General features: G+C 36.9%; 1 pseudogene; it reads right to left on the reverse strand.

Annotated features, from left to right (window-relative positions):
• Nucleotides 1–21951: 21951 nt before the first annotated feature.
• Nucleotides 21952–163541, reverse strand: LOC125339373 (annotated as a pseudogene).
• Between the last annotated feature and the right edge of the window lie 124817 nt (nt 163542–288358).

Consider the following 288358-nt stretch of genomic DNA (forward strand, 5'->3'; position numbering starts at 1 on the left):
TATAGTTCACTTTCATCAGTGTGCAGTGAGCTCCACTGCTGCACCTTTTTCCTCAAGTTCTGTACCCTCCCCCAACCCTTCCAATGATATATACTTGAATACACTGTACATGAGATGAAGAAGACAGAATCATCAAAAGCAAAAACTTTAAAAAAAGGAAGAGAGAAATGGTCTCTTTTTTCCATGTCTTGGAGTTCATTTCACTATGTATATTTTATATAAATATGCAAGACACTTAAGAATTGCATCTCTATGTTTCTTTCCTAAGAGTATCCTCTTTTGGTCTCACTGTGTATGAGTATCTAGAATCCTGTATACATTTGGATAAAGCAAATGTCATTGTATTTTAGATTTAATTTCCACATAACAGAGAGAATATGCACCATTTGTCTCTTTGGGCCTGGATTAACTCACTTAACGTGATTTGTTGTAGCTCAATCCATTTCCCTGCAAATGACATTATTTTATTCTTTCTAATTGCCATGTAAACCTCCACTGTATATATAGGTATCACTTTTTCTTAAAGTTCTGACATATCCTATATTTATTTCTTTTTAAAATTTATTTTTATTGTCCAAGTGATGTACAGAGGGGTTACAGTTTCATATGTAAAGAAGAGCGCGTATTTGTTATCCAACTGGTTACCTCCTCCCTCATTTTTCCTCCACCTTCCCCCTCCCATTTCCTCCCTCCATGAATTCTACAGTTGGTTTATACCATATGGTTTTATAAGTATTACTGTTGCATTGGTTTTTCTTTTATCCTTTGTCACTTCATTTGTATAGTCCCCTTCTCTTCCCTAGTTCGAGTACACATTACAGTGACATCAGGGATAAAACCATGGGGAAGAAGACAAAAGAAAAAGGCAAAATTTCACATGTATACTGAAAATAACAACAACATTTACACTCCTTTATTGTGAGTTTTTTCAATATCTTGGCTATTGTGAGTAGTGTAGCAATGGACATGGATGTGCAGGTGTCTTTATCATGTCCTAGCTCATGATGTTCAGGGTAGATGCCTAGGAGAGGCATGGATAGATTATAGGGATGATGTTTAGTTTTTTTCAGGAACCTCCACACTGCCATCCAGAATGGTTGTTCTAGTTTATATTCCTACCAACAGTGAGGTGGGGTTCCTTTTCCACACATCTCCTCCAATATTTGTTGTTCAAATTCACATGTTGGCCAGTCTGACTCGGGTGAGATGGACTCTAGAGTTGTTTTGATATGCATTTCCTTTATGGTCAGGGATGATGAACATTTCTTCACACGTTTCTTTGACATCCTAACCCCTTGTTTGACTCTTAAAGCACTTTCAGTGGAGAATCTTTCTGCTCTACAAATGTGATAGTTGCCTCAGAAAGCTGTGGGTAGCAACTGCATCTCATAAAAATGTGATAAAAATATTATACAATCCTAAGCATCATACACTTAAAGGAAATAGCTGATAAAATTTTGATCCAACCATATTCCAATAATAATTATACAAAATATTTTCATTCTTCTCCTATTTTGAGTGTCAAACCTCCTACAAAACAGAAGTTTTGCATGGAAATTACCAGCTAGAACAGCTGATTGTAATCTCATAAGACATTTTACTTAAAAAAAAGATAGAAGAAGCCCTCTGAATTTATCCCATACTATATTAAACAAATACAATAACCTGCTAATAACATATCTTTCTTTTACTTAGCTATTTGGAAAAAAAATTATTTCATGTTAAGTCCCAGAAATGAAATTATATATGATTAGTCCTAACTGATATGTGATAAGAATGGATTTCTTTTCCTGTAGAAGGTATATGTGTGTGTGTGTGTGTGTGTGTGTGTGTGTATTCATGTATACATGGATATATCAATATATGGATATATCAGTATAGATTATTTTCTACACTCAAATCATATTTATATAAAGAACAATCCAGACTACCTTTCTATAATGTAATATCCTTCAAGGTAAGGCTAAAGTAACCATTGGTTCTGAAAATTTGACACACTTATACTAAAAACTGGTATAATTCTCACCAGGTCTAATTCCCACTAAGGTCTACTGCAGACCTGAAGTTTTGAGAAAACAGTAAATCTGTCAGTGTGTTAAAAATCAATGACACAAATTATGTACTCATAAAAAAAAACTCCTCCTAAAGCAATATGAAGACTTGGTGTGAATCCATTAAAAGCTACCTAAAGGCTCCTAATGAATAGTCATTAATCACAACTACAAAGCAATTTCAGAAGTTTTCAAAATCCAAAGTCGGCAGAATAACTTCTAAGACTCTTTCTTATTTGAACAAAAAAACTTTTAGTCATTTACCCAGAAGTGTTTGCAAAACACTGACAGATGATCAATAAATGTTGATAATTGATTGACTGACATCTGAGCTATGTCAAGTAAATACTTCCATCATGGCCAGATGAGCTTTCTAAACACCAGGTCTTCTTGTAAGATGAAATTGAAATATGAAATGCACACATTTTCTGCATATAGTGAGATTTGTTTCTAATCTTACCCCCCAGAAAGCTGAGGCAGGAACATTGAAAATGCAAGGTCCACCTGGGCTAAAAAGCTAGCACTTGTCAGAGGAGGAGGAGAGGGAAGAGGGGGAGGAAAAGTAAAGGAAAGAGCATGATGCCTCAAATCTGCAATCCTAGTTTCTTGGGAAGTAGAATTCCCAGAAATATAATGTTCATGGGAATCTGTCTCATTTAATGGCCAGATATGGTAGCAGGCAATCGTTAGCCCAGCACAGTGGCCTGGTAACATCAGTCATCCCCAGAAACAGGGGAAACAGGTTGTGAGACCCTATCTTGAAAATAACCAAGGGGTAAAGGTACTGGAAGTGTGGCTCATGTGATAGAGCTTCCATCTTTGTAAGTATGAGGTCCTGAGTTCAATCCCAAGTACTTCCAACAAGTACATATTATAATCACTCTGAACTTGTGAATAATCTGTGCCTAAATAGATTCTGCTTATATTGTTTAAGAGAATATTACTTAACGTATTTTAACTGAGAAAGTTGTCCATTGATTTTAGAGTTTCACTTTTTGCTAAATTTATTTTAAACTTAAAATTGTATTTTTCTAACTTCCCCTGTGTTTCTTTCTCACAATCATTTCTGAACTTAGATCTCTGCTAAGTGTAATCACTGTTCAGGACATAGTTATTTGAACATGACTTTCTTTTCTGCAACCAAGTATAGGCATGGTATAGCAATGGCATTGTCTCATGGTACCTTTGTCATAATCCTGAAAAATATTCCCATTTATTATTTGTAGATACATAATGTCAGTAATAATATATCTGCGGATGAAGCTATGTAGCATATTTAAACTAATTCTATCAAAAATGAGTAAAAATAGATCAGGGAAAAAATAAACTATATAAGATTAAATTTCCTGAATATCAACTTATAGTAAAATTCGGGGCTGGGAATACAGCCTAGTGGTAGAGTGCTTGCCTTGCATACAGGAAGCCCTGGGTTCGATTCCTCAGCACCACATATATAGAAAAAAGCCAGAAGTGGCGCTGTAGCTCAAGTGGTAGAGTGCTAGCCTTGAGCAAAAAGAAGCCAGTGATGGTGCTCAGGCCCTGAGTTCAAGCCCCAGGACAGGCAAAAAAAAAAAATATCAGCATTATTTTTATTTATACATACTTTCAGAAAATCATGATGTTATAATAATAAATAAGAAAGTTCATTAGATAATTCATTTTCAAGTCTATTGAAGGAGAGAAACATGGAAATAAGAAAAGCATAAGCTAAGGTGAAAGAAATTATAACCCTCATGCATAGTAATGGGAATGTCAAATAATACAGCCAGTCTGGAGAAGAAACTGGCAATTCCTCAAAATATGAAGCTTATAGTCATCACTCTGAAATTCTGCTCCTAGGTATTTTTATTTCCTAAAAGAAATAAAAAATATGTGTCCATATAAAACCTTCCATAGGAATATTCATTCGGTGTTATTCATAATAGCCTACATGTGGAAGCAACCCAAATATTTATCTACTGATAGATTAAAAATGTTACCTCTGAAAAATGAAACCATAAGTTATTGCTAAAGAATGGAGGATTGAAAAAACAAGAATGGAGGATTGAGAATTAATGTACTTATGTGAGAAAGGGAAGTGGAATGATAGCAAATTCTCTTTATGCTAAGAAGACTAAATATTGTTCAGCAAAAAAAGGAGTGAAGTATTAGAACTTTCTACAACATGGTTCAAGTTCAAACCTTGCTCAATATATCCAACTCCATCTCTAAAACCATCATCTTCAATTTACTTACTTCTATTACTAGAGAAAAGGAAAGGACAGGTAAGGGTTACTCAACCTGAGAAAGAGGAGAAGAAATCCTCTACTCAGCTTGCCAATTGCCCTGAAAATGGAAAGAACTTAGCCCCATGAGGAAAAACATACTGAGGGGATTTACAAAAAGAAAGAAAAATTGCAAGCATAGCTTAAGAGAGAGTTGTTTAGAAAAGCCCCTCAGTAGACAAATGGATCAGGAAAATGTGGTACATATACACAATGGAATTTTATGCCTCTATCAGAAAGAATGACATTGCCCCATTCGTAAGGAAATGGAAGGACTTGGGGAAAAAATATACTAAGTGAAGTGAGCCAGACCCAAAGAAACATGGACTCTATGGTTTCCCTTATAGAGAATAATTAGCACAGGTTTAGGCTAGTCACAGCAGAGGATCACAAGAGCCCAATAGCTATGCCCTTATGAACACATAAGATGATGCTAAGTCAATCGAACTCCATGTTATGGAAATGAGTGTATATCACTGTTGTAATTACTTTCAACATACCATGTGAAACCATAGCTTCTTTTGTTGATGATCCTCTTGTATCTCCTTCCTGTGGTTGTCCCCGCGCTATCACTGTATCTCATGAGTATCCTGGATACTGTATATACAGGTATTAGAACTAGGGAAGTGAAAGGGAATATAAAAATCGAGAGACAATGGATGGAAAGACAAATGACTCCAAAAGCAATACTTGCAAAACCATTTGGTGTAAACCAACTGAACAATTCATGGGGGGAGAGGAAAAGGGAGAGGGGGGTAGGGAAGAATAAGGGATGAGGTAACAAATAGTACAAGAAATGTACCCATGGCCTTACATATGAAACTGTAACCCCTATGTACATCACTTTGACAATAAATAAGTATTTTTTTTAATCAAGATAAACTAGGAGGGATAGGAAAAGGGAAAGAGGAGTAACCTCTGCCTGAGATGCAGGGATGAGAAGAGAGAAGCTAACAGATGATGGTGTGTGCAAGACCCTGGGCTCAGTTCCTAATACTAAGTACTTTAAAGAGAAATAAAGAGAAAAAGAAATATGGGAAGATAGGAAGGCAGGAAAGCCCAAAAGCAGAAAGGAAGGAAGGAGGAGGCATGGATGGAGGGAAGACAGAGGAGTAAGGAAAGGGAAGAGAAAGAGGGAGAATAGAAAGAGGAGGAGGACGAAGAAGGACAAAAGAAAGATAAAAAGGAAAGAAAAAGGGAACATGGTTGGATGGGCACAGGAAAACTTGAGAGAGAAGAAATGACAATGTTTCATTAACTTTTAACATCAGCTCATGGACACAAAATATTTTGATATCCTAAATGGACACATGTACATTTAGCAAGCTATTTACAAGTAAGGATTTAGTGCAGAGACACCAAATAGTCTATTGTGTATTCAATGACAATTCCTTGAGATTTTGGCAGGCATGGCTGACAATAGACTTGCATAACTAAATCTGGTATGCCCTAGAATTAATTCTTCCTGAGCAGTCCTTTTGAAAATTTTTGATAGCCAAGTGTAGAGTTCATGCAAGATAGAATCTGTTCACCAGCCCTAGATTAGGCTAATTGTATATATCTTAACTAGCAAAGTCATTCTAACCATTTTTCTCTCCGTTATGTAGAGTTCTACAACCACCAGTGTAACATGGAAAGCCATCTCTCAGGAAATGTGTGTGTCATATACATATATATATATATATATATATATAATGTCAAGTTTAAGTAAGGAGTCATATTTTCCACCTTATGTTCATTTTAATCCTTTATTACAAACACTGGGTGAAAGAATTTCCTTTTAGAGATAAAGAATTCAAAGCATCTGAGAGCAAATGGAAGAATGATTTTAGGAAGACATTTTCCCAAAGAATTGGAAAACACATCATATGTTTGGGGATAATCCACCTTTATTCACAAGTCAGCCTTTCTATGTGTCACTTGCTAGGCCTACTCTGGACAGAGAACTTGAGAGAAAGTCTGATGTAGCTCACTAATCTATAATACAGAATGACAAGGATACACAGTTCAATCTATAAATAAGTTCAGAAGACTACCACATCTTATATTGACTTCCTTGAATGCTCTGCCTACACCCCCCCCACACACACAAACACACACACACACACACGCACGCGCACGCACATTTAATTTAATTTCTCTTCTCCAAAACAAAAATTAACCAGTACTTTCTAAAATATAAATTTCTGCATCCTCGCAACAATGGTTAGAAGCTTGATGTCATATGTTCACAAACACACAGATGTAAACATACATACATGCAAACTTGGGATATTATAAGAGATTGAGAAAACCATTTATATAATTTAAAACAATCTAAAAATGGTAAAAAAAAAAAAGTATATGGAGATAACACTGTGTGACTTTTTTTCTTCTCCTAATAAAGTGACCCAATATTATTATTTTGATTCTCTCCATGCTTTTGTCAAGGACCATGAACAGTCTGAGATTTATCTTACTTTGACATGAATTTAGGCTTTCCAAAGTTTCATCAATTGTGTCAACAGTCATGAAACCTCAAAGACAGAGACAGAAGATTATTGCTCAAAGAAAAGTAATAGCCAAAACAGGTGACATTTTCTTGCTCCAACTCCACAATGTTCATTCCCAAAAGATAACTCAGAGAAGAGGGGAAGGAGTGGAAAAAGAAGAGGAGGAACAGGTGGAGGAGGAAGAGAGAGGAAGGGGAATGTGTGTGTGTGGGGGGGGGTGGTGGAGAGGACATTTGAATCCACACTAAGTTTTATAATAGGAAAAGAATCTTAGAGAACCCAAATGGTTTGCCATGGGTTGTAAACCTGCCTATCTTTCTATTTTCTCTTGTGGGGAATATTATCTTGTTATCATTTTTTTCTTTATTGTCAAAGTAAAATAAAGAGGGGTTACAGTTTCATATGCAAAGCAGTGAGTACATTTCTTATTCAACTTGTTACCTCCTCGCTCATTTCCCCCCGCACCACCCTCCCCCTTTCCCTCCCCTGCCCAAGAGTTGTTCAGTTGGTTTACACCAAATGGTTTTGTAAGTATTGCTTTTGGAATCCTTTGTCATTTTACGCTTTGTCTCTTGATTTTGGTATTCTCCTTCCCTTCTCTAGTTCTAATACACATATATACAGTATCCAGGTTACTAAGATGAGATACAGTGATAGTGGGGGTACAACCAAAGGAAGGGAATATGAGAGAAAAAAAGGGTATGGTTTCACATGGCATGTTGAAAATAATTACAACAATGATTTAACACTTGTTTACATATCCTGGAGTTCATTTCACTTAGCGTATTCTTATGTTTTCATAAGGGCATAGCTATTGGGCTATTGTGATCTTCTGCTATGACTAGCATAATCATGTACTAATACTCCCTCCTTTCCCTGGAGCCTGACATCTCTATCTTCCAAGGCAATTTTCTATTTTAGAAATCTATAAAAATAACAAAGAAAATGGCAGTCAGTGCCTACTCAAAACATGTAACAATGCAAGAGAGGTTTGGACAAACTACATCACAATAGACATATACAAAGATTTCTTATTTGGTGGTCAATACATATTATTCCCTAGGAGAGCAACCCAAATTCAATTTCACTAGTAGTGCTCAGTACATTTTTATAATAGATGTTCTCATGGAGAATTTTCTGAATGTAATATCAGTCAATTACTTCATGTAACTTTTAAGGAAACATTGTCAGTACACAAATTGAGAAATAACAATTTTTCAAAAGGAAATAGTTGCAAATTTATTCTTGCATCGTTCCAAGAGGAATAAATAAAGCATTTAAAAATGTTATAATACATATTGGTTTTGGGATTCTTTTTGATGAATACATGAAAATTAATCAAATGTGGCCCAGAAAACAGTCTAGAGTAGATTAAACTTTTGGGGACATCTGGCCCTATCTAATTATCTATGAACGTATTCACCATATCAAAGGTTAAAAATGTTCCACATGCTACATTTCATTGACTCTCATATTTGTCTAAAAACATTTTCCTAGATACAAGCTGAAGAGATTATACACCCAGTTATCATGTTGGATTGATGACCTGTGTGGAGGACAAGCTGGGCTCCTTCAGAGTCATCTATATAAGCAACCAGATGTTCAAATATTTTTTTCCTGACTCTTCTATGGTGTATATTGCCATTTTGTTTTCTTTTTCAGCTCACATTACTGTTACACTTGTCATCAGGCTGATGTGCCTTATGCGAACAATGTTATTCTGCTATCACTGCACTGAAGGTGTTCTGAGATATGTCTTCTCATCACTATGTTGTTGCCTATTTCCAGCACAAAAGGAAAGGAGCTACCTTCCATCCTTTAGCAAGAGTTGACTTGGTAGCATTTTATTTTAACCTTTGAAGAACACTGTGATAGCATGCAGAATGGATGATTATGTTTGTTTTCTCTGTACTTTATGTCTGTCTGAGAAACAGTGCACATAAGCCAGAATGAGCCCAATAAATGCTTTGCTGGTTTGTATTTTTAATTCAGTGTAAATCCATAATTAGTTTGTTGTTGTTTTTTATAAAATGCAAAATGAACAAGATGTATTAGACTGGTTGTTGGGAGTAATTATGTAATTAAGATGCCTGTGAACTGAGTTCAAAATCTTTGTGGAAATTCTTTCCAACTCTGACTAATATATAGAATGCAGTATTTTAACTGCATGGAGTGTTGTGGTTGTGGCGTTTTTTTCGCCTTAGCCTCCATAGACTTTTCTGTCATTTTATTTGATTTTTTTTAAAACAAAAAGTGTTTTTTTTATCTGAATGTTGTACTTTTCATGCAGACATACAAACATGTGGATTTTTGTTTTTGTCAAGACACTGTGATAAGAACAAATCCTTTTCCTGGAGTCACACATCTATCTAGATGCACAGAACATCTTAGAATCTTGATCTAGTTTTCCTGCTTTTATTTAAAATTTGGTTGTCATAGAAGTGTTATAGAGAGGTTTATGGTCAAGTATGAAACTGCAAATTGCCTAAAGAGCTCTTGTTAAAAATTGTATCCCTATACTCACTGAAACTAACAGTGAACAACTTGGATTTTATGGACTTCTTCCCTCCAAGAGCCTTCTATTCATTAAGCCTGTATGGTTTGACAGTTACATTATCCAAACATTTAAAATTAATTGCACTACTGTGCATATTCTTCAGGAAACTAAATCAATATGGAAGTCAAACCCGCACAATAGACTTTGTAATATAACTGCTTACTTTAAAAAAATTATACCATTGTGATTTCTTAAATTAGCCATCTTTCCATACAAATTTGTCTTACATTGCTACCTAGCCATAACCAGTCAGGAATAAATAATTTGTCTACTCAGCATTTATAACTACTATTCAATAATTCATACCTAATGAACCATATAATATTCTGATTTTGTGCATGCTTCGTATTACTTCTAGATTCATTGCTGTTGTCATACTCAAAGTATCTGGTAGAGAACAGTGAACATGGATATAGATATATTTGCAAAAGGATCAAAGGAGAGAAAAAGGGAGAAAGAGGGAGAATAAATTTGTTTGGAATTTTTATTTGCAATTTTAAATATTTTCATTGGTTAAATATGAACTTATGTGTAACTAAGAACATCTACCACGAAACATTCAAATGAACAGACAATCTGAATTTTGTAGTGAGATAATTAAATATTTTTAGTAATTATAGAAAAAATTTATATCAGTGTTGGGTACAATCAAGGGAAAATACTGTTCTCTAGAGGATAAATTTATCTGATGTGGTTATTCTCTAGAATTAACTTTGCTTTCTAATGTCATATATCACTTATCCAAAGGAATACACTTTGAAAAATATAGTTACGTGATTTCGTAGCTGTTTGAAATCAGATATCACTAAGCAATCTTCCCTCATGGAAACAGTATCATATATGTGGTTTCTCACTGATCAAAACATTATTATGCAATGGATCACTGTATTTGACAAAAGTATGTGATGTTTTCTATTTTATAATTGTAAATAGAGTTACACATTTTAAATAGTATTTTCATCATTTCTCTCCCAATAGCACAATACCTCCTGAGACCATCTTTCATATGCTAGAAACAAAGACCTGACTTTGTCAGTGACTACAGCCCCAGACCTGTCTCAGCCACACAGCCACCAGGCCAGGTCCTGCCAACCTAGACTGGAAAGTGCACAAGAACACTGTAGACTACTAGGATCAACAAGAGCTGAATACTCTTTGATATCAAACATATCAAAGCATAACCCAGAAACAGGTGTTTATTTAAAAAACTTTAAATACGAATGCCATCTACTACCTTTTCTCACTATAATGATATGAAATTAGAAAATGATAATAGGAGAAATTTTTAATGTAATCCAACAATATTTTGACAAATTATGAAACCTTAAACATCATTATTCTGAACTACAGACAAATAAGAGAAAAACTAAAAGAGAATTGTAAAAATACTCTGAGACATGAAAATAAAAACATGACATCCCCAAACCTGAAGGACTGGAAATGAAAGAATTGCCTAACATACAGTAGGCCCTGGTTTAACCTACAGAACTGAAAATAAACAAATAAAATGAGAAAATATATAGAATATAGTAAAAGTAATTGTAAGAGAAGGATATAGTAACACATAACTACCTGTATCAAGAAGAAAGATTTAAACTGCCAAATTTATATTTCAAGAGATAGACAGGAAAACTTTGCCTGTATTTAGTAGCAGGAAAGAAATAAAAGTAGGGATAAAAATTAATTTAGAAATTCAAAGGACACACACATAAAGTAAATAGTAAGTAAGAAATGACAGATACATTTCTAAAGACATACTAGCAAAACAGAATCATAAAGAAAGAGCAAAACTAAACAGAGCATAAAGAGTTTGAATTTATAGCGTAAACACCTCACATCATAGAATAGCTTAGGCACTAATAGTTTTATTGTCAAATTCTACTTATGCTTAAAGAACTAATAACAGTTATTTTCATACTCTTGAAAACTGAAGGGAGTAACGTCTGTCCAATTAATCCTACAAAACCAACATTATCTTGATACCAAACAAGACAATGTGCAAGAAAACTGTAGACCAATATTATTCATAAAGATAAATGTAAAAAGTCTCACAAAATTTTAGACAATTGGACAAGACTTAATTGAGTCACTCATTATAATAAAATGAGATTTACCTCAGGGCTACAAGAAGATATATATAGATAGGTAGATTTTTTAACAATTATGCTTAAATGCATATTATGTTTTATGTATATAAAATATAACATAAGATATAATATATAAATATATTACATTTAGTGATATAGATATATATGACATATATTTAAATATGTATAATATGCATAGGTAAAGTATAATTTTATATATATGAAACAAATGAGATACACCACATTACAGAACAAGGATACCCACATAATTATATCAATTGATAGAGAAAAAGCATTTAACAAAATTCAATATAGCTTTTTGTTAAAAGAGAAATCTGTCCATAAATTAGATATAAGAGGAATGAGTCATATCACAATACAGGCTATATGTAATAAACCCATAGCTATTATCAAACCTAATGTTCGCAAGCTGGAAGATATTCCACTAAGATCAGGAATACTACAAGAATATACACCTTCAATCCTTTCTACTTCAGATAGTGCTAACTATAGTAATTACTCAAGAAAAGACATAAAAGACACTTAGATACATAAAATTTCTGTTTTCAGACAATATAGTCTTATATACAAAAATCTCCAGTAGGTTTTATCAAAAATACTGCTGGAACTAATAAATTAATTCAATATAGTTGCAGAATACAAAATCAATATACAAGTCATTAGTATTTCTATATACTAACAATGAACTACTCTCTCAAAAGTCAGTTAACATCAAAATCATATTTCATTTATAAATTAATAAAATAAAATAATGTAGGAATAAATTTAACTGAAAAAGAGAAAGATCTCAGTTATTGAAAATTATAAAACATTTATTAATGAAACCAAAATAGCCTGGCACTGGTATGAAAACATAAATATAGACCAATAGAATAGAAAAGAAAGCCAGAAAAATATCTATACATTTACTGTCAAGTGACTTCAACAGCAACAAAAATCATGCAACAGGGAAAGAAGAACCTGTTCAATAGTGTTTGGAAAAGTAAACAGTCAATAGAAAATTAAAGAGGATCCTTAAATGTTATACAGAAATTAACTTAAAATGCATTAAAAATATCTACCCACACAAGGCATGACAGAATACACCTGTAATTCCAGCTATTTGGAAGAAAGAGGTAGGAAGATCACAGCCTAATACTAGAACCAGTCTAAAGTATGCAAATCAATTCACAGTGCATATGTATGGCAGATACCATACTGCATACTTTAAGTATAAACAATTTTATCTTAATTATACACCAATAAATCCTGCTGGGATACTCCATCTATAATAGCATCAAAAAGGACAAAATGAGCCTGTCACAGGTGATTCATATTGTGGTGCCAGCTACTCAGGAGGCTAAAATCTGAGGATCACGTTCCTGCCAGCCCAGGCAAGAAAATCCTGAAGACTCTTTTCTCCATTTACCCACCAGAAAGTTGGAATGGCGTTGCGGCTCAAGGTGGTTGAGCAATAATTTGAGTGGAAAAGCTCAGAGACACTACCCAGGTCTTTAGTTCAAGCCCCATAACCTAATAATAGTAATAATAATAATAATAATAATAATAATAATAATATGACATATATACTTTGAAGACAATTAGGGGCATCTGTGAATAATAAGTGTACACTGTAAATAATCTAAAGGTTAAGAAAAGGATAAACAAATTATAATAGGCTCTAACAATAGAATGATACTTTTCAATAAAAATAAACTATTGATACTTTCAGCTTCCAGAAATGACACCATGTGAAAGAACTTGAGAAGTGGATAGACTGTGTGATTCCTTTGAAAGAAATCCCACAGGAGCAAAACTAACTTATTATAAAAGAAAGATATCTTAAGTGGAATAGTAGTGATGTAAGTGTTCACATGTCTCACAGTTTATCAAATGGCACAGATAAGATCCATCATTTTGCTTTCTGTAAAGTTTACATTTGAAAAATTAAAAATAAGTTCAAGAACTAAAATAGAATCTAAGAGCTAGTAAGTTAGGTAATAATGATTATCTAAGTCAATCCAACATAACAACATGGAAATATTCTGGCATATTCCAGGATAAGTAACCAGATCCCAGAAAGATCTCTTATATCTCTGGGATTTACAAATGTTTATGATAAAAGATTCATATTAATTTTTTCTTGTTATTATAAAGGTGATATAAAGAGAGGTTACAGTTACATAATTCAGGTAAAGAGTATATTTCTTTTTGGCCAATGTCACCCCTTCCTCCATTCTCTCTCGCTAATGCAGTAATCCACAGTGCTCCACATTTTTTCAAGCTTTTGACAAGCCGTATGCATCAGCTCTAATTATTACCCAGGTATTACAAATAATCCAAAATTTATCCCAACACACATCGACATACTCGAGCTGCATAGTTCATATTTTCTATGCTAATTCAGAAGATGTACATTTTGGGATTCTGAATGGGGACAAATTCCATGATGATCTCTGTAACAGAGTGAGTAAATTTGGTTTCAGAGGTTCTTTTTTTGTTTTTAATATTTTTATATGTGATGTCAATAAATATATAAGCAAAATTAAAGTGTTACAAAACCCACAATATTTTTATCCTAACTTGAAACATAATTTACATTTTCATATCCCCTTAAACAAGAAAAGTTTCAGTGTTCAAGCACTTTAGAATTCAAATTCTAATTTGGTACAATAATTTTTTTCTGGGCTAAAGGAATATTTATCATTTCTATTAAGATTTTTTTTTAAATTTTTTTATTATCAATTGAACATAAATTTTTTTTTACAAGGTGCTGTGCAAAGAGGGTGCAGTTACATAGTAGGGCAGTGTGTACATTTCTTGTGATATCTTACAACCTGTTTTCCCATCCCTTGTCTAGGTCAGGTAGACCTATATGCAGTATACAATGTATCAAGCACATATACAGTGTTCACAGACTTGGTCTCTACTGTCTCTCCATCTCCCTTTGTTAACAGTCATATATCAGGGAGATCATGCCCCTTTGTTTTCTGTGTTCTAGGCTTGTCTCACTCAACATTATTTGTTCGAGTTCTGACCATTTCCCTGCGAATGACAATATTTCACCATTCCTAATCGCTATGTAGTATTCCATTGTGTATAAGTACCATATTTTTTGGATCCATTCATCTGTGGAGGGGCATCTGGGTTGTTTCCAAATTTTGGCTATTGTGAATTGTGCCGCGATAAACATGGAAGTACAAATGTCCTTTTGATATCTTGGGTTTTGCTGTTTAGGATAGATGCCTAGGAGTGGTATGGCTGGGTCATAGGGTAGGTCTATATTGAGCTTTTTGAGAAACCTCCATACTGTTCTCCAAAGTGGCTGTACTAATTTGCACTCCCACCAACAATGGAGAAGGGTTCCTCTTTCCCCACAGCCCCTCCAGCATTTGTTGTTTCCTGAGTTCAGAGTATAGGCCATTCTAACTGGGGTGAGGTGGTATCTCAGGGTTGTTTTTATTTGCATTTCCTTTACTAGCAGGGATGTTGAGCATTTCCTCATGTGTTTCTTTGCCATTTTTATATCTTCTCTTGTGAAGTCTCTCTTTAGCTCTTTTGCCCATTTCCTAATAGGTTTATTGGGCTTGGAGGGGCTTAGTTTTTTGAGTTCTCTGTAGATGACAGATATCAGGCCTTTGTCTGTTGCTGTGCTGGTAAATATCCTTTCCCATATCGTTGGCTGTCTTTCTATTTTGGTGGCTATGACCTTAGCTGTGCAGAAACTTTTTAATTTGTAGTAGTCCCATTTGTTGAGTCTTTCCCCTATTTGTTGTGCGCCTGGGACTCTATTCAGGAAGTTCCTTCCTGTGCCTATAAGTTCTAGTGTCTTTCCTACTCTGTCCTTCAGTAGTTTCAAGGATTCAGGTCTGATGTTGAGGTCCTTGATCCATTTTGAGTTGATCTTGGTGCATGGTGATAGGCTTGGGTCTACTTTGAGTTTTCTGCATATGGCTGCCCAGTTCTCCCAGCACCAGTAGTTGAAGAGGCTATGTTTATTCCATTGTATGTCTTTAGCTCCTTTGTCGAATATCAGTTGGCTGTAAGAGTGCGGTTTTATTTCTGGGTCTTCAATTCTAATCCACTGGTCTTCCGATCTGTTTTTATACCAATACCATGCTGTTTTTGTTATGATGGCCTTGTAGTAGAGCTTGAAGTCTGGTATGGTGATACCTCCTGCACTATGTTTTTTGCCTAGAATTGCTTTGGCTATTCTAGGTTTTTTGCTGTTCCATATGAATTTATGGAATGGTTTCTCTATTTCAGTGAAGAATGTGGCTGGGATTTTGATAGGTATTGCATTGAATTTGTATAACAATTTGGGCAGTATGGCCATTTTCACTATATTGATTCTGCCTACCCATGAGCATGGGAGGTCTTTCCATCTCCTTGTGTCTTCTTTGATTTCCCTTATTAGATTTTTGTAGTTTTCATTGAATAGGTCCGTCACGTCCTTGGTTAAGTTGATCCCTAGGTACTTTATTCTTTTTTTGGCTACTGTAAATGGAATTGTTTCCATAATTTCCTTTTCTGTTTGTCTATTGCTGGTGTACAGAAAAGCTGCTGACTTTTGTGGATTGATTTTGTATCCTGCTACTTTGCCAAATTGGTTTATTAGATGTAGGAGTTTGGGTACTGAGTTTTTTGGGTCCTTGAGATATAAGATCATGTCGTCTGCGAATAGGGATAACTTGATTTCTTCCTTGCCGATGTGGATCCCTTTGATGTCCTCCTCTTGCCTTATTGCTATGGCTAGGGATTCCAGTACTATGTTGAACAGAAGTGGGGAGAGTGGGCATCCTTGTCTTGTTCCTGTGTTTAGCGGGAATGATTTAAGTTTCTCTCCATTTAATATGATATTAGCAGTTGGTCTGTTGTATATGGCTTTTATTGTTTTGAGGAATGTTCCATCTATTCCTGTTCTCTCCAAAGCTTTTAATAGGTATGGATGTTGTATTTTGTCAAAGGCTTTTTGGGCATCGACTGAGATAACAATGTGATTCTTGATTTTAGTTCTGTTTATGTGGTGAATTACATTGATTGATTTACGGATGTTGAACCATCCTTGTGACTGAGGGATGAAGCCTACTTGGTCATGATGTATGATATTCTTGATCACTTTCTGGATCCTGTTAGCTAATATTTTATTGAGGAGCTTTACATCTGTGTTCATTAGTGATATTGGTCTGTAGTTCTCTTTTTTTGTTGGATCTTTGCCTGGTTTGGGGATGAGTATGATATTAGCTTCGTAGAATGAGTTCGGGATTTCTCCCTCCGTTTCTATTTCGCGGAAGAGTTTGAGGAGTATTGGAATTAGCTCCTCACTAAAGGTTTTGTAGAATTCATTGGTGAATCCATCTGGGCCTGGGCTTTTCTTAGTAGGGAGGTTCTTGATTACCTCCTGTATCTCACCGTAAGTTATTGGTTTATTTAGTTGATTTATTTCTTCTTGGTTCAGTTTGGGCAGTTTGTACTTCTCTAAGAATTGATCCATTTCTGTAAAATTATTGTTTTTTGTTGAGTAGAGGTTTTGGAAATAGCTCCTTATGATTGTTTGAATATCGTGTGTATTTGTTGTAATTTTTCCTGTGGAGTCCCTGATTTTACGAATATGGGTCTCTTCTCTTCTTTTTTTTGTGAGTCTTGCAAGGGGTCTGTCAATTTTGTTTATTTTCTCAAAGAACCAGCTTTTAGTCTTATTTATTTGTTGAATGGTCTTTCTATTTTCAATCAGATTTATCTCTTCTTTAATCTTTGTAATCTCTCCCCTCCTAATCGTTTTAGATTCTGTCATTTCTTGTTTCTCCAGTTGTTTTAGTTTCATCGTGAGGGTATTCACCTGCTCTGCTTCCATTCTTTTAATGTGGGTACTGAGTGCAATGATCTTGCCCCTCAGTACTGCCTTAGCTGTGTCCCATAGGTTTCTTTGTGATGTGTTTTCTTTGTCATTGTGGCTTATGAATTCGTTGATTTCATCTTTAATTTGATCTGTGGCCCAAGTGTTGGATAGCAGCGTGGGGTTTAGCCTCCAAGAGTGTGTATAGGCTCTGTGGTATCCTTTGTTGTTGAGGGTTACCTTTAATCCACTGTGATCAGATATAATACATGGGATGATGTCAATTCTTTTGTATTTGCTGAGGTTCTTTGTGGGCTATGACGTGGTCTATTTTGGAATATGATCCATGGGCTGCTGAAAAGAAGGTGTATTGGGTCTCTGTAGGGTGGAAGGTTCTATATAGGTCTGTTAGATCCATTTGGGCAATGGTGTTATTTAGGTCCTTAGCTCCCTTACTAATCCTCTGGGTGTTGGATCTGTCTCTTGGAGAGAAAGGAGTATTAAAGTCACCCACTATGATTGTGTTTGCATCTATCTTGCTCTGTAATTCCGTGAGAATTTGCTTGACATATGCCGGGCCTCTTTTGTTCGGTGAGTATACATTTATCACCGTGATGTCTTGATTCTGGATTTTTCCTTGTATCAATATGTAGTGTCCTTCTTTGTCTTTTTGAGTGGACTTTAAAGATAAATCCAGCTTGTCTGAGATCAGAATGGCTACACCTGCCGTTTTGGTGGGTGCATTTGCTTGGTAGATCTTGCTCCATCTTTTCATTCGAAGCCTGTTTTTGTCCCTTGCTGTAAGGTGGGTCTCTTGTAGACAACAGATGTCAACTTTTTGCTTGCGGATCCATTCTGCCAGTCTGCTCCTCTTGATCGGGGAGTTTAAGCCATTTATATTTAAAGAGATCAAGGATAAGGGTGTTTTTTCTCCTTCCATTTTCTTGTTGGGCTGTTTTTTCCTGTTGTTTTTTTTTTTTTTTTCTTCTTGTCTTTAGTGAGCTGGTCTTTCTGCTGGACTTTGGCTATTGAAGTTTCTTTCTGATTCTGTCTGTGTGTCTTTTACGATCTCTGTTGGGTGGGCTTCCCCTCTTAATATTCGCTGTAGGGCTGGTTTTTTATTCACATACTCCTTTAGCTCCTCTTTGGTGTGGAAAGATCTGGTTCTCCCTTCGAATGTGAACTCCAGTTTCGCTGGATATTTGATCCGAGGTTGTAAATTGTTATTCTGAAGTACTTGGATGGTGTTCTTCCACTCACTTCGAGCTTGGTAAGTTTGTGTGGATAAGTCGGATGTTATTGGAATCCTCTTCCCATTGAAAAAAGTTTCCTTCTTCGCTTTGGCTGAATTCAGAATTTGCTCTTTAATCTTGAGGTCTGTAGTCTTGAATATTATGTGCCTTGGGGTGGTTTTCCTGGGGTCTGGCCTGCCAGGTGTCCTATAGGCTTCGGTTACCTGGATGGGGTCCCCTGTGAGATTGGGGAAGTTTTCTGCAATAACTTTATTGAGAACATGATTAAGCCCTCTGCTCTGATATTCGGCTCCTTCTTCTATTCCAATTATGCGCAGATTATATCTCTTGTCTTTGTCCATTAGTTCCTGGATTAATCTTCCCTGAAGCTTCACCTTTTCTTGGAGTGTGGTCATTTTCTGGTTGTTGTCAGCTGCTTCATCGTCCAGGCGAGAGATTCTGGATTCCATATGGTCCACTCTTTGTGTTATGGTTTCAATTGCGGAGTTTATGGATGTCAGAGAGCTATTCATGGTTGTCATGTCAGCTCTGATCGTGGAAATTTCTTCCTTTAAAGAGTTGTATTTTAAATCTATTTTTTCATGCATTTCAATTCTCAGGGTGTGGAGATTTTCTTTAAAGGCGGCTTGCATTGTATCCATTTTTGCTTCCATTTCTTTAAACGAGGCTTGCATTGTATCCAGTTTTGCTTCCATTTCTTTCTTGGCTTCCTGGGTGTCCTTCCAGATTTCCGCTCTAAACTCCTGGAATTGTTTTCTGATTTCATTTCTGACGGTTTCGATCATTCCTGTTAACATGTCCTCATTTGCTTTTTTATTCTCCATCTCCTCTCCAGTCGTGCTGCTTTTTGGAGCTGGCGAGTTGGCTTGTCCTTTGATGAACTGAGTTATGTTTCTTTGTGATTTGCGCATCTGGAAGTCTGTGTAGATCTTCCCTCCCTTCTGTGTAGGCATGTCTGCGGCAGCAGGTGCTGTCGCTGTGGCCCCGCCCACCAGTGCAGGGCTCGCCTACCAGAGCGGGCGCTTTCGCCGGGGCCCCGCCCTCCTGTGCACTGTGAGTCCCCTACAACAGGCACTTAAGTGGGGTCTGCCTCCCAGAGCGAGCCCTGGGTTGTTGGGTTGTGCTTGCGCCCTCCCGCGAGTCCGTTGGGGGGGGGGAGGCAGTATGTGTGGGGCCCAGTGGGATTGACTGTCCGGGTGTGGCTTGGCACTCTCAGACCTCGCCTCTGCTGCGAGGAGGGGGAACGAGATCAGGCTCAGGTGACCCTGCTGGGCTGGTATTGCCCACCAGCGCCTGTGATTTTAGTTGTAAGAGTCCGCAAGGTCTAGGCGCCTCGGGTGGGGCTTGCCCTGCCGGCCGTCCCCGGCCCCTGTTGGGAAGGGGACGGGGCCGGTTCTGCCAGTTCAGGAACCTTTGGGGGCTTGGGGCTGTTCCGCCCTTCCCCTGCTAGACTGGCTTCCCAGCGCCTGATGGGAGCTTCCCGCCTGATTTGGGGGTCCTTTGTTCCCACGGGAGTGGGGAGGGGGAGGGAGGGAGCTATAGCTTCTTTGTCGGGCTTGGGTCTCCCGTTGGGGGAAGGGATTATGGGGGACTCACTTTTGCTGCTTTGTGTGTGTGTCCCGCGCCGCCGTTGGCCCTTCAGGGGTTGGCGAAGTGTCGTGGTGGCTTCCCCCGTTCCCTCTTTCTGCCACGCTGGGTTCCCTTGTCTGAATCCGGTGTGGACCCGAACTTCTCGTCGCTGCCGGGTGTGTCTTGGTCCGCACCCTGCTTTGTGTCCGTGGGGTCTCCCGCTATATGGATTCTGCGCTCCTGGCAACCTGTCGGCCGATCGCCGGGTTTCCCTTTCCCAGCCTGACCCTGTTTGGGCCAGGGCCGGCTGGTGGGGGGAGGGTGCCCCGATTAATCTCCGGCTTCGTGTAGGTTTTCGGTTCTTTTTTGCTCCTTTTTGTTTTCCTGCGTTTCTCCACTGCTTCTGGATGCTGGTTTTGCTGGGTTCTTGGTGGAGTGTTGGGTGTTGGAGTTCCCAGCTCGCTATTCAGTTGGTGCGAGTCGGGGTGCCTCCCTATTGTTTCGGCGCCATCTTTCTTATCCTTCCTCCATTTCTGCCTCTATTAAGATTTTTGATAAAAAAAATAGTAACTGAAAATGGAACATTGTCATTCTGTATATAGAAGAGTATACATTTAAAATGAGAATTCAAGTTATTAAACATTGAGTTTATTACATGTATTATATATTCCTTTACATTTAACCAACAGATTTTACATGATTTTTGAAAAAAAATGGTTTCAACTGTATACTAAGTCAACCAGCAGAAATCTGAAGAAGCTCATGTCAAAAAGCATTTATTCCTGGCATTGTCTTCCAATGAAAAATAAAGTCAATGCTCCATTGACCTGTGCCACTGAGAAATGTGAGAAGAATTTTGCAATGACCTAGAAAGTTCTGAAAATACCAATGCCTGCTGAATGTAATCACAGCATTTAGGAGGCTGAGACATAGAATTGAAAGTTTGGGGCCAGCGTTGGCTACATAATGAGTCGCAAGAAAGAACCCCAAACCCCCAAACGTATGTCTATATACCATCTTTATAATACAGAATTGCTAGAAGGCAGGACCTGGGGTATAGATTGTTTTAAAATGTCTCAGATACTACTGACGGGCATCAGCTTGGAAGGCACTAGAGAAATTGTCCATAATCAGAAAGGTCAGTTTTCAGCTGAAAGATTTCCCACTTTGATTTTGGTGAGTATCTTGTTCCCTTAGATAGAAAGGATGTTTTTTTCTGTTTCATTCATCACAGTCTTCACATGAAAGGAACAGAGCAAGGCACAGAGCAGTTACTAAATATTCTTTTGAGTGAATACTCGATTCATTGCCTTACATTTCTTTGTTTCTCCATCTTGTCCTAGATCATGAATCAAAGAATTCAAATTGTATCTATGGATAAAATAAGTGACTGAAGTAGTTATATTAACATGCTTTAAAAACTCATGCTTTAAATATAAAAGTCAGGTGTGGTACATGCCTATTATTCCAGCATTCAGGAGGCTGAGGCATGAGGAACTTGGGTTTGAGGCGGGCGAGTGAAATCCTGTCTCAAAAACAAAGCACCGCTAAACAAGAACCCCCCCTCAATCAACAAACAATAAAACCCAGCCCCCCAAATATATAAATAGATCAAAAGTAGGAAAAACACATAAAAGGGAGCGCAATATTTAGCAACTGAGAACTCGATGAACTTTCAAATATTCTTCATATCCTTACATTTAGGAACAAGAAACTAGTTCTTCAGCTAATATCCATAATCATATGTGTAGATAAATTTTCTTAAAAAAGAAAAAAAGGATTACATCTTAATCTTGACCACTGCTAATTTTTCAAAATTCAAATAAATAAAAATTTAGTACAATCACAGTAACTTCTACATAATTTTTTTAAAAAGGAGTGTTTCTGTCTAAAATATTATCATTACCTATTGTTATATCCTCTTAGCTGAGATCCAGGAACTGCTTAGCAGTCTCACATTGATTAACAAAACTATTTTGGCACTTCTCTACATGTTTATTAGGACTTCCTAAAGTAGCTAGATTCTCAGATATGGCTTCATTTCTCAGCATTTCATCAGCATGAGATTTTTCATTCTCTTAGTATCTCAGGCTATGAAACTTTGGTTTCCTTAAACTCAACATTGGTTGCTTTATTGTAGGTTTGTCACCAAAAAATGTTACTTCAATCTCTGTGGTTGGAAATCTTTTTTGATATATCAAGAGATATTCCTTCTGAAACTTTCAATTTTCTTTTTTTCTCCTTTACAGATAAACTTTTGGTTTTAATGATAGTCTCTAAAAGTTCTTCAATTACAGCTTGAGAGGTAGAAACCTTCTGTTCATCAAACTCCTGTGCACTAATCTGCTTAGAGTAAGAATAAGTTGGCAACGGAGCCAGTACCTCTCCAGGAGTTTTAACCTACATAGTTCTTCCTTAAGTGGTCAAGATGTTTCTCCACTGCAGTTTGTAAGTAAGAGGGTACTTGCAGAATTTCTTGATGATGATCCATTAAGAAAGAAACTAATCTTGCAGCAAGAAGCTCATCAAGATCCACTTTTTCAGCACAGCATAGTACACATGGAGAAAACGTATGTAATGCCAGTGATCTTGTACCCATTGCATCGTGCAGTCTGGGCATATCAACAGTTTGACTCATTCAAGATATGTGTATTAAGAGCTGAAGCTTCCTCCGATTTGGTGGGGGAAGTAACAGACAACATAACTGCAGTGCTTCAATGGCAACTCTCTCTAAGTGAGGTTGCAGCATGCTTTGTGTGCCAGTCAACACAGAAGAAGCTGGAGGTAAAGACATTCCTGAAAGTTCTATTGTACTTTTGCAGAGTCTTTTATTGATTGTGGTACTAAACTCTGCAAGTCCACTTTTCACAGCTGTCTGGTCACTTGGATTGCACTGTCCAATCTTTGGTTTCATGATAATTTCAGCCACTGGCATATTGATTGAACTATTCCATCTTGTACTACTTCTTAAAAGCAGACTCTGAGGTCTACAAAGCTGTTTGGACTTGCATTTTTCATTACATAACACTTCTTGGTCTTGAACAATCAAAGTAGGGGTTTTCTTAAAACCAACACAGAGTGGCTTGGGAATACTTTGCTCTGAATGATGATTTAATAGGGATTCTTGTTTGGGATTTGACTCTAAAAAGTGTTTATGTTGTTCTTCTACATTCACAACAGAGTGATGGAAGATATTGGATACCTTTCTACTGGAACTCCCTGGCAAATATACAATTCCTTCCAAAGAAGAGCACCTTGGTTTGATGTTAGAGGACAAAACATGCATACTACTTAAAGGGCCTATTAAGTTATGGCAGCTTCCTCCCATTATGTCATTAGCATTGGCTCTTCTAGTTTTTAAATTAACTAGCTGCATTTTCTTAGCATATTTTTCTTGAAATACTTGATCACTTATCTGTAGTTTCTCAGTTGAATCTGATTCTTCTTTGTTTTTGTCTTTGTGAAGAAGACTGAAAAGGAGACATTCAGTTAATTTGAAGAAACTCAAATTGTTTAAGTGAAGGCTTTTTGAAAACTGTGGATCATCTTGGGTTTTATGTATCACACTGGGTCTATCTGAAACTGTGATGTAGCCACAAACAACCAAAATATTCCCAAATAATTCATAATATTCAAACGTAAGTAGAGGTCCAGGGAGATCTAGAAAATAATCTGCAATTGTTCTAAATGCATCCCGTTCAGATCCACCATAAATTGAATTACTTGTATCATTACTTCTTGGTCAATTTGTCAAGCACTTCATGGCAGATAATACCCAGTGAGGAAGACCATCTGATTTGTCTTGCAGAACAATGACTCCATGCTTACTTGAGTTAGCCATGTTGTACATTATATATTGAGGAATTATTTAATTTGGATTTATGAGTTCTTCTAGAGTTTGTAGTAGTTTGTTGTAGTAGTAGTTTGTAGGTAGAGCAGAATAATATATTTACAAACATCTTCAACATCTTCTTGGCTTAGTTCTCTATTATTTGTACCGTTTTCTGGATCTTCATTGGTTACTTCATGCTTTATTTTCTCTATATTTTCCTGAGAGTAAAATAATCCATACTTCTTAGGAGTTCTGTGAGATAAAGTTAGTAATTTTAAAATGTTCTTTTTATCTTTGGCAAAGTTTTCCATGTTATTTTTTTCTCAATTCTGGATGCCTCCTTGGAAGACTTTTAAGTGGACAAGTTGGAGGAAATCTGAATAGCTGGTTGTTGTCATCAAGTTTTTCAGATCCTTATCTGCCTTTAATATCTTCAATTACATGATTCTTAAGAAACTTTCTCAATAGCTGAATAGTCTGTTGCCTTGTAACTTCAAGACTAAAACTGGCATTATTTCTTAACATGTCATAAAGCCAATCCACAGCTTCTACTGCAGCTTGGTGGCCCGGTAAGGCCCGGGAGGCCCACCCCGAGCGTCCATAGTTAGCGCCAGGTAGCACTCATAGTAGCTGGCCTCAGAGGTTCTTAACACAAAGTAATTTTATCTGAATCTAAGATAAAGTTTCTAAGTACCTATTTTATATTACCTTAGGATTTTTTGAAAGAATGTCATATCCGTTGTTATCAGAGCTATCTTAGGTAATACAATCCCCTATGGTGACTTTTAAGATCCAAAATAAATGTTTTAAACTTAAGAACATTTAGTCCCATGAATAATACATCCATCAGAAATAATTCTCTGTCATATTTATAAGATATCATACAAATCAACTTCTCTCCTTTTCTTTCATTCCATCTTCCCAGGTTTGGAGGATGAGAAATTGAGGTAGAAAAGAGAGATCAGGAAAATTCTTACTCATTAAATTCAGTGGTAAACTGGTTGCCCTCTCTAAATTTGGAAAGAGAATATGTTTTTTACTAGGTTTTCTAAAACCTTCCTCTAATCTTCCTTCCTCACACCCTCTTCTGAGGAAGAAATCTGTTTGTAGCACATCTCTCCTCTGGATACTCATTCCTACTATAGTATTTCTAAATTCAACAGTCAAGCTTCCATAGCTGTCTTCATGACTAATGACTTAGGGTTCTAGATGGGGATGGGGGAACAGGTCAGGAGGAAAAAAAAAACATTTTTTATCACCAGCCAGTTCAATAATTCCTTGGGTAGAGACTGAAAAACTGTAGTTGATCTTCTGAAATGAAGTTATATATATATATATATATATATATATATATAAATCAAACTGAATTACAGAGAGGTTACAGTTTCGTACACTAGGCATTGGATACATTTCTTGTACTGTTACCTCATCCCCCATTCCCCCTCCCCCTCCCCCTTTCGCTTCCCCCACCATGAGTTGTTCAGTTCATTTACACCAAACAGTTTTGCAAGTATTGCGTTTGTAGTTGTTTGTCTTTTTTTTACCCTGTGTCTCTCGATTTTGGTATTCCCTTCCAATTTCCTAGTTCTAATACCAGTATACCCAGTTTCCAATATACTCAGATAAGATACAGAGATAGTGTAGGTACAACCACAGGAAGGTGATACAAGAAGATCATCAATAATAGAGGCTACAGTTACATATGGCACGTTGAAAGTAGTTACAACTGTGACATAACAATCGTTTCCATAACATGGAGTTCATTTCACTTAATATTATCTGATGTGTTCATAAGGGTATAGCTATTGGGCTCCTGTGATCCTCTGTTGTGACTTACCTAAATCTGTGCTAATTATTCCATATAAGGGAGACCATAGAGTCCATGTTTCTTTGGGGTCTGGCTCACTTCACTTAGTATAACTGTTTCCAAGTCCTTCCATTTCCTTACAAATGCGGCAATGTCATTCTTTTTTTTTTTTAATTCATTTTTATTTTTTTTCAAATTTTTATGATCAAACTGATGTACAGAGAGGTTACAGTTTCATACATTAGGCATTGGATACATTTCTTGTACTGTTTGTTACCTTGTCCCTCATACCCCCTGCCTCCTCCCCCTTTCCCTTCCCCCCCCCCCCGGGGGTGTTCAGTTCACTTACACCAAACAGTTTTGCAAGTATTGCTTTTGTAGTTGTTTGTCTTTTTTTACCCTTGTCTCTCAAATTTGGTATTCCCTTTCAATTTCCTGCATCCAATACCAGTATACACGGTTTCCAATATACTCAGATAAGATTACAGAGATAGTGTAGGTACAACCACAGGAAGGTGATATAAGAACATCATCAATAATAGAAGCTACAGATACACATGGGACGTTGAAAGTAGTTACAACTGTGATATAACAATTGTTTCCATAACATGGAGTTCATTTCACTTAGTATCATCTTATGTGTTCATAAGGGTATAGCTATTGGGCCTTGTGATGCTCTGCTATGACTTGCCTAAACCTGTACTCATTATTCCCAATAAGGGAGACCATAGAGTCCATGTTTCTTTGGGTCTGGCTCACTTAGTATAACTTTTTCCAAGTCCTTCCATTTCCTTACAAATGGGACAATGTCATTCTTTCTGATAGAGGCATAAAATTCCATTGTGTATATGTACCACATTTTCCTGATCCATTCGTCTACTGAGGGACATCTGGGTTGGTTCCAGATTCTCGCTATGACAAATTGTGCTGCGATGAACATTGTTGTGCTGGTGGCTTTAGTCTGATTTTGTTTGTGGTCTTTTGGATAGATGCCCAAAAGTGGGGCTGCTGGGTCATAGGGGAGTTCTATGTTTAGCCTTCTGATGAATCTCCATACCACTTGTCAGAATAGCTGAACCAGTTTATATTCCCACCAATAATGAAGTAGGGTTCCCTTTTGGCCACATCCCCTCCAACAGTTGTTATTAGTTTTCTTGATATAGGACATTCTTACTGGGATGAGATGGAATCTCAATGTTGTTTTGATTTGCATTTCTTTTATGGCCAGTGATGTAGAGCACTTTTTCATATGTCTCTTGGCCATTCTCATTTCCTCATCAAAGAAGTCTCTTTTTAAGTCTCTAGCCCACTTGATGAGGGGGCTATTGGTTCTTTGCGGTTTCGTTTTGGAGGAATGTAATTTTTTTAGTTCTGCATATATTTTAGATATGAGGCCTTTGTCTGTTGAACGGCCAGTAAAGATCTTCTCCCAATCTGTGGGCTTTCCGTTTATCTTGTGAGCTATGTCCTTTGCCCTGCAGAAGCTCTGCAGTTTGGCCAGAAAGATGATGGAAGGTTAGCTACACTCAACAAAGACTTGCTTCTATTTAACACATTTTAACAAAGCAAGAAGGGGGAAGGAAGAAAATGAAAAAAATTGAATAGATCTAAAAAGATTAAGAAAAATGAAGGAAGGGATGAATGGGTTAGCATGTTGAAAGGGATGACATTGATCAAGTTGCTATACTCATAAACTGCTTTATTGAATGGCAACTACTTGTACAACTACTTAAATAAAAATATTGTGAATCCTAACCAAATGAGATAACATGGCTTAGGTTTTAGATTTATAAATTAATTAAACCTTCCATATATTTCCTAAAATCCGTGAAGATCTTGATTCTATTTGAGAAAATAAATGTAGAATAATTTTTCCCTCCTGTCCTTGATCATTCTTCCTTAGGACACAACCAGGTAAAAGCCCAAATATCATGGAATTATCCATGTACACCAGTGTAGTATAGACCTGACCTAACTTGCTCACCGGTAGAAATCAACTTCACCTTCCATTCCTTTTGTTACATGACATTTTAAAGCTGAAATTGCCTAAGACCTTTAATTTGACTCCCAAGCAACAGTGTGTAAAATCCCACAATGGAAAAAAAGAATTGGCAGCTAGCAGAGAAAAGTGAGCTCTGCCAGGACAAAAGGACAAACCTCACCCATGAAAGTAATCAGACACTCTTCAAAAAAGACTTCTTACAATCAAAGCATGTTCCAACTGGGGAGAAACTCCACACCAACCATTTCTCTTAGAAGGTTAAAATGACACCAGTCCAATCTCCGTTCTTTCAGTGTGGTGTTGGTATTGAATTCAATGGGATAACATATTCCAGTACAATTAAAGCCGAAGCTTATGACTGAAATGACATATAAGAATAACATCTGGTTATCTAGGAGTCCTTCTCATAGAAGGACTGTTCATTTGAAAAAAATTATACTAAGTAAAGTGAGCCAGACCCAAAGAAACATGGACTCTATGGTTTCTCTCATAGGGAATAATTAACATAGATTTAGGCTAGTCACAGCAGAGGATGACAAGAGCCCAATAGCTATGCCCTTATGAACAATAAGATGATTCTAAGTGAAATGAACTCCATGTTATGGAAACGAGTGTTATATCACTGTTGTAATTACTTTCAATATGCCATGTGAAACCTCTAGCTTTTTTTGTTGATGATCCTCTTGATCCCTTCCTGTGGTTGTCCCTGTGCTAGCACTGTATCTCATCTGAGTACCCTGGATACTGTATATACTGGTATTAGAACTAGGGAAGTGAAAGGAAATATCAAAATCAAGAACAATGGATAAAAAGACAAATGACTCCAAAAGCAATACTTGCAAAAAACATTTGGTGTAAACCAACTGAACAACTCATAGGGGGAGATGGAGAGAGGGGAGGGAGTAATGAGGGATGAGGTAACAAATAGTACAAGAAATGTACCCATGGCCTTACATATGAAACTGTAACCCCTCTGTACATCACTCTGACAATAAATAAGTAATTATTTAAAAAATTAAATGTTAAAGATATGAATGGATGGTGAGTGATTTATATACGTACAAAAGAAGTAGGAAACAACAGGTAGAGTACTATTAAAAAGCTAACAAAAAGATAAACAGAACCCTAAACTTCTAATTTCTATTTATCTTAGTCTTCTCTGTGCATTGATGTACATAGTAAAATATTTGGTCTTATTAGAAATAAGTATATAAAAAACCCAACAACCTTTATTTAGTGTACAATAGAATTCCAATTGATTTTTAGCTTTCTAACACCAAGTTATTGTCAAAAACAATTTCTAGGAAGATAAAACAAATTAGGTGGTGAAGCCTGCGTGCATGACCTGAGTCTTAAAAGGCAGTTAAGAAGGCCTAGACAACAGAGCAAAAGTTGTCAGGGCAAACACCCAATCAGTGGAGCAACACAAGTTGGCCCAGAAAAATTCTTTGTCTGAGGGCACAGACATATAGTGATGGTAATTATTATTTGTCACCTGCTGTGAGATCTCTGTATCCACATTAACTGTGTAATTATTTATCTACCTATGCCCAAAATACTATTGCCTGCTGTGACCTTATACTCACCCAGAGTCAGTCTTTTAGGAAGTTTTATCAGTTAACTCATTAAAAATCCGAATAGTTAATGTGTAGCTTATAATGCCACACAAAATGATCCACTCATATTTGTTCAACTTGCCCAAGGCTATTTGTGTGAACACAGTGTCATTGCCAGAAATGGAACAACATCTTACTTAGTTCCTTCCTGTTCCACACCCCAAATTAGCAGATGAAGAGCAGTCTCTTCATCTTTCTCCCTCTCATGCTTAGTGCTTCTCCAACTGTTTGTCAGAAACAAAATCAACACCAAAACCAATTTCAATATTAGTGGAATAAGTTGCCGAGTTCCCATTCTAGATATCTAGAAAAATGAAGCCTCATCTGTAACATTTTCCTATCAGAATGCCCTAGTGAACAAGTGAAATTCTAGAAACTAGATTTTCTTGCATATGACATGATATAAAGAATTTTTAACTCCATCAAGATGGAAGCAAGGGCATGCTTGTCCCGTGGTGTTTCTCTTTCTTGAGAAAATGATTTGCATAAAATTTTGTGTCCTTGGAGGAGGAGGATGACAATGACAGACCATTGTGTCTTCATATGTAATTGTTGACATTTATGTTTCATCTAAAATCCCTACTACTTTATGAAACAGAACTCGAATATTTTACATTAAATAAAAACTCATTTTTTAAGCCTGGTCCTAATTCCATGAAGCATGTCAGCCATTTTCCTCAAGATATCTTCAAATAACTCAATAATCTTTTTTCAGCAATAGCACTCGCTAATGCCCGTGAATGAAGAGCCTTGTCGTTCCAACTAAGCCACTGTTTCCTATGACCTAAAATAAGTTAATGTTCAGGCTGTCTGTTTTCATATAACACTGACTGTCTTTCTGTCAAATTCACAAGTCCTTTCACCTTGGGATATGCTGCCACCTGTCCCTTGTTATCCAAATCCCCAGGCTCCTATAACATCAAGAGACTTGTCCATGGCATTGCCCTTTGTGGTAAGGAATGCTTTATAGTCAGTCATCTGTCTTTAATTTTTCTCCTTTGCTTTTCTCCCACTCCAGTTTCAGTAAAATAGCTGCCTTTCATAGGACATGACCACAGTTGGGATGCTATGAAAATCATCTAAAGAGTTTTCATATTTGAAATGCCCCTGTGAATTTACTCCCCTCTAGAGAAGTATTTTCCCTACCCCAAGGCAACTTCCCAAGCCATTTGTCACTGCCTCTCAACACAGGTAGGAGTGACACTATCTAGGGTAGAAAGGAATAACAAAAATTACATGCATTGTGAGTATCACTCACAAGACAATATGCTGGAAATTAACTGTATAACTTGAGCGGGGTTGGAGAGGAGGGAAAGTGAGAGAAAAAGGTGGGAGGAGGTAACAAGTTTGACAAAAAATGTACTCACTACCTTATGTGTATAACTGTAACCCCTCTGTACATCACCTTCACAATAAAATTAAATTTAATAAAAAAAGAAATTACACATGACACTGATAATCACATCTAGCATGTACTGAGTACTAACTGCATGTCAAGCAGTGGCCTAAGTTCATTTGGACCCATAGATATGAAATGATAATGTGGTATTATCTTTAGAAATTTCAGAAATGAGAAACTAGAGAGCAAGAGACCTGTCATTTGCTCAGCGTTACACACAAGCAAAAGGGAAGAGGATATTTTGACATAGCTGGACTCCAACAGCCTAGTCCTGACACTATTTCAATGTGCCTACAGCAGTTTGGGATGGCAAGGATTGGTAGCAAGGAAATGACCATGCAAGAGCATTCTGATTAAATGAGTGTGCTGTACAATCCAGTATCTAATTGATTAAGAAGAATAAAAACCAGCATGAAGGAGATATCAAGGATGAATGCTTTCCAAAATGTAACTTCATTTTATTCAGTGTAGGTACATAAGAATACAGATGACTACTTAATTTATGCTGCTGTATGTAAATGACTGAAAAGTAAGACAAGCCCTAGGCTTTAGGGAAAACTGCCAATGTGCTTGCAGATGCTTAGCCTTGCTCTCTGGATGAAGTTAAACAAGGGTTCATAGGTGACTTAGGACCATTCTGTGAATTACATCCCAACCATGTAAACTATGTACTATATTTTTATTTGTTAAGCAACCACAAAAGACAAAGCTGCAGAGAATTCCCCGAACAGTAATAAAAAATGCAGGAAAGCTCTACTGTTGTTTTGTTCACATTTCAGTTTTCCCACATGCCCCCTCTTCTCCTTCAAATACAAAATTACTATTCCTCCCCATGTTGACTTTAACAAAATGTGATCATCTACGCAGACCATTTTCTTTTAGGAGCAAATAGCAGTGAAACTTGCTATTTAAATCTTCTTTCCATTGATCTACTGGAATGTTTAAATGTTATAGTAAAAGGATTGAGCACCTAGTACCACTTCTGTCTGCATCAAACTGATCTCTCCCATTAGCTCAGAAAAGTATTTCATTCCGAGTTCTCAGAAAAAAAATAGAAGAGAATTCTTTACCTACTTTTATTTTTATTATTATTCTTTCAATTCATTGATTCTCCCAAACTTTGGCCTGACTCTTCTTTGTTGTGCTAAGGCATTCCAGAAGGATAAAGAGCTTTTGCAAAGTCTCTGCAATAATGCCTTCAGCCTCCACTAAGAAAAGAGCTGTCAAAATTAGTAAACCCACTTTTGTGTTTTCTTATCCCACTTCCTCCACATCAGTGACATTAGCCTTTTGCTGCCATGAAATTCTTTACAAACAGGGAAGATATGATTAACCTACTTCACTGGCAACTCAATGTGGGGGTTTCTCTACTCTCAACTCCGTGATTGCCAGCCAGAACTGTCACAGTGGAAAAAAAAGCAATGACTTTAAGATAAACTTGCAAACGTTCACAATGACCCACACTTTGAAGTGGAGGCTTCAACCAACACTTAATTTTCATTGTCAAGAAGTATTTCTAAATCTCTATTTAAATACCACTGTCTGTTTTGTCAGTGAGACACTCCTTCTTCCTCAGTCTGGAGTAATGTAAACACAGGCAGTCAAATGGCTCCTTCTCAGGTGAGTCTCAGTCAGTAGCTCAATGACAATGACCTATTAATCAGTGCCTATTTGACTAGCAGTCTCTTGGCCATTCTGCTGTGTCTCCTGGGCCTTGCTTAACATGGAGAAAGGAATAGCATATATCACAGACATAATGTTGTAAGAATGGTTATTTCCAGTAGAAATTTCCTCACCACCTGGTCCTCATCCCTAGGCTTTCTTTTGTAGAAAAATCTGTGTGTGTGTGTGAGTGTGTGTGTGTGTGTGTGTGTGTGTGTGTGCGCATGTGCACATAAGTGTGAGTCCTAGGGATTAAACTCAAGGCCTGGCACTGTTGCTGAGCTTTCTTGCTCCAGTCTAGCACTCTATGATTTGAGCCACAGTTTCATTTCCAATTCTTTTGGGAGTTCATCAGCAATAAGAATCTCATGGACTTTCTTGCCTAGGCTGGCTTTGAACTGCAATCTTCAGATCCCAGCCTCTTGAGTAGCTAGGATTACAGGTGTGAGCCACCTGTGCTCAGCCTTTATACAGAAAAATCTTTTTAAAGAAGAAAAAGCCAAATATAAATGCTAGAATAACTCAGTATTTTATAAATTAAACTTCTTTACAGAAATTGAAATAAGACAACAGAAAAGCAGAAGAATCTTTCTTTCTTTCTTTCTTTTTTTTTTTTTTTTTGCCAGTCCTGGACCTTGGACTCTGAGCACTGTCCGTGGCTTCTTCTTCTTCTTTTTTTTATTTCTCAAGGCTAGCACTCTACCTCTTGAGCCACAGGGCCACTTCTGGCCATTTTCTATATATGTGGTGCTGGGGAATCAAACCTGGGGCTTCACGTATAGAAGGCAAGCACTCTTGCCACTAGGCCATATTCCCAGCCCCAGAAGAATCTTTTTAACAAGAAATTCTTAAGGTAAGATAAAATCTTGTTGAAAATAATATTTAAATAATTTAATCAAAACCACATGAGTTTATATTTAGCACCTTAAATATAGATGAAGTGGCACTTTTAGATAAGAAAAGTAGAAGTTCTTTTCTTTTTCAAACTTGCTCAAAAAGGAATTCATGATTTATTAACTTTTTTCATTTTCTAATTCTTTCAAAATATTTCAAAAAATATGTGGCATGTTAAGAAAAAGGAATAATACAAGTGTCTTTTATTACTGTATATAGTCAATATTTTCACACTCTACTGAGATGACTTTATTCATACAATTATTAATATTTCTAATTAGTGTTGTTTTTCTTGATTTTGACTTCTATAATCATAAATCATAACATATTTATATATAGACATATGCTTGTGGTTGTCCTTGATCATTCCATATTATACATTTGAGACATATGCATTTTTAAATGCATGATTCATTTATTCATCTTAGTTTTAAGAGATACTGAGTTGTGACAGTTGTTTGCAGTTGTTCTGGGGAAAATGCAACTATGAAAATTATTGCACATGTCCCTGGTGCATATAGGTAAGAGTTTCTTTATAATTAAAGAACTAGAACTGTTATGTGCCCTCACTGACAAAGCCAAAAAGATCACAAAGATCTACTGATTGGTTGAGAGTCTCAATCTTGGAAATATTTGAACTATTAATTTTTAAAAGGTTCCCAATTGGTTGATGTTAGAGAACTATTTATGATGTTATCTCATTCTCTTCATTTCTAGTGAGATTTAACATTTTTTGTTAAAGGATTTAGCTACTTGTGGTTTAGTTGAGTAACCTGCCTGTTCACATTTTTGTACATTTTTCTACTGGATTGTCTGTTACTTCCTTTATACACTCAACTTCCTATGTATGAAAGCATTACTACATTCAAAAATTATTTGCAGTAATCATTAAGTCAGGGTTATGTCTTATATATGCAAGACTCTGATCCATTGGGGCAAGTGTTTGTTGGGTCATCCCTGTGGTGGCAAAATTAATAAGTTTAACTAATTTGAGCCATCAATCTTAGGCATAGAAACTAGCTCTCTCCTCTATCTTTTCTCTGTAATAGGTTTTCGCTCTGATTTATTGGATAATTGCCTAATCCATCTTGTATATGTAGACAAGACTTTTTCAACCTGATATGCTTAAACATCTTTGAAAGAAAATTCCAAGTAGCTAACTATTATGTCATAATTCATTAGGTATGGTCATCACTAAACACTTTGTACCAACCTCACACAAAGGAAACATTTAAGAGATTTCTTTTTCTTAAGAAAATGTTCTTTTTTTTTTTCAATTTATGTGGGAAACACAGAATCACTATGAAAAGATTTAACTAAACATTACCTAAAAGTTGTAGGTATCATTTGTGGTTCTCACTCTGTGAGAAGCAACATGTTTGTCAGCATAAGTAATAACTGAACATGAACATGTCAAAGGTCTTCAATAAGTGTGTCATCTCATTTTCCTTTTTATTTCCTTTTGGAGGGATAAAAGCACCTTCCAGGGAATATAACCCTTTGAAGACTCAACTAAATGTTAGTCAGTTAGACATCTTCAAATGATATATGTTGCTTGAATTTGTAGGAGTATGCAATCTTCTTATGTTTTCCCACCTAGTAGTAACAGTAATATATGACAAACATGGAAAATGCTAAAGCAGATTATGTACAGTTCAAGCTTCCCTCATGTTACCGCCTAATTTTGTTTTATTCACCAGAGGGAATCAGAGCAATGTGCATTTTAATTATTAGAAATTTTAATGCGTTTCTACAGTTATTTCTTGTCTCAGTAAATGAAGTTAGTGATTTTATAATCTATCACAATATATGTAAGCTTTTATGTTGTACATTTCAGTGTTCTTTTCACCGATTGAAAATTTCAAGATATATTCTTTTTCTAACACTTAATATCTACTGTCACCTAATATTCCCAAATGAGCCTATTTTTCCATTTGTTAATCTGCATTTCTTACTCAGTCTCACATAATCATCTCCACACTTTCACATTTTTGATAGGAAAACAGAATAAACTCAATGTTCAACATAGTTGATGAACTTAAAAAAATTGTGTTGCCATTTTCTTTTGTTCAAAACCAAAACATAGCCACATAAATAAAATAGGTATACATTAACCAAAGGTGGCCCGGAAATTAAATTTTTATGGAATTTCAAAATAAAATTTAGCTCATCCATATTATTGATTAATTTTATTGTGTCTTGTCAGGAGGAAAATGGATGCTCATATAGATATTTACCTAGTATTTTATAATCTTTAATTTATAACCCAAATTATTTAGAAAGTTTACCAACTGTTAGTATTTATTCCAATATGATTGGTTAAGCAGTGCTTCAGTGATAATATTAATAAATGTTCACAACGTAAAACCAAAATGTGGTGAATAAGAAAGCTAATTAAACTCAAATATACAACTAAAATAAATATTAAAAAGGAAACAATGGCAGAAAAATGCCCAGGAATTGCCAAAAAACAATGTACATTGATGTTTGTAGATTGGTAAAATCACCATACATTATACCACGAATGACCAGTATCAGAAAAAAAAAGTGTCTGAACATTTTCATTTAAAACACATTGTCATTTTAGATAAAACAACATTATGATCAATTTACCTTTCAACAATAAAATTATGATGCATAAAGTTGTATTTGTCTCAACTGCTATTAAAAAAAATGGTCATACTGAATTCTACTGAAGCCAAGTATTTAGATTCCAGGCCCAAACTCCAAGGTCTATGTTAGGTCCAGGTACTCACCTTCATATGCCAAATAAAGAGTCAGTGAAGGGCAGAGAAAGGAGATTTATTCATGGTAGCATTTCAGTACATCTCAGGCCATCTTCACAGCAACAGATATTGGTCCCATGTCCATGAGACAGGGCTGCCTTTCTGGGAAATGACACTCCCCCAAGAGATGAACCACGTAAGGCACAGAAGGTTCTAGAGGAAGAGGGTTCTGGAGAGTGAGAGGTAATGGACAAGCTGCACAGGACTTTGTTGAAAGAGGGGAGAGTTTTCTTAAAGGAAAGAAAGATTTCTGTATATGAGTGACTTTCCTGCATCTATTACTTATGCATAAATGGATATTCCAATTTTCAGCACAGAGGAAAATGCTTGGTGTTTGCTTGTAAAAAGGAAAAAAGGTACGTGTGGTGTGTGTGTGTGTGTGTGTGTGTGTGTGTGTGTGTGTGTGTGTGCGCGCGCGCGCGCATCAATAGTATTGCACGAATCTCAAAGCATCTATATTTCCTTTTTAATGTGACTTTGTAAATACTTGGTCAAGTGAGAACATAGTTTATATAGGAGCTTCTGGTCAGAAGCTGGGTAAGGTGTTCTCACCTGTAAAATTCTAGAAAGTCCACCACCTATCTAATGCCAAATGCCCATAGAACACCACAATACCAATGGACAAGCCTGCCACTGCCATAATTTTTGCTGTATCTGCTAAACTGTAAATGGGACAGTAATAAGCAACTCAACTACATTCCATCCTTAATTCCTCTCAACTCTGCAGTTAATTCACCCTCATTATGCATTAATCCCTTTCAGCCTACTATCATACCACTTCTAGCATCTCACTTGAGAACAGAGCATATATCTGTCATCTGAGTTGTACTGACATCTTGCCATAACATGACTGGTTACAGTACTTACAAAATCCCAAGGTTCTGAAGAGAAAACCTGAGAAACCATGAGCCAGCAATAAATGAATCGTTCTATACTTCAGGGCTTCCATGTTCACTACCCCCACAGGAAAGCCAGAAAGACCACTGGAGCCAGAAGGAATAAAATAACTCTAAAAATCTTATTACATATTAGGTTCAGTTACTCTTGCAGCAGCATCACAATTTTATACATAACTGCAAAATAAGCCCCACCACTATAAATGATTATTTTTTACAGTTCCTCTGTGTTTACTGCAATTTCTATGGCACTCACTTTCTTTACCATTTTAGTATGTCAAGTACATCCTCCTCTTTGCCCTCTTTTGATTTGCTATTTCTTGTCTTAGGAAAACTGCTCTTGTTGTGTTTTTCTCTTCATTCTTATTTTTCTTTGTTCACTGAAGATTCCTTGACTGAGTCAACACTTAGTACATAGTAGATGTAGCAATTTGGCCTTGCCTAAAATCTACTCTTTTCTGTATTCCCATCTCAGGTCTGGACAGTTCAAGCAATGAATCTCAAGATAGTATAAAACATCTCCATCCCATTTGTTAACAGTCACAGGAGGGGGGAAAAAAACAAACCTTTAAATTCCAACTACAGGTGGGTTTTCTAGATTATATGATAGTCTTATTTTCAAATACAGTGTGAATATATAATGTCCCAGAAAGTCAAGTTCATAGAAGCAAAGGCAAAATCATGGTTTCTAGCGACTAGGCCAGAGAGGAAAACGTAAGGTGTTACTAATCAACTGGTATTGTTTATGTTCAGCAAGGTAGAGCAAGCCTTAGAGATATGCTGCACAGTGTTTTACTTAGAATCAACAATAATAGATTTTACACTTAAAGTTTTTAACAGAGTAGAACTCTTATGTAGTGTTTTGACCGTAATAAAATCTATACTTTTGAAAAGTACCGAAATATTTTGTGTTTAAAAAAAATTACTCAAGGGCCAAATGATGCTTATATTTTTTTTCTTAATTCTTGAGGAGCTGAAGTTTGTGAAAAAAATTAAAAAATCACTTATTTAGTCAATAATTTTAATTAGGTACATGTCTCTAAGCATTAGATAAAGAAGTAAATTTAAAAGACTAAATATCTTTCTTGCAGATTATACTTAAAATGTGTAATGTAAGTATGTGAATAGATAGGTATGAACACTTCTTTTCAGAAATTACTATGTGTGCATGAAGGTATTTAGGTAATTTCTAAGAGGGCATGTTACTTTGGCTAGGGTAGTCTGGAAATGCATGTCTGAAAGTATTTTAGTTACCAAAAAAATGATGATAAAGAAAGACTCATATGCAAACCTGAGTGAAGATCTTTCCAGGCACAGAAAACAAAGCTCAAAAGTCCTGAGGCACAAGTGAACTGAGCCTAATTTGTAGGAAGGAGCCAATGAGTGAAACAATCAAAGGCTTGGCAGACAATGCAAACAACTTTAGTCTCTAGTAAAGAAGGTTTATATTCTACTATCTTTTATGTCTTCAAAGACAATGTAAAGCTTTAAATCAAGTAGTATTCAAGTAGTCTCATTTGTGTTTCTAGAAATCAGGGGTGTTGCTTGTAGAAGAGCTTTGGATTTGGTGGGTCCAATGCTCTTGTGGCAGTTTAAGTGGGTACTCTGGGGTTCCCCAATGGATATTCAATTCTTATACAGAGCATTTGTAACATTTCAAAAATTCATACAAAGAAGTAAAGAAGAAAAACTCATGCAACTTAATAGGGAACAAATGGATAGATGTGAACTGTAAACAGGCATTTCACATCAGTGCATTAAGGTAGCCAATAAACATGAAAAGATGCTGTTCATCATTAGTCATCATAGAGATGGGAAATGAAAACCTGACTATATATCACTACAAACCACTGGGAGAAACAAACCAACCAGCCAAAGCAGTCAAAATCCCTAGCATGTATAGAGTGACTAAAATTCTCTTGCTGAAAAATGGGGCTGTAAATCTCTTTAGAATTCTGTTTGGCAGTATCTGCTGAAGGTGTATTAGAGCTGTGTCAACCAGTTCACTGGTTGCTTGAAGCTTGTAAAGATTGAAACAATTAGATCACAATAACTAACAAATAATGAATCACAGTTCCTCCTTTTTTCAAAGAGACCTAATAGGTAAACATTATCATCAGATTATTGACTAAGATTGAGACCACTGGTACTATTAGCTGGATCATCTACCCTTGATAAACTGAGAATGAAAGAATAAGAGGTAACAGTACAGATGAGTGGCAAGCATATTGAAGAAAATGAAAAAGAAGGAAGGTGTATATATACATAAAATAAAATAATAGCTGAAACTAGTCTATTGCAATACAAAATTGGGTACTATGAACTAGAATAGAAGAAATGTAATAATTCAGGGTGATGGTATTAACTAATTGTTCTGAACAATATTTTTTTCTTGTTATATGTTCTAAGTAATTAGATCTGCTCGCTGTGAAGATTCATAAAGCTATATTAGTCTGAGTGACTATATATAGTAGCCAATAAAAATTCAATCATATGCAGTAACTTAAGGATACTCAAATATCTTGTGCCTAGAAAAATGTCCCTTTGTGTGTTGTTAGAGGCAAATGAATTGATTTTCTTTATTTTAAATTATCTTATGAGTATTGTTAGTAATGTCTAGATTTATGGATGAGAAGAATAAATTATATTTTATCCTTAAATATTGATTAGTTTTAAAATGTTCTCTGGGCTGTATTTGGCCTTAGTGATGTTAGATTAGAAAAAGAAAACACTGTTTTGTTGTATATAAGATCCAACTAGGAAATTCACTTTGAATTTAGATATCTAGAGCTCCACCACAGGGGGGGAAAATCAATAAATCTTTTGGGACATAGGAATTCACATTATAATAATCACCAGTGAATGCATGAGGAATCACTGAGAAAAACACAGGCCTAGACAATAAAACACTACTCTAAGACAAAATCAGTAGATAGGTTAATGATACATAGAAGATAGATAGACAGATATTTTATTCATCTGTATAATTCCCAGGTAATGGTAATCCAAGTTAGGAGATTATAGAATCCCCATATTGGAATCTTTTCTTAAATTTAATTTAATTTTCAAGGTGATGTACAGAGGATTTACAGTTACATACATGGCAAAGTGAGTACATTTCTTGTCAAACTTATTACCTCCTCCCTCATTTTTCTCCCATCTTTCCACCTCCCAATCCCCTCCCCAAATTGTACAGTTAATTCCCAACATAATGTCTTGTGAGTATTGCTGTTGAATTGGTTTGCCTCTATCTTGTGTTTCACCATTTTGATGTTTCTCTTCCCTCCCTAAACATATATACATAAAAACAGATAAACATATATACAATAAACAGGGTAACAAAACCAAATACAGTGACAACAGGAGCTAAGCCATAGGAAAGAAAAAGTAAATAATTTCACGTAATACATTAAAAGTAACAACAATGAAAAACGTCTTGTTTCCATTTCTTGGATTTTATTTCGCTTAGCATCATCTTATATGATCATATTTACATAGCAATTGAGCCATTCTGATCCTCTGCTAGGACTATCCTAGACATATACTAATTATTACCAATGAGGGAAACCATAGAGTCTATTTTTCTTTGTGTCGGCTCACTTCACTTAGTACGATTTTTTCCAAGTCCTTCCATTTCCTTATGAATGGGGCAATGTCATTCTATCTGATAGAAGCATGGAATTCCATTGTGTATTTATACCACAATTTCATGATCCATTCATCCACTGAGGGGCATCTGGGTTGGTTCCATGTTTTAGCTATGGTAAATAATACTGCAATGAACATGGTTGTGCTGGTAGCTTTAGTATGATCTTGTTTGTGATCCTTGGGGTAAATACCCAAAAGTGGGGCTGCTGGGTCATAGGGGAGCTCTATGTTTAGCCTTTTGAGAAACCACCATACTGCTTTCCAGAGTAGTTGAACAAGCTTACACTCCCACCAACAGTGTAGTAATGATTTGGCCACATCCCCTCCAGCATCTGTTGTTATTAATTTTCTTGATAGTGGCCATTCTTACTTGAGTGAGGTGGAATTTCAATATTGTTTTGATTTGCATTTCTTTTATGGCTAGAGATGTTGAGCATTTCTTCATGAGTGTACTATCCTTTCTCATTTCCTCTTCAGAAAAAGTCTAAGTCTTTAGTCCACTTATTTATGGGGCAGTTGTTTCTTTGAGGATTTGTTTTGGATGGACTTAATTTTTTAGTTCTAAGTACATTTTTACTATTAAGACAAATGATGAAGGAATTCCAAATACTCAAACATTTAAAAATATGCATTAAAATATTCATTAAAATGAAATGATCTTAGTACTAAATAATTAAGGTCTTATATTCTCACACATTTTGAAAGATATGACAGGAACAAAAACAAATGAAAATCACATGTCTGAGGCTATATATTACTCAGTTTTAGCAGGAAGAATACTCTCTGAAAATAGAAATTAAGCCTATAGACTTGAGGAACTTTTGCAACTATGGTAGGAAATCTGTTACTCCCATTTAATTTTCCTATGTAGATTGATTTCTTAAATAACTTTGAAGCTATGGGCAATTCTGTTTTAATAAAGGTCTGGGTGCAGAGAGAAATAAGTGCAGTATTATTAAGGAAATGCATCATTAGAAGGACAACAACCATAAGACATTTAAGTATGAAAAGGAAAATATCATTTAGAAATTATAATTGCATCTGTAAGTGACAGGATATATGACAATACAACCAATAGAAGCTAAGTGAAAACTCTCTCTCTTTCTCACCAGCCACTATCTGATGAATAAATGATATCTGTAGTAAAACAGTGTAAAAAATGTTTGTAAGGAAATGGAAATCACAGCTTATATGTTGAGTAAAAACAAAACAATGGTGTTATCATCATATATATTGCAATTAAGACTTCAAAAAGTTTCAGGAATATATAATATTTACTAAACATATACATTTATACGTTTATTCATTCCTACTACAAAACAATCTGGTCAAATGAAACAACACTGCTAAGAATTAGACATGGATAGTCTTATGATATAATATATTTACAATGAAGTTCTCTGTAGACTTGTCAATCATGTTAGTACATCAGAGTAGAAATATATGTATAGCAAAGTTTAAAATAAGAAGATAAATTTTTCAAAGTCTTAGAGAAGAATTCTTTTGTGTTATTACAGAGTAATGTGATTGTAGACAATGTTCTCTATATTTCTTTTTATTTTCTCCTTTTTTCTTGTTTGTTTCTTCACAGTTCTGGAGTTTAAATTATGAACCTAAAATTCCCTAAGTATGTACTCTACTGCGCAATATAATCTTTATTTCAAACCTTGCAGAAAGGGTTCTGTGTGTACCTATTATAATAACAATTTAGTATTTGAGGAACTATGTTTTAACCTATGATGAATATTGCATAGTATGTACACATATGGAAACCTCACAGAAGGCCATAAACATGTACAGAGTTTGTGTGTTTATGTGTTCATCTGAAAAATAAATTTTGGAGTTAAAAAATGAGTATGTAACAAATCAAAAGTATATTAAGTACAAAAGTTGAAATGGACTTTTAAAATGAGACAACAATTTTTTTTTAAATTTTTGTAGCCACAAGTATTTCTTGACTCTACATTTCTTAAATTTCTAATGCATTTTATAACTAAAATTCTGAAACATTTAGAAAAGAAGACTTTGATCATGACAGGAAGGGATCTTTTTTAAATTTTTGTCTCCCTCCACTCAGGGGCTCAGGATTAATTCCTCAAGGCCATTTTCTACCTGCTCATATCTCTTCAGATGACACAAGTTCTCAGAGTAACATTTACTTGTCTTCCTGGCTTTCAGAACTGGAGGAATAGGGTCAGAAGACATACTTTAGTTTTTCTACCACAGGGACATTTTAGTAACAAAGAAAAAAGTTATCCAAACAAATAAAGAGAGCTGAGGAGGGGGAAGTATTGCTCAGATGGGTAAAGTGCCTGCTTGTCTAATCATGGTCAAGGCTCCAGTTTCAAACCTCAACTCTTGGGATACCCAGCATGAGAAATAAATATTATTTTAACAGTCACTGTGGAAAAATAATTCATGTTCTCCAGATTTGGAGGCACATCCTGTTGCTTGACTAGAAACTCATCCCTTGCCTCAGTTGGATTTACATTCAGTTGTTAATTATTCTATTCTAAAAATATAAGATGCCAAGCATGCTCCAAAGCATAGTGGTCTCTCCCTACTTCAACTTGTGCCCCCCAAGTCTATCTAGCAACTAAATGCTAGGTAACTGGCTCATGGAGAGAGCTTTAGAAACCACATTTAACCTTTCTTTTAAGGCTTAAGTCCTAACCAAAGCCCCCAGGCATGAGCACTTCATACATCTGAAGGTGGAACCAAGCTAGACCTTTGTTCAGTGTCAAATCACCTGATCTCTCCTTGAGGGTGGATCTGGGAGAAAATGAAATGTGGAAACCTTTGCTAGTCCTAATTTTTCCACCCAATATTTGCATGAAAATGCCTATGGATTCATCTATTATTTCTCTATTACTTCTTTTGCTGGTCTTACTTTCACTGTTCTCTTTATTATTATCTTTGAATACTTGCAAAGAGGTTTCTTATCAATATATCAATTCATTATTACAATCAGCTTGATCAATGTTACCCTTTTTAGCTCCTTCCCCTATCTCACTCAACTCCACTTATGCTCTGGGCCCCTTTTCTTAAGCACAAACGTTTCCAAGAGATTCCCATGGTTTCTTAACCAACCTCAGTTTATCAAATAGTTTTGGATTTTAATGGAGGAATGTAAAAAAAAAATACTTGATAGAGAAGAGCAAACCATGGGAAAATAGCAATTTCATTAAAAAAATTGAAAATAATAATTTGCCCACACCACTGTATCTGTGTAAATTTTGGTTGAAGCATATGATAGGAGGCAGAGGAAAAACTGAGAGCTTGGAGGATAAGTTATGGTGGGTACTGATAGTTGCTAAGAGAAAAGTGATTATGTCTCTCTTAATGGAATAATAAAAAAAAGTGGAAGTCTAAGGAAGATAGAGAAAGGGTATAAAAATTTTGATACTTGAATGGGTATTTTAGCCCTCAGAAAAGAAGCCAGTGGCAAGGGTCATAAAATCACGGATGGTCCAATAAAAATTTGAGATGAACTAGTTTTACTCAAGAAGGAGAGAAAACCAAAGTGAAGAATAATTGCAAATTAGTGGGATATATAATCACATTGAACATTTTTTAAAACTTCTGATTTAAAGTTATGTATTATTCATTTAAATGCACATTATTTAAGTGCAGAAGGTAGACACTAGATATATGTCTTTCAAGCACCTTTTATGTCTTAAAAGAGTGGGAAAAGGACATTTATTTGAATTTCAGTTAGCTATTCTTACAGGAGGTTTAGATGTTAATATGGAGGCCTCAACCTGTTATCTTCAAGGAGCTGATAAAAAACTATGAAAACTGGAAGTGAAACTCTCTGAAGATAAAATACAAATATTTTGAATTGTAGTCTATAAAACTTTAAAAAACAAAAATATTTTAAAGGACATTGGAACCCATTTTAAGTGTCAGTATAAATACATCCAAAATGGTTTTTATTTTCAGCAACATCAGTTTACATTTTTCAGTTTAAATGAGTGCCATTTCCAAAAAACTGTCAAAATGGATGAAGTTGGTGAACACTTTCTACAGTTTGCACTGTTGCAAACTATTCACAAAGAATGCCCAAATATATGGTCTTTTTGGCCAAATATCTTCCAAATATGTCAGCTCCCTGACAAGCTACTAGAGGTTGCCCACCAAGTATTTGCTATTATCGTTATGACTCTTTATCATGATAGCACAGTTATAGTGAATTATGTTCTAAAATCCATGTTGGTTAGCTATCTGGTTGAATTGTTCCTAGATACATTCTTATAACACAGTCTTTTTTCCTCCATTCAAACCAAAGAAAAAGCCTCAGATATGCATTCAATATAAGTAGGAAGGAGTCTTACTCTCTCGGATTTATATTTTCACCACTCTGTTTACTATTACCAAATAGTATTTCTCTACCAAATCTATGTTTCCAAATGGACAAATAAAATATTTCCACCTTTTTCAGGAGCTCTACATCTGCTATTAAAATGTTTCTTTGAATATAGGCTGTTTCTTTGGGCTGTATCTACAGTTCTGACATTAGAGTAGAAGGATTTCTTCTCTATTGTTGTTTTACATTTTTGTTTGTTTCAGAGAACAGGTAACCAACAATGACATCACTGCCTAGAGTGTTCCATCTCTTAGAGGAAAATAGATTTTTGCACAGAAGGCTAATTTGATTTGTTCAACACTAATTGTGTGCTAATTATCCTTAGACAGTAAGATCTTGTAAATAGATGATCTCTGTGTGTTCCATATCTTGTTTGCTCCTCTATATTTTGTTATGTCTCTTAAGAATTTTCACATTTATTTTTTACAACTTAGTGTGGATATTTTTAACTTCTACTGACAAAATATCCCAAACCAAACCATCCTTATACACTTTGGGAGGTTGAGAATTTTTAGCAATTTTTGAAATACAATTTTCAGATTTATACTGAAATTTGAGTTCTGTGGAATCTTGACAGCACAGATTTTTTTAGCACCACACCTAAACAGAGAATTCAATGCCTATTAATTTAAATTTCTAAATTTTACTTACTTTATTCATCAAAAATTGCATGTGTTTCTAACAACTACAGCAAATGGCTCTTGCGAGAATCCTTTGTCTAGATTCTACAATGTTTTCATCTATTTGTAAAACCAGACAGATTTTGAATACAAATTTAGTCTCTTCTATCTAGTAAGAACCAAATCTTAGGTATATTATTCAGACTTATTCTTTTCCTAGTATGCATACTAACTATAAAATATTATATTCATGGATTTTGATACAGTGAGAAAGTTTTTTAATCATTCAAATCATTTTTGAAATTGCTGTAAACTCAGATGGAGTCACATAAAACAAGATAAGAAAAAGGTTCTTCTTCACCTTACTCCCTTAATGAGACCATTTTGGAAAAAGTATACCACATTATCACAGTATCTGAGCTTATTCTCTTGAGATGGAACCCATTCATCCCGCTTTACCTGACTGGTACATAAACTTGACAATTTAGAATTAGAAGCAAAATATATGTTGCAGTATATTCACCAACATAGATTAATTGCATCTTGTTCCATGACTAGTCCCAATTTTTAAAATTTATTTATTTACTATCAAAGTGATGTACAGAGGGGTCATAGTTTCATAAGCAAGGCAGTGAGTACATTTTTTATCCAACTTGTTACCACCTACCCTCATTTTTCTCCCACCATCCCCACTCTCCAATTTCCTCCCCTCGTCCTGAGTTGTAAGTTGGTTTACAGCATATTGTCTTATAAATATTTCTGTTGCTTTATTTCTCCTTTTACTCTTTGTCTCTCTAGTTTTATATTCTGCTTCCCTCTTCCACCTCTGGTTAAGGGTATATACAATACCCAGGTATATGCAATACCTGGTGACATCAGGGGTAAAACCATAGGGAAGAAAAACAAAATAAGATGACAAACCACTTATTTCCATAACTTGGAGTTCATTTTGCTTAGTTCATATGTGTTCCTAGGTACTCGCTAATGTGATCTTCTGCTCGGATTATTCTAGACATGTACTAATTATTAACAATGAGGGAAACTGTAGTGTCTATGTTTCTTTGAGTGAGACTCACTTCACTTAATATGAATTTTTTCAATTCTTTCCATTTCCTCATGAATGAGGCAATGCCATTCTTTCTGATGGAAGCATAGAATTCCATTGTGTATATGTACCATGTTTTCTTGATCCATTCACCTACTGAGGGGCTTCTGAATTGGTTCCATAGCTTAGCAATGACAAATTGTGCTGCAATGAACATAGTTGTGTTGGTAGCTTTAGTGTGCTCTTCAAAATATTCAAGACCACACTAATGTAATGCTGTGATATTTATATTACTTGCCATCAAGTTGCAAACAAATTTAGTTTGTATCCAAAGTCTCTCCTTTATATTGTTAAGTAACACTTTTGTGCAGGTGGACTTTCAAGTCTATGTAAACATTATACATCATCTAATTCCATATGTTTCATAATCATTGATTCTATTTTTGCTAAATTCTTTAGCACAACACTTGTAAAAATGTTCACTCCATGTTCATGAATTGAAATTGCTTTAAAGCGAAAACCTTTCACATTGTCTTATTCATTCACTCATCCATTCATTCTCTTTTAGTTAGTAATATAATCTGTTACTATCATTTCTCGTTTTGGTCATCAAATGGAACGAGATTTAACCAGTGAGAATACCTTTAAACTTTCATATATGTTGTCTTAATATGAGTGAATAAAATTTTTGGATGTTTTAATATCATGCACTGGTAAAAAAAACACAAATGTATTTTGTAGAAAGGTGCAATAATTAAATTAACTGTTTTCTCCAAGCATTCATGACCTCTTTCAGTGGAAAATGCTATTTAGAAACCAAGGTGGGACACATGCATATTCACTGCCATTGAGGTATCACTGTATTCAGAGATTGAACTTAAAAATAATTATCAATTATATTGTCCATAAGTTTATTAGCTGTGTGCTTCTAGTTGAAAATCTAACTAGGTACTTCTCTAGTGAAAAATTGTATGTCAAGGTTGATATTTGCATTCCCAGTTCAACATTAAAAGATTTATTCTGTATTTCTTTGTTCCTTTTCCATATTTGTCACTCTCTGCACCAGCAGGAATAAACATGACTCAACAGTTTGTAGTGTGTGTGTGTGTGTGTGTGTGTGTGTGTGTGTGTGTGTAATCAATTTAGGCAATTCCCTTTAAATTGATAATGTACATAATTATTTTGTCATTTCCCTTCCTTTCCAATCCCTTTCTGCCCCCTTAGGCAGACAGAATATATTTATTTTGAAAGTAAAAGGAAAGCCACCAAAGGGAAGTAGCAAGACCTTCCATGCTTGGAAAGAGGCTCTAAAGGGGAGCTTTTATATTAAGTTATTATCAATATAATTATTGTGTCTTTCTCACCATGCCACTCCTTAATATGGGCACACTGTTCAACCCACTTTATCTCTTAGTATCTTACACTGGAAAACTGCCACTGACCCGCTCCCACAACTCACTCTTTACCTCACTCAGGTCATGCAATCATCACCAGGATGCTTCAGTCACTACCACATGAGCCATGGTGTTCACATTCCCAACTGGTGGCTTCTTGACTGAATTAGAAAGGAAAGAAAGGGCAGAGAGAGAGAGACAGAGACAGAGACAGAGAGAGAGACAGAGACAGAGAGAGAGACAGAGAGAGAGAGGAAGGAAGAAAGGAAAGGGAAGAAGGGAAGAAGCAGTTGATGGAGGGAGGAAAGCAGGGAAGGGAGATAAGGATAAAAGTTTTACTGAGTCAACCAGGAAAGTTACCACTTTCTTGATTCTCTATCATGATTAAAACTTTGTTCATGGCTTAATTTTTACACACACACACACACACACACACACACACACACAGATCCTTCCTGGGTCCAATATACCTTTCTCTAAATAATAACCATCACTTGTTCTTTAGTTCCTATAAATAAAGCAGATAGAAAGGGATGAGTTTTCATTTGCCCACTGGAAAAGCTGTTTGTAGACTGATGAATGAAGAAAGAGAAACTGAATAAAAAAATACAATCTTTTGGGGTAGGGGATATGGCCTAGTGGCAAGAGTGCTTGCCTCGCATACATGAAGCCCTGGGTTCAAATCCCCAGCACCACGTATACAGAAAACGGCCAGAAGTGGCATGGTGGCTCAAGTGGCAGAGTGCTAGCCTTGAGCAAAAAGAAGCCAGGGACAGTGCTCAGGCCCTGAGTCCAATGCCCAGGGCTGGCAAAAACAAAAATACAGTCTTTTATGTTCTTTCTTCTCACACTGAGAATGAAGGTATACCATAGAAGACAAACCCAAGTGGAACAGTCTATCTGGCAATAGATTTGAGGGAAAGAGACACAGGAAAGTCAATATACAAAGACCAAAAGGAAGATCCCAGAGAGGATACTTGAACCATTGCTCCTAATTCTTTTTCTATATCATTCTAGAGACCAGAAACACAGCACATAAGTCAATCTCTCTTTAGATTTTCCTTCCCTTACAAATACTATGTGGGAAAGTGTTTTATTGAATGTCTGAAAGTAGCAGCACAGGAAAGTGTCGTAAAAACAGAGGAAATTAAATGAAACATGCATGCCCAGTAGGAATTGAGCACAAATACATCAATTCTTGTTCTTCATTGCTGTTCTTTCCAGATGTGCAGAATTTTCTGGAAATGGAAGGAGGAAAAAAATAGTAGTTACTGATGTCTAAAAATATCTAATTGGATTCAGTGTCTATTGTGCTGGAAAGGTGTTTCTCAGAAGTACTTCCTGGAGAGAATAGTCATAGGAGAAATTATATTTTAGCTTTGTTGGCAGCTTTATTTTCCACTGTGAGGGCTGTGACTGTTATATCTGGCTGTTACTTTCCTTGCTTTACAGGGTATTAACTCTCTGGACATATATTAGGGACATTGTGCCAAGGTAGCTGTACAGTCTGTACTTCAGCTTCTAGTTGGCTGGCAGTTGCAGTGTATTTTAAATGTAAGTCATATTACTATGGAATACAGGAGAGTGTTTCTTAAAAATTAGGCAGAAAGGGAAATGTGGGAAAAAGTCACTACTGCTTTTAAAAGTCCTTTCTTGGTATTTTAGTTGCTTGAAATGAAGCTACCATTCTCATACTGTCATTTGTGAACTGATGTTAATTTCCTGTTGTTGATGAAATTTGGCATCAAGAAGAAAATGTCTTTTAGCCTCTTCTCCTGTCTTGATGCTTGCCATGATGAGGGATTGACTTGACCTTCATCTTTTCTGTAACCCCTACTCACACATCATGTTTCATATCTGAAAGGGTAAAAATTATAACCTGATTCTTAAAAGTGCAGTATTCAGTGAGGTTACATATGTCCTGAATGGATTTTCCAACTTGTTATTTATCCTGTTTTCTTGATCCTGTTACTTCCAACCCTGAATCTTAAATCATCTATTTTAGTAAGGATCATGGGAGGAATTTTTCCTTTTTCTTGTATTCAGAATATACTATTCATTCATCTATTAATTCAACAGCTTTCGATTGTATGAATCAGAAAATTCCTATGTTGATGGTGTGAATCAGAGACTTGTTTTATTAGAAATATTTCATCCAATTTGGAGCTGGAAAACTGCTCATTTCCAGGAATAGAAACAGGGTGGTAAGAAAGAAATTTAATTTAATTTATAGTTGAGAAAGTATAGACAAGAAACATTAACTTGGAATATTTGCAGTACTAAGAATGATACTCTAAAGAAAGAATAATATAGAATAAGAATAATAAAAATAATAAAGAATAGTATCATCCAGACACCTTCCATGGTTTGTTTTTGCCAAACTTATTTTTTCATGTAGTGAATGTGTGAGTTGGCAAGTTTCTCAGCCATACACTGCTAGCAGTGTATGTGCATTATTGAACATGTCTTATATTGGTCATATCAGTTCTGCCCTTACTCCTATGAAGCCAAGAAAAAGTATGGAAATCTCCATTTGTATCCTCCAAAGTTCTCTGTTTGAACTGAAATGGAAGTCCAATCCATTGGCTCCTGAAGCCTGAGAATGACATGTAAGTGATGAGCACCTTGCAGATGTGACTGAAACAAGCTTTCAGAAACACAGAAAGGAACCTGGAGCCTTTGAATGGTTGTAAAGATTTCTCCCAACTACAACTACCCAACCCCTGCCTATATAACTCCCTTCACATAAATGAACCTTACTGTTGTGAGAGAATATCCATTCTTCCTTGCTAAAACCTCTACTACTATTAATGTTTTAAATTTATTTTTATTGCAAAAGTGATGTAAGAGGGGTTACAGTTACATAACTAAGGTAATCAGTACTTTTCTTTTTGAATAATGTCACCTCTTCCCATGTTCGCTCCCAGATTTTCCCTCCCTATTTGCCTCTCCAACCAGTAGTATAGTTTGTTTTCAACATAGTGTCTAGGGAGTATTACTGCTACATTTATTCACCCTTTGTTCTTCCATTTCTGTTCTTCCTCTTTCCCTCAGCAACGCAGATAAACTTACACACATAAAAGGTACAGAAATAAAAAACAGTGACAAAGGAGGGGGAAACGCAAAATAACAACAGCAGAAAACCTCCTATTTCCACATTATTTTATATGATTATATGAACTTAGCACTTGAGCTTTTGTGATCCTCTCCTAATACTATTCTCCCTTGGTCTCACTGTGTGAATGTTTAGAGTACTGCTAATTTATCATGTCCAACAGTAAGTTTTTTTCTTTTACCATCCATCATGCTTACGTGTAGATTTATAGGCACATTCTAATTATTACAATTGAGGGAAATCCTGTAACCTATGCCTTTTTGTGTCTAGCTTACTTTACTTAAAATATTTTTCCCAAGTCTTTGCATTTCCTTACATGGTACAGTATCATTCTTTCTGGTGGAAGCATAGATTTCTATTGTGTATATATAGCACATTTTATTGATCCATTCACCCACTTAGGAGCATGGGGCTGGTTCTATATCTTGCCTATGGTAAACAAGGTTGCAATGGACATGGTTGTGGTACTGGCTTTAGTGTGGCCTGGTTTGTGGTCGATTGGATAAATGCCCAGGAATTGAATTGCTGGGTCATAGGAAAGCTCTATGTTTACTCTTTTGAGGAACCTCCACACTGCTTTCCAGAGTGGTTGAACAAGTTTACACTCCCACCAGCAGGGTAGGAGAGTTTTTTTGGCCACATCTCTGCCAGCATCTGTTATTGTTAGTTTTCTTGATACATGGCCATTCTAACTGGAGTGAGGTAAAATCTCAATGTTGTTTTGATTTGCATTTCTTTTATGGCCAGAGATGTTGAACATTTCTTCATGTGTCTATTAGCCATTTTTACTTCTTCTGAGAAGTCTCTCTTTTAGTATTTAGTATTTATGAATTGGGTTGTTGTTTCTTTGAGGATTTGTTTGGGGGGGTTAATTTTTGGGGCACTAAGTATATTTTAGATATGAGTCCTTTGTGTGATGTATAGCTAGTAAAGTTCTTCAATTCTGTAGGCTTGCTGTTCATGTTACTAGCTATTTCTTTGCCATGCAGAAACTCTTTAGTATGATGCAATCCCATGATCCAATATTTACTTGATTTGTTGTTCTACTATTATTATTGAAAGAAGATTTATTCCCTTCACTCTGGCTCTTCTAGGAAATTTTCTCAAGAGAAGCTAAACAACAAAAAGCCTCCTCTTCTGTTAAAGAAACACATTCTATTCTTTTAGAAATTGACGGCAAGTTGTATAGACCGAATATGTGTGTCCCTCTCAAATTAATATTTTTACCTCACCCAAATGTAATGATATTTAGTGATGGGTCCTCTGAGAAGTGACCACAGCTAAATTAGAACACGTAGGTGGAACTCTGGTGATGAGTTTAGTATGAAAGTAGAAGAGGATTTGCAGACTGTCTCCCTTCCCCCTCTCCCTCCCTCTTTCCTTTCCCTTTCTCTCTCTCACTCTTTCCCAGTGAACACAAAGGCAGACCATGCAAAAACACAGAACAGAAGCAGGAAAGGAATCTTCATCAAGAGCTCAAACACATTATCACTTTTTTGGTCTCCTGAAGAAAAATACCTCTTTGTCATTTAAACTGGCAACATATGGTACTCTTTCATAACCCAATATAACTAAGAAAGCAGACATCTCTCCATAGGGTGAAATACACAGAATGCCTGCTACTCTAACTCATGACTCATGATTTGGACTATTGGGTAGATGGTTTAGTGTTCTTTTATTACAAAATAACAAAACCTCAAAAATATTTCCTATAAACAAGTCTTACAATTGCGTGTGAATCATGAGGAACAAAAATAATATATTCAATTCTCTTGAAAAAATATTAAGTGCTTTTGTAAATCTCTTTTCTTTATGAACTATTTCTTTAAGGAAACATACAGCTTAAGTTTATAGTCTTTGTTCCAGAATGCTCACCATATCCGCTTACAAGATAGCAATGTCATAACTTCAGAGGCAAGAGTGGCAATGCTAAATTGTTAGACTAAATTGTCAGGCTAAATTGCCTAACACAGCTGAGCATAAGAGCCAGTGCTGTGAGGGAGATAATGTAGTTAAGGCATTAAGTAAAACTGCTGATTGTCTACAGCAAATTTGGCTCTTTTATTAAACCAAAGAGTAAACCAAAGCCGAGACACCAGAAACCAGAATGGTTCCAGGTTTTACTTTGGCTACAAAAGCCTGTCTCCCTCTCTTATGGAAAAATATATTTAAAAATTATTCTGCAGTTCTGTGTACTGGAGAGAAATGTTTGTTGGATTTTTGACCAATAATTAGTGGAGACTAGTTTTCCCACAAAACACCCCAAGTTCTTTGGATGATTATAAAGTTATGTAGCTCATTTTCTCTAGTGAAACACATCTAATGGGTTTCCTCTCAAACTTATTCTTATTTGTACATGGTTGGCCTCTCTTCTTCACATTTTAATATCAATATAACAAGTAGAGCTAGACTATCTGCAATTCAGATTTAGGTATTTGTAAAACTTGATTACAAATTTTGTTTTAACCTTCATTCGGTTATACAGTACTCATGGATGCCTAAAAATCTCACAAGTACTTTTTTTGGCCAGTCCTGGGTGTTGAACTTTGGGCCTGGGAACTGTCCCTGAGCTTCTTTTTGCTCAAGACTAGTGCTCTATGACTTGAGCCATAGAGTCACTCCTGGTTTTGAGTAGTTTATTGGATATAAGAGTCTCATGGAGTTGCCTGCCCAACCTGGCTTAAAACCATGATCCTCAGATCTTTGCCTCCCTAGTAGCTAGGATTACAATTATGAGCCACTGGTGCCAGGCTACTCACAAGATCTTCTAAGCACCCATTAAAGATGATATATGCACCTACCAAGGGTCTCCATGCAGCAGAAATATTTTAATCAAAATTGATACATACAAAAATGTTTTATCATTTGATTAATGACATAAGATGAGGTTACATCTTTGCTTGCCTGGCCACTTAATTAGATGAAGGGATGTGATGATTCATATGTCTTTCCTTTGCTTAAAGAGAAGCTTGGTCAATCCAGCCCCAGATCACAAAGTATAACTGAGTTCTAGAGCAAGGCATTGTCTAATAATATCTGAGGAAACCACACTTTATGGAACCCTAAGGATCAGGTGCTTCTATGCGCCAATTAACAGCATCCTTGGCATTTACTCTGATATCTCATTCACTTAGTACTTAGAAGTGACACAGATCTTGGTCACCTTCTAGGCCACTTCCTTAGAAAAAGACAGAGTTTTGAGAAACACTACATGGAAAATACTGGCAGATGGGTCCCCTAGCTTATAGAATGTCCAGAATTTTTCATGGGGCTGAGGATTCTGTATAACCAAGTGGTAGTAGATGCAAAAATGATGGGGATTTGCCAAGTTATGAAGGCTTGAAAATATTAGAATATATATTTCATTTCCATTCATTTGTTGATATAACAATCTGCCCACAAGTTATACCCACTCAACAAAACTAATTCAAGAGCTTATATTACAGGCCTAAAAGGAGCAGGGTTCCATCAGGGCAGAAAAGTAAGCACTGCCCTAGTGCCTCTCTCTAGTGCTAGATACAATACACACGTTCATTTAAAAAAATGTAACTTCAGATAATGATCAGAGGTATAGACAATTGTAAAGAGATGGACATGGTTCTCTGTAATTTGGGGTGTGTTTTGTGTGCTTTTAGAAATAGTCATAAATGCCCTTAAATTATAAATACCAATTGTTTTTATTGTATTTCTGACATGTATATGTTTTACACTTTGTGGATCTTATTATTTCTATTTACTGAATAGTAGTTTCTCATGTGGAGAGAACACAATTTGCATTGCTATTTCCACTTTCAGTGGATGCATGTAATTACAAGTAATTATCTACTTTTTTTAAAATTTGAAGGTACTGGAGATTGAACTCAGGACCTAATGTGTGCTCAGCTTACTCATTCATGGCTGGTACTCAGATACTAAAACCATACCTGATTTTTTGTTGGATACCTAATGATGGAGTCTTGTGATCTTCTGGCTCTCAGCCTCCTGAGAATCTAGAATGTCCATGAAACCCTCTCACTGAGTATGTGTAAAACCTGTAACTTGCTTTTAGCCAACAGAAGACAGCAAAGGTATTTGATATGGCTTCTGTTAGTATGCTATATTACAGAAGACTGTCATAGCATGCTCATCTGGACACAAGAGAACAGTCCTGTTGGGAAGGTTCATGTAGCAAAGAACTACAGATCCAATTGTAGTCATACAATCCAAAAAATTAAATTCTGCCAACAATCCAATCCATTGAGCTTGGGGAAAAAAATCTTCAGAACGTTTATTTATTTTTAATCTTTGAGCATATTAAAAACAAAAGGTATCCTTATGATTTTGTTAAACAGATATGATGATAGGAAACATAGGATATGCTGCAATTTGTGATCCCCAACAAAAGAGAATTACTTGACAAAGGCTGAACTCACAATCAGAAGGCAGAGATAGCTATTTATGTAGAAAGAGAGTCCTTAATGATAGGTGCTGGATAGAAGACATATAATGTGACAGAGAGTAAAATAACATTAAATATTGGGACAGTATGTGTGGGAAGCTGAGTCTTTTTGTCTGTTTGTTTCATTTTGGGTTTGTGCTGTTCCTAGAATTCAGGGCCTGGGTGCTGTCTCTGAGTTTTCATGCTCAAAGTTAATGCTTTACCATTACATCCATAGCTCCATTTCTAGCTTTTTGGTGATCAATTGGAGATAAGATTGATGCAATCCCATTTATCAAGTATAGCTTTGGTTTGCTGTGATTTTATGTCTTTACTTAGAAAGTGTTCACCTGTGCCCAAGAGTCCTAGTGTTTCTCCTACCACTTCCTATAATAGTTTTGTGGTTTCTAGTCTTACATTGAGGGGTTACTTAAATTTATTAATTGTTATTGTAAAGGTAACATAAAGAGCTTTCATAGTTGCATAAGTCAGATAAGGATTGCATTTCTTTTTGGACAATAACCCCCCCCCTTCCCTAACTCTGTCTCAGTTTTTCCTCCCTGTCCCCACCTACAAGTTGTAAAGTTCATTTTCAACACGGTGTCTAGTGAATATCACTGCTGCATTTATTCACCCTTTGACATTGAGGTCTTGGATCAGTTTTAAATTGGTGCTGGTGTACAGTGATATAGAAGGATCTAGTTTTAGTTTTCTGCATGTGGACATCCAATTCTGCCAGCACCATTTGTTGAAGAAGTTGTCTTTTTCCAGCCTATGTTTTTGGCTTCTTTATCAAATACTAGATGGCTGTGGGACCGTGGCTTTATTTCAGGGTCTTCTATTCTGTTCCACTGGTCCTCAGGCCTATTTTTGTGCCAATCTGTTTTCATTACTATGGCTATGTAATAGAGTTTGAAGCTTGGTGTAGCTATTCTTCCAACACTCTTCTTCCTTGTAAGGATTGATTACTCTCTGTATCTCATTGAAGAATACTGTTGGGATTTTGATGGTTATTACATTTAACTGGTAACTTGCTTTGAGAAGTATTGCTATTTTCAATACTTCTACTTTCACTGACTTTTTGAAGGAATTCATGTTTTATACTATTCATTTTTGTACTACACAAACTTTGTCTTATTTTATCATTGAATTGTGTATTTATCAGTTTTCAAATGAATCCTTCCTCATTGTGGACAGTTACTACACCCAACCTTGAATGAGAAGACTGAAAGAACAGAAGTGTTCATTTTGTTTATCTCTACTTTAAACATCTAGTATAAACCACTTAGTTCTTTGAGATCTGCTGTACCCTTTATTCTAGTGGTATTTAGTCTATAATTTTTCTTCAGTGTACCAATTCTAATGCATCTGGAAAATGCACCCATGTGTTCCTGAGTGAGACTATCTGGTGGAGAAATGGAGAAAGGATACTTTTATCTTCTTGGAGTTTTGACAGACTTCCTAAAGCAGCCTCGTGAACTAAGAATTCTAGAAAGTTGTGGTATTTCACTTTCAAGTGCTGACAATTAAAGTCAGTATGTACCTATATAAAGTCAGTATGTACCTATATCTATCTGTTATGGCTTGACATCTACAAATATATTGCACTTACAGCTCCATGAATAAGGTAAACCAATAAATAGAGTTATGTTATTCCTGTTTCCTCTGCAATCTTGCTCTTCCACAACCCCCATCTCTGCATTTGCTATCTTTTAGGATCTAGCACAAGAGTTGTCACAAAAATACCATATTAATAAGTAGTCATTGGCCAGTTTAGTCAACAGCTAGTTGTCTAGCAAAAATTTCTTCCTAAGCAAGAAATGTCTCTAATAATTTTTGTTTTAAAACACAGAATTAAGTATACACGCTTATAGAAATAAATGCTTTTATTTTATAATATTTGGGGGCTGTCAATTCAGATTAAGGAGGATTCCTAAGAGTTGTGCATTTCATCTCATGTTATAAACAAGGTCACTTATAATATGATTTCAGTGAACATAATCTACCCGATTGTATTTGAAAGGCATGTGACATGCATACACATGGAATCACAAGGTCTTTCCTTGAATACAGACGTGAATAGACATGATTTTCTGATGGCCCACATATGAGCAAAGGCAAGGCAACCTGATTATCACTTAAAATAATTGACTTGTTCTTGGAACAATCGCTCAGTTGCGGAACTATTGGTGAGTGTATTTCATTAGCCTCATAGAATGCTGTGAGGCTGCTGTTGCAGAGCAGAACATAATGTAAAACAGTCTTTTATGTAAGGAGATCAAATGGAATTTTTCTTCGTTACATTTGGGGTGAAATATACCCATCTACTTAAAGTTCTATATTGATTAAAAATCAATTTGTGCCCATTAGATTTACTGAAAACTTAGAAATCATTTCAAGGCCAAGTGCCAGAAACAAAATGAAAATGGCAGCTACATTCTTTCCTGTATGACAAAATAAAGAATCATAATAATGCATCCCATACCTCTTTATGCACAATGTGTCAATCCAAAAGGACTTAAGCAAAAGAAAACCTTGTTCTCTTTGGCCTCTATGTGCCATCCTAATAATAGTGCACTTCCTTTGCTTTTGCCAGAAACCAATTTTAGCCTTTCTTTTTTATTTGCTTTTATCACAACCATAAGTGGATATTTCCCACAAAGTAATATTAAGATAAAAAATTCTGATGTTTTTCTAAGAAAGGTTTACATTGTTGCCTTACTCGATTACAAATTTAAAACCAGTTAGCCAAGAAAAAAGAGATACTCTTACCAATTATTTGTCATTGTCAAATTATTATAATTACAGCAATAGATTATACTAATGTTAGTTAGCTTCTCTATTTTCAAGTGTCCAACAAGTACTTCCTATTCTCAGCCAACTGACCTGTGAATGAGGCTTTTAGGAAGTGGGATCTGGAAGGATGATTTCGACATCTTTTCGTTCCCAGTCATTGAAAGTAATTTTAAATGTAGGTCTAATTGACAGACACTGTCCTGTTAGTATTGATGGGCTATAAAATGCTTTTGTATAAAAATCTGCTTAAAATTGTATAACTTAAAGGACTTTAATATCTTAAAATAAGATACAGACAGCTTAGAGAATTTTATTTATGCCTTTTCTAATTTTTATACAAGAAAAAAATATGGACAAGAACTTTCTGCATATTTACCCAAATGGAGACAGAACTGTGTTTTACATAAAGCAGCTGCTTTGGATGAAACAAATCTTCTGTCCAATGATCAGAAAGTATGTTCATGGCCTATAGTGAGATTTCACAGATTTATACAACACATGAGCTGTCCCATTTGAACCACTTGCCCACAACTTGGAAATTTTCAGAAATCAAATCTCATAAATGAAAGCCAAAACCTTAAGACAGCCTCGCAAGACTGGAATGAAAGAAGAAGAAATGAAAGAAAGAGGATTTTGTTGATCCCTTCTGGAGCTAAGTTGTTACCTAGGTTCCCAGCAATTAATTGTGACTGCATTTGTAAAACCTGTCCAACCACCAACCTAATAAAGAGCCTATCAGAGAATTAGCTGCTAAGTGGGAAGGCATTAGTGGGACTCTAACTAGTTACATTAGTACTTAATTTGACTCTTCCCTAGTCAACTCATAATTATCTTCCCTAATGGGTCTCAGAGGGAGAGGTAGGAACAGGTAGCTGTGACACAGATAATAATGAAAATAGCAAAGAAAGCAAAAATATTTTCTATTAGTCTATTGCATATGTCAGATGATTAAGAGGAAAATATGCTTATCTTTTTAATTATATTTTGCTTAGGTCACTTTTTAAACTTCTCATGACATTGACAAAGCTATTTCCTATTGCACAGATAGCAGTGAAAACATCCTCAGTTTTAAAGTCTTCAAGATAAAATTCATGAAGTTGGTAAGCTTTCAAAGCAAGCCTCCATTACATTTAGAATTCCACTGCTCTCCTTTCTAGTTTTTCTCATCATGGAATGGTGTTAAGTCTCCATTCATGTTCTGATCACCCATCCTGTGGGTGCTTGAGGTAGGGGGAGGGTGTTCCTCTCCATATCCCCCTACCTCTTTTAATATTCCACAGCCTGTACCAAAAGGCCTATGAGCATTTTAACCCAACAAGAGAACAAGTTCCCACAGTGAAGTGCAGGTGGAAATTTTTTTTTCCCGTTGATCTACAGTGAGAGGGATCCAGATAATGTGCTACATCACTGGATGGCTGTTCCAAGTAGTCATGAGAACAGAGAACAAGGCTTCTCTACCCAGATCTGTGGTGATAAGTTCATCTGAGTTGTCCTGAAGGCTTTGCTTATCTCTATAGAGCTGTAGGTCTCATGTAGTTAATTTTCCACAATTCCATTAATCTGCCTATGTCCAATGGTCCACCTAGCACTTCTGACTCCATCCCACAAGCCACATCATCTCTATCATGAAACACACTCCATTCTTCCTCTCCTCCAGAGCTGCATTGCTTCTCAAGATGCCTGTCAGCTGATGCCTCCTGCTATGAGCTTCTGGTCCTTTTTTCATTAAACTATGGGAAAGAACATTATTCTTTGCCTCCTTCAGCTTCTGTTGCAGATTCTCAAGAACCTTGACCACTTTCAAAGAAAAGTGTCTTTCACAAAGAAAATGTTATATCTTTCAAAAGTATTGATTTGGGGGAGAAGTTTTATTTCAGAAACCTCTATGGGAAGACAAAACATACCAACTTTTTTTTAACCCCTTTTTGATATCTCAAATAGTAATCCAAGCTCTCTGTGGAAGGCAGCTCATGTACATGGAAGTTTAGAGAGGAAAAGTGTGAACATAAGCAGTCACTATTTTCAGTAAAGGGATTGTTCAGAGTTGTCAAGTTATTTCTGCTTAGAATCATTTAGTAATCTACTGGTATCCATGTTTATATACATCAGAGCTCCAGAATTTCCAACTTTCCTTTCATCTTAGTCTCTTCCTCCACAAGGTGAAGTAGAATACCCTATTCTCCACATTCCAAAATCTTCAGATACTTAAGCCAATATGCTGTTAGGATGAAGGGATTGTTAAAGAAATAGACTTTGAGGTCAAATGTAGACTTGTATCCACCAATACATGATCTTGGCTCTTTCAAGTACAAAACTTCATCTGCCTCAAGAAAGGCAAAGGAGACTTTTACCTCCTATTCTGTCCTTCTAGCTATTTCTTCATGGATATAAAATGCAAGTTTTTTTCTCTTCATTTTCTATACTAATGAAGTACTGATAAGAATTTATATCTTTATGGTTTCCTGAGTCTGTGGTCATGATTAATGTGGGTAGAAGAAATAAACAGATTTTGCTTCTCCATTCCCCTAACTAAGCCAAAGGAAGGACAATTGTATTAGCAATGAGTTAATATTTTAAATGATAGTTTTATTCATTTTAATTTAACAAAAGTATAAGATCAACTGCAATGTTGTCTGTGGGAATCCTTTTGAGTAGTGTTTTAATTTTTTTCATCATAATCAATAGTAAGAATATTTTGTCCTTATCTACATACATGTAAATATTGTTTACATTATCTCTGTGTGTCTGTATGTTTACTATGTAGGATACTCTCAGATATCAGTGTTTCTCTGCTCTACTATTCTGTGCATGTGCTGGCTCTTGGGCTTGAACTCAGAGCCTGGGCATCATTCTCCCTGAGCTTTATGCTCAAGGCTAGCTTTCTAACACTTGAGCCACAACTCTACTTCGGCGTTTTTTGGTAGTTTATTAGAGGGAAGAGTCACATAAATTTTCCTGCCTAGGGTGGCTTCAAATTGTGATCCCCAGATCACAAAGCTTCCTGAGTAGCTAGGATTATTGGAGTGAGCCACCAGTGCCTGGCTCTTCTGTAATTTTCATAATTTTAGCTGAAAATTACTAACTAGATATTATGAACCAGCTTGTTTGCTTTCAAATGGCTTATATGTGTCTTTCTAAATGGTGTCTCATGTTAGCTACTCTAGATCCAAGTGTCTACTTTACCTGGTACAACAAGGAAATCCTGTTTCGCACATTATCATGACCCAAACTGAGGATAACTCTAGCCTAGACTTCTTTCCTGCATCTGCTCCTTGATAATAGAAAAGCATGTTCTCTTCTCTCCATAATGTTTTTCAAATTGAGTACCTTTTATGGTCTCTGCCGTACAGTGGGGTCTAAGCCATGATTCACCTGACCATATTGAAACCCCATAAGTACTCTCATTATTTGTTTCTTTCTTTCTCTATTCGTCCTTATAAAACATCGGAATGATATTGTTAAAATTTAAGCTATGCCACTTCTCAATGAATCTTCACTAATATACAGGCCATACATTTCATTTTTCCTCAAAGTCCAAGCTCTGCCATTGGGACTTTTCAGTGTCTGGACTCTCATACATCATTGACATTTTTGTCATTCTCATTGTCTTATATGTATTTTCTATCTTGTGAACACAGGCTCCAAAGGGAAGACATTTCTTCTTTATTTACTGGAGTATTCTAAGTAACTAGAACAGTATCTGACATTTTATAATTCCCTGAAAATATTGGTAGTTCAATAAGAAAATACAAACTATCATCATAAATATTATCAATAGCATATGGTGACATGACCTGCATTGGTTTCTACCTACCTATGCACAATCTCATGTTTCCAGTTAATCAACATCAACCGAAGTATCTTGATCAGAACTGTTACACTTTTGAATGCCAGTCTTACCATTGGAGAGTGGGAGAATAAATGTAGATTAGTTACCAAGACTTGTATAATAAGTGTTTACCAAAAGAACCCTACCTTTCTAAAAAAAATAAGTCTGAAGTTTATGTTTCAGATTCCACTATGATCTAGATAAATATTTATCAGAAGCACATCTTAAGGAAAAGAAATTTCAGGGACATTTTATAGAACTGGAATTTTAGAATGTCTCATTAAAACACACTTCAAACACAGACACATTTCCACTCCACTAAAATTAATGTGTTAAAGTTTTAATGAACTAAGTCATTTTACCTAACACTCTTCCAGTGAGGACCCTTTTAGTATGTGAGACCTTGTCTGCACTTTCTGAGGCATCCGGAATGAATCCAGATGAATACTTTCAAGACCATGTCAATTACATTGTTAAATTATTAAATTTCAGCCTGTAGTTGTCAAGCAACAGACCTTGGCAAAGTGGGAATTCTTTTATATCAAGTCTATACTTACATTAGCCACAGTTTTCTTGTCTCTACAACAGTCTTCAACAGTGTGATAAGGTAGGCAGCATTCAGTTCAGGATTAATCTCACGAAGTCTGAGCACTTCTCACATCACACTTCTGAAGATCAACCACACCCCAATTCAAAGAGCTTTAGAGCAGAAAAAGGCTAAGGAAAGACTGCCAAAATCAAGGCTCGCTTACATAGGCATGTCTACTTTGTCCCCATCTCTAAAATTCTGGAAGAAGGTTTATTTTTGGAAAATTAATTTTCTCTTTAGCACGTATTACATTTTAGAGGGAAAAAGGTTTACAGGAAAAAGTCTACACAAAACTTGCCACAGTGAGTTTTATATGTGCACAATATTATATAAGGCATGAGGAAAGAAATAAAATATGGTTCATATCTCTTGCCTTGGGCAGAATCCAACATCCACAAGCCAAGCAAGAAGCCATTTCATCTCTGCCTTGTTTTGCTCATTTTAGAAGCAGTGAAATTGGTATGGGTGAGATTTATTGTTGTCCTCAGATGATCATGTGTTGAAGCACTTTAAGAGCCCCGATTTTATATTAGCCATAATTATGATTGTACTTAATCAAGGAGAAGCCATCTTTCAATTTTACAAAGAGAGAGAACATCAACATTACCTCCTGTATGTATATTACCAGCATAAGTTCTGGGTGTACAAATATCATCTCTGCCACTGACCAGCTAGACAAGGTTAGACATGTTGGATAACCTTTCTCTGTCCTTAGATGTTCCTTTAAAGGATAACAATTACACCTTCCTTATAAGAAAAGTTTAGTAATTAACCTAATAATGATGTATTAGCCAAGTGCTTCCTATTCAGGAAACTGAGACCTGAGAATTGCTGTTAGAAGCTAGCCCAAGCAAGAAAGTTTGTGAGACTTTTACCTACAATTAACTATTAAAATGAAAGTCACAGTGGAGCTATGTCTCAAGTGGTAGAACACTAGCCTTGATCAAAATAAGCTCCTGCATCACCCTTTTAGATAATTTTGGCAAATGATAACCTAGGAACAAAATCTATCCCATACTTTATTTTAGTACCACATTTGAATTAAAACTAAGCATGCTACAATTTTGAAATTGTAACATGTGGAAAAAAGCAAACTAGAACGCAGGCGCACACACACACGCACACACATATACACACACACAACTACAAGACAGAGACTGTGTGTGGTCTGCATAATTCCTACCTGGCCCATTACTAAAAAAAAACCTTTGCAGACTTTCGCTTTAGGTATCAAGTCTAACCAAATTCATTCAGCTATGTCCATTTCCTACAGCTGGAATGCCTTGAGTCTCTTCTGTCCTGAGCAAAGTTTAACTTGTTACCTCCCACACTTTTATTTAGGTCAATCTAGGGCTGTTATTATTGTGATCATCTTTGACATCTTATATTTCTGCTTCCAGTCTTCCTTGTGTTGTTGGGACCAAATTCCATTAGATTCATTTCATATGCTGGCTTTTTCAGTTGTCATAACTACACAGTTAAATGTGGTCTTTTACTCCACAGATTAAAATAAAAAACTGGGTTTTGGAAAAGTTAATTTACTTTCATGTAAGACCAAGTCCTTCTGTTTGCAAATTTTAAGGCCTTTCATCACAGACACAACAAACAGAATAAAATACTGACTGACTTGAACATAATCATAAGAGTAAACAGACTAAAATGATGTTTGTCTAAACAAGGTACTGAGTCTTGAAATGCTCTGAGACTTTTGGTTTATTTTCTTCTCAGTTCTTAGCTATATTCCAGAGAGTTTAGCTGTCTGAGAAACACCTTCTAAATTAGTGAGTCTTGCAAGAACACTTTCACTGTATATCCTTGGACACCCCATTCATTGGATAGATTCATTAGAATGTAAATATTGAGAAACTGCATTTATTTATGATGTTAACACTGTTATAAAATGAGTGTGGTTATGGGATTATGACTCTGTGCCTGCCTGTTGTATTTATGAGTATATATAATAAAAATGTACTTTACTCAGGTATGTATCACAGTCAGCCTAGACTCCAGCACATCTATCCCCTTCTATTTTGCCCTTTCAATTTTCCCCAAAGGCAGATTTTTAATGCAAATTTCTGAAATTTGCTTTCTTTCAGTGATCTCATGATTTTCCATACAATGTAAACCTTTGTGCAAAGTCACACCCATCTAAAATAAACAGAAGAAACAGAACACTCACTAAGATAAATGTTTAGGGCTGGGAATGTGACTTAGCGGTGGAGTGCTCACCTAGCTTGCATGAAGCCCTGGGTTTGATTCCTCAGTACTACATAAACAGAAAAAGCTGGAAGTGGCACTGTGGCTCAAGTGGTAGAGTGCTAGCCTTGAGCAAAATGAAGCCAGGGACAGTGCTCAGGCCCTAAGTCCAAGCCCCAGGACTGGAAAAAAAATTAAAAAAGGTAAATGTTTATTAGAAAGCAGATACTCAAACGATATGCTTAATATGATTTCTGGAGATTTTCAAAATGGCCTACTACCAAACTTCCAGATTGGAAAATTTATTTTTATGTAATTAGTACATAGTATTTGTGTGTGTGATACTATTTGAATAAAATGACAAAGAACAATGTTGATACCTTACCAAATTAATCACTATAATCAGCTTCAGGCAAAGTCTGATTATCTCACCAGAAGGAAGGAAGGAAGGTCTGAGTTTTTACAGAGATTGGATGTGTGCTAAGGTTTAAATGGGGTTTGTTCACAAGGGTTTATGTGGTGAACAGGTGTGTCAGATCATTGTGGGCAGTGCCCTTAATGGCAGTGTCACATTGGTTAGAATCCTTCCAGGGTTTGTTTGGATGATGTGTGTGTGTGTGTGTGTGTGTATGTGTGTGTGTACTTGAACTAAAATCACAAGCCTCTTTTTTTTTTCTTTTTGCCAGTCCTGAGGCTTGAACTCAGGCGCTGGGCATGGTCCCTTGGCTTCTTTTGGCTCAAGGCTACCACGCTACCTTTGAGCCATTGCACCACTTCCAGCATTTTTGTTCTTGAGGTTTATGTGGTGCTGAGGAATCAAAACCAGGGCTTCATGCATGCTAGCCAAACACTCTAGCGCTAAGCTACATTGCCAGCCACAATCCTCTCTTACTTATTTTTTTGACATTCCGGTGGTTTGGACTTGGGGCCTGTCACTGTCCCTGAGCCTCCTTGTGCTCAAGTCTAGACTTCTACCAATTGAGCCACAGTGTCACTTCTGGCATTTTCTGATCAGTTTATTGGAGATAAGAGTTTCATGAACTTTTCTGCCTGCCTTTGAACTGTGATCCTCAGATCTCAGCCTCCTGAGAAACTAGGATTACAAGCATGCACCACCAGCACCCAGCACTATCTTCTCTTAGTTTCACAACAATGACATGTACATCTTGGGAGACATCCTTATATTAAGGACATAACTCTGCCTGAAGGAAAGAGCTTCTTTTCAATTTTACAACAGAAGACATATGACCAAGGTAAGATGGATAGGGTTCTCTATTTGTTCTTTTTTAAATTTGTTTTGAAGTTTAAATTTACCTCTTAACAGATTTGAAAAATAAAAACAAGAAAAGTCTACTGGTTTATAGAGTACCATGTGATGTCTTGATACATGTGTACAGTATGTAATGTTTGGGTCAGATTACATACTCTCTCTTCAAATATTGACCATTTTATGGTGAAACTATTGAAAACTTTCCTTCACAGTTTTGTTTTTTGGTTTTTTTTTTTTTTGGCCAGTCCTGGGCCTTGGACTCAGGGCCTGAGCACTGTCCCTGGCTTCTTCCCGCTCAAGGCTAGCACTCTGCCACTTGAGCCACAGCGCCGCTTCTGGCCATTTTCTGTATATGTGGTGCTGGGAAATCGAACCTAGGGCCTCGTGTATCCAAGGCAGGCACTCTTGCCACTAGGCTATATCCCCAGCCCTCCTTCACAGTTTTTGTTTTTAAATATTTACAATTAAATATTCACACAAATATTATAATTATCTGTAGTTTTCCTGTTTGCAAGAGCACACAAGAAGCTTTTACTCCCTTCACACTTTAAATTAGCTTCTCCTCATCACTGCTCCCCATCTCTGCCTCTGTTGGCCACCACTCTACTCTTAACTTCTATGACATCAACTTTAAAAAAAATTACTTATTGTCAAAGTGATGTACAGAGGAGTTAAAGTTTCATACATAAGGCAGTGAGTACATTTCTTAATCAAACTTGTTACCTCCTCCCTCATTTTTCTCCCACTTACTCCTCTTCCCATTTCCCTCCCCCACCATGAATTATACAGTTGGTTTATAGCATATTTTTTTCTAAGTATTGCTGTTGCATTGGTTCATTTTTTACCCCTTGTCTCTCCATTTTGATGTCCCCTTCCATTCCCTAGTTCCAATAAACATATATACAATACGCAGGGTACCCAAGTCAGTAATAGTGACATCAGGTGTAAAGCCAGAGGGAAGAAAGACAAAATAAAAAGGCATAATTTCTCATGGTACATTGAAAATAACAATGACAATGATAAACCACTTATTTCCATAACTTGGAGTTCATTTCACTTAACATCATCTTATGTAATCATATGGACATGCTATTGAGCTAGTGTACTCTTCCTAGACACATACTAATTAACACCAATGAGTGAAACCCTAGAGTCTATATTTCTTTGGGTCTAGATCACTTCACATAGTATGACTTTTTTCCAAGTCCCTCTATTTTCTTATGAATGGGGCAATGTCATTCTTTCTGATAGAGGCATAGAATTCCATTGTGTATATGTACCATGATTGCTTGATCCATTCATCTACTGAGGGGCATCTGGATTGGTTCCATATTTTAGTGATGATAAACTGTGCTGCAATGAACATCATTGTGCTGGTGGCTTTAGTGTGGTCTTGCTTGTAATCTTTTCAGTAGAAGCCCAAAAGTGGGGCCTCTGGGTCATAGGGGAGTGCTGTGTTTAGCCTTTTGAGGAACCTCCACACTGCTTTCCAGAATGGCTGAACAAGTTTACACCCCCACCAACAGTGTAGTTGGATTCTTTTTTGGCGATGTCTCCACCAGCATCTGTTGTTATTGTTATTGATAATGGTCATTTTTACTGGGGTGAGGTGGAATCTCAATGTTGTTTTGATTTGTATTTCTTTTAGGCCATTGATGTTGAGCACTTCATGTGTATGACATCAACTGCTGAAATAAATTAGGTGCACAGATGTCTCTGAAATGCTGTTTTATTTTCCCCTATGGATATATACTCAGGAGTAGGTTTTCTGGATCATAAGATAGTTTTCTTTTTTTTTTTTTCTTTTGAGGAGCCCATATTGCATTACTCACAATAACTGTAACAATTTACATCCTCACTTACAGTGTCGAAGATGCCACCCTTACCAACACTTCCTACCTTTGCTCTTTCTGATAGCTACCACTTTTACTGGCATGAGATAATGCCTCAGACTGACTTTAATTGTCATTTCCCTGATGATTAGTAATGCTGAATGATTTTACACATACCTATTAGACATTTGTATATACGTTCTTTTAAGTGTTTCCTACTCATTGAATTATTTGATTTTTGCTACCCAATCAGTTCTTCACACTTCTAGTTGTTCTCTCTAGTTTTTATTAGTTCTGACTTTGTCCCTCCTCTTAATTTTTAATTAATGGATTCTTTGAACCTTATGCGATATTTACAGTTACAATTCTTGCCTTTGAAGCCTTAAGATTCTACATTCTATAACACAATTTTTCCATTTTTTTTCTTTGTGTTAACCTTTTCTCTGGAATAGAGCCCTAAAAAATTTAAATTCAACAAAGGAAGCTGTTATGAGAACCTAGAGCAAAGGAAATTTATAGGCAGGGAAAATACACTATCAGAAAAGTTAGCCACTGGCAGCATGAGAGTCCCTAGGGGATAGCACCAGGGGAAAAGGATGCTACAAAAAATCAAGGACTGAGACACCAGCCCAAGAAGTTCAGTATTCTGCTTCAGGCACTTCTGCTTCCAACAGGAAGGTGATTTAATATTATTATCTGGATGTGTTATTTAAGAGTTCCTTTTAAGGCCATGTTGAAGTTGGAATAGGGGATTTGGAAGACACAAAGAAGATGGTAGTATTACATTTTACCAGACAGAAAAGGATACACTTGCAGACTGGGCCCACTGTGTGCACCTTTGAACTCCACCACTTAGGGGATGGTAATATTACTGACTCTGGTTCCCAATAGTACTAGACAAGTCAGAGAACATAAGGCCTCTGATATGAATGTGTGGAAAAAATTGTTAGTAACTGCTTACTTGTATGAGCCTTTGAACTACTAAAATAGACTATACACTATATTTCTTTATTGTTCCTAACTTAAAATAACTTAACATTGAAATTCTGTTTATTATATGGGTCCTTCCTCTAGTTCTAACACAAATATGAAACTTTACAATAGATGAGTAGATCCAAAAAAATGTAGTACTTATGCACAATGGAATTTCACATAGCCACTAGAAAGACTAATATTATGTAGTTTGCATGGAAATAGATGGACCTAGAATAAATCATGTTGAGTGAGGTAAGCCAAGCTCAGATAGATGTTTCCTTTCATATGCAGAAGCTAGATCTAAAACATACCAGGACATAAGAAAATATACAGGTCTCTAGGCATTCACAGTGAGACCAAGGGAGGATTTTCTTAGCATAGGAACAGAAAGGCACAAAGCCTTTGTGCATTTAATCATACAAAATAATATTTTTCAATATAAACTCAAGGAAATTGAAACAAGAGGAATTTTCTTTTCTACTGTTATTGTGTTCCTTTCTTTTTGTTGTGTTTGTTCATTTATCTGCCTTTGAGAGTGTAAGAGAAAGCACAGAAATGGAAGGACAAAGGGTGAACAAATGCAGCAATGGTATTCACTGGACCCTATGTTGAAAATGAACTATTTAACTTGTGGGTGTGAATGGGAGTGAAAAACTGGGAGAGAGGGAGGTAAAGGGTGACATTGTCCAAAAAGAAATGTACTTTTTACCTTATTTACATAACTGTAACCCCTTTATACCAATCATATTTATAAATAACCACTATACATATTGTCTTTATAATAATCACCCTTATAACAATAAGCACATTTACATACATCACATTTATTTATAATTATAATAAAAATTAAAAATGTTACTTTATTGTCATATCTATAAAACTGAGAAAGAAGGGGTTGGAAGGTGTGGCTTAGTTGGTAGAGCATTAGCCAGTTAGCAAAAGTGTCAGGTTCCAAGTTTGAGCCCACTCTTAGAGAGCATTCCCCCTCAAAAAATGGAAATATTTACATGTTGATTGATATACATTATCCTTCTGGTCCCCCCTAAAAGCCTTTGGTGATAGCCATGCAAGGATATTAATTCCTTCAACACTAGCTTCAGCAGGGAGACTTGTGCCCCCACCTTCCAAACACTTCTAGCCAATTTGACAATTTATAATATGTTTAAATATAAATAAAATGAATATCCTCAATGTCATTGAATTCACAGTGTATGGTATGAAAAGCATTCTGAAGAACCATGGTTTTGATGAGAAGACATTGCCTCTCTACCCTCCTGCAGTTCTTCCTTCCCTCCTTGTTTCCTCCCTCCTTTCATGTCCCTTCCTCCTAGCCCCCTTCTCCTTCCTTCCTTCCTTCCTTCTTTCCGTTCTCTTTATATTTATTCTTTCTTTTCATTACAAGGGTTTAAAATCAAAGCTCACACTTGTTCAGCTGATACTCATACTTGAGTCAAGTCTCTAACCTAGCCATTAGCTGGTTATTTTGGAGATGGAGTCCTGAGGACTTTTTCTATTTGGGCTGCCTTTGATCCTTCAAATATTCAGACTTCTGAGTAACTAGGATTAATGGCATGAGCCAGTGACACCAGCCTTTACTTTCTTTTTTTCTTTTTCATACTTAATAATCTTTAATTCAAATGTAAAAGTTCAGTACATGCCATTTATAGAATGTGGGACTTGTTCCTCTAAAAACAAGAATAAGGGAAATGAAATAAAATAATCTTTCCACTTTTCAAAATCTTTAAAGGCAAGGATAGACCATAGAGTCATAAAAGATCCATTTACCAAAACCACACAAGATTCTGTAAGGTGAATTTTCAAAGCTTACTTGGCACTTAAATGATAGATACAGAATATAACATATTGGGGTGATCCCTTGGTAATCACAAGGAGACTCCAGATTTGAACTGAGAAAAGATGCCTCCCTTTTACATCACCTTGTCAGATGAATAACCAAAGGCATGGGACTCAACATGTGTGCACCTAGTTTGTTTGATGAACATAGAAGGACAGTGATTTGAACATTTACCTCACTTGGTTGTTGTGGATCAAGTCAGTTTTTATACTTGGACCAATCAGAACAACCCTGGCTCACTTCTACCATTGGGTGACTATTAAACTATTTCCAATACTCATAACAATATTTTTATGTCTACAGAACTAAATCAAAATATATTTTGCAGAAATTTCCAGAGCCTTAGAAATTAAATTCTTTCTAAAATTATTACAAAATGGTAAGTACATGAAGATGTTCTTTTTAGAAGCTATATATCAATTGTTTATTCAATAAAACTTTATGAGTTTACAAATCTTTCATAGAGATAAATGTTTTGTCTCTGTAATTGTTTGTTCATTGAAGGATTGTTTTTCTAATGGAAAAGCTTCCATTAAAGTAGAAAGAAGTACCTTCCTTCATAGTAGATGAAATGAAGAACAGAAATGCCAAAGAAATTGGGACCTCATGAATGTGTTCTAGATAGGGAGTTGTGATTTTACAACCTCTACTGCCCAGTAAAACTACCTGAGAAACTACAAAAGCTGCTCCTGACTGGGCCACACCCGTAGAGAATGCAATTTAATTCATTTGATTTAATTACTTGGCATTAGGATTGTTTGAAAAACTCCCTGGGTGACTCTAATGCACAGCCAAGACTGAGCCAACACTGAAGTAGTTGGACACTGATTAATTCCTGGTCAGCTGGGTGTGTCTTATGATCCCCAGTGCTAGAGAGAATTACATGCATAACCAGTCAGCACTCTAGACCAATTGAATCAATTGCCATGCTGTAAATCACTACAAACCTTCCAGAGAGGAAAATCTAAAGATCCAATTCAGCTAGACTTTGCAATATCTTGAGAATTTCTGCTTTGAACAGTTTATTTTATTTTATTTTCCTAAAATCTAACTCCAAAGTTTGCACCTTCATTTTGGTAGTGGAAAATAATACTCTATGGATATTTCATGTTCTTGACTGTGTTTTCCTTTTGTGTGTTGATGCTACTGGTGAAGCAACAATAACAAAAAAAAAAGTTAAACAAGTACAAAAGAGACGGGGAAATACATACTGTGTATATTTAACAACTTTGATCTTTTGTCTACTTTGAGTTATCTTGTGATTCAGAATTTTAAGAAAGGAATAGTACACTGGAGGAGAAATCATCATTGCCCTGGGAATGTTCAACTACAATGCATTTTCAAGGGAAAGATATAAAAGCAGCTTCAAAGAACCCAGAAATCAGGAAGATGCTGATGTGTTAGGAATGCCTGCCCCATGTGCTTCTGTGGTTTTAAAAATGTAAATAGAAACAGCAGTGGCAAAGAAGTTCTATAATTAGCTTTCATTCTGGTTATAAAAGTTGCTTATTATAGAGCTTTTATTAGTATATAGAAACCACTGCTTAAAAAAAAACTTTGGTTGAGCTTTCATGCACTTAAATGAAAAAATTACTATTTTCAAGTTCTGTGGTTTCACTAAAGTCATGTACTAAACAAGTAGCAGTCCTCTGTCTCCAAAGTTTTTTTTTTTTTGGGGGGGGGGTGGTGGTAACAGTGAATATGCTGATAATTTTTCTTGTCCCCAAACATAGTTTGTTTAAAGCCAGAGCATGAGTTTAAATTAGAAATTAAATGAATTACTGATCTAACCCATGGGTGTGGTTATGGGAGGACATTGGTATTTAGACTAGCAAATGTGCTTTTTAAACAAAGTAACCTTAACCAGTTGTTCTTCACAAACCACAAGAGAGGATAGTCTTGCTCAGTTGATCTTACCTCCCTGGAGAAACCACAAACCAGAAGAGTATCTTTTCAGAATACAGTCTGCAGCAGAATTTAGGGACAACCACATCCTTCTCTGAAAAATAAAGCCTCTTTTCCCCTTAATCTCAAACTACCAGTTTTCAGAGAGTCCTTCTGAGCTCTCCAACTGTGCCATTTGCTGATTTATTTTTCTCCTTTGATGAATTCTCTGTAGCTCTCCATCCTATAGGGCATGAATCAAACCTAGAGGACTATAACAAAATTTTATCCACATGCTAAGTAGACCAGGTGGGAATAAGAGAAACTCAAGCCTGTCTGTAATTGAAACTATATATATATAGTATTATTGGTGAGTAGTCAAAGGAAATTTATGGAATTCTTGAGCTTTCCTTTGATATTTTCCTGACAACTTTCAGTAGGAAAAATGTTACTAAGTATGGTGCATGACAGAACCAGAGGAATGAATTAGATCGGACTATAAGGATGTTATTGCTCACATACCAGAAAAAGAAATGTTACTTCTATATCAGACTCTTGTGTGACAGATGGGAATAAATAAGATCACCTAGTCTATCCTCCCATTTGTAAAGATGATAATAGAATTTGCAGTACACATAGTTGGAATTAGTGAGTTTAATTCTGAATTCCTCCAGCAACTCAGAATGTTGTTTCATGAGTACTGTGGTATTCCCTTGTGTTCATGTGACCACCCAACAAGAACTCAAAAACCTCACCACAGTGGCTGTCAGTCTTTATTATTTAATAGAGTTATCCATGTACAGCTTTTCAAAATTTCTTATACCTAGGGTACATCTCATGGTATATGAATAAAAGTCTCTGATGATATCCATATTTTGTATATTTTGGATGCACAAGATCAAGATGGTCACAAAAATTTAGCTTTTCTAAGGATTGAAGAGCTAGAGTTTTTTTGTTTGTTTGTTTAGTTAGTTGGTTATTTATGTTAAAATTGCTCGAGATGATTCTGGCAGTTGAGACAAAATCATTCCATACATTATTGGGAAACAAAATCAGTTATGAAAAAAGTCATTCAAATTATGAGGTATTTGAATACTAAATAAATCTGTACTGACAGCAGTGTTCCATTAACTTTATTCTACAAGAATTACCTGCAATGGTGACTATTGTAGTTGCTACTTTGCAAATTTCACCTCCCCCAAGTATAACACCTTCAATTAACTTAGAAAAAACTTTTTTTCCCATACCCACTCTTTTCTGTAGAGATGGGATCTCGCAAAGTTTTGTATACTGGCTAGCCTAGAAGTCTGAAAATTTCTAACACTGTATAGTTGGTGAACAACAGTCGGGATTGAAGATCAAGTCAGACTGTTTCCCTGATATATTTATATTATATTAGGAAGCAAATGTCCTTCCTTTGTCAATAGAATTTAAAGCTTGACATCTTTGAGGATAATTGTGTGTATACAAAGGAGTAATACAGATGATACAATTGGAATCAATCTAGTGAGATACTTTGATTTCTCCTCTTCTTCCATTATTCATGGAGGACTATGATGACACTTTAAGATATTTTTAAGGAATTACATTTTAACAAATTTACCATTTTCTGCTACTGCCTTCCCAACAAATTAGGAAACAGACAAACAAAAGAATGAAGCAGATAGAGGCAAGATTATGACATTCATTTTTGGGTAAAATTGAGGATGAAAGGCACGGTTTCAGTGTGGAGGAATGTGGACTTCCTAAACTTGAATCTTGGCAGTAACTAGTCATCCATTCACACACAGGTTGTCCTTATCAAACTTTCAGCTTGAAATGATAGAGATAGATATTTATGCATAGTCCAACTTAACCTTTAAGAGATCATGAAGATGAAAAGTTTACATTTCCCCAAATAGACCAGAAAGAAATTTTTCACCTAGAATAGAAAAGGCCCAGAATATAAGAGAGAATAGAATAAAATAGGCTTGAATTGGATTGAATAGGATAGCCACAGTTCTAGATGTTCCTCCATATTGAAAGAAACATTAGAGAACAGGAAAAAGTGTATCTCTCATTCAGAAAGGCCAGAAACTTATTGGCTATATTTATCCCTGTATTTCATCTTTAGCTATCTCTCCCATATCAATTTATATGACCTATTTCTAAATCAACCTATATATTTAATGAAATGTATAAGAAAACATCTAAAGTTAACTTGATTTAGTGAGTTCCACAAAGAAAAAACAATGGCTAGAAAAAACAATGTGGTCACATAGCGTACCTTTCCCTAAAGAGAGAAAATGAAAATCACCATAGGGAAAATTACTTAATACCATTGTTTTCAGTGAGGACTAATAAGACAACTATGGAACCTGAGGTTTTGAGATAACAATACTTCTTGTCATTTATCATCAGAGAAGTGACTCATTGCTCATTGTGAATAAACTTTAAAAAATCCCATGCCCACTTTTTATTTTCTTCATTTCAATTATATACATTTTAACCTTGAGGGACTTGTTTACAACAGGAACTAAAATTCCTTTTTCACCATAAGAGTTAGACACTTAAGAATTGACATCACTATCCACTTTCCATTGGCTGCATATAGTCTAGGTTTATTTTGATTCTTCTTAGTGTATTTGAAGTGTATTCTCCATCATTTAATATTGATAAGCATATAGAGTATTTGTTCATTTAGATCAATATGCTGAAAGATTGTATGAAATGTAAATTTAATTTATTGAATATTTCAAAGACTTTTCTTCTTTATTTTAGTTTGCACCTTGAAATGCTGTGCAGCTGGTTGCTGGTCCTCAAGCTTGTATTCCTAGCTGCTCAGAAAGCTGAGAGCTGAGGATCAAGGTTTGAAGCCATTTAAAGCAGGAAAGTACATAAAACTTTTATCTCCAATTAACCACCAAAAAGCTAGAAGTGCAGATATATAGTGCAACTGGTAGAGTGCCAGCACTCTATATAATTCAGTCGTAGAGTGTAAAAGCTAAGGGCAGGCCCAACTAAGAGTTTAAACCCAGTACTAGCACCAACCCACCCCCCTCCCCCACACATGATGTGTGATATTAAATCAGATTCATGAACAGTTCTGGAAGACACCAGAACTGTAGGGCAAGGAATCAAATGTCCTCATATCATGGAAAACAAAACTTATACTTGAAAAGCTTGAATATCAGGAGGAATAAAACAAGAGATGTCAGTTGTTTGGACTGGAACTGGAATGAAAAAATTTTAACTTCCCAAAAGAACTTTTTAGGACCATTTTCTTTATTTATTCTAAGGGTACCAATTTCTAGTTTAAAAGTGATAACCCCTAGGATCTTTTTTTTCTCAGTTCTACTGATTTTGATTCAGAGTTTAAGTTGACAAACAAGTTTTTTGTTGTGTTTTTTTTTAACTTTAAAAGCTCTATGCAATTCTACAAAAGCAAATATTACTTTATTTTTGGTTTTGGTGTAGCATTCATACTATAAGTAACACCACTATGATATCAAAATTTTACAAAGCATTTGCTTTCTCCCAATGCTGTTCTAATTTTAGCACACAATTCTACCTTTATGGAGGATATGAAGAATGCTTTTTTGTTCCAAGAAAATGTGTTAGTATTTGGGTTTGCTTACCAGACTTATTTCATTCCGATTTGTCTCTACCTGCATTTTGCATGGTGTCTACTGTGTTCAATGTCATAGTCACATGGTACACTTCAGACAGGGAATCAGTGTTGGCTTAGATTACCCAGTTAGGTGTCATTATATGTATTTGCTTTCTTTTGGTTGAAAATGCTAAAATGCCCCATACTGTTTATTTCCTTAGAAGATGTCTGTGTGTACCTCCCAAATAAAAAGTTCTTGTGTTCTACTTGGCTACAAGTATCTTTAAGGTCTCTGGAGATGATTGTGTCTGTTCTCAGAGGTTTGCCTTCGAGTCTGATTGTATAAAACAAATCTGCTTCTTCTCCAGAACACACTTGGATGTCTATCCTTGCTTTTGTTCCCTCTTGATTTAAAAACCTGCTCAGTTTTTCCAGATCAGAAGAAAACATTATTTTCCTGGCCAAGGATTTTTGCACTGACCCAAGCTAATTAGATGGTTCCATTTATCTTTCCAAACTTTGAAATCAAATTTTTGTCCCTCTCATCAATTATTTCCACCATTATGATGTGGATCATTTTACTTTTCTAAAGATAAACATATAAATAAGCACAAAGCTGTTCGGATATAATCTTGTTGGAAAATAAACAGTGAAATGCAACATAACAAAACATATGTCAACACTGCGGGAAACACTAGTTCCAAAAGAAAGAAGCCTAATTTTCTAACTCATTGGTGGGAAGAGAGTAAACTTGGATCAGGTGCAAGGGAAGCCTTCTGAGGACCTTGGGTGCCAGAAGAAGGGGAAATTTTGATAACCTGCTCTTTCTCAGGAGCTTATTCATTTGATATGAAATCCAGTGACTGAGGAGGATAGTTGCAGAGTGGAAATGATCCAACATTCTTGGAAGCTATCTCTTCTCTCCTCGTGTGGTTTGAGCAGCCATGTCCCATGCAAACAAGTCAAAATTTAGTACATGCCTTCTTGTTGTCAGGACAAGACAACATTGGAGTCACTTTGCATCTTTGCATCAGGTCAAATTAACTCTGGCTAGAATAAAAGCTCACATAATTGAAATAAAATTCTACTTTTCATGTTTGGTTATCAGCTCATCTCTCTCTTATTTCTGTATGCATGAACTCACTGAATTATAGTTTTAAATGTCCTTACAACCACAGCACTGTCCACTCTGCTTTTTGTTTTTGTCTTTCCATACTTTCAGCCAAGAAAAGTAGAATAATGCAATTTCTCAGAAACTGTTAGGAAGTCTAAAAATTTGGTTCATGCATTATTTGTGTCAGATCTAAGAGAAAGGAGGCATCAGGAACAGTTTAAGAACTTGATCCATTCTGAAAGGATTCAGTATTTGCATAGATGCTTTAGTGGGCAGCAAGAATGCTTTAAGAATGATTTGCAGGCCAGAATCACTCATTCCCCCAATTACGTCTCATTTTTCTTGATGACAAAATAAAACCATTTCCCCACATAGCAGTAAAATTCATATTCCATTGATCATTCAGGTTCTTTACTGCTGATTAGGTTTCCTAATAAAGAAAGATCAGTTGTACACTTAATGAAAAAGCTTCAAATGTGATGGATGGAGAGAATTTGAGCCTCTTTAAAAGGACTATTTTAGTTCAGACCTTTAAGACTCTTGCCAAATAGAACTTACAGTGGAATTCCAGTATTTCCAGACTGGTTGTTTTCACAGCAGGCAAGTTATTAGCCTAGAAGCTCCTCTAATATGGCAAAGAGAGATGTGAAAGATGGCAGTCAATGTGGCATATAGGAAGATTCTGCAGACCTGGACAATGGCACTTGCTTGTTCTTACCCTACTGGTCACCCAGAGCAAATCATTTTGTTCTGTGGGTCCTAGTTTCTTTTGTGGTCAAATGGGATTCTGAAATAAATATGAATCTAGAAACAGGACATGTCAAATATAACATGCTTGACACTTCAGCCAAAATTACACACACACACACACACACACACACACACACACACACACACAACACACACACACACGGTAAAAAATGAGCAGATTTGCCTCCTTTCCCACTTTTAGCAGGTCCATAGCATTTCCTATTTCCACTCTAGGTATGTTACATGTTTGCAAATGAAAGCCCTCATGGATGAAAGACTTCTAGATCAATCTAAAAAACCTTCTCAGATCCCCTTTAGAAGTCTTTTGAAAACAAGTGCAGTATAAAGTCTTTTACAGTAACAAAGGTAAACGTGACACAAGAATATAATGTGAGATTCCTTCTACACTTCTCTGCATATTTTCTTGGAAAAAGCTGTCTGACCATCTAGAGGCAGCTTCAGTATATGCAGCTGAGGTTTCAGAGCCTCTCATACTCATACATAGTTTGTCTATAACAAAATGAGGCAAATCCTGTTCATCCTGACCTCTGAGTCAAGATGTAAGGTACCAGGAAGTAAGAGTTCTGATCAGTTTTGCCAACTTCTAAATCTCCACACTGGACCAATAGTTGCACAGGATAAGGTTCAGTGATGTTTAGTGATGATTGATTTATTATCCATTAAGCCTTCTTTATTCATAGATTTATGTCCTATGTCTTTGACCAAGCATGGTCAGAGATGAATTTTAATTGATTATTAATCAGTGGAGCATTCAAAAACAAAAGTTTTAAAGTCCGCAGTGTTCTTTCTCCAGTTCAGTTAATTCAGAGAAGCTTTGTCAGTCCCTCATGATCTTCTGTTGGGCTTAAAGGGGTGTGTGAACTGCTCTATATTTTTTCATACTTAGCTTTGTGAATATTTGATTTCTCAAAACTATGGTTAAAGTTAATGTGTTTAGTTGAAATGACTAACTGAAAGTAGATTTGTTTGAGACTGGCATAATGTCAGTGCTTTTATGGGGAAAAGCATTGAATGTTCTCTGTGCAGCTTTGAATTCTTCTATACATCCAGAGTATGTTTGTGTTTTATCCTTCATTTCAGTCTCTGCAACCACAGACTTGTAGGATATAAAAGGTTTATTGGGTTTTTATTGCCAGTCCTGGGGCTTGAACTCAGGGCCTGAGCACTGTCCCTGAGCTTCTTTTGTTCAAGGCCAACACTCTACCACTTGAGCCACAGTGCTACTTCCAGCTTTTTCCTGTGTATGTGGCACTAAGGAATTGAACCCAGGGCTTCCTGCATGCCAGGCAAGCACTAAGCCACATTCCCAGCCCATAAAAGGTTTAATATATTGAAAGTAATCATGTTATTCACAACTTGTTAGTAATTAATTCCATCATGAAAAAGAATAACAAAAATATGAAAAATGTTTGAAAATGTTACATATTGTATTCCTTTGAAATGGCTGGACAACAAAAGGAATTATGAAACAGAGAACTTTAGTGATAATATGGGGATCTCATCATTGAAAATATTCTGTAGTGACTAAACTCTAGTCACAATATTTTCTTTTATAGCAGCTATGATGTGGGTTTAGAAAAGATAACTTTAAATTACTAGGAAGCAGTCCAGTTGGAAGATGGATGTTAGTCACACACAAAGACCATGAAGAACTCCTCAAGAAACTTCCAGCAACATACCACCTGTTACTTCCTACCTGATAAGCGCACAAGGTGGGTGTGAAAGTTTGCACTTTCCTTTATTGATAAGAGAAGGGAGCTTTCTCTATTCTCATATGGATTTGAGCTCAATATGGGGCCTGTGCAGTGAGTGGCTAGGTATGCCAAAAGTCATTTTCACCTGGGGAAATTTTGTAATCACATCATTCTAAATGGACTATTTAATGGAGAGGAGAAGAAGGCCTGGGAAACTTGGTGCCATGGCACAAGGGGAGGTTGATATTCTAAGGATCAAACATCTTTTTTCTGCTGGGAATGAAGAGAAGAGATAAGGGATTCAGTGAAGAGGCTATGGAGGCCCAGAACAGAGCTCTGCTGACACTGCATTTGTCTAGGGGCTGGCCCTGTTTGCCGCTGGAGCCCTCTGCCCTTGTTTTGCCTCTCAGGTGCATCAGAGAACTTCCTGGAAAGTCGCTGCTCTCTTTGAACCAAGCTCTTGGTGCAGTCTTACCCAGGGCCTGCTGTTCCAACTTCAAGCTTGTTTATGCTTGTCTCATTCTTTCTTGAGCTACATGAAGAAGAAACAGAAAGAAGGAAGGAAAATGAACAGGAAGAAGAGCGCAAAGAAAACTTTTTGTTGCTCCAGGCCCCCAGGCCCTCAATACATTCTTCCTGTTCTCTATTACAAAAAAAAAAAATCCATTTAAAAATTTTATGTGGTGACAAGAATTTTCCAAGGAGAATATGACATCTCTGTTCATCTCAAAAGGCACTGCCATTACTAATGTGTAGGGAGAGGTTACTTCTGAACAGCAGATTTCATAGAATCTGATCACCCACATTCTTCCATAGAAAATGAAATATAATAAAAGAAACCAATCTCACACTATGGGAAACTCAGATAACTGATGGAAAGGAAGAAAATGTTCAGACAGTCCAAGCAAGAGCCTCAAAGGCATCCAAGAAGAGGAGAAGAGTTCTGACAGGGAAGGAAATAATAAAACCAAGTTTATGGAAATTAAGGTTAAAAATCATAGTCATAAAATTATATGAAATAAATATAAAGAAATGCCCTCAAGAAATGGAGAAGAAATCACAAGGGAAAATGGCATGTAAAGTATCCATATAAATGGACTAAGAGTCATCTAACAAGAATTAAAGGAAAAGTAAGCAAAGGAAAAAAATAATCGCAGTAATAATTGCAAAAAAAAAGTTAGGTGCCTATATGTAAAATACACTCATCTGTCATTGAACAGATAAAGCTTTAACCAAGAGACAATCTGAGGTTCATTTTTCAGGGCACAGTATAAATGCAATTAATTTTCAAAACTTAGTAAGAACAGAAGCTAAAACATGAAGAAGAAGAATCAAAACAGAGGCCAAAGTTCTAGAGAATTGAAAGATAAAGCACATTTCTACATCCTTCTGGTCAACAATAGCTAAGGGCATAGATCTACTTCAAGCAGCAGAGTGGCTATACCTCATGCTCTTAAGGCCTTGGATTCAATCCCCAGTACTACACTCAAAAAGTAAAGGTCCAAAAACCAACACTATACATTATATGAAACTATAAAAACAGCTAACAATGGGACTGGGAATATGGCCTAGTGGGTAAAGTGCTCGCCTCATATACCTCGTATATTGCCAGGTTTGATTCCTCAGCATCACATATATAGAAAAAGCCAGAAGTGGCACTGTGGCTCAAGTGTTAGAGTGCTAGCCTTGAGCAAAAAGAAGCCAGGGACAGTGCTCAGGCCCTGAGTTCAAGGCCCAGGACTGGCAAAAACAAAACAAACAAACAAACAAACAGCTAACAACCTTACATTAAAAATGTTCGGAAAGAGATTACAAGGAGGAAAGAAGTGGAGATTGTCTAAACAAACTAAATTCTTATTTAATTCTGATCAGTCTTGAGGCAATAAAATATTATTACATGGAGATCATACTACTAAAAGAATTAATTTTTAAATAGTAAAGGTGATTCCATCTAGAAAGTCTTAAGGTTAAGAAAGCAAAAAAGAATTTAAAATTTCAGTTTATAACATTCTCCACATTAAAATACCTGACAGTCTCTATGAAGAGCTAGATGTAGAAAAATATGACAAATGGCAGGTGTATGAACAAATCCTTCTATGATAAATTACAGCAGGTTAATATGCCAAATTTTAGCTACAAGTATAATGTTGTACTACAGGAACAAGCAAGATTTTTCTGTGGAAGTCCAATTGTAAATATTCCAAGGTGTTCAAGGTACATTGTCTTAGCTGAAAACACACAGCTCAGCTTGTAGGGCAAAAGTCACTATGGTATAGGAATGGGGACATGGCTTTTGTTCTTAGAAAATATCCTTAGTACACATTGAACTTTAAATTTTATTATTTTTCACATATCATGGTCTCTCTCTCTCTGTCTTTTTTTTTTTTTTTTTGCCAGTCCTGGGGCTTGGACTCAGGGCCTGAGCACTGTCCCTGGATTCTTTTTGCTCAAGGCTACCACTTGAGCTACAGCGCCACTTCTGGCCATTTTCTGTATATGTGGTGCTGGGGAATTGAACCCAGGGCTTCATGTATACAAGGCAAGCACTCTTGCCACTCGAGCCATATCCCCAGCCCATGATCTCTTCTTTTGATATTTATTCAGTGACTGGGAAAAACTTAATCTTCCTTCACAGACTATACCAAAGCAGGCAATGTGATAGATTTTACTCACAAGCCATTTTGCTCTAATACATAATAGAAGGTAGTTTGCCACTGGCCCAGCATCTATTCATTTCCCTCCTTCTGAGATGAGGCCTTTCACAATGAGGAAAATATTTGCCACAGGTATAATGGTGTTAACTGTCCGCTCTTCTCTTCAGAGCAGGAACTCTGAGAAATCGGTAGTCCAACTCTCTAGGATTGCTACTGCATAAGAAACATGTAAACTTAGAGCTATCAGTCTAAGTGACTGTTAAGTGTGAAGAATAAAGTGATAGTTAGGGCTGGGGATATGGCCTAATGGCAAGAGTGCCTGCCTCGTATACATGAGGCCCTGGGTTCGATTCCCCAGCACCACATATACAGAAAATGGCCAGAAGTGGCGCTGTGGCTCAAGTGGCAGAGTGCTAGCCTTGAGCAAAAGGAAGCCAGGGACAGTGCTCAGGCCCTGAGTCCAAGCCCCAGGACTGGCAAAAAAAAAAAAAAAAAAAAAAAAGTGATAGTTAATTTTACCTACCCATTTTTCCCAGATTTGGGAAAAACACCAATCTAAATGTTGTGTAAGTATTTTTAGATGCAAGTCAGATTTAATTCAGTAGTCTTTGAATGTATTACCCATCATTATGTGCATGGGCCTTAAGAAAAATGTTGAGACCTTAAGAAAAAAAAGACACTGAGAATCTCTAAGGAAGAAAGAATTCTACTCCATGATGCTTTCTGCCTTAGATGGTACCCTACTAGGTCTACAACCTGTCAGTCAGTCCAGAAGAAATCAGTCCAATTTCTCTTGATAAATATAGATCGATCAACCAATCAATCGATAGATGATAGATAGATACATCATGCATACATACATATATTTATTCTGTTTCTCAAGCCCAAATTAGGAATGAGTGAGAAAAAAGAAATTCTTGACAACAATTTTCAGTCAGAACCCACCACATCCGAGGCCTCAATAGTTTTCCTTTTTAAGAAAAGGGGGATTCATTTTATTTATGTTGCATTCAATTGAGAGGATCTTGATTGACCTATGAGAAATTCAAGATGAAAATCTCTAATAGCAGTTTGTTTCTTCCTAAACATTCTAAAAATCACTGAATTTATGCAAGTCAAGAATTATTCTTTTTTCTTTATTGTCAAAGTGAAGTACAGAGTAGTTACAGTTTCATACATAAGGCAGTGAGTACATTTTTATCCAACTTGTTACCTCCTCCCTCACTCCCCTCTCCCCATTTTCCTCTCCCTCCACATGAGTTGTACAGTTGGTTTACACCATACAGTTTTGTAAGTTTTGCTGTTGCTTTGGTTTTTCTTTTTATCCTTTGTCTCTCAATTTTGGTATTCCTTTTCCCTTCCCTAGTTCCAGTACACATATATACAATATTCAGGGTACTAAAATCAGTTACCATGATATCAGGGGTAAAACCACGGGAAGAAAATACAAAAAAAAAAATCATGGTTTCACATGGCATGTTGAAAATAACAACAACATTTATAAACCACTTGTTTACATAACTTGAACTTCATTTCCCTGAGTTTCATGTGTTCATACGGGCATAGCTCTTGAGCTATTGTGGTCTTCTGCTAGGACTATCCTAGATGTGTACTAATTATTCCCAATGAGGGATACCATAGAGTTCATGTTTTTTGGGTTTGGCTCACGTCACTTAGTGTGATTTTTTTTTCCAAGTCCCTCCATTTCTTTATGGGGCCATGTCACTCTTTCTGATAGAGGCATAGAATTCCACTATGTTTATGTACCATGTTTTCTTGATCCATTCATCTACAGAAGGGCATCTGGGTTGATTCCATATTTTAGCGATGACAAATTGTGCTGCAATGAATATAGTTGTGTTGATGGCTTTAGTATGGTCTTGCTTGTAATCTTTTGGGTAGATGCCCAAAATTGGAGCTGCTGGGTCATAGGGAGCTCTATGTTTAGCCTTCTGGGGAACCTCCATACTACTTTCCAGAATGGTTGAACAGTTTACATTCCCACCAACAATGTAGTAGGGTTCCCTTTTGCACCCCTTCTAGCATTTGTTATTATTAGTTTTCCTAGTAATGGACATTCTTATTAGGGTGAAGTGGAATCTCAGTGTTGTTTTGATTTGCATTTATTTTATGGCCAGTGATGTAGAGCACTTCTTCATGTTATCTCTTGACAATTCTCATTTCCTATTCAGAGAAGTCTTTTTAGGTCTTTAGCCTATTTGTTGAGGGAGCAGTTGGTTCTTTGAGAATTTGTTCAAAAATTATTCTTAAGTGCAAATGTAGCATATATATTATATATATATGCCTATGTAAACATGTGTTTTATACTTGATACAGACAAAAATTCCAGCCAAGTAGGACAGGTACCCCTAGGCTTTAATACCCTAGAAATGTTTCAGTTCATTGCTTTTCATAAGAAAGGTTTTATTTCCCCAGTTGATCAGAGAGCACACTTGGAGAAAAATATGTTGATATTTCTCTTGCTAAGATTTAAATAGCCTACATATGTGTGATATATCTTTTGTAGTGAGTGCTTTAGAGAAAAAGTATCACTTTTAAATCTCATGCATGCCCCAGATGTAATGTGAAATTCCACTGTGAATGAGCTCCTGCCATATCTAAAAACTGAATTGTAATATGCATGGTTTCTTTGAGATGGGCCATTTTTTGTGGTCTTAAAAGCAACAAAGCTAGGGGGATTGATAAATTTTACATCTCTCTAGCAGATTTATGGAGAACAATAAGTTTATATCTGCATGCAATTCTAGCAGCAAAGTCGTGAATTGTTCAATCTAAGATTACTCAGAAACTCAATTCAGTTCAATTAATAGGGTGCATTTTACTTAATGCATGAACATTGTGAACAGTAATGACAATGATGATACCACCAGTGCTGGATTTGCCCTCATAGAATTTGTATTCAGTTTCTAAGGGTGTTGTCTGGACTTTTTACATCTTATTGTCCACATGTCTCCAAAATGCTTAAAGTTGTAATTAAACTTTCCAAATCAACCAGATCATTTTGACTGCCAACTGCTGTAGAAAATAAAGAACCAGTATGCTTTGTTACTCTTTCATCCCACAAGGTCAATGATTGCCTTTTGAACTCTAACAGAACATTTCACCTTCCCTACTGATCCTTCCCAAAGTCAATAAAATTCAAACAGCAGCATCAACTGGGTGGAGCACATCCATGCCAAGCCCTTCTGCAGTGTTTCATAAGCAGTTTAATTCTATTTCCTACAGTTCATGAATACTCATAATTTCCCAATGATGAATTGAGAAGCTTCAAGTCCACAAGGTCAGCTAACAGAATTAAGGGCACACAAACCTCTTATTCAAAGGAGCCCCATTCAAACCAAGAGCTGTCTGCTCAACAGTCACTCCTCCTCCCTCACCTACCATCAGCCTCTGAGGCCTGATATTGAAGTGATAAAGTGGCACAGAATAAAAGATACAGTCTTAGAGACTCTTCTTGCTTTCTACTTCCACACCTCATAATACTCTTTCAAACACTAAAGAAAAAGTCTTCCCAGAGGCATGGGCTGAAGAAAGCATTCCATCCATCTCCACACTCAACCCATGAGCCACCTGCTCACCCTTAACAATGTTTCATAGCCAGGCAGAAAGGCAAGACAGAACAAAGGAACACTGGAGGTAACAGATAGGAGTTGCAAATATTGACCCTAAGTAACAGTTGCATAGCAGGCAGCAGATGTTGTGAAGGCCTAATCTGAATTGAAGTATGCAAAATAAATGGCTGAACATACAAACTGCTTTTTAAAAAAAAGTCATATGCAAACCAAGGCCACACAGACATGAATTGTGTAAACACAAGTTCAGGAACCCAAGTTTCAGTGAGCTGCTAGAACCTTAGAGCAGCTCTTATTGTGGGCAGGGTTTTTGAAAAAGGTAGTATATCCCTTTCCTAAGATTTTTGTCCATTTCTCTCTTTTTTGTTTTTGTCATTGAATGTTCTTGTGAAGGAATTTGTGACTAATGCTTAAAGCAACAACCAAATGTGCAATTCCTTATCATCTTTTCAAAGTTCAGTCCTTCTACTGTCATTAACCAACTGCAATCAGAAAGCATATGGAGGGCTACTAAAACTACCAACTCCGTCTTCTGAATCTAGTTTATTCAGTTTCTGCTTAGTTTCATAAATATTTTCAAACACAAAACAGTGACTTTGGTATTTTTCCTTAATGCTTGGCACAAAGGTGAAATGTGGAGAAAAGGTACTTTCCTACTTGCCTGAGAGATGGTGATGATCACTACATAGCACCCAAGTGAAGAATTTTATAGCTGTGTGTCACTTCACATTTTTAGTTAACGCAGAAGCCACATTTCACAAGGCAGATCAGTGATAAAATTATAGGTTTTTAATTAATTTTTTAGATTAAAATTTATAGCTACTATAACCCACAGCTTATAAACGACATAGTCATTATTCACTTATTACTAGTTATAGAAATATCAGTGTTATATTCACTTTTGTGAATGCCAGATTATGTCATGGAATTTTCTTCCAAATTAACACTTTAATGTATTTTTTGTATTGCTTTTTGAAGGATTTGTTCTCATGAATTATGCTTACCTTAAAATGAGTTGAGTCCAATTTATTTTACACTGCCCTACTTTTAGTTACCCATATTTATTGAAATATATTTTTCTTGAATACTTGTGTTTTTAATACTGCATGTATAGTGAGATTTACTTTTACCATCAATACATGTTGTCCTCTGAATTAAAATAAAATGAAAATTCAACTCCTAAGTCAGATTAACCACCTTTCTAAATTTCAGTAACCACAATAGGAAGGGACTGTAACTAAAGAAGATTTCTATTATTACAGAATGTTCCATTGGACAGTGCTAGTGAACAGTTTTAAGTTTTAGACTTAAAAGTCAAATGATTTTATCAGTCAACATGAATGTGACCCACATTCTTAAAAGTATTCCAAAGAATAAATGTTAACAAAGGCTGAGGGCATAGCATATGTTTAGCATGCAAGAAGCCCTGGATTCAATTTTTAAAACCCACTCTCAGGCATGGGAGGGGGCATTCTACCCAAAAGGAAAAATAGAGATAAATCCTCTAGATGCTTTCCCACAGAATTCTAACTATGTAGATGTCCAAAACTTGTTCTTTCTTCAACTCTAGTTTGCTAAACTCAACATGACTTATCCCTGTAGCTGGATTGTTCATTATAATTTCCATTTATTTTGAGAAATGTTATGCTTTCTATCACATATCTGGCCTTTATGCTCTTCCATAACAATCCGTTAGATCACTCAGAGTAGTCATACCAACTAGGGATTTTCCTAGCTTTCTGCAAATATCTAGATCTAATTCTAAATTGCACAGCACATAAAAACAGCACTGCAAACCTTGTATGTAGTCTCATTATATATGTTTTAGATAAACCTATGGTGCCTACATGGATAAGATGTAAATAATTTCTATAGTAGCATTATATTTTTTAAATTATGTCTAGAAATTTAAAATAAATGTGTTCCCACAATTATATATTAATTCCCATATTATTCAGATTCATTAATTTTCAGAAAAATTTTGATTCTGCCCTTTGGAGAGAGAAAAAAGAACACTAAAAGAATTCATGAAAACTAATACCTTTGCTAATGAAAAATAAATTATCAAAATTGAGAGTGAGAAGAGGTAAGGGCTATAATTTAAATTTCCCCTTATTGCCGTACATAATAAGAAGCATGGCCAAAGTATGCCTTTGGTCCTGAATAATTCCTAAATACTATGACACAGGAACTGCTCAAAGGGCAGTGCTTCAGCACTACAGAATGGCTGGCAGCTGTCCAATATGTGTCTACTGAACAAACATAATTAGAGTTTCAAAGATACAGAGATGCTTCTCTGTTTTGTGTTTTATATATTTATGTATGTATGTATTTATTTATTTACAGAGAATAGTGTTCAGATACTGTTGAGATGCGTCATCTTCCTAGGGAGGAATTTGACTTCAATAATGCAATGAGTCTGTCAAAACCCACAGCAACATCCTAGGGCATCTAATAAGAGAGATTGTTCTGTCGAGCAGAGACATTTTTTCCCTTCTTTTTTTCCCCAGACATCAAAAGTGAAGTCTTTTATTTCACATTCCTCAGCAGTAACTACTTTCTCATAAACAGTAGACACAGTACATAAGCCATGTTCAAATTATAAAGGTCATTAGCAGTATGTTAACTTAAGAGAACTCCCCATGTAATTGCTAACATCATACAAGAATGCTCATTGGCCTGTCATGTGCCAACTTGCCATGGAAGAATTCTAATACTCACAGTTGTCCAAAGACCAACATGGTGATGTTAACAGAAAGAGAAGAGAGGTGAGGATCATCAATCACCCAGATTCTAAAGTTTGTTTCTACTTTCTTTCTTTGCAATATCTTCTGATTTCCTTGACTTCTTTAGTTATTTTCTTTAAAAGATCCAGAAAAGAAAAAAGACAAAATAATAAAGAAGAAAGTGAATGTGTGTTTCTGTGTGTATATATATAAAAGAAACAGATTGCATAATAAATTTCATGTAATTAAATTACACATGTGTGTTAATATTTCTCCTATCTTTAGAACCATATTTTATACCCTAAAGAGTTTGATCTTTTTGTAGATTATTTATTATTTAGTATGACTTAATCCCTTCATGAGATGCCTCAGTTTTCTTCCTACCTCAGCTGCTACACTGACATTCTACTGAAGGCTGTAGAGGGTGAGCTCCAGCTCTCCTGCAACATGCTATTGGGCTCTACTCCATAGGTCTTTCTGAAGATGGACGTTGAGAAAAACAGGAAATGAAAGAGAAATTAATTGAACCAGGCATTGCATATGTCTAACTTTATCCAAGATGGAAAGTAAATAAAAGTCAGTGCCAAACCCTGAAAGTTTTCTGAAGAAATTGAAGAGAATGATGAATGAAAGCTGATGCTACTGAGGTAATGTTGACATTCCAACCTATGATTTCCTTTGCTTTACTATTGGAGGGATTTGCATCTGACATATATCTCTTTGTCCCTTCCCTGTAAAGGGATTCCCTAAACAGCACTGTCCTCCTGTAGCAAATATGATGTTATGTTTTTTAGCCAGGTAGGAACCTATCTAAAAGAACCACCCATAAAGAACAGTGAATGACATCCACACCTGATTTCTGGCCTTGTGATCTGAACACAAATGAATAGGCAGTTGCATGGAATTGCCTGTTAATATCTAAGCTACCATTGTATTGATTATTAATATCTCAGCTACCATTGTATTGATTATTATGCATAGGCCTGGAACTTTCATTATGTGGACTAACTCTATAGAAGACCCTGGACAAGCTCCAGAAGGCATACCTTGAGGCTTGATTTTGGTCCCTGAATTCCTGGTGAGGTGGGGAGGCTTGGCAGGCAACAGCACAGCATGATGGGCACATCTTTCGTGAGTGACTCACTGCTCTATTTCCTTCCTGCACTTGCTAATTTTTTGAACACCAAGAATAGAGATTAATCTGACTCAGTAGGAATGTGTTATAATCCATTTCACAATTTCTCCTTTGAAGGATGAAAAATAGCCAATGAACTGACAATGGTTTTTAACTACCTTGATAGACTTTCCTCAAAATTCCCTTCATGCCCTCCAGTTGCGATTAATGTTAACATAATGAGAAGGCAGCATTAGAAATATGTGTTAATATTCCATATGTTATTTTTAAAGGATGATTTAAATCCTTCAAGATTCATTTATAGGTTACTTGGACCTTATCCATTAAACAAAACAAAAGTATTAAACACATGAATCTGGCACTTCATGGAATAAAAAGGACACCCTTGTAAAGAAAACGTAATCCTCAAGGAGGTAACTTGTCTGTAATTGAGAGACATAAATGAATAAAAAGTAAGAATGTAATGCAAGAAATATTTCCATTTGTGTTGCACAAAAATGCTGTATTGTAACCATGAAGAGAAAATAACCTTGGTGAGAGAGGGACAAATGATTCTGTGACTGGAAAAACTTCAGAAAGAAACCTTTGAAAGTCAAACTTTTCCATGTGACCGAGACAGTGAGTAAAAGAAGCAGGCATATATGTACATATGTGCATAAAAATGCAATAATGACTTAGATTATTGTGTAGATTATCTATTGATTATTTTATATCTACTCCATATATACGTATTATCATATCACATCAAAAGCTATGTTCTTTTTCCTATCATCCTATTCACCTGACCAAGCAATGAACAACACCTATAAACCCAAGAATCCTGCTCACTCCTACATTGAACTGTGGAGAAGAATCACACAAACAGATGCAAAGTAGAGATGGAATGGACTCAGATAATTGTTTTTTTTAAGAGCCAGAGATTAAATATTGGGTGGATTCTGCTATACATGGCTGCAGTCATCTTAAGCTAAAGAAATTATTCTTCCAGGGTGACCCGAGTCAACTTCTCCTGCATAACTTCCCAGCACTATACATATGCCAAACCATACCATGGTATATGGAGCTTTACAACTGGAATCTGGCTATAGGAATGTGCCTGACTTCTTCACAAGCCAGGTACATTCCTGTTTGAATGAAGTGGCTTTTGTTCTAACCAAAATTTCCATTCCCCTTTTGAATCCCATTGGCAGGGATTCACATGGTCTAGCTGCTACTCACAACCAAGCTATGTCAGTCCCCCAATAACTTCTTTCTGCAGTCTTCAGAGGTCATCTGCCTCATTTTAGTCTCACTGCTCCTTGGGATCAGTTCTCACATAATTGGGCCAGATTGTTCTGCAACAAATATCTTGTGCTGGGCTAACTCTATACCTCCGTCCATGTAGATTCTGGGCCTATTTGCCCCCTCGTGTGTTCCCCTTTCACTCTCACACAAGCCTTTGGCCAGTAGGAAGTAATGAGGGATCGAGGGCCACGGGTAAGCTCCGGACCGGGTATGGCCATGAGAATGCCCTCCCCCCCCCCCGCCCCCGCCCCCCCCCCATACTCACCAAGGAGGCCAGGTACGCGTGGGCATCTCTGAGTAAGCTTCAGAAGCTTCCAAAGTTTTATTCACGGGAGGGGTTTATATAACAGTAATGGCAGCAGGAAGAGGAGGGACTAACTGGGTATTAACAATTGGTTGATGAACTGTCCATCACGGTGATGTCACAGAACTTCCCACAGAGGCAGAGATCAGAGTCCCCCCAGGACCCGCCCCCCTGGGCTCAGGCCGGCGCCATTATGAGACATGTGCTCCAAGACGAGAGGCGGGGCTGGTTTGGGCCGACTTTCTGGTTCCAGATTGGGTGGGGGGGAAGGTAGGAGTGGATAATAGCCATGCAGTCCCAGGTCATAAAGGTATAGCCATCCCCAACAATCTTGGAAGTTGTTGACTGACGTGTTTTTTAAACCAAGGCTTGCTTGGCATAGCTCCATTGAGAATGTTGGTACTACAAAAATGTATAGCTCAAATAGCCAATTTATCAACATACTTCTGTCATATTTCTGTTCTCCAAACACACCTGAATTCTCATCCCTACCAAGAGCTCTTTAGATTCAATATTTACTTTTCTCTTTGCTTTCAATAGTACTTACTTTTTTGAAACTTCATCCTTCACTCTCTTCATATTTCACAAAGAAAATAAACATATCAGCCAAAAGTTTTCTCAGGGTTCTGCCACTCATTCATCCTACCTTGAAATTTCCCCACATGGAAATTTTCTTATCTCTCTTTCTGTTAATGCCTCCTGGGAGAATTTTATTCAGCTATATCTCTTCTACCTGTCTTTATGGTGGTTCTATTGGGAATAGCTTGGAAATATTCTCAAGTGTCTTTAATTTAAAAAATATGCTTTGGCAGCTTTGCCTCTCCAACTATTACTTTTCTCTTTTCCTTAGGACAAATTCAGCCTTCATGAAGTACATCTTTATCCCCAATGCCTCCCTGTTCTGAGGTAAATAAAGTGTCTTATTGCTAGGATTCAGACTCCATATCTATTACTAGCTGTTTCTGTGGCCGTAGATAAGTGACTCAGCTCCTCTTGGTCCCAGTTTTACTGACAACTAAGAAATGTGTTTACACTGAATAGAGTAATTAATACAGTGAAAGCATTTGATAAATATGAAAAACCTGGCAATCAGCCATTATTAGTTACTAACTGTGAATATTATTTCTAGTACTCTGCAGTATCATTCCACTCACCAAGATCATCATCCATCTTCATATTGCTGAACTAATATGCATATTCCAGTCTCATCAAACTTTTACAGTGCCTGGCACTCTCTCCAAGCTGTGCCTACATCCCTGTGTGATGCCTTTCCTTGGCTTCTATTACAGTTCAAATATGAGTGTACTCCACTGCCTCCTGTATTAGGTATATGCTATACAGTTAATGGTACAATCTTAGAAGAGTTTGGAAAATGTAAGTTGTGGTACCTAGCTTGGGGAAATAAACCACTATATATACAGTCATTGGACACTTCCTGGTTTCCTCTTCCCAACTTCCTGTCCATCATGAAGTTAATGGTTTTCCTCCACCAAGTGATCGTATAACCATCACAAATACATTGGGCCTAATGATTATGGACAGTGCCTTCTGAAACCAAGAGCCAAAATAAATCTTTCCATTTTTCAGATGCTGATGTCAGGCACTTGGTCAAAATTATGATTAAAGCTACTAGCCCACTTGATATCTCATGCTGTGTTTGTTTTCCCAAAACCTCAGATGTTAACCATTTTTTCTTCTGATTTGCATGTATGTCTGGTTATGCTATGCTCATCCTCATCTCTGGAATCATATTAATGACAGTCATTGTCATTGGATAGGGATGAGTGAGAGTTAATAACGTGTTCAAAATCTCTTTATTCTATTTTGAGATGCCAATATAAAGTCTCCGTTTCCTATACTTCTCACAAAAGCTCACTGAAGACAAAGTGACACACACTGCAGGCATGATCCAGGAATATTATAATTGGTAGTCTCTGAAATAATAAGTGGAGTCAGAGCCACTAATAGGCCATGCCTCAGGCATAATCCAAAGGGGATCAAGTTATATATATTTCATTATAATTTCCCTGTGTTCTTACAAGAATGAGAATGTCTCCAGAATATGTTCATAAATTCACGTTTCCTGAACAGTACTAATTTAATCAAAGAAAATGTATTTCTAACATCTATTGTGTTAAACTGCACACCTCTTTACTTCACTGGGTACTATGAGCTGAATGTTGGTGTCATCTCTGAATTTATATGTTAAACTTCATCTCAAAAATAATGGTATTACAAAGTAAAGCTTCGGGGGTGGGGTGGTGATTAGGTCATAAGATGAAGCCTGTTGCAATAAGTATCCTCATAACAAGAGGCTTCCTTGACACACAAGAATGAGATGATGTTGAGAACCAGGTAAGACGGGGCCACCTCTGAGTCAACAAGTAAGCCTTCAGTAGGTGCAAAATCTATCAGCCTTTGATCTTAGACCATTCAGCCTCCTCCACAGTGTGAGAAATAAATCTGTGTTTTTTTATCAACCATTCTGTCTATGATACTTTATTGCAGATACATGAATAGATGAAGAAGTAATTAAAACACATTTCTAAGATTATTTCTAAGTGAAGAGACTTTCTCTTGTTGGTGCAAAATATAAAATCTGAAATAAAACTAAGTACTGGTGAATCATGCCTGTACTCCTAGATACTCAGAAGGCTGAGATTTGAGGATTGTGGTTTGAAGCCAGCCTAAGCAGGAACATCTGTGAGGTTATCTCCCATTAAACAGCAGAAAAAAAAGGAAGAAGGAAAGGAAGGAGGGAAGGAAGGAAGGAAGGAAGGAAGGAAGGAAAGAAGGAAGGAAGGAAGGAAGGAAGGAAGGATGGGAGGGAGGGAGGGAGGGAGGGAGGGAGGGAGGGTGGAAAGATGGAAGCAAGGAAGGATGGAAAGAAGGAAAGAAACAAAGAACAAAGGAAAGAAGGAGAGAAGAAAAGAGAGAGAAGAGGAGAGCAGAAGAGAGAAGAGGATAATAGAAGAGAACAGAAAAGTGGATAAAAGCAATTAGTAGAGCTGTGGCTCAAGTGGTAGACTTCTTAGCCTTGATCAAAAAACTCAGGGATAATACCCAGGCCTTGAGTTTAAACTCCATGTCCGGCACGAGAGAGAGAGAGAGAGAGAGAGAGAGAGAGAGAGAAACAGAGAGACAGAGAGAGAGACAGACAGAGAGATAGACAGACAGAGAGAGAGACAGACAGACAGACAGAGAGAGAGAGACAGAGAGAGAGAGAGAAGTTGGAACACTAGCCAGCACTTGCTTCAGCAGACTAGGATCCCTTATGTTTCACTTGCTGAATACCTTTGAGAATAGTATAGAATCAAATATAGAATCAATCAAATATAAAATATAACATGCTATTTTGGCCACATCCCCTCCAACAATTGTTATTGTTAGTTTTCTTGATATAGGGCATTCTTACTGGGGTGAGATGGAATCTCAATGTTGTTTTGATTTGCATTTATTTTATGGCCAGTGATGAGAGCACTTTTTCATATGTCTCTTGGTCATTCTCATTTCCTCATAAGAGAAGTCTCTTTTTAAGTCTTTAGCCCACTTGATGAGGGGGCTATTGGTTCTTTGCAATTTTGTTTTGGAGGAATGTAATATTTTAGATATGAGGCCTTTGTCCATTGTATGGCCGGTAAAGATCTTCTCCCAATCTGTGGGCTTTCTGTTTATCTTGCGATCTATGTCCTTTGCCCTGCAGAAGCTCTGAAATTTGATGCAGCCAAAAGGGAACCCTACTACATTGTTGGTGGGAATGTAAACTGGTTCAGCCACTCTGGCAAGCAGTATGGAGATTCCTCAGAAGGCTAAACATAGAGCTCCCCTATGACCCAGCAGCCTCACTTTTGGGTATGTATCCAAAACATCACAAACAAAATCACACTAAAGCCACCAGCACAACAATGTTCATCACAGCACAATTTCTCATAGCTAGAATCTGGAACCAACCCAGATGCCCCTCAGTAGATGAATGGATCAGGAAAATGTGGTACATATACACAATGGAATTTATGCCTCTATCAGAAATAATGACATTGCCCCATTTGTAAGGAAATGGAAGGACTTGGAAAAATTTATACTAAGTGAGCCAGTCCCAAAGAAACATGGACTCTATGGTCTCCCTCATAGGGAATAATTAGCAAAGGTTTAGGCAAGTCACAGCAGAGGATCACAAGAGCCCAATAACTATACCCTTATGAACACATAAGATGATGCTAAGTGAAATGAACTCCATGCTATAGAAACAATTGTTATATCACTGTTGTAAGTACTTTTAACGTGCTATGTGTAACTATAGCTTCTATTATTGATGATCTTCTTGTATCCCATTCCTGTGGTTGTACCTACACATCTCTGTATCTTATCTGAGTATATTGGAAACCGTGTGTACTGGTATTAGAACTAGGATATTGAAAGGGAATACCAAATTCGAGAGACACAGGGTAAAAAAAGACAAACAACTACAAAAGCAATACTTGCAAAACTGTTTGGTGTAAATTAACTGAACAACTCATGGGGGGAAAGAGAAAGGAGGAGGGGGTAGGGGGGAATGAGGGACGAGGTAACAAACAGTACAAGAAATGTATCCAATGCCTAACGTATGAAACTGTAACCTCTCTGTACATCAGTTTGATAATAAAAATTTTTTAAAAAAGAAAATAACATGCTATTTCAAGTGATAATACACAGTTACAGACTTTATAACTTTCTAAAATTATCAGTTGTCTTGTCTTTCCCTTTTCTTTTGCTCCTTGACTGGATAACTTTTGATACACTTGGCAGATCTTCATGGAAATGTCATTATTTCCTCCTCCTCCTCCTCCTCCTCCTCCTCCTCCTCCTCCTCCTCCTCCTCCTCCTCCTCCTCCTCCTCCTCCACTTCTGCCTCCTTCTGCTCCTCCTCCTTTTCTTTATTTTTATATGCTTGGACTAGAGTTTGAACTGAGGACCTTTGCTGGCACTCTGCCACTTAAGCCATGCCTTCAAGTCTATGTTTTTTGCTGGTTAATTGTAAATAAATAGAGTCTCTTAAATATTTCAAGATAGTGTCTGTTGAACAGCCAGACTAGGCTGGCTTCAAACCATAATCCTCACAACTCTGCCTTCTGAATAACTACGATTACAAGTACAAGTCACCCATACCATGTGAAATGTCACTTCCAGATTCTCCATGCCTCTAAAAGACCCAATAAGAACTTCAACTGTGAGCATCTGTAGTACTCTGCAGTTGCCATGTTTTACTGAAGTGCTTTATATAGCTATCTTCCTCCTTTCTATAGCAAAAAATAAAACACCTAGCATAATGCAGGTTGCAAAAGGGTGGTCTAGAAATTAGTGAAATGAAACACACATAATACAAACTTATATTGGAAAATGTCTACTTTGTACACATTGTGCAAACATTGTGGATCCCTACAATGTGCAAGGACATGTATTCTAAACTGGAAATATGGAGGGAAATAATACCAGGTCATTGATTCTGTCACATGATGTTCTCATTAGGTGACACCCACAAAGGTAGTTAGCATAAACATGGGTACACCCCAATTCCAGGGGGGTAACTGACTGGCTAAATCAATCTGGATAAGACCATCCTCTTGATCACAAAGTTGATTCAATTATCCAGGTTTAGTTAATTCATTTTGACCATTTCTTAGCCAGATAGTATTTTAGACATAGTCACATGGAACATTTCAAAGCTGATGGGACATAGGAAAGCTTTTCTGAGATGTCTTGAAAGAAACAATATATATATATATATACACACATATTTCTCTTGTTGTCTGTGATATATATATATGTGTGTGTGTGTGTATGTATATCTGCATATATATATGACTATAAGTGCAACATTCTGCTATTGTGGAGGTAGCCAGTGATTGGTCCAATTTAATACGTAGAAGGTAGAAAAGAGAGAGAAAAAGCTGATCCTTTTTATACATAAGAATGAACTGCTAAATCAAGACATCCCAGAAGCTATATTATACACAGCCTTTCCATTATAACAGAACTGTTCTTGTCTCAATTTTCATTTTGTATTGTTTATACCTCAAAAGTTTAATTGTAGGAGTGAAAATTCGATACATAATACAAGCTAAGTACTTCATTTACTTCTCTGTATACACTAATAAAGCTACTACTTTAACTAATTGAACAAACTATGATAAGAATACTTAAACCAAACCAGAGGGATTTTGAGTGGAATTAACCAAACCACTATTAGATTTTAAAACAGATAAAAATTCAGTGTGATTTGAACTAGTAGGCAGTTCCTTACAAGATATTTAGTTAAGGGAGATTGAATTAAGGCAGGGAAAAATTACTGCATGAATCTCAGTGAGGAGACTGCAATTGAATCACCAACCCTCATAGGCAAAACATTGCCCACTGTAAAAAAAAAAAAAAAAGTTCTGCATAGTTTATGGAATTGATCATAAAAATTTACAAATAACTACAAAATCACTTCAAATCTCTTGAAGGGTAAATGCAAACGTATTTGCCATATCTGACCTATTCTTAAGCACACGTGTGTTAGCAGAACTTACATTATTTGTAGTCAAATAAAATATGTTTTGAAGTACCAGAACAGGTTGAGTGTATATCCCCTTGCTTGTTTGGGAAATTTAATACTGCAGAAGCATTCAGAAGTAAATCCCAGCTCTGTAAGCCTATACAAGAGGAGGAAATAAACTGAATTTCATTACTTCTGCTGTTCTGTTTCTTAGTCAAGATAAGTGGAAAGAGTCAAGTTCATAACTCTTAAAAAATAATATTTTTAACTCAATAACTTTCCAGGACATTTTGTATGTGATTATTTTAGACCATTAGTGCTTAGTAATTTCTTCACCTAATAGCTGCCTGCTTTTATAGCTTCTGTTCAAATTGTGGGTTTTGTTTTTTTTGTTTTTTTTTTTTTTGCCGGTCCTGGGGCTTGGACTCAGGGCCTGAGCACTGTCCCTGGCTTCTTCTTGCTCAAGGCTAGCATTCTGCCACTTGAGCCACAGCGCCACTTCTGGCCATTTTCTGTATATGTGGTGCTGGGGAATCGAACCCAGGGCCTCATGTATACGAGGCAAGCACTCTTGCCACTAGGCCATATCCCCAGCCCTCTGTTCAAATTTTTGAAGAAAGAGCTTATAGCCTAGACTCTTAAATTCCATCACCAACCAATCACACATAGTTATAATAATTTGCATAGATGCTTTGCAAATAAGGACCACATCACTGTAAAGAGATGAAGAGTCACAGTAAAGAAGAGATGTTAGACTTACATAAAAGAACTGAGAGTAAATTCAAAGAAGAGTTTTCAAATCTTTATTCACACTACTAACATTTTAGGTAAAGTCAATTTTGGTCCTGTGCACTATAGAATTTTTGCAGCATCACAAGCCCCCATTTGGCCTAATGCCAGACACACTCTCCAGTTGTGACAAGCAAGAGTCTCCAGGCATTGGCAGATGCTCACCATTCTGTTTCAGAACAACTGGCTTAAAGTGAAATCGTTTTGAAATAAAATGATGGTAAATTGATGCTTTGTGAATATTAACCACTTTCTGCATTGCCTTACAATGTTTTCATCTAGAGTAAAGTGAAATTAAAGAAATGAGACAGAAAGGCCCCAAACTGAACAAATAGTCTGACATTCAAATGCTGTATATCTGGCACTGGGCTGGGGCTGGGCAACTACTACCCAAGGTGCAAAGGACTCAGAGATGTTTTTAGACTGGAAAGAAACTGGCCTTTATTAAATTATAGAATTAATATAGGGCTTTTTATTATGGAATAAAGTCATAATAAATGTATAATAAATTAAAATTGTTATAATAAACATTATAACCAAATTGCTACGGGCAGTCATTCTAACCTACTGAAAATAAGATAAAATAATGTTAATGTTATTTATTTGATTAAACCATCCCTCAATCTGTGCTACAGGTTTTTTTTGTTATACTTGATATTAATTATATTATCTACTTGTCTCTCATAGGGCTCTGTTTTTGCATATAGTCCCACATATACATTAACCAATGTCCTGTACATAAGATACAATTTCATGAAATCACACCTGCTGTCTGAGGTCTGCATTGTTCCTAATCCTGAAGAAGATGAACAGGGGAGTTTGGAGTTTTGTTCAGATACCAAGAAAATCAGCTCTGCAGAAGCTTCTGTCATCAGGATTGTTGATAAAGACAGACATCTGTACAGTTATTACGATGGTCCTGCTGTTCTGTGGAAGATGAGAATAAAGAAAACACTAACTGGACCTTGAAGAGTTGATTTTGTGACCTGCTAGTGTGCAAAAGTGTTTATCAGATCCATGAACCAGACATAAGTACAGTTCATGCCTGTCACAGTAGCTATTCAGGAGCCTGAGTAGTTACTCGGCAACAGGATACTCAGGAGTATCATGATTTAAAGCCAATGTGGGAAGAAAAGGCTCAAAGACTCTATCTCCAATTAGATAGAGTCTAATATAAAATGCTGTGGAGCCATGATTTAACCACTTAGAGCAAGAGTTGTGAGCAAAACAGCTAAGTAAGAACGTGAAGCCCTGAAGCCAAGCTTTATTTCCAGCACATACACACACACACACACACACACACACACACACACACACACGTATGTTTGTTTATCAGGTTTAAAAGTTTTTAGATGGAGGGCTGGGGATATAGCCTAGTGGCAAGAGTGCCTGCCTCGGATACACGAGGCCCTACCTTGAGCGGGAAGAAGCCAGGGACAGTGCTCAGGCCCTGAGTCCAAGGCCCAGGACTGGCCAAAAAAAAAAAAAAAGAAAAAGTTTTTAGATGGAATATTTGCAGTCTAATAATTACACATGACCATATAATTGGCAAAGAAGTATAATTTGACTTCTTCCTTTCCTATTTACCTCCCTTTTCTTTCTTTTCTCATGCATTCATGCTTTGGCTAGGTATTCCAACATGATATTGAGTACGAATTGAGAAAGTAGATGTCATTGTCTTATTCTTTATTTTAGATAGAATGGTTTCAACTTCCCCATTTTGTAGAATATTATCTATATACAGTCTTCATCATATTTAGGTATGATCTTCCTATTCCTAATTTCTTCAGGGTGTTTAATGATCAAGCATTGTTAAATTTTGTCAAAAATTTTCCTGACCGTGTGATTGTTGTCATTTATTCTGGTCATGATATAATATGTTAATTCATTTGCATATATCAAACCATCATTGAACTTTGGAATAAACAAAACTTGACCATACTGTATTATCTTTCAGTTTGTTGTTGATTTCTGTTTACTATTTTTTCCATCTTTATGTCTTTGCTCCACCAAAGAAATTGGCCAATAATTTTCTTTTATGATTGTGTCTTAATTTTGTTTGAATATCAGAACACATAGAATAAGTACAATTGATTTGCTTCCTATCGCATTTTATGGAATAGACTGAGGAGTATTAGCATTAATAATTTTTGTTGTTTTGTTTTAAGACAGTATTAAACAATGGATTCACCCACTCGAGCTTTTCTTTGTTGGAATATTATTACTGTCCCAATTGCTTATTATAGAAATAATATTAATAATAACACATGCTATGGAAACAATGTAGGGGCCTAATAATCATTGAATGGATAAAGAATATCTGTCACATATACATGTTAAATATTAATCAACCATAAAAATGAATAAAATGTTATTTGTAAGAAAATGGATGTACATTAAGTAACATGAAACAAGCTCAGAAACAGAAATTTCATATATTTTGCTTACATGTGGGACCTATGTGTTAAAAATAAAAGAACATGACTGGATTGGAGAAGGTAAACTGAGTACATGCCCCAGTACCAAACACACACACACACACACACACACACACACACACACACACACACACACAGAGCTGATAGGATGAAGGAGGTCATTAAAAAAAAGATTTTACTTTCTTCAATAGAATTTGGGACCACTATAGACTATATATGCGTTATATTATAACATTGAGACATTACTAAAGAAACATATCCAAGAAAAAATTTAATTATTTAGGTACAGACATTTTAATTTAATTATGGAAGGAAGGTATAATATTATTAAAGAGAAGAAACAGTGTTTAAGAAAGAGCTCAGAAAGTCCAAGATACTTGTGTTGCTTCCTTAATTCTGTTTCTCCTTCTGTTTATAACATTAACCTGTGTCATTTACATTAACAAGAAAGAGCTTACCACCCACTTCAATAAAATTTTTGTAGTAGAAGGAAAATGAATACATCCAGAGATAGATAGGCTGTATTGATAAAGCTATGCTGTTGAAAACAGATAATTTCCCCTCTTACTGAATGTTCTTAGAATGATGGAAAATATTAATATAATCATTCAAAAACATTTCAATCCAAAGGTAAAAAAGGAAAAATCTGTCTTATAAGCCCTATTTGTTTAATTTTAAAATGAAACCATCATTTTAAAGCTTAAGATATTATTTGAAAACCCTCTTTAAACATTGATTATTATTCTATAGTCATTAATTATGTTATGCCTTAATTGTCAGTGTCACAAAGTAGGAATTGATCTTAAGTATATGTTTTCTGTTCTGAAGCTAATACTTTTTAAAAATACTGTGAGAAATTAAACTTCAGCTTATCTGACCAGTAAATGTGGGTGTCATTATCCTCACAGTAGCCATACAATCCAGAAAAACTGCAAGAGTTGCTTCTTGTTTGTTTCAAGATAAATTGATTGAAAATTGAATGCTTGCTGTTTTGATGCAAATTTGCCATTAAGTTTCTCTTTCACTGCATATTTATGATGCATAGCCTTAAGAAAATCAGAACAAAAGGTTGAAAAATCAATCTTTGATTAAAAGTTGAAATCATATATTTGAGTTTAATCTATAATCCTATTTACTTTTTTTATTGTGCCTTCTTACTCTCCCTGTTCTTCACTCCATACAGTGACATTGAATGATAGCAGAATTGCTACAGAGAGAAAAGAATGTTCTTGGAAAAGAGCAAAAGCAAGTTCCAATCTAAGTTGGCCTCTTACCAGCATGTTAACTTTGGGTTCATTACTCATTTGCAAAGTCAGAGGACCTAATGATGCTACCTCCATAACACTACCTAACACGACCACATTACTTCCTAGCATCATAGTATTTCATAACTGCTACAATCCTTATTGATTCCTAGGTATTCTGCAATAGTTCAACATTTTCTGATGATTCAAGGTACTCAAATGTGCTGTTTCTTTTCACAACAAATAGTACAGTATTGACAGACTTGCACTGGGAATAGTACAAACATTGATTGGGGAAAAAAAAACTGCAAAAGGCCAACCTTTTGGAAAGGTTGAAAGAGAGTTGAAATATTTCCAAATAGGTGATAAAGCGAGATGCGTCATGTATCAATTTGTCCTTCGGTACGTTTGAAGGTATTTTGATATGTTTCTTGTTATTTAGAGAAATAGCATGCATCCCTAGGCTATATAATGCTGTGGTATCTACACAAGTCTGTAGTCAATCTGCTCCTATGGAGGGCACTGCTACTGCCTCGGTGTATGAGCCAAAGCAGCCCTGACCAGCCTACACAGTACAGTCATGTCAGAGGAGGCTCCTGCATTTACCTCCACCATCTGTACCCTAAAGTCTTTTCCCATTGGCTCTTTCATATAGTTATACCTGTGTCACATAGAAGTACAGTTGAAATCAGGTAGCTTAAGCCCTAAGGAAAAAATGTAGACACATACACATTGAGCCAAGCATGGTTAGCCCTTGGCACATACTTGTAGTTCTCAGATCCAGAGTGTTCCAGCTCAAAACTAGCCTGTGCAAAAATGCCCCATAGACTCAGTCTCCAAAAGAACTAGCAAAAAAGCAAGGTAGAGGGCATTGTTCAAGTACTAGAGAACCAGAAAAGCAAGAAAGTGAAGCTGGAAAGAGATGCTGACTTCAAACCTTAGTACTGCCAAAACGAGAAAGAAAAAGAAAAATTGTTAACACTGAAGCAAATCATAAAAAATGAACATGGAACAAAATGTACTTTTTACTAATATTCAAAGTGAATTAATATTGTCAGGTTGTAATTCAAACAGAAGCAAGACTATTATCTTTTTCAAAACTCTTAGAGTTTACTTAGAAAGATACTCTTCAAGAGGAAACCAGACTGAGCCCAGGCTGAATTTATAGTGAATCCTAGATTATCCAATAAGATCCTAGAAAAATCTTTGTAAAAGAAGGAAGGCCTGCAGTTTTAAGAAAAGAGTGCTAAATTTTCTCCTAGCTCATTTAGTCTCCTCATTGTTGTACTGCAGTCTGAACTGTCACTCACTCTTCAGTGTGTCCCTGGGGCCCTATCTGCCACACATGCCATTCTTCCCTGTGCCCTTTCCACTCATTTCAAGCTCCAGAGAAACCAGAGCCCAACAGGATTGCCCTCACCTCCATAAACTGTCAGATTTCTCTCACTTGGAATTCTCTTTTTTGCCCTGGAATTTACTAAAACATGGCTAGCAGCTGGGCATGCTGGTGCAAGTCTGTAATCCTGCATATGTGTGAAGTGGTTCAGAGCATTGAAGTTTATGATCAACCTAAGCATGAACGTGTGTGAGACTTCATCTCAACCAATGGGTGGGTGAGGTGGTACTTCCCTGTTAGCTGAGGAAGAGCGTGTTGGCTGGGGGCACTGGAAAATACTCATTATCGCTCACAACACAGAGAAAAGCACAAGAAAAACAAGAAAATCACAGAGAAAAGCACAAAATGGGTCTGGAGGTGTGGTTCAAGAGGTCTAATACCTACCTCACAGGGGGGAGGACTGAATTCAAACCTCAGTACAGTGAACAACAAAAACACACAAAAATTGCAGTCATTTATGACACACTGTATAGCATACTGAAACAATAATTGAAATGTTAATAGATCCCTAAATTCTTACCAGAGTCAAGATTCATCTGAAAAACAAGAATACTCTCCAAGTTCTGAAATAATAGGAGTCCTACACAACAGTCACTCCAGAAGAACTCACTGGGGGAACTTCTGAGGTTTTTTCCAATCAGTGGAGCTAGCGATGAAAGCCACATGGTCTCATATAGCAGTTGTCAAAGGCAACCAGCAAGCCACAGCAAGGAAAAGAACTTTCTTGCCCTCGTCCCTCTTTGTAGAAGGGAAAACTTTGCAGAAACCATGAGAAGACTTTCCCATTTACTTCATTACCCAATACTGAACTTACACTCACCTCCAGAACATTCTTCTAGAAGAATTAGGCCCATTTACCCTAAATGAGTACCTGAGGCAAACAAGAGCTCTCGAGAAAGAAGTAAGATACTGTTGGGGTGGTCAATATCGTGTATCTAACTTAAATTTACATCATGCTACCCCAAAAAATCTATGAGGTAGGTGGTTTCAACCATTGGCAAAGAAAATATGCCAGCACAATAAGTAACTCACTCTAGATTACACAATTTAGTTAAGATTGGATTGCACATTGCTATTCTTGTGTCTCTAGCTCCATTTCATCCTTCATATTTAAGTTCATTTAGTACTTTTCCTCTTGACTAGTAAGTAATTTAACTGAAATATTTTTTTTTCACTTTCCTATGTATACACACTCATTTTAAAGAGAAAAACTAACTCCTTCAGCTCTTTTCAATAAGATAATTTCCACAACAAATGACATTAAACAGCTTAAGGAGGAATTATAGAAGAGGGAAGAAACAGCCAGAAATTGGAAAATGGTAAGTGGGGTGAGACTTGGCATATCTTAAAATACAAGGCTAGCTAGTAGTCATATAACATGAAAATTATTATTAATAATAAGAGTATATGAAAATAACACACAGTAGTAGTACTGCAGTTGCCACAAATAGTCCTTTTCCTTTATCCTAATGATGTAGAAAACAAAATCTTGATTATTCTAGCTTTGCCATTGGCTTCTACAGTTCACTGGAGATGTATCTAACCATTTTACAATCACCTGTGATAATGAAGGCACCAGCATGTACCTAAAGCAGTGGGTGGCTAGCACACAGACCTTTTATGATAGAATGCTTTTGAGAAAGATTTGTTTTGCTTATGGTTATGTTAAAATGTGTTTGCTTTATTTGAGCACATGCCAGCTAGTCTAAATACAGAAGAGAGTCCCTGTAGTAAGCCAACATTAGCTTTCATCCACTCGTGGAATATTGACTCTGTATAGTTTTACATTCTCACATTCCCTCTTTGATTTAACCATTATTCTCTTTGCCTGGTGAAGGTAATTATGTGCCTTATTATGTTCAAAATTGTTACTGATATTGGTAACCAGGAGCACTTGTCTACCAAGTACCAGTGCAATAGTTTATATTCTTTACAAAGATCTCTCAGTTAAAACAAAACTTATGTCTTAGAGATTTACACCATTAAATTATTTAAAATTAAGGAAACCCAACTCAAGACCTAGTTACTCAGGATACTGAGACCTAAGGATAGCTGTTCAAAGCTAGCTAGATACAGAACAGTCTATGAGACTCTTTTCTCCAATTAATCACTGAACAATCAAAAGTGGAGCTGTAGCTTTATTGGTAGAGCACCAGCCTTGAGTAAAAATACCTAAGGAATGGTATCCAGGCCGTGAATTCAAGCAAGGAAGAGGAGGAGAAGGTGGGGGGGGGGAAGGAGAGGGAAGGGAGGGTTATAGGGGAAGGGGAGGGGGAGAAGGAGAGGGAGGAGGAGTGGGAGAGAGAAAAAGAAAGAAAGGAGGGAGCAAGGAAAGACAGAAAGAGGGAAAGAAAGAAAGAAAAAAGGAAAAAAGAATAACAAACCCAGTGTATATTTACAAAAAGAAAAGGTCTTTTATGACCTACATCAAATCTCATGTTCAAAGACAGGATTTATGTAGAATCTCATTTAGAGATTTACCTATAATCATTGTTTTTCTACCTTCCAATTGAGCATAAGGCTTCAGGTTGTGGTATCTTACATTTACACACTACAGCTGGGGAAGTTTCCCCATTTCTTTCTTATTCTCCTGTTACCTGTAATTAAAATGCATTAAAGAAAAAGAAAAGAAACAAATGATTGTGGAAAGTAGCATTTAAATGTAAATGCTGGCTCCGAAGTGTTGCTGTTTGTAAACTCTATGGCATGGTGAGCAGCTCTGTGAGGCTACCTGTAAGTAGTGTTTATGGAGATGTTGGATGGAGGTTACCGTGATCTGACTGCCAGCTGGAACTTCTCAGTTATGAGCTCCTTCCAGAATCTTCTGAACTTTCACTTAAATTATTTGTGTGTATAAAACTGGAAATGTGTCTATATTGCATTCGTGTTCTGTTGCTGCTATAGGAATGACCACAATTTGAATGGTTTTAAAGAGTACAAATATATTTTCTTGTGATATATTCAAACAACCAAACATTTTAGCCACGTACCTGCACATATTTGAAGATCTATCACTGATGCCTATTATCTAGGGCATGCAAATGGAGTCCATGTTCAGAATTGATGTATAGAGTCTATGCACAAGTCAAGTCTGCTGCATCATGGCTTTTTTTTGTCTCATTACACACAACAGATTGACCAGCAATTTCCCTTCCAGAAAAAGCAAAGGGAGTCACATCTAGGCACACACAAATCTATGTATAGACACACATCCATGCATCTAATCGAGGTTTTAAATCAATCTTGTCTGAAGGAGAGAAAGCTATTCCATTCTCAGGGCCAGGGATTTAGATTTAGTTGCTGTGCTTAAATCTATTTCCATGTTGTTTCCTGGGCTTAAGATTCACTAAACCCAGTAATGCCTGGTTCAGATTAAAAATTAAGTATCCTACTTCATTCCAGAATGTGCACTTATCATATGTACCAGTTCCTGGGTTGATTCACAATCTGAGGATCACAGTCCTTTGACTAGCCTCTGGGTAGAGGGGTTTCATAGACCAGTATAGGCTTGACGCAGCACCTCTTCAAGGAGTTAAATTTATGTCATCCTGCCCCTAATCCCCAGTGAACACAGTTCTCCATTTCTAGTTTGAACTTTACACCACCACTAACGAACTAGACACCTACTTACTTTTCATGACCACCCTGATGAAGACCATCAACTAAAATTTCTACCTTTGAGGGTCTTAGGAGTGACAGTGCAACCGGAAAAGGAAGAAGGTTTAATAACCACCTTGGATGACTGACAGTTGCTTTTACTGAGTCCCTTTGGAGTGGTTTTTTCTTTGGGGGAAGGGGGAGCTAAAGCTTTTAATGGCTCCTTTCCCATCACTGTGTTTGTCTCCTTGGATCATTGTAAATTTTAGGTGCCAACAATTAATCAGCAATTTAAACTGCATTTTTTGTTTACTTTTGGTCACTCAAAAGCTCATGCTGAGTACCTTAATTCTCAGCTTGCAAACTATCCTAATAGTATTAGGAATCATGACCACAAAAATGCTTTCCAGTGAATTTACAGTACTTTATAATAATAGTTACATATATACTAAACTACTATTTTGTTCAATCTTCACAAATCCCTTGATATATGTACTGTTCACATCACTGTATCTTTATGGATGAATTAACATGGATTCAGAGGGATTTTTTTAAGTGTCCCAAATTTCTCCATAGATTTTTCAAAATAGAAAATGATAGGAGTTGGTATTTAAGCCTGATAAATGAGATTTGAAAATTCCAGTTCTAAGTTGCTATGGAATTCTTCCTTCTGCCCCATCATAATTACATTTCCATTGGAGATAATCAGCCAAACTCCCATACATGATCATAGATGTCAGTGCCTGAGTATTTTTTTAAATAGATGCCATGTATACAAGAAACTTTGGGGACTTCCAGGAAGACAGCGGAGGAGCAGCAGAGCCCTAGCTGAGCTCCCTCCAACATCACAGTTTTCCCATCCCAGAGAAACTTTTACTCCTAGAAAGACAGCCAAAGTAAGTTATAACAGTCCAGAGATTCTGGTCAGGAAGGAAAAATCGACTTTCCTGGACTGAAAACACAGATTTGAGCTCCGGACCGCATCCCGATGCCACACAAGTCCTGTGCCGGCACAGCGCCCCACACTCCCCCCAGCTAAAGCACTCAACGGAGACCAGGGAGAAATTCTCCAGATAGCAGCATACAGACATGAATCGCAGGCTAAGCATGGATGGGCTGAAATCGCAGAGAAAGCGTGACTACCCCCACAAAAGACATTCTCACTCATGCCCATAGAGCACCTTTTGGGAGGTAGCCCTTCCCCCACCACCAGAGCAAAGTTCCATCTTTGACACTGGCATAGGGTCAGACCAGACTGGAACTAAAGCCGGCCTGGGGAAAGTGAGGACAAAGCGGCCATCTTTGAGAAGGGCAAGAGGGACCAACCAGTGAGATCCAGCTCTGCCCAGAAGAATGACCCCTGCCCAGGTGGGGGGCTTGTCCTGAGCCTCAGCTCAGCTAGAGGTGCCCCGCCCTGCCCGCTGGAATTCCTAAATTAAAACTGAAAGCAGCGAGCAACTACCAGCAGCATGGAACAGCCAGATGGGAGAACAAACAGCTCCCAAGACAGATAAACGGTCCCATCACAGAGGAAACCCAATTCCCAGCCCTAAACGGAGCTGAATTCCATAGCCAGCTCCATCCAGGAGGCCACCCCGCCCTGGAGGAAAGAACCTCCCCCAGGCAAGCGACTCTCAGCCAGGTAAACCAGGCCAGAGGTGCCCCACCCTGCTGAGTCCACAGGCTATTCAAAGCCAGGCATTAAAGGCAGTGGCCCCACATCAGATGAGAGGAGCCATGGTTCCTGAGACTTTTCATGTCCCCCATCTACAGTGGCTGCCCAAGACTTACCTGCAAGCTGTGGGAACCACAGAGACACAGGATTTCACTAACAGGGGAAGAGGGTCAGAGCAGATCCACCCCCCTGTGAACTGAAAGCAAGTCAAACCAGCCAAGTGGCAGAGGAGACTGCAGACCATCGCAAGGAAACCAGAGACTGTAGAAAGCCCACCCAAACAAAAAAGACTCAATTTTTTTCCTCAAACATTTTTTAAGCTTTCTTTTTTTATATTTTCATTTCTGAAAGATCGTTGGTTTTTATTTTTGTTTTTCATTTTTACCTGTTTGTTCTATCAGGTTTTTGGGGTTTTTTTTGCTGTTGTTCATTTTTCTTGTTTTTTTTTTATTTTTATTTTTTTAAATAATTTTTTTCTGTTTTGTGCATCTGTCTTCCAGTATTTTTTCTTTATTTCTTTCTTTGCATTCTCTTTCTTTTAAAATTACTTTCCTATGAATAACACTTCCACTCTTTTCTTCTAACTCTCCATTGTCTATCATTTTAACCTTCTTCTTTCTACTGATTCTACTCTCCTCCTTATTTCCATGTCACTGAAACTAAACCAAAATCATCACCCCCCCCCATACATTTTACTCTATTCTCTTTACTACCTCTAACTTACGCTCCTGACTTACTTCCAGGACCTCCAGTTTCCATTGACTCCTAGTTATTGGATAGAGTGAATTGAAGGGGTTCACTGAGAAAGCCAGTCCTAAAAGAACTTAATATAAGAACAAGAATTGCTCATAGAGTTGTAACAGTAAATAAGTAACTTCTGAATGCAGGGCTTAGGATTGGTTGTTATATTGAAATTGTATTCTTTAGGAACACCAAATCTAATTTTATATACAGATATACAAGGTATCTGTATATAATTGTGAACGTCAAAGATTTATACAACAGTGCTTGGTAAACTCTGCTTTGGGTCTTAAACGGTGCTCACAGGTGCTTATAGATTGGTATTCCCAATCCAAATGGGCAGAAGAAACTCAAGAAAGATGGCAAAAAATGGAGTCTTTTCTCCTACTCAAAACAAGCAGGAAGCAGAGCAGTCAATCAAAGACATAAGAGAACCCTCAAAATGCTCTATAAAGTCTACTGATAAACATGTTAAATGAAAATTTGAATCAATAAAGCAATCTTTCCATAATGTAATAGATGATTTCATGGCCTCGACAAATAGAAAGATAAATGAAATTCAAGAGTCAAATGAAACCCAGCTAAAAGATTTGATAGACAGCACTCAAAACCAAATTAATGAAGTAAAGAAGTCCATGCAAGACCTAAGAGATGACATGGAAATCATCAGGAAAGACCAGTCAGAAGAAAAAGAGAATCGAAATCAAGTAGCTAGCCTACAGTCCCGACTAGCTGAAGCAAAGGATCGAATCTCAGAAGCTAAAGATTCCCTAGAATCTATGGAGAAAGGTAAAAAAAAAAATGCAAAACCAGTCCAATTAACAAAACAGATCACTCCAGGAGCTCCAAGACACAATCAGGAAGCCCAATTTAAGGATAATAGGAATTGAGGAAAACCTGCAGAAAGAAGTTAATGGAATAAGCAACCTATTTAACAGAATATTAGCCAAGAACTTCCCAAATATCTAGAAGAATAGGCCTATACAGATACAAGAAGCATTTAGAACCCCAAACCAACCAGTCCAGAACAGGACATCCCACTGACACATTGTGATAAAAAAAGAATCAATACAGTCCCAGGAAAAAAATCCTTAATGCTGTTAGGGAGAAGAAAACAATCACATATAAAGGAAAAGCAATCAGAATTACCCCAGACTTCTCAGCAGAGACCATGAAAACAAGGAGAGCCTGGAATGAGGTATGCCAAACCCTAAATAAAAATAACTACCAACCAAGAATAGTGTACCCAGATAAACTCTCATTCATAGCTGAAGGTCAAATAAAAGTCTTCCACAGTAAGGAAAAACTGAAACAATATATCTCCACCAAACCAGCTTTACAGAAAATCCTCATAGATGTACTATACAGGGAAAATAATCAAGATGCAATACAGACAGAGAAATGAACCCTAAAGAGTAAACCAGAATATCAGATCAAGAAATGGGAAGACACAGCTTTTAACAAGATAGTGATAATGAAAGGAACAAATGATCAGCTCTCAATCCTAACTCTCAACATTAATGGACTTAATTCTCTAATCAAACGACATAGGCTGATAAGTTGGATCAAAAATCAAGACCCATCTTTCTGCTGCCTCCAACAGACACATTTATCCAGCAAAAGTAAACATTTTCTACAAGTGAAAGGCTGGAATCAAATCTATCAAGCAAATGGCCCCCATAAGCAGGCTGGAGTTGCAATCTTAATAACAGACAAAATTGACTTCAAATTAAAAAAGGTAAGAGACAAAGAAGGTTACTACATACTAATAAAGGGATCTCTCCCACAGGAAGATATATCCATCCTAAGTATATACACACCAAATACAGGAGCACCCAACTTCATCAAATAAACACTACTGACTCTAAAAACACTCACAGACCCAAACACAATGATAGTTGGGGATTTTAACACTCCACTATCACCTCTGGACATATCAACATGCCAAAAACTGAACAAAGAAACCACAGAATTAAACAATTGCATAGACCAACTTGACTTAATTGACATCTACAGAATATTCCACCTAGGAACAACAGAATATACATTCTTCTCAGCAGCACATGGAACATTCTCCAAAATAGATCACATCTTAGGGCACAAAGAAAATCTGTACAAATTCAGAAGTATCAAAACCATTCCCTGCATTCTCTCAGACCACAATGGAATAAAATTAGAGCTCAACTCAAACAGCCACCACAGAAAATCCTACAATTCATGGAGACTAAACAGCAACCTGCTGAACCATCAGTGGGTCATTGAAGAAATTAAAATGGAAATTCAAATGTTTATGGAAATCAACCAAGATGAGGACACAAAGTAACAGCTCCTTTGGGACATAGCAAAGGTAGGACTCAGAGGAAAAATTATATCTCTGAGTGCATACATCAACAAACTGGAGAAACAGCAATTCAATAATTTAAGGAAGCACCTTAATTTCCTTGAAAGAGAACAACAAGACAAACCCCAAGTCAATAGACGAAAGCAAATAATTAAAATCAAATCAGAATTAAATCAATTAGAGACAAAAGAAAACATCGAAAGAATCAACAAAACAAAGAGTTGGTTCTTTGAAAAAATCAACAAGATAGACAGACCTCAAGCAAACCTGACCAAAAAACGAAGGCAGCACACTCAAATAAACAAGATAAGAGATGAAACAGGTAACATCACCGCAGAAACAACCAAATTCAGAACACAATAAGGGACTATATTGCAAACCTTTATGCCAACAAATTCGAGAACTTGGAAGAAATGGATGATTTCCTAGAAAAAAATCATATCCCCAAACTTAACCATAAAGATTTAAACCTTCTAGACAGACCCATATCCAGTATTGCAATAGAAACAGCAATAAGTGGTCTCCCATCCAAGAAAAGCCCAGGTCCAGATGGATTCACAGCAGAATTCTATAAAGCCTTCAAAACAGAACTCACACCAATATTTCTCAAACTCTTCAATCAAATTGAAAGAGAACATTCACTACCAGACACATTCTATGAAGCCAGTATAACCTTCATCCCAAAACCAGGCAGGGACTCATCACAGAAAGAGGATTATAGACCAGTTTCGCTGATGAACATAGACACAAAAATTCTCAACAAAATTCTGGCCAATCGGCTTCAACAGGTCATCAGAAAAATCATACACCACTATCAAACTCAAATTGTTCCAGGAATACAAAGTTGGTTCAATATACGCAAGTCAATTAATGTAATCCACCACATCAACTGGAGCAAGGTAAAGAACCCCATGGTTATATCACTGGATGCAGAAAAAGCGTTTGATAAAATCCAGCACCCATTTATGCTTAAAGCCCTGGAAAAACACGGATTGCAGATAACATTCCTGAATATAATCAAGGCAGTTTATGACAACCCAACAGCAAGCATAACTCTAAATGGTGAAAAACTAAAGCCATTCCCTTTAAAATCAGGAACAAGACAGGGATGTCCACTTTCTCCCCTTCTCTTCAACATAGTACTAGAATTCCTAGCCAGAGCAATTAGGCAAGAAGAAAATATAAAGGGGATCCAAACAGGAAAAGATGAAGTCAAACTTTCTCTCTTCGCATATGACAGGATCCTATACCTAAAGAACCCCATAGACTCTACCCCTAAGCCACTAGAGCTGATCCAAAACTTTGGCCAAGTAGCAGGATATAAAATAAACCCTCAAAAATCAACGGCCTTTCTCTTTGCCAAGGACCCAAAGACTGAGGCTGAAATCAGGAAAGTAACTCCTTTTGCACTAGCCTCAAAAGACATAAAATACCTAGGAATGACCTTAACCAAAGAAGTGAAAGATCTCTACGATGAGAACTTTAAAAACATGAAAAATGAAATTAAGGCAGAACTAAGGAAATGGAAAAACTTCCCATGCTCCTGGATTGGATTAATACAGGCAAAATGGCAATATTGCCAAAGGCTATCTACAAATTCAATGCAATACCCATTAATATCCCAACACCATTTTTTACTGAAATAGAGGATGCAATCCAGAAATTCATATGGAACAATAAAAGACCCAGAATAGCAAAAACAATCCTAAGCAGAAAGAACAGTGCTGGAGGAATTACAATACCCAACTTCAAGCTGTATTACAAAGCTATAGTAATAAAAACAGGTTGGTACTGGCACCAGAACAGGCCTGAAGACTAATGGAACAGAATTGAAGACCCAGAAATGAACCCACAGAACTACGCCTACTTAATCTTTGATAAAGGAGCTAAAACAGTAGTTTGTCAGAAAATAACCTCTTTGACAAATGGTGCTAGCAAAACTGGTTCAACACATGCAATAAACTAAAACTAGATCCTTATATATCACCCTGCACCAAAATCAATTCCAAACGGATCAAAGACCTCTAAATCAAAACAGATACCCTGAAAACACTAAAGGAAGTAGGAGGAGAAACACTTGGGCTCCTTGGCGCAGGATGGAACTTCCTTAACAAAGACCCAGAAAGGCTACAAATCAAAGAAAGGTTGGACAAATGGAACTGCACCAAACTGCAAACCTTCTGCACGGCAAAGGACATAGCTCGCAAGATAAACAGAAAGCCCACAGACTGGGAGAAGATCTTTACCGGCCATTCAACGGATAAAAGCCTCATATATAAAATATAAACAGAACTAAAAGAATTACCTTTCTTCAAAACAAAACCGCAAAGATCCAATAGCCCCCTCATCAAGTGGGCTAAAGATTTAAAAAGCGATTTGTCTGATGAGGAAATGATAATGGCCAAGAGACATATGAAAAAGTGCTGTACATCACTGACCATAAAAGAAATGCAAATCAAAACAACATTGAGAATCCGTCTCACCCCAGTAAGAATGTCCTATATCAAGAAAACTAACAATAACAACTGTTGGAGGTGATGTGGCCAAAAGGGAACCCTACTCCATTGTTGGTGGGAATGTAAACTGGTTCAGCCACTCTGGCAAGCAGTATGGAGATTCCTCAGAAGGCTAAACATAGAGCTCCCGTATGACCCAGCAGCCCCACTTTTGAGTATCTATCCAAAAGACCACAAACATAATCACACTAAAGCCACCAGCACAACAATGTTCATTGCAGCACAATTTGTCATAGCTAGAATCTGAAACCAACCCAGATGCCCCTCAGTAGATGAATGGATCAGGAAAATGTGGTACATATACACAATGGAATTTATGCCTCTATCAGAAAGAATGACATTGCCCCATTTGTAAGGAAATGGAAGGACTTGGAAAAATTTATACTAATTGAAGTGAGCCAGACCCAAAGAAACATGGACTCTATGGTCTCCCTTATAGGGAATAATTAGCACAGGTTTAGGCAAGCCACAGCAGAGGATCACAAGAGCCCAATAAACTATACCCTTATGAACATATAAGATGATGCTAAGTGAAATGAACTCCATGCTATGGAAACGATTGTTATATCACTGTTGTAACTACTTTCAACGTGCCATGTGTAACTGTAGCTACACTATGTCTGTATCTTATCTGAGTATATTGGAAACCGTGTATACTGATAGTAGAACTAGGAAATTGAAAGGGAATACCAAAATCGAGAGACACAGGGAAAAATAAGACAAACAACTACAAAAGCAATACTTGCAAAACTGTTTGGTGTAAATTAACTGAACAATTCATGAGAGGGAAAGGGAAAGGGTGAGGATGGGGGTAATGAGGGTTGAGGTAACAAACTGTACAAGGTATGTATCCAGGGCCTAATGTATGAAACTGTAACCTCTCTGTAATTCAGTTCGATAATAAAAACTTAAAATTAAAAAAAAGAAAATTAAACATTTCCACTTGTAAAAGAAAAAAAAAAAAAGCAACTTGGAAGAGCTCACTCATCTCAAGCATAGGCATAAGCCCTAACACACTTGTTCCCTGTGCCTGAGGGCACATCTAGCTTTCTCTTGGAACCAGAGGATTGAAAATGATGACATTTGAAGTTTTGTCATATTAAACATGTTAAAGAATATTTGCAATAAACAACAATGACTTCAGAATTTCTCTTTCACACACTTCCGTTGATTTCTGAGAACCTAAGAGTAAAGGAGACTCCGATGCCACCCCGAACTGGGTAGTTACAGTTTTTAAGGGTTAAGCCTCTAGTCTTTCTGGAGTTATCCTAGTACGTTTTTTTCCTAGGTAAAACTAAGAAGATGAAACGTGGCTATGTTTACATACATGTGGATAATGAGGCTGGATTTTCCTTTAGTTCATGGACATCTCTTTGGGGCCCTCATAACATATCTCAATTTTCAATTCTAAGAGGAGTCCATGGTTTGGAAGTTCACATAAATGAATTCTTAGCAAGTTGAGAAGAAAATATTTATTATTATGAGTGTGGTTCTATTGGTAACAGAAAATGAGATGCACTACTAGGATTCATTATATGTTAATAACATTCCCAAAATAATCAAAAAAGCCAAACTTCATAGGCAGGTAGGTCCACTAAAAATGTATTCTGAGAATTTAAATCATTAGGTATCTATGAAATACAATTTGTGCACCAAGCTTATCTGTAGGCACATGGAAGAGAAGAGTTTACAAAAGAGCAAAATGGGGCTGGGGATATAGCCTAGTGGCAAGAGTGCCTGCCTCGGATACACGAGGCCCTAGGTTCGATTCCCCAGCACCACATATACAGAAAACGGCCAGAAGCGGCGCCGTGGCTCAAGTGGCGGAGTGCTAGCCTTGAGCGGGAAGAAGCCAGGGACAGTGCTCAGGCCCGGAGTCCAAGGCCCAGGACTGGCCAAAAAAAAAAAAACAAACAAACAAAAGAGCAAAATGATCTATATCTATATGTTTTATGCTCCAGGACAGATTATATGCGGCGAGCTTAGCTGAACAGCTTCATCCTAAAGATGCCAAGCACAATATCAAGCTGGCTTCCTCCTGGTCCTGATTGTCCTTATACGACTTCTCCTTCAACATCTTTTCTATTTCTTAATTTACTTTTGTAGATGCCTGTTCTTGTCCATCACCTATCCCTAGACTGTTAGCTCCAGGAAGATAGGTTACTTTGTCTGCATTGGTCATGGATACATCTTCACAGATTTGCATAGTGACTAGCACATAGCAGATGGACAATAGGTACTTGTTGATGAATGCACCAACTTTACCTCTTTCTGCACTGTTGGCTTCCACCCTCCTTGGCTCTTGTGTCCTGCATCAGCTTCTCTCTATTTTCTCTGTCTTCATTGGCAAGTGGTCAATCAAAGGAAACTATTAATATTTTGTCCCTTTAGTTTTCTTTTTTTTTCAAATTTTTATTATCAAACTGATGCATAGAGTCCCTTTAGTTTTCATAGCACTTACTTTTCATCTTAAAATAAGGAGATGCTAACATTATTATTAGCCATCTACATAGCCATACATCAAAAAATCTCAAAATAGAATGACATAAAACAATACAAATTTATTATTCTACCTACTTGCTAGGGGTCAGGAACCTGATAGTGACTGAGTTGGGTGAGTTTTCAACTACTTAACTCTAAAAGTCAGGCCTCTCCTTGACCTTGTAGTAAGAAAATTGACTAGAGCTGAAGTCATTTGAAGCGTAACTGGGGCTGGAGGACTTGCTTCCAGGCCAGCTCCCTCATTGACTTGCTTGGCAGTCTGCACACTGTTGTCAGTGCAGGCAATTAGGTATACAGTCAGCGGGCTCTCCCTTGCTCTGGCTTTGTTGAGATTTTTCACGGAGATGAAAGATCATCTCTAAGTGCTATCTGCAAAAGTCTGCACTGGCATATGGAATCTATATACCTTTCTCACTCATTTATGTAATCTACTGTCCTCAGATACTATATGTAACTATGACAACCCTGTCCACCTCAAATGTAAATTCTTAGCCCTAGACACATGTTGCTGTAGACTATATAATAATATACATTTCCAGCCTAACTTTATCAGAATGGCCACTTTCTTTGCAAGGTGCAATGATATTATCTGCTGGCTTTTCCAGTGTACATTTAGGGCCATCTTCCCTCTGACAATTTTGGCCCTTTCAACATTATTTTCCATGCCTCCAGCCTTCCAACGCATGTGTGTATGCTCATCACAGAGGGAGAGAAAAGAGAGACATATAGACAGACAGACAGACAGACAGAGAGAGAGAGAGAGAGAGAGAGAGATCTATCACATCATACCTTTAGCCGGAGTGTAGTGAAAACCTTGTGCCAAGCAATAAAACGACTCTAAGTATGACTAATATAGATCTAAGCAGTGATAAAAAGTGATATAATTATGAACAGAAATCTATAGCAGAAGACATAGAAAAAAGAAAAGTGGTAAACCTCATTCCTTTTGTTTTAGTTACTTTTATTATCTTTAAGTAGTTGTACAAAGGAGTTGCCATTTAACAAGATTCTTTATGAATAGAATGGATGCATCTTGGTCGGTGTCATCACTTGTGAAGTTTTTTTTGTTTTTTTTTTTTGTTTTTTTTTTGGCCAGTCGTGGGCCTTGGACTCAGGGCCTGAGCACTGTCCCTGGCTTCTTCCCGCTCAAGGCTAGCACTCTGCCACTTGAGCCACGGCGCCGCTTCTGGCCGTCTTCTGTATATGTGGTGCTGGGGAATCGAACCTAGGGCCTCGTGTATCCGAGGCAGGCACTCTTGCCACTAGGCTATATCCCCAGCCCTGAAGTTTTCATTCATCCCTCCTCTTCCCTTCCCTTCACTCACTTTTCTTAATTTTGTAGACTATACATCGAATTCTTGACTACATTCCTCTTGATTCTGTAAAGTTTTAGACTATTGAAGATTGTTGCCTTTAAGCATTATTTTGTTCAATGGAAGGAACTAATCATGGGTTTTCTCTGAAGCCAGCACCTGTTCAATTCCACCTCACCAGCCAGGCCTGCCACAGAAGTAAAGGGCTCACTCCAGAGAAATAGCAGGATAGACTTCAGCTGAACTCTCCACAGAAGCTGCTGTGCCCTGTCAATAACCAGCATCAGGTTGAGCTTGAAGTTTTCCACTCATGACCAATACTGTGTTGTTGTTTTTCCCCAAATAACAAGGATATTGCCTGTACTGCTTTTTGTATAGCTTCCTTGCAGAGTGTGTCTTATGCCCTGATATTTCAAATGGATGGTGCCAGTCTATGTCAAGGATGGTATTAATCCTGATGCAAAAATTGAGCTTAGTGAAGGCAACTGGTAACATTTCATCTAATACAGTCAATTTATTTTGGCTTGTGGATCACACTGGTGTGATTTGGTGGTAACTTCCATTTAACTGTAGCTGTCTGTAAGGAATGGACAGTGGAAGAGAGAAATTGTTTTCTGAATCTTTGCAAGGAGATATCCCTTATTGTGTATTCATCAGTAATATGCTTTTTTCTATTAAATAATATACAAGTAAATAAATAAATGCTTCTTATTATATCTCAGCTAACACATATCATACTTATCATTTACTTTGGAAAATAAACCTCAACATGTAAACATTTTTGAAGCAACTTTAAGACCAAAATGTTTTTTCCCCCCACGGGATTGTGAAAGAACTTAAGCTTTGGAATTAAATCAACCAGATTTTCCATCCTACTTTAGTCACGTAATTAAACCACAGTCTCTCTCTATTCACAAATAGAAATATGAACACTTGTGATTTCATTTTGTAAAATTAGTTAACATTTTCAGTCTCTATAATAGTACAAGATATATGTTTTAAAAAATGAAAATTATTTTCTTTCTTTCTCTGTATACTCTTTCTAACACAGTTTCATTGGGATTTAGGTATTAATTCTGAGCCAGTATCACCTAGATTTTCTTTCAGTTCATTACAGCAGATTGCATTCAAATGATTAATTGATGAGGAGACTGGAAAGCAGTCTGGATGGGAAATATATCTCTGAGCTTCTTACTGAGATCTTAAATGTGGGTTGCAACTGGTATGGTGTTGATAAAAATAATACACACAATGATTATGGTTCTTCTTTATATAGCACTTTGTAATGTGTCTACTGGTCACTTTTTTACTATCTCAAGTGGAAAGCCAAGCAAATTTTGTTATTTTAGTAAAATGTGTCTTTGCTTAAAAAATACTTGGTAATTCATAAAAAGAATAAACAATCTAAGACATTTTGGGGAAAAAGTGATTTGATGCTCAGAGTAAATTTGCCATCATACACACACACACACACACACACACGCACACACACACACACACACACACACCATATGACTTACAAATTGTGCCCTGGTATTATCCACCTTTAGTAACTACTTATGTCTCAAAAATTAGCATTAAAATATATTCAATGAGAATAAAAGTGAACTTTCAGCTCCAGGGTAACTTGCCCTTAGAGGTACCTAGTGTCACTCTCTGGAGAAAACTTTGTCTATTGTTGATGGAGAATTAGAACTATATAGCTTGGAGTAATGCTGCACAGATGGACAGATAAAATACCAACACTCTACTGTTCAACTAGCAGATCAACCCACTCATTGCTTTGTATTTTGCTCCTTGGAGGAAGGTAAGCAATTCAAATAAAGATTTTTAAAAGTGAAAAAAACAACTGAAAACTCTGGAAACCTCAGGGTGTTAGCAATAAAGATCCCTCTAGAACAAGAAAGCAAAAGTGTTACCTTTTGCTCAAAACCATTGATGTGCATAACAGTTGTAAGAAGAGCTTAGCTTCTGAACATTTAATTGACTACAACACAATGAAAGTTATATGCCCAGTGAGGTTATAACTAAACACTCTCCTGTGTTGAAGACAATGCAGTAGTTGTTTTCTCCTTCTATGGTTTTGTACTCGTTGGTTGCAGGTATCCACTGTCAAATGTGATATAAAGTATTAAATAGGAAATATCAAAAATAATTAACTCACAATCTAAATTATGTACCTATGGAATAGTATAATGCAATCTCATACCATACCTCTCTGACCCACCTAAGGCTTAGATGGGTCCTTTGCCTAGCAGAGCCATGTTGTATGCATACTTGCCCATTAGTCTTAGTAATCATTTTGGCTATAGATTGATAGGGTATTGAAGTTGAAATAACCCTTATATACGGGCCTAAACACTATGTCAAAATGCCTTTGTCTGTTACCTTACTTTGTTTCAACATGTTGGCATTTTATTACCTCACACATCACAAGAGGAAAGATGAGTAACCATATAATAAGAAATTTAGATTTAAGGAAGCACCTTAATTTTCTGGAGAGAGAACAGCAAGCAAAACCCCAAGTCAATAGACGAAAGCAAATAATTAAAATCAAATCAGAATTAAATCAATTAGAGACGAAAAAAACCATCGAAAGAATCAACAAAACAAAGAGTTGGTTCTTTGAAAAAATCAACAAGATAGACAGACCCCTGGCAAACCTGACCAAAGAACGAAGGCAGCACACTCAAATAAACAAGATAAGAGATGAAACAGGTAGCATCACCACAGAAATAACCGAAATTCAGAAAATAATAAGGGACTATTTTGCAAACCTTTATGCCAACAAATTCGAGAACTTGGAAGAAATGGATGATTTCCTAGAAAAAATTGATACCCCCAAACTCAACTATGAAGACTTAAACCTTCTAAACAGACCCATATCCAGTATTGAAATAGAAACAGCAATAAATGATCTCCCATCCAAGAAAAGCCCAGGTCCAGATGGATTCACCGCAGAATTCTACAAGGCCTTCAAAACAGAACTCACTCCAATATTTCTCAAACTCTTCAATGAAATTGAAAGAGAACGTTCACTGCCAGACTCATTTTATGAAGCCAGTATAACCCTCATCCCAAAACCAGGCAGAGACTCATCAAGGAAAGAGGACTACAGACCAATCTCCCTGATGAACATAGATGCAAAAATTCTCAACAAAATTCTGGCCAATCGACTTCAACAGGTCATCAAAAAAATCATACACCACGATCGAACTGGATTCATCCCAGGGATGCAAAGCTGGTTTAATATACGCAAGTCAATTAATGTAATCCACCACATCAACCGGAGCAAGGTAAAGAACCACATGGTTTTATCGCTGGATGCGGAAAAAGTGTTCGATAAAATCCAGCACCCATTTATGCTAAAAGCCCTGGAAAAACTGGGATTCCAGGGAACATTCCTGAATATAATCAAGGCAGTTTATGACAACCCAACAGCAAGCATAACTCTAAATGGTGAAAAACTAAAGCCATTCCCTTTAAAATCAGGAACAAGGCAGGGATGTCCACTATCTCCCCTGCTCTTCAACATAGTACTAGAATTCCTAGCCAGAGCAATTAGGCAAGAAGAGAATATAAAGGGGATCCAAATAGGAAAAGATGAAGTTAAACTTTCTCTCTTCGCAGATGACATGATCCTATACCTAAAGAATCCCATAGACTCTACCCCCAAGCTACTAGAGCTGATCCAAAACTTTGGCAAAGTTGCAGGATATAAAATAAACCTTCAAAAATCAACGGCCTTTCTCTATGCTAACAACCCGAAGACCGAGGCTGAAATCAGGAAAGCAACTCCTTTTGCAATAGCCCCCAAAAACATAAAATACCTAGGAATAACCTTAACCAAAGAAGTGAAAGACCTCTTTGAAGAGAACTTTAAAAGCTTGAAAAATGAAATTAAGTCAGAACTAGGAAAATGGAAAAACCTCCCATGCTCCTGGATTGGGAGGATTAATATAATCAAAATGGCAATATTGCCAAAGGCTATCTACAAATTCAATGCAATACCCATTAATATCCCAACACCATTCTTTAATGAAATAGAGGAAGCAATCCAGAAATTCATATGGAACAATAAAAGACCTAGAATAGCAAAAACACTCCTAAGCAGAAAGAACAGTGCTGGAGGAATTACAATACCCAACTTCAAGCTGTATTATAAAGCTATAGTAATAAAAACAGCTTGGTATTGGCACCAGAACAGGCCTGAAGACCAATGGAACAGAATTGAAGACCCAGAATTAAACCCACAGAACTATGCCTACTTAATCTTTGATAAAGGAGCTAAAACAATACTATGGAAGAAAGATAGCCTCTTTAACAAGTGGTGCTGGCAAAACTGGCTCAACACATGCAACAAACTAAAACTAGATCCTTATATATCACCCTGCACCAAAATCAATTCCAAATGGATTAAAGACCTTGAAATCAAAACAGGCACCCTGAAGACACTAAAGGAAGGAGTAGGAGAAACACTTGGGCTCCTTGGCACAGGACAGAACTTCCTTAACAAAGACCCTGAAAGGCTACAAATCAAAGAAAGGTTGGACAAATGGGACTGCATCAAACTCCAGAGCTTCTGCACGGCAAAGGACATAGCTCTCAAGATAAACAGAAAGCCCACAGACTGGGAGAAGATCTTTACCGGACATTCAACAGACAAAGGCCTCATCTCTAAAATATATGCAGAACTAAAAAAATTACCTTCTTCCAAAACAAAACTGCAAAGAACCAATAGCCCCCTCATCAAGTGGGCTAAAGTCTTGCAAAGAAACTTCTCTGATGAGGAAATGAGAATGGCCAATAGACATATGAAAAAATGCTCTACATCACTGGCCATAAAGGAAATGCAAATCAAAACAACATTGAGATTCCATCTCACCCCAGCAAGAATGTCATATATCAAGAAAACTAATAATAACAATTGTTGGAGGGGATGTGGCCAAAAGGGAACCCTACTTCATTGTTGGTGGGAATGTAAACTGGTTCAGCCACTCTGGCAAGCAGTATGGAGATTCCTCAGAAGGCTCAATATAGAACTCCCCTATGACCCAGCAGCCCCACTGTTGGGTATCTACCCAAAAGCCCACAAACAAAATCACAATAATGCCACCAGCACAACAATGTTCATCGCAGCACAATTTGTCATAGCGAGAAGCTGGAACCAACCCAGATGCCCCTCAGTAGATGAATGGATCAGGAAAATGTGGTACATTTACACAATGGAATTTTATGCCTCTATCAGAAAGAATGATATTGTTCCATTTGTAAGGAAATGGAAGGACTTGGAAAAAGTTATACTAAGTGAAGTGAGCCAGTCCCAAAGAAACATGGACTCTATGGCCTCCCTTATTGGGAATAATTAGTACAGGTTTAGGCAAGCCATAGCAGAGCATCACAAGGCCCAATAGCTATACACTTAGAAACAAATAAGATGATGCTAAGTGAAATGAACTCCATGTTATGGAAACAAGTGATATATCACACTTGTAACTACTTTCAACGTCCTATGTGTATGTGTAGTTTCTATTATTGATGATGTTTTGTATCACCTTCCTATGTTTGTACCTACACTATCTCTGTAATCTTATCTGAGTATATTGGAAACCGTGTTTACTGGTATTGGAAGTAGGAAATTCAAAGGGAATACCAAATTCGAGAGACACAGGGTAAAAAAAGAGAAATAACTACAAAAGCAATACTTGCAAAACTGTTTGGTGTAAGTGAACTGAACACCTGGGGGGGTAAGGAAAGGGGGGGAGGGAGGGGGGCATGAGGGACAAGGCAAAAAACAGTACAAGAAATGTATCCAATGCCCAACGTATGATACTGTAACCTCTCTGTACGTCAGTTTGATAATAAAAATTTGAGAAAAAAAAAAGAAATTTAGAAAGAGAATCACCATATTCACATCAATATGTGAATGTTTTCATGGTTTTTGCTTTATTATGAAGTATCTCCATTAATTTCTTACTGTATGTAATTTACAAATTAAGCATTATCATAGATCTCTATATAGAAAAAATGTTTACATAGGAATTAGCACAGTCGGAATATCAAGTCTCCATTGGAGGCTTTGTGGTAATCTCTACAGCATGTATTCAGTGTTAGGTCATATGTATTTTGTTTTCAGAAATATCTTAATATATTAATAAAAATTCTTAGAGTACTATGTTCAAAGTTTTCTATGTAACATCTATGGTATATATTTGAAATCAGTAGTTTAAAAAAGTCATACAACAGAAATTGGAGCATGTGGTTTTAATAATAAACAAGGTGATCTTTCATGATATTCTTTGGTACTCAGTCTCATTGAATTGCATGGTATGGCATGGTATGGTATGATAGAAAACCAGCAGATCCGTAGCAAGGAAAGCAAGCATGGATTTGACCCTATCCTCTTAGTCAGATAATTCTTTACCATTCCACTTCCCCTAGATGTTCCATTGTATCTATATGTTTCCCTGTATATGTAAAAAATTTTATGAATAAGAAATTACTTAAAAGTCCAAAGATAGTTTTTATTGTGGTTGTTCTTGAAATAATGGCTTAGAGAGCAAAAGGAAGACTTAGTGACATGTTTGCATAAACTGAAACAAAAATTCTTATTAGAAACTGGTTTGACAACTCAAACCAGTACTACAAGATGAGATTATAGAAACTCGGCTTTAGTAATTTGTCCCCATGTTGTGAGGCCTAGCTGAAGTTTGATGCATTCTAAATGTGCTCGATTTTTAAGTCTTATGTTATTTAATCTGCTTTGAAAAATTCTACCTCACAAACCCTTTTTAATCAACTTTGATTTTAATAACTTAATGACTCAGTTTGTTAATTATAACCAACAGAAATGTATTGCTCACAGTTGTGGAGACCAGGAAGTTCAAGATCAAGGTGCCAACATATTTAGGGTCTAATAAGGAAGCATTTCTCATAGATGACATGTTCTGTTGTACCTACATGGCAGGAGGAAGTAAGAAACTCTCTTTGGTCTTTCTTATAAAAATATCAAATCCATTCATGAGGGCTTCCTCATAACCTAGTCATCTTCCTTCCTTCCTCCTTTCCTTCATCTCTTTCTCCCACTCATTTTCCTCTTCCCCCTCCCTCCTTTCCCTCCTTTCTTCCCTCCTTCCTTCCTTTTTCCCTTGGTGATAATAGGGTTTAAATTTGGGACCTCATATTTGCAAAGCAGGTACTTTACCGCTTGAGTCACTCCACCAATATTCTTGTTAGTTATTGTTTTAGTTAAAGTCTTAATTTATGCCCTGACTATCTTGGATTGTGATGCTTCTATTTGTACTTCGTTGTAGCTAGGAGGAAAAATGCTTGCCATAGTGTCCAGCCATTGATCAAGATGGAGTCTCACAAGTATTTTTTGCCAGAGCTGGCTTGGAAACACAATCTCCAGACCTCTGTCTCACAAGTAGCTGTAAGGTTGAGAAACCCTGGCAGGTTCAAGGCCCCATTTCTTAACACCAGTGTTGTGTATGAGAATTTGAGATAAATTGTATAGGTCTACAACTACTGAAACTGTAGCATCTCTGTATCTTATCTGAGCACATTTGAAACCATGTATACTGGTATTAGAACTAGGAAACTGAAAGGGAATACCAAAAGCGAGAGACACGGGGTTAAAAAAAAAAAAGACAAACAAATACAAACAACTGTAGCATTCTCATTTGCAGGAGATATTGGTTAAAGATCTCTGAGCAGCATTTGTGCCTTTTCATCATTTTTGTTGTTATTCTTTGTGTGTTTGTTTCTGTAAACTGAAATTGCAGACATTTGTAGAAACTCAGTAAATGACAGTGTTGAGTTTGTAGGATTTATTTTCTAGTGTGGACAGGCAAGCATGCACAAAAATAACTTTGAAGAAATGATGTGGGCAATGGCAAGTGGATTAGTGAGATACGTTTGTTAGTTAGACATTCTGCAGGAAGGTCTGATTGCATAGAAGGGGCCCTTTGTTTGAATTTTGAGAGGGTAATAGCAGAATATTAAAGCAAGTGGATTCCTTCTGAACCACACCATCCTATGTCACCACAAAGGTCACACATCTGTGTGGCTCATCTCGACTGGAAGAATATATTCATTTCCTTCAAGAAAATCAGAGAAATAATGCTGCCAGAATAGGTAAGATTTGTGATAGACATTGAAAATTGGAACAAACATGGAAAGAATAGGCACCACGTTCCAGGCAAATGATAAAATTTGTGTCAAGCTATACAGAATTAGACAACAATGATGACAAAATAAAGCATATGAATGAGATTTGTTGGAGGAAAGTGAAGGAGAGATAGAAAAATAGTAGTGTTGAATTTGAATTACTTATTAACAAGAGGCAATCTAAAAGATACGACAGTAACACTGAGATCAGAAGGATATATTTGGTGGCAGAAAGACACGTGAAAAGATTTTATGAAGGAGTCAGGCAGCAGAAACTGTGCTATTGAAAGAAATGCATTCATAAGCTTGAGACTGGACACAGGCTCTGCTCTTTCTCTGCAGTCTATGAGCATGCTAGTTTTTCCCTCCACACAAGCCTATGGTCTGCTTCAGTTTTGAAGACATCTTTAATTCTGCAATGTAGCTCATAGAAAAGTCTAATGAAATGTAAACTATGGTGCTTTTATTTTTCCTCTGAAGAAGGCTTTTCAGGAACATCTTCATACTGAAAGAGACCTTCACCACATCCAAATATGCAGGAAAAATCATATCACCTTTTTTGGCCTTACAAAATGAATTGTATTCCAGAGAAACCACATAATTTTGCATTCCAGGCCATGCTTTGAAGACAGCAAGGAGGAAGTGTTTGTCTGCTCAATCACCGAGTACAAGTACAAGTCTGTGCACGTTCTGTATGTCTGTCTCTCATCCTGACAAACCATTTTCAACACTGGGAAATTAAAATTGTCTTCCTTTCTTTTCTGTTTTTCTTATAATAACTCAGCCTGAAGTCAGAGGTACATGTTCAGCTTCCCAAGAGTGCTGCTGTCATGTAAAGGGGAGCTCCTTTTGTTCCCCCAATTCATCATGTCTCCAGGAAAGCTAAAAAAAATATATTCAGGCTGACAAAGATAGAATCAGCTTTCCTTTAGTGACATATGCTCATAGGAAACAGGATTTGAATATCTTTCAACTACAGAAGTAGAATTCCAGTCATGCTATAAATTCTGACAAAGCAGAATGGGATGAATACATATTGATGTCAACATAAGGCAAAAACAAATATTATCACAATTTTTAGTGAACACCTTTACTCTATGAACTTCTACCCTAGACACTTGTTTCTTAAGGTAAAAATTTATGATAGCTTTTTTTTCTTTTGCTCTCCCACTTAACTTTAACGATTAGGGATAAACTAGGTATATGAGTTAAGTCTCTTGAGTCTCAAATTCCTTATCTGTGATGAGAAGAGATGTTGTTAAGATCCTTTCTGCATGAGGGTCTCTACCTTAGTACTCTCTACTTCTGTAAACCTGTTTCAGATTCTTATATTTTATTTCTTTTTGAAGGGATCAGATGCAAACATCCACATTCCTGCTCAAATGTAGACTCCTCAAATGCTCATACTGGCTAAATGTGACATTTACATATCTCTATGTCTCTTTCTCAAATTAGAGTAGTTACCTTTGTAATTTTCCCCAGGACACAGTGCATATCCAAGACAATAATTAACATTCCTCTAAACATGTATAACCAGCCTAGGACTTAGTCAGCAGCTGCCACATCAAGTACAATCAGAGAGGAGTAGAGGTTCAGAAACTGACTCAGAGAAGCTCTTTTAGAATTTCCACTGTGAGTCTGTCAACCAGATTCTAATATTTTTTCCATTTTAGTTGCTTTTCTGAAACTATAAGCATTCACTTCTTTTTTTTTTCAAATTTTTATTATCAAACTGATGTACAGAAAGGTTACAGTTTCATACGTTAGGCACTGGATACATTTCTTGTACAGTATACAGTATGTGCTATACACACATACATAAAAATGTCTCATGTTTGCACTAACATAATTTAATTATTTGGAAAATAAAGGACAAAGAAAATTAACTAGAGTGGAATCTAAGAAACACTGCTCTCAAGCCTGGATTGTGGAAAACAGCCTTCATCAAAACCTCAAATTGTGCAGAGTTGATAGATAATGTGGCTGGGAGCCGCCAATGGTCTGGGAAGCAAAGCCCTCTTTAAAGTCCACAGGCAATTCAGAAGACTGTAAGAGTGAGAACAAGTCCCAGAAAGCAGTAGCCATTTGCTGCCTTCGTGGCAAAGAATTATGGAGTGAGAATGGATAGTTTCTTCAGAGCACTTCCCAGCCAGAGATTTTCGGGAATGGCCTGCTACAAGGTGGCAAAAAAAATCCCCAACATTTGTCAGTGAGCTATAAGAAAGGAGCAAGAAGTTATATCATTACAGGACTAGAATGCCGTAACTAATTGGAGGTGTTAAAACCCTGTAACAAATTAATCTAGCCTATCGTGCTTCTGGTCACCGGAATGTGGAAGTAAAGATAACTATGAGTTAAAATAGTTACTATAACTATGACTGCATATATGTAATGTGCATCCCCACATGGACTTTTACCCTCTAATAGTTCAAAGAGGTTTAGCCAATTGCCCCCAAGCAGGCAGCTCCAATAGATCTCATGAGTTAGATAAAAGTCTTACCTCTCGGGCTGGGGATATGGCCTAGTGGCAAGAGTGCTTGTCTCGTATACATGAGGCCCTGGGTTCAATTCCCCAGCACCACATATATAGAAAATGGCCAGAAGTGGTGCTGTGGCTCAAGTGGAAGAGTGCTAGCCTTGAGCAGGAAGAAGCCAGGGACGGTGCTCAGGCCCTGAGTCCAAGCCCCAGGACTGGCCAAAAAAAAAAAAAAAAAAAAGAAAGTCTTACCTCTCAAGTATGTCTTTGTTAATGGACATATTTTGCCATTTTCTTGAAATCATTTACTTTGTTTTGGAGCTATTCTTAAAAGCATCCATATGTTTTTACTTGAGAATTGTGCCCAAATATGAACACAATAGACAGAAATCCCTCTCTTGCTTCTACTCGGTGGAATCTCTTGATAATGATAAATTTTGATTCATAATTAGTTTTTTTTCATTCATTTTGCATCTCAGTATCTCTGCTCTGTTAACAATGGAAAAAGGAAAGGTAAAGGAGAAAGGAAAGAAGAAAAAAGGAAATATAAGAATTTTTATTTTTTATTTTCAAAGTGAGGTACAGAGGGGTTACAGTTTCATGTGAGTCAGTGATTACATTTCTTGTCAAACCTGTTATCCCCTCCCTCATTTTTCTTCCACTTTCCCTCCTCCCCAATTCCCTAAACCCCAGAGTTGTAAAGTTGGTTTACAGCATGCTGTCTTGTAAGTATTGCTGTTGCATTGGTTTGCCTTTTACCCTTTGTGTCACCATTTTGATTTTCCCCTTTACTTCCTTTGTTCTGAAGAATTTTTGTAGTTTAAAAATGTGTAGATGAGCTGGGGGCCAATATCTCATGCCTGCAATCCTAGCTACTCAGGAGATCTGAGGAGGAAACTCCCATCTTGAATTCCCATGTTTAAACAGGCCCCTTCTCCTCCTTTGAAATTTTTATTACTTGAGAATCTTCTTATTTTACCCTCTTGATATAGAGGATCACATTTCCTAGGGTGTTTGAATCTCTTTCTTAGGATTTGCCTCCAACTGAGTAGCAGGTCTGGGCTAAGATCCACATCAGAAGTGAGAAGCCACAGGTTCTGCCAGGGTCAGAAAAGTCTTGCAGTCCTCTTTAGTGATGTGCTTCAGCTAATAGATCCTCCTTGGAGTCCTTGTTCTTTCTCCTATACCTTTATAATCCCATCAAATTTAGGAGATGCTTGAGTTCATTTCATTTGCTGTGGTGGAAGCTCAGAGACCTTTAGCTGTATGGATGGTTGGGCTCCAGGAGAAACTTTCCAACAAAAGCTGCTCTGAGTTAATCTGTGTCTTTTCTGGTCTCTGTGAAATTAAAGAGAAAGTAATGATTAAGAAACTTCAAATGTACTGAAGAGAAATAGAGACTTCAGATGGGGCTAGGCTAGGCTATTTCTAACATTGGAATGAAGATCAATGTTTATTTATATAAGGCCAAAAATTGCTCAGAGATGTCATGTAATAAATTCATAAACAGCATTTCTGATAAATATTTAAGTTTGGGGGATATTACTGAAGTAACAGGATATTAGGCCTTTTAAATATAACCATATTTAGTTTTTCTTTTCAAAGTTAATGATGATATAATCGTTTCTTCTGTCATTTTCTTCTTTCTTTCTGTCTTTTTTTCTTTTTTTTTTTGGCCAGTCCTAGGTGGTGAACTCAGGGCCTGAGCACTGTCCCTGGCTTCTTTTTTGCCCAAGGCTACTAGCACTCTGCCACTTGAGCCACAGCACCCCTTCTGGCCATTTTCTGTATATGTGGTGCTGAGGAATCGAACCCAGGGCCTCATGCATACGAGGCAAGCACTCTTGCCACTAGGCCATATTCCCAGCCCTTCTTCTTTCTTTCTAATCAGAGGAGAGGGAGAGAAGCCTCACATTTGAAAGGTCCTAAGCCATACCTCCTAGCCTGGCTAATTTCAAGCTAGCATCTCATTTTATGCCCAGGTAGACCTGGGTTGCAATCTTCTCACCAGTGCTAAATCTTGTTGCTGAGAGCAACAGGTACACACCACTGCAAGTAGCCATTGTGCTTCCACTGCAGCTAGACTAATAGGCATTCCTTTCTATATTTAGTCAGCAGTTGAGATGAAATCTCAAGAGTTTCTTATTTGTGAACAGGCTCTCCTGGCGCCCCAATCACACATGTCTATCTCCCAAGTAGCAAGATTGCAGACTTGAGTCACCACAACTAGCTCAAATATGGTATTTGGGGCATCGTCTCAACACTTTCAAAATAGTACCATAAGAAAAGGCATAATGTATAAAAATAAATGAGAATAGTTTCATCAGTACTATTTCTTATGCTTTTAGATAATTTCTTTACTGTATAGCTTCATTGGGATTGTTGGCTCTTTTTTTTTTTTGGCCAGTCCTGGGGCTTGGACTCAGGGCCTGAGCCCTGTCCCTGGCTTCTTTTTTCTCAAGGCTAGCACTCTTCCACTTGAGCCACAGCGCCACTTCTAGCTGTTTTCTGTATATGTGGTGCTGGGGAATTGAACCCAGGGCCTCATGTATACAAGGCAAGCACTCTTGCCACTAGGCCATATCCTCAGCCCCTGTTGGCTCTTTTGATGACATACAGATCAATGCTAATTTTGTTTTGGCCCAACTTAAAATACATAAAACCAAAAATAAACAGAGCTAAGATATTATTAACTGAATTGATTATGAGCATTTTCACAGTGTATGTGTATTTTAAAATCTCTGATAGTACACATTCTACATGAATTTTACATGGTGACTATACCTCAATAAAACTTAGAAAGAAGGAATTCTAAAGGGAAAAATAGTAAGAAAGGCAAAATACACACACAAGGAAACACACACACACACACACACACACACACAATACAGAATACTTCCTTGTGCATATTCCAGTCAGCTGTATTAGTTATTTTTTTCTGTTTGTTTTCATCTTCACTGTAAGCAGAAAGATCACAACAGAAATATAGCTCCAGGGGTTGATATTCAAATTGATCTGTTTGTGTAGCTCCTATTAGAGATTTGGAGTATATAAAATATGTGTTCAAAGGTTTTCTGCGCTCCACTCACTCCATGATTTTTCTCAAGCAGTGTACAACAGCTGGCTTCCCTGAGGGCCAAGGAGTGAAGCTGTGGAAAGAAAGCACTTATTGAGAAGGGAAAAATAAGTGCGGGAACTCAGGCTCTCAGTGACCTGCCACTTGTGCTGAGACAAAAACATAGTCCTTCCTCTCTTCTTGACTCTTAGGGTACCAGTGCTAAGGAGCTAACAAGAACTACCTTTTATTACCAACAAATGGCACTGCAGATCCAAAAAAGTCAACCTTCAGATTGAGTACTAGAATGAGTCTCTCTATAACAGGTGGCTTCCCACATGATTTTATCTGGAGTTGACATCTTCCCTCTATATATGGTGAAGATCTAAGGCGGACAAATGGGACAACATCATTTGAGGGAGAGAAAGGGTTGTTTTACTACTGTGGCTTGGTACTAATCGGTGCAAAATAAAAAGGCAGGAAAAGCAACCAGCAAATAGACTCTATTGGATATTAACATAGAATTTCTTAATGATCTTCATTTTCACACATTTTCAATCCTCACGCTGACCTTTACTTAATCTTTAGAAGCTCAATTTATTTCCCAAGCACAATCCTGAGAATCTTATTTTCCTTTCAGTCCTAAAATTATTTCCTTTGTTTCTATGAAAATCAATAAAAAAAGAGGGGAGAAAGAAAAGAGGGAGCTAGAAGAGAACAATAAATGAAAGGAAATAAATGAAATTCTTAATGTCAAGTAAGGTTAAATACTTTGGGGAAGTCCCAGGTATGGGAAGATAGGAGAAAAGAAACAAGAGAAAAATTATGGGCCATAATGATGTATACAATGATTTTCAATTTAAGCAGTACATAGCATTTAAAAGCTAATAATTGTCATCACACAATAGCACAGTCAAATCTTTATGAGATTTTCCATATTTCCTATCTCCAAACCCACTAAGCTTTAGCATATACAGAAAAGTTACACAGAGAAAGGAGGGTGGTATCTACAAACTATCTTTACTCTTAAATCATAATATTTGGAGGGTTCTACCTGACACCAAATATGTAGACCTTGGGTATCAAAATTAAATGAATATCTCATATAGATAAATACATGCCTTCCTATGGTCATTTGAACCACATTATTAACAAAGGCTTTGTACCACAGAAAGCAAAATTTTCTCTTTATCAGCATGTTGTCTTGTTCTCTATCTCTAAAGTCACAAGCTGCAGACCCTAGAGTATGATAGGGACTTGAAGGGATTTATCAAAATAATGACAAACTTGTTACTGTATCCAGGTCTACCACTGGCAGGGTATCAAAATTATATCTAAGATTAATAAAAATGTTCCAAGACTGAAAAAGTGAATACTGAACAAACCATGTTATGGGGGTGCTCCTGAGTGAGGTTTGGCGTGGTGTGAGTCATACAGTTTTAGCAATGTCTTCAGGACTTCAGGGCTTTGCTTGGATGTTATGCATCTACATGTCTCCTCCAGGAATACTCAATTTGCCTTCCCAAGTGACCCCTTTACCACTGAAAAATAAGTTGGCTTGTGGAAGTAATGCCGTTCAGTAAACAGAGAATGATAATCAAGACAAAGATAGGATGAGACTTGGGGCTAGACTTCATGACCCAACATAATCATTTACCAACAATTTTATCAGTTTTGTTTCTAACTTCAAACTTCATATGACAAGTATGAAAATAACCTTTCTCTTTTCCCTTCCAATGTTCTGAATACTTCATCTGGATTTAGGTGAATTTTTAAATTTCATTGAGTTTGGGAAGAGTATTACTTTAAATTGCTTACCTATTGCTATGATTTGTCAGCAGATTGGTAGAGTCTCAAAATGTCAGTCATGGGGCTTGAACTCTGGTCCTGGGTGCTGTCCCTGAGCTCTTGAGCTAGCTTAAGGCTAGCTCTGCCACTTTGAGCCACAGCATCACTTCCAGTTTTCTAGTGCTTAACTGGAGACAAAAGTCTCATGGACTTTGCTGCCTGAGCTAGTTTTGAACCATAATCCTCAGATCTCAGCCTCCTAAGTAGCTAGGATTACAGGCATGAGCCACTGGCAACCAGCTCAACAATATTTTCTTTATGAACACAAAGGGACTTTATAAAATAAGCTAAGGTTCAGAGGGCAAAGGGTTGTGTTACTTTCTACTCATCATCTTACTTGACATATTAAAAGTGATTAATCATGATATTAAGTGTCCTTACAACTGTAAAACAAAAAATCTTTATGAAATGCTAAATTGCTGAATAATAAGTACATATTATTTCAGTTTTAGAGTTGAAATAAAATATGCAAATTGCTGATAGAGGTGAAATTACAGGTACTAAATTTTCCAAGCTACCATGCAATCATATAATGTGATGAGCTATCTGAAAAAAAAGTACTTCCAAAGATTTAAGGCAAAATTGAGTCAAGAGTATGCTTTTCTAAGAAAACAATGACCTAAGCTGATGTAGGACTTATGTTTATAGTTGGTAGTATTATACTACCCTCATATTTTCAGTATAGTATGGAATGTTTAGAGAGGTTAATCCCTCTCCAAGCTCACAAAACAAAATCTCTCTTCCTCCCTCTCTCTCTTCTCTCTCTCTTTTTCTTTCTCTCTCTCTCTCCTTCTTCTTCTTCCCCCTCTCCCTTCCTCCTTCCTTTTCCCTCCTTCTCTGTCTTCCTCCTTCCTCTCCTTCCCCCCACTTCTCTCTATCTCTGTATCTCTCTCCCTTTCTCTATTTCTTACATACATTTTGTTCTGGAAAAATGTGTGAGATGGCAAGTTTTCTTAGTTGATATGGACAGGCTAACATGTTTAGAATTTGTTTTCATTTAAAAAACTTTGACATGCTATGAACTTAATAGTTTTGTTCATCAAGTCTATAGCATGATGAAACAGTTGGTTTATTGAATACTTTGGGTAATGGAGTCCTCATTAACTGTATCAAAACACAGATTACAGACGCCTATTACTGTATATACTTGAGAAAACTATGGGAGATTTAAGCTGTAGTTTTACATAATAAATGTAGTACCAAAAGCAATCATAGAAATTTTAATGTGGCATAAAAGTACTATAAAAATCCAAAAATGCAAAGTTATAAAGGTTGTGCTGTTTCTTTTGAAAAGATCTTTGTCTAACCACGATAATGTCTACTAATGAAGGAAGTTCAGCGTTGTTCTTGATAATGATTTCCAAGTCTAACAATTGTTCTACCCAAGAGCTTGTGATACATGTGATAAAGGAAAAATGTCCAATTTTTACCATTTTTTCACAGAAAAGAAATAATTGATTCCCATTCTTTGAATGACTTACAAAGCTTTCAAGAAAATTTCTCTCTCTGATACCTGTGAGGATAGTGTAACAAATAATCTAGCTCCAAGCAGGGACTCTCATGGAGAATGTCTGTCTATTGCTTTGAGGAAAATAGAATAGCATAGAAATTAATGCTCATTGTTAATCAGTCACATGTAACAGAAAACAATGCAGCAGGTGAAAATTTTAATGAACTAATATCAGTCTAGTTATTTTGGATCTACTAGTACATTAATGTTGATGGCACAATAACCAAGTGTATTTTTTTTTAGTCATGGGTGAATTCAGAGCCTGGGTACTGACGCTGAGCTCCCTTTTGCTCAGGGCATTTTAAGCCCACAGCTTTCAGTGGTTGATTGGAGATAATTTCATGGGGACTTTTCTGCCCATGCTGGCTACAAATTGCAATCCTCAGATCGCAGCCTCTGGAGTAGCTAGTATTATAGGCATGAGCCACCATCATCTGACCAAGTGTAAATTTGATAGGAGAATATTTAAAACTTTAGAGAGGGATGTCAAAGGCTACAAATGGTCTTTTATCCAGAGTTCTAGGAGATAGTTGAATTTTGCCCAGCTAATAGCTACTAGTTCTCTGGAGGAATCCCCAATTAGTACAGATAGAAGGAAAATCCAAATATCACTTAATTATTGTTGTTGTTTTGATATAAAATAATCCCAAAGGCTCTTTGTGAAGAAAGCTTGATCCTATGGCTCTGTTCAGAGGTGAATAGATCTTCAGGGCTCTAACATAATCACTAGATTCATTTATTAATGTATTCAAAATCTGGTGGCATTTTGGGGACTGAAAGACACCAGGAAGTTAGGCCTACTTGAAGGAAATAAGTCACTAGAGATGTACTTCAAGAATATCTATTATGCTGGCTCCTTCTTCTTTGTCTCTGGTTCCTTACTGCCATGAGCTGAGTGCCATGGTCCTTCTGCCAAGATGTCTCTGCCTCCTCATGGGCCTAGAACCAATGGAATCTAAAAACTCTGAAATCATGAGACAAAAAATATCTCTTTAAGAGAACAAAGATAGGAACCTGGCTTTCTTGCCCAAATCTCAATGAAGGAGGAGACCAATAAAACTTACTTATTTAATAAAAATAAAAGTAGCCAAAGTTATACTGAATCTGTTCCAACAGATTCCAGTTCAGACCTGAGCAGCAGGTGAGAATTGTACCTCATCCCTTGCTGGACTTTTGAGTGTTGGGAAATTCATGTCTTTTTTTTTAACCTTGTATAGATTGTCCTGCAAAAAGCATAAAGAGGCCTTATTTCCTATCTAGATTATTGCGCCAAAAGTCGCACAAGATATTTTTCCATAACTAAGAAAGGAATCAAGAAATTCCAGACAATAAGTCCTAACCACTTGTAGATAGTTTTCAACAAAAATTTACAGGCTAATGATCTACAGTTGGGATCCATTTCACTATAAACAAAAGTTCTACTAAAGAAAAACAGCTTCATCATCATTTCTTGTCACTTCTCATTGCCCTATTCATTCTTTGAAAACAAAGAAAGCTATTCTTTCTGATATCTGAATGCCGGGTAATAAATGTTTGACCAATGTATGGAGCAGTCAGTGTGGATACGTGGTTAATTTTCTCAGTAAGGGTCATGATGGGGAGAGATGTCTGAAGAAATATACATAAACTAAATACATTAAATATAACAATTATCCATTCTAACTTTTAGGTTGAAATATAATGGCATGAAATATTTGCATATTTTACTAATTACACATACATGGTTGTTATTCAACTCAATATCCAAAAGAATATGAGAAAATGCTAAAGAGAAGCATCCATCAGGTAGAACTCCAAGGGTTTCTGAATATTATTAAGACATTTAAGATAAAGAATGTGTATAAGTAATTAGAAGAGTAATTCTAAGAAGGCATTAAAATTTCATAGTTAACATAAGTGATACAGATATTTATTTCTGTCATCCAGTAATGTATAAGCAGTACTGATTCAGACATTGCACTTGGCATCCTGTTTACACATCAATAAAACATGACTCCTGACATCCTAAGATCCTTTTCTAGCAAGGTACACAAACATGAAAAAGAATAGTAGCCAAACCCTTAAGGAAGTGGGAAAGTTTTTTTTTTTGTTTTGTTTTGTTTTTTGTTTTGTTTTTGGCCAGTCCTGGGCCTTGGACTCAGGGCCTGAGCACCGTCCCTGGCTTCTTCCCGCTCAAGGCTAGCACTCTGCCACTTGAGCCACAGCGCCGCTTCTGGCCGTTTTCTGTATATGTGGTGCTGGGGAATCGAACCTAGGGCCTCGTGTATCCGAGGCAGGCACTCTTGCCACTAGGCTATATCCCCAGCCCCGGAAAGTTTTGATTATTCATGTGCATTTAGTTGCACAGTTGGAGAGTATGATTTTTATAAGATCTGAAGGATACTTGAATACATTCTCCTGTAAACTTTAGGTAGGAAAACAGGTATCAGGCAAATTGAGATGTTATGCCATGAATTCTGGCACCTTTCCAAAAACAGGTATCTTATCCATTGTAATAGTATTAACATATAAGGCACATAGAACAGGAGTAAGTTATGAATGTTTCACTTCAAGCATGTGAAGACTCAGAGCAGATACTATCTATGAAAAAATGGGTCCTCACCAGAAACTTGTCTTTGATTGTGCTTTGATCTTGTACTTCCTAAGATTTAGAACTGAGTAATGCATTTTATTGTTATAAATTATCCAGTCTAGGTTATAAAAATATAACCATCAAAAGGTGTAACACATTGAGTGAGGATGTGGATTTGGGATGGGAAGTTAAAGAGAAAGAAGGGAAAGAAGATGGCAAAATGGAAGCATAAGTACATTTGGTACTTCTCAAAGTCTTCTGGTGACTAAAACAGAATGTACGCAAGGAAACAAGTGAGAATTTCTGGGAAACAAAATGGAGGGAGGTGAGAATTTAAATTGATTGGAGTCCAGTTCCAAGCATTCTTGAAAATATCGAAGAACTGTGGAATGTTGGCTCCTTAATTCTGACTTCTTCTAAAATAATGTTCTTTGCCATGATCCTTTAGGGCCCTGAACTCAATTCCTTATTTTTCATAAGAGATCATGCTTCATTAATTATGTTCATATTAAGTTCTTCTTTGTTCTATCTCCCTTTATTTTATAAAATCTTAAATTGTCTTACATTATTGAGCAACCTTCAGCCATTACCAAGCTCTCTCTTGCCCACCTTTCATTTCATAAGTGTTGATCCACATTCTGCATGATTGCTTAACCTCCCCTCTTCACTCCTGATTGCACTGCATTCCAGACTCTGCGCCACCATCACTCAGTTTTGTCAAATGTCCTCCCTGGCCCTGATAATTCTAGGGGATACTTTTAAATTCTCAGCTCAGTATGGCTAGCAAAAAAAATTGCATTTGTCTACAAATCACACATAGATTACCGTTTTACACTTCCACAACTCTAATATCACTTAAGTTCACTTACTGTTTTTAATTATTCCTTCTCAGTCTCAAAAGAAGGATACTCATCTATATATCATGTTTTTTTTGTTTTGTTTTGTTTTTTGGCTTTTTTGGCTTCTCTTTTTTTGGTACTGGGGATCAAACCCAGAATGTTGCACTTGCTAAGCAAGTGCTTTGCCACTGAGTTACACCCCTGCCCTGATGTTAATGTTTTTAAGCCAAAAGTTATGTTCTGCTTTTGTTCTCATTCTAAATATATTTTGTGAGTTAATTTCATATTTATTCACAGCTTGAATGTAATGACTATGAAATATGTCACTCTGGCTTTGTCGTCTATACATTTTAAATTTCCATGTCTAATTTCCATCTTCACATATGAACTTGGATATCCCACAAGATTTCAAAAATTTCAGGAACTAATAAAAGATCTCTCCAAATCTTCATTCTCTTTTATACTCTCTAAGATCAACCCATGGTTTATACTACCTGTTTCATTCTTTTATTGTGTCTTCTCTCAGACGATCACAAAAGTTTGATGCTTTTACTCTTAAATATATTCAGTTTCATCATCATGTAACTTCAAATCTTCCCAATCAATATATTTCCCCTTAAACTTATTTCCCATTTACTCAACCCTTTTCTTCAGTCTTGGGGTTTGAACTCAGGGCCTGGGCACTGTTCCTGACCTCTTATGCTCAAGGTTAGCTAGCACCTTACGACTTAAGCCACAGCACCACTTCTGGTTTTTCTTTCTGTGGATAATTGGAGATAAGAGTCTTACAAACTTTCTTTCCTGGGCTGGCATTGAGCCAGGATTCTCAGATCTCAATCTCCTGAATAGCTAGGATTGCAAGCATGAGCTATCAGCACCCAGATCCATATAATCGACTCTTTATCCAACATCTAAAGTGGACAATCAAAATATAACTATGGACTTGACTGATTTTTAAAACTTATTGGGGCTGGGGATATAGCCTAGTGGCAAGAGTGCCTGCCTCGGATACACGAGGCCCTAGGTTCGATTCCCCAGCACCACATATACAGAAAACGGCCAGAAGCGGCGCTGTGGCTCAAGTGGCAGAGTGCTAGCCTTGAGCGGGAAGAAGCCAGGGACAGTGCTCAGGCCATGAGTCCAAGCCCCAGGACTGGCCAAAAAAAAAAAAAAAAAAACTTATTGTACAAATCCATTACACAAGAAATATAATGTACAGTCATGTACTCATTCTTGTAATCCTAGCTACTCAGGAAATCAGGAGGATCATAATTCAAAGCCATCGTAGGCAGAAAAGTTGATGAGATTCTGTCTTCAAAATGACCAGTGAAAAGTGAAGCTGGGGGCAAAGCTCAATTGGTAGGATGTCATTCAAGCAAACAAGTAAACTGAGCAAGCTGAGTGCTAAGACCTAAGGGTCACTATTCAAACCAGCGGGGACAGAAAAGTCCCATCTGTGGACTCTTATCTCCAATAAACTACTCAGAAAAGGCTGGAAGTGGTGCCTTGAAGCAGCAGCAGCTCAGGGAAAGTGCCCAGGTTTTAAGTTCAAGTCCCAGGACCGGCAAAATAAATAAATAAAGTTAGCAAATAAGAGTCTTTGGGATCAAAATAGCCCCCTCATCAAGTGGGCTAGAGACTTAAAAAGAGACTTCTCTGATGAGGAAATGAGAATGGCCAAGAGACATATGAAAAAGTGCTCTACATCACTGGCCATAAAAGAAATGCAAATCAAAACAACATTGAGATTCCGTCTCACCCCAGTAAGAATGTCCTATATCAAGAAAACTAACAATAACAACTGTTGGAGGTGATGTGGCCAAAAGGGAACCCTACTCCATTGTTGGTGGGAATGTAAACTGGTTCAGCCACTCTGGCAAGCAGTATGGAGATTCCTCAGAAGGCTAAACATAGAGCTCCCCTATGACCCAGCAGCCCCACTTTTGAGTATCTATCCAAAAGACCACTAACATAATCACACTAAAGCCACCAGCACAACAATGTTCATCGCAGCACAATTTCTCATAGCTAGAATCTGGAACCAACCCAGATGCCCCTCAGTAGATGAATGGATCAGGAATATGTGGTACATATACACAATGGAATTTATGCCTCTATCAGAAATAATGACATTGCCCCATTTGTAAGGAAATGGAAGGACCTGGAAAAAGTTATACTAATTGAAGTGAGCCAGTCCCAAAGAAACATGGACTCTATGGTCTCCCTCATAGGGAATAATTAGCACAGGTTTAGGCAAGTCACAGCAGAGGATCACAAGAGCCCAAAAGCTATACCCTTACGAACACATAAGATGATGCTAAGTGAAATGAACTCCATGCTATGGAAACGATTGTTGTAACTACTTTCAACGTGCAATATGTAATTGTAGCCTCTATTATTGATGATCTTCTTGTATCACCTTCCTGTGGTTGTACCTACACTTTCTCTGTATTTCATCTGAGTATATTGGAAACCGGGTATACTGGTATTAGAACTAGGAAATTGGAAGGGAATACCAAAATCGAGAGACACAGGGTTAAAAAGACAAACAACTACAAAAGCAATACTTGCAAAACTGTTTGGTGTAAATGAACTGAACAACTCATGGGGGGATGAAGGGAAAGGGGGAGGGGGAGGGGGGAATGAGGGATAAGGTAACAAACAATACAAGAAATGTATCCAATGCCTAATGTATGAAACTGTAACCTCTCTGTAATTCAGTTTGATAATATATATATATATATATATATATAAATTCATTAAAAAATTGTCTTTGGGGGGCTGGGAATATGGCCTAGTGGCAAGAGTGCTTGCCTTGTATACATGAAGCCCTGGGTTCAATTCCCCAGCACCACATATACAGAAAATGGCCAGAAGTGGCGCTGTGGCTCAAGTGACAGAGTGCTAGCCTTGAGCAAAAGAAGCCAGGGACAGTGCTCAGGCCCTGAGTCCAAGCACCGGGACAGGCAAAAAAAAAGAGTCTTTGGGTTCAAAGCAGTATCAAAAAAGAAGAGGCCGGGGGGAGGAGGAGTAATCTTGTTTAAGACCATGGAAGACTTTTTCTCTGGACTTGAAATAAAATAACTCACCACAGGTGTGAATGAGATTTCCTGTTACCTTATTTTGACCTACCTTTTTGCCTGTCCCCACCTCCTTTGCTTGCTTGTTACAATAGCTGTATCTCTGGTATTCCAAGAACCAAGCTTTTTTCTAAAAGTATCGCTATGGTCATGGACCTGCCTTTGGTAGGCAACCACTTGTCACTGTGAGGAAATACCCAAGAAAGACAACTTAAAATTCAGAAAGATTTTTTTTTTCAGTTGTTCCAATCCAAAGTCAGTTGACACTTTTGTGATGGGCCTTGAGAGTGAGAAGATCAGGGCAGAAGGGGAGAGTTCCTTACCTCAGCCCAGAAAGCAGAGGAAGACTCAAAGAAGCTCAGGACAAGACACAATCCTCAGTCACACACCCAGCAACCTACCCACCTCCAAAAGTTTTCATCTCCTAATAATGTCATCAAATTATAAATCCACAGAGTGATTGTTTCATTGATTAGGTAAGAGCCCCCAGGATTCAATAACCTCTCAAAGATAGATCTTTCTGCTACAGATCAAGGCTTCAACACATGAGCCTTTTAGGAGATGCTTCATATCCAAACCATAACAAAGAATGAAGAGTTAAATAAACCTTTTTTGAGTCTTTACTTTAGACCATTCTTTTCATGTTAAAATGTAGCTTTGGAGGAGAGGCAAATATCTGATTTTTAATCTGTTGTTTGTATCTTCACAATCTTGAATGAAGCAGAGCAATGGTTAGCAAATACTGGTCGAGTCAACAAAATATTTCATGGTTTTCTTTATGGTATGCCTTGAGGTCCATCTTGTAAGGAATTTACTCTCAAGTCAGAGTCAGAGGAAAATATTTGAGTCTAATGTAAGGAACTACACTTTAAAGAAGCACAAAGGATTCCCAGGACCAGCATCCTCTAGCTTATTCAAATGCTTGACATTTGTTGTAGAAGTATATCTTGGAGACTGACTTCTGTGGCTGTGATTGCTCTTCATTAATCACTCGAGTTTAGCTGCACCATATAGAACACTAATAATATATGTGTGTGTGAAGAGAGCTAGATCAATTACCAGCCCTATAATTCAATCAAATTGATTTTTAAAGAAATTTATTTTTAAAGAATGATAAGAGTTTCACATAATGTCAGCTTGATTTTAAGTGACTGTTCATCACATTCACAGACTATGTGTATTGTGATTTGCTTTGTCTTTTAGAATGAGAAATAATCTGTATGTGTGTGCTGCTTTTACCAGTGGCATAAAACACGTAAGATTCAGGACCAGAAACCTGCATTTGGTTCACTGAAATCCTCATGCACTATATTTAATTATTTTTTCATATTTAAATGTTTTTCTAAATCTCTATTTTCTCATCTGTATTAATATCTTTATACATTTTGGGAGCACATACATTTTAGACAAAAAATGTACAATGCACTGCATTTTGAAAAGCAAGCCATAATTATTATTCATGAATAATATTTTGGGTAATGGTTTTATTATTTTTAAGTAGCTATACAAAAGAGTTGCCATTCAACAAAGTAGTCTAAGAATACAGTGAGTCTTGATCAATGCGACTGCTTTCAACACTTTCACCCTCTCCTCCCAACCCATCCCTTCCCTGCCTTTTCCTTTAAAAATTTTAAGTTAGGTATTAATTTGCCATTTGACAAAGTGGTTTAAGTATACAATGCATCTGGATCTGTGTCATTTCTTCAACATCTGCACCATCCTTCACATATTTTTCTCATCCTGTGGTATATCAATGAATTCTTGCTTGCATTCTTTCCCCTTTCCTCCTTCATTCTTCTGCTCCCCATTCCTTGATCCTCCCCTCCCATCCCCTCTTGCAAGTACTCATTTCCTGGTACTTATTTTGTTGGGCTTTGACTTAGTCTTTTTAATGAATTATAGAATTTGAACTCTCCATAGTGTCTATGCTAGTGAATATATTTAAAAAAAATACATCTGATCTAGTGGATTTAGAAATGTTTGCTACTATCAATTCTTTCTCTCAACTTCATTAACTCCACAGAAAAGAAATTAAGACCTATTGCTGGTAGCATTTTGAATCACTGAAGAAAACAATTTAAGCTATTAATAACTGATTTCTGTGCAGCTCTCCTTAATCCATATGGAGACAATATTACATGGCACTAAGAATTGAAATTTTGGGGGCTGGGGATATGGCCTAGTGGCAAGAGTGCTTGCTTCGTATACATGAGGCCCTGGGTTCGATTCCCCAGCACCACATATACAGAAAATGGCCAGAAGTGGCGCTGTGGCTCAAGTGGCAGAGTGCTAGCCTTGAGCAAAGAGAAGCCAGGGACAGTGCTCAGGCCCTGAGTCCACGCCCCAGGATTGGCCAAAAAAAAAAAAAAAAGAATTGAAATTTTGGGTTGAACAGATCCAAGTTCTACTTTGCACAATTGCATATAGTTATGGTTTTAACCATATATCTTTGAGAAATTTATTTTTTCTATGCTTTGTTTTTCTCCTCAGCACAAAAGAATTTGAAGATAGATTTTCATTAAGATAGAAAAGAAGTAAAAACTAACACCATGTCTTGGTTTTTCTTAAGAGCTTAATAGGGGTTAGCTAATACCTAAAAATTAAAATTTAAACAATTCCTTTGGTTTGAGCATAAAAGGAAAAAGTGCAGAGAAGAAATAGATAGGCTTCAAGAGTTACAGGAGATAGTAGTTACCTTCTTTTTTTTATTTTTATTTATTTTTTTGGCCAGTCCTGGGCCTTGGACTCCGGGCCTGAGCACTGTCCCTGGCTTCTTCCCGCTCAAGGCTAGCACTCTGCCACTTGAGCCACAGCGCCGCTTCTGGCCGTTTTCTGTATATGTGGTGCTGGGGAATCGAACCTAGGGCCTCGTGTATCCGAGGCAGGCACTCTTGCCACTAGGCTATATCCCCAGCCCAGTAGTTACCTTCTTGAAGCTGGGTACTAACCTCATGATCTCTATCTTCCATGCCTCTTGCAGCTTCATTCTCCTGATAAGGTTCCTAGCTTAAGAAATACATAATACATACCCACTGCAACCTATAGCAAGAGCTCCCACTTTATCCCCCCTCAACATACTTAATCTAATTGTTCCAAGTTCTATTTTCAAAAATTCTGGAAGGGCTGTTAGCCCTTAGGCTTGTCTAGCAGGTAGAATCTCAAATGCAATAAAAGTTTCTGTCATGACTAGCTCCAAACCTACAGATTAGTATGGAATTTTCTCAAAGAAGTCATGGTACTTGATTTTGCCTGTAAATCTTATTTAAAAGCACATAGGGATAAATTCAACAGAACGATAATTTCCACAGAGTACATTTAAACTACCAGTGTGGATTTAGAAATATATCATTTCTAAGGTCTTCCTAGTTCTAATGTTTATGGGTGCTTTCATAGCCATGTAATAAAAATAAGAGAAAAAAATTTAAAGTAATTTTCTATTAATTTTCAACAAACTTGAGCTCTTTAAAGTCTATGACACAAGTTAGTCCTGTTTAAATTCTAATTTATGGTAACAACTATAGGTCTCACTAAAATTCTTGTTCTGATAATTCGATAATATTGTGTATCCTTTAAAGAATATAAAAAGGATGCAAAGAATTATTTCTCCAAAATTGTTCTAAAATTATTTTAGGAGGAACTATAATTAAGTTATATCATGCATTCTAGTTTTGTGGTCATTTTACTAATGAGCATTAATTTTCTCTTTAGCACTCATAAACTGGTGATTCGGTAACATTTTCCTTTGAAGAAACATATCCCTGATGAAATAATTGAATATCACTCCAAAGATGTGAAAGGGCCACAACACTCCCTGGATTACAATCTCCTAGCAGAATTCATGTTACGTAACTCTGAAATAGATTCAAATTAGCTAATAATAATCCAAAACTTAATTGCGTACTAGAAATCCCATAGATGTCAATGAAGATTATGAAATAATGATTGCAGAGACTCGCCAGTTAGCATTCAATGATTGTTACAACTTCTCTCCTGGTGCAAATGATCATGGTGATAACCATTTAAAAGTCTACATACTTGTCTAAAGATACAAATTCTAATTTTTTGGTCTTGTTTTCTACTTTTACATCCCAATTCTCATCAACAACCCCAATGTTAAAAACAGCTAGTAAACCAATTGATAGCGGCTCACATCTGCAATCCTAACTACTTAGGATGCTGAGATCTGGGGATCACGGTTCAAAGCCAACCCAGGCAGAAAAGTGAGATTCTTATCTCAAATAGACTACCAAAAAAAAAAAACAAACCCAAAAACTGAAGGTAGACCTGTGGCTCAGGTGACAGAGAGCTAGCCTTGCTCAAAAGAAGTTCAGTAACAGCACCCAGGCCCAGAATTTAAGTCCCAAGACCAGAAACAACAACAAAAAGACTTAATAGTACAACTTCCCACCTATAAAACAAGTAAATTATGGACTTTCCTTAAAGGGTAGTCACTATGGTTAATATGTCTATGAAACTGGCTGATAGAATACATCTTAAGAGTTATATATGTGAGATAACTCATGTTAGTGTGTGACAATCGTTTTACAGTGTGTTGGTGTCTTGTATGTCTTTGATACATGTGTTATATATACATATATATCACATATATATCATTTTTTTACTACCACTTCAATAAGGCTAGATAAATATATTTTAAAGGACAAGGTAACTGCAATACATGTGTACCAATATTATTTCATTAGTACAATTTTTCATTCATGAGGAGGATGATAAAAGGATGATGAATAACATGAATGTGTGGTATGTATTGGTTGTCTTCATTAATTTTACTTCCCTTGAATGGGAGTGAGAGTATGGATCTTGAAAAACATAGTGAATTTTATTATTACATCTTTATTTTCTGGTTCTTGGTTTGGTGCTTTTACCTCTCTGAAGCTGAAAGACAAAAGAGGAGTAAATCTTTCTTGGAATGTGTATATCACATTATCAGATTTGAATGTGTATATCACATTATCAGATTTGATAATTATAAGGCCTGGATAATTTATTGAACACCATACTTGGTTTGACAACTACCCATCCTCAATGGAATCCACAGATTGTTTTCCCTTTGGGAAAACCAAATTGAATCAAAGGAAAACCAAACAAGATACTTTCTAATTGTAAATCCAGAATGTATCAACGGTCCATTTTCTTAGAAGAAAAAAGAATTAATAAGAATAAGCATGTATTATGCAGTGTATGAGTCATGATGTACCAACAGTTTTCCACCATCTCTCAATGTTCTACAAGGAACATTTGTGACTGTCAAAGTCATGATGCTCTTCAGGTAAAGACAAGTTCCATAGTCCACCAGAAAACATATTCCCATAGCACTACAGGCAATTCATGTCATTCACCCCGGGCTTTCCAAAAGCCATTACTTCTCTCCGGTGAATGTGGATAAAAGAAAGGGGCTCTTACCTATCATATTTCTATTTTTGTTTGATACCATTCTCCACTTCTTTTATATTGAAGCAGAAATGAGAAGATATGATTTAGAGAACATAAATACAAATTAGCAATAAAATATCATTCAAACATGTTTCAATCTTCCAACTTCTGAGTAGATCATCTTCTAAGGAGTGACTCAAATGATAGAAAGCAAGCTGTGAGGAGAACAAACAAGCATGGGATAAGGCCCTGAGTTCAAGTCACATTACCAGAGAAGGAGAAGTAAGAAAAATTCATTGTATTGATAAGAATTTTCCTCACCAGTCAGGTTTATATCACAATTTGTGAAAGAGGTTTATCAGAACTTTTCTAGAACAAATTCACAGCTTGCCTAACACAGTAAGATAAAGGCTAAAAAATAACGTGTTGAATTGAAACTCTTTGTACAACTACTTAAAGATAACAAAATATTTTAAAAAGATAACAAGTAAAATAAAAATAATCCAGGGAAATATCTACATGCAATTAAATAATAAAATAACAGAGTACTTCTGTATCTTCACCAAATAACTGGGGGGTAAGTTTTGGCTATTTGGGGCTTTGCCATTATTAATACAATATGGGATTAAGGTAGCATTAGTAGTGTGACTATAAACAAATGACATTTTAATCTAAATTCACATCTTTCCCCTTAGAGCTGGTTACCACAGAAGTGACAGTCATTCTGGTCAACTGTGGGATGTGGAGGCCACATAGTATCTGAAAAGAACATTCAGAATCCAAGGAACTCTCCCTCAAAGTGGACAGAGGGACCCCTATGAGTGGGGTGGGGTGGGGGGAGGGGGGAGGCAGTCCTTTTCTGTGAGTACAAAGATTTAGGTCTATCATAGCTTAACTTGTCTGTGAGATTGTGAGATGTTTGACAACAGGTTTCACAATTTTCTGTACAAAGCCCAACCACTGATGTCAAAATCATTTCAGCAGTCACCAACATGGTTTATGACAGGTCAAACAAACAAAAAATCTAACACAGGTGCCACACCAAAGACAAATGTTAGGTTAGAATATGTTATTTAACTAACACCTGGAAATCATATTAACTAATGATGGCAAAGTTGCAAAACAGTTGTTTTACACTGCTGCTTACTAGCTATACCCCTTGAGTACATTTCTTAAACACCTTGCCTTATTTTTCTCATTTATTAAACTTGATTAATCATAATCAACTCAGTATACATTTCAATGTGGATTAGAATATAGAATATATTTCATGAGGATAATTTTGCTTCCATAGCTGGGTGTCAGTAGCTCATGAGAATTTTCCTAGCCACTCAGGAGGCTGAGATTTGTTGCTTGCCAGTAGTGGGCACAAAACGAATAAAGCACAAAGCTCTGAGTTCAACTCCTCTTACTGACACACACCAAGACCATGTTGTTCTAATTGTTATTTTCCTCATTTTTATGTTGGCAATGAAGATATTTAACCAAAACAAGTTATTACCTCAATCACTAGAATGAATTGAATGTAAACATATGGCAGGGACATTTGTTTAACTTAAATTTTAGATGTTATTCTCATCCTGAAAATGCTTGTGGATTGGTAATATTAAGAACATTGCCTCCCACAGAATCCTTAAATGCAGAACGAAGAATGCTTGTGTACCAGAGTACACAAGAGTTCTTCTCTTCCACAACAACATAAAGATAGGAGAATTACCAGGCAGCCTGTACGTAATAAGAAATGTTTACAGATGGGCTCAGTCCATGTAGGAATAGATAAGAAAATGTGTTGCCTTTGCACAATGGCTCTGGACTTTAGACCCATACCTACATTTAAACCTCAGTTTACCCAGCTCCGTGTGGGATGCTGAGGATGTAAATTCCTCATGTCTGCTTTCCTCTTACAAACCATATTCCTTTACTTGGTTCTTGAAGGCCTGGGAGGCACATTGAAGATGTGATCTGTGACAGTGCCTGGAAGGCTGGATGCACTCAGTAACTACTGGTTAAGGTTTGCCTCTTCTCCATACAAATGTGTGTGAATAATTCTTCAAGTTCATAAATAACACATTTCAATAAACAAGGTAAAAATACACAGTGAAAATAAGCATTTGTCCCTAGGGAATACACCTATGTAGCAAAAGACTCCTCAATAATTAGGGAGGAAATGGAAATTCCATATTTAGCTAACAGACATTAAAGGACAATAAAGGTAGTACTGAACAGCACTCACAAAAAGAATTGTCTTCTCATTTCCTACTCAAGCTAATTATGAAGAACAACAGAGCTGTGTGGTTAGTTCACATTAACAATAATAAGAAGCCCCACTGCAATTTCAGAATATCCCAGATTAGTGGCTAAATGAATAAGACTAATTCAAAACAAAAAATAGAAGCATAGTGCCATGATATGGAAGGTGATGTATTCACTGTACAATTATAGCTGAATTTCAATTTTTCTGAATAATCATGTATTCCACATGTGATGATCTAACAACCCATCTAAGGAAGCATCAGAAGGCTCAATGTGTTAACTAAGAAATTTAGATGACAGATTTATATCTACCAAATTTGCATTCTAATATTATTTTGAAATTTTTTTTTGTCACCTGTGGGAGTTGAACTCAGGGCCTGGGCACTGTCCCTGAGCTTCTTTGTGCTCAAGGCTAGTTCCCTACCACTTGAGCCACAGTTTTTGAGTGGCTAATTGGGGATAAGAGTCTCACAGGGACCTTTCTGCCTGGACTGGCTTTGAACCACTATCCTCAGATCTCAGCCTCCCCAGTAACTAGGAATACAGGTGTGAGCCACCAACACTCGGCTTGCAATTTTCTATTTAGAGTTTGATGATTTCTCTGAGTATGGTTACACTGAGATTATCAGACCATGTCTGTTGTCCCCAGACGCTATTAATCCAGTCTCATAAACTTTATTTTCAAAAACTAATGATCACAACAATGCAAGTCATCAATTGATAATCCATTGAGTCTGCAAATGTGTCTACAATAATAGTTGAGCTGTTCTCGGGCAATTGGAGGCAATTATTGGAGGCAGTTATGCCAGATGACATCACTATCTAGCACACCAATAAGTTCAAATAAGGAAACCAGAAATAGAAGTCAGATTCACAGGAGAAAGCAAGCCATTTCCCTAGATCTCAGCACACTCTACCATACCTAACATGGTTATAATGGAAACACCTTATCCATGTCTGATCCACTAACGGAAACTTACTTGATAGCAAATAACACATTGTTGAAGAAAAGAGCAACAAATTCAATTTATATCTCACAGCCCAAGTCAATAAGAAAAGTCTGACAAATCTCTCTCCATAAATCCCCCAATTTCATGTTCTCTTTGGTTATATTGGGGGAAAGTCAGAGCAGAAAATGAGGTTTTTGTGCTATGAGTAGGCTATATAAACAGAAAGTTTGTTTTTGAAGTACTACAGGCCATCACAAATACTTGAGGCGTTGGAGATTACCAGAAAAACAGTATTTGCAGAAAATTAAGGGGAATTAAAAGACTTCATAAAACCATTTTAAATGAACAGTTACCTAGTCACAAGAAGCATTTTGACTAAGAGTCCTTATTTTAAGGCTGGCTGAAAATAAAAACTGTCCTGAAGTTCAACAATTATCCCTGGTATCAACAGACAATTAGACCCAAGAGCTACTTGGACCAAAATCTGTAAATGCTCAAATATCTTATATAAAATCTCATAGTATTTGGTACAACCCACAAACATCTTCTCCTATAACTTAAATCATTTTCAGTTACTTATAATACCTAGTACTATATGTGTGTGTGTGTGTTGCGTTGTATTGTTTAGGGAAAAATAATGAGTAAACAATGTGTACATATTTATTACAGAAACAGTAGTCTTTCCTAGTATGTTTGATGCTTGATTGGTTGGGTTCAAAGATTCAGAAATTGTGCATATGGAAGGCTGACTTTATATCTTTCTAACAAGTGATGGAAAGCTGACACTTATACATTCCAAAAAACTACATATAGTTACTTCCAGTTCAAGGTCAAATGAGTCACAACAAGAGGCACTCACACAACTGAAATCACAGAGAAGCTAGAGCTTTGGCTGGCGAGTATAGGTCTGCTATGCTTCACAGACAACTTTATCTATATTCCTAGTTTTCGCCTTTGGCTGAATGATGGTGCTGTTCATCTTTCTACCACTTTCTAAAAAATCTTCCTAATGTGCTACTTTCCCTGAACTGATGAGGCAAGACAAGGATCCAGTATGTGCTTAATTTGAAGAGAAGAGCCTTGATTCTACTACTTCCTGACTTCTGGGTTATTTTTCTTTTAACTTATAAAGTGCTTTGCAAATTGCAACAAAATATCTTCAACTTAACTTGAGGGTAAGGATGAGAGGGAGTAAAGGGGGAAGAGCAACAGATGTGATGAATGACACTGATCAAAATGCACTGTACATGTTACCTGATGTGTGGAACTATAACCCCTTTGTAAAACTACTTAATATTCAAATTTAATTTTTTTCATTCTTGCTTTTAATTACAACCTTGAAGTTTATAGTCTTATATCTTATTTAAGATAGGACAGGAATAAATATTATTCACCCATGTATCTATATATTACAAATTTCACCTGCTCAGTCCTAGTTAGCAGAACAATAATGTTTAAAACTGCAAAAATACATAAGCACTTGCCCACATATTAGACTGCATCACCCTGCCATTGTCCTACTTCAAGAGATGTCCTTTATTGAGAGCGAGATCATGATCACTGTTTATTCATTGTTGTAGTTCCAGTATATCAATTCACTGGTCTGTCACCTTCAGGAGAGAAATGATTCAAGGTGCTGGTGGTTCGTACCTGTAATCCTAGCTATTCAAAAAACTTAGACCTGTAGGATTTCAGTTCAAAGCCAATCTGGGCAGCCTAGTCAATCTCCAATTGACCAGCAAAAAATGTTGGACAAAGGTGTGACCCAAGGGGTAGAGCACAAACAGTGTGCAAATAAGCTAACCAAAAGTGAACTCCTGAGTGAAAGCCATTGTACCATTGAGAGAGAAAAGAACACAGAAAGATGGAATCTCAATGTTGTTTTGATTTGCATTTCTTTTATGGCCAGTGTCATAGAGCACTTTTTTTTTTTTTTTTTTTTGGCCAGTCCTGGGCCTTGGACTCAGGGCCTGAGCACTGTCCCTGGCTTCTTCCCGCTCAAGGCTACCACTCTGCCACTTGAGCCACAGCGCCGCTTCTGGCCGTTTTCTGTATATGTGGTGCTGGGGAATCGAACCTAGGGCCTCGTGTATCCGAGGCAGGCACTCTTGCCACTAGGCTATATCCCCAGCCCCCATAGAGCACTTTTTCATATGTCTCTTGGCCATTCTCATTTCCTCCTCAGAGAAGTCTATTTTTAGGTCTTTAGCCCACTTGTTGAGGGAGCTTTTGGGTCTTTGCGGTTTTGTTTTGGAGGAATTTAATATTTTTAGTTCTGCATATATTTTAGATATGAGGCCTTTGTCCATTGTATGGCCGGTAAAGATCTTTTCCCAATCTGTGGGCTTTCTATTTATCTTGCAAGCTATGTCCTTTACCCCCCACCTCACCCCAGTAAAAATGTCCTTTGTCAAGAAAATTAACAATAACAAATGTTGGAGGGGATGTGGCCAAAAGGGAACCCTACTTCATTGTTGGTGGGAATGTAAACTGGTTCAGCCACTCTGGAAAGCAGTATGGAGATTCCTCAGAAGGCTAAACATAGAGCTCCCCTATGACCTAGCAGCCCCACTTTTGGGTATTTATCCAAAAGACCACAAGCATAATCACACTAAAGCCACCAGCACAACAATGTTCATCGCAGCACAATTTCTCATAGCTAGAATCTGGAACCAACCCAGATGCCCCTCAGTAGATGAATGAATCAGAAAAATGTGGTACATATACACAATGGAATTTATGCCTCTATCAGAAATAATGACATTGCCCCATTTGTAAGGAAATGGAAGGACCTGGAAAAAGTTATACTAAGTGAAGTGAGCCAGACCCAAAGAAACATGGACTCTATAGTCTCCCTCATAGGGAATAATTAGCACAGGTTTAGGCAAGTCACAGCAGAGGATCACAGAGCCCAAAGAGCCCAATAGCTATACTCTTATGAACATATAAGATGATGCTAAGTAAAATGAACTCCATGTTATGGAAACGATTGTTATATCACTGTTGTAACTACTTTCAACATGCTATGTGTAACTGTAGCTTCTATTATTGATGATCTTCTTGTATCATCTTCCTGTGGTGTACCTGCACTATCTCTGTATCTTATCTGAGTATATTGGAAACCGTGTATACTGGTATTAGAACTAGGAAACTGAAAGAGAATACCAAAATCGAGAGACACAGGGTAAAAAAGACAAACGACCCCAAAAGCAATACTTGGAAAACCATTTGGTGTAAACCAACTGAACAACTCATGGGGGGAGAGGGGAAGAGAGAGGGGGGAGGAGGTAACAAACAGTACAAGAAATTTACCCAAGGCCTAACATATGAAACTGTAACCCCTCTGTACATCAATTTGACAATAAAATAAAATAAATTTTAAAAAGAACACAGAAAGAGGCAGACACAGAGATGGTGACAGAGATGGAGAGAGAAAAGGGAAAGGGGGTGAGAAACACTTCTTCCAGTCCCAAAAGATGGAAAACTGATTTTCATTTACAAGATAAATATACATGTATTAGGAAGGAAGGGAGGAAGGAAGGAATTGGGGGGAGGGAAAGAAGGGAGGGAGGATAGGGAAGGAGGGAAAGAGAGACGGTGGGAGGGAGGGGGGTAAAGAGAAGGTTTTATTCTCAATGGTGGGGGAAATAAATTAATATGGAAGCAAGATTCAAATTGCTTCTCATCCAGTCCTCTAAAAACCACTGACTGTATCCACAATTTGTTGTCAGTTCCTTTTAGCCAAAGTCATTTTGATCCTGAGAGATGGAATACGGCTCAGGAAGAGCCTTAGGTTCCAGGTAAAATTCAGAGCTCCAAGAGAGCTTCTTCAACACAGAAGTTGGTGATAGAATTATGAAATAAGAGAATTAGCAGTATGCTACTTTTGTTATTACAAAATTAGTGCCAATTTTAAAATATTTATGTGAGTCCGTAATTTCAAAGCCTATATAGGAAGGGAAGGTAGGCACAGCGTAGACATGTAGCTGGGTCGTGGGCCCTCCAGTTCCTTTTGGACTCTGAGTTACCAACATTAGAGGTTTAAATCATGGGTACTACATTTTGTTATACAGTGGATGTCAAACAATTTAGCAAAATGTTAAAAGATCTTCTCATTAATAAATTTATTAAAATACAAAAAATGGAAAGAACATGCTTACAATGTGCATGATAAGTTTTTCTTTCTCTAACTCTGAAAAACTCAAAAGTATAAGGGGATAAGAGAAGTTACAAATACTATATAATCCATCTTCTTTATTTGGTTAGAAATCTATGATCCCAACAAATCAAAAGGTCACCTTGCTTGTTAATAGCAGTGTTGGCCTCTGACCCAGGCCATTTCCAATATAGCACATTGAATTATTCTAATAGGGAGATTAAATACATAGACTATATATTGTGATGCTCTTACAATTTTTTGTTGTTTTATTTCTTGAATGTCTAATGGCAAATAGTTCATTCTCACGAATAAGGGTAACAATAAATAATTATTCAAATATACCTTTAAAAGTTTAAGTTGAACAAGTTTAAATATAGTTTACAGTAAGATTTCCCTGAGATTTTAATAAAATAATATTCAATATTAGTTGTACTCACCATCTAAATATTTTATAAATATGAGTTATTTTATTTTTAAATATAACCTTATATTGGCTATTTAAGATGAACTATTTTGTGTTGGTAAATTTGGAATATACGTTGGACTCGATTTTCTAGGGCTTTTTTTTTTTTATGAAACGAACTGAAAGCTTTTATTTTGTATGGGAGATTGAACTCAAGACCTCTCACTCTCATAGGACTTTCTTGTTCATGGCTAGAACTCTAGCACTTAAACTCATGCCTCCAATCCAGCTCTTTAGTGGTTAATTAAAGATGGGCTCTCACATACTTTCTTGCCTAGGCTGGCATTAAGCTGTGGCCCTTTAAATATTAGCATCCTGTGTTCTAGGATTGTGGCAGCCACCAAAGACTGAATTGAGGATATTTACATGAATTAACTAGACCTGTAATTCCCATTCATATGTCTTTCTGGAATTTTGTATCACAGTTATAGCTTTGTAGAATGTGCTGGATATTCCTCCTTTTCTAACAACTGAAATAGTTTGGAAAAAGCAAAAAGGTACACTCTATATTTTGAACATTTAATAGAACTCCTCATAAAACCATCTACTGTTTTATTTGAACCACTAATTTAATTTTGTACATGGTTATAGGACAAATTGAGCTTTTTATTTCTCTTTAAATCATTCTTATACATTATATTTTCCCACAAATTTGTGCATTTCAGCAACATAATTGCTGGCACTACGATTACAGTCTTTTAAAGATCTATGTGTAGTTTGGATCCTTCAGCATTTATAGCATTATGCATTAGTAACTCCATTCTCTTGATCAATATTTTCAAGGATTCATGCATTTTCTGGGATTTTTATTTTTAGGGATTTAAAACATAGAATGAGTCTAAATTTTGCATCTCTACAATGTACTCCTTTTATTTTATGAGCTCATTCTCATTTTCTCCCTGAGTTCTAATCTTCCTTATTAGTCTTGGATGACAAACTTCCCAGAGTGAAATACTGTACCCCACATATAATACCAAGCACTCCTTACATTGTGGAGAATGTGGATGATATGTGATCAAATACAGCAACTCCATTCTTGCCCTTTAAACCAATCCTATGATATATTTTCATTCACAGTTTAGAAATGTCTGATAAACTGCCTATTGTCTTAGCCCAACATTCCTTCCTGCTCTTCTTGAAGACCTATGTGCCAATAAAGGCCAGCCCGTTTATTTCTTTGCCTTTCATATTATTTGTCAAATGTTAGTAGCAGAACTAAATATGAAAAATCTGATAACTAGAGTGACTATGATAATTTATGCTATTTTTCCCACTTTGCTCTGTCATTAATTGGCAAAGGATCTCATCAAAGTTGATGAAAAAGAAGTTATCTAATAATTCTTTTTAGCTAGTTAACAAAGACCATGTCATTTTCATCTCATAGTGGGAATCCATTGTAAAAGGAATAAACGGACACTTTCCCTGAAGGAAATTGATATCAAGTGAACCTCAAAAACCAGCTTTAGCTTGATATCAATCATTTGCTTAATTATGTCCATCTTCAGCATGCTTTGAATTTTTCTCAGACAAGGCCACAATGTCTGAGAATACAGAAGCTGTGCTGTGTTCCCTGAATTAAGGGCTTTTCCATTGCCTGTGTCTCTCTCCCATTAGTTACATCTAATAATCTGAAAGTGAATGTGCTTAATAGGCTTTGTCTGTGAAGAGCCTCATTTCTTTCTTGTGAAGGAAACTATAGCCTTGGAATTGTGTCTTCATGCACTCTACCTTTTGACAGCACTGGGCCTTTATTTATGAAAGATGTTTAATTAATGCCCTTGGATAAACTGTTAACCTTTGAAATGGTTTCCTGATGCATGGAAGCCCTTTCTTTTCTGCCAGGAATTGATTTTGGAAATGGCTCTGCCTCCTCATAACTTATGATTCAGAGAAAGAGAGCATGCAGTGTGGAACTTACTGGAGAGGGTGTGAAATACAATGATGAAGGTTTTGCACAGAGACTCAGAAGTCCACTGGGAACCAACAATTGAAAAGATGTGCAATCAAATCTCAAGAGAAAAGAAAATTTTACAAAGACATATGATCTTATCCCACTGAACTGGAACCATAGCACTGAAAACTGTATACAAGGATTACACACAAGAAGAAGGGAGAATGCAACTCTTAAGTGAATCAGTTTTGTTCTATTTACCTGTCATGGCTACCAGGGACTGTTTCAAGGAAAAGATTGTTAACTGTTCTTCAGAATTTGATGCCTGTTAATTCACATATTGTTTAATGTAATGATGTGTACTAAAACAGTTTAGAAAACAATTTTGCAAAGAAAACTATACCGGGTTATGTTTCAGAGGTTGGTCAAATTGCTTATTTCATCAGTGTTAGCAAAATTAAATTATTTTAATTCCAAAATTAACCACAGTAGTGTAGCCTGAAGTTACCTCAGGATTTGTTGTCCCACTTATCTCCCATAGAAGGCCATATTGGTTTGATCACATAGAAGTTATAGAAAGTATTTTCTACCATAGAGAAAAATAAAGGGAAGTATGTTCTCAGCTATGTTATTAGCACTATGCTTTTTTAGATCTTCATTTTTAGTATCTGTCTTCTTATAAACAATACAGATTGCTTATTAAAATAAGAAGGGGTAATACAGATCTGAGTAGAATCACAAACTGAAATCCACTGGTTTAAAAAATAGTTCTAGCATAGAGAAAGGCCGTTGATTTTTGAAGGTTTATTTTATATCCTGCAACTTTGCCAAAGTTTTGGATCAGCTCTAGTAGCTTGGGGGTAGAGTCTATGGGATTCTTTAGGTATAGGATCATGTCATCTGCGAAGAGAGAAAGTTTAACTTCCTCTTTTCCTATTTGGATCCCCTTTATATTCTCTTCTTGCCTAATTGCTCTGGCTAGGAATTCTAGTACTATGTTGAAGAGCAGGGGAGAGAGTGGACATCCCTGCCTTGTTCCTGATTTTAAAGGGAATGGCTTTAGTTTTTCACCATTTAGAGTTATGCTTGCTGTTGGTTTGTCATAAACTGCCTTGATTATATTCAGGAATGTTCCCTGGAATCCCAGTTTTTCCAGGGCTCTTAGCATAAATGGGTGCTGGATTTTATCGAACGCTTTTTCTGCATCCAGTGATATAACCATGTGGTTCTTTACCTTGCTCCGGTTGATGTGGTGGATTACATTAATTGACTTGCGTATATTAAACCAGCTTTGCATCCCTGGGATGAATCCAGTTTGATCGTGGTGTATGATTTTTTTGATGACCTGTTGAAGTCGATTGGCCAGAATTTTGTTGAGAATTTTTGCATCTATGTTCATCAGGGAGATTGGTCTGTAGTCCTCTTTCCGTGATGAGTCTCTGCCTGGTTTTAGGATGAGGGTTATACTAACAACCCGAAGACCGAGGCTGAAATCAGGAAAGCAACTCCTTTTGCAATAGCCCCCCAAAACATAAAATACCTAGGAATAACCTTAACCAAAGAAGTGAAAGACCTCTTTGAAGAGAACTTTAAAAGCTTGAAAAATGAAATTAAGTCTGAACTAAGAAAATGGAAAAACCTCCCATGCTCCTGGATTGGGAGGATTAATATAATCAAAATGGCAATATTGCCAAAGGCTATCTACAAATTCAATGCAATACCCATTAATATCCCAACACCATTCTTTAATGAAATAGAGGAAGCAATCCAGAAATTCATATGGAACAATAAAAGACCTAGAATAGAAAAAAACACTCCTAAGCAGAAAGAACAGTGCTGGAGGAATTACAATACCCAACTTCAAGCTGTATTATAAAGCTATAGTAATAAAAACAGCTTGGTATTGGCACCGGAACAGGCCTGAAGACCAATGGAACAGAATTGAAGACCCAGAATTAAACCCACAGAACTACGCCTACTTAATCTTTGATAAAGGAGCTAAAACAATAGTATGGAAGAAAGATAGCCTCTTTAACAAATGGTGCTGGCAAAACTGGCTCAGCACATGCAACAAACTAAAACTAGATCCTTATATATCACCCTGCACCAAAATCAATTCCAAATGGATTAAAGACCTTGAAATCAAAACGGGCACCCTGAAAACACTAAAGGAAGGAGTAGGAGAAACACTTGGGCTCCTTGGCACAGGACAGAACTTCCTTAACAAAGACCCTGAAAGGCTACAAATCAAAGAAAGGTTGGACAAATGGGACTGCATCAAACTCCAGAGCTTCTGCACGGCAAAGGACATAGCTCTCAAGATAAACAGAAAGCCCACAGACTGGGAGAAGATCTTTACCGGACATTCAACAGACAAAGGCCTCATCTCTAAAATATATGCAGAACTAAAAAAATTACCTTCTTCCAAAACAAAACCGCAAAGAACCAATAGCCCCCTCATCAAGTGGGCTAAAGACTTACAAAGAAACTTCTCTGATGAGGAAATGAGAATGGCCAATAGACATATGAAAAAATGCTCTACATCACTGGCCATAAAGGAAATGCAAATCAAAACAACATTGAGATTCCATCTCACCCCAGCAAGAATGTCATATATCAAGAAAACTAATAATAACAATTGTTGGAGGGGATGTGGCTAAAAGGGAACCCTACTTCATTGTTGGTGGGAATGTAAACTGGTTCAGCCACTCTGGCAAGCAGTATGGAGATTCCTCAGAAGGCTCAATATAGAACTCCCCTATGACCCAGCAGCCCCACTCTTGGGTATCTATCCAAAAGCCCACAAACAAAATCACAATAATGCCACCAGCACAACAATGTTCATGGCAGCACAATTTGTCATAGCGAGAATCTGGAACCAACCCAGATGCCCCTCCATAGATGAATGGATCAGGAAAATGTGGTACATATACACAATGGAATTTTATGCCTCTATCAGAAAGAATGACATTGTTCCATTTGTAAGGAAATGGAAGGACTTGGAAAAAGTTATACTAAGTGAAGTGAGCCAGACCCAAAGAAACATGGACTCTATGGCCTCCCTTATTGGGCATAATTAGTACAGGTTTAGGCAAGCCATAGCAGAGCATCACAAAGCCCAATAGCTATACCCTTAGGAACACATAAGATGATGCTAAGTGAAATGAACTCCATGTTATGGAAACAAGTGATATATCACAGTTGTAACTACTTTCAACGTCCTATGTGTATGTGTAGTTTCTATTATTGATGATGTTCTTGTATCACCTTCCTATGGTTGTACCTACACTATCTCTGTAATCTTATCTGAGTATATTGGAAACCGTGTTTACTGGTATTGGAAGTAGGAAATTCAAAGGGAATACCAAATTTGAGAGACACAGGGTAAAAAAAAGAGAAATAACTACAAAAGCAATACTTGCAAAACTGTTTGGTGTAAGTGAACTGAACACCTGGGGGGGAGGGAAAGGGGGGAGGGAGGGGGGCATGAGGGACAAGGCAACAAACAGTACAAGAAATGTATCCAATGCCCAACGTATGATACTGTAACCTCTCTGTACATCAGTTTGATAATAAAAATTTGAGAAAAAAAATAGCTCTAACTTTCCCAGTCAAATTATGTGTTGATGTGTCATTCACCTAATGATAAACATCAGAGAATTTCTCCCCTACCATCATGGCATTTGAAGAATAGGGTAACATGTGTACACTTGAAGTGAGATTGTCTATTCTCCAACAAATATAACAGTTGGTTTAAATGATTGTCCTATGGATTTTCTAGAGAATTTGCTAGAATTCAAGCATAATTTTGGCTAAGTCTGCTCTTCCATACATCACAGTAATTGGGGCCTACAACAGCTACATCCCAAGGTTCCCTAAGTCCTCCACAGAAAATGGTCCAGTCAGCAAGGCTGAGTTCCTTGCACCTGTTCTCTTGATAGGATATATTCAGATGACAACAGCCCAAGACACTGTAGCCTAATCAGAATAAAGAAGTGACAGAATAAGTCATGAGCCATGAAGTTGTCCAAAAGGAGATAAGATGGAGAATACTGTAGACACTACAATTTCTTGATTTAAGGGAGAGATAATTTCCAGAAACACTATTCTATTTTAAGTTCTTTCAATTTTTATCTCTCTTACTCAAAATTCTAAGATGCTAGATGATCATAATGTAATAATCATTTTACTTGTAAAAACTTAAGGATTCCAGATTGTTTGCAACTATGAAAATAGAAAAAGACAATATGCTGAAATTCTTGGGGTAGTAGAGAAGGGAGAGTAATAGAGGGGGAGAGATGGATAGAATATATTGCAAACATATCTGAAAATGTGACCAAAAAAATTCTCCTCTGTAAAGCTAATATAAGATAACAAAATGCACTAAAAATACTAAGGATCAAAGGACAGAAGTAATTTTCTTAAATAATATTGTATCTGTAATAATCTGATTCTTCAAATCCATAGCTGAAGTTGTTACCAATATAGTCAAGGAAAATTATTAAGGTCTAACTAAAAAGGAAACAGTATAAATTGTACATGTAATTTCATGCAAGAAATTTGTACGAGATCGTGATAGAGCATCTTTGCCCCTGCCAAGCACATAGAAAGCAACCACACAGAGGAGATCTCTTCTGTTACTGTTACCTCCAAGAGTTTTTGTGAGCAGAAAAATGTGGGAATGCTTTTTCCTCTTCCTCGAATCCTAAAATAAGACCAAGATTAACTGCCTGTGGTTCAATTATGCATTTACCTTTATGGAGAGAACTTTAATGAGTTCTAATGTTCCAGGAGATAACACACATCTCCTTCTGTCAACCCTGAGCATTGTATAACTCCGTGATCTTTGTGAACCATGGTCAAGAATTGAAATTTGGCTGGGAAAATGGCCTAGTGGCAAGAGTGCTTGCCTGCCATACATGAAGCCCTAGGTTCGATTCCTCAGCACCACATATATAGAAAATGGCCAGAAGTGGTGCTGTGGCTCAAGTGGCAGAGTGCTAGCCTTGAGCAAAAAAAGCTAGGGACAGTGCTCAGGCCCTGAGTCCAAGCCCCAGGACTGACAAAAAAAAAGAATTGAAATTTGCCTTAGCCACTTGGGAAAGGTGATGGCAGGCTTCACTCTTAAGTAACTTATTAATCATCTGGATAAATTACTGATATTAGTATGCATACATTTGACCTAATTTCCATGCTTTCTAATTTCATTCTCTGCACTGTGCTTTGCAACCTACTGAAGCTTGCCTGTGTGTTACTTGTTGTCAGTGTATTTATTGCAAACCCTCAAGTTCAGTGGTCCTTAAACATTACAGAGCAATGGAGTGCTGATGTCCACACCCAGAATTTCTGATTCAGTACCCATCTGTGGGTACAAATCAAGCATTTGCACGTCCAATAAATTCCTATATGATGCCAAGACTGCTGACTAGGGAGAACACTTGAAGATGGAACTATCATACTACTAAGTAAACATAAAAGGTACAACAGACATATTAAATTAAATTTGTTACATGTGCTCTATAAATCATCAAAGAACATGTATTAAATTAGCAATGCTTTCATTTATTTCATAGCTACTTGGAAATATATGTATTTTTTAGAGCTTTGTACATATGTATTAAAATTCTCATATTATTAGAGCCATTTACATCCCTTCTACTGTGACAACCTATTTTAATCTAAGTGATATCCTATAATGACTTGAGAGGTATATCATGGCTTCTAACCAAATAAATAACTCAATAATAAATAAGCCAGCTTAATTGTGTTTTATAATAAGGGAAAAATGCTGTTCTATGCATTTTTCATATCTTCAAATTTCTTTCAATAAGGACAGTACACACTCAGAATAAAGACAAAGAGAAAAGAAAAAAAAGATTCAAGCAACTGTTTGGAAAACAGGAAACCAAAGATGGTTTGAGAAATGCCTAAGCGAAGCAGTGGTAACTGCAACATAATCACCTAGTGTGGTGGACACGTGAGCCACAGTGCCCCCATTGAACCTTCGTGATGCAGGACTGAGATGAGGGACTGGTTCTGCAGGACTTGCAGTCAGGTCTCTGTTTAGTGTTGTCAACACTGGGGACATCAGTAAAACTGATGCTTTACTCTCCACCATATTATCTTTGCAGTTCAGGAGGCTAAAGGCTATCATATAAATACTACAGGCTTAGGGTACACAGACAAATGGGGTTAGTAATTATTATAAAAAACAGAATTAGGTGAAATAAATACCAATGATATTCTCTACTTTTTCTTATAGTACAACATAATGCTTATAGGTAACCTTACATTTCTTCCCATGTGACTCTGGGTTGCCAACGCATGAGATTGGAAGGGCTTTGAAGACAGATTTGCCACCTGGGGCATGAGCTAAGGAATTGAATGTATTTGATTCTGAACAGGAAAATCAGAGAGTAAGGAGAGGGAACTAAAAAATAGACATTACTGATTATACATGGTTTTGTTTTAATTACTGAAGTTCTTACAATATGCCTAAACAAATACATAAATTCACTTGGAAAGAAAATTTAACTTATACTTCAGAAATGAACAATAGAAGATCCAACCAATATTTGGATTGCATAATTAATAATTAATCCTAGAGCATCTTGACAGTATTCCTCATTTATATCCATTCCCACAGAATTGATGTCTACTTTCCTTCCCAGCCTTCTTCCCCATTGAGCCAATAAATTTTACAAAATATGTTGACCATTTTAAATGTCAAAATTTATAAAATTTATCAAAGTATTTCTATTTTAAATCTGCAGATTTTCATATGAAAGATATTAAACAAAGCATGCATTCTGTCAATTAGCAGATTGGGTAGCAAAATATTGAAGAGTTTGCTATTAGTTGTGATTCCAATCTTGAATCCTGTTGCTATATTACCATTTCTGGGATCTTGGAAATCATTTTTAATGTTCATACTTCGCTTATAAAATGACAGTATCTGGGTGCTTGTAGCTCACACCTATAATACTAGCTACTCAGGATCGCAGTTCAAAGCCAGCCTGGGCAGGAAAGTTTGTGAGACTCTTGTTTCTCATTTGCCACCAGAAAACTGTAAGTGGACTGTGTAACAAAGTGGTAGAGCACTAGCCTTGAGCAAAAACCCTCAAAGACAGATCCCAGGACCTGAGTTCAAGCCCCATGACTGACACAACACTCAAAAAGACAATAATAACATATTGCATGTGAACTATTTACCAAAGTGCTTGGTTCTACATGGGACAACTAAGTGTGAAATCACAGAACTAAAAATTATACCCTATTTAGTATACTAGGTGACAATATGTTTCTTTTGTATAACAAGTAATATAATAATAGTAAGTAATATTAGACCATAAACTAGTAAGGAGATGAAGAAAATTTGAGATTTTAAGTGAAATAGTCACCAAATCTAACTCTAACCTCATTCTTGTCTTTGCCTCCTTTAAAAACCATTACTTATGAATTATAATTAAGATTGATTTTTTTCACTGCTTATTTTTAATATTATTCATTTGCTATTAGATTGGCAGTATTTGGTGAATGATAAGAAAAAGAACAGAATGACCAAATATTAAAAATTTAGAGATGATAAATCTAACTAATTGTGTGCATCACCATATTCTACAAGAAGAAATAGACACTGAAGCAATGACCCTGAGATGTTCAAAGCTTCAGACTGTGGCTATAAAAATATTTGAGGTCAGGTGAGGGGTGTGTGTGTGTGTGTGTGTGTGTGTGTGTATGTGTCCATATTTTAATGATAGATAGATAGATAGATAGATAGATAGATAGATAGATAGATAGATAGATAGATAGAAATGTAGATATGTCTCCCCTGGCTCTCAAATATATAGATAGAGATGTAGATAGTTAGAGAGATATCTATATATAAACTATTATTTCTCTAGGATTATTTATTAGGTAATCATGTCCTAGAATACAAATGTTATGTCAGCAAGAAATCTAAGAGTTTCCTCTTGCCTACATGTTGCTAGATTGTATTTGTATTAGGGCCTAGACTGAAGCATGGTGCATTATATAAATAGATTGAAATGTGTGGAGTTTATCAATCTCGCTGAGTCAGCATAACCATCTCCCACTGACCTTTGGGCATGGTATAAGCTCATGCATTTAAAAAGGTGTGAAGACAAATGATAGCAGACCGCGCTGTCCGAAGGCGCTCTGCAAAAGAAGAGGATCTTTCAGTGGCACTGTACCGTTTGTTAATAATATGGCTTACTTCAGTATGAATAGAGTTCATTATATAAAAATCAAAGAAATAAAGGACTTATCAGACACTAGGATAAAAGAATTATGACCTTTCTCACTGACGTGTGAAATGAAGCAAAGAAAGATGTGGATTCCTCCCACAAGCCACACCGGGAGCAGCAGTGAGACTTACTTCACAAGCTCTGCTCCTGTGCCTGTCAATGGCTATAGCCACATCCGGGGCCATTCCCTTGTCTTCTGGGTTGAGCTCACTTATCTCTTCTGAGAAGGAATTAACATAAAGATGAGGAATCAGTGGTCCTCAGAGAAAGTTCTCTTTCAAAATTCATTTCATCTAAACTTAGGAGAAACTGCCCTGAAAGGCTGAAAGAACAGGAAGCGTTATTAATTAAGCACATAAACTAACCAAAGAGGTGAATAGTGCCATTAAGGCTGTAATAACCATCAAAACCAATTTGTAGGGCTTTAGAATTTACATCACAGAATCACCAATGAGGTAATAAGAATTTTGAAGTCATTCACATGTTTAAAAGGCAGGAATTTTTCAAATCTACTTCTAATAATTTAGATTGCTATTTGACATCTTGGGTTTTCAGAAGGCTTATTTTTTAAGTAATATAAATAGACTTGAAAATGAAATTTTTTCTCTTAAAGATAATAATTTAAAATCTGGAAGAGATTTCTAGGTGGTCTCACTTTTAGAACATTGTTCAGATAAACATTTGTGTATAGGTACAATAGATTCTTGATCTCAAGACACTAAAATTCGAGATAGAACTGGATCTTCACTAAATTATCCACTTTTCTACATAAAGCTGCTATATTTGTAGGGGCAGGGTCTTTTGTTGTTGCTGTTTGCATGTTATTTGATTCCATTTAACAGAATTCAACTTACAGAATTTGCCTAGAACACACAACTTCATAGTCAGCTAGGAGCTATAGCTATTGCCTTTGTCTCCTAGAGCTAATTATATATTTCTATTTCATGGTCCTTTGCCTAAATACTATTCACAATAAAGAACTGGATATAAGGTGGAAAGTAGCTATCGGAGGTCAGGTGAGCAAAAGGGGAGGGAACTGATAGGAAAAACTTAGTTTGAAAACTGTTAGGAGCTACTCACTAATATGTTTTCATCTTGAGTCAGCCCAAAGGGGGATTGAGTGTATCATACCTTGTCACTGGGAAAGTGAGAGCAATGCCAACCATCCATAGATAATCAACCAACTAGTCAGCTTGGAAATTGCAATCCTGGAATGAGAGTACTCAGATCTATGCAAAGAACATCCCCCCAAATATTTGTCAGATAGGTTCAGACTGGGCCAAATTATATTCTGATTTTTAAATACTCACAAATGCCTTAAAGGAAGAAACTCAGAAACCTTGACACTTTCTTCTCACTGTACACACACACACACACACACACACACACACACACACACACACACACTTCTCTCAGATTCCCTGATCCCATTCACTTATTTGTAGAGAAAATTGAAGGGGTGAGACAAAAATGAAACATAAAGAAAGATAGGGCAATATGTAGTAGGATGGCCACATCTAATAAAAATAAACTTAAAAATAGTTATCTACACAGTTACAAATTTCTCTCTTACATAACTATGTGGACAGACTTATGTCCTGACAGTCTGTGGGTGATGTTCATTTCAATTGCTATGGACTTATGTAATTTAAAAAAATCTAGATGATATTAATGAAATGTTAATGTGTATTATTGTTACAAAACATTAACATATAAATGAAGCCACGTTCTGCAGGTATTTTTTGTTCTTAAATCTCCTGCCCCACTGTAATAAATAGATTGATGTTTACCCAAAATTTCAAGCTTTGAGGGAATGGATTTTTTTTACTATCTAAGTATCTTCTATCATGGCAGGCTGTCATATGTCTTCTCCTTTGATTTTTTTGATACATATGGCTCTCAGAATTCTAGTTCCATGTGATCAGCCTAGGGAATTTTCACCTGAATATACACGCACTTTGAAGTCAGACTCTGTCATCATGGTATCTTCTGATACATAGTGCTGCATAATTATAAAACCATGGAGCTGGGTTGAGAAGGTAGGACAGATTGTGAGAAGAGGAGACAATTTATTATTTTATTCACTTATCTCTAGATATATATTTTTTCATGTACAAAAAGCATTACCCTTGGTATTTCCAAAACTAACAAGTGGTAAATAATATATTAGAATCATCTGAGAAATTAAAAAGTTTAAAGTGTGTAATAATTCTTTGCAGGGTCAATTTAATGCCTCTAGAGCATTTACTCTCAGAATAATCAGACAATTTTAATCTTTATTTTAATTTATGTTGTTTATTAACACATATTTCTTAAGGATTAACATTCACATTTCACAGTTTGCACAAACAACATCAGCCTTTACAATCCTCCTGATACACAGCTATTATTTTATGTGCAGCCTTTACTGATAGCCTTGTCATTCAAAATGCTCACTCTATTATTAATATGAATTAGTCAGACTTGAGACTGGAAGGTACTAGGTAACTATTTCTATATATCTTTACAATCATTTTTACACTTTTTGTTGAATTTGTGAATATATACATTACGAATTATAAAAGCATAAAATGCAATGTTGTATGTCTTTCCCTGAACAATATTCTATGATAAGCTCCTTAGGAGGAATACTATATTTTTAAGCTGAATTCTACCTGAATTCAGTGTGGTATATCATAAGAAAACAAAAGTATTTTCATTGAAATTATTGAAACTGATTGATTAGACATCATTGATCATTAATTTTAACAGGAAATGATTCAATATAGTTTACTTTTCAACTAAACTGTTTTTTTTTATAATGGCTAAATTGCACTACTAAAACACTAAATGATTCTTATTTTACATATAAAATATGTTTATACAAAATATACTTTAAATGAATATTTACATCAATATGATAATTCAACGGGCACATAGAATTGAAATAAGGCTTCAGCTGCCATATCAGTAGAAAACAGGTGTGACTTTTATTAAGTCCTGGAGATTTTTTTTTTTTTTTTGGCTAGTCCTGGGCCTTGGACTCAGGGACTAATCACTGTCCCTGGTTCTTTTTGCTTAAGGCTAGCACTCTACCACTTGAGCCACAGAGCCACTTCTGGCCATTTTCTATATATGTGGTGCTGGGGAATCAAACCCAGAGCTTCATGTATATGAGGCAAGCACTCTTGCCACTAGGCCATATTCCCAGCCCCCCTTGAGACATTTTTAACATATGAACTTAAGCTCAACTCTAGGGACAAATGCAAAATTTCTTTCAAAGGGATACCTAAACAGTCATGATTAGTGGCTATGTTGTCATACAGAATATTCGAGTGTGTTTATACAATATGACCTACAGAAAAAGATACGTGTGTGTATATATATATATATATAGAGAGAGAGAGAGAGAGAGAGAGAGAGAGAGAGATAACTTTGTGGGCTTAGATCCATATAGTGATAAGACTTGATAATTCACTATTCACTAGTATTAATATTCACTATCTATTCATTAGTATTAATAATGGGCTTAATGGTTATATTAATTAACTGATCATCAGATCTAGAGATACCATTAAGGATACTGTTCTCATATAAATGCAAATGTGGTAACATTATAAGAGGTGATGTCATAAGACATCAGGTCTAATAAATTCAAGTTAATAAAAATAAAAACTAATTCAGTACTCCTAGAAAAGCAGCATTACTTTTCCAAGTTCTTATATAGAACTACAGAAGAAAAGCTTAGCAAGTGTATACCTGGGAGGAGGTAACTCCAGATGATGGTGGAGCATTCCAGGACTTCTCTGGGGAATTTCCCCACAGAATGATACAGATGTAGAAGTAAGAAGACATTTGGAAATCCAGTTAATGTTTTTATTTTAAATTGTCATTTCAGCAGTTTAATTTCTTGAAAAAGTTACTTTCATGAGGAGTGTTCAGATATCGATCTAGGTCATTAATATATAAATTGATAGTGGATTTAATTACTTAAATTATAAATTCATTTAAAATTAATTTAACAAATTATTTTAAAAAGCCAAACAGAAGGAAATTATGAGGTTGCAATCAAGCAAATCAAATACATCCTGTTGGTGAGAGTGTATGGTTTTTTAAAATATCAGTCAGTGGATTGACTAGAGGCCAGTGCTATAAAAAATAAAAAACAAAACAAAAAAATCATGAGTTTGGAAATAAGCTCTTGCAATCTATGCAATAGAAAGTGTTTGATTCAGGCAATAAGCTCAGCTCTCTGAATTCTGGTTTCCAGATGTATTGTGAATTGTAGGGTTTAGGCAATACTATCGACTAAGGGGACACTTTCAACAGCAGTGAGCCTGTGCAGCACACATGGGCGATGGGGTCAGGAGCTGTGAAGGACAGGCCATATTTGCCTATCCATGCTCACGGAGCACTTTTTTCACTAGTGTTCAGGTCATATTATTTGTGTCTATAAAATATCTAATTTTGGTAATGAAGAAAGTATCATAACTCTGACCTTGGCAAAACAAACACAGAATTAGTAACATTAGTTTTGCAAAGTGACAAACTTCTTCATAATTTATTTCTTGATAAGCAAGGCACAGGAATACAGAAATGAGTGCAGGCTTCTGTCAGTGTCACAGAAGCTGAATGCTATCACTCGAGTAGAGCCAATAAAAATACTCCAAGAAACTTAAAGGCTACTTTCTACACCAGGTGAAAAAGAATTGTGTGTCATCTGAATATATGTTAAAAATCATCCTCATCAGGCAAGACAGGCATTCTTGCCGTGGATTTGCGCTGTTCACTTAGGCATACAGGGAACCATGTTGCTGGGTTCAGAAATACTGGCTCAATGTTAACTGTGGGCATCTATGCTGTGCTAATTCTATGCTGGGCTCTGGGAATTGAGATGGAAATAAAGATAATTGATCCTTACAAACTTATAATCCTTTGCCTCCTGGCTGCTGAGGCTCTACCTGGAACTAGTAATCCTTTAATCTAACAATTTATCATAACTGAACAGCTGAATGAATCCTCACTGGAAATGTATCCTAGGACAACAGCAGAAGAGAGTAGAATTTGTTTTTCTTCCCCTAATCCAGCACCCACAACCCAGTGTCCAATTTAGGCTTAGAAGCAGGCTGATTATATTGTCTCCAGTTCTATTCTTTTCCACATGTTCTTTCACTGGGGCTAGACTCCTCCTTTCCCTGAAATTTACCCTTTGGGTTGGGCTCCGAACACACTGAGCATTACCAACTTTATAGACTCAAGGGGCAGCTATATTGCCTCTACCTTAACAATGCCTGCTAGAGCCTTATTTAAAGATCAAAGTTCCTGCTGGGCAATGGTGGCTCAGGCCTGTAATCCTAGCTATTCAGGAGGTTGAGAAATGACAATCTACTGTTCAAAGACAGCCCAAGCAAGAAAGTCCACGAGACTCATCTCCAACAAACTACTCAGAAAAAGCCAGACGTGGTGCTGTGGATCAAGGAGAAAGGCACTGGCCTCGAATAAAAAATCTCAAGGACAGTGCCCAGGTGCTTGAGTTTGAGCGCCAAGACCAGCACATGTGTGGGTGTGTGGGTGTCACACACACACACACACACAAACACACAGATGAAACTTCCTACATGTCTCTGAAATTAAGATGACCTCAGCCCCTAACTGCATCTCTGAGCTCCTTCAGTGAGTCTCTGCTTTGATGTCCTAAAATATATGAAACTAACTCCTCTGTACATCACTTTGACAATAAATACATTAATTAATTTTAAAAATCCAGATAGTATTCCCACCGAGCCTGCACTGCCATCCTTGGGCATGTTGGCACTGCTTCCTGGCTCTGGTAAATTAAAACACCAGCCTTCCCCCACATGGCAAGCAGTTCTACAAAGGTAAATTCCTTTACCTGGATTTGCCTATACCATCTTTTTCCATCTCTGTTGAGGCCCTAGCACATCTCACAACTGAGGACATGCAAAACTTCCAAGCTTAAAATAAACATATAATAAGTGATTGATTACCAGGTGCTGGTGGCAAAGGCCTGTATTCCTAGCTACTCAGGAGGCTGAGATTTGAGGATCCTTGTTTGAAGCTAGCCCAGGCCAAAAGGAAAAAGGTCTGTGCCATTCTTATCTCCAATTAAATAGTAAAAAGCAGAAAGTAGAAGTATGGCTCAAGTAAATAGAGAACCAGCCTGAGTGAAAAGCCAATCCAGAGCACAAAATTCTGAGTTCAAGCCCTGGTATGGGTGCTTGTATACATGTACACGTGTGTGCATGCACACAACACACACAAATACAAATGAATAACCAAGTAAATATAACAAGGGCTAATTCATATGATGTGGTTATTTGCATACACCTTTACTTATTAAGCTATTGATATACTTGATTGAAAAAATGCCCATTTATTCCTTTCATATAAAAAAATAAAATAAGTATAAAATAATACAATTTTTGCAAAGAAAGTCTTTTGGTTATTATCTAAATCAATCAAATTCTAGAAATTTTCACATTGAATTCCTCCTCTCAAAAAGTGTTTACAAAACTTCACAATGCTCACAGTATAAATTTAATTTTCAAAACCTAAAAGTAACACTTCACAAATAACTTAAACTTTGGGTTTAAGTTATTGCGCATCTGTATGGCTCATTTAAGATCGCTGCTGCTACTAGGCTGAGATGAAGGAGTGCAGAAAACAGGCTGGAGCTCAGAGCTTTGTTTTGATTATTCAACTGAAGAGAGTTTCCCACAAGGCTAGATGAACCGAACACAGCCTGGAAAGTTCCACTTTGAAGGCTGAATCTTTACAGGGAAAAGAAACAAATACCAAATGGCAAAGGGATAAAATTCAAAGCTGGTTTGCCCCAAATTGCAGAATCAGGAAGATGACTATGATTTTCAGCTACAAGTCTCAACTCTTTCCTCCTCTTGTGATCTTCTAAATGAGAAAACACTTTCAAAGCGCATTCTTCTACAAGTATTTTGATGTTCAGAATCTTCCACCAAAAATATCTTGTCTAACTGATTGTCCCTTGACTCTTTTCTATGAATCTAAAAGAAAATATTTGTGCCTTTATTTTAATGCTGTCTGTCTCGCACACACACACACACACACACACACACACACTCATATACACACACACACTCATAATCTAAAAAATGGACAATCTTATCACACCTCAAGTAGATCTGGTGTCATTCTGTGGCATTCTGTTCCTGGAGAGAAACATTTTGGATAATGACTTGGATAAAGGATAAACTTTGCAAAATACCATTCTCTTGTTCCTCTGTTTCTGTCTTTGTCTCTCCACTACTCTTGTGTTCTCTCTCTCTCTCTCTCTCTCTCTCTCTCACACACACACACACACACACACACACACACACACGGTCTCAAACTGGCCTCAAAGTCTCCCTCTTCTGATTTTTGCCTCTCAAGTGCTGGGATTACAAGTATGTGCTATCATTCTCATTTCATCCTTTCTGCTTTATAATCTCAGTCCTACTAATGAATTAGATGGTTTTAATTCCTTTAATGCATCGCATATATGTCTGTATATGCTTTGTTTGTATTAAAGTATAAAATAGGGGCTGGGATGTAGCTCAGTGGCAAAGCACGTGCCTAGCAAGTGAAATGTCCTGGGTTTGATCCCCAATACCAAAACAGAAAAGACAACAAAATACAGTTTAAAAAATAAAGTATAAAATATTTTTGAACAATCAAGCTTTAGCATAGTAAATCTGATTTCCCTAAAGGTATCCCAAGTCAATGACTGTGATGCAGCATTTTTAATCATCTGGAATCATGATGAAGAACCAATGAGAATCTTTTGGCCTGAAGAGGTGATCAGATTAAATTTGGATTTTATATTAATAACCACCCAATGGTACTAGAGTTTCTTTGGATGTGTTATTCTAAATGAAGCTTCCATTTGAAAGGGAAAAGGAAAAAACGATAGTCTAACACGATAAACAAGATTGCTGGGGGAAATGCTGAAGAGACTAGGTGGTAAAGTTGCTATTTTTACTTCTTGATTCTGCTACTTGCTATGTGATCCTCAGCAAATAATTTAACTATTCTATGCTTCAGAATCAGCTTCTATTTCTTTCTTCTCCCCTATTGACTTAGACTAAAAAAGACAGAGGCCTTGTCATGTAGAAGTATGACTAGTGCCTAGAAATCCTGGTCACTTGTCATAAGTACTGCTTATCTCTTGGGGCTCAAGTTATGAAATTAAATAACTTAACACTCTGTTAATTAGATTTGCCAATGTAATGATCTCAAATAGTCATCCTATATTTGCATAGTACTGTGTATGTGCTATTATCCTACTTAGTGCTTTTCCATTTTAGCTAGAAAAACATCAAACCTCCACAAAGTATAAAAATCATAAAAGAGTACACAAAAACTATTTTCAGAAGTTGTAAGCACTTTGTTACATTTTCTCACTCATATCTCTCTCACACACCCAGTCACATATACACACATTTTCTGAATTATTTGAAAGTAAGTTGCAAACAACAAGACCCCAAAACTTCTGCAAGGCCACTATGAACAAAAATATTCTAAATAACCACAACACAATGGCCACATTCAGTAAAAGGAATATGAATACTATTTTCCTAACAATGTTCTTTATAGCCATATTTTTCCTGACTCAGCATCAAATCTAGGAGCTCATATTACATTTAGTTCTATCTCTGCAGTCATGGTCAGATTATCTTAGAAATACTGTCTTTAGTCAAACTTCTAGTATTAGGCTAAGGTATAAACTACTGGTGATACACACTGTCTTGATTAACTCTTTCATTGATTAACCCCTGTGTTCTCAGTATATGCACAGTTTTGGCACATCAGAGGGGCTGGCTAACTATATGATAAAATCCACATTGGAAAATGTGGTGATTTTTTTCTCATTTTCAAGTACCAACAATGAAATGTGGCCAGGTGGCATTTCATATTCGAAAATTATGGGAATTGTTTTGGTTTGTCCAAATCTTTGCTTCTTAAATGAGATTGTGAATCTGAATGCAACCAGAACTAGTGCCCTTCTTCTAGGACTTTGTGTCTGAAGACATACCCTCTGGTCTTCTCAGCCACCCACAGAATCACAGAATCCATTGGAAGAATATAAAAGGCAGATGCCTTGCTCAGCATTGATCAAGTTGGGCAACTTCAGTGATTGAAAGAATCCACTAAATTAAAATCTTGCACTTCCTTTCTCTGGTCTGAGGTCTTTACATCTAGAAAAAATAATCATGGCACTGAAACAATCTTTCATAACTAAGACAGACGTGAATCTGCTATCATAATGCATCAAACAACAATCTAGCTTCTACTATCATGTGGCACATTGTACAGTGTTTAACTGGCCTCTCAGAGCATGAATATTATAACCAATTTAACAGTTAGCATTTCCTAAGACAATAAGCATATTATGGGTCAGAACAGTAGCAAATACTTCAAACAGAGAACCATTGAACCACTACTAAGAGATGTTTTAATCTTTTTTTGTAGGCTTAATGAACAAGCAAGAACATTAAGAAAAACCTTATTTAGAAAACCATGGAAACATTTTTTCAAACACAATAATTTTTTGTGTCTCTTCCAAAAATACCTATGAAGAAAATAATATGGATTTAAAGGATTAACTCCATGAGTAGTTTTGCCTGACATGAATATAAATTCCTTGAAGGTCTTATCAACAAATTTATATTAACTAATTATATAAATTAATATTTACCAGCTTTAAAAGGAAGTCAATTCATATTGTGTTTCATAATTTTTCTCTGGTAAAAATATCCATTTACTCCATAATTGTTAAACTGTAATTTTCCCTGTGTTAGGAAAAGGAAATCAGGATTTCTTTGTAAGTTACAAATCAATGAGACAAGTTCCATTTTATTCCTAGTCATTAGACAGATAAAGTCTCTTGAGCACTGCTCACTTGAATAAGACATTCCTGTTCCCTGGTAGAAATTTACAGCTATCACTGAAAAAGGGCATATGTCACCTAGTCAGGCTGTGTTCAGGCTGTGGGGAGGAAGATTGTTGATTAAGACACTAGATTTATTGGTACCATTAGAGTAGCAGAGGTGAATACCTAATGGTTGAATAGCAATGTAGTATAAGCAGATTTGTTGTTGTTTATGCCTTTTAAGCAAAATCAGACTGTAATCATAATTTTTAAAAACTATGTCTCTTCTGTTCTATTCTCCATTGTTTTGAATATAGAAAATGCTCAAGATGAATAGAGAGAGATAGAGAAGAAAGGATGGAAATAAAGAATGGAAGGAAGGAAGGAAGGAAGGAAGGAAGGAAGGAAGGAAGGAAGGAAGGAAGGAAGGAAGGAAGGAAGGAAAGGGAAAGGAAGGGTGGCTTTTGCTGAGCCCAAAGAAATGTACAATCCTCTCATTTCTTGCTTTTCCCATATTTCTTATTCTGCACTATTTTTGTTTCTTACAATACCTTATCCCCTGTCTGACATCACCAGGAATCATTCCTAATGGAACATAACCACAAGATTCCCTAACCTAGAAAGCACTTAGCATTATTGCTGTTCTTGATTAATCCAGGAGTACAATGTTTACTAGTATGTGAAAGTCTTATGATACCAGCTCTGTTAGAGGATCTAGTACTGAGATTCCCTTGGGTACAACTCCCTCATTTAGAGATGAAGAAATAGAGAGAGACATAGAGTAGTTTGTCATCTCTTGGCCAGCTACTAGAAGAATCAACTCTAGAAAGCAACAAATTATCCAGATCCTTGAAATTCTTTTCTTTACTCTTTGGAAGAATTTCAGAAACTGATTTTGTGGTTTGATGCTCTATTACCCCTCCCCCCAAGTATTTTAGAAGGTATTTCCTACAGTCAATATAATTTCCTACAAAGCCTGTTACAGTAATAATCAAAATATTTTTAAACCTTATTATTAATATATTACTACTCTCTTGTCCAGATATATTATTGAAATTTCACCATCTGGCCACAAACATGCCTTTCAGCTAGGAGCCCAATCATCTATCTGGTACCATATCTCTTTGATTTTTCAATCACCAGCTCAGAGTATCTTTATCTTGTATGACAATAATACTTTCAGAAATTACAACCCTGTTTTTCTGAAACAGTTCCTTCACTCTGTCTCTATTGAATATCTCCTCATGACTTCATTTCAGATTGCGTATTTTTGGCAGAAACACCTCAATTGTCAAACTGTGGTTTCATGGTACACTAGCAGGTGTTGTATGAAACTCTTTCCATCATATCGTATAATATTCATCTTAGTAACTTGAATTAATGGTTGTCTGTCAAGTTTCTTCACTGGAAAGTTACTTTGACCATTTGTGGAAATCCTTAACAATGATATCCCAATCCTCATCAAGCTTTCCAGCAGTACTTTGAGTAGCCATTTATGGTTTTTCCTGACTAAATTATGATAATGGCCAGCAAATGAATTTCCTCTTCCTACATACATGAGTCAGTTGGTATTCTGTTCTAAGGAAAAGTATCTATCATTTGAGTTGATGTTAAATGTTTTCCTGACAGACACCTGGCTGCGATCACCCAGTCTCATGATTGTCTGAGTACTTCCCCGAGTTTAAACCAAAACCTATAATTCCAATCTAACACAGGTTCACTTGCAGTAGTCTCTCTTCCCCAATTTCCAACAGGAGACCCTTGATTCCTTCACCTACCTTGTACTTATTTACTTACTCATTCTGCCCAGCAGGTAACCACTCCAGCAAGCCACCACTACTCATCTGTCTGTGGATTTTCTCTTCGCTACCAGTCACTCAGCCAATTCCCTGCACTGATGCTCTCCTCTCATTACTCAGGTTTGATAGCTGTGGCTCTTGACTTTGCCTCCTGCCACATCATGCCCTCTTGACCCCGTTGTCACATTCACAACCTCATGTTGAGGTTGTGCACCAAGCAGGCCATGATCAACCCTCCTCAGTGCACAGGCTTTCTCCTCCCCAGTCAGTCTGCCACACCCTTTGCTAGTCTGCCAAAGCCTTGGCCTTCTTGTAAGCAGCTCATCATCCTCCTGCCTGTGCAGAAACCCTGGTTTTCCCACATGGATTCAGCACCCACATGCCCTGCACAGAGATGCTTAACTTCCTCAAGGAACTACATCTGTTCTGGGCCCCTATCTCTCTCCATGGCAAGTGCCTCACTCTGCCCTACACCAGGGCTTTCTTATTAAGGACAGAAGGAAGACAAGGAAAGGAAGAGAAGTCCAGGCTGGGTTTAGGGTACATTTCTGTGGTCCCAACTACTTGGAAAAGAAGCAGAGACAAGAGGAGCATGGTCCAAGGCTGGCCTGAATGAAAGTATAAGATGCTATTGGAAAAGCAAATTAAAAGTACTGGAGTGGTGACTCCAGTGGCAGAGAACTTACCCCACAGGTGTAAGGCCGAGAGTTCAATACTTGCTGACCACTAGAAACAGAAAGGGGCAAATGAGTGAGAAAGAGAACAAACTGTGACCTTAAACCACATTTCAATGTTCTTCTGTGTTTTTATTTCTTTTAAATCTCTATATGTATTGCATATTAACAGCATGTCTCTCTAAATAAAATCTAAGAAAGACAAGGATGCTGCCTATTGACTGGATCAGATAGAGTCATTTAAACTGATAGCAGACACACAAGACAGAAAAGGTATTCATTGACTGAAAAAAAATTGTATTTTAGTTACCATACTCATGGCAGTTCATCTGAATTTGAATTTCCTAAAATACTTTGTGAGGGCCATAAATTATATATTATGATTCATAATTAATAAATTAGGTTCATAAAAGTAATTGAAGGAATAAAATTAATCCAAGTATATTTCAGTAATTGTTCACCAAGTTTTTCAGTATATCTAGCCTTAAGTGCCAGAAAAAAAATTTTCTTTGTATTTTAATGAAAAATCTATAGTGACTAATGTTTTATTTTGCAGTAAATCATTTCAATAGGCAGGGTGACACAATTGTGGCTGAAACATCTGCCATCAAATTGACAATAAAATGTCTATTTAAAAAATAATTTGATTTGAAGTAGCCATAAACCCTCAGATATAATATTTGGCATTTAAAGTGAGTTTCTTCTTATGTCTTGATGTTTGCAAAACCGAAAGAAAATCTATTTTTATATTAAGCTCATATTGAAGGAATAAAAATTTAAAAGGTAATGCCAAATATTAGAGGCACAAGTCAATATAAATGATACTGTTCTTACTTAATTTAAAATAGTCTCCTAATATCCTTGGTTTGGATTTAATGGTGAAGTTTCATGATACTTTCTGTTGGTTAATATTTGTCTAAATATTATCATAGCATCATAAACAATGCATAGGATAAACACAGAGAATGACAGGAGAGATGACCTGTTTTACCATTCAGCCTTTGAGGTGACTGAAAACTTTACACACCAGGAAATGGAGAAGAGTTCTAATGGGAAAACAATGGACAGATTCCATTCATATATACCATAAGCTACAAGTAATTTTATGCTAGGTGAGCCAAGCCACTGAACACTGGATGGAATTTGCATATAAATGTACTGATATTTCTTGAACTGCATCCAATTTCATAAAACAACATTTTTCTCAATACGCAAGGCTATCTTTTTTATACAGAGGCTATCTTTTGTCTAAATGTCTCAAATGGGCACTGCTTTCATTGTATGGGTCAGGAGAAAAAAAATGCAGGCATCTTACAGTCTTTACACACAGCACATTGTCCAAAGATTGAGCCTCCAAGAATCTGGGACTTACTGGCTGAATTCTTGTTCTGCACTGAAAGTTAGATAGATTTAAGTCCTTCATTGTGGGTGGTCATGTATTTTAATGTCTTCCTCTTACAAAGAGAGCTCTTATCAAGTCAGTAATGATCCACACCTTTTATACTATATATCAACATTAATCTCTCTCAAACCCTTTGACAAGTCACTAGCAACTCCAGGTAGGTGAACCAATTTACAGGCATCTTCTCCTCCTTGCCTCTAAAACAGGACCCTGTATCTTTCTAGCCTTAGGCTGGTGGTACTCTGTTATCAAATTTTCCTAACAATGCATATTTGATTCTAATCAGATTAGCATGCCTTAATCACTAGCTTCATGTCTGTGGCTTATTTTACACTAATTAAAGCTAGTAAGATTTCTGTTGCTAATTTAATTAAAGAAGCTGCTACTTCCTATCAGGCACTATCCTTTTTGCTTCATACACAAATTTAAACAAACCCTCATGCTTGCAGGTGGTGCCCTTAAATAACATATCTGGTAGGCAGCAAGCATCCCACTGTCAGACCCAGGGAGCCCCTGTACTTTCTCAGAGGGCTCTTCATTTATATCAGCAGCCCTGACAGCATGAGGAGACTGTCAGTAAGACCTGAAGTAGTTTTCACTTAAAGTTACCAAGTCCACTTCCATAGCTATCACCCCAACATTATTCACCAGAATAACTGTTTCCTCTAACAATGGTGTCATAGCAAATAGAAAAATAGAGAGCCTTTTTGCATTGTCTGAAGGATTTAATTGGGTAGTTTAGCTAAAAAGTCTGTCAACATTTTCAGATTCATCCAGATAACAGCTATGAATTCTAAACTAAACATTAACTCAGGTTAATTCCAGCACACAAATGATTTATATTTCTAAAACCATTTGCTCAGTTATTTTTTTTTCTTGCAATAGATATATGAACCTACCTGGCTGGTAAAAGATAGTCTATGAGCCATATATACTGGCTAAAAGCAATAATAATAATGGTTTTTCACAAATTTGGAAATAAAGCCTTCCCTCTAACCAAAACCTTTATAAACATTTATATTTTCTCTTTTCAGAAAAATAAAAGTCATTTGTGTATTTTATTTATATACAAACACTGTACCTACTAGATGGTTACACTTTTCATAGAAGGAACCCTATTCCTTTAGTGTAGTTACAAGGTACAATTTTTATATTTAGCCCACATGGACTATTAAAATCCATATGACTATCCATTTGATAGGTTAGTCTTGTTAAATGAAGAAAGGCTTGAATTTGTTGTTATTTAGGATTACTTGCTTAGAATATTTTTAATTGTTTTTATTTACAGTGTAATTTTGGTTATATTGTTTTGCTCAAAATGTTGCAATTCTAATGATAATGGTAAAGTATTATTTTATGTCCCCCCTTCTCAGTTACTCAGATTAGCTGTCAGGTGAGATGTTGGTATCTATGGATTGGCAATCTGTGTCAAACTAAGTGCCAATTACCAAGACTTATTACTTTGAAACCGCTGATGTGCTAGAGTTTGATATGACACATACTTACAAACTTGGCTCTCTTGACACTAAAAGCAACTCCTGAGGTCATTAGAAGCAGGAGTGGATTGACCACAGTAACACTTTCAATTAGATCATGAATCCCTTTGGGGTCTCTTAAACTGACTCTGGTTTGGGGCTTGTCATTTGCTTTGACCAACAGGATAGCAAAGGAGACACAGCAGAGACTTGAAAAGTCTCTTTTCCTATTCTTGGCATCCTGTTGCCATAGAAACAAGCCCCCCTAGCCTGATGGATGATAAACATGTGGTCCAAGCCTCCCACTCCCAACTCCCTTGCCTTAGCTGACATCTACTCAACCTCCAGCCAGTGACTGGCTGCTGTCCACACACACGACTGAGGCCACGAGAAGAACTGGTCAGCTAAGCACATACCAAAGGGCTGACCCCACAAAACTGTCACCTGAAAACCCTCGGTCCTCTTTTAAGATACTTTTATCAGTTGCTTTGTTTTGTAGTAGGTGCTAATTTATACAGTAGACAATATAAAGTGTCAAATGTATTTACAGGATATAATGGTAACGGTAATAATCCCCAACTTCACAAAGGAAAATCAAGCCAATTTCTATAATGGAAGCAGTAATATTAGGATAATAATAGTTTCCCTTGATTTACAAAAAAAAAAAAGAAAAAAAAGATCAAATTCACTATCCAGTTTCAAAACTGAATGCAAACTAAAGGACTGGAAGTAGTTTGTCTGGCATAAGGTTAGGAAAACAACAGACATAAAAAAATTCAGAACTAAGCTCTTACATCTGTGGCCACCTGATTTTTAGCAGAGTCAGAGAAATTTGACAAGCAAAGGGCTGTAGTTGTTGCTTTTTTTTTCAATGAGTGATGTTGAAACAATTGCATTTCCCTGTATAAAGATGATACTAACAATGATAACAATATAAGATTCTTTTTCCCTACACCAAAACAAACTCAAAATGGACCATAGGCTGGGTACCAGTGGCTCATGAATATAATCCTAGCTACTCAGGCAACTGAGATCTGAGGATTATGGTTCAAAGCTAGCCCAGGCAGGAAAGTCCGTGAGGCTTTCATCTCCAATCAACTACTCAGAAAAGGCTGGAAGTGGAGCTGTGGTTCAAGTGGTAAAGAACTAGCCTTTAGCAGAAGAAACTCAGGGACCGTACCCAGACCCTGAGTTTAAGCACCAGGAACAGAAAAAAAAAATGGATCACAGGCCCCAAATATGACAGATAAAATTACAAAATTTCCAGTGGAAACATGAGAGAAATATCTATAATATTAACTTATGCTATGAGAAACCCACAGCGAGCATTATACTTAACAGTGAAAAACTAAAGCCATTTCCTTTAAAATCAGGAGCAAGACAAGATTGTCTGCTCTCTCTTCTCCTGTTCAACACAGTACTAGAATTCCTAGCCAGAGCAATTAGGCAAGAGGAAAGCATAAAGGGGATCCAAATAGAAAAAGGCAAAGTTAAACTGTCTTTGCAGATGACATGATCTGTATATAAAGAACCCCATAGACTCTACTCCCAAGTTACTTGAGCAGATTCAAAACATTGGCATAGTACCAGGATACAAAATGGCTTTTATATATGCCAACAACCTGAAGAGCGAGGCTAAAATCAGGAAAGCAACACCTTTTGTAATAGCCTCAAAAAACTTAAAATACTTAGGAATAACCTTAACCAAAGAAGTGGAAGATCTCTACGATGAGAACTTTAAAACCCTGAAAAAGGATATTAAGGCAGAACTTAAAAATGGAAAAACCTCCCATGCTCCTGGATTGGGAAGATTAACATTGGGAAAATGACAATATTGCTAAAAGCTATCTAAAAATTCAAGAACACAAGAACAGGCTTGAGGACCAATGGAACAGAACTGAAGACCCAGAAATGAACCCACAGACCTATGTATACCTAATCTTTGACAACGGAGCTAAAAAGATAGAATGGACAAAAGACACCCTCTCCAACAAATAGTGCTGGAAGAACTGGGTCAACACCTATAACAAACTAAAACTTGATCCCTACTCATCACCCTGAGCCAAAATCAATTCCAAATGGATCAAAGACCGGAAAGTAAAATCAGATACCCTGAAAACTCTACAAGAAGGAATAGGAGAAATTCTTGGACTCCTTGGCACTGAAAAAAATTTCCTCAACAAAGGCCCAGAAATGCAACAAATTAAAGAAAGGTTGGACAAGTGGGACTGTATCAAACTGCAGAGCTTCTGCAGGGCAAAGGACATAGCTTTCAAGATAACCAGAAAGACCACAGCTTGGGAGAAGATCTTTACCAGCCATACAATGGACAAAGACCTCATATTTAAAATATATGCAGAACTCAAAAATTTAAATTCCTCCAAAACAAATATTCAAAGAACCAACGGCCCCCTGAAAAAAATGGGCTAAAGACCTAAAAAGAGACTTCTCTAAATAAGAAATGAGAATGGCCAAGAGAGATATGAAAAAGTACTTTACATCATAAAAGAAATGCAAATCCAAACAACACTGAGATTTCACCTCACCCAGTAAGAATGTCCATCATCATGAAAACTAAAAATAACAAATGTTGGAGAGGATGTGGCCAAAGGGAACCCTACTACATTGTTGGTGGGAGTGTAAACTGGTTCAACCACTATGGAAAGCAGTGTGAAGGTTCCTCAGGTTAAACATAGAGCTCCCCTATGACCCAGCAGCCCCACTTTTGGGCATCTACCCAAAAGATTACAAGCAAGACCACACTAAAGCTACCAGCACAACTATCTTCATCAAAGCATAATTTGTCATTGCTAAAATATTGAAGCAACCCAGATGCACCTCAACTGACACGTGGATCAAGAAAATGTGGTACATATACAAAATGGAATTCTAGGACTCTATCAGAAAGAATGACATTGCCCCATCCGTAAGGAAATGGAAGGACTTGGAAAAAATCATACTAAGTGAAGTGACCCTGGCCCATAAAAACATAAACCCATAGAATTTGCCTCATAGGGAAAAATTAGTACATATCTAGGATAGACATAGCAGAAGAGCACAACAGCTCAATAGCTATGCCCATATGAATGCATAAGATAATGCTAAGTGAAATGAACTCCATGTAATGGAAATAAGTGGTATATCGTTGCTATAGTTAATTTCAACATACCATGTGAAACTGGAACTTTTGTCCTCTCATATTCCCTTACCTGTGGTTTTACTCCTGCTATTACTGCCACTGATCTTAGTAACCTGGATAATGTATAAATGTATATTGAAACTAGGGAAGGGAAAAGGAATACCAAAAATGAGAGACAAAGGGTAAAAAGACAAACCATTGAAAAAAACTATACTTACAAAACAAATTGGTGTAAACTAACCATACAACTCATGGTGGGAGGGGGGGTACTGGGGAGGCAGGAAATGGGAGAAAATGAGAGAGGAGGTAACAAGTTGGATAAGTAATGTATTCGCCTGAGTACTTCATTTTGACAATTAAAAAAAAAGATTTCTTGCTTGTGACCATAGAAAGGAAAATATAAGAAATTGACCTTAATCAAAATTTAAATTGTTCTACTTCTCAAAAGACACCAGTAACATTAAAAGACAAATCACAGAAAGTATTCTCAAATATGTATTTCATTAAAGACTTGTATGTAAAATATAATAAAAACTTCTGCAAACCATTTTTGAAAAAAAAATAATGAGGTATGTCTGTACAGACAAACCCCTCTCCAGAGATAACATACAAATGGCCAACAAGCACATTGAAAAAAGTTTTAAAATCTTTAGGGAATTATAAATCAAATCCAAAGTGATATATTATGTTATATCCTCTTGGTACCAATAATCAAAATCAGACAATAATAAATATTGACAAGGATGTGAAAATATTGGAGCCTTTCTACATTACTGGAAGAAATATAAACTGGGAGTGATTTTAGAAACAATTACTGTTTCTTTTTTCAAAAAAAGTTAAATGCAAACATCCTAGATTACACAAATTCCATTCTTAAGTATTTTACCAAAGAAAATGAAAATCCATATTTACCCCAAGTCTTGTATGTGAATATCTTAATTCCAGAAATTGGAAATAAGCACAATGCATTTCATGTGGAAAATTATTTTTAATGCACAGTACTTAAATATTAAAATATTACTCAGCAATAAAAGGTATAAATGATTAATCATCATATATTTGATCTTTTGCTTTGCATGAAATTTTGAGAAAAATCAAGTTAGTGCTTGCCTAAAACTAAGAAGATGGAATGGAAGAGAATGATTGGGAAGAGAGAACCACCATAAAACTAGATTTAACTGAGGGTTACCAAATTAAGCAAATTAATTTCTAAAAATGTGGACTTGAATGCATTTTATGGTCTATTTTCAGCTAAACAACACCTCAATAAACATCCACTGTTTAAAAACAAACTTTTTAGTCTCTCCTAAAAGATTTTTTTAAGGAATTGATAAATGCCTGAGAAATTATGAGTTTTTAATCTGACTGTAGCTGAAATAATTTTTAAAGGTTGACCTAATGGGGCTGGGAATATGGCCTAGTGGCAACAGTGCTTGCTTTGTATACATGAAGCCCTGGGTTCAATTCCTCAGCACCACATATATAGAAAACGACCAGAAGTGGTGCTGTGGCTCAAGTGGCAGAGTGCTAGCCTTGAGCAAAAAGAAGCCAGGGACAGTGCTCAGGCCCTGAGTCCAAGGCCTAGGACTGGCAAAAAAAAAAAAGCTGACCCATTGTTATGCGTCTTTATGATTGTGTGAGTATATGTGTGCATGAGCATGTCTTAATGATGGTTTTGTGCTAGAATAATAATGTTTTATTTTCTTTGCCATTTCTGTGGAAAATGAAAAACTTTCGTAATAAAAATAACCATTCTAGGCAAGGGGACCAGACAGCAGGAAACTCTTTGTTTCCTACAGTGTATGGAGAGGGAGGAAGACAGAAATGATGGACCCCCCCCCCCCACAACAAAATGGCTCCCAAGCCACTTAAGGAGGCCATCTCCCCCTTCAAGCTGTCATCCTGTGGGAAGATGGGGGCAGGGACAATCTTCTCCTATCCAAATGTTCAGATTTTAATCCACAAGGGATCACAGAGAAGACATCCTATGCATTCCTGATCTCAACTTACTGTCTCAAATTTGAAAAGCAGACCGAGTGCAATGGGAAAGAAGGTGGAAGATGATTTTCCTTTTGCTACATCTATTATTAAAATGCATCATGTATTGTGATCAATTGAATCTGGCAAGGATTAAGGGAAAATTCTCCATTTAAACCATCCTGCAGCTTCACGGAGCATCCACAGGTCAGTTAAACAGCCCCTGCCCCCTGTCAAAACTGGACTATATTTAAACCATACTCCAACCAAGGAGAGTTTATTCTATTTTAAAGGTTTCTATGGAAGAACGTAGGAATTTTTGCCCCTCAAGGCATGTAGTCTGTCTGAGAAATCTAATTTACATAGGAACATAATAGAAACAATGGGGACAGACTTGTCTGACCTGCCAAACTTAAGACATTTTTATTAATATCATCATTCTAAGGTGAAAAGAACAAAGTCGAAGATAAAATTCATGCACTGAGTCAGTGTGTTTCTGATTAATGAAACAGAGCTTATATTTTATTAAGGTTAAGTAAGCAGCCCAGGCAAGAAACTGTGCTTTTGCATTTTAATTTGCAGAATTTCAACGATAATAAAACTGTTGACCATGAAGTTAAAAGTTTGCTAGAATTCAACTATCCTTTCTCCCAGCTGTTACACTGAGAGAATTGTGGTCAAGCAAGTGAGAGAGAGTCTCATAAACTGAAAGTATTTATGGAGTATTCTCAATTATTTTTCTGGGGTATAGAAAATCTGAAGCCTACATAGAATCCAAAAAAGTTATTAGACTATATGTAAAATATAAATAAGCTTCTGGGCATACTTTAATTTAAAGAAATCAATGATTCTCCAAAATACTTTTAATTACTCAGATTGCCCATTGTGAAGTATCCTTTTTTTTTTTCTAATTAACTGTGATCATTAGCTGAAATTGTCTTCCTCTCAGTGTCTGGTAATGGGCACAAACTGACCTTGTGAATAGAGCTAAATTTCCTAAAATGAATCGTTTCAGTATGTGATTTAAAAAAGAAATTAAGTGGGATTGGAAGAGTAGGGTAGAGACTAAGCCAGCTTTTGAAATACCCATTGGCAAGAAAGAAAATGCTTACAGTGCACATCTCATATACGTGTCAGAGCAGAGAACAGAGACAAACCTGACTGTGGTAGGGAAAAGCTCCCTTGCTTCCTCCCTCAGCTCAGACTGGGCCTCTGAGCCTCGGTGGCAGGTGATTACACAACAATGGTTCACTTTGTTCCCTCTGCCACCTCCTCTCTGCCTCCTCCCTCTGTTGCCTAAGCATAGAGACATTAATAAGCATACACATAAATGTATGCCCAAATTGGAAACAATTCAAATGTATATTGAAAAATCGAGTTATATCTTGGGTAACTATGTAAGCCTAATCTCTTCCAAACAGACATACTACTTTATTCCTTAGGCACCATGCCGGGTTTCCTTACAGAAGAAAAGAATGTGTGAAGAACCACAGAAATCACCCAGTCTATGTTGATGGAAGTCAGTGGTCCTATGCAGTGTTTTGAGAGGATGACACTTTCTCTGCTTCCTAATATGCTAAGGCTACAAGTGATTGCAGAAAAACCGTTAAGTAGGAAAGCGGGCAACTTGATTATGTGGTTCTGAAGGGAAAAGGAAATATTTGTGATCACAACTCATTCATGCCCAAGAGCAAATAAAAAGCAGGGCTTCCATATGCTCCTTTGAAATCTCAAGGGCTTTATAAGCTGCCCAAGAACTGGAAAGATGTTGCCATGAAATGCCAGGTACCTGCTTGAATCTCTTCTTCCATAGGAACAGAAATTATATACTGGGAATAGGCTTCAAACACCACAGAGGAAACCATGGGATTCCCCCACAAAGTGTGGGCAATAGCAGCTATCTTGGATGCTCTTGTCTTTAATCAACATGTGATTGGAGCAGAAGGGAGCCAATGAAAAATCCTCCTTCTTGACCAGATTTAAATATATCTATCTGTGTTTCTCAATCATATGTCTTGCAATTACTTAAAGATGATAGTATGAAGAGGTTTGAAAGATGAATTGTTCAGGAAGACACTTCCCTAATGGATGGTATTAGTGTCCTTATAGTGATTGAGGGAATGAGGTGGAGGAGAAGAAGGCAGGCAGGCAGGAAAGAAGGGAGGGAGGGAGGGAGGGAGGGAGAGAGAGGAAGAACAGAGACAAGATACCTCCAAGAACCTTCCATCAGAGACTACTTCCTCAAACTAGACCCTACCTCCTAAAGCTTTTAACATCTCTCAAAATAGCACCAACAGCTGAGGATCACACCTCTAATATATGAGCCTTTGTTGGAAACAGGAATGTATTCAAATCACAGCAGAGTGCACTTCCTGGGAAATAGATCTAATGTGGAGATTTGCTGGAATTTTATTAGGGAGCTCCTTCGTGATCAAGAACACTGAAAGAAGTGAGGTTTGAGTGGATAGAGTTGAATTGTGATGTACTTACAACATACACTTACATCTATCTCTTCTGACGTCTACTCTCTTCTAGAAGCTGGCAGAACAAGTGCCGCTGTCCTGAGGAGATGCTGTAGTGTCTTCCACAATGTGCCTATGTCTTCCACACCTCTGGCTAGTCCAATATGACTCAGTCAAGCAGAGACTCTTGGTAAGCCAGACAGGGATGCCAAAAGATACATAGAGGCAAAACAATTTGACATAAAACCAGAGCACACCGGGCCTCTACATCCAGACATAGTCTATTGGGATAGCTCATTCATGTTAAGAAAAAAAACTCAACTCTGGATTTTAATGGATACTTATTAAGTCACATTAGTGGACTAAATCTCTTTTATTTAAAGATATTGGTTTCTTTGAGGACTTGTTTGTCTGAATCAGGGACGGAAAGGAAAACAACAAAATGATGAGACAAAGAATAAAGGGCAAACCAATGCAACAGTGATTCTCACAAGACAATATATTGCAAATTAACTGTACAACTTGGGGAGGGATTGAGGAGGAGGGAAGGTAGACGAAGAATGAGGGAGGAGATAACGAATTTGAAAAGAAATGTACTCACTACCTTACTATGTAACTGTGTCCCCTCTGTATATCACCTTGGCAATAAAATTAAAATTTCAAAATTTGGTAGACTTGAGGGAGGATGGCAGAGTATCACTAAAGTAGTAAAGTGCTTGCCTAAAAAGTCAAGGCTCTAAATTCAACCCCATTCTCTCTCTTTCTCTCTCTCTCTCTCTCTCTCTCTCTCTCTCTCTCTCTCTCTCTCTCCCTCTCTCTCACACACACACACACACACACACACACACACACACAGAATGTTTGTTATAGTACTCTAGTACTGTTGAAATGCTTTTATTAAAAGCTCATATACACAATGGAATTTTATGCCTCTATCAGAAAGAATGACATTGTCCCATTTGTAAGGAAATGGAAGGACTTGGAAAAAATTATACTAAGTGAAGTGAGCCAGGCACAAAGAAACATGGACTCTATGGTCTCCCTTATTGGGAATAATTAGTACAAGTTTAGGCAAGTCATAGCAGAGCATCACAAGGCCCAATAGCTATAACCTTATGAACACCTAAGATGATGCTAAGTGAAATGAACTCCATGTTATGGAGACAATTGTTATATCACAGTTGTAACTACTTTCAATGTCCCATGTGTATCTGTAGCTTCTATTATTGATGATGTTCTTGTATCACCTTCCTGTGGTTGTACCTACACTATCTCTGTAATCTTGTCTGAGTATATTGGAAACCGTGTATACTGGTATTGGAACTAGGAAATTGAAAGGGAATACCAAAATTGAGAGACACAGGGTAAAAAAAGACAAACAACTACAAAAGCAATACTTGCAAAACTGTTTGGTGTAAGTGCACTGAACACCTCAGGGGGGGAAAGGGTAAGGGGGAGGGGGGAGGGGGGTATGCGGGACAAGGTAACAAAGAGCACAAGAAATGTATCCAATGCCTAATATATGAAACTGTAACTTCTCTGTACATCAGTTTGATAATAAAAATTTGAAAAAAAGCTCAGATATTAAATCTGATTATACCTCAGTCATTGTCTACTAATAATTTTTATGACCTCAAGAGCTTCCATCATTCAGCAGGTATTCGCTGCCTACTATGCACCTAGCAGTCAAGAGGAATAAAAACTCCATCAAAACAACATAGCATGTGTAACAATCTAACACAGTCTGTAATGTCCAAATTACAGGCATTATGAACAGCTAAATAAAAGATGATTTGATGAGTTGTACAAGAGTTATGCGTTATGAGTTACTGCTGTGGGAACTAAGAGAAAGAAGTAATTAGATACTCATTCCAATAACACAATTGGAAATACTAACAGGTGCTGACATGAACATAGGAAGCCTAGGTTGAACTCTATAGCCCTCTAATCTCATACATAGCCTTGCCTATCTTGTTAATTTAAGATGACTCTGCTTCTATTTATCCCCTATTCTCTCAAGGACACAAGGGTAATTCCAGGTCATTCGTAATAGAAGCAGGGAAGAAATACCAAAGAAAAGCAAGTCTTCTGAAGTAATTTCTACCAAACCAAACAGAACTTGACATCTTCCCTCAAAGAACATAGATGTGAGAAAAAAACACAAGCACAATTAAACTTCCAAGCCTTTTACATCTTTCCTTACCCATTCTGATTCACATGTATCTTGTCATCAAAGAACACTGACCTTGATTTCAAAGCCACAGGTGAAAGGCTCTCCTCACTCCCCACCCCACCCTGCCCACCACTAAAAATAACTTCTTTTTGGAAAAGAGAGTTGTTTCTCACGGGGTTTTCTTGCATTCTCCATTAGCTTAATTTTCATTTGAAGTTTTTAAAACATCAGTTAGCAAATAAGAAAGAACTTTCCTCCTTGAAAAGCAATGTCACGTTGGCTGCAGGTTTATTCTGCTGCCTGGGAAAGTTCTTTTAGACAGTCTATCCAGCTCCCTCTCAGTATTAGGAAAAACATGACTTGTTGAGACAGCAAACTGAAGGAGGAGCGCTGTGAGGAGAAAGTTACTAATAATCATAATATTTCTTCCTTCCCTGCTGATTTCTTTGCCTAGAAGTAGCAGTTTACAGTCATCTTTGTATAAGCAAAAGCAAAATGGTTTGAAACTGGAAAATGTTGTAGGTGAGTATTTTAACTCAAAAAAAAGTCGATATGGAGAAGAAAGGACTAGGTGAGATATTGATTGTTATGTGCTAGTTTAGGGCTTCTTTTTTAAAAAAGTTTTTTACAGTACTGGGGTTTGAACCCAGGACTTCCTGTTTGCTAAGTAGGTGAGGTGCCCCATTTCTGGGCCGCATACTCCAGCCTAGGACAGGGGGTCTTTAATGTTAGTTTAGGGTTTTGCATAAGGCTTTAAATGTGAACTTCTAATATTTGAGGGCAACTTTCTAATAAAGATCTAAATAAATAGCTTGTGTCAGAATAAGTACAATTGTTAAAATTGTTTGTATGTTTGCTGTTCCATTATTTGATTTTTCTGCAATGAATTTGTCAAAAGAGTGAAAAAATCAGCCCTAAAAAAATCTGTTCAATGTGCATTGAACAGCTCTCCTTCTGCCCGGCTGGAGCTAGAAACATCCTTTGTTGCAGCATGAAGTCACAAAGGAAGATGAGGAATAAACAAAACCCAATATGGAGGAAACAAACTGGGATGGAGAGCAATTTGTCAAGGCCAGCAGAGTGTCCACCACCACAGCTGCCTGCCTTGAACCCAAACACACGTTGCAAACACACATTGCAGTAGCTCTGCCACACTCTCCACACAGCATTCCCTCTGGGTGAGTTGATAGGCAAAAGAGAACATACCTGTGACTAAACTTACTTATTAGAATCCTAAGGAAACAGTAATAATGATGGCATTAATGCTTCTATTAACTGTGATTCTAAAATGTTTCGGGATGAAGACTTTAAAGACACTATCTCATCACACTGTGGTGGTCACAGCTATAATCCTACCTACTAACGATGCTATAATCTGTAAAGTTGCCATCTGTGAGTCTATGAGTCTCTTGTTTCCAATTGACCAGCAAAATGGAGAAGGGAAGCTTTGGCTCAAGTGTTAGAGTGCTAGCTTTGAGCAAAAACAGCCAAGTGAGAACCTGAGACCAGAGTTCAAGCCCCCCCCCACTATCTCTAATGATCATTCTATAACGTAATAAATCCATTTCTTAGGAAGTTAGATGCTGAGAAGTTAAAGGAGTGAGTAATGTTTATGAGACAACCAAGCTGTACAAGTTATATTTGAATGTAATGTTTCTGACATGCCCAAAATCTCTATGGATCCATTAAATGATAATACTCCTGGGTATCATTTATTCAGCACCTATTGTAGATCTGTTGTTATGCACATTATACATATCACAGTATTTAATCTTCATTACCATCTTTGATATTACAAAATATTATTTCAGAGTTCATGTGCAGGTAAAAATGTGTGCTAACAAAACTGAGGCTTTGGGATAGTTATGGCTCCCTGTGCTACAATAGCCAGCTGGGTCTAGGTCCCCTCTATCATTTAGGGAGCAGAGATAACTTGATACTGTCTTCATCTTGACAGTTCCACACACTACTCTGGAAACAATAACGACTAACACTGTACTCCTTATGCTTTTGCAAAATCATATGTGAGCCAAGTTCACCATTTTCTACCCCTGGGTGGTGATGACTGCATTCCACTCCTAATAACATTTGAAAGAACACATCCTGGTGTCAGCCCAACCTGTGCATAATCCAAGCTTCATTGCTTAGAGCTATCTGAGCCTTAAGACTAGATGCTATATAATCTTCTTAAGCCTGCATTTCCTCATTTGTAAATCAAAGATAATACTTACCTCATAGTGTTCCTATTGTGCAAATAAAATAAGATGATGTCCATAAAACACTTAGTACAGTTTCTGACACCTACTAAGTACAAAAGTATTGGTAGTTCTAGTGATCACGGTTCATAATTACTTACCATTGTTCCAAAGGCAACACACAGAGTTCCGTTCACTTCTCCTCATGTACTATTTTCCAAGCCTTTGATTAATCTGCTACTGTCCTGCTTATTTTCAGTCTAAAATGTGTATCTTAAAAGGGTATTTTTCCCTTCTTGGGGATATAACTAATAGCAACACAGGGTAGTCTTTAATCTATAAGTTTTAGTTTATTAAAAAAAATGGAGTACACATAGCTCTACCTCATTAAAATCAAAATCACCAAAACATTGGAGTACTCTTCAATTCTTGAGCACTCTTTAGTTCTAAAAAACTGGGATTGCAAAGAACCTTTTTCCTATTAAAAATAAGAAATCGTAGCATCCTGGTTTGTAAAGACACATTTGATTTGCAAAGCAGGTCAAGGAATTTTGTTAGATGGGGGAAGCTGTGCTGGCAGCATTGGTAAGATACACCTGTGTCTCACCTGTGTATCACCACAATAACTTATTATACATCCACAATAGATTCAAAAGGGAAACCTAAAACTTCCTCTTATTCTTTAAAAGCCTAGATTTTCCTCAATTACGTGTGTGTGTGTGTGTTTTACCGCTGCATAAATTTGTTCAGTTTTTTTCTTTTGTATTTTTCTACCTTTTTACAGTAAATATGTATTAATTTCATGATCAGATAAAAGGACTTTTCTGAAATTGAAAGAACAGATACAAATAAATATCTAAAAGTACCAAATGCAGTTTCAGCTCACTATTGTAAGTTCTATGATAGTCAATGTATTTATTATATATAGAGCTCTCTGGATTGTGTGAGATCATTCTTTATATTCCATTTATCAACATAAATGTTTAAAGTATCTTTCTATTTAATACAGTCTCAAAAGTATTTGACAAATGCCTGCCTGAATATATTATTAAACATGTTCAGGAGATGTTTTGATTTTGTCTACTTCAGAAGACAAAAAGATACAAAAAGATTTTTAATAATTTATAAGCAATAGGCTTTTAGTTGATGCTCACTTGATGGCCCTTACATTAAACTATGCCAGTACAATCATTCCCAAGGAACTCAGCCCTATCATTTGAATTTTACTCATGGGAAAAATATCTCCTAAATATTTTAAATCATGTTGCCACTTTTATTTATTTCAATAGAGATATTTTTTTTCCAATCCCTAAGAAAAGAACCTTAATGACTACAAATATTTTCATAATCTAAACTTTTGGCCAATGCTTACTTTAGTTAGCACTGAATTCATTATAATGAATACGTTGTAGTGATGCACTGGGCCAGTCAGTACCACTGAAATTTATTAAGCAGGTCTCCTTCCCCATGATGAACTGACATGTAAATATTTCTACTGGGTCCAGTGGGAATTTCTATTCAACAGATGGCTCTTAGCCAGGGTATAGAATTAGAATTTCTATGGCAAGCCATGAAGGTCCCGGGATAGTTTAACACAACACAAGAAAAACACGCGGTCCATTGAATAGGAAATGAAATTGAACATCTTACAGAATTTTCAGAGACTTAAATGTTATTACCGTCATCCCATGGAGATATAAAGTAAATGTGCTTAGCTCTAATCCTTTCTTCCTTGCTCATTCCAGGTATTTTCATAGTTTTCAACTAATTTTATCAGTTGCTCTAAGAATCCTCCATTTTTCAGACCCAATGTAAATACCTAACCTTATCTTAGTGCAAAAGATGCTTGTGTGATATAAGTATCTTTGTACAATTTTTTATTAAGATGAGAACTACTTTTTAGCTTATTTCCATCATCCCATGAATAGAGGTTGAAAAGCACCAGGGATTGATTGTCATATGAAGAATGGGAGTTGCAGCTCCCCTCACCGGCACAGCAGTGACAAGGAAAAGACATTCTGCTCAAATAAAGTGCCACCAAAACCAGCTGGGCCTTCTTTGATAGTAAATTTTCATTTTATAGAAGAATATTGCCAGCTTCTAAATTGGTTATAAAATGACAAATTGTTCCATGACTACTTTTATGTTCAAGACAAGGGAGTTGAACAAAATTATTCCTAAATTCCCCTCCATTTGTAAAACACTATGATTCTACTTTCCTCCCCACAACATGACACTAATAGCTGTCCAATGCTATAGCAGCCTTTCCAGGATGTTATCTAAAGACTATCACCTCCCAACTATCATTTTCCATTTCACTCTCCTTGAACAAGACTTGAGATCCATTTGGACTTGCTAGAAAGTGACACATTAGGAGCTCAGAGTGAAGAGTCCTTCCCATTGCTTCGGGGATCTGTTTTTATTTTAGTAACTAGAAAAAAGAATTTCCTAATGGATACTCAAAATTTCAGCCAAATAATACAAATTTTCACTATCCTTACACACAGAAGTGCTTAATTAGAGTAATGATAGCCAATCTTTTTGTGCCAGTTTTGAGAAAGCAAGATGCTTCTCAAAGTATTCCTAAATTACTGTCTTGGCTGAGTGATGATGAAACAGTTTTACTTTGCCCTGTATTATTTTCTAGGAAAGAGAGAGAGAGAATGTGTGTGTGTGAGAGAGAGAGAGATGAGAGAGAGAATGAGACAGAGAGAGATAATAGAGAGAATGAGAGAGAGAGAGAGAGAGAGAGAGAGAGAGAGAGAGAGAGAGAGAGAGATTGGGAGCCAGGAGGGATTAATAAAGTAGAAAGTGAACATACACCATTTGAATACTGCAAGGGTTTTGTAAGGTCTGGGTGTTGTGGTCCATACCTGTGGCTCCTGCTGCTCAGAAGTGGAAGTGGGAGAATTGAAGCTCAATGAAGCTCAGCCAGTCCAGATAAAGTTAATGTGAGACCCCATCTCGACAACAAACTAAAATCTAAAGAACCAGGCATGTGGCTCAAGGCCTGTGTTCAGTCTCCAATCCTCTCCCCCACCTCATCCCCACCCCCTAAAAGAACGACATTCAGTAAAAAAAAAAAAAAAAAAAAAAAGACTATGAAAATGCAGGCAGCCTCTGGGTACAAGAACACTGTGCTGGAAGCTGAGTAGAGGCAGAGCAGCTGTGGAGTCTCTCTACTTCCTAAACCTAACAGCAGCATCTTAAAGCCACAGCTGACACCTTAGAGAGAATCTGGAGAAGGACATTGTAAGTTTCTGCTACTTTGGAGAGTCCTATGATCACTTAGAAAAGCAGTTTTGTCTGAGAGTTTAGATGGGGATTTGAAGAGGTCAGTATGATCAGGCTCTAATTTGAGGGCAATGGAAAATCAAGATAGTTGTATGAGCAGGTGAATGAATTCCAAACACAATTTACTTTAACTCAACATGGTGATGCAATATCTTCTATACTGGCAGAGAATTTAGATCTGAGGCCAAACTATCCTTATCTCAGAGTTAATTAACATTAAATCAGAATCCACCGAGCAGAAATACAGAGAAATCACTACTATGTATTACTACCATTATTATAGTTTAAGGAAAAGTGACTCCTAGCTAATGATGACGGAGACTAATCAAATCACTTCAACACACTAGTTTTTGTTTGTTTTTTTTTGGCCAGTCCTGGGCCTTGGACTCAGGGCCTGAGCACTGTCCCTGGCTTCTTCCCGCTCAAGGCTAGTACTCTGCCACCTGAGCCACAACGCCACTTCTGGCCGTTTTCTGTATATGTGGTGCTGGGGAATCGAACCTAGGGCCTCGTGTATCCGAGGCAGGCACTCTTGCCACTAGGCTATATCCCCAGCCCCTCAACACACTAGTTTTAGTGTTTAATTGCAAACTAGAGGAATAAATAATGTAATCCTTAAAGCCCTCTGTGAGTTCCAACCCATGGTTTTGGTAAGGTGCTTGTAATAAAATAGATATAAAAATATATTTAATATTAATTAACTTATTGTCATAAATATAAACATGTATATATTTACATGAAAGATGATTGGTAATTTGGGTGTTAAGTCCTTTGATTTCTTGTTTGATTTTACCTTTGATGTTTTATATCAGCATTTTTACTTACCAATATTCTTATTATAGCTTCTCTAACTTCCTTATCCTGAAAAGAGGATATAAATAAAAAGATAGTAATCACAATCCATAGCTACAGACATTCTGGCAATTGGTACATTAACATTCTTATTTTAATCATTCATTTGAATTATTGCCTCTGCCAATGCCTGAAGTCTGAAAATTTTCTTGATTATAAAGCTACTGTAGTTGCTGATACCATACTTCAAATGAAGAGGAAGCAAAGCATTTGCCTTCCATTCAGTGTTGAGAGATGCTCGATCCAAACCCTGGACTCTTCAGAACCATCTCTGCCCACCTAGAATCTGATGATCTGTCTGTTTAGTCAGTCAATTCCTGAAAATCACATAAAGAGTTACTCTATTTTAGCCTACACTAGTTCACTCAAGTCTCAGTCAAGCACTTTGAGTCACAGTGAAAAAGAATTTGTTTCACTAATGGAAATTACTTTATTCCTTATGTGCTCTGTCTTTGATTATTATCTTGTGACATGGAGAAAGGAGTAATCGAGCACTTTAATTGATGATGCCCTGAGATACTTATTATACCTACTATAATATAATTTGTTATTAACTATAATAGCTGCTTATTAAAGTGAAATGCAATAAATAACAGAAAATATGTAAGTCAATTTATCTACTTAGTGAAGTGATGGCCTGTTAATCTACCAAGAGCAAAGATCTATTTGAGTTTCTGTGTTCGGCAGAGCATCCTGTACTGTTTTTTAATGCACTGTATGGTAATGCCCACAGTTCTGAGATTTGCAAACAGGTGTCCTCATTATACAAAATGGGTAAATGGCTACAAATAACTCCCCTGATAACAGAAAAACCAAATATTCAATTCTCACAGAGACTCACTCCATCATGGAGATCATTGTTCAGCTCCGGAGCAAAAAGAAAAGGTCTTTTTATTGTGTGTAATGTCTGCCTGGGGAGAAAACTTGACATTGGAGACATCCATAAGTGTTCAAGACAAATTCTATCTAGAATAAATAATGCCATGTCTCATACAATAGGAATCCTAAGACATCTCTACTGAGGTTACTTAGCTAGCTGTAGGCAGCACGTTCAATAAACATGGAAGAGATGATGTTTCAGCTAGCTACAAGATGAAGAAACACAATGTATCTTGATAAATAAACAGTATAGCAGGCAAACATTTTATCTCCATGTTTCATAGGAAATTGACTTCTGGAATAAGAAAGGAAAACCTGCTTTTGAACTTTTGCTTTGGATCATACAAGAAAACAAAAACCTACACAATCACAGCAAAAGAAAACATGAAAGAAATTTAAGAAAATTGAGATTCATTCATGTCTATCTTCATTTTCTGAAGATATGTTGCCCATTCAATGTTTGAGTGTAGCCTCTGAAAACTAGCAGCCCTACTAGACTGAGGGAGGCGAATTCATACATGGGATGAATGGAGCCCATCTAAGCCCTGGAGTTATAGACTAAACGTTTTTCTCTTTCTGGGTGTTACAATTCCTGTTTGTAAGTAACAAAAAGCAATCTTGGAGGCCTTGTGTAAGAAATGCATTAACCAGGACATTAGATGGCTTCCAGAATTTACTAGGAAGATATTATATGGCACAGATATGAAGTACAAAAATCAATGAAAATTGATCCAAAACAATAACAAAACCAAAACCATCAAGTAAGAGAGTTTGATGTGAGCACACATAGTGTCTCTGATTTCCCAGGATTCCTAGGTGCTACTCTCACTCCTGTCACCAAGTAGCAACATCAACATGAAGGCTGCAGGAGTCAAACTTGGGAAAGATGAAGGTAGTTTTCCTTCAACAAACTTGTTATTACTTAAAATCTTTCCATTTGAAATGAGTATCTCTTTTTGTATTTCCCAGTAACTTTAAATTTACAAAAAATATCAAATTCCTTTGCTGATGATCAGATAAATAAAACTTACTGATGAGCATAGGAAAGATCTTTGTCTTATGAGATACAAAACAAAACTGGATGTTGTTTCTTGATAGCAAGTTACTCAACTAAACTTTAAGAAAAGAAAAAAAAAAAACAGCTAATGCTACCAATCTACTCATGTGCAGTGCTGAAGAAAATTGTTAGGTTTGAGGAGCATGCATGGTTTTATTATAAAATATTCTAGCATTAAATTGAAGTTTAACTTAATGAGCTCTGAGAAAGTTTGTTTAAAGATTCCTCCTTTCTTTCTCTACCTTTCTTCTCTCTTTTTCTCTCTCTCCTTCTCTTTCCTCCAACCCCAGGTCCTTGTGCATTCTAATAGATTGTTAATCATTTGCTGTGCAGAATTTATTTCTTTTGCATCCTTTTCTCTTTCCTTTCTTCCTTTTCTCTTCACCTGATATACTTGGCTCTACTCTGGAGTGTGGTTGAAGTGACAGTAATGCTCATGCATTCAGCAGCAAGGGAGAGCAGGGAGACAGCTGTCTGATCTGGAGATGCAGACTTCTGGGAAAGTCAGGGAGTGAGAGCTGACATCATTTCTTCTTACAAGGCATGCACTGGAAGGAGGAGATGGAGCACCAATCCCCAAAGGTGTGGAAAGTCTTCACATCTTTGAAGCAGGGATCAATTAGGACAGGAAGTAGCTATTTCTCCAAAGTTGGCTTAGGATTATGAGTGAAAGGTTAAAGCACAACATATCTGATAATGTTGGTAGGACCTAGATAAGACTCCTAAAGAAATGTAGCAGATTGGAAGAAATGCAGAGACACAACATTCAAAAGGGTGAGTGTGTGAAGAGCCCACAGAGGCAGCCCTTCCCTCCACAATGCATGAAGCTGCTGTCCATGCCAGAGAACTGTGGAAAGAGACTCAGTCAGATGTATGGTGTTAGATGAGCAGGCAGCCCAAGGGCTACAGTCGAAGTGGGAATGGAACTCCTTGCTATTGGAACTGCCTTGCTCACAGCTTGACCTGGGAAAAGGAATCCTTTGACATCATCTCAGAGCTCCAGAGACCACTGTAACCCCAGTCATGTGTGCTGCCTCTGGCCATTCTGCAGAGCCAGCCGCTAGTGGCCACATCACCTCTTCCCAAGCTCCAGGTCACACACACCTAATGTCATCTATAGACAGTCTAAAGGCCAGAGTCCAAACCATCAAATAATTTAAAATCAAAAGAGTAACCTTGGGGGGACATAAGGTTAACTGAAAGTCAGCTTTGCAAAATCCATAAAAGCGGAATGAATAAAATAAAATAAGAAGCATGCACTGGTAAAGGAATTGATGCTCTATTAAACGGTGCAGAAGTGGGAAGGAAATAGGAAGGTTCAAAAAATTCTGCTTTTTGAAAAAGGAATTTCAAGAGATTTGTCTATAGAACATCATCAGATATGCCATGGATGAAAAACGGCTCTAAAATTGCTCAGGATTTTCCTTTCCTATTATATTTGTGGTTGAGATGCTACTAAAGGATATTAAAGAAAATAAAAACTCACTTTGAAGCAGCTATAAAAAAGATGATTAGAAATTCAGTAGCCATACACTTGGTCCTTGTGGTGAGTGTTGCTGTGTGGCAAAAGAGACTCACATTTCTCAGCACCTTGTCAGGGAAATTGATGGTCAAAGCTCTAGAGGGGATGCTGAGCTTTTGGGAGAGAGGGAGGAGGAAAGCAGGGAGCTTTGGGAAGGGAGAGAGGGAAGGCAGGAAAGAGGAAAGAAAAGTTTAAAGAAAGAAAATGAAAGGAAAGGAAAAGAAGAAAAGTGGGAGAGAACAGGGTAAAGAAGAGGGGAGGGGAAGAGAGGAGACAGAGGGGATAGAAGGGGAGGAGCTCTGTGCTAAGCATCTCTTGGGGAGATTTCTCTGCAACAATCATTTTGCAATCTGATCAGTGAAAGCTAAGGCAATGCACCAGTCCACAGGCAGTTGCTACTGAGGCCTTTACATCAATGTCTGTCCAATTAACTGCCTATTTCCTTTCATTATGCCCACACCATTAAAATGTATTCATTTTATGGACTGTGCGATGATAAAATAAAGGATTATTATTTGGCCCAGATCTGTAATGTAGACTGAAAAACTGCTGCATTTAAATTCCTCACACACACATAGTTCATAAATTCAAGAATAAACTCTCTCTTCCTTTCCTACGCTTCCAGCCCTCAAGGCCTTCACCCAGCAAGTGTTTAATAGAAGAGAGAGAACAGGTCAGACTGAAGGGCTACACAGACATAGCACTGAGCCAGGAAACTCATACCTGGAGATGGGCTTCCCTCACAGGACACACCATTACTGCCCACTGTTTTAACTCTAAACAGACTGTTAGCCCTCATTTGGGCATAGTAGAAGAAACAAAAAGAAAAGCATTCCATGTTCTCATCTAAACAAAGAACGGAATTCACCACTACCTGGATTTGTCGTAAGTGAGAATATATACAATAAAGAACAACAAAGAAGATTCCATAATAAAACCTTGAAAAGAATGCACCAGACAGAATGTGCCAGATTCTGTCACCATCTCTTAGGTTGACCAAAGGCTGGAAGTATTACCTCCAGTGACATTTCCACTCTTATTCTGATGTCATATCTCCTAAAACAAAATTTCATATTTCCGTGAAAGGTGTGATTATATAAGCAATGGAGAGTTGTTTTGTTTTTTGTCAGTGGTGGGTCCTTAATACTCAGTGCCTAAGTGCTGTCCCTGAGCTTTTTCACTCAACGCTAGTGCTTGAGCCACTTCTGGTTTTCTGGTGGTTGACGGTCACAGACTTTCCTGATCAGATTGGCTTTATACTACGATCCTCAACACTCAGCCTCCTGAGTAGTTAGGATTATAGGTGTGAGCCACTGTTGCCCAGCTAGTGGAGAGTTTTTTATGCCTTTACTTTCTATATAACCAAAACACCTTTATAAAAGAAATAAAACTCAATAAATGAACAACTGATTAAGATGAAGCCTGTATGTGAGAGAAATTGAAATATTTGCAATGTACTCCTTACTAAATTAAAGTAAAAAATAAACTATTTCTTGTTTGATTGGCAAAATAGTTTGTTGTATTATTAAAAAGTAACCTCATTTGTTGTTTTCAGCCCATTATATATCGATTCCCCGCCACACACACACACACACACACACACACACACACACACACACACCCCAACCCCCAAAAAAGTATCTTAGTTGGATTTATCCGGCAGGGTCTCCCTAAGCTCAGTGGCAAACTAAAATGAAAGCATGGGGAATGAATATCATGTGGTAGCCCCCTTAATACACCAGATCACCACAAATCACCCAGTCTCCACAGTTCTCACGGAAGTAAACTCCACTAGCCAACCTCCAGCCAGCAGCTGGAATTTGTGGAAGCTAATCCCCATTACAAGGGCGTAGCTAGCTTTCACAGGTTTACTTATTCAACAGATAACCAGATTCCAATGAAACGAACTACCTTCATCAAAAACTAAACCACTGAAATCAGCTTTTGATCTGTTTTCTGAAGTAAATAAACAATTCCGTGGCTTACTGAAAGTAAAACACAGTGTGCCAAGGACTGAATCTTCACTCTGTCCTGACCAGAGGTTTGTGAAGGCTGTAAGCTTTGATTCCAAGGGTCACTGTTGTCTATTTATTTTTATTTTATTTTCCTTAGCACAGCTAATGTAATGAAATTCATTTTTCTTTAAATAGGTTTGTGGGTATTACAGCTCCTTGAGATTTGGTTAACTCTTGATAAATATCACTTTTATTCTTTTGTTTTCCAGTAGTAGAATTTGAATTCAGAGCCTCACCCTTGTTAAGTAGACACTCTACCACTTGAGACATACCACTAACCTTTTTTACTTTTAATTATTTTTTCCAGATAGTGTCACATTTTTGTCCAAGCCCAACTTCAAACCCCATTCCTCCTGCCCAGCTATAATTCTAGATATTAACACTATGTTTAGCTTGTTTGTGGAGATGGAGTCTAACTAACTTTTGCTCAGACTGCCCTCTATTTTGAAAGTCATCTTGATTAGAATTACTATCATTTGAGATTCTATGCCCTTCCATTTGCATGCATCATAAGCTAATTTGTAAAGTCATTTGAACTCTGTATCCACCTTTACATAATCAGCTCTTCTAAGCTGGTGTAATTTCATGCACAGTGCCTTACATGTAACTGAAACTCATTAAATTGCTTTGTCAATTCTTTAGAATAAATTATTTGGATATAGTTATCTTTCATTTCACAAAATGCCTATAATCTTATAAAATTATTTCTAAAGTATTTCTATAAAACAGCACTTTTCCGCAATGAATAAGTCAAGTCTTTCTCTGAGATAAAATCTACAATTGATTTTGTAGAAAAATTTCAGGCCCATCAAATGGTAGCATTCAGAGTGCTCTATTCCAAATATTTCTGCTGCAGTTTCAATCTTTGTGTTATGAGTGAGCCTATCATCACAAAGGAGCCTTGCTTTGCTAACTCCTTCCTTTGAAATCTGATTCCATTTACAGTAGGAAGGCCAGGATAATTGTAAATGCTGCTATTCTGTATTACATTATAATTCATATTTGATAACTACTTCATATTCCTAGGCTGTGAAATCATAAATGGAGATAATACACCAAATTTTCCCAGGAATTGCATCTATACCAAGGTAAAATCTGAGAAACAAGACATAAAATTATTACTTACTACCTAATATATTTTTATTCTAGCTTTCTGCAAACCAAAAGAAAATTCTTTATTATATGTATGCATATATATTTTATTGTTATAAAGGTGATGTATATAAGTCAGGTAAAGAGTACATTTCTTTTGAGACAATGTCACTCTTTCCCTTACTCTCTCCCAGGTTTTTCCTCCCAACCTCACTTGCAAGTTTTATAGTTCATTTTTAACATAGTGTCCAGTGAGTACCACTGCAGCATTGGTTCACCCTTTGTTCCTCCACATCTGTGCTATTCCTTAGACTCCCAAAGACTAGATGAGCAAACAGGACAAAATAAAAGAAAACCAGCATAAAAGGAAAAAAATCTTCTTTCTTTCTATTTCTTGGAGTTCATTTCGATAAATACTATTTTGTCTGATCAGCTGTACATAGGCATTATGCCTCTGTGTTCATCTCCTGAGAGTATCCTCCTTTAGCGTTTTAAAATATGTATTAGTCACAAAATGAACTGAGTTCCTATTTTCTTTTTTTGGCCAGTCCTGGGCCTTGGACTCAGGTCCTGAGCACTGTCCCTGGCTTCTTCTTGCTCAAGGCTAGCACTTAGCCACTTGAACCTCAGCGCCACTTCTGGCCTTTTATATATATATGGTGCTGAGGAATCGAACCCACTGCTTCATGTATATGAGGAAAGAATTCTTGCCACTAGGCCATATTTCCAGCCCCAGTTCCTATTTTCTTAGAGTCTAAACCCAGGTAAAAGAAGCTTTTTCAGATCACTTAACTCTTCCCAACCGATCTTGTTGGGAGCCAGGATGTTGAGCCAGATTGTAAGGCTACACGAAGACCCAGCAGGAAAGATCAGCACACTCAGTTAGAAATGTCTGCCAGAAGAAGCTTTCCTTCGAAGACCTGAGTGGTCCTGTCTGGGTCAAGCTCAACATGTACAGAAGAGAGCTATAGATCCTACCACTGGCACGTGACACACTGCAAACTCACTTAAAATCTTAGGCCAGACCCCAATATAGAAAAAAGGTTTTAGAGTAAAGAGGAATAAAAAAAAATTACCTTAGGAAAATAAATCTTTAAAAACGTGATTTTTAACCTGGGTCTTTTCAAGGTATAGCTGCTTTCAACACATCTTTAAAAGCTAAGGGAAAAATAAACAAGTTTTTCCACATCAAATCTTAAAAGAATTGAATATTGAATATTCTGACTGAGAGGGGAGGAGTTGGGAAGGATGAGAGAATGATGAAAAGGGTGACATTGATTAAGATGCATTGTACTTATAAACTACTTTGTTGTACATTTGCTTGAAGATAATAAAAATATAATTTAAATAACAATAAAAGCTTATAAAAGATGAAGTATAAGTAACTTTCTAACATTGTCTTCTGGTTTTCTTTTTTATTTTATTTATTATTTTTATTGTTATTTCTTCTTTATTGTCAAAGTGAAGTAAAGAGGGGTTACAGTTTCATATGTAAGGCAGTGAGTACATTTCTTGTCCAACTTGTCACTTGCTCCCTCATTTTCCCCCTGCCTTTCCCCCCCCCCATTTCCTTCTACCCCCATGAGTTGTACAGTTGTTTACACCAAATGGTTTTATAATTATTGCTTTTGGAATGGTTTGTCTTTTTATCCTTTTTCTCTAGATTTTGTTATTCCCTTTCCCTTCCCTAGTTCCAATACACGTATATACATTATCCAGGGTATAAAGACCTGATACAGTGATAACAAAGGTAAAACCATAGGAAGGGAATATGAGGGAAACAAAGAAAATAAGTGGGAAGGGAATATGAGGAAAAAAAGAAAAAAAATGTACGGTTTCACATGGCATGTTGAAAATAATTACAACAATGATATAACACTTGTTTTCATAATGTAGAGTTCATTTTGCTTAGCATCATCTTATGTGTTCATACAGGCATAGCTATTGAGCTATTGTGATCTTCTGCTATGATTAACCTAAGCATGTACTAATTATTCACTATGAGGGAAACCACAGAGTCCATGTTTCTTTGGGTCTGACTCACTTCACTTACATTATTTTTTTCCAAGTCCTTCCATTTCCTTATGAATGAGGCAGTGTCATTCTTTCTGATAGAGGCATAGAATTCCATGTGTAAATGTACCACATTTTCCTGATCCACTCATCTACTGAGGGGCATCTGGGTTGGTTCCATATTTTAGCAATGACAAATTCACCCCAGTAAGAATGTCCATTATCAGGAAAACTAATAATAACAAATGCTGGAGGGGATGTGGCCAAAAAGGGAACCCTACTACATTGTTGGTGGGAATGTAAACTTGTTCAACCACTCTGGAAAGCGGTACGAAGGTTCCTCAGAAGGTTAAAAATAGAGCTCCCCTATGACCCAGCAGCCCCACTTTTGGGCTTCTACCCAAAAGATTACAAGCAAGACCACACTAAAGCCACCAGCACAATTATGTTCATCGCAGCAAAATTTGTCTTCTGGTTTTCTGTGGGGGCTTTTCTTTACTGTCATGAGTTAGATAACTTAAGAAACTTTGGCATGGTTAAGAGGACAGGAGAAGAAACAATTCCATTCTATTGGAATTCCTATTGCAGAACCAGAGCAAGTTCAGTGTAAGTTCAGCTCAGACTCACTTACAGCTATGAATGACACACACTTAGGCAGCTGAATTCAGTATGTCATTTTCCTCCCCACTCCAAATTACTGAATATGTTTCAATTAACTTGGATTCTATGCAAGCACTACATACATGCATACCTTTAAAATATCCAGATTTCACCCTAGTCCTAGGACCTCCCAACTGAGTAGGACATATGTTATTTTAAACACAATTGCTCTGCTGGAAGTAGGAAGCATTGTCTTAATAGTTAAGTAAGGTTGTTTAATAGAGCACTATCAAAAAATAAAAATAACGATTTTATTGTTCTTCTGAATAAGTCACAGGGTTTCTTCCAAAATCCCTTCTATTTAGATTAAAGTATGCATAGGCCAAGATGAACCTCTTTTTCCACATTTGCACATTTTCTTTCATGATAGAAGAAAAGCTGCTTCTTTATTTCACTCCCACAATTGCAAACATTGACAACCTGAACCTGTTTTTTCTCACTGAGAAAACATGCCATAAAGTATTAAGGAAGAATGTCTATGATTTTCAGATGCATGAAATACCTAGAGAAATGGAAAGAAAATGACAGTAAATGTTTTTCTAAAGCCATCATTTGTCTTGTGCCTTAAGAAAGCACTGAATCTGATGGTCTAAGACACACTAAAGACCACACAACAAATTGCTCAAATTTGAGGAGGCTGGCTCTCAGCTCAGGGCTAATAGTTCACTGAAAGGTGTGAGCTTTTCTTTGGTAAGACAGTGAATGCATTCAGAAGATGCGCCTTTGCCTATTTCAAGGGGACATTTGTTGGGACATAGAGAATTTCCCATTGAAATCTACAGGTTATCCACAAATCAGAAAATCATATCCAATGGCTGATGAGCCTGGTATGTGTATTTACTTCAGGATACTCTTCTATCAATGCCCTAGGAGCAAGCTAAAGGGAATGTGGTTGCTGTCTGTGTAAGTACCTGGTAGAAAGAAGATTCACAAAGCCTAAGCTAAGTCAGTCCACTGTGAGCCACACCCAACTGAATAGGATTTCCTCTCAGCTGGACCCTCTTCACTCTGCTGCTGTGGAACTATCAGATCAGATCTGAAGAACCTTTCTTTAAGAGAAATATTGGAGGGATTTGAGATGGTGATGAAGCATTCTATTAAAACCAAGGATAAAAGCAGGTAGTTATTAGGTCTAGTGATTTTTTTTTCTAAAGCACAGAAAAGATAGGAAATTGTACTTATTACTTGGCTCAGGTGTTAATAGTGCTTACATGATCCTAATACAAAAAAGGTTGACTATTAATAATAATGACCTCAATAAAAAATCATCTGCTATGTTTTGTTTTGTTTAACATTTAGATGGAGAATTAAGAGACAAGAGCAGGAAAGAAATTACACAGACAGATTCTCAGCTCCCATGAAGGACTATTTTTAATCAAGAAAATATATAATGTTAAGAATCAAGAAGTTTAAAAAATTTAAAATAACTGCCAAGTACCAATGGATCATTACTGTAATCCTCATAACTTAGGCTGAGACCTGGAAGATCAAGGTTCAAAGCTAGCCCAAATAGAAAAGTCTGCAAGGTCACCAAAATATTTGGCAAAAAACAAGGCTGTTGGTATAGATCAAATAGTACAGCACCAGCACAGTAAGTAAGACAAGTGAGCTAGAAAACAGGAAGGAAGAAGAAGAGAAAAAGATCATTTGTTAAATAGAGACAAGATGTGCTCAAATAGCATTCTTGATGGGAGGAGGATGAAATCTTCCATCTGAAGGAAGAATTCTTCCATCTGAAGGATGCCATCATTCAATGGGAGAAGATCAAAGACAGCACATTCATTTGGAACTTGGAGGTTTCAATCTGCTGGAATTACCAATGCTTCTGTTGGGCCTGCCCAAGTGACCAGAGGATGACATTTGTTTTTGTTTTTGTTTTTTTTTTTAGGGGGGGGGGGTTGTTGGGTTTTTTTTGCCAGTCCTGGGGCTTGACTCAGGGCCTGAGCACTGTCCCTGGCTTCTTTTTGCTCAAGGCTAGCACTCTACCACTTGAGCCACAGCGCCACCTCTGGCCATTTTCTGTATATGTGGTGCTGGGGAATCGAACCCAGGGCTTCCTGTATAAGAAGCAAGCACTCTTGCCACTAGGCCATATTCCCAGCCCCCAGGGGATGACGTTTGAAATCAAGTAGATGAACCCACCACCCTGAAGTCCTCCATTCTTCAAACATGTGTCCAACAAAAACCATGAGGTGTGATTACAGATGAGCTTATCTCATGACTTCACTTCTCCTTACCTCTAATCACCTTACCTCATGCCACCCATCACACTATTTCTTTATCCTATAAATCACCCCAACTCCATCCTTGACAGAGGGACTTCAGAGATGGGCTCCCACCTCCTCACATTTGTCAGCCACTGAATAAACTCTTCCTCTTTTGCAACACTTATTTCTGTGATTGGTGCACTGTGTGGTGGGAACATCAAGCCTGGTTTGGTAACACAAGCTCTCTTATGTCTCTGCTCATAAAAGACACTAATCTCATTCATGAGGCTAGGGCCTCATGGCCTAATCCCCTTCTAGAGGCCTCACTGCCTAACACCATCACATTGGGGGTGAGATTTCAACCTAAGTTCTTTGAGAGACAACTATATTAATTAATGTCTATCAAGTAAATCTCTATGTTTTTGTTGATGCAATGTCTTTCGTACAGATTTTTAGAAGTAATTATTGGAAAAGCAATCAGCCAGAATTTCCACAATATTTGAGGGAAGTAACAGAGGGGTACAGGGCCACTATTCTTCTTCATGTACCTTAGATTAATTCCAAGTACTTCCACTACCTTGGATTTCAAACACTACTGAACTATGGCTTAACACATTGCCCACCCAGACAACCCACATCTAAACCTCCCAAGAGCAAGCAATAACTAACACAGATGGCAGTCTAAATCTAGAGTGTGGAAACAAACTGTTCTTAAAGGAAACAAAATCTGTAGAGACAGGTTTTAACAATAGAAGGGCAGAGCAGTTTAGTTCTATAAAGCTGTAACTTCAGACCTACTAATCCCAGATCAGAATTTTCTGCAGCTATAATAAAAAACGTGATAAAATAGTTTTCCAGACTGAAGAAAATGTCGCTAAAAAATAAATTCTTCCTATGAGAAGTGATTATATGTGGATATATGAAGTTGTTCAAATACAATCATAGGCACACACATACAAGCATGTGCACACAATGCACATACACTTTTATTGATTGTGAATCAATAGGAGAACCCTAACACATTCTTTTTAGCAAAATAAATGTGTGTGTGTGTGTGTGTGTGTGTGTGTGTGTGTGTGTGTGTTTGCAGGGCAGTGTCAGAGTTTGAACTTAGATATAATATTTGATCTGCTGGTGCTCTACATTTGAACCACAGCTCCAGCCCAGTTTTTTACTCTTTTTGTTTTCTTGTTTGTTTGGAAATAATGTCTCGAACTTTTCTGCCTGGGGCTGGCTTTGATCTATGATCCTTCCGATTTCAGCTTTCTGAGTTGCTAGGCTTAAGGGTATAAGATACTGGCTCCCAGACTTGCATAATTTTTAATGAACTATTGCCCAAACTCTTTTCAATTTGGTTTCACAGCATTTTTTTTTCCTTCAGGCAAGATCTCACTAAAAAAATTTTAAGTCCATATCAAATCAAGGTCACTTTATTTAATTAACATAAACAGCAAAAATGAAAATTGACATTTTTAAAATCATTTATGTTTTGAGACTGTCAAGACAGGCTTGTTGAGAAAGAAGTCTGAAGATACTATGCAAGGTGATTCACATATATGATCCTAGCTACTTGTGAGTCAATGATCAGCCTAAGGCCAGCCTAAGGGAAGCATTACTAGGAAAATCAAAGTCCAGGTTAGGTCAGGCAAAAACTAAGACACTATCAAAAAAATAAGCAAAGCAAAAAGGGCTTAGGACATGGCTCATGTGGTAGATCTTTTGCTTAACAGGACTCTGAGTTCAAAGCCCAGTGACAATAAAAATTAAAAAAAAAAAGTCAAAGCCCAGTATTAAAGAAGATAAAAACTTCTAAGGACAGGGAGGGAAAATAGGGAACAAAATCAACCAGAGGGATTTTGGTGGCTGGTTTAAGTCATTTAAGATCTCCTTTTCTGGAGAGAAGACTCTCATAATTTTATGTAACAAAAAATCCTACATACTGAATGAGAAATCCAAAACACTGTTACAGAACATATTTGATAAATGTGTGTCTCTGAGTAACTTTGCATTTTGCAATAAGATTGAGACAGACAGGAAATGGGATTAATCGTTCTACTTGAAATATAACATCTTGAAAAATGGCTGGTGACCACTGGAAATATGACTGCTGTTCTTAATAACCTGCTTCAATAGAACACTCTGGGGATCTGTTTCTAACTATGGTTAGTTAAGGGCACTGGGGTTTTTTTATTGTTGTTGGTTCTGGCATTTGCATTTTATTGCCAAGTATTATAGATTGGAAGAACTTCTTGGGAAATCCATGAGGGAGATATTCTATGACTTCAATTGTAACTACAAAATATTATGAGCCTGCTCTTTCTCTAAGATACCCAGGTCATAAACTAAGTCATCTTACTAGACTGACATATATTATTCCCCCTTAACTTCAAACTTCTTATGAGATTCTATTCTTTCCTGCAAAAATATCTATGCCACCAAATTATACTGTTATACTGCAAACCAAACGGTGTATGATATGTGGCATTCTGCCTGACTTGATATGCATTCCGGAGAAGGTAAGCTAGTAGTGCAAATCCCTACCTGCCTGCCTGTGAGCTCTGCCAAAGATCATGATCGAGGGCAATAAGGCTTTTCTAATATTGGAGTCATCGCTTAGTCCTGTCCTGAACATTAGCAATATGTATTTCGGTGAAAGGCTATTCTCTACTAGAAACCAATGTTTTGTTTCTCCCTCGCACTTTATCCCAAGCTGTCCACCCTAGTTTTATTCTCACTATTCTCCCATATTCAAACAATCCTGGGATTCTCACTGTCAAAGATATTCCAAGATTTTCTCTTCTGTTACCATTTTTGTTATCTACCTACATGATCTTCACAATACATAATCTTCCATCAAAAGCCTGATCATTCTTTTGGGCCCAAATCAAATGTAATCTTCTCCATGAATACATCTTCGTTATTGGTGTATATTTTTTCTCCTTTTAAATCTTTAAAAGACTATCTAAGTTTTCTATTCTGGGCTGTCCTTTGTTAAAAATTGTTACTAGAGCAAATGCTTCTTCCTTTTTGTCTTTTCTTTTTGCAGTACTGAGTTTGAACTTGGGGCCTTGTGCTTCTTGGCAGTCACTCTACCAGTTGAGACATATTCTCAGCCCTTTTGTGTTAGCTACTGTGCAAATATGGTCTATTGTTTTTTACTGGGGTCAACATCGGACCCTGATCCTCCTGCCAACTTAAGAGGTATGCACCACCACGTCCTGCCTATTTGTTGAGATGCAATCTCACTAACTTTTTGCCCAGGCTGGCTTTAAATCACAATCCTGATTTCTGCCTTCTTAATGGCTTGAACTAAAGATATGACCCAATGTGCCTAAATAACCAAAAGCTTTATAAAGACAGAGATTTTTGACTTATAGCTCTTTAAATCTCTAATATAATTTGCAATATTTTATATAACCAAAGTACATAAATACTGGTTGAATGGAAAGACAAACTTTATAAATAAGGTGATATTTAATTTTGTAATCCTACTTGGGGTAGAATTCATAGCAACTAGTACACAGTTAATATTATGACTTTTGAGTAAATCTCATACATTAGGGCTAGTGATCATACTAAAAAAACTTCACTGGTGACCTGCCAGTGTACATGTTTTGTTTTTTCTTTAACAAAACTAAGATGTTTATATTAACTGTATGTTTTAAATGCCAAATGTCTACCTCTGCGTGAACTTTAGTGTGTCTACTCACATTAGTTTCTGGTTTCTCCATCTATTTTCTGTCCTCTGCTGCTGTCATAAAGTAAGATTAATTGATTTTATGGGAAAATTTGCCATGGATGAAAAGAACTTACACAGTACCTTTTCCTATTTGACTCCCTTTTAAGTAGAGAACTCATTGGCATTACATTCAATACCTTAGAAGATGTGACTACTATTAATTCTCAGGCTTTTATTCAGTGTGTGAGTCACTTAGTCCCCAAAATAGTTTTCACATTTAACACCAGGCAAAACCATGGAAACAAAATTGACAGTAATTGTTCCCATCTCCCAATACATGGGAGACCTTCATCTCTTCACATATGTGAATCACTGGGCCAGAAACCTATCACTACATAGTGCCCCTCTCCATCCCTTCTCAGGTCTTCTTCCTTTTTAATTCTTGGGGCTATCTTTTTTTTTTTTGGCCAGTCGTGGGCCTTGGACTCAGGGCCTGAGCACTGTCCCTGGCTTCTTCCCGCTCAAGGCTAGCACTCTGCCACTTGAGCCACAGCGCCGCTTCTGGCCGTTTTCTGTATATGTGGTGCTGGGGAATCGAACCTAGGGCCTCGTGTATCCGAGGCAGGCACTCTTGCCACTAGGCTATATCCCCAGCCCTGGGGCTATCTTTTTGAATAAGCTCTCTTCCATCTAAAGAAAAGAGAAGGAGAAGCTCAGGGACAGAAACTTTGAACAAAAAATGTTTGGTAAGACTTTTACTTCTGCTGGACTCATTTCTATAATATCTATATCACCACATAATTTGGGATTTCTATTAAAATTACACATTTGTTTAAGTACAAAGAGTAAATCAGCTGAAGGAACCATTAAGCACATCCTAAAACCATTACTACTTCTTTTTTGTCACTATATTTCTTTATTTGAAGTGTTAACTAAATCTATACTCCCAGCAAACAAATTATAAAACACTGCCCAACTAACCCTAAATACTTATATTAGGTATGCCATTATTTATATAAAAAATAACACATATATACATGTTACATATATGTTACCAACATATATAAACATGTGTATGTACAGTATTATACATATATGTGTGTCTCATTTGTTTTTATAAAGTAGATTATAAGCTCATGAAAAGTAGAGGCCATTAATTATATTTAGAAGATATCTAAGTGGAACACACCTGATCTCCTCTGATCTCACAGTCGAAGCAAGATCTTGCAGGGCTAGTACTTAGTACTTGTGTAGAATAAAATGCATGACTGTGGTACCTGTATTTGTAGGTGCTTGTAAATTTAACTACATATACAACTATTTTAGTTAAAAATTCCAAATTACTTATTCCCTTTTAATTATTGATTCTTATAAGATTTAATGCAAAGCATAAGGAATGGAGTTTAGTTGTGAAGTTTCCATTCCTCTTCAATTCTGGACTAACTCCATTCAATCTAGTTTTGAGCACCAATCAGGGCATAGCTTTGGTAAGAGAGTGCTTGCCTCATACGAAGGAGGCCCTGAGTTCAATCCCACATACCTGTTCCAAACCTGTCACATCACTTAGAAGCTGGAAGGAACTCAAGAGATACACTAGGCAACTCAATAATATGAGAAAATGAAACTCTAAAATGTTAAGGTTGTAGAACTAAATAGTCTTAGTTGTTAGAGTAATCGAAACTTCTAAAGTTGCAAGGAAATGCAATTTTCAGCTCAAGCTTCTTCACTGAAGGATTACTTATTCAATAAGTACTTATTGAATACTTGTAGTATATGTATCAAGCATCCAGAATAATAATGTGAGCACAGCTGATGATCTGCTTAAAGTCCAGATGCTAATACAGGTTACAATTAAGTCACACTGTGTAAAGAATGCTCTATGGCATTTGGAGTCACAGAAATTATCAGAATGGCTCAAGCCTTCAGATACAAAACACCCTATCTAATATGATTTACTAGAAGCTGTCTATAAGGTCTGCCAATTTTTTAAGCACTCTATCATTTCAGGGTATTTACATTTCTGAAGTGGTAAGCAAGCAAAATACTACTGTTTGTTTGACATACTTATTTTAAAAGTTAGAAAAATTACCAACTTCCTACCCATGAAGTGTGGGAGACAAATGTGTATGTTACAGAAAAATCTGACATAAAGTATGGGAAATTTGTTTGAAACATTAACTAGACAACTTGAAAAAATATAATGAGTCTGAGAGAAAAAAATTAAATTATAGAAGTTTTTGGAGATTTTTTTCTCTTTCTAGTTTAAACACAATTCCAACTAACTAAGATTGTTACATATGGATAAAGAGAAATGAAGAATTCAGGTAATCACCTCAATATAATACACTAACAACTCATGTCCCAATTATGTTCCTACTTAGTGGATAATTACCCCAGTTCTATAGCATATTTCATAAGTAGGTATAAATACAGTATACTACAAAGAAATTTTGAAGATATTTTGAAACAATGTAAAAATTACTCTTTCTCTCCTCTCTCTATTTTACTAAATAGCTAATTTTGGAAGTGCTACTAACTCATTGGGAATATTTCTTTTACATTTATAAAATGTTTTGTTAGTACAAAATCTAAGACATTCACATCTGAATTTTTATACTGAGATTTAATTGGTAGTATTTGACAATTTTTAGAAGTACTAAAGATGGTCTAACTTTTGAATAGCCTGAAACATTTAAAGAATAATTGATATCAATCATTTTCAAGCTTTTCCAAAATGTAAAAAAGGAAAGAAAATCTTCTAAATCAGAATATGAGGCCAGAATTAGGCTGACATCCAAGCCAGACAAAGGTATCATCAAAAGAGAAAATAACAGGGCTGGGGATATGGCCTAGTGGCTAGAGTGCCTGCCTCGTATTCATGAGGCCCTGGGTTCAATTCCCTAGCACCACATATACAGAAAATGGCCAGAAGTGGCGCTGTGGCTCAAGTGGCAGAGTGCTAGCCTTGAGCAAAAAGAAGCCAGGGACAGTGCTCAGGCCCTGAGTCCAAGGCCCAGGACTGGCCAAAAAAAAAAAAAAAAGAGAGAGAGAGAGAAAATAACAAATATCCTTCAGAAATAGAGATGCAAAAAATTCACAATGAAATACTTAACTTTATGGCCAGGTAGAATTACCCTAGTAATATAAGAAAGGTTCAACACACACACACACACACACACACACACACACACACACACACCAATTCACATAATTCATCACATTAATAGAATGAGAGGAAAAACACAGGAACATCTCATATGATACAGAAGCAGCTTGCAAAAAAGGCAAAATCTCTTTCATGGTAACAACAGGATGTAAATGAGATGTATAAAGGAAATTTCTAATATAGTAAAGGTCTTTTACCAAAAGCTTACAATGAATATCCTAAGCACTGATCAATGATTCAAAGTTCTCTTCCTAAACTTTCCACCTAAACCTTTCCACCTAAGGAAGAACAAGATGAAGGTTCTGCTTTGGCCATTTTTGTTCACATTTCAGCACCAGGGCTTGAACTCAAGGCCTCATACTCTAGTAAGGCAATTTTTCTCATGGCTAATGTTCTACCAATTGAACCGCACCTACAGTCCAGCCTGTTTTTAACTAAATAGTTGGAGATAATCTCTCCTATTTCTCTTCCCGTGCTGGCTTTGAATCACCATCCTCGGGAGCTCAGTCTCCTGAGTAGCTACAACTATCAGCATGAACCATCAGCTCCCAATTCAAGAAGAAATTTACAGGCAATTCCAATGGAAGTAAAGAAGTAAAATATTACTATTTACAGAACATGCAGTCTTTTATTAGAAAACATTGAAGAATCCTTAAAATTACACTGGAATTTACAAATTTAATGAATTAATAATATTATAGGTTGTAAAATTAACACATAAAACAGTTGTGTCTCTGCATATTACCAATAAATAATTGAAAAAATGAAAATCAACAAATATTTTAATAGCATAAAAATAGTAATGTATTTAGAAAACATTTAACTAAGAAGGTATGTCTCTTCTGAAAACTGGAAAGCTTTACTGAAAAGAAATTCAAAACAAATAAATGGGACCACCTGTTTGTGAACTGAAATACTTGATAACATGAAGATGACAATATTTCAAAAGTTATCTACATATTCAATGCAATCCCTGTCAAAATTTCATTTTTCTGTGTGCATAAATGGATAAGCCAATCCTCAAATTCACTGGAATTGTCCAGGAATACCCAACACAATATTGCAAAAGAGGCCTGGGGATATGGCCTAGTGGCAAGAATGCTTGCCTCCTATACATGAATCCCTGGGTTCAATTCCACAGCACCACATATACAGAAAAAGGCCAGAAGGGGTGCTGTGGCTCAAGTGGCAGAGTGCTAGCATTGAGCAAAAAGAAGCTAGGGACAGCACTCAGGCCCTGAGTCCAAGCCCAAGACTGGCAAATTAAAAAAATAAATTAATAAAGAAAGAAAGAAAAAAGAAAACAAAGGAGTAAGAGTGAGACTTTCAGATTACAAACCTAATACAAATTTGATGATAGATAATATAGAACAATAAATAAAGACTTCAGAACTAGATCTTTGCCTATGTGGTAAAGTAAGATTTTCTAAGCACACAGAAACTTTTCAATGAGAGAATGTCTCTTTGAGAATTGTACTGAGATAAGTAGATATATGTAGGTAGCTTACCATTAGATCCTTACCTCACATCACATACACAAACCAACTCAAAATGGATCAAAGACTTAAACATAAGGAGCTAAAATTCCAAGAGACCTAGGAGAGTCATATAGACATAGACACAGAAAAAGTTGGATTTGTTAATTGACTTCTAAGTATAACACCAAAAGTATAAGCAACAAAAGAAAAAATAATGCTGGCCCTGATGGCACACTCCTGTAATCCCAGCAAACAGCAGAGTTTCAAGTTTAAAAACAATCTGGGATTCAGAGCAAGCTGAAAACCAATTGAAACTACACAGTAAGACCCGCATGGGCCAGAATTCTTGCTTAGACCATTGAATTTTTTCCAAATATTTATTAGCATCAATTAATTGTACAAGGAGGGGTAGTGTTTCACTTTGGTATGTCCATCTATGTATATAATCAGACTCCCACTCTCCCTCACAACATTCTTCCTCATCTCCCCTCCCACTTTTCAAATCAATCTCAATAGGCTTCATTGTTCCAATGTCACACATGTACATAAAGATTTTTGACCATAACTCTGACCCTATTCACCCTCCTTCACTTCTTTGTTCATTCTCTTCAGTCCCACTAATACCTACTCCCTGGACAAGACCCATTCCATATTCTTGTCTTTCATGGTTTCTTCTCATATATGTTAATTATTCCAAAGGTTTACTGTTGTTTCATAATGCATGTACAGTGCTGTGATCAGGTTGATCTCCGTGCTTCATCTCTACTACTCCCACAATGCAACAGTTTTCTGTGAGTTTCATTTTGCCACCTTCATTCCTAGACACATTGTTTTTTTATATTGTTCTCCCCCTTATCTTCTCTCCCCACTGCCTCATTCTTCCCAAACAGTCCCATATTTATTAACATGTCTCATATATACAATGGAAAATTTTAAGGTCCCTTATATCCAGTATTACAAAAGCAAACAATGGTTTAAGTATTTCACCTTTAAAAAAATCATACTCCTTCAGGGGCTCTAAAATCACTTAAGGAAAACTAGAAACAGCTTGTATGCAATCACACACATTTACTTTCACACCCACCATCCTAATTCTTCAACATGTCTTTGAAATACTAAACTTGACAGTTTTTGAAAAGGCACCGTGTTTCAACAGAAAACTAGAACACCCATCATGTGGCTGTTTCCTTTCAAAATAGGAATGTAGGGGATTTTTCTCCCCCTCTTTAAACAAATGCTATTGTTTCATTGCCAGTTTTCTTTCTAAAAGTACCCATTAATGAATCCAGCAACCTTATTAGGTATTTTTAATCAGTTAACAGTGCTGTCAGAACTTGTTAAGAAATTCTTACAGAATGTTAGTTCCTCAATGTCTAGTTAATTCTTTGATCCTGTGACTACATATCTCACTATTTATTTCCCAACTTCTGTTTTATGTTGCATAGTTCTTTGTAGAGCAACAAGATTCCCTTAAAACAAGAAGGAGTCTCTAGTTTTGTTTCATGAAATAGTTTAAATCCCTACTATATCAATTCAATCTTTTGCTAACTTCTAAGTTGGTACAAGCCTGTGGAATGCCACATTAAATATTAACTCCATTCTGTTGTAACTATTAAAACTACCAGCATATTCATCTTATACCTGAGTAGGGAAGAATCTTTGAAGAAGAAAACTTACATGCATTTATATCAACCTTGTGTACATTCTTGTCATTCTCCTGTTTGCCCTGTTTTAATTTCCAAGTTTGCAGCTTCGTTACTTGATCTATATTAATTAAATTTTTTTTATTTTTTTGGTCATCAAGCTTGAACTCAGGGTCTGAGCATTATCCCCAACCTTACCTCACTAACAGCTAACACTGTACCACTTTGAGCCCGAGCTCTATCTCTGGTTTTGTGGTTAACTGCAGATAAGAGTCTCATAGACTTTCCTTCCTGGGCTGATTTTGAACCACGGTCTTCAGATCTCAGCTTCCTGAGTAGCTAGGATTACAGCATGAGCCACTAGCACCAGTGAAAATGTTTTATTTTAATTTTCAATTATTAGCTTATTTTTTCACCAAAATAAAATTTGCTGGGGTACCTGAGGTTCCCATCTGTAAACATAAGAAACCAGGAAGCTGAGATATGAGGATCATGGTTTAATACTAGCCTGGGAAAACAAGTTCGTGAGATTCTTATCTCTGATTTACAGCAAAGAGTTGAAAGTGGAGCTGTGGCTCCACTGCTGGTGTCCCCGCCTTTAATGAAAAAGCTAAGGGACATCACTCGGGCCCTGAGTTCAAACCCAGTGCAGGCACAAAATATTTTTAGTGAGGAAAACAAATAAACATTAAATAAAACTAAAATTATGATCCAAAATCCAAATGTAAAAGATTTCGAAATTCTGTACATCCTAATTGCACTGCAAAAAACTGTTATTTTTATGTATCCCCCTACACAAAACAGAGACTGCCTGTTATTTCAACTCATGTGCATACATTTCCTAGTAGTCCCTGTCTTTTTTTTTTAAGAAAACCACAACCACTTTTCTCTTTACTACTTGATCATGTCAGGTATTTGGGTAGTGATGCAGAACACAGTGGGCTCTACCCACTGCCCACAACCCCTTCCAGATTCCTGCTAAGGTGGCTCTTTTGCTCAAGGCTAGCATTCTACCATTTGAGGCACACCACCACTTCTGGCCTTTTCTATATATGTGGTGCTGAGGAATCGAACCCAGGGCTTCATGTATATGAGGCAAACACTCTTGCCACTAGGCCATATTTCCAGCCCCTCCCTGTTTTGATTCAATGTCATCTGTCACCTACAACACAATCATGATATAAACAAAAACACATGTATAACTTATAAAGTTAAATTCAAAAGTCCCAAACAGCATTTTAACACAATATTGGGTGACAGTAAGTTAGGAAACAATAGATAGGAATGTAGCTCAAGCAGTAGAACATCTGTCTAACCAACATGAGGCCCTGAGTTCAAATCCTAGTACTGTCAAAAGCAAAAAGAATAAAAGAGAAAGCTAAAAAGTAAGATTGATACAAGTGAATTTAGGTTACTCATGTTCATCCACTTAATCACAAATAATTACTTATATATTCTATTGGATCACAGAAAAATTATTACCTTAACTACTCTGGGGAATATAGTCAGAATAGAAGATGGGTTCTCTGCCAGTGTAGTATACTATTAGGATTGTTCCCCCTAAATACATACTGCCATCCAGCTGATTTAAAAAATATTGTTATCTTTAAATAGCTGTAGAAAGGGTTTGCCATTTAACACGACAGTTTATAAATACCGTGCATATTGATCAATGTCACCTCTTTCACCTTTCTCACCCACACCTCTCCTAACACCTCTTCCCTCACTCTTCTTAATTTTATTGTATATACACTGGATTCTTTACTAAATTCTTCCCCTGTTCTCCTCTTCATTGGTCTACCCGTCTCCCTGTGACACTTCCTCTTTCAATTACCTGGTTTATAGTGTTTATTTTGCCGACCTTTGCCTTTGACTTTCCAAGGAATTACTCTATTGGACTTCTCCCTTGAATCTACCATATTTCAATTAAAAACATTTGCATACACTTTCATGCCACTCAACATATTTGTTTATGAGTTTAAAAAAACTAAATCTAGTTTCCACATCTGACGGAATATATGCCACTTTTGTCTCTTAGGCTGACTTACATCACTTAAAATAATTTTTCCAGGTCTTGTATTTCTTTACAATGATTCAATATCATTCTCTCTGGCATATACAAGAGAAATTTACTCATCAATTTAAAAGAATGATATTATGTTGTTTGTTAAGAAAAGGAATCACATTAAAAAACTTCAAAACAAAACAAAAGGAATCTCCAGGCTGATTTTTATGCTAGAAACCATATTGCCTAAACAAGGAAACAGAAAGGTGTTTATTCAGTTCCTAAACACATTTTTGGCCTAGGTATTTCTTAGTAAATAGTCCACTTAAGGCCAATCATCTCCAATCTTTCTTCTAAAGAAATTGAGGGCAATTACAAAGATGAAAATATACTACCTTAATCATCAAAAGGGTATGAAAATTATGTCCTCCCTCAGCCGATCCTGGCTTCAGAAGGCTTCAACCATTCCTGACATACACATATACCTCTACTTTTTGGTAGGCCAGTCACCTTCCCCAGTAAAAGGAAATCTCCACAGTGCACACTGTTTAAAATGTTTTACCTTGAGTATTATAAAGTAGCAGTCCTTCAATGCCAGGTAAATAGCACACCATCAATCAACAGGAGCGATGCAAGTCAAGTATGAAAAGGCACCAAGACAGCTACCTTTATAAGAAGCTGAGCAACCATCCATCATTTGTCTTGGACAAATGTAACAAGGAGTAGCAGCTACACCAAACTGAGAGGTGGGGAAGGGGGGCCAGGGAGAATGAGAACTTTAAAATGAGCAATATCACAACCAAGAAGGTGTTACAGAAAAAAAAAAAAAAGGAACTTTTGGAACCTGTCTAGGTGGACTAATGGAGAAATTTTTGGCAAATACAATCATAATGCTCAATGTACTGTGAAAATGGAGACAGGTAACTTTAGGGGGTGGATGGGGTTAGAAGAGATGGGGGAGAATGGTGGAAGCAGTGACACTGATTGAGAGCATTGTACTTATCCAATTGATGACTTGAGACCCCTTTGTAGAACTACTTAAAGATAATAAGGACTGGGAATACGGCCTAGTGGTAGAGTGTGTGCCTCACTGGGTTCAATTCCTCAGCACCACTTGTATAGAAAAATCCACAAGTGGTGCTGTGGCTCAAGTGATAGAGTGCTAGCCTTGAGCAAAAAGAAGCCAAGAACAGTGCTCAGGCCCTGAGTTCAAGCCCCAGGATGGGCAAATAATAATAATAATAATGAATTTAATTTTTTAAAACCTTTAGGATTTAAGAAAAACCTAGGAAAGTGCCATGCTTCCACTAAAATTAACACATATTTACAAGGAAAAGTTCATATTTTAACTTGAGCCCATGAGAAGCAAAGAATAGAAAATGTGGGAAAGACAGAGGCTATGTCACAAATGTTTTAGTTAATCATTAACATTAGCTTAATTTCAACATAAATGTTCAACTAATCATGAACATTAGCATAGTTTTTAGGTTTCTCATTAATATAAAATCAATTATACCAAACATGGGTTTTATTATGATGTTCGAATATGAATATTTTATTCATATTTATCCCCATTATTTTCCTGCTAGTGTAATTTATCAATTATTCCTATAACAGTATATGCTGAGACTTAACAAAAGTTTTACTAATCTCATGAAATTCATTCTAACTCCAGTAAACTCCTGTAACATCTATCATTACAAAGACCACAATTAGGAAAATGGTCACGATCAGTAAACTTGCTATTACCAAGCCATATTTTAAATAACAAGTGATATATGACTTCCTGCAGTCTAATTTCATTCATTTAAGTTTTTTAAAAGATTAAAAATCCACTGTATGTGAGATTAAAGGAAACAGGACTGTAGTGTCCAACTACAAATCTGTATTTTATGGGGGGAAAAACATTTCAGATCAATGAAACAGACCACAATTCCATCTGCATTTGTTCAGTTCACTTTCCAAAGTCCAGAAAAGAACATGACTGAGAAATGTCTCATAATTTCTAAAGAAGAAGAAAAAAATGCAGCTGCCATGCAATTCCCAGAGTACATTTTTCCTTCAAAATGTGTGGGACATATTCATATTTTATACATTACTTAAACCATTACAATACGTAGGTGACTGCAAACTAGAGAAGTTGGAGAGCAGCTTCTTTAAGAATAGAATCAAGGGAATTCATGAGCCAATTCTACTTCTGTTGAGAATATTGGCTTATGACCCAGGGCACCTACCTTCAAAGACAGGGCATAGCGGAAGCAGATGCTACAGGAGACATTGGAATGTAGCCAGGAGAGAGAAAAGATCCAGAGAACAAATGACAAGGTCTTGAGCCAAAAGGCCTAGTACCAGTTAGCCTTTTGCTGTAGATGTGAGACAGTTCACATATTAACACATTCATGAACAAAATATAAATAAATAAAAGAAGGTTTTTCTTCCAGCATTAGGAGTAGCATGGAAACAACACAAAGAAGCAAAAGGAATTTATAGAGAAGAAAACAAAATTACTTTTTTTCCCAAAGATTCTGAGAAAGCCTTAAGTCCACCAGGATAGCATTCCCTGGCCTTCCCACTATGACAAAAATGAGTTAGGGACAAGAGATCATATCTAAGTGCCCCACTAACCCTTATGTGACATTGAATGCCTTTCGTTTCCTTTCAGAGTACAAGCCACACAGGAAGGAGCCCTCCAAGGTCCAAGTCAAAGGCTAACTAATTTGATTTTAATGCATTATTCTTTGAAGAGTAAATACATCATGACATTTCAAAGTATTAATTTTTTACTTAAGCTAGAACAAAAGGGGTTTTAATGAATTTATTTCACAAAACAATTCCAAACCACAAATAGCTCTCCTGCTGAAAGACAAGAATCTGTGAAGTGCAGAGACTGTGTGCCATGAACACAGAAAAGCTACTACTCTTTCTTTTCAACATTCTTCAGTTCTCTGTCATCAATGAGAATATGAGGACAAGGAGAATGGAGTGCAGGTTTAATGTTTGTGCTCTAGAAGTTTTATTCAAATTCATTTGACATAAGCCAGGAGTCTGAAACTAAAGCAAACGGAAGTTTTGTTTTCCTTATTCTTTCCAAATTTTTTGGGGGGAGGGGCAGAGAGAGTCAATGGAATTGATTTTTTTTTTTAGCATGGGTTTTTTTCTCTTATGAACTGTGCCAGGAAGATGAAAACAGAATAACCATGTCATCTAAAAGAAGACAAGAATTGCAAGTCTTCATTTCTGTCATTTGAGTTACACAAATAGTTTTTGTATAAAAGCCATGTTCCATGAATGGCCTCAGCACTGGTGACATTATGAGCCAGGTTAATTCTCTGGGGGACTACTGTGTGTACTGTAGGAGTTTGCTTGTCCATTTTTGTGACATTCCAAAGATGTCAAATGTCCTCCAAAGAACAAACACCTCCACCTTTTGACCAAAAACACTAATCTAATGAATTTTTCCAAAACTACACACATTTACTTCAAAAACCACAAACAATTACTTTAAAATAAATTAGCACTTTTTTCAATTATTAACACATTAATTGTATAAATAAAGAGGTTTCACCATAAGGATTCTACATAGGCACATATCATGCTTTGATCAAGTATGGTTTATTTCTAACCTCTTGTTCTGCTTCTTCTCCCCTTTTCTTGTTCTCCTCTACTTCCATATTAATCCCTCTTCTACTTTCAGCTCATCTTTATTATTATTATCTTAGTTACCACATATGACAGAACATATGCACTGTATATTGTCCTGTCTCTAGCTTATTTGGCTTAACATGATTATTTCCATCCTGTTCTATCCATTTTCTTGTGAGTGATAAAAGTTCATTCTTTTTCATGGCTGAATAATACTCAATCATATATATATGTATATATATGTATATATATGTGTGTGTGTGTGCGTGTGTGTATGTACACACACATGCACACATATCTTTATTCATTCATTGTTGATAGGCTATATCCATGTCTTGGCTATTTTGGATAGTTCCATAAGAAAAATGAGTGTGTTATTGAGTGCTGTCTTGATTTTCCTTCAGGTATATACCTAGGAATAGCACCACTCTGTCAGCCAGTAATCTTGTTATTAGGTTTAAGGAATTTCTGATTTGTTTTCCAGTAAGGCTTTATTTTTATAATAAATATCTTATACTTATCATTTGAGTTATAATGCAACCTGGATTTTAATTATAATTGAGAAGATACAAGAACAATATAATGCTTATATCTTTACCAAACCGGCAGTAAATCACACTCTTACTCTGTCATCCTCAAGGAAAGGAAATGGAATCATATCTAAGATAAGACATCTAAAGTGGGCTAGCTAGGACAAAGTTTCTTGTCTCACACTCTGTGTGATTAGTATTGAAAGATGATGGTTGTGTGTAGCCTGAAGGAAAGGAAAAGAATAGAACAGGAAAGGGGAAAGAGCTGTGGAGAATATGGTCATGGAGTATAGGGAAGGAGCCATGGGGGATGTGGTCTTAGTGGTGACTTAAATGGTGGCTCTTTAAAAACACCATTGCAGGTCCTTAGCTGTCACCCCAGAAATGGGAAAACAGAAACCGAAGTGCAGGCTGGGGCCCGGGAGACCAGTAGTACAGCCGTACCCCCTACACAGGTGACTTTCTGAAACAGCAAGTGACCAAAAACCTTCCTCCTCACATGGAGACCACTACCAGGGGGGCTTTCTCTTGGGAGAGACTTAGTGTCATAACCTGCTGTTTGTGGTTTAGTACTGACTTGTAGGCAGTAGAGGTTAGAGCCTGGAATGCACGGTATTTTGCTGAAATAAAACAGGCACGTTAGGTACAATAATCAAAACTCAGTGAAAACTTTGTGGAAAGACAATTCAATGGGTCCATTGAACAGAATGACCAGTGATACTGAGAATCACAAAATATGGACTCATAGAGCAATCAGATCAAATCAAATTTTGGACATCAATTTAAACAATTAAGACTATATGCCAAAATTAGAATATGTCACTCTTTCAACTCAAAAATTTCACTTGCAGGAATTTACCTCAGAGCACTTGTATGGCTGCTCAGATAAGGTCTGGGAAGCATGAGATAGCCAATGAAGTATTGTTATGATTAAAAGCTGGGGACAATCTACTTCAGCCATCCACAATCTGAAGGCTTTTGTTTTGTTGTGTGTTTTTGTTGGTTTGTTCGTTTGTTTAAACCAAGTTTTGAATTCAAGGCCTCTCACTTGCTCAGCTTGCCTGGTTGGAGGTCAGCCACTTGATCGATGCCTATAATCAGGCATTTTGCTTGGAGATGTATTCTCATGGACTTCTTCCTTCATTAGAACTTGCTGGATGTCTGTATTCACAAACCTTCTACAATAGCCATATTTTACTTCCTGGGAGGACTTTGAACCTTAATCTTCTGGCTCTTAGGTTCCTCAGTAGACAGGATGAGAGAAGTGAGCCATCAACATGTGTTTATAATAACAACTTTAATAATTTATGGAAGTTCCCACACCATGCAATACTAATTATTATTGAGAGAATATTCTAGTAAGGAAAGGTCTCTACAATTTACTGCATTTTAAAAAAGAAAAAGTTACTATGTAAGTAATAGACAACAGTGCCCTGATTTATATGGGTATTCTTGTACCCAGGTGTACGTTTACTCTACTAATGCTTATTCCAGGAAATAAGAAAAGGAGTAAGAGCCAGGTTCCATTGCTCACATTTGTAATCCTACTGCTCAGAAAGCTGAGATTTGAGTTGCATAGTACACAGCAATCCTGGGCAGGAAAGTCCATGAGATTCTTATCACCAATTAAACACCCAAAAAGTCATACGTAAACCTATGGCTCAAATAGTAGAGTGCTCACCTTGAACAGAAAAGCTCAGAGACAGTGTCCACATCCTGAGTTCAAGCCCCAGCACTGGCGCATGCACACACACACACACACACACACACACACACACACACACACACACACACACACAGAGAGAGCATAAGAAAGAGGACTAGGACAAAATAGCCAATGAAACAAGCAAACTCTACTCTACTGTCCTGAATTTGCAACACAAGAGCAAGCAGAAAAGACAAATCAGGGAAAGAAGTAAAGCAAACAAATGAACTTATATCACATACTCCTAGAAAGGACACAAACAGTTTATTCTGATTGAAAGTATTATGATTGGCCAAACCCACTTCTGTTGATGAACTGACACTTAAGTGGAAATATCATCAAAAGTTTATTAGTTCAAAGACTACGTATGAGGGCAACAAGTAATGTGACTGCAAGAGAAGAGGGAGGAAATGTGCAGAGTTATTGGTGCATCTCTAAACACTGCACTGCAGTGAATGGCCAAGCATCCTTTGAACTTGAGCCTGTGAAGATGAGGAGGCAATATGGATGGCCTTCCCTGTTGTTTTGTAAAATTCATTACTGCTTGAACCTTTGATGAAAAGAATGAATTTGCATACCAATTATGTTATCCAGATAATAATGACAGATTACTTCTATCTTATAAAGTATGACTGGAGGAGAAAAAATATAACAGCTACACATGGCTCAATATTCTAGCTTAGAAGCCAAAAGCGTGTTCTTAAAGAGTCAACAGACTTTGGGGCAATATGAAAAAAATAATGAGTTTAATTCATTTCGAGTGATGAGTTTAACTCATTAATTCGTGTGATTTCATGATGTCAGTGAGGAACAGCATATTACATTCATGTAATGTTCCATTTCTGTTAGAAAGGAAATAAAAGTGACTGGTTATCTAGTATTCAGGTCTTCATTTCTTTATTCTACATTATTTGTAGAGACTACAACATCCCACTTCTGTGCAAAGGAGTAATTTTTCAACTCTTGTTAGTTAACATTGAAAGATGGCTAAAGAGCTATAAGTGACCTTAGAAACACTTCTAGCACTTTTGCTTTTAGAGACAAGCACATGAATGTACAAGGGATAAATTAACTTGTCTAAGATCGCATAGCTAGCTAGCTTCAGACACATGCAAAAAGGACAGACTGATTTTATTCAACCTGTAGGGCAGGTAATAAAGGTTCTGAGAGTATCATCCAAAATCCTGAGGGTGATGCCCTCAAAGACAGAATGCTAAACTGAAAGGGAAGAGCTCCTAACACAATACTAGAATAGAATTTATTTCTTCTCCATCCAAATCAGAGGCCAAATGCTGGTGATCCAGGCAATGATGACAGAATCTATGATGCTGTCTTTAGCAGCACTGACACTATTGGAGCACAAAGAGGAACATGATGGATGAAGGAGTTCCAGTGGCAAGTTGGGCAAGGAAAAGGTATTAGCCATAGAACATAATCTATCTGCAGATGGAGTTTGGAACACAACACATAAGCTGAAGTCTACTGACCTGCTCTTGGTTAAATGTCTTCACAGCAGTCTGTAGTGTTTTGCCAGGCTTGTACATACATGAATGTCGCTGGTGTTTGTGGGCATGCAAGGAGTAAATGGTAAGTCACATGGTCTAACCCCAGAGCTGAAATAAAAACATCATTGCTCATATAGCCCCTTTTCCAGTGCTACTGAATCTAATAAAAAGCTAGTAGCAAGCACATAAGTATAACTATTTATATTATAATTACTTGGGGCACATATTCATTCATTCACTCAATGAGTCATCATCTAACAAAAATATTGATAACCACATGATAGGCACTGTGATAACTCAGACAACAAAGAACAAGTACAACACATGTCCTTACACTGTGTAAATCTTCTCTGGTAAGGGAGACAGAAACACAAAATGGCGACAATATGTACATGTGAGGTACTCATAATGAAAATGTAAATAGCAATTTATATTAAGATAAGCTAACTTTGTCCCCTCCCCTGTTTTTATTTAATTCCTTTTGCGTTTTGGGAATTGTATGCTTGTGTTTTGTGTGTTTCATTCTGTTTTACCTTAGTCACTTTGATGGAGAGTAGAAGAATTATGTTGAAAAAGAGAATGGTAAGAAAAGCATTGCAAACAAAATAGAAAGTAAGAACACAACCATGGACGCTAGAAAAATAGTGACAAAGAAATAATAATATCATTTTATTATACTTCAAAATTACTTCCTGTTCTTGATAATGATCACACAATTGAGCTTTATAGGTAAATACACAAATATGGACAGTCATTACAGTTCAATACATATGTTAAGAAAATGCTTCATGCTTCAAAAAAGTGAGTCCAAGGAAGAAGGGATTTCCTCTAGCTTCAGACATAAAGCCCTGAATGCAGAGATTCTAAACACACACACATGGCACTCTGTGAGCACCTGCTCAGGATAACCCCACAGGCTATCTTCAACTAGATCAATAGAAAACTGAGCTGAAAAACTGTAGCCCAAACTCCTGGAACAGTCAAAAGTGAACTATGTCCAAGCAAATATTGATGGGAAGTCTGTTGTACACAAGGCTTAGTCCTTTCAAAGCATTGGCAAGGATCAATCAAGAATCAGAGAGAGAGCCTTAGAACTCAGTGAAAACTAGCAAAAATCCTAGAAATCACGAATCAAACTGAGTTAAAAATAGAACACTTACTTATTCACCTTCTACTCTCCACAGATACCTTCAGAATAAAATTACATACAAATATATCATATAACTTACTTCGTATAAATTATAGATATAAATAAATATATATATATATAATTCATTTCCTTCCATGCTCCTGTTGACCAAATATGTGCCAGGCTGTATATGTGCCAGGCGAGGAAATGAGAGAGGGGCAACTCAGCTCCTTCCTTCTAAAGCCGTTATAGTATACTCTGCTCAATGGCTACCAAAACGAATCTGGTCCACTGGGAAAAGAATCCTGGTTTTAATCAAAATCAAATTCCCTGAAACATTAAACAGTATTAACACAAACAATGATCCTACCATATTTTGTCCATTGTCTGTGTAATTCTCAGAAATGGGCTGCTTCCAATTTTCCTCTAAATTTCATTTTTCCACATAAAAATGCTCCAGGGTAAGAACTTCTTTGTCTTGTCTTTTAGGCTGTCCTGTTGATGAGCTTGAAGAACATAGGTCTGAAAAATCCCTGAGCTGCCATTTGTAAAAGATCTCTCTCCCTGATGGATGGAAGTTCAGATTGGATACCCTCAAATCCTCCCAGCCATCTGTCTTCTCCCACCCACAGGAAGGATTTTAGAACCAAGTACCCATGTTCTATCTTTCTAACTCTTAACATCCATGGATTTGTCTACCAAATGAATATGGCAAACTCATTAAGGCATTGCCTCTGGTGAGGATGCTTGTTACTCTCCAACACAAACAGATGAATGGCATGTGACAATTACCAGAGCAAAGTCATTATGCAGAACATCATCCCAACCCAGATGATGGGAACTAACATAAATTAATGAAGAATAACAACACAACAACAACAAAAACAGAGAGAATGTTTGGAGGAAATAGAGCTAAAGTAACAAATAATTCACCCAAGATACTAAGTCCTTTAAAGCATCATGCAAATGTATTAGCGTAAGGTGGGCAAAGATTTCCAAATGGCTTTTTTTTTTCTTAAACACAGCCTGTATGCCCAACAATCAAGGAGTATTTAACGATTCATTCGGCTGCATTGCCTGAATCTGGGTCCACCAGAAGCTAACATCCTTGTTTATTTCCCCTGACTTTTCACCACATCCAAAGCCAACCCAGTTCAACATATGCACGAGCCATGAATTTAGATTCTTACTACATATATGTAATACATAAGGACTCTGAAAGTCTTTGCTTATCTGCTTTAATTATTACATCAGCTCTTCATGTTTCATTTTTTCTTAGTTTGTTCTCTCCATTCATACGTCCGTCCATCCTCCCCTCCAATAAATTATCCAGAGATGTGGAACCTAAGAAACACTAAGCTTCATTTGTCTATCAACTTAAAATATTTAACTTGACTGTCTGTTCAGCCACTGGTGCTGATGACTTGTGAATGTGGAACGACTGAAAAAAGATGCTGGAGAAGAGTTTTGTTCCAGAATCAGTGGTAACACACCATTCTTTCCAGGGCAGTAGACCAGAATTAGTGAGCAGAGTTTGCCTGTATTACAGTATCCAGGACAGTGCTGGACTGCGTCATTTCATGACAAGAGAAAGAACTCTGCCAGACTGTTTTGGATGCAAGTTTGGCTGAAGTAATCATTCATCCCCACCCCTGGTGCCTGGCCCATTTTCCATGTCTCATTCGCCAGTGATTCTGGCAATTCTATGTATTACCCAAGATCCTTCCAGTAAAGTCCCTTTCTAAGTTGATTTCTAATGCCAGAGTTGGTTTCTAATGCTGGCCACAAAGTACCCTGACTAAAACAGAGAGATTTATTAGACTCTCAGACCATTAGAGCACTATTTCCTGGATAGTGCTGAATGTGGCCCTAAATTTATAACATACTTCTATTTCTTAGGAACCAAAGTAAAAGGTAAAAATATAGTTAGATTTGTTATACTGCATAGCCCCATCTTGTTCTAACACCAGATTTTTAGGTTGTCATAGAAATTCTATTTAATGACGATGGAAAAATCCCTGAAGTTAAACACTGTTATAAAAGAGGTCCCGTTGTGAGCTATTATATACATGGGTGAGTTTGCAACTTATTGGAATCAGGTACAAATCCTTCCAGATTCACTATACCTTTCCCAGTGAACCAACATCAAAAACAAAACAAAGCAGGTCTTTCTTAGACTAATAACTTCTATTTTTCATCAAATTTCTGCCAAAGCAAACATAATACCTAGAATAAACATTTATAAAATTCTCCTAATTTCACTTGTAATTAATTGGAATAACCCAAAGAAATGTATGCCTCTCCCAAAGTGTTCAATCTAAATTAAGTTCCTAGAGCATAGCACATTTTTAATACAAGAGTGAGTTTGGGTGTCAGCTAGGGATATGCTTAGCTATGAAGAGCAGAAAACCCTACCACATGGGTTAAAATTTAAATGGATTATGCAATATATAAAAAGGAACCCAGATCAGTCTTTATTTCCACAAAGCCAGGAGGATCCCAGAAACTTCCAACCTCCTGCCTAATTTCTCACAGGTGGTTTTCCCCATTTATGGTCATGTCTGCAAGATGAACTTTGGATATAGTTTGTATCTGCTAACAAACAGTAAAAGAAATGTATCCAATGCCTAACATATGAAACTGTAACTTCTCTGTACATCAGTTTGAAAATAAAAAAGTTAAAAAAAAAAGACTCAAGGGTTGAAGACTTGATCCCTAGCAGGTGGAGCTTTGGGGAGGAGCTAAAACTTTAGGGGGTGGGCACTAAGTGGAGGAAGGTCACTGGAAACGTGCACTTGAAATGGATTCCTTTCTTACCTCTCTTCTCAACCCTCCACTTCTCTCTTACCTCTCTCTTATGTCCTTTCTCCTCTCCTTTTCCCCTCTCCTCTCTTCCTTCTCTCCTCACTCTTCTCCCATCCATCCCTTTTCTTTAATTTTTATGCAGGCACTGGGTCCTGGGTGCTGTCTCTTATGTCTCTTAGCGTCTTGTTGTTGTTGTTTGCGTTTTTTGAATTTTCTTTTATTGTAAAAGTGATATACAGAGGGATTACAGTTATGTAGTAAGGTAATGAGTACATTTCTTATCGAACAGTGTTGACCTTCCCTCATTTTCTTACAGTTTCCCCTCTCCCCTCCATTCCCCCTGAACGTTGAAAAGTTCATTTCCAACATAGTGTCTTGTGAGTATCACTGTTCCATTGGCTTACCCTTTGTCTTTTGTCTCACCATTCTGTTATTTCCCCATTTCTTCCCCAAATCAGATAAACAAATATACAGGGTACCAAAATTAAAAAGTGAGAACAGGAAATAAACCAAAGGGAAAAAAATGAAAGAAAAAAAGAATAACTTCACATAGTACATTAAAAAACTCTCTTGTTTCCATATCTTGGAGTTCATTTCAATTAGCATCATTTTATATGATCTTATGTATGTAGCTGTTGAGCTACTGTGATCTTTTGCTTAGGACTATCCTAGACATATACTGATTCGTAAAAGTGAAGGAAATCATAGCATTTTTATTCAAGGCCAATGCTCTACCATTTCTGGATTTGTCATCTTCAGATTTCAGCCTCCTGAATAGCTGGGATTTCAGGCTTGAGCCACCTGAACTCCTCCTTGGAATCTTCTACCTTGTTCTTCCCGCCCAGAATTGTGTCTATGAACACCAGTACTGAAAATGAGCTTAGAAACTCAATTATTGACTTTCTAGCTCCAAGATTTAGGATGACAAAGAATACATGAGTTAATATGAGTTTGAAGTGAGTCTACCTACAGTACATGGATCATGATGCAATTTTTTCCCTTAAATTAACCAAATGAATGCAATGATTCCAGGGCTTTAATGGAAATAAGACTAGATATTTGGGGCGTTTCTGTGTGTGTGTTTTTTTAATTTGGTCGATTAACTAAGTCAATCATTCTCAAACTGCTTTGTTCAATGGCGGCTTTCTTGTGCAACCAAAGATAATAATAAACAAAACAAAGAAGTGAACAAAAGAAAAAAATTAATAATTCTAAGTTCAACTCAGTTCTGCTGAAATAATTGCATGAAAAGTTATCAACTAGATATATCCTCATCTCTGTTTCAAATTCTGAACTGTAGAAGCAATTGGATTCTTTGTCATTATAATTCCTGAGCAATTTGAGAAATATGGTTACTAGGAATAATGTCTTGTATTTATTATATTTTCAAGTTAAGTATTAAAATTCTATTGATTTCAGTTTCCTATTCTGTATTAAACAACTATGCTCAGTTTAATCATGACTACATAGCTTTATTGATTTTGCTTGGTTTTTCTATTTAGAGAGTCCTATCAGCTGCAAATAAATGAGTCTATTTTTCATATCTTTCTGATCTTATGTGCCTTTTTCCTTATCATTTTGCATTGACTAAAACCTTCAATGCTGTGTTAAACATTTGCAGGAATAAACAGAATCTTTTTACCTGCTCCCATTTTAAAAGACTATATAGAGTTATAGCTTTTTTATATCTGATTTTAAAATAATATTGTATTTCTTGGGGGAAAGTATCTGATCATAATGTATTTTGACATATTATTGAACTTCACCGATGTCAGACTATTTCCTTTTGCAAGATAGAGATTTTCTTTGCCACGGAAAATTAGGGGAACTTATACTTAAAGCTCTCTGGCTTGAACATGTGGGCTAGCTTAGTGGTAGGATACTAAGGTTAGTATGCACAAGGCCCTGATTTCAATCCCTAACACAAACACAAATAAATAAAAATTAATTAATTAATGTGTTGATTATAATTACAATATAATCAAAGACCTCACCCTTAAAAAGAAAAAAAAAAAAAACAGCACCAGATAGCAGTAAGGAGTGTTTCATTAAAAGGGAAGGCCTTAGTTATATTTTAATTTGTTCCCTGATGTTTGTCTCATAAAAATTTTATATTTAATCCTATAATAATTTTGATATTATTTCTTCATACCAGAAATGTACTGATTTCATAAACATTTCTGATGTTTTAACCTTTCTGTTCTTCATAAAAGACTATAGTAATACATAGATATCTGTATTATACAGGGTTGATTCTTTGTGCTTTAAAACTTGTATGGATCTCTAAATTTTGTAAGTTGAGTTTTCTAGGGTTTAAGAGTTCACTTATATTTACCAGGTGTGGAAGGAATGTTCATTTTTGTGTAAGGAGAGTAAAATTCTATGTTCATCTGTTGGTTTGTGATCAGAGGAAATATTTCAACCTTCTATTCCTCTCCTTGTTTCTTGTCTCCTTAATCCGTTTGCCTTCTTGAAAATATGTTAACAACTCCAGTTATATGATAGGTGACATACTCTTTCTTCATTATTTATCTTTGTCATACCAGGAGCTATATGCCATTGTTTTCTTTTTATCTTTTAGTATATGTAGTATTCATATCTTTTACTTAATGTAGCTTAATAGCTTTACTTTTATTTTACACTATTAGACTTAAAAATAAAATATTGATATTACTCATGTATTATTAATTCATTGTTTATCTATGATATTTTATTTCCTGAGAACCATATTACAATTTATTTGTCTTTCTGTCTCATGTTTTCTCTGAACACTCCACTCTCCTTTCTTCTTGTCATTGTTTTTGTAGTCTATTCTTTCTTTCTGTTTATCAGATCATTTATTTGTTCTGGCTTGAAAACTAAAACCCAGTGTCTATTTTTTCAGGTTATTTCTGCCAATTGTAAGGTTCACTGGAAAGGAAACTTCCAAATGGTTCAAGCAGAAAAGATTTTATTGAGGGTGGGGGGGGGGAAGCAAACTGCAGGCCCACAGGAGATGGAGGCCCTCAGAGACAGAGGGGGAGGAAAAAGAGAAGAGGATCCCTGTTGAGTCAGATTCTATAGGGAAAGGTGGGAGGCCAGTCCACAGTGGACAGGAAAGTGATCTCAGAGCCTGGGGAACCTCTAGGTTCTAGGGAGGTATGACCAGGGTGGTCTCGGATTTGACCTCAGGGGATGAGGAAGTCACCTCAGAGTCTGGGGTCCTTTGCTGACCCACAGTCAGGTGACTGACAGCCAAGTGATTGCTGGTTTCAGGCAGGTGAACATAAAGCACAGAGGGCCTGTTATCCTGGGCAGACCTAACACTAATAATATGAAATCTCATGCTTTATTTTAGAGCACAATATTCCTTTTTCCATTTAACAAGGAACTCAACATATTGACAAAAATCTTCTGATCTCCACACCTTCTTTTTCAAGAAAAGTTGGCACATTCTACAACATAATATCTGCATTGCATTTGTAGTGTATAATTTCATAGCCATTAAGCACATATAGTTATTAAAATTTAAACTGCTTTAAAATAAATAAGTTTAAAATTTAGTTTCTTGACTACTTTAACCACACTTTATATTTTAATACAGTACAAATACCTAACAAGTCTATTGAAAAGCACTGTTTACATCTGCACACAAATAATCATTTTTATCACCATCACTAAGAAACAATAGTGCTTTTTATTTTGTGTGGAATCATTTATTTTCTTTGTTGCATAGCTTTTATAATTTTTTTCTGTGTATTTTTAGTTATATTTTCCTTGTAAATGTATCTTGGAATGCCTTTATTAAACAACGTTTACTATATACAGAGTTCTAGGTTTAAGAGTAATTTCCTCTAACATTTACAAAAACATACTGTAATATTCTTGTATTGCCAATGAGGTTGATGCCAATTATTCTTAATTTATAATGAAATTTTATTTTTAATTGGATGTTTTTAGAATTTTGTCTCTGGCATTTTTTAATTAAATACAATGTCAAGATGCAAGGTTTTCCTTATCTATGTTGTCTATTGTTCTGAGGGGATCTTTTGGTGAGATGTGTCCAACTCCTTTTAATTCTCAGCTATTATTTCAGCAACAGCACCAACAAAAAACCTTCTCTACTATATCCCATTTAACTTTATCTCACACATCAAAGTTGACCTCCTGGAAGTCTATCTTCTATATCTTAGATCCTTTTTAGATATTTTCCTCTTCAATTTCTTTATTATGTCTTCAATGAAAATTTCCCAACCAGACTATCTTTCTTCACTTGTATGGGTTACTCCTGTCTCTATGTCATTCTTCACTGATTGTAACAGCTTCATACATGCAATATCCTCCACTCCTCTCTGAAGACATTAATTTTATTTGTTTCATGTGCTTGTTTTTTTGCGGATCATTAATTCATCCCCCTTCAGTGACGTTTTTCACTGATTTTCTTGAATGAAGCTAGTATCCCCATTGCAAATCTTCCATATTCTCTAAGCTCAGTTTCTATTAGAACTCAACTATCTTACCTATTAGTATTTATTATCCATTCAGGAGTAGGGATGAAAGATTAAACCCACCCTGTGCTTTCCTCCTCCTTTGTTTTTTTATATAGAAAGTATGGAAATATCCAGAGAAAAACAAGAGAGCAGAGAGCTTCTGTTATTGCAAGTCTGGAATTATCTATTCCTAATCTAAATCTTTTTGAACTTTCACTCACACAACTCCCCTTTCTTCTCTTTTCTTGGACCTTCTTTCCCTTTTGTAATCACCTGGTCCCTGAAGCAAGAAGAGGGAAGTAGCCTTGGGCACTAGACTCTCAGTTCTCCAGCCATCTCAATACCTTCCTCATCCAGTGATGCTCTGGGGCTATGGTAGCACCCCACTGGCAGATATTGGGAAAAACAGTGAATGGTCTATGGAAAGCAAATAAAGGTGAAAGAGAAAGACAATTTGAATGCTCCCTTGCACAGCGCACATTCCATGAATGGCACCTGATTCTCTCTAGGTTTGAGCTACTACTGTTCACCTTCTAGAAAATGATCAACACTAATTGCTACCACATAAGAAATGCTGTGCTAATTCAGCTATCAAGCCTTTTCCTGGCTCCTGTATACTATTTCCTAGTAGAATATGCGAAAGAGGGTCACTTCTTCATGCTATTATGCTGCCTTGTCCAGATGTCTCAGTAGGTAAATTAAACTTTCACACCCTGACCTGACTCGCACAGCTATTAGCCCAAGGAAACAAAGAACAAAGAATGACTTATTGTGAAAAGTTTTGAAAGCTAAAGCTCTCTAAAGTATGGAAAATGCATGACTTATCCTTACATCTATCAAAAACTAGAGTAGGGTTGGACACTAGTGCCTCATGCCTGCAATCCCAGCTACAAAGAAAGGTGAGATCTAAGTATTGTGTTTCTAAACCATGTCAGGCAAAACATACAAACAAACAAACAAAAATAGGGCTCTGAGGCTGTTAACTCCAATTAGCCATCAAAAAGCCAAAGTAGCTCAAGTGATAGACAGTCTTGAGGAGAAAAAGCCAAACGAGAGCACAAGGTACTGAAATCAAGACCCAGTGCCAGTAAAGGAAAGAAGCAGGGAAGGAAGGAAGGGAAGGAAATAGCTAAAATGTCCTATAGATTTTTAGCATCTGTTACTCCAGATTTTGAAAGCAAAAGTATTGTCATTGTTTCCAAACTATTTAGTATTCTATTGCACCCATCCAAAAAATATCCCTCCATACTTTTACCACCAACATGGCAAGCATAAATTTCTGGTAGTCAAAGACATAACTAATCTCATTAGAAGGTTTTATTCTTCTACCAATCAGTTCCAACTGACCTTTAAGAACCAGGTTTCAGAGTAGATTATCTCATGCTGCTCTGGAAGAAATTGTGAGGAGCATTGGCTAAAGGTAATTGAAAAGCACTTGTTAATTGTCCAGTGTCACCAGGATGCTAGTCAAAACCCAGGAATTCTCTTTAATACTGCCTTCTTATACATGTATGTTACTTAAATGACTTTAGGCTATACAATCTAGCATAAGCTTAATTGTTCAGGCAATATTTGTATCTACCAAAAAGCTGTCATAACTGCATACCAAGATTCCATCTGCTTTGACCTAGTATCTTACTCATATTTTTTCTCTAAGGTTTTTTTTTTAACCTACATGTGGTGGATACACATGGAGTCTTACAAACAGAGCACCTGAGCTGTGTTACTTCTCCCATGGTTAATTAACTGGCAAGCTTTTTAATAAAGCCATAAATAAGTCTTTTCCACCACTGGATGTTTGATTATTTTGTCATAATCTTCAAATAGTCATATGTTTCAAATGGCAAAAAAAATCCAAGATCTTTTTGTTGAGAGTGCTTTTAGATTGAAGGTCAACTAATATTTAGGCATCTGTATTAAATCTCCAGATCTTTGCCATATCCCAAGTTGTGGAATGGAATCCAGTAAATGAGCTGCCATACCATCTGTCCTAGAAGCAGCAGCTACTATGAAAGATGATTTAAAAAGACAAACCCACAGTCAAATGTAGGACATTGTAGAGGATTACAGTCCAAAATAGGTTTTTTCCACTCACTTTGTTGAATTCAAAATAATGATGAGGATGAAGACAAATATTTAAATAAATTTTAATAAATTAAAATAATATTAAAACAATGGCAGTGCAAAATATGTTGTTCAAGCAGCATTCCTTCATAAATAAAAATGATCTGGAAACAGATTCTTTTACTTACTGAAATAAGACTCCTTCTGGGCACTGGTGGCTAATGCACTCTAATTCTAGCTACTCCGGAGGCTGAGATCTGAAAATCAATCACTGTGGTTCAAAGCCAGCCTGGGCAGGAAAATCCATGAGACTCTTACCTTAACCACCAGAAAACTGGAAGTGGAGCTGTGGCTCAAGGTAGTATAACACTAACCTTGTGCAGTATATATTAGATTCCTAGATGAGAATGTAGATATAGAAACTCACTTCTAACAAAAAAGAGATTTGCATATGTGATATACCATAATTCATAAAAAGAAATTGATAATCAGAACATTGATAGCAGAAACATCTTTAAAACTGTTCAATAAATAATTAATCGCTAACCAAATAAAGGTTAAGACCTTACAAAATTAGGTCCACCACCACAACTTGGTCCAACTTTCTCTACAAAGGGAATACCAAAATTGAGAGACACAGGGTAAAAAAAGACAAACAACTACAGTAGCAATACTTGCAAAACAGTTTGGTGTAAGTGAACTGAACACCTCAGGCGGGAAAGGGTAAAGGGGAGGGGGGAGGGGGTATGAGGGACAAGGTAGCAAACAGTACAAGAAATGTATCCAATGCCTAACGTATGAAACTGTAACCTCTCTGTACATCGGTTTGATAATAAAAATTTGAAAAAAAATAAATATTAATTAAGAATTTCCACACTATCGACATTCTGAGCCCACTAATTCTTAGATATCCTGGGCATTGTGGGGTTGTCTCTTAGCTTCTGCTCATCACATACTAGTAGTATCATTTTCCTCTGTTGTGACAACCTGTTTCCAGATACTTCTAGATGTCTCCTAAGAAATGAAATCACAACCAGGTGAGAACTGACCTAGATGATATGTGTGCTATTGAAATGTCAACAATGACTGCTACTATATTTTCCAGCTAGTAGATTCTAAGTAATGAAAGTATGGATGTGGAAGAAAAGGCTGCCCTTAATAAGGGTGCCCTAAATACAGCTGCCCTTAATAGAAATGAAGAGCATCCCATCTGGTCTTACAAAACCTTCTGTAGAAGACAAGATGAGGGAGCTAGAGCTCCAAGCATTGAACTAGTTTGCCCCTGACTTCATACACACCTAGAACAGAAGTGGTCCCATATGTGGCTTTCTGATGTTTCTGGGTGGCTATTCTAAATGTTAACCAAGAGTACTGCAGTGGATAGTAGAAGCAGGTCCAGGCTGCCCTTTGGTCCATCTGTTCACTAAGCATGAGGCCACGTTCCCTCCCACTCAGGTGTCCTGTGGAACATCCTAAATAGAAAATACCACTTCTATATCTTCCCTGTCTTCTGGCAAATGCCAGAAATTATTAAGATCTGTTTCAATGACTCTGTGCTTCAAGCAATGGGACTGTTCCTCCTCCTCAGCCATGGGGAAGGAATTGCAATGTAGATCCTGTGTTCAGCAGGAATCCACTCTTCTCTTGTAAGTTAGCTAGGTGTTAAGGAAATAGAGTCACTTGGACTTAATCAGTTCTGCTTGCCTTCTCTTTTCCAAGTTCACAAAAATGAAAGCCTCATTTAATTAAAATGAAGTGGTCTGAGCTAACCTCCCACTTCCCACGCCATCTGTGGAGTGTTTGCTTCCAGATAGACTCAGCCTGTTCCAAGTTTTCTGGGCTGACAGTGGTCCAGTTCACCCCTCACTACAATGTCAAACACACAGAAGCAACCAACACTTTTCCAGTGATTGTTATCTCTTTGATAGGAGAGGCCTTGCTTTCTCCAGCTCTCTATTTTCAGGGAAGATTTGTACTCTAAGCCTTTTCTCTGGCAAAATACATCCCAGCAAGACCCTCTTCCTTTGTTCATGCATCTTATCCTTTTTGGAGAACCACTGAGTGTTACATTTGCAAGCTCTTCACTGTGTATGTAAGGCAGGATGAACAATAAGTATATCTTGACAACGGATGTTCCAGGGATGTGTGGATGTGTGTGTGTGTGTGTGTGTGTGTGTGTGTGTGTGTGTGTTGGTGTGTTTGGTGTGTGCATGAATGCATGCCTCTACTTGGGGCTTCAACTCAGAACCCGGGCACTGTCCCTTAGCTTTTTCACCCAAGGCTAGTGTCTACCACTTCTGCCGCAGCTCTGTGTTCTTTTTCCAGGACTGTCTTTCAATCTCCATCCCCACATCTCAGCCTCTTGTGTAGCTAGAATGACAGGCATGAGCTACTGGTACCCAGTTGACACCTTTCTTCTTGTTTCTCTTCCCTGATCAAGCAAAGAGCTTAGGGGGTGCGGGTCTTTTTAAGGGAATGCTAACTTCTTTTCTTTCCCTACCATGGCTTCTCAGAGCTGTGAGAACAACAGAACTACAAGAGATATTTGTTGGATTGAACTGAATTTGTTTTGGTAGCTGCTGTTCTTCCTCACAGAGATGTTTTCCGGCCATTGATGCTGTTGAGTGAGAGGTTGATACTCACTGACGGGCTTTGTCTGGAGGCTTATGGAATGTGTGTTGTTGACTTTCTGAAGTGGACAACTGTCACTCAGAGTTGAACACCACATAATTTCTTGAACCGAGACAGTAATTCTGAGTCACAAACTGGATTCTTTCTAGAAATTTACTAAGAGGATAAATCTCCCATTTCTCTTCTTAATGTCTCCATGCCCTCACCACTCTATGATGATTCCTTGAAGGCTTAGCCTTCCTGAGGAACACACACACACACACACACACACACACACACACACACACAGTATCATTTTTCAAATTGTTGGAAAGTGACAGGAACAGCAAGAGCTGACTTTCTCCGTGACCTAAATTTGCTACCACTGTAGACTGATTGAGGACCTACACCTGCTAAGCTAGGCAGTCACAGCTGTGCTGCATCCTGCTCACCCGAAATAATTACATAGCTCAAATTTTACTGTACTTAAAGGCATTCAAAGCTTTATTATTTTTTTCAGTTTCAGACTTCTCTTATTAACTCAGCCTCTGAGCATTTCTCCACTTGTGTTTTGAGGTACCAACCTCATTATTTATATGAATATTACATTATGCTTCTCAACCATTACACCCATTATCATAAACCCACACAAAATTCCCACCAGCTAGACTGGAATTATGCTGATTTTAGAGCAGATATAATGCAGACAAGCCTTCAAACAATATTAAAAATATACAAACCAAGTCAAAGGCAATTCATGGGGGAGAATTTTATAACCTGGAAAAGATGAGTTTGTTGCTAAACCCCTAAATTCCAATACACTACATTTTGATATCCAACAAAAACTGATAGGTAAACTAAGCCACTTTCTGAACATCTCTGGTACTTATTCAATATGGATTCCATAATGTTTTATTGATTAATTTCCCTAACACCTCCCAAATCTACTCTCAAAGGATTCTTTACTTGCAGAACAGCAGAATAAATAAACCATCATGAGAATACACAGCAACAAGTCTTAGATGTTGGCAAACACTGGTTTAATCCAGCCCAAATCCTATGGGAAACAATTTATCACTCTCAAATGTGAAGATGTGCATCCATGGTGACCTAAATATTCCATTCCTGAGTCTATTTTCATTAGAAAGTGTCCCTTGTGCACACATGAAAACAGTATGAACAGCATTGTTTGTAAGAGGAAAACAAACAAATGAAACTGGAAACATGAGATTTGTTGACAAGGGGATATATAATGTGCTCCTTAAATAAAATCTCTTAACAACTGGGTATAGTGGCCATATGTCTGCCAAGGCAGCTATGAGCAGAAAGCATAAATAAGAACTAGCTCAAACAAAAATTGAGATACTATCTCAAAAAATAGCCAATGCAAAAAGTGGTAGAGTCCTTACCTAGCAGAATGAGGCCCTGAATTCAAAATGCCATTACCAAAATAAATGAATAAATAAATAAATAGATTAATAAACAAACATAAAACCAAAAATCTCTGCCATAAATGGACTTCACTTCTGCCAGGCTCTGAGCCTCCATCCCAGACCTTGGTGAGTCCGGGGCTATGTTTAACACCCACTTCAATGACATCAGATTGCAATGTTGGCCATGCCAAGATGGGCCTCTCCATTCCCACTGTAGTTTATCAAAAAGTTTCTATAAATCTCATCTTGCTTATAAGCTGTTTTTACTCTCACTGAATTTACTCCATAATAATTCTCCAAAAATTAACTTGACTCAAAATAGTCTATTGTTAATCTTCAGTTCTCCTACACCAGGTATTTTATTTATTCTATTAAGATTTTGATATTTGTACATATAAATAAAACTTATAACAAAATATCATACATACATACATACATACATACAGATACACGCATACATAAATTGATCAACATAAAATACAGAGCAATACTAGTCAGGTCAAGAATTTTCTAGCATGTGCGCTCATGGTTTGGACTTGTGATAAAGGAAATAACTGGGACATTCCAGTTCCAGTGTTCACAGTATAAAACTAGGACACCAGTTATTATTTCAATATTAGATTAAATGAAGAGAAAATAATAAAATATGTGTAGTCCATTCTTCATTGCTATAGTAAATATCTGAGATGAATCCATTTATAGAGAGGAAAAGCTAATTTGGGGTATGGGTTAAACCTTGTTAGTTTAGGCTAGCTCCATATAATAAGATAGCTCCATACAATAAAATGAATGGCAGGGGAAAACAACGGACTCAATGACCAGAGATAGAAAGGGAGGGACTGGAATCCCATAATTCCTATTTCAGACTTATCCTCAACCACAAATCTCCCACTAGAACCTACCACCTCATAAAGTTCTGCACTGAGGAGCAAGCCTTTAACTCACCTTAGTGAACAATCCAGATCCAAATACTAGCTTTGGGTAATTTTCCTAAATTAACGCCCTGTGTGAATTTGGCTACTCAATAAATGACAACCACATAGCAGCAAGAGAAACCAAAGGGACTTACCTTTCAAGTGATCAGTTCTATAGCCTACATCAAGAACATGCAAGATGCATCTCTTGGTGTCATTCTGGGCCTTGCCACAAACCAATACATAGAAATATCTATAGAGGTAGACAGGAAACCTGCATTTTACCCCACTTTCCAGTTGATTCTTGAACTGAAAAGAATCGATAGCCTAAGAAAGGATATTAAATGAAAAGTGGGGAGGGGAACTCAGGCAACAGAACTAACTCAATAATGGTTAATAAAAGCATACAGAAGTCCCCCCAAATGTATTTATTAATTGTGATGCTGCTTGTTCAAGACCTCCTATGTGCTACGTATAAAAGCACAGTGTGTGATTTCTAACAAAAAGAAATTTCTGATGTTACTATCCCTATGTGTAAGGTTGGGAGCACTGAGCCTAGAAATAGTGCAATGATCAGAGACATGCATAGCCGATAAGAGCTGATGAATTCTATTCATAAAAAAGCAAGCAATGTAACCATAGGGTTGTTATTGCAGGTAAAACAGGGCTATATTTACAGTTATGAGTGTCCTAAGGAGCCACAAATTAGCAGTAATCCGTGTAAGCCAAGTGTCAGCAGGGATTCTTTTTAGAGCTGTAATAATTGAACAAGCCATCCTCTTACTTTCTGTAGGCTACCATAGGGGACTAAATGCAAACTAATGAGATATTTACATAAAATTAGACCTTGCTATTTAACCAAACCATAGCATAAGTTAGCTCTTCCTAGAATGACTTTGAATAGAGTTTCTGGTAGTATGACTAGCAGACTAGGTGGTTGACCTTCTACTCACAGAAACTCACTGGATCTCTGCTTGTCTTTGGCCCAGCACCTGCAGCAGTACTATTTCTAAGACACTTTGAGAATCCAGAGAGTTCCTGTTCTGACCACAAATCCCGTCTGCATGGGGAAGGATGTGAGCAGGAAACAAGTGTCATCCTAAAGATCCTGATGGATACACCTGAGGCGGGAGGAGTTGATCTACACTGGGCTTCACTGTCTACCCTCTCAGGAGAGGCAAGCCCAGGAAGGTGAGAGCAAGCCCCTCCCAACGTGGAGTTCCTCATCACTTCCAGCCACAGGCCTGACTTCCTGCTCAGCTCTCAGCTTGAGACCTGTGAGTTCTTAGAGACTACATAGCAAAGGATGATGTCAGTCTGGAGGGGAAAGGCTACAGAAATATGGTCACAGCCCAATATCCCCTAAGAGCAATTAACCTTGAAATAACTCCTAAGCTGGGTCCTTCCCATTCTAAAATACACAGATATAAGCAATGCTAGGGATTAGCGAGGAGACAGGAAAAGGAGAAAGCATATTCTGAGCCCTTTTCAAATACTCCCACCCTCCACTCGATGAACAGTAATTCCTGCAGCTGTTTCTTTGTCCTCTGAGCTCCCTTAACCTCATGCATTCAGGCCTTGCAGCCAGGCATTCCAACGGCTCATGAAGTTCCTCATCTGATTTCTCTGCAAATCACACCCTGATTTTCGCTGTGAGAAACATGCTGTGCCTCTTTCCTCGTTACTTACAGCCAATGGAGACCATATTTCCTTGAGTCATTAGTATACAAACATGTTCTTATCCTCCACAGCATTCCCAAAATAAGCACCTCTGGGGACAAGGGCCTGGGAATCTGATGTCTCATTCAGAGTTCCCAAGGTGCTTTGAAATCATTTTATCACAGAAAGCAGACTCCAAGGCTCTTGTCTTCCCATGCTCATGATGTCTTTTGGATGACATCACATTCTATGAGTGATTTTTAGTGGTTAAAAACACGGCCTCTCAAAAGCAAAGCTCCCTCTGTCCACTTGTGGCCTGAGAAGAAAAAGAATTGCAATGTATTGACAAAGTGTTCAGCTGGATTCTATCGATCTTCTCTAGCTAGAAAACATCTAAATGTTTCATCAAAGCAGAAAAAATCCATGGCACCTTAAAGTATGGTAGTTTTGTAAATGCTGCTTTCAAAAAAATTATTCCAATAACACATTTTAAACATCTTTACATAATTACAAACTAGAAGTGACCTATGATCAACATTTTGGGGAACCAACTAGAGTACTATATCTGTAACCCCAACTACCTGAGAGGCAGAGACAGTGGTTCAAGTCCAGCCTGTATACAAGTTAATGAGATTCTCTATCAACAAACAAACCTGGTGTGGTGATTCTTAATTGTAATCCCACTAACATGGAGGCTGAAGTAGGAGAATCAAGGTCTGAGGTCACCCTGGGTAAAAATATGAGATAAAAGGCTGAGGAAAGGGGATGGCCCAAGTGGTACAACATTTGTCTAGCAAGTACAAGGTTCTGAGTTCAATCTCTAGTATTACCCCAAAGCAACACACACACAAAATTAACACTTCATTATTAAAACTGTTTCCAAGGTCAATTAAGTGGTAGACCAACATAGTTAGATTTCTGTTGTTCTTGATGTTGCTTTTTAATTTTATTTTTTGAGGTACTGAGTTTAAATTCAGTGCATTGTTTCTATTAGGCAGGTGCTCTAAGCTACACCCCCAGTCTGTTGATCTTTTTTTTCAAATAGGATCTCTAGTTTTTATACCTGTCACCCTGAACTGTGATCCTCCTGTTTATGCGCCCTACAAAGCCAAGATAGTAAAGTGCACATCAACACACCCAGCTTTTTATTACTTGACTTAAAACTTCCAATTTTTTTTGTCAATTCTGGCCTTGAACCATGACCCTGCTGATCTCCACTTTGCATAGCTAGGATTATAGTTCTGAGCCACCTTACCTGACTCCATTTAAAGTATTTGTAAGAAAGAGGGAAAAGGATAATACTGAATATAATTCAGGCTCAATTTTGGATTTGTGTTGTAATTATGTTTATCAGTAGAACTGACTTTGTAAAATGTCCATAGCTTCTTTTTGGCACCCTCACATATTTATTTCCTTATGATATCTTTAACCTCAAATATAAAAATAGATTCATAAATCAATACAATCTGTCTTTAATTCAGCAGTTATTATTTCACAATCAAGAACTATCCAATTTATTTTAGAAAAGAAAGTGCTGTATAGACAGAATTCCCTGTCAACCAAAGTACACAAGCATATCCATAACAGATAAGATTTTCCATAGCCTGTTCATCAAACACGGGCTTGGACTGTCAATTTTCAGGGAAGAACATCACAGACCCCAGCTCCCACCATAGCCTCTAGTTCAAGAGGAGAAGCTCATGTCCAGGGCAGAGCTTCACATTCCTTCCTAGGCTGGCTCCCATCCATGATAAAATGGAAAGATTTGATCAGCTTTTTAAGTGAAGCTACCCTTTACTTGAAGCTGAATATCATGCTTCTTTCTTTCTAATCCATTTAAGTTTTGTCCCTAGAAAAGGAAAAAAAAAAACATAACAGAAGCAAAACTGAAAGCTTTTTTTTTTTCTGTGAAAGTAGCCATTTATCTGTAATTAAACATCATGAACTTTCATGAATGAGGGGCCAGCATGTTGTGCCCTGGGAACACAGCCAGATGGGGAAGTGGAGGCAGCTGGGGAGAAGCTGTGGGAAATTCACTCTGCCCAGGGTCCAAAGCTGAGGCCCAGAGCAAGGGCAACTCAGCCTTGATGGAAGGCTGGCTCAGGTCAATGTTAGGTCTGAGACAGTATGGGATGGGGCACAGGATCACATTAGGAAAGAGAGCAAAATCCCTTGACAGACTCAGATGCATATGGGTGTCAGGAAATTCTAAGACACCTGCAGGAGGCCCAGACTCCCTATTTGCAAGGCTCATTCACAATCTCACTGAACCCTGAACCCTGGGCTGCAAACCCTGCTAAGCAGGTGGCCTGGGTGTGGTTTTTAGAGCCTGGCCTGACTTCAGCAGGAGGAGTGCAGAAGCATTACCGAAAATGACTCATTTGCATTCATGACTCTTCCTAGTTCTTTAAATGATCTTACTTAGCCATTCAATTATTTTGGTTAGACAGTAATTGTATTCTCTCATTAGCAAAATAGGAGGTTTCATAAGCCTGGAAATAATGCTGTTCTTAAATGCTCTCAGATTGTTAGGTCATTAAAATTCAGAGTAAGATAGTTTAAAAAAAGTCCCTAGCCTTTGCAAGTATGGGTAATGTTCTACAGATCCTTCACAGCCTCTCCTGGACATCAGCATGAATACAGCCCTGTGGTACCCACCTCGCCCCCAGACGGCCTCTGATCTCTGGTATCAAGAGTCTTTGCTCGGGCTGGGGATATAGCCTAGTGGCAAGAGTGCCTGCCTCGGATACACGAGGCCCTAGGTTTGATTCTCCAGCACCACATATACAGAAAACGGCCAGAAGCGGCGCTGTGGCTCAAGTGGCAGAGTGCTAGCCTTGAGCGGGAAGAAGCCAGGGACAGTGCTCAGGCCCTGAGTCCAAGGCCCAGGACTGGCAAAAAAAAAAAAAAGAGTCTTTGCTGGTCTTTGGTCCCAGCGCTATTTGGGCTGGGTTTACCAAATCTCCTCAAATGTCTGGATCACTTTCATCCATTGATTTTATTGGCTACTTTGACACTCTTTTCATCCTTTGAACAGTGATTTTTTTTTGTCTTTTCTTCTATTGCTTATTGCCTCTTTCTCAGTCTTTCTCTTAGTTCATTTTTTTCCTGTTTCTAGAATGCTCCTGCTTTTCCTCGCTCCATTTTTAAGTCCTTTGGCTCCTCATTCTACTTACTTGGCAATCAGTTTTATTCCATCCATTCAACCTATGAGACAAATTCTCTATGTTCCTCCAGGTCTTAAATATGAACTCCTTTGATTTGTTGCTTGTAAATTTATCTCCTTCTTAAGTCCTTATGTGACTACCAACTTGATGTTCTCACAAATTCATTATCCATCCTCTGTCTACCTGGGTAAGACTCATCCACTAGGTCCATTTGTCTGAGATTGCTAAATAGCTCTCCAATAGAGATCCTCTTCCTTTCCTTAGTCCTTGCCCAGATTATTCCTTTGGCTTCTTTGCATGTTTCTCTCGTGACTTTGATCTTCTCAAGACCATTCTCTGCCTTGTAGTAAAGTTAATGTATAACAAAGTAAACCAGTGCTAACCTAGCTTACTACTCTTCATGGATCCCACCCTTAGAGGATAAAAGTCAAGTTCTTTATAGAGACACATATATATGCTTGTTTGCAAACAACCTAGACTACCCCAGCCCCAAAGAGGTATTTATTACAGTTTACAATGGATCTCATAGCACATCAAGGCAGGAAATGTACCACTCTATCTCTCACGAGTCACATGGAGAAGAACTCAGAGAGAAGAGCTGGTCATACAACCCCTGTCACAGAGGAACAAATGGAGTGGTAGGCCACCTCATATATGCATCACAGACTTATATGAATTCAGTGCATATTTTTAAGAGAACTGATACAACTGTTTTTAAGGTGTATAGTTTGCTTCCTCCAGAGATCATACAATCACCTATTGTCCAATCTGCTATGGCCAGGGTCAGCCAGATAAACATATTAACCAGGCTCACATCTTCATCCAAAATTATGGTATGAGGGGTGAGTAGATAGGTACCATAAAAAAGCACAGATTATACAAGTTTCCCCACTTAAATAATTATGTGTTTCACACTTGCCTTTCCAAACTCATTCCTTCCTCTAGATATACCTTTTTATACAATAATCCTTAAGTACATGAATTTCCCACATAATTTCACACACACTTTTTTGCAGCTATATGCATTATATATATATGTCTAAAATGTATTTTATTCTCTTTAAACATATCCTCCATCTCCTAGAGCTAAGTCTAGTACTTGCCAAACTACTCACATTCTGTATCACTATCACATCCACTTTAACATTTCATTAAAATCTTACCCCCAATTAAATTTAAAGATCCAATTTGCAGGATCCCCTTATAATTTGGACATGCCTTTGCACTTAAATGTGCTACATTGCTATCTTTTATTTCCATCTTTTCTCTTAACAAGAAACAACCTTGTTAATAGAAAGTCCATGTCTATTCCATTGACAACAAGCTCAGCTCTTAAGGTATAATGATCTTAGTGGGAAGTAAAGAGATGAGAAAAGACATAAAAATGTCCAAAAAAGAAGAGTGGTAAAGCCAACTTATTCCTCCTTATTTTGAGGGATGAATTCTGTGTATTTGCAAACACAATATGCCATCTGTGAAAACAAAACAGCAATGAGCAGACTAGTAGGAGAAGACAGGCAATTTATTAGCATGCATGAGGAAAAATAGCAGCAGAGGAGTCAAACACAGATATGAGAATCCCAGAAAGGCTAGAGAATTGAGGCTTAAATAGAGAAGGGCTTAAACTTTCCTGCAAGGTACCTTTGATAAGCCATGGAGGAGTATATAAACCAAAGTATGTTATTATGAGATTGTAGATAATCTCCTAGGTAACCTTTCTGAGCTACCCTCAGAAGAACAGGGTGTTGTTTGCCTAAAAACCATTGGTAATTTTTCCTCCTCCAATTTTAATTTTTTCCTGATTAATAAAGTTTCAGAACACTTTTTCATTCCATCTGGAAAGATAGTTTTAGAAGAAGTCATCATCATGCTATGCAGGAGAAAAAGATTACTGGGGGGGGGGGGGTGTAGGTGGGGGCAATTAAGTTCAACCTTGAAGTTGGTTCTTACAGTACAAAGTTGGTATACTTGGCAGTTTGAGAGACCATTTTCTGATCCTTACTACTAAAATGTCTGACTAGCATTTTGGTCTACATATCTAAATTGGTCCTATTCATTGATCCTGCCCTCCCTATTCTAACTGGCTGGATTTTCTTATCTGTGTTCCCCTTGTTCCTTTCTGCAAGACCTTGATATATCATCTCCACTGAGTGACTTCTGCCCCTTTGCATGGAAAAAAAAGATTTTGATGGAAGAGTAAAATAGCTTTGTTTTCAAGATCTCTATAAGAAAGCATCTGGTATTTATTTTTCTGACATTTTATTTTATCTTGTCTGACATCCTAAAGCACTGGGTTTACCTTCAGTGCTGATGAATTCCCTGGTTCCTGAAGGATTTGTATCAGATTGTAGGTGGGCAGGGACTAAATTCACCTCATACGATACCATATCTCACATGCAGGCATTAAACTGGCAGCCAATAAGAGATAACATGCTGTTTTTATTACTACTGATTCAATTTCATGCACACATTCAGGTTATGTACATTTCTTTTGCTCCCCCAGCCATGGCTAACGTAACTACCTTGCTTCAAAACCCAGGCATCTAACAAGCACATGGTTTTGAAGAAAGGTATACAGATGACCCAAAGTTCTTTCACTCAAAGAAAAAGCTAACATAGTGATAACTATTTGAAATAGATACGTTCTGACACCAGCAGTGACAAATCTTCCTGGTTCAAAAACCACATTTGAAACCAAGTAGTTCAAATGATTATAAAGGATCTGGGATGGTCTCTCTCGAGAGCCATTTTCTTACCATTCACTGTACATTACCAATATTTGAATTGGATTTAGTTCTTTCCTCCAAGTTTTTCCTCTTCTTTATAGTCCTACTATTTTGCCATCCTCTACTGACACTATCTTTTTATTACAAGCTAAGTGGAAGGCATTTGTCTGATATTTGTCAATGTGGTTGAATGCCATGAGCCCTTTACAGGGTTATTTCAAAAGCAATTAACTAAGCATGCTGATTTAGAAGCCTAAACTTTTGTTGAGGAGGATCCTTGTCTAACTCCCTTCAGGTTGCTGTGAATTTTTTTTTTCCTAATACCCGAGGCAAAAAAGTTCAAGACAAAGCTGCAGCAGATTCCGCTTCTGGCGAGTACTTACTTCCTGACTCATAGACAGCCATTTTGCCCTCATGTCCTCACACAGAAGAATGGAGGGCTCTCCGCTTCTTACTGATATTAATCATCTCCAGGCAGCTACCACCATGACCTCACCACCTTCCAAAATTCCCCTGAACTTAGAAGAAGAAACAATCGTTTGACATACCAAAGGTTTGCTTCTCACTTTCCTTTCACCATTCTGCTTGCTGAGGGTAAGCCACACTTGGGTTAGTGAATTGCTTTCCTTTTGGTGCTCACCCTCAATGGTTAGGTAGGCTAGATATTGCATCTAATCTCAAAAGTTAGCAAGTAAATCTAAAGCTTACATGGTCTGAAAATAAAATGAAGCCATACCTCTGGCTTCTACCTGTAATCCTTGCCACTTGAGAGTCTGCAATAGGAGGATTACTATTTGAAGGCAAATTGGGAAAGTTCCTAAGAACTCCCCTTCTCAACCTACAGCTGGGCATAGTGGTACATGCCTGTCATCCTCATTACAATGAGAAGACTAAAGATAGGCAGAACACAAACCAGGCATGCATCTGGGCAGGAAGTTAAACTTGTCTTAAAAACAACCAGTGCATTTTTTAAAAAAAGGATTGGAGATGTGGTTCAGTATTCAACCCTGACCTACCAACTATGATACTGTGAGATCAAACCCTACAACTGTCCCCAAAGAAATGGAAAGAAAATTTTCCCAAACATAAGATAGGAATTTGTCCTCAGAATGACTATTTCACTACATTTTCAAAAATCATCTCTTTGGTAATTTTCTCCCTCTCTCTAAAAATACTCAATAGTAAGAATGATTTTTATAGAAAATATTAAATGGTGGGGGGAATAAGAAAACAAAGAGTAGAAAAGAAATAATGAGGCTATAATTGTTTTTAAAGGCTGTTATGGTCTGCATATTGGGTGTTCTCTCTGAGGTTTATATGTCTGCTGAGTGTGTCCCAGGTATTGTGGACATTTGAGAGACAAATTCTAGTGAGAGGTCCTAGTTCTTTGGGAGATACTTCCCTTAAAGTGTTCTTGGTCCTTCACAAGTTTCTTTTGGTCCCTTGGAAGTTATTTCAATAGAGTTATTGCAGAAGGCTGAGCTTGGCTCCACCCACATCTCTCTGTCTTCCTATCTGATCCCTTGTGCTCACAATGCTTTCACTGTCATCTGCTATGGTATGACAATTAGGAAGGGCCTCACTAGGACTAAGCTGATGCAGGCCCTGCGTCCTTGAACTTCTATAAGTGTAGCCTCAACAAACATCTTTTCTTTGAAAGTAGCTGTCTGAAGTATTTCCTTACAGTGACAAACACATAAAGTAAGAAGGAAACATTACTGGCTAATACATAAAGTACTGTACAAAATATAGAATAGATCCAGACAGCTGGAATTGAGTCTAAAGAGGTTCATGGTGGAAAAGTTAAACATATTGAATGCAAGCAATGAAACTAATAATGACATGTTTTTCTATTGATTTCTTTCTCTATTCTTTCTTGCTACATTGACTAAAGTAGTATTCCAAACTACTTCAGTATTTACCTTTAGCTACCACACAGACACTATAGCAACATTCAGATAAGTGATCGATTTCCTGTTCACTCTTAAAATGAAATTATGCATCAAATTGAACTAAGCCAATGAAAAGAAATACTAACATGAATTTAGGAAACAACAAGAAATTTAATTATTAGTATTCCAAGACTGAAGTCAGAAATGTAATATTCTTAATTCTAATTCAGACCCTGCTTCCTTGCTCAGTGTCTCATCATGCTCATTTATCTACCCATCTACCCAAGATACAGAATTGACAATTCTCCCCATACTAAACTATTGAGTAAAATTAAATCTACAGTAGATGGTGTCTATTGCCATATGTACTGTAAAATTCTCTGATTATAGATGACATACACTCATTGTCATTAATGTATCACAAATAAATAACTGCATAATAATTAGCAAATATTGCACTCAAACTTCACCTATAAGCAAAATTTCTTATTCTGCTTTAAAATGATCTCTGGATCCATAACACTTGCAGCTGCCATCAGCTTTGTATAATACACACTAAGTCTGAAGCATGAATTCCCACCCTAGCTACATGCTCACTTGGTATCCTGAGCTGGAACAGTTTGTGGATACATAGATGTCCCAGAGTACAATTGGCTCATGTCCTGCAGGAGGAATAGGAAAGCCCCAAATTAGGCTGGAGTACAGGTACCAAAGAAAAGAATACTTCCCAAGGGCCAATCTGGGAAGGCTGTTGTGATGTAGAGTTGGCCCATTAACACCCTGGTTATTGTGATGTCATCAAAGGATCAAACACACCTCCATCAGTAATCTCCATTATGATGACATTTTTGTATCTGTTTCTCTCTACTACACCTATGAAAACATTCGATGATACCGCAAGTACTTTTCCCTTCAATTGAAGTGAAGAGGAAAATGCTTACATAGTGTAGATTATTAGGAATATGTCCTCATGGTACAATTTTATTTAGACCCTTTTTTGCACAGTGAAATAATATTTTACAAGTTAGAAGACAGTTCTATGGGCTGCTCATATTTCAGCAGGCTTTGCGGGGGAGAAACTTGCTACCGGTCTTCGCTCAAGGCTACCTGTCCAAGGATGCTCTGTAGAGCAAATGGCAAGTAGAGTAGGCTTGCTTACAGCCTTGGCAGAGAAAGATGGGAACACTGTCCACAACAACAGATATGCATGTGTACTACATAGCTCAATCAAAAAGGATATTCCCCACTGAGCAAAGAACAAGTGTACTAACTGGCCAATAACAGAGATTTAGGTTTCCTGAGGTCAGCTTTTTGTTCTCCAACACAACCCTCTGTATATTCAAATGCCACCTGGTCCTCTTCATATTGCCTTGTGACTCTCAGAGTTCAAAAGAACACTGGACTGCTATTGTTGTAAATAATAAAAGCTTTTGTCCCTGAACAGGAGGTTTGTGTTTTGTTTTGTGTCACAGAATAGAAAGCGTGACCTCTCTAGTGGAGCATTCAAGGCCTTTGGAACTCTAGCTTTCACCTGTTTTGTGACACTGTTTATTTTTCATCCTCACTCATTCTGGCATTGTCTTCCTTGTCTCTGTTACAGTGGCTGAAACTGTCCCATGCCCTCAGGACGAAACTACTCTGAAATTACTAGTACTCTGGTTTAAAAATTGAAACTTTTCATTCCTTCCAGCCTCTATGACTTTAAGACAACACTTTATTTTCCCCCTTTATTGTCAAAGTGAGTTACAGAAGGGTTACAGTTTCATATGTAAGGCAGTGAGTACATTTCTTGTTCAACTTGTTACCTCCTCCCTCATTCTCACCACCCCCCCTCCCCCCTCCCACTCTCCTTCTTCCCCCCCCATGAGTTGTTCAGTTGGTTTACATCAAATTTTTTTGTAAGTATTGCTTTTGGAATCATTTGTCTTTTTATCTTTTATTTCAAATTTTAATGTATAGTATTCCATAGTTTGCTATCCCTGTATACTAATACATATTTCTGGTCCATAGATCTCTGTTCCTCAAATCGAAGATGATATCCTATTTAACTAGGTAATTCCTATACTTTCACAGAATCACCAATATGAATTTGTTAAACTAATTACTAAGTAGATTCAAATTGTCCAAAGAGTTCCACCCTGTGGCTAGCTTTTACTTGTTTGTTTAAATAAGTTTTAAATGTTTTACAAGAACAGAAATTTCTACATCCATTTATTTTATGATATATTATGATGGATGATACATTTTTTTGTACAGAAGAGAATTATTTGGAAATCCAGATCAACTTTGGACCACAGAATCTCTAGTGGGCAGAATTACCAATTACATTCGGTGAGTGCTTTGTACACCCAGGTTAGCCAAAGTCCATGTTTCTTCTTCAGTTTACTTACAAATAAAACAACCGTTGCTATGGATGAATCATCCAAAATATGCTACCAGGAAGTAGAGTAGCAGCCATAAAAACGACTCAGTAAAGAAATGAGGACTCTATTCTTGAGGTATATAATCATGTTTAAAAGAAGATTTCCTGCAGCCATTGTTGAATGATCCTAAAGGGAAATTATATGATGGTTTAGACAAGTAGAGTTTGTGGGGAGAAAAAAACCAAAAGACAAACAAACAGGAGTTTAGAAGCTATCAGCATTTGAGTACATGAGGCAGTATAAATATTTTAAATTAAAATGATCAAACTTACATGGGAGGCTTTTCACCACATCAAGGAGCAGGAAGGAAGGAAAGATATTGTCAGCCTTTGAAATTCCTGTGTAAACAGAACATGGGAAAGGCTTTCAGAGTGGGGGGAGGGGTGCAAGTCCTTTCCTTCAGGAACAAGCAAATCTATTGCTATCCTTTCTGTACTGGTGAACTAAACATGGAAGATTTGTGACTGATTATTCTGAAGGAATTTTACTTGTCACTCCTTACAACCCAGCTCAAAGCAACTAGAAATGAAGAAAATTAAAGTGTGAGGGGGGAAAAAAGAAATGAAAACTTACTCCTTAGTTTTCCTCCCAGAGAAGAAATTTGATATCTGCATTCAAATCTAGCAGGTGGGAGGGGTGGGAGAAAACTTCTTATTCCCTTCTGAGGACTTAAATCCAGGAAGTCTAATGACACTAAGACAGCAATAGGACTCTGAAGACTGAACACATAGCTAAAACTGAGGGGCTTTGCCCCCTGCCTCAACTTCAGAAACCAAGCATGTAAATGACATCTTATTACTTCCCTTAGCGCTTCAAATACCTAGAGTCTATGTGTCGGTCAGGCTCTTATTTCTTTCTTTCTTTCTTTCTATTTTTTTCATGTACGTTCCTATTTTCCCAGCTTCTCTTTTTAGCCTTTTTATCCAAGAAAGTTGGCAGCTGGAGGAAAAAAATAAGTAAATCAAATAAGCCAGTTGACTCTCTTACTCCAAATTGTAAGATACATCAGGAAATGTCTTAATGTTCTACAAAGGCACAGACCACCATTTACATTGTTAGAGGCAAGCATTCAAAAGTACCTCTGACACAAACTAGATATGCAGTGGATGTGTCTGCACTTAAGGGAGAGAATGAATCAAACCAGACACAGGCATTTCTAAATATCAAAAATATCTTTGTCCTCTATTTGTATGAACAACTGCAAGCTGATATTAATATGTCACAACCACATGACAAACATGAGTTTGGGCCAAGCAATATTTCACATTGGCTGCTAGGGTAGTTGTAATTCCTTGAACAACATCTAAACCCTAGGTTGCTTCAGAATTTCTAAGTTAGCAGTTTTCAAACTGCTTTTTACTGAGACTCAGTTTAAGAAATAAATGTTATATGAAGACTCGGTACCCACTATCCCACCCACTCCACACAAGAAGAGAGACAGATAATATAATTTTTATTTTTTTATAATTTATTTATTAATTATACAAATTTTTTGAGAAGGTGTTGTGTAAAAGGAGTACAGTTACATAGTAGGGCAGTGTGTATATTTCTTGTGATATCTTACACCCTGTTTTTCTTTCCCTTCCCTAGGTCAGCTATAAGAAGAAATGCCTATGTCTATGTAACATATGCAAGTATGTTCTATTTTGTCTCCTTTTTAAAAGCTGTGTGCAGCCTATGAGATTAATTTCACCATCAGTTAATATGTTGTGACTAGTAGCTATGCAATCACTATTTTGTAAGATCACCTGTTGTGGAATAATTGGCAAAAATGATCTAGATTCTAGATCACATTCCTGAAACAAATCAGCCATGTGGCCACAATGTTTCAAGCAGTTCTCAACAATTACTGCACTTTAGACTTTATACTCCTAGGTAAAAGAAAATTTCCCTGGATGTCTTCAGGTGGGCTTGGAATTCACACCACGGCTCCAACACTAAGAAGAATCCACAGTAGTATAGTAGCTACTCATAGGAGGACATCTGCTGTGCACAGAGACACTCCTGGCCATATACATCAGCCATTCACATCAAGGGACATGTAACATTCACACAGTATATATAGTAGGGTTTTGAAGCTCATCTACAAGTTTTTCAGCAAGTCCTACATGTTTAAGGACAATGTAGCAATATTAACAATGACAATGAAGGAAAAGGATACATTTGCCACAGGCAATTGGATGCATAGGGCTGATCCTATATTCAGTAAGTCACTTTAAAGACTGGCAAACCTTCTAAAGAACTGACACCAACCCCTGTGCAAGAAAACTGGTGCTTTCATCTTAAGGAGCCAAATAGTGTATCTTTTTTTATTTCATACAGTTACTCATAAAATACCAAGCTATCCTATGGCTCGGTTGACCTGCTTTGAATAATGGACTATGATATTAAATGTATGAGAAATAAAAGGTGTACTCTTCTTTCACTGAGATATGTTACATATCTTTTATAGAGAAAGGGAAATATCCATCCAAGAAGACAATTTCTAAGGTGTTCAAATTTACTAGAAGTGGAGCTTGTTAATGGCAGAGATCCAATGACATGAGTTCCAAGACCGTGTCTTGCAGTGCCCTAGTTGGATGGAGAGACAAGCATACAAAGGAATGCCCTACAACAACATGCAATGTGGTGATGGTCACAGGGCCTAGGATGAGATGGAGGAAAAACATAGGACAAGTGGACAGAGGGGCCCCTAAACCAGTAGAAATGACTTTAAGACTTCTACAGAGAAAATGGTGTTTGAGCATTAAAGGAGCAGTGGAAATTGTCCAGAAAAGAAGCAAAGGCATTAAAGACAGAGGGAAAATCCTGCATAGAACTATAGAGTATGAAAATACACCAAAAAAAAGGTCAACATACTAGGTATACTAGGTTGACAATAGCCTTTCTCTGAGCAAAGAATATCCATTTGAGTGATGAATAAACAAGATTCACTTAAAACCTTGGATGTGAGAATTCCTAGATATTGAAGAATACCAGGCATTCATAACCCCTTTACCCTACATCTGGTGCTGTTTGTTGTACAAAGAAGTTTCGAATCACCTTATCAGTTTATGCATACCATTCATCTTGATCAGCATCACTCCAATCTATTCCAACCTCAAGTGACTACTTCCCTGTTATAATAGTTCTAAGTCCTAATAGTTATCAAGTTAATATTTATCAAAATTCTGCTAGGAACTTTATATGTATCATCTCATGTAATCCTTACAGCAGCCCAATGAAATAAGTTCTGTTATTATCTCCACTGTCCCCACACCAAATAGCCAGTGATAATGGATGGAGTCAGTCTCTGAACAAATTATTCTGATTCTAGAGGCTCTGAACCCTTAGCCTCTAGTCTATGCTAGACTTTTCAGCCTAGATTGTCAACACTAAGCTCAAGAACTGAGTCATAACTACCCTTCACATGAGGTGGGGCCTTCTGCCTGAGCTCTCTACACATCATGATTCATCACTAGAGCTATTGGTTCTAGAATTGTTTCTTTTGCCCCTTTCTAGGCTACCTTTGAGAGAACTTGAAAGCTTTTTAACCCAGATCAACTCTGACTCTTGCATATTCATTGTTGTATACTTTGAAAGTTGTAAAATTAGGACTTTGTGGGCTGATTTCAAAGCCTATACTACTGGACAGAATCACTTCAAATGCATTAGGCAGTGAGAGCCACTGTGACAGCACTGGGCTTGTTTGGGCTATAAATTTCCTTAGAAATGGGAACTAGTTTATACTTACAACAACTGTTGAGTATAAATCATTTGAAGACTTCTGAAGCCAGATGCTTCATTTGTTATTTTAATGTGTGTTTTATTTTCCAAAGGCTTGTACAATCCATGTTATCTTCCTTTCCTCAGAACTGAGTGGCTGAAATAATCTCTTTGTCTTTGTGGGTAGATGCCTTCATGGTCAATCAACATTCACTTGTCCTGTGAACTTGAAATCTTGTGTGATTTTACTAGTGACTGGATTTAAACATTCTAGCTAGCTAGCTAGCTTTGTGAGAGTGACAATTTAAATAGCTCTCACAGAAGTCACAAAAACACTAGGCTGGCTGGGTAATAAAGTAGTTCCTTTAAAGTTCAATGAGTCATAATTTAGCATGAAGTAGATTGATTAGAGGAACACTTGTGAGCTGGCAGTTGCTTAAGATCCTAGAGCCTTTTTGGTAATTAGGACTGTTATGATGGCGATTGGCACTGGTATATAGCAAAGATGGACCAGTCAAGAGGCCATTCAAACACTTGTGGGTCCAGAGATTCCAATCCAACTTGAACCTTTTGGTGTTTGAGTTTGTTAACTGTTGGCTAAATGCCACTTCCTGTTCCTAAGAAAAGAGGCTTGAAAAAGTCTCATAAAAAATGACTTAAAAGGCTTCTTTGACTTCAAAGGGTTCTTACAAAACAACATTTTGATGAGTTAAGTGTAAAGGAATCAGAAACATACGGATTAAATTTCCCTTAATAGAGTCATGTGTCTAAAAATGAAGAGAAGGAAAAAGAGTAGCAAGGTTATGTTCTTCACCATGTTTCAGAAATGTCTCAGAGTAACTATTGATCCCCAAAGTAATCACATTTAACCATTTTGATATGACACATGTACAGTTCCATCTAGAAAGTTATGCTAAAGGGCCTAACCAAATTCAGACAACTGAAATTGTCTAGGTCAGCTTGCATAAGGTCATCTACTCAATAGTCCATTACACCAGCCTCTACTTTGAGGGAAAATCACAGAGTGTCACAATAGCCATGAAGAACAAAGAGACTTTTAAAGCAGCCCTCTCTTCCAGGTCAAGCAGTTGTCACCAGCTTGCCACATTGATGCTTTTCAGGCTGAAATCACTGACAGAATACAGAGAATACAACCACGCCAGAGTTGCCATGAAGTTCACACAAAAGGCAGAGTTACCTGTTGGATGAATTTAATTGTCACATCTGAAGTCACAATTCTGTGAGATTTGAACCTTTGAAAATAAACAAACCAATGATTATTTCCCAAGTGAGGAAATGTCTTAGGGAAAAAAATTGTAGACTATGCAAAGAAATGATAACTATGTGCATTAATGCCCAATTTCTAATTCTAGTCAAGAATTTCCCCTCTTCTGTTTGGTGACTAATTTAACTGATAGACTAATATCTGAGGGTAAATGAAAACCAGACCTTATGTGTTTCCTTGTGAAACATGAGATATTAATTGATCTAAAGTTTTCTAATAGGTACTCAGTATAACCCAAAAGAATATTTTTGTGTTTGTCCACATATGATAGTGTGAATATTTAGAACAATATTTTACATTTTGGATCACTGTGGTTACAACAACGTCACACCATAAAAGAAAACATAAACTCGAAAAATTGTACATTTCTTAATGGAATATGCTTGTCATATGAGCAGCTCCATTAACAAGTAAATAAACTTTCTTCTCAAAACAAAACTAGGAAGAGGAAAAGATCCTCATTAATTAAATCTGTAAATACCTTTTAAAAATAGTATAGTTTTATAAAAAAAAATGTATAGTTTTTATAAGATACATTTCCCAGGGGAGAACTCAGTACTTGAAAAAGCCTTTTTTTGTTTTTCCAATGAGATCTCATTGATGAATGCATTTGCAAAGGTAAATAACATCACCATTAGTCATCATATATGATTAAGTATATATGCACTCTTTTTGCAACAACCAAGTGATCAAAATCACTACTTCCAATCTTTGTTTGTATGGGCAAACTTCATCATCTCTCTATGCATGTTTCATGACTCAAAATCCCCAGCAGATGAAGCACCAACCTGGCCATGATTCTTTTCCTCAGCAGAGTTGAGGGCTTTCAAAGGATGCAGCCAATGACTTCATCTAGTCTTAACCTTCATTACTAAAGCAGCATGTTGAGCATCCTTGAAGAAACGGATTTAGAAGAACTGATGAACTCATTGCTAAAGAAAATATCTTGCCAGGAAGACCTAACGTCACAAATGTGTTCAAACAAGTGAAATCTCACAATTGTTTCCTAAATCCCGGAAGGGAAGTACTCACCTTGGTGGGTTCTGATCACCAATGAGTAGGCCTTATCCTTTTTTTAACAGGAGAGGTCTGAGGCATACGGCCTTCACAGATATAACAAATACCCCTTCTTTTAATAGAGACAATTTTCAGTTTTCTGTTCCTCACTCTTCCCTGAGACTTGAGATGATCTGCATAATTCTTCAAAAGACCTTGACTATTCCTCAAGGTGTCTGTACACACACTGAATAGATAAATAGGCACTAGGTCAGGAATCTTTTAATCCCACTAAGAGTTCCCCTTCAAAAAAACGCAGCCTTAAAATGAGCACTCTATCTGCTAAATGTTTTCTCCTGAGATTCTCCTTACAAAATTTATGCCCTTTCTGTAGGACTGGTAGTTATACCACTAAAACTTCTGTGTTAATCAAACTATCATCTTGTATCCCTTTCCTGTGGTTGTGCCCATGCTATCACTGTATCTCATCTGAGTACCCTGGATACTGTATATACTTGTATTAGAACTAGGGAAGGGAAAGAGAATATCAAAATCGGGCTGGGGATATGGCCTAGTGGCAAGAGTGCTTGCCTCATATACATGAGGCCCTGGGTTTGATTCCCCAGCACCACCTATACAGAAAATGGCCAGAAGTGGCGCTGTGGCTCAAGTGGCAGAGTGCTAGCCTTGAGCAAGAAGAAGCCAGGGACAGTGCTCAGGCCCTGAGTCCAAGCCCCAGGACTGGCCAAAAAAAAAAAAGAGAGAGAGAATATCAAAATCGAGAGACAACGGATAAAAAGAAAAATGACTCCAAAAGCAAAATTTACAAAACCATTTGGTATAAACCAACTGAACAACTCATGGGGAGGGGGAGGAAAAGGAGGAGGGAGCAGGGGAAAATGAGGGAGGAGGTAACAAGTTATACAAGAAATGTACCCACTATAACCGCTCTGTAAATCACTTTGACAAGAAAGAAAGAGAGAGAGAGGAAGGAAGGAAGGAAGGAAGGAAGGAAGGAAGGAAGGAAGGAAGGAAGGAAGGAAGGAAGGAAGGAAGGAAGGAAGGAAGGAAGGAAGGAAGGAAGGAAGGAAGGAAGGAAGGAAGGAAGGAAGGAAGGAAGGAAGGAAGGAAGGAAGGAAGGAAGGGACTCTCTGTATCACCTGGAAACAGGATCTGTGGATTTGAGAAGAGTGAAGATTATAAGAAAAAGCAGAAGCAAAGTAATTCAAAGACACATTTTATAAACTATGAAGAATTACCTAATGCTAATCCAGCATCATATCTCCTAAACTATGTTCTTCTACCACTAACATTATATTCAATTTTCATATTGAACAAGTTTATATTCAACAATTTTATCAATTGTTCTAACTGATCACCAAATTTAAATGACACAATATCATGTAGTTATTCCCTAAAAAGAAACCTAGCAACAATGTGTCTTTCCATAACTTAATAATCCTTTACTTAACAGTGTAAACTACTATTGTTGCTTTTTTTTGCTGAAAGACATTTTATTGTATTGTTTATGTTATCTTATTTTATCTTTGGGTGCTGGTTAGTTCTCTCATACCAAGCAGACACTCTATAAATGAGCTACATGCCCAGTCTCTGAGAGGTGGTTTTCTAGTTTCCCAAAATTTTAACTGGAAATGGAATAAGGTAGTGAATATGACTGCAGGCAGTTGATTTTCAGATGAACTTGGGTACTGTGTCAGATCAAAGCAGTAGGTAAAATTAAGATGTTTACAATGAGGAAAGCTAAGGGTTTCCACCCTTTTCAAGGATATTTCTATGAGTAGTGATATTTATCTCATGAAGTTCAGCTCCACTTCTGTGTCCACCAGCTAGTAAGTGGGACAGTAAGTGGTAGCATAACTTTCAATAAGTTATTTTTGTTTAATGTATTGGGTAATAAAACATAAGCTTTTACACTTTCTTTTTGCAGTAGGCTGCATGTTAATTTGTATCACTGTTGTAGTTATGACTAAATAAAAATCATGCATTCATATGAGTAAAAACTAAAAAGGAGAATGAAAATTATGAATGCATTTTATTTAGGGTCATGAAATCCTAAGAGATACTTTTCCATGTACAGTTATTCCATTTTTATTTGTGGAATAGTTCTTAGTCCAGAAAAATATAAAAGGAGAGTTGCTTGTATAAAGTCTTATCTTCATTATTCTATGTTGTTGAAACATGTAGCAGATTACACAAGTCCGATAGCATTCTGTCTGGGTCAAAGTTTCTTCCTTATAAAACCAACATCCCGAAGTTACCATCTCTCTGCCTATAAAACAGGCAAGAAAGATTGAGGATTATGAGTACATACAGTCCCAGATAGCAAAATCAGGCTTAGTTAAAGAGAAATAGGCTAGAGACTCAGGAATAAGACAGACATAGTTACTTCAAAGAAGTCACAAGATGGAAATATCATTTTGCAGAGTAAGGAAATAATGGAAATACAGCAGTAAAACGGGTTTACGTTCAATTTATTTTGGTGAAATGTTGAATTCCCTGGATTCTAGGAATTGGTCCAAGTCTTCCAAATTGATCTGAAAAGATACTAAATTACTCTGGCATGAGAGTTGCTTAGGCTCAAACAAACCCAATTTTCCCACAAGTTGAGCTTTTTCTTGCTTCTCTTCTTTAAATCCCTCTCCCTGTCTTCTCCTTTCTTCTGTTCCTTCCTTCTCCTTAAACAGTCCTCAATTTCCTATAGGTAGAATGTTTTACTTCTCCCTTCTAATGACCTATTTATTTTTGCCAAAACTAATTCCATCCAAACCAATATATTGTATGTATGTATGTATGTATGTATGTATGTATGTATGTATGTATGTGTTTATTTATTGCCAGTCATGGGGCTCGAATTCTGAGCCTGGGTGCTGCCCCTGGGCTCCTTTTGCTCAAGGTTAGGGCTCTACAACTTGAACCACAGTGCCACTTCCAGCTTTTTCTGTGATTAATTGGAGATTCGAATTTCACAGACTTTCTTGCCTGAGCTGGCTTCATGCCATCCTCTGATTTCAGCCTCCTGAATATCTAGGATTACAGGTGTGAGCCACTAGCTCCCAGCTCATGCCAATATTTTGTACCCCATGTATCCCATTCATGACAAGTGCTTGGAAAATACTGTTGCATTCGTAACAGTAATAAAAAGTAGATTATAGTTAATCCTGAATATAAGAATATAACTGGTTTATATTTAAATTCCATTCCTATTCTTGGAAGCTGAGGTCCATATTTGCTGTGAAAACAGAATTCTACCATTCTATTATGTTTTCCTGTTTTAGAGTAGTCCAAAAATGTGAGATTGTACTTGGCAGAAAATCTATTAGGGCAAGACCACTTCCAAATGTGCAGACAGCTTTGTCCAGAATGTACCATTTCTGAATGTCCAGACAGCTTTGACATGACCCTTTGCTTTCATATGTCAGGCTTTCTTTCCTATCATTTAGGTCTTCGACACATACATAATTTTAGCTCTGGACCATCTTTGTGGTTCATTGTATTCTGCCTTTCTGTCTTGCTTCTAATCACTCTGACCCCATGAGTCATATCTTCCATTGTTTTTTCACCAAACTTGAAGCTGTTTCAAACTTTTGTTTTCCTTCTCCATAGTGATACACCACTTTTCACTAATTTTGCAGTAATGAGGTAGCAATAGCATCTGTCCACATCAGCACCAAGGACTCTGTAGAGACTCCATACATCAATCAGCACAGTCTAAGAGGGAGGCAATCTATCTAGGTTGGTATTATTTACATGTTCCCCAGATGTAATCATGCTCCTTCCAAAATATAGTTACTCAAGATATCTCCACTGAAAATAATTTGAAAACTGACTTAAAATTTAGAATCAGATAAGCATGTCACCACTTCCATTGGTATACAAATATCAAAGGAAAGCTTTCGAATTATCTTTAGCTATTACTTTCACTCATTGATTTTTATTCCAGTTTTTATTGTATTATGACTAAATAATAATAAATTTGGGGGGGTTGTTTTGTTCATCTTCTTAATTTGACATCTTCTTAATTTGACAGACTCTGGTCATATCTTCATACACTTAAGAGGCAAATAACTTCTTATAGAGAATTAAGAAGGTAATTCAACATACTCAAGAGTTATTGACTAAAGATACTTATCTTTTGTGTACTAAAATACTAAGTATGAAACTTCATCTGTCAAGTTCATAGTGTTGATAGACACTTCAAAACTGATTTTGTTATTCCACAATATGATCTTCTCCTAAAACTGAAATTTTAGTTTGGTAACACATGATAAAAAAAATAACAGAGCCTAATGCATGTTCCAAAATAAACACAATTCATAAATACATGCATTAGTGCATACCATAAGAAATTAATGAGGATAAAATTCCATTATTATTCAAAACTTCATAGTTTTGGCAGCTGTACATCCTCTTTTCAGTTGTGAACAATGAATTTGTGTTTTACCAAGGAAAAAGTTCCTTTTTTTAACTTTACATACTATTTCCAATACACACACACACACACTTGAAATGATGGTCAGCCAAAACTAATGCTAATGTCCATTCAGTAAGGAGTTGAAAGTGGTATAATTATTCTTATTATTCAGAGTCAAAAATCACATTTTAAATCAGCCCAATGAAAAAAACATACTAAAATTTTAGATTCCTTCCAACTGTTTATATGGCCTTCTTTCAACAAATGTTTCACTCAAAAATGAATAATGTAAATTACTTCTAACTTTGGCATTGGGCTTTCGTTGCCTTTATCAGAATAAAAAGGGCATCCCTGAAAATGCCTGGTGGAACACTTATGTACTAAAATAAGAGGCAGTTTCAATCTATTTGTCTGCTTAGCCACTCAGTCATGCCATAAACCTAAGATAATTTAATGTCAAGTGTAAAGGAAGATCAGCAACAATCAAATAAAAGTATGTATGGGTAGTGTATACCCTAAAGGTGCTTCTGTAGAGAATCTTAAAATTCTACTTTTTTTTTAGGCTTTGTAATCCTTCTTTTTGTTTGGCTATAGGATTTTCTTAGTCCTTTATGAAACATTTCATCCTGCAGTACATAGTGCTTTATTAGCATATCCATGTATTCATTCCTACCCTTTAGTACAAACAATAATCCAATTATTTCATATGACATTTCACTAATTATAAGATTCGTAATGTCAACACTGTTAGAACAGTCATTGAAGTGGGACACCAAAGTTTATTTTCACTGGGCTAAGAATGCATTCATCAAACAAGCCAAGAGCAAGGGTCTATCTCAAGTGATAGAACACTTGCCTAGATAGGGTAAGGTCTTGAGTTCGAATTCTTTTTTTCTTCTACCACCAAAAATGAAGCTAAATAACAGATTCTTTAACCGCTCAAATACCAAACCATCATACCTGACTAAAACTCCACTTTCATAAGGCTGAAATTTTCTCTCCAGAGAAGTTATTCCTTACCTTGTATGTGAAAAATAGTTAAATAAAGCACAATTGGAACTTATGACAGGCAATCACCAATCTAGAAGTATAAAAAAGAATAAAATAGTAAGCAACTGATTCTTAAAATATCTAAATCTGAAGTTCAGTCTCTCATTGGGAAGAATCAAGTGGACACTGTTTCACATAAAGTGACTTCATTTACTACATACTTGAAGTTTCAGACTGCAAATGGCATTATATTGTTTACTCTGGTGAATCATGTTCCTTCATTTAACTATATCTCAAAAGTTGAAAAATCAGGAAGTGGCACTGTGGCTCAAGTGACAGGGCACTAACCTTGAGCAAAAAGAGGATCAAGGACAGCAACCAGGCCCTGAGTTCAAGCCCCACAATAGACAAAAAATACCCATTAGTTAAAATAATTAAGCATCACTTAAAGACAGCTTCTTAAAAATAATTCTACCTTAAGGGTTGGAAATGTGGCTGAGTGGCAGAGTGCTTGCCTAATATGCATGAAGCCCTGGGTTCAATTCCTCAGTACCACATAAAGAGAAAAACTAACAATAACAAATGCTGGAGGGGATGTAGCCAAAAGGGAACCATACTACATTGTTGGTGGGAATGTAAACTTGTTCAGCCACTCTAGAAAAGAATATGGAGATTCCTCAGAAGGCTAAACATAGAGCTCCCCTATGACCCAGCAGCCCCACTCTTGGGCATCTACCCAAAAGTCTGCAAGACCAAGCCACCAGCACAACCATGTTCATTGCAGCACAATTTGTCATTGCTAAAATATGGAACCAACCCAGATGCCCCTCAGTAGACAAATGGATCAGGAAAATGTGGTAGATATACACAATGGAATTTTAAGCCTCTATCAGAAAGAATGACATTGCCCCATTCATAAGGAAATGGAAGGACTTGGAAAAAATTAAACTAAGTGAAGTGAGCCAGACCCAAAGAAACATGGACTCTATGGTTTCCCACATAGGGAATAATTAGTACAGGTTTAGGCTAGTCACAGCAGAGGATCACAAGAGCCCAATAGCTATGCCCTTATGAACACATAAGATGATGCTAAGTGAAATCAACTCCATGTTATGGAAACAAGTGTCATATCACTCTTGTAATTATTTTCAATATGCCATGTGAAAACATAGCTCTTTTGTTTGTTTGTTCCTCTTGCATTCCCTTCCTGTGGTTTTCCCCGGGCTATCACTCTATCTCATCTGAATACCCTGGATACCGTATATACTTGTATTAGAACTAGGGAAGAGAAAGGGAATATCAAAATCAAGAGACAAAGGATAATAAGACAAATGACTCCAAAAGCAATACTTACAAAACCATTTGATGTAAACCAATTGAACAACACAGGAGGGAAGAGGGAAAAGGGGAGGGAGGGAATGAGGGAGGAGGTAACACATTGCACAAGAAATGTACCCACTGCCTTTGCATGAAACTGTAACCCCTCTGTACATCATTTTGACAATAAATAAATAATTATTCAGAAAAAAAAGCTGGAAGTGGCACTGTGGCTCAAGTGGTGGAGTGCTAGCTTTGAGCAAAAGAAGCTCAGGAACAGTGCCTCGGCTCTGAGTTCAAGCTCCAGGACTGGCAAACCCCCCAAAAATGTTGAAAAGTCAGAATTCTTCTTAGTACTTTAGAATAAACATTAGGTATTTTGAAACTTTTTCCCACTGCTCTTAGAATCAATGCATGGAAGTAAAAATTAGTGAAAACCGGAATAAATGAAAACAGTCTAGGGAAGTAGCTTAGTGGGAGATTGTATGCCTATAATTTGTAAGGAAGGCCAAGGGTTTGATGCTGAGCACCACAAATAATCCTGAGTGAGTATGTAAAACAAATGTGAAGACATGACCATTATTAGTCTTGGCCTTTATCTGAAACTCAAAATACGGCAAATCACTCATCTTAAAGCTCCTTACTACATGAATCCATTTTGTGTGAGTTACCTATTTTCAGTTCAGAAAGAAACACACTCTGTGGATTGTTAGAACATGAGGGCTTGCCATGCTTGCTGAGGTTGTGTGAAGAACCATTGCAGACTGTGGTAATAAGTAGAGTAGTAAATAGAATTGGCAATGTCAGTGTAGCTTGTGACTTCATTGCCTAGGCCAGACTTAGGTGTGAAATCTATTTAAAAACCAAGAGTCTTGAATTTAAAAAAGAAAGAAAAGACAGCATTTAATTTAGACTCTTCAAATTAATGTCTGGACAACCATTTTGGAAAAATAAAGTAAAACAAATAATTTGACTTAAAATAATTTTGAAACTAAAGCATGAACAAATGAACAAGAAAAATTAACACAAACTCAAATCTCCCAGGATATTCTACTCCTCATGTTTCTGCTCTTAAAAGCACTATCAGAGAAAGTTTTCATTTTGTTGGCAATACAATTCTGGCAAAATCAACGTTTCATGCCAATGGTCAATCTTGTTTGCCTGTAAATGTGCGCTGACTATAAACTATGCATTTTTATTATATTTTTAAATTAGTTTAGTTATTATATAATGGTTATGTTTAACTTAATGTTAAAAGACTTATTTTTTAATGAATCCAAAATTTAAAACATCTTTGTAGAGGAGAAAGTAGTACCAATTCCTACCCTCATGAGATGAGTGACTGGCATTCTCAGAGGAGAAATATTAACAATAGAAAAGCATAATGAATTTATTTGACCAAAGTTTTACATGACAGAGGAGACTGTAGAAATAAAGAGCCAATGACCCAGGGAAAGCTGGCATTTTACCCTCTGTTTGATGAAGAATAGACAGCCTTGCTAAAGTATAATCGGACAAATAAAGGGGAGGCACTAACACAAATAACCTAGGGGAATGAGCAAGACTTGTTTGTTTAGTTCCTTCAGCAGGTGTTATAGAGACAGAATCTCGCGGGAATGAGAACCATGTGACCCACTTCCAGCAGAGATAAATCCAAGAATTTTTTAAATGATCTCAAGGGGAAAAGATGAGGAAAGGTCAGAGAATGTCCTTCCTAGGTTCTGAAGATTTCTCCTTGTCCTTCAGCTTAAAATAGTCAATTGGCAACACAAGCTAAGTGGGCACAGCCTTTCCCCAACTCAACCACTACCAAACAATGAAAGTTACATTAATTTTCCACAGAAAGCTATCTATTCCATTAACCCCAAAATGTGTCTTTTGTTGGCAATATTAGTGGTATATGTCCTTTTCCCCCTTTGATTTTATAATAAAAGCCAATAAAGAGCATCAATCCTTTTAAACAGATCAATCCTCATATTTATAACAAAGCATACATTTGATAGTTTTTTTCAGGGTAAGAAAACCAGGGCCTGGAAAACATGACCATGTTCTTACACGTTCTTAGCTGCTTTAAGAAGACACTTTACATTCCTGACCTCTGCACCTGTGTACATAGTTGATTCTTTGAACAAATAAACTCAGACAGATGTGCCATTTAAAAATGGCTTAACAGAAGTATGAGTAATTTCAGTGGTGCTATTTTTCCTGAATTCATCAGGGATAAAAATCAATGGCTCCCATAATACATTGTTTCCTGTTTGTTCTTCACACACACTGAAGTGTCTGAGTATCCACATAGCAACATTAACAAAAAAGCAATTGCTGGACTGATTGATATCTCAATGATTTACAGTGAATATGTTGACTTTTCAGAAGGTGAGCCACACTGAACAATAACAGAGTGTATTGTTTTGTCTATTTTTAAAAACATTCATGTTTACATACAAAATGCAAGTAGGATTGCACAACTATGGGCCAGTTGAACTATCAGATTTCTATTATGCCTCACAAGTATATAAATCCTCAAAGTTTTGAAATCTCTCAATGACAATCCATGTGAAAAAATAAAAAGACCAGTAAAGTAGGCTTTTATGTAGCATTTCAGTACAAAGAACAATAACATAAAAGTATTAACTAAATTTTAATCCAAATGAAATCAGAGCTATCCTTCCAGATCTCATGATATCTCTTGCTATGTAAACTGTGAAATAAAGGTCTTTGCCCAGGCATGTCATCTAACTACTCTTTCTGCACCTACATCAATTATTTGATCACATTAAGCAGAAATTAATATACATTTTCTCAGCAATAGAACAAATGTTGTTGTTGTTGTTGTTGCTGATGTGCTCGATTTTTGGATCTGGGTATCTCTTATGTATATAACTTCCCATTGTCTTCATCATGGCTTTGTTTGGAGCCACTTTCAACATGGAACAAAATCAGAGCTAGTTCTTTAGAATTAACTCAGAGAACAACTTCTAAGAAAATTAACCACTGAACTAAGGAAAAGGAGAGAAATGAACTATGTTCCATTTCAGAATGTGAGAAGCAATAGGAAAAGACCCACCCCCCCCCCAACATACACAAATGTATGTTTTCTTTATCTGCTCTACACTTGTTGGGCATGCTAACACTAACAAATAGAAGCCAGGTGCTTATAAGTCTGTTATCTATAGAATATTTTTATTGTAGATGATTTCTTAATGTAACAAAAATGTCAGAATCTAACAAAATCAGATTTGACTACATATATACAGATTTTGAGTGTTATTAAAGCAAATTAGAACTTTTTTGAATATAGTATTATTTTCACATTCTGAGACAAATAGCTTTCAATGATTTCTTTCCAAAATGCCAAAAGAAAGGAATTATAAAGACCCTTCACAAGCTCATTTTTCCTCTCTGAGCAATTTTTGCCCTCTCCTTGCTTTATTTTGTCTTGAACTGTGATGAAAAGTGATTTTAACATTTGACATCTGGGTGTGTTTCCTCTATAAATAGTAAAAGTCGGGTAAATTATTCTGTTTAACCTTTTCTGCTCAGACCACCGGGAATTTGAGGGAAGGTTGCAATTCATCTTTAATAATGTTTAAAACAACATGGCATGTATATCTGCAACTCTGCTTTGGGTAGCTTACATAAATCACCCTCCTACTAGATTCTTCCAGTGACTTGAACTTTCTCCTCTGTAATTGTAACTCCTGCCAGATGCCTAAAGGCCTATTACAACTTCTACTCGTGGTCTCTTTTTCCAAGAAGAGCTTACTTGTCATTCAGAACTAAAGGCAACTACATTGCCTCTACCTCTTATCTGGCACCTTCTACTGGGAGCCATATGCAGCAACTGGAGAGATTTGAGCAAAGTAGTGCTCACTAGCGCACTTGACTCCTATGATATCCCAGAGATAAAGCTGTTTAGAGCTAAAGCTGTATAGAGCTTTCCCACATAGGCCTTGTTCACTTATGGATCTAGATCCATCTGGACTTGGTGGATGACACCACTAGCCTGGATCTCAGCCTCAGATATCATGAATGTCTTGACTGACAGAAGATAAACTGCACTCTGCCTGAACTTCTAGCTAATCACTTGATCCTTTCCAAGGTTCTGGTCCTCTGTCTCCCCCTCCCCCTCCCCCTCCCCCTCCCCCTCCCCCTCCTCCTCCTCCTCCTTCTTCCAGTAAAGAGTAAATCACTTGCCTCAGGACCTTCCTGAACAGTTCCCATTCTTCAGGATGGTTTTACGTAAGACTTTTCCCAGTATGCCATAAATCTGTTCATCTTCAGCATGTAGCTAAACCAGTAAGTTCTTATTGACCTATACTGTCACTACTGGAAAAGGTATGAAAAATGTCCTAGGAAAGAGAATAACAAAAGAATTGAACACACAAAACTGAAAAAAAGAATTGCCTTTTAGAATAAAATTGTTAAGAAAAGAAGAATGATACTAGCAATGCCCAAAAGGCAGCAGTGCATAGATATATGCTTGAATTTTTTTTTATTTTGTAATAGAAACTTCATCATTGGTCATAATCAGCATGTTAATAACATACTCAGGAATATACATATAAAACTCTGATTTCCCCTTTGATTTTTCTCTGTTGTCATTGTTTTTATTATTTTGGTACCCTGCATCTTGTGTTTATGTTTATCTGATTTGGGGAAGGGATGCTATGTTGGAAATGAACTTTACAAATTGGGGGAGAAGGAGTCAGGGAATAGGGAAAGTGGGAAAGAACAAAGGGGAGTAACTCATTACCCTACTTGTGTAACCAACTCCTCTGGCATCAACCTTACAATTAAATTAAATTAAAATAAATAAATAGTCTAATGCTTTTATTCCTCTCTAGTAAAGAATCTTAAACTTAGAACAATTTTCTTTATTTCAACCAATCTTCCTTTGAACATCCATGTCTAAATTTGTCTAGGAAATGTTTGTTGTTGTTGCTATATTTTTTTTGGAAAATTTTGTGTGTCTTTGTTCTGTCAATATACATCAACATTGCGATGTAAATTCTGACTGGACCCTTATAAAGGTGGTATCAATTAAGTGTGTGAGTCAGAGAGGCAGGGTGTAGTGATTAATCCCTTGGGAGCATGGTATGAGACCTACCATATTCCAATGCTGCATCAGGGATTTCTACATAAACACATCACTTTGGGCAAATTATTCAATCTCCCTGATCCTTACCTGGCTCTTCATAAAGTAGATATAATAATAGTAGCTATTAAATGAGTTGTACTATTAACAAAGAGAGTGAGATAATAAAGAAAATATTTATCACTTCAGTATTTGCTACCTAGTATGTTTTCCAAAGATCTCACTCTTATTCAGTAACAGAAGACCAGGAGCTATTACAGCCATTGCCTAGTATGCACAAGACCCTAAGTTTGATGTGTAGGTTGGCAAAAAATTAACTAATAAATAAAGACAATGAAAGGCCTATTTGTTGTTATTGTTTTAGCTCTTATCCATCATCAGTCACTTTTTCCTTTAGTTAGGTTTTTTCTATTTGAGTTACCAAATTACATTACACCCCAGATGTGTATGTGTTTGTTTGCTTTCTCTTTAAATAAGATATTTATTCTTAATGCTCTTCTTGGTCTCATGAATGGGGCCATGCTAAGTGCCCAGGGCACATGATAGACTTGCAATACGCCATGCTTCCATGTATGCTGTGGCCTCTATTTGGACAGAATGTGCCCCAGTCCAGTACCCTCATTTTTAATTTTGCTCTATCTTGATTTGTTTGCCAAGTTCCTATTTATCCTAAAAGGCTAGATCCACTATTAAGCCTTGACAGGTTTTTCAAAGTACACAGAGGAGTAGCCTTCATGAGCCCATAAAATGGATGTCTAAGATGAGCTTCCACGTCCTGTGTTATACACAAAGGACCATTGTTTATTTCTTTCTTTAGTCAGCCAAGGCTGGCCTTAAATTGTGCTTATCCTTAATTGTGCTTATCTTCTCATGATACACCGAGTTTCTTGAAGACAGGAACTAGAAGCTACAGATTGTTTGGATACTTCATAGATATGGTCCTTCCTTGGGCAAATATCACATAACAGATGCTAATTAAACATATTTTAGGGCAATGCATCTTCTACCTTTTATGGGAAGAAGGCAAATTATCCATGTGAGTTCATAGTAAATGATACTTAGTGACTTTGAAATGCAAAGCAAAGGTGGAGGAAGTAAAGCAAAAGTAGAAAAAAGCCAAGTAAGTGCTTCAGGAAAGTGTATTTTGCAGAGACCCTTCAATTTCTTCTGTGCTAGTTGATTTGTTTTGACAAAAAGTGCTAGAGTGAGAATTCCATAAGAGCCTTCTTTTTGAGCTCTGCCATGCTTTATCAACAAACATAACTTGTTATGACATAAACTTACTTCTTCCCAGACAACTCTTCACAATCACTCAGAATTTTAATCATGGCCAACAGTAACATTGTGTGGCAAAATCTTAAGAGAACTTTCAGTCCAACCAAATATTAATACTTATTACATAAGATTCTCAACTTTTGAGTAAAGAAAACTATTGATATCTTTTTAAAAAATCCACTTGGCAAACAGTAAAAGATCATATTTCTTATAAAGATGTATGCTTTTCAACATAATATGTTTTCTTCACATTAATATATAAAAGCCTAAAAATTGCCATCACCTGTTCAAAACTACAACTTATTTTGCTATGAGCTTAAAATTTCCCATGCAATAATTGCATTAAAACTTTACTATCAGAGATGAATTACTTCTGATGGAATTATTAAAAGTAAGATAACAATTGAGTTCATAGAATTATTACTGGAAGTGAACTTGATAGCTATGACGAAGTTGCTGGCTGATCTAATTCAAGCTTTGCTATCAGCAAGTTATTACATTATGATGTAAAGTCACAGGTGGGTGTCGTTGACCATTGGCTATTTCAGGAGGGAAGAGCTCTGACAGGCTCCTTCCTGGTTCACAGTTGCTAAGACATAGGTCTTAGTCCAAGGTTTGTTATCTGATTTATCCTCAGATGTCTAAGAGTAATCCTCCAAATCCCTTCTCCCAAGCACGTGAGCCATCCTCTCATTCTTTCACTATTTGGAGGTCTTTATTTTAAGAAGGAAATTAAACATCCCACAGAAACAACTCTATGCAACAAAAATATGCCATACAGAGGAGATATTCCCAGAAGTGTGACTATATTAAGATCACAAAATTAGGTAAAGGATCTCCTGAAATAGCTGGTTTATTCCTATCTTTAGGGGTGTGTGCGTGTGTGTGTGTGTGTGTGCACATGCACATGTGTATGTGCTCTGTGACATTAACTCACAGTATGGGTACTGTCTCTGAACTTCTGTGCTCAAGATTAGTGCTCTACCACTTAAGCTCAGCTCCTCTTTTTGCTTTATTTCATGATGCATTAGAGATAAGCGTCTCACGGACTTTTGTTTGTGGACTGGCTTCAAACTGCAGTCCTCATATCTCAGCCTCTTGAGTAGCTGGGATCACAGGTGGAGTAACTGACACATAGACAACATATGCTAGAAGCTTTTGAAGAAAAAAATTCTCAGGATTTGCTTAAATCACTTTTGGACAAGATTAGGAAAAAGAATTGCAGAATTATTGGAATAATCCTGGAATTGGAACCCAATCCAACTACCACTGCAATCTACCAGGAAAATATAATCTGCCATTAGTTTTCCATTTTTGCACATATCAAAAAGAATTTCTGGTTTGAGCACAAAGCTTACCCCTAAACTACAGAAGGAAAGACAAAAGTGCTAGGTAGCCTTACTCTTATCCATCTTAACCTGAGCATCCTTCAGTTTTTGTTACTGCTGCTTGTACTTTTTCTTCAACTTCAAACAGCTTGCTGCGGACACAAGTACTGTCACATCATTTGATGTGACAGCATCTTTTACACATGAGGTCAACTTCTATTATTTTATTATTAACACATCAAAAATTAAATTCCTTCTACTTGCCAATATTAATCCCTAAGGAGAAATTAGCTATTTTTCTTTGGAGAAAGGATTCTGCATCAGCACAATGGCCCCTCAAGGGTGGCATTTTGTACTGCTTTAAAAGCTACCTGGCATACTTCTCAACACAACCAAAGTGATTATATAGTCTCACTTCTAACACTAGGGTGATTAGAGAAAAGCACAGAATTCAGTAATAAAATGACCATGGAGATAACGCAGAATATGCTTGTGTTAATATGTTTTAAGTTTGCATTAGAAAAGCACCTATTTCAAAAAGCTCACAGAAAGCTCAAAAATGCCAGAGAATGTATTTGAAGCAGATCCAAAAATTGTACGTTGAACCTGTCTAGGTTTCACAGGCTGTCTTCTAGCACTTAGGATGTGGAGGTAGGGGAATTATAAATTTGAGGTGAGCCTAGGGCTATATCTACCTAGAAAAACCCTGAAAAGGTTAAAAACCACTGAGTTAGAGGATTCAACTATTTTTATCCAGTTCCAAGAAACTGCTTGGATCAAATTTCTAGACACATTGAAAATTGAGAGTCAGCGGTTCTCAGTGAAGGTCATCACCATACGTGTATGCAGTAAGTAAAAATGCCACCTTTCCCGAAGGGCATACAGAGAATAAAACAGATCAAAGTCACCTGCAACAACAGATCATAAAGCAATGAAATTCCAGTGACATTTACCAAGGATGACCAAAAAAGTGAAAATGAAGCGGAAACACGATTCTGACTGTAAGTATCTACAGAAGACTTTGGGTGATTGACCAAACAATGAATTACAGAGCAATAACAGACAACAGAAACAAAAGCAGGAGATGGAAATTTCTAGCATCTAGACTCAATATTTTCTGGAGCAAATCCTGGTAATATGTCTTACCTACCAAGAAAGACTTCCAATTCATGTTGTGGATATACACACCACTGTACCTCCCAATACTGAATGCGTAACTTTTGAACAACCTCCTAAATATCTCCATTGTCAGGGAAGTTTGCCAGAGAAAGTCATTTAGTTAATTTAAAGTGCTTCATATAGTTAGAAACATTTATTTGTATAATAACTGTCATTTAGAAAGTACAAACCCTCAGCTGTTTATTAAATGTGTAAGTCAGCATCTCTTTAATTTCTCCTGATGCTATGAGGTCACTGCTGCTCTCCTCCATTCCTGAATGCATAAATGGAGAGAGAGGTTAAGTCACCTCCATCAGTTTCCATTACAGGTAGTCATAGATACTGAACTAGACTGTCCACAGTAAGCCTGGTCCTAGTATGTAACATCCTATCTGTGCCAGAGTGGGTATTTCCTGCTTATATCCCTGTGTTGTATTTTCCAGTCCTGAAAGTCAATTACTAATTCTCACTTCATAGATGACATAGGCAAGGCAACTCCCTTATTCTCAGCCTCCTGCCCTGCTCTTCCTTCCTGCAGGTATGTCTTGCTTTACTCACAGGACAGAAATAAAGCACTTCACTTCCTCCAGTCACACACACACACACACACACACACACACACACACACACACACACATACATAGCAGAGAGGAGTTAACCTAGCGGCAAACTTCCAAGAGAACTCACCAGCACTTATACAAAAAAAAAAAAAATGCTAAGATGGGCTTCTCAGGAAGCATATGTGATAACACAGACATATTGTTTGAAGAATGTCACCTGATAAAAGTCATAGACAAGAAAAAAACAGGGAAAGGCAGGCAGGGTGGCGAGTAAGACTGGTACTGTCTTCCTCTCTCAACAAACAGAGCTCTGGCTTCTGTGTAATGTTCTTTACCTAGAGACACCGGAACATGAACTTGATAAATGATAGTGTTTTCTAGGATATTTCTTAGAAAGAAATAAAATGTTTTAGCTTGTGAATATTTCATGTAAATTGTAGGGTTTGTTTGTTTGCAGTGAATAGCAATCTCTCTGACACTGAGCTATACACCTAAAATATCCTTGAGGTCAGAATTTCACAAGCAATTTCTTTTATCCATCTTTTTTCCTATAGATAAATACAAATGGTTTCATGGGACTGTATTAAATTCAGAACAGGGTATCAAATGATTAACTTGAAGATGTTTTATTCAATTTGGTTAGCAAAATCTAGTTGACAATTCCATTGTACGCTAACTACTTGTAGTGCATGTAATTGTTTCTTGAAATCAGTTTATTGCTGTAATCACATAGATGAGGTCTCTACAGACATTTGTTAGTCCTGCCGTACTGATTTTCTATTGGGTATCTGTTCTGGAAGTCCTATGTCATTTAAAATATAAGCCCTGAGTAATTCACTTCAGAGACTCTCAAAAGCCTCTCCCAGGGTGGGGCTCTATACAGGAAATCATTTACCCATAAATCACCTTTACTCACCCTAATTATGACAGAGTTCTATAGAAACCTGAGTGGTAAATAGAGAAACAAGCTTTCATTGTTTTTATTTATTAACTAATGATGAAAGTCTTTCACATTTCCATTCTTCATACTGAATGTATTTACTGTCTATAGTGTCTTCCTAGTGTGAAAATTTCACCTATTCCAGCTATAGCAATTCCATTTTCCCGAAGTTGAGCAAAGATAGTGAATAAAAACCACCGACTGTTTTCAACACATTGTTTTATTGTGTGTATTTTTTACAACGTCGTATATTTTCCTTTATACTCACCAATCACCCTGATCTTGGGGATAAAGGCTTTCAACACTGAGAACAAAATACCTCCCAGCATTGTTTCCCTTTCTTCTACCCTGTCACATTTACAAGCCCAAGTAACCACGTGTGTAAATATGAGTCACTTGTTTTGTGACATATGTTTTACAAGAACTCACCTCAGGACACAGTCATGTTAGAGCAGACCATTTGATCTTAGAAATAGCAGCCACCACCACTCAAGCTCAATAATGAAACAAACAAATTGTATCAAAGAATACTAGAAATAGAACAATGTCTTAGTATAAAATAAAACACATAATTTAAAGTATTCAGTGCATTTTTAGTCATGGCTTGAGCAAAAGAACAAAATAAGTTGTGTTGAAAGGGTTGGGGAGAAACCAAGAATTTGAAGCACATAGTTTCATTTGATGTAAATCAGTCAGGGACTTGATCAATATTTAATAAGTAAATGAATAAAACTCTCATACTGCTTAAGCTAGAATAATTGTTTGGGGATGTTTATTTAATTATTTAATGTTCATTAAGAAATAACAGGCATGGTACTGGATCGTAAAGGGACAAGAAAAAAGATAATGAACATATAATAAAATAGACATCATTGAGAAGCACATAGGACGACATGCAAGTATGACATGAGGTACACGGTAAGATGAAACCCTTACAAATTGAAACTGCATGTAATTGAAAGTGTTTGGGTGTGAAAGGGTAGATTGTATGCCTCTATAAGAAAGAATGATAAACAGTAAAGAAATGTATCCAATGCCTAATGTATGAAACTGTAACCTCTCTGTACATAAGTTTGATAATAAAAATTTGAAAAGAAAACAAAATAAAAAAGAAAGAATGATACTGCCCCATTCATAAGGAAATGGAAGGACTTACAAAAAATCATACTAAGACAAAGGATAAAAAGATAAACCATTGCAATAGCGATACTTACAAAACCAATTGGTGTAAACTAACCATACAACTCATGGGAGGGAGAGAGTGGGGGAGGGGGAAGATGGGAAAAATGAGAGAGGAGGTAATGAGTTGGATAAGAAATGCACTTGCCTTACATATGAAACTGTAACTCCTCTGTACTTCATTTTGGCAATAAAGAAGAAAATTAATAATTTTTTTAAAAGGGTAGGTTGGTTGAATGGGAAAAAGCCTTGCAGAAAGAGGGAGGAAGGGGAAGAAAGGAAGGAAGGAAGGAAGGAAGGAAGGAAGGAAGGAAGGAAGGAAGGAAGGAAGGAAGGAAGGAAGGAGAGAGGAGAGAAATATTGTCCCATACTCAAGAGAAGAGAAGGCATCCCTCTGAGGCCATAAAGATATGAAACAATGAAAAAGACTATGAACTAGGCACCAGTGGCTCATGCTTGTAATCCAAGCTACTCAGAAGACCAAGATTAGAGAATTAAGGTTAGAAGTCAGCAAGTCAGCATGGGCAGGAGAATTCATGAGATTTACCTGCAAGTAACCACCAAAAGGCCTGAAGTGGACCTGTGGCTCAATTGATATACACAAGCCCAGAGATAGTGTCTAGGCCCTGAGTTCAAACTCCAGGACTGGTATACACACACACACACACACACACACACACACACACACACACACACACACATACACACACCTGTATTTTCCCTATTTTTCCCATTGCCATAGATTCATACTAGTCCCAGAAGTCCTTCTACTTTACAAAAATGCATTTATAATGCCTTGAATATTTTATTAAGCTTTCATTGATGAACATTTACTTGCAGCTAACTAAAGCCTATAATACTAGCTGGTTGGTAAGCAGAGATTGGGATATCAGGACCACTCTGAGCATAAGAGTATCAGAGCTTCCCTTTCTCTCAATGGCTGCATACAGGAGCAGACGTTTCTCATTCAGGTTACAAGGGAAGCACAATGGCTATGTGCAGTAGCTTGAGCCTTTGCAACATAGCAAAGCCTGCATAGCCCAGGCCAGCTCAGGTATAAAGCAAGACCCTACTTCCAAAACAACTAATGATAAAAGCATAAAATTAGTTAAAGTATGTATCACTTTTCTAAATATGAATTTTACCCTTTAAAAGATCTGAAGTTTCTCCTTTAAAAAATCTAATGCTGGGGGCTGAGAATATGGCTTAGTGGCAAAAGTGCTTGCCTCCTATACATGAAGCTCTGGGTTCAATTCCCCAGCACCACATATATAGAAAATGGCCAGCAGAGGCGCTGTGGCTCAAGTGGCAGAGTGCTAGCCTTGAGCAAAAAGAAGCCAAGGACAGTGCTCAGGCCCTGAGTCCAAGGCCCAGGACTGGCAAAAAAAAAAAAATCTAATGCTGAACACTTTTAAATCCTACTTCTTTGACTGAAACATCTGTAAAATGAGCTATACATCAAAATAGCTATGAAGGGAAAGTGGGCTTTGACTTACGTTAGTATAATTTTATACTTGAGTAATGCATCTAGCTGGAAAACTGTTTTTTTACATAATCATCACATGATGTGCAAAGAATTAGAAATATCCTATACAAGATTTATTTCTTAACAGTGAAACCATAGTTGCAACAAAATAATTTTATTTTAGATATTATCTATACTGTATTGATTATGGTTTTTCTGTAGACTTGAATCATTTTAAATGTATTTTTTTTTCAAATAATTTCTCTCAATGACAAAACTGTCAGTGTTTCTGATAGCATTTCACCTTACAAAAAACTGTTTTGTTTTGTTTTTGGCCAGTCCTGGGCCTTGGACTCGGGGCCTGAGCACTGTCCCTGGCTTCCTTTTGCTCAAGGCTAGCACTCTGCCACTTGAGCCACAGCACCACTTCTGGCCGTTTTCTGTATATGTGGTGCTGGGGAATCGAACCCAGGGCCTCATGTATACGAGGCAAGCTCTCTTGCCACTAGGCCATATCCCCAGCCCCAAAACTGTTGTGTTTTAATAAGCAGTCAATTATGGCAAGCATTTTATATGGTTAGTGTTTGTTAAAGTGTTACAGTCGAACATTGAAGAACTGTTTGTTCAAAAAGCAATGGAAGACTATATAACATTTGAAAACCACAGAAAGTAAATAACTCATAGCCCACTCCCAGCTTAGTGAAACAACTGCTGGCATTTTGCCTTTTGTAAAGCATTCATAAACTAGATGTAAATCATATAAGCAGCATACCCAGGTAAGTGCCTGGCCATTCAATGACTACCTCCTCTAGCACTGATGCCTTAATCCATTTCTGTAACCTTCTCTTTGGTTTCTTTCCAGTTTTATGCCAGGGCAAGCACATTTCTTGTGGAACAATTTGCAATGTAATTGCCAGAGTCATTTGCAACCTGTCCTTTGTAGGAAGTGCCATCCCTGCATATCATAAAGATGTGCACTGAGGCTCCCTGGAGAAGCACATTTTATATCTCCTCCCAACCACACGTAGGTGAAGAATGAAAAGAATGAACAGAAAAAAAAGTGTGTCATTGCATTTAACTCAAATAATATCTAAGCCAAGTGTGATGTTTCACACCTGTAATCCCAGTGACTCAGGAGGCAGAGGCAAGAAGATTGAGAGTTCAAGGCTAGCCTTGGAAAATTAAAAACACCTTTCAAAACCAAAATGTGTACAAGGCCTGGAAACATAGACAGGTTGTATGGTGCCTTTGGTTCAGTTCTCAGTAATGTAAAAGAATTTATCATAATTACTGTGCTGTGTGATCACAAATTCATCAGAAAATAAAATAAAACTTCTAAAGTAATCATGCACTTACAGATACATGTAAGATTTTACACCTTTAATCTTAGCAAGTCCTGATGCTGAAAATTGCTTTTATTTGAACCCAACAAGAGCAGTCATTTACTTTTGACCTACAAGTTACCATTTCTCTCTTCTTACATATTTACCATTACTATTACAATTACTATTAATGACTTGTGTATATATAAAACAACAAACAGTTGTGGTAAGTAAAGGACTTATAATGGTTACTGTACAAATGATGTTAAGAGATCACTTTGCTTGCTAGGGCAATAGCTAAAGATGTAGAGTACCTGCCTCACAAAGTATAAAGTCCTGATTGAAATCCCAATACTGCCAACAATAATAAGAGAAATGATAAATAATAAACATATAAGTAATATATAAATGTATTTATAGCTATAAATAAATGTATAAATTGTGGATTTATAAACATACTTATGAAAATATATTATTTATAATATATTATTTATTATTTTATATATTATTATAAACATATGATATATAGTATCATATATACTATTATATATGCTGTATTATTGTACATAATTATATATGATATAGGAATAATATATTTATATAAATAATGTATTTATGTTATATAACATATTATAATAACATATAAATAATAAAAGAAAAGGGCAACAATGTTGCACTTGGGATTGAGCTTTTTACGTATGTACCTTTAGAGAACATCTGATCTCTAGCACTACCTCAACCAATTAAGTATGCTTCCAATTTCCTTTAATGGCCCACACCTCAGATTTTTCAAGAATCTGGCCATATGATTCAAAAATCTCATTCTGAAATGACTGTGCCCTACACATCAGTAGTATTTCAATTCTAGTCCCATCTCTTATACAAAACATTATGTTTGTTAATGGTCTTGGAACTAGCACATTCTGACCACTCATGCTCTTCTCATTTCATACTTTCTTTTCACACTTTTGTCCACTACATACATTAACACAAGGTACATTTTATACAGGTGTCCATTTACTTCAACAGATGCATAAATCCATATGCCCTTTTTAGGGCAGTGCATGCAACTTCTTGGAAAGTAATATTAAAGAGATACTGTTCACCTCTTCTGACTTAAGTATACCTAGAGAATAGATAGTGTCAGTTTAACTAAGATGAATAAATAAGTAAATAAATAAATAATAAGAGAAGAAGCTTTCCTTCAACAAATAGTGAAGCTGTTCTTCTATGGTCATGAATGACTCCAAAATGGAAAAGTAACCTTGAGAGACATAGTACATTGGATTTGGATTTTGCTTGTCATCTAACTCATCACTACCTGTATTTACTTTCTAAGAAATGTGAGCTTTCAGCCCACCTCCCTCTTTGCTCTGTGCCTGCATGCATGTTCTCCCAAAGTTTTCTGAACATTAGGGGGACTGATCAAGCAAGCATTTTACAAACTGCAAATAACCCTTTTCGGAAGAAAACTTGTAAATATCTATCGTATTTAAAATATTGTCACACAAACATTTCTAGGAATGTATATTCAGAAACGTGCCCCCCAAAATATTTAAAAGAAGGTTCTTGAAGATTGTTGGTAATAGTAAAATATTTAAAATAAAGCATAAACAACTTTCTAAAAAAATGGGTAAAATAATACTGGCCATTGGTGGCTCACAACTGTAATCCTAGCTAATCAGGTGTCTGAGATTTAGAGGATCATTGTCCAAAGCTAGTCCAGGCAGAAACCCCACAAGACTCCATTTACAAAAAAACTTGGTTGAAGAACACCAGCCAGGTGCAAAAAACTAAGCAAATGCAAGGTCCTGACTTCAAACCCCAGTACCAGGGGAAAAAATGAGTAAGACAAATGGTGGCATAACCACACAATAACACATTCAATTACAAATATATAGTGCACTTCTTCATTGACATAAAAATGACACATTTTTGAGTGAAAAACCTAAGCAAATCTCCAAACAAATATGACTTAGATGTCCATTGATTTGAAACTCAGGCTTAAAAAACTGAGTTCTTCACACCTCTCTTCTTGATCACCTTCCAATGTGTACCAAATTTTCCAAGAATTATTTCCGGTCACTGGCAATACTTCAATAAACATTTTCCTACCAGAGTCAGAGCAGGACTGTAAAACTGAACCCCATGGTTTGGAGAATGTGATGGTTTAGTTCGGCAATGATAAGGAAGGTTACAACTTCCAGCGATGTACCAGCTTCTGGCACTTCCTGTCAATGACCAAAGCTTCTGTGAGTGAGTAGATTCATCTCAGAAAACAAGTTCATTTACTATGAGGATAAGAAAGGGGAAATGGTTCTCAGTTCTTCTGTTTTTGTTTAAGAAAAGCCATTTCAAATGCACAACTCCCTTTGGAATACACTAACCACTCTATCCCATAGTTTTATTGGGGAAACTATTCTCTTCTTCATTTCACGTGACATAACTGATTGATTTTTCTTTTCATTCTTTGTGGTGTTAGAGAGCAAACTGAGTTTTATTAGGCAAGCGCTGTACTGCTGGGACAAATGCTCAGCCTTTCTCTTCATATTTACCTTGTTCCATGGTTTATCAGAACCTAATTTCTGAAGATCAAAAGGTTTAACATTGTTCTAGAAAAATTTAAGGGAAGGATTGGACACTGAGGGACAGGAGATGAAAGGGGTGATATTGATCAAGATGCGTTTTACTTATAAAATGATTTCCTGAATGGTAACTCCTTTATACAACTACCTAAAAATATAATTTACAAAAAACGATCTGACATTGTTTTCCCTTTTTTGGATTGTAGTCAAAATTCCCTTGTTCAAAATGTGTAAGATTTACTATGAGGCCAAGTACATAAGTACAATTTTGTTCAAAAACTACATAAGGTTAGCTATGTATATGTGTCAAGATTTTATCTTACTGGTACTGGGGTTTAAATTCAGTGTGTTGTAAATTCTCTCTCTGAAGCTACCTCCCACCTCCCCTGTCCTTTTTACTTCACTCTCTTTTTAGATAAGGTCTCATATTCTTTCCCAGGGCCACTGTTGGAGCAAAATCTTCACAGGGAGGGAGAGAGAGAGAGAAAGAGACAGACAGACAGAGAGAGAGACAGAGAGACCATAACCGTACCTAGTTTGTGGATGGTGATAAGATTTCACTTGTTCGGGCTGACTGACCTTTAACTGTGTTTCTTCTGATGTCTGCCTCTTAAGTAGCTGGGATTGCATAAGTACACTACTAAATTTAGCACAAATAAATTAATTTAGGGAAAAATCCTTAATAGAGCCTACTGTACACACTAGGTTGACTATCATCAAATGTTTATGACCAAAAATTCAAATGAGAAAGGTTATGGTTAAATGAAAAGATCTGTATTTGTGAAGTAATAATGGTTAGCATGATGACATGGGATTTGTGAGATTCAAGAAGACACAAGGGACCCTAGAAAGAATAACAGTGTGACGATTGTGATTCATAGATGAAATAGAATAAAAACTGGGCAGGACAAAGCATCAGCCTTTAGGAACAAGTTCTAGGGTTTCTAGGAGAAAAAAAATATTTCCCTATAGAAATTCTCAGAGGATAGCTTCATGATTCCAAAGAATTGATAATTTTTACAAAAAATGTTCATTATAGTAATGTTGTATTCAAAAATATGATGCCACTATTATATAGGATTGAAAACTCTAGATAGGTTTTTCTTGGAAGAATCATATGAGGATGAAATTATCCAAAACCAGTAAGGCAGGATGCATGATTACCATTGGAAACAACAAAATTTGTATAGTATGATCTGTTTGCCTTTGCAAACTTGCACTGGAGTTAATAGTGACTTCCAAAACTTGTCTGTGGCTCATTGGCCTTGAACCTGTGGTTTTTACCTAATTTGAGTAATCTTTGTAGATGTCATTAAGTTAAAAATCTGGAGAAGAGGTTGTTTTGGATAAATGGAATGGTTCCTAAATCCAACAACCAGTGTCCCAGGAAGAAGCAGAGAAGGCAATGTGAAGCCAGTTCAGTTGAACCTGGAAACATGGAAGTACCCATGGCCACAGGCCACCGGAGCCAAACTACGACGTGAAGTGAGGAGCAAGAAATATAGATACTCCTGGGAGTCTTCCTGGGGAATTCTGCCACCTGAACTAGGAAAAATAAGTAACTGACTTTTTAAGCCATTACTCCTGGCAATTTGTGACAGCTAGAGCCCCGAGGTGGAGAAGGGAGAATAAGCAAAAACAGAGGTAGTGAGGCTCTAGTTGCTACAGTTATTCAACAGGCACGATTCTACTTTTCAGAGAATAATGACTGACATACTACTGTTGTCCAAAGTGACATTCTTTTAGCCTCAGGCTTCTAAATTTGAACTTTCAAATGGACATCTCACTAAGAGCACAGACACATCCTGTTGTTACTGTATCATTTCTGGGTAAATTCAGACTAAAGACTGGAATGTTGGTATTTAGCTACAAGATTAATAGAGGATTTATTTTCCAAGTCATTCCTATATAAACTTCATCTACTACTTGCATATCTCTCTCTCCCACATGCTCATGTATATGCACACAAAAGGTTGAATCTAGAAATGAAAATATCAACTGTTCATATTAAGCAGCTATCATTTTTCATACTCTTTGGGAATATTTGCTGAAAAATTAAATGGGGTTGGGCTTCTACATTTGTTACCAAATCATTGGAAATTCCCTTATTATGCTGTGTGAATCATCTCAAGAAACACTTATTTTTAGCCATTTCCCAATGCTGTCATAGATCAGAGTTCATCTCCCTATCCTTGTGATTCATATCTCCTTTGCATAAATAAATATTGAGAAGTGATGGGCAGAAAGTTCCTTATAAATAATGAAGTTAAGCAGGTGACAAAGCAACTTATAAATCTGCAAGTTTAGAAGTCTGATATATTGGATTGGATCACATATTCACTTATGTGTGTCTATTCTTATTATATTTTAATATGTATGATAATTATAATAACAAATCCATGTCATGTGAGAGATCTCTGCATTATCATAGTCTTTCCAGTTCCTACTCTTCATACTTCTTCTCTTTCATTGTCATCCCATAGTATCTTTCCAGCTCTGACCATTCCAGGAGCTCATGGTATGAAAGTATTATCAGGGACACACTCCAGTGATGAAGCATGATGTGATTATGAACTATACTATTGAGGTAAAGAGGAGAGGGAAGGGCTCATGGCACTTGAAAGAGTGACAGAAATCCTCTCTGGGAAGCACTAACCATTCCTAAAGGAATGGATGAGATCTCCAACAACAGCAGGAAATGGATTCATATGGCAGCAGAGAGCACAATGGACCAACCAATGGACTGACACAAGACATAAAGAAAGCAGGATAGGGAAAGAGACAGGGATCAAGGATAGGGATAGAAGACCAGTCACACGTGGATTTTATTTTACAGAGAAAGAAGTAAGATAGAAACTTTTGGAGTACAGAGAAGTGTGGCTCCCCAGAAAACCTAGATGTCAAACTTAGAAGAAGGTACAATTATAGTGGAGAGAACACAGCCACTATTTCTTTGGGCAGCAAGTTTTGGAAGTGCTATTTTGGATTTGTGATGGGGAAGGAAAAGAGAAATGGAGCTACCAGAGAAGACGGAATAGAACTTGGTTTAAGTGAGAGGTGGGGGCAAAGGGAAGCAGAGCACTAGGTATGGCCTTAGAATCTGTTCTGCTTTATGACTTAAGACATGCTCATTTCAACTAACTAATGAGCTTCTTGTCCTCATGTTAAAACAATGAGGGGAAATCCAGTAAAATAATTGCAAATGCATTGCGCAACTTGCAATAGCACTGACTGATGCCAAGTCATTCAGAATAAAACTTCTTAAGAGAGGCTGGGGATATGGCCTAGTGGAAAGAGTGCTTGCCTCGCATACATGAAACCTTGGGTTCGATTCCCCAGCACCACATATGTAGAAAATGTCCAGAAGTGGCACTGTGGCTCAAGTGGCAGAGTGCTAGCCTTGAGCAAAAAGAAGCCAGGGACAGTGCTCAGGCCCTGAGTCCAAGGCCCAGGACTGGCAAAAAAAAAAAAAAAAAAAAACTCCTCAAGACCAAGTGACAGCTTTGCTGGCTGGCTGGGTGTAGTTCTCAAGCTTGATGAGCAAATGTCCCACCATCTGTTCTAGCTTGCTAGAACAAATTCTAGAGCTTTCTCTCCTAGGCAATCACTTATTGCTTTA

The sequence above is a fragment of the Perognathus longimembris genome, chromosome 21 (genome assembly GCF_023159225.1).
Source record: "Perognathus longimembris pacificus isolate PPM17 chromosome 21, ASM2315922v1, whole genome shotgun sequence".
NCBI lineage: Eukaryota > Metazoa > Chordata > Mammalia > Rodentia > Heteromyidae > Perognathus > Perognathus longimembris.